Raw genomic sequence first — 271,170 nt, 5'->3', positions numbered from 1 at the left:
CCATTTAAAAATTGGTTTGTGGGCCAGGCACAATGGCTCATGCAATCCTAGCACTTTGGGAGGCTGAGGCGGGTGGATCACGAGGTCAGGAGTTCGAGACCAACCTGGCCAACATGGTGAAACCCCGTCTCTACGAAATATACAAAAATTAGCCTGGCGTGGTGGTGCGCACCTGTAATCCCAGCCACTGGGGAGGCTGAGGCAGGAAAATCCCTTGAACCCGGGAGGCGGAGGTTGCAGTGAGCCAAGATCGTGCCACTGCACTCCAGCCTGGGTAACAGAGCAAGACTCTATCTCAAAAAAAAAAAAAGTTGGTGTGTGGTAGTAATATTATGAAAGCAATGTTCAAGTAAGATTAATCTGGTAAAAACATGCATGATGGTTTGAAAGAGCTAGGGACTAGAATCTGAAAGGTTGGTTTGGAACCTGTTCACAACCTTAGATGTAAGGAAAAAAACCTTTGGTTGGTAAGAAAAATAATAGGGGGTAGAAGATGCAGGGGATTTCAAAAATAGTATTAACAAAAAGTTTCTGAGCATTTTTGATGTTCCAGGCACTGTCAAGTTACTTTAAATGTTCCTTATGATAACCCTTAGTTTTTATTACTATCCTTATTTAATGTGGGTTCACTGATGGACAGATTGGTTATCTGGTTATACAACTTCTCCTAAGCCACACAGTTGGTATATGGAAGATCTGGGACTAAAACCTAGGTCTAAAAACAGATGGTCATAAATGCTTCAAAGTGTTTACGCTGAGGTGACTGGAATAACAGGGGTACTCCTGGACAGGGAAATGGAAGTTTAAAGGAGATGATTTCAGGGAGCCAGGTAAAGATGAAGAGCTTTTAAAAAGAAATATTGAACTTGGGGTGAAAGCATCACATTCAGTGGAAATGTTTAGAGGACAATTAGATAAGAAGGCTGGCAGTCTTGTGAGAGGATCAGATCACACAGAGAAGTCATTAACATAGAGGTGAGCCCTAATGGATGGCTCAGAGTCCCCAAATGAGGCTGCCCCGTGGGTCACTGTTCCCCACAGGCAAAAGTAGGAAGAAGAGTTATCTAAGGTAATAGAGAAGAAAGGATCAGAGCTGAGAAAGGAATTGGATTAGTTAGGCAAGCCAAAAAAAAAAAAAAAAAAAAAAAAGAAGAAAGAAAGAAACTATTTCAAGAAAGAAAGTTTGGTCAACAGTATCAAATGACACAGAAACGTTCAGGAAAATAGTGACTGGCAAAAATTACTCTTAACCTTGCGGAGGACAATTCTAGAGCTGATGGAAAACAGATTTCCAAGAGTTAAAGAAGAAAAAGGGAGGTTTGCCAGGCAAAGGAAAGCAAGAAATAAGATGGTAATTTGGAAGTGCACCAGAAACAAAGACACTTCTCAAAGCAAAGGAGACCTAAGCATGAGTAAAGACTATGAAAAATGTAAGGGGGATTTAGATTGATTCGTGATTATCAGGAAGAACAAAGAAAGAAAAAAAGAAAATATAAGGGGAAACATTTGTTTAAAAGATTCCTCATCGGGATAATTCCAAAGATTCAGGAGGAAATAGGAAAAGCCCTTGCCAAGCTAGAAGAAATACACATCAGTTTTCAAGAATAGAATTGGGTTGTTGGAAGGCTGTAACCATCTTATAAAAGTGGAAAGGCACAAGAGGCTAGAGTAAGTCGGTCACAAATGTATTTAAACAAATACTGTCAATATTAGTCAACGAGAGGGTGGGGCTGCTTGAGTTATTGTGCTGATCGGATGGAAGCCCTTCCCAGGTCAGATCTGGGCCAGGATGTAAGAAAGGAAGGATGTGATTGAGATTAGTTTCAGTACAACTGGGGCGGAGAGAGTCAGAGGCCGTAGAGAAATCAGTACAACTGGGGCGGAGAGAGTCAGAGGCCGTAGAGAAATCAGCGGTGACAGCACAGAGGTGCATTTGCCAGCTAGAGGTGCTGCTGCCACTTGTGAGAGTCACTGGAAATCCACAGGCCAACAAGCCAGTCCTCACAGCTGCCTTCATCCTACAATGCTTGATCAGTGTTTCCTTATTAATAAACATGCTAGGCTTCTCCCTGATTTTTAGTGTTATTTATTGTCTAGCTGGTTCCTCCTAGTTTTGGGTGGCAGGTAAACTGCTGACTCTCAAACCCATTCTGAGAAATGTTCCCTACCGTTTGTCCTTTGTAACACAATGTTCTCTTTAAATGCATAAACCCTCTATTCTTTCCCAGGAGTTGCAATTCCACTAAAAGAGCCAAACCAGAAAGTCATCTAAAATTTCAACTGCCCTAGGGCCAACTCAGTCCACCTTGGAAGGACAGAAGTGCATTTTATCTACTAGCTCTTAAGAGGGTGCTCTCAGGTGACAGAGAACAGAATAGCAGCTGAACATTGCCATCTGGTGCCTGGGAGGTGTCACTGTGTAAACCTTTCCTCTCTCTTGAACTAAATTCAACAAATAATTCATTAAGAATTTAGGCCCAGTGCAGTGGCTCTCAAGCCTGTAATCCCAGCACTTTAGGAGGCCAGGCGGGGGACAAGGGGCTGTGGCGGATCACTGGCATCCAGGAGTTTGAGATCAGCCTGGCCAACATGGTAAGACTCCGTCTCCACCCAAAATACAGAAAATTAGCTGGGCATGGTGGTGTTCCGCTGTAGTCCCAGCTACCTGAGAGGCCGAGGTGGGAGGATGACTTGAGCCCAGGAGGTGAAAGCTGCAGTGAGCTGTGATCGTGTCACTGTACTCCAGCCTGGGCAACAGAGTGAGACTTTGTATCAAAAAAAAAAAAAAAAGAAAAGAAAAGAAAGAAGAAAATGAAAGAAAGAATTTAGGCTGGGTGTGGTGGCTCATGCGTCTATCCCAGTACTATGGTTTGGGAGGCCAAGGTGCAAGGATCACTTGAGGCCAGGAGTTCAGACCAGCCTGGGCCACAGAGTGAGATACTATCTCTAAAATAAAGCAAAATAAATACAAGAATTTAGTAAGCAAATGAAAATGTGTCCCTACACCTATTAAAAGATAAACCCTTGACCAGGGGTGGTGGCTCAGGCCTGTAATCCCTTGGAGGGATTACTTGGAGCACTTGGAGAAGCCAAGTCAAGTGGATTGCTTGAGCCCAGGAGTTCAAAACCAGCCTAGGCAACATGAGGAGACCCCCCCCTCGCTATAAAAAAATTTTAAAACTTAGCCGGGCATGGTAGCATGCACCCATTGTCCTAGCTACTTGGGATGCTGCAGTGGGAGGATCACTTGAGTCTGAGTCTGGGAGGTCGAGGCTGCAGTGAGCCATAATCGCACCACTGTACTCCAGCCTGGGTGACAGAGTGAGACCCTGTCTCAAAAAAAAAGATAACTCTTCGTTTTTAAGTTCCGTATCATTTCCATCACCATATAAACAGATTCTACTATCTCCCATTTAAATACATAAAGAAACGAATCTCTTGATCACATATCTCCCTATATTTTTACTTCTGTGGTTCCCGTAAACACAAAACCACTCAAATGAATGGCCTATATATATTTTTACTTTCTCAATTTTTGATTACTTTAAAACTCACCCCCAAATTTGCATCTGAAGAAAACATGTCACCTCAAAATATGCTTCTTTTTTTTTCACATCTGCATGAATCAAAACTGGCTCTTTGACATAAAAATTATTTTTGAGTTGAAGGCAATTCAGATGCAGCAGAGGAAAAGCTCTCTCTATCCAACCTCCTTTTCTGCCTAAAGACAGGGTATAAATTCTCCTTTGCTGGAGACCGCTTGAGACTCTTACCAACCAAACATGGCACCAGAGGGATCTGCAAACAAACTTTATTCTGTTAGTTTCTTCCAATATATTTACCTTTCCTTAGAAGTCTAAAATTGCTTTTCTTTGTCCATTCTCTACAAATGTATTGTTCTTTTCGAAGATGCTGTATATGCTGTATAAGCCATCGATTTGAGTTACTTTTCATTGAAATTTCTCCCAGATGATGTGTGCTGTATGCATTAATCAAATTGTTAGCTTTCCTTTTGTTAATCTGTCTTTTGTTATAGGTATCCCAGCTAAGAACTACGAGGGGTTGAGGGAAAATTATTTTTCCTCCCTAATACCTCTTTCCGTCACTCCACTGAGTCAGTTTTTTAATATCACCAATAATCTTCATGTTGCAAAAGAAATCGTGCCCTTTCCATCCTTTTCTTTGAATTCTCTCAGCCACTTGCCCACTCCCTCTTTCTAAACACACACTCCTCTTGGAGTCTGGACATTGCCATCTCTGAGCTTTTCCTCTACCTCTCTGTCCTCGTTTTTCAGACTTCCTTGCTGGCTCCTCCTCTAGCTGATCTCTGAAGTCGTCATGCTGTAGTACTCTGTCCAGGACCTCTTTTCTTCTCTACGTACATTCTGTCTCCAGCTGATCTCCTCATACCTTGAGGCTTGAAATACTATCTCTCTGTTGATGATTTCCCAACCTCTAGCCCAGACCTGTCCTTGAAGCTCCAGACCTGTAGATCCATGTGTAGTAGTAGGCACTTCAAACTAAAATGTGCAGTGTGAGACTCTGGACTTTTCCTCCAATGTCTACTTCTGCCCCAGTATTTTTCATCTCATCAGATAATATCACCATTCAACCCATTTGCTCAACTTATAAACTCGGAGTCAACCTTGATTTTCTACTTTCCTTTGCTGCCCGTCTGCAATGACTAGTTTAATACTACATCCTGTTGGTCTGTCTCTAAAACAGATCCCAAATTTATCCACTTTTCTCCACCTCCACCACCCCACCCTAATCTTAGCTACTGTCTTCTCACTTATATTATTTATTCAGTATCCTCCTAATTGGCCTCTCTGATCTTTCCCCCTCCAATCCATTTCTCTACACAGCAGCCAGAGTGATCCTTTAAATCTGTAACTCACAACGTTTACTCTTCTCTTAATAACATCAGTAGCTTTCCATCACACTTAGAATAGAATCCAAACTCCTTTATCACGGCTTCAAAGGCCTCACAGGATCTGGCCAGTCTACCTTGCTGACCTCTTGCTCACTGTATCCAGTCATTCAGGACTCCTTACTTTTCCATCTTAGCACATACCATTCCCTTAGCCCCGAGGCTTTTCCCTGCCTCTTCCTGTGGCTCCATGTTTCTCAGCCCCAGTATCATCCCTCAGCAAGGCTTTTCCTGGCCAGGTAGTCTGTAGTAGCCTTTACCACACTGCATCCCCACTGCCCCATTACTTTCTATTTCCTCATTTGCTTGTTTTCTCCTATAAAACTTATCAAGAATTGAAAATTATCACATTTGTTTGTTAGCTTATGTTATTGTCTGGCTCTGTGTCCCCACCCAAATCTCATCTCAAATTGTAATCCCCATGTGTCAAGGGAGGGAAGTGATTGGATCAAGGGGGCGGTCTTCCCCTACTGTTCTCGTGATGAGGCATGAGTTTTCATGAGATCTGATGGTATTATAAGTGTCTGGCATTCCCCTGCTTGCACTCACTCTCCTGCCACCATGTGAAGAAGGATGTGTTTGCTTCCCCTTCCGTCATGATTGTAAGTTTCCTGAGGCTTCTCAGCCAAGTGGAACCATGAGTTAATTGAAGCTCTTTTCTTTATAAATTACCCAGTCTCAAGTATTTCTTTATAGCAGTGTGAAAACGGACTAATACAGCATATTTGTCTTCATCCCAGCCAGCCTTCCTTTCTACCATTATAAGAGCTCCTTGAAGGGAGAGACTTTCCAGTTCCATGCACTGGCACTGTTCCAGCTCTGTGGGCACAATTCATGTCATGATCATGTAAATAGAGGTCCCTAAGGCTTCCAGTGTTGGTCTACTTTGTTCACAGCCATATCTCCCAAGCACTTAGCACAGTACCTGGCACATGACTGGTGCTCAACAAAAATTTGATGGATGAGTGAAAGAATGAAAGGGTACTTATCTTGGATTCTATGCCACTAAGAAAATTAAACTCTTAAAGACTATTAGAACCAAGAGCATCAGCGGGACATATAAATATTCATGTGCTTCTCAGCCCCACATGCTTATTTTGTAGTGTGCTCTGATCTTTGAGCTGTAACCAAATATATCAATGTGCATAGATCCTGTCCTCATCGTCCTCGTAGACACTGTCCTTCAATCTTGTCTACTACCTTTGATTAGTCAACCCTGGCCCTTTGCAACCTAGCCTCACTCCTCATTCTCCTATGACTTCATCTCCTATTTCCTATTGAAATTGAAGCCACCAGGGAATAACTCCCTTGATTTACTCTACCAAACCTTCCGGCCTGTCGAAATCCACACAAGATGGTCTCTCCTCCTTTCCTGCTATTAGGCAGAAGAGGTGTTCATGTTCTTATCAAAGATTAATCCATCTGTGCCCACATCCCATTTCCTCCTATTCTCAATAGATTCTCCCGTGTTTTCTCCTGCATCTTTAAACTCTCTCCTTGACCCAGAGGCTTCTTATCTGCACTTAAATGCGCTCAAGTCTTTCCCATCATTTGAGAGGCTAGAGAAGAACTCAGAAAGCCCTCCTTAGACTTTACTGTCTCCTTTCCTGTTGTTCTTCCCTTCATAGTCAAACTTCTCCAAAAAGTTTTAAGCATTGTTTATACTCACTGTCTCCATTTCCTCTTACTGTCTTACTATATTTAATTTTTTTATTTTTAATTTTTGTGAGTAAGAGTAGGTGTATATATTTATGGAGTACATGAGATATTTTGATACAGGCATGCAGTGCGTAATGATAACATGGAAAATGAGGTATCCATCTCCTCAAGCATTTATCCTTTGTGTTACAAACAATCCAATTATACTCTTTTAGCTATTTTTAAAATGTACAATTATTATTGACTTTAGTCATGCTGTTGTGCTGTCAAATAGTAGGTCTCATTCATTCATCCTTTTTTTTTTTTCTTCTGAGATGGGGTCTCACTCTGTTGCCCAGGCTGGAGGGCAGTGGAACAATTCCGGCTCACTGCAACCTCAGCCTCCTGGGCTCAAGTCATGCTGCCACCTAAGCTTCTAGAGTAGCTGGGACCACAGGTGCACACCATCATGATAATTTTTTGTAGAAATGGATAATTTTTTGTAGAAATGCGGTTTCACCATGTTGCCCAGGTTTGTCTTGAACCTCTCAGCTCAAGTAATCCGCCCATCTTGGCCTCCCAAAGTACTGAGATTTTAGGTGTGAGCCACTGCTCCTGGACTTCTCCATTCTTTCTATTTTTTTGTGTGTCCATTAACTGTCTCCACCTCTCCACCTCCCCTGTCACCACCCCCCATCAACCCCAGCCACTACCCTTTCCAGTCTCTGATAACAAACCTTCTATTCATGGACTCAGTGTCCATGAGTTCAATTGTTTTGATTTTTATATCTCACAAGTAAGTGAGAACATGCAATGTTTGTCTTTCTGTGCCTGGCTTATTTCACTTAACACAATGACCTCCAGTTCCATCCATGTTATTGCAAATGACAGGATCTCATTCTTTTTTTTTTAATGGTTGAATAGTACTCCATTGTGCATATGTACCACATTTTCTTTATCCATGCATTTGTTGATGGACACTTAGGTTGCTTCCAAATCTTGGCTATTGTGAACAGTGCTGCAACAAATGGGATTCTGCAGACATCTATTCAATATACTGATTGCCTTTCTTTTGGGTATATACCCAGCAGTGGGATTACTGGATCATATGGTAGCTCTATTTTTAGTTTTTTGAGGAACCTCCAAACTGTTCTCCATAGTGGTTGTACTAATTTACATTCCCACCCAGAGTGTACGAGGGTTCCCTTTTCTCCACATTTCACCAGCATTTGTTATTGCTTGTCTTTTGGATATAAGCCATTTTAACTGGGGTGAGATGATATCTCATCATGGTTTTGATTTGTATTTCTCTGATGCTCAATGATATTGAGCACCTTTTCATATGCCTGTTTGACATTTGTATATCTTCTTTTGAGAAATATCTACTCAATTTTTTTGCCCGTTTTTTGATTGGATTGTTAGATTTTTTCCTATAGAGTTGTTTGAGCTGCTTTTATATTCTAGCTATTAATCCCTTGTCAGAAGGGTAGTTTGCAAATATATTCTCCTATTCAATGAGTTGTCTCTTCACTTTGTTGATTATTTCCTTTGCTGTGCAGAAGCTTTTGAACTTGATGTGACACCATTTGTCCATTTTTGCTCTGGGTCGCTTGTGCCTGTGGGGTATTTCTCAAAAAATTTTTGCCCAGACCATTGTCCTGGAGAGTTTACACAATGTTTTCTTGTCATAGTTTCATAGTATGAGGCCTTATATGTAAGTCTTTTTTTTTTTTTTTTGAGACAGAGTCTTGCTCTCTCACCCAAGCTTGAGTACAGTGGTACAATCTTGGCTCACTGCAACATCTACCTCCTGGGTTCAAGTGATTCTTGTGTCTCAGCCTCCTGAATAGCTGGGATTACAGGTGTGCACCACCACAATTGGCTAATTTTTGTATTTTTGATAGAGATGGGGTTTTGCTATGTTGGCCAGGCTGGTCTCAAACTTCAGGCCTCAAGCAATCCACCTGCCTTGGCCTCCCAAAGTGCTGGGATTACTGGTGTGAGCCACCACACCTGACCAGATTTAAGTATTTAATCCATTTTGAATTGATTTTTGTATATGGTGAGAGATAGGGGTCTAGTTTTTCTGCATATGGATATCCACTTTTCCAAGGATTACTGAAGAGACTATCTTTTCTCCAGTGTATGTTCTCGGCACCTCTGTCAAAAATGAGTTCACTGTAATGTGTGAATTTTTTCCTGGGTTCTCTATTCTGTTCCATTGGTCTATGTGTCTGTTTTTATGCCAGTACCCTGCCATTTTGGTTACTGTAGCTCTGTATAATAATTTGAAGTCAGGTAATGTGACTCCTCCAGTTTTGTTCTTTCTGCTTAGGATAGCTTTGGCTATTCTGTGTCTGTTCTGGTTCCATATAAGTTTTAGGATTTTTTTTTTTTCTATTTCTCTGAAGAATGTCATTGGTATTTTGTTAGGGATTGCATTAAATCTGTAGGTTGCTTTGGGTAGTATGGACATTTTATTTTATTTATTTTTTTGAGATGGAGTCTTGCTCTGTCACCCAGGCTGGAGTGCAGTGGCATAATCTTGGCTCACTGCAACCTCCGCCTCCTGGGTTCAAGTGATTCTCCTGCTTCAGCCTCCCAAGTAGCTGAGATTATAGGCATGCACCACCATGCCCAGCTAATTTTTTTGTATTTTTAGTAGAGACGGTGTTTCACCATGTTGGCCAGACTGGTCTTGAACTCCTGACCTCAAGTAATCCACCTGCCTCGGACTCCCAAAGTGCTGGGATTACAGGCGTGAGGCACCGCACTCAGCCCAAGACTTGTTTTTTTGATCTAATATATGGTCTATCCTTGAGAATGATTAATGTGCTGAGGAAAACAAAATGTATTCTGCAGCCATTGGATGAAATGCTCCGTAAATATCTATTTGATCCATTTGGTCTATAGTGCAGATTAAGCCTGATGTTTCCTTTGTTGATTTTCTGCTGGGATGATCTAGCCAATGCTGAAGGCGAGGTATTGAAGTCCAGCTATTATTGTAACAGGGTCTATCTCTCTTTTTAGCTTTGGTAATATTTCCTTTATATATATGAGTACTTTAGTATTCGGGGCATAGATATTTACACTTGTTATATTCTCTTGCTGAATTGACCTCTTTATTATTATATAGTGACCTCATTTGTGTCTTCATATAGTTTTTGTCTTGAAATCTATTTTGTCTGATATAACTATAGGTACTCCTGCTCTTTTTGGTTTCCATTGGCATGGAATATCTTTTTCTCTTTCTTCATCAGTCTATGTGTGCCTTTATAGGTAAAGTGTGTTTCTTGTAGGCAACAGATCAATTAGTCTTTTTATTTATTTATTTATTTATTTAATTCAGCTACTCTGTGTCTTCTGATTGGAGAGGTTAGTCCATTTACATTCCCTGTTATTACCGATAAGTAAAACTTACTCCTGCCATTTTGTTATTTGTTTTCTGGTTGTTTCGTGGTCTTCTGTTCCTTCTTTCTTTCCTTCTTGTCTTTCTTTAGTGAAAGTAATTTTGTCTGGAGATATGATTTAGTTTCTTGCTTTTTATTTTTTGTATATTTGTTGTATCCTTTTTGATTTGAGGTTACCGTGAGGCTTGCAAACACTATCTGATAACCCATGATTTTCAGCTGATAACAACCTAACACTGTTGGCATAAGCAAACAAACAAGCAAAAAGGAAACTAATAAAAACTCTATCCATTAATTGCATCCACCCACTTTTTAATTTTTGTTGTTTCTATTTATATCTCACTGTACTGTCTATGCCTTGAAACATTGTTGTAGTTCTTGTTTTTAACTAGTTCATTATTTGGTCTTTCTACTTAGGATAAGAATAGTTTATGTATCACAGTTACAGTGTTATAACTTTCTGTGTTTTTCTATGTGCTTACTATTACCAGCGAGTTTTGTACCTTCTGGTGATTTCATATTGCTCATTAGTGTCTTTTTGTTTTTGATTGAAGAACTCCCTTTAACATTTCTTGTAGAACAGGTTTAGTGTTGATGAAACCCCTCAGCTTTGTTTGTCTGGGAAAGTCTTTATTTCTCCTTCATGCTTGAAGGATATTTTCACTGGATATACTATTCTAAGGTAAAGTTTTATTCCTTCAGCACTTTAAACATGTCATACCATTCTATCCTGGCCTGTAATGTTTCCACTGAAAAGTCTGCTGCCAGATGTATTGGAATTCCATTGTATGTTATTTGTTTCTCTTCTCTTGTTGCTTTTAGAATACTTTCTCTATCCTTGGTCTGTGGAAGTTTGATTATTAAATGATTTGAAGTAATCTTCTTTAGGGTAAATCTGCTTGGTATTCTAGAACCTCTTATACTTGCATATTGATATCTTTCTCTAGGTTAGGGAAATTCTCTGTTATTATCCCTTTGAATACACTTTTGACCTCTGTCTCTTTGTCTACCTCCTCTTTAAGGCCAATAACTCTTAGATTTGCCCCTTTGAGGCTATTTTCTAGACGCTGTGGGTGGGCTTCATTGTTCTTTATTCTTTTATCTGCTCTGACCGTATATTTTCAAATAGCCTGTCTTCGGGCTCACTAATTCTTTCTTCTGCTTGATCAATTCTACTATTAAAAGACTCTGATGCATTCTTCAGGATGTCAATTGCATTTTTCAGCTCCAGAATTTCTGCTTGATTGTTTTTAATTATTTCAATCTTGGTAAATTTATCTGATAGAATTCTGAATTCCTTCTCTGTGTTATATTGAATTTATTTGAGTTTCCTCAAATCAGCTATTTTGAATTTTCTGTCTGAAATGCCATATGTTTATTTCTGTTTCTCCAGGGTCAGTCCCTGGTGACTTATTTAGTTTATTTGGTAAGGTCATGTTTCCCTGGAATATCTTGATCCTTGTAAATATTCATCTGTGCCTAGGCATTGAAAAATTAGGTATTTATTGTAGTCTTCACTGTCTGGGCTTGTTTGTATCCATCCTTCCTGGGAAAGCTTTCCAGATATTTGAAGAGACTTGTGTGTTGTGATCTCAGCTGTATCTGCTTCAGGGGCAACCCAAGGTCAGTAATGGTGTGGTTCTTGCAGACTTGTACACATACCATGTTGATGGTCTTTGATAAGATCTGGGAGAATTATCTGTATTTCCAGGCACAGACTCTTGTTCTCTTCCCTTATTTTCTTCCAAACAAATGGAGTCTCTCTCTCTCTCTCTCTGTCCTGCACCACCTGATGCTGGAGGTGGAGTTACACAAGCACCCCTGTGGCCACCATCACTATGACTGTTTGGGTCAGACCTAAAGCCTGCAATGCACTTAGTCTTACCCAAGGCCTGTTGTAATCACTCCCTGACTACTGACTATGTTTGCTCAAGACCTTGGGGCTCTACAATAAGCAGGCGGCAAAGCTAACTAGGCATGTGTCCTTCCCTTCATGGTGGCGAGTTAGCCCAGTCCCAGGGCAGGTCCAGTGGTGCCATCTGGGAACCAGAGATTAGAGTCAAAAACCTTGGAAGTCTACCTGGTGTTCTATTATATCGTAGTTCAGCTGACACTCAAACCACAGATGCAGTCCTTCCCACTCTTCCCTCCCCTTTTCCAAAGGCAGAGGAGCCTCACCCTGTGGCCACCACCACCACAGGCCCACGAGGAGTACTGCCAGACTACTGCGGTATTCTCTTAAGGTACAAGGGCTCTTTAGTTATCTTGTGGTGAAAACTACCTGGCCTGGGGCTCATCATTCAGGACAGTGAGCTCCCCTCTGGCCCAGGGCAGGTCCAGAAATGATTTCCAAAAGCCAAGTTTTAGAATCGGGGACCCCAAGAACCTACTTGGTGCTCTACTGTACTGTGGCCGAGCTGGTACCTGAGATGCAAGACCAAGTCCCCTTTACTTTTCCCCTCTGTTTTTGTCAAGCAGGAGTCTCGCCCATAACCACCACAGCCAGGAATGTCCTGAGTCTCACCTGAAGCCAGCAAATCTCAGAGGCTCACTCAAGGCTCTCAACATAGTACTTGGGTAGTGCTGCTGGTTATCCAGGGCTCAAGGGCTCTTCAGTTAGCAGGTGATGAATTCTGTCAGGACTGGGTCCTTTCCTTCAAGGCAACAGGTTCTCTTCTGGCCCAGGGCAATGTCTAGAAATGTCACCTGGGAACTAAGTTCTAGAAAGAGGGCTTCACAACTCTGACTGGTTCCTTCTCCTGCTGTGGCTGAGCTGGTATTCAAGATGCAAGACAAAATCCTTAGAACTCTTCCCTCTCCTCTCCTCTCCTCAAGTGGAAGGAAGGTGCCTCTTTTGGAGCTGTGAACCGTGCAGCCTGGGGTGAGGGGAGGGGTGATGCCAGCATTCCACTAGATGCCCGGGCTGGTGTCTCAGTAGGTTGCATCACCCCATCTAGTGGTTCTGAGCCCAGTTTAGCACTAGCACTCATGTAAAAGTTGCAGTTCTTATGGCCTAGACTGCATTTCCAGTTTATTAAGAGCCCCAGAACATTTAGCTTGTGGTGGTGATTGCAGGGATTGGCAATTCCCCTCCAACTAAGGCTGATTTAAATGCTCCCTCTGCAGGTGGGCATCAGCTGAGTTTGGTCCAGTTTTCCTTTCTGAATTTTAGTCTTTATAAAGGTGTTTTCTTGTATAAATAGTTGTTCAATTGGTGTCCTTGTGGGGTTGAAGGGGGCAGGGAGGATAAGTGGAGACATTTATTCTACCATCTTGCTCCACTGTCTTATGATTGAACTCATTTCTTCATTGTTTACACTTCCTTACTCCACTGAAATGACTCATGTTGTGGTTTGAATTATCTCCATGTCACTGAATTCAAAGGACATTTTAAAACCCCATCTTTATTGATTTCTTGGCAGTTTTTGATACTGGTAACCACTTCCTCTTTGTAACATTTCTCTTGCTTTCTGTGTCACCATATTTTCCTGTTTCTACTTTGCTTCTTCTCAGACTCCTTTGCTGGGTTACCTTTATCATCACGATCTTGATTAGGTAGAGTCTTTGAGGCTGTATCTGAACACCCTTCTCTTATTCAAGGATCTCCTTCTAGGAGTTCCGTCCATCACAAAATCCCATTGTTACACTGAAGAAACAGTGTCTGTCCCACTCACCACCCTACTCTTGTTTTTTATTTGTTTGTTTGTTTTTGTTTTGAGGCAGGGTCTCACTCCATTGCCCAGGCTAGAGTGCAATGGTGTGATCACAACTCACTGCAGCCTCAACTTCCTAAGCCCAAGAAATCCTCCTACCTCAGCCTCCAAAGTATCTGGGACCACAGGCCTGTGCCACCATACCCAGCTAATTTTTAAATTTTTTGTAGAGATGGGGTCTCCTATGCTGCCCAGGCTTGTCTCAAACTCCTGGGCTCAAGCAATCCTCCCCAGTCAGCCTCCCAAAGTGTTGGGATTACAGATGTGAGCCACTGTGCCCAGTGGCTCGTTTTATCCTGAAGACTTACCAGTGTGTGGCACAAAATTAGATACCTGATAAATGTGTGTTGAATGATTGACTGAATGAATGGCTAGTACCCTTTCATTTATGACTTGATCAAGCATTATCTGATAAATTCTCAGATTTTCAATCATCTTTGTGCCATCTACTTTTGACATATTTTTATTTTACATTCCTTCTAGTCTTCTTCCTTTCATAAAGTTTACTTTTTTCATTTCATCTTTGGGACAATGGCATTCTCCATGTAATACCACAGACTACTCTCCCTTAATTTTGTCTGAGTTTAGCTTTTAAAGTCTATTCCTTCCTACCAAAACATTCATCTTAATATTCTAACTATAGGAAAGTCTCCTTTTATAATAGGGCTTTGTATTTTCAAGTCACAATATTCCTTGATATCCATCCTTGAAGCCTATAAAGGCTTTTAATTGCAGGCTTCCATTGCCCTTTCACTTTTGAAGAAGGTGAACATATGAAAACATACTCAATAACAGTGCATTTCTGAGATTTAATCGCTCCTCATAAATTTATTTTTAGTGTGTGAGAAAATGGTAAAGAAGGCACTTCCTCTCTTTCCCCATAACTTTAAGTCTCTGTCCATTCGTTGACTACACCGATGGGGGAGTCACTAATTTTATTGCTTAGAGCCCAGATTATTAGTTGGGATAGTGCTGCTAATCGGCAACCTAAAGTGTGTGCCTATAGTGTGTGCCTATAGTACCCTAAAGTGTGTGCCTATAGACAGTCTGTTGTCTTGTGGTAAGTATCCTATACCTGGGGCAGGCTCAACACCTTCCTCCCTTCCACGCCATGTGGCTTCCAGGGTCTCAGGACCCTTTTATTTGGGCAAAAGAAATGAGATCTTGCCTGCACTTTCAGCAGAAACTACATTCTCCAATCCAGGTAGGGACCACTTCCCTCTTTGTGGGAGTATCAAGCGCTTGCTCAGCTATTAATGAAGTAGAACATTGTTTTGCATTTTGAGTTTTCTTTTCATGTGGCCAGAGCCAATTGAGTAGGAAGGATGCTTGGCAGTGCAGGATCTGGGCATTTCCGGGTCTCTTGTTTAATATGCTCAAAATAAGAGTATAAACTTTTACCTCCAATCTCTAATAACACACTTGTTTCTTTAGGAACTCTGAATTATAATTTCAGAGCTTATGCCATAAGGGTTTCACTTCTTGGCAGAATCTTTAAAATGAATAATAGAAAAGTCTCAATAAGTCTTCCAGTCTGTCTCCCCCAAACCAGAACAGGATCATTTCCTACATTAGGTCCAGCTAATGTTTTATCTGATTTAATTTTTAATATTTTGGATGATGACTTTCACAATTTCCCTGAGGAGGCCCTTTCATAATTTAATATTTATCTTCCAGACAGGGAGTGTTTCCAGTAATCAGCCTAAATTTTTAAATTTCATTTTGTTCTCTTGGAGATTAAATATTTCCTCTCTGTGAAAAGTTAACATTTTCAAATATGGTATTAATATACCAAACAGTTCCCCAGTATGCAATCTATTTCTTTAATCTCTTCAAAGAAATTAATAGTTCTAACCATTCGTTGTTGTTCTTCAGAGATGGGGTCTTGTGATTTTGTCCAGGCTGGTCTTGAACCTTCGGGCACAAGCTCAAGCAATCCCCTAACCTTGGCCTCCTGAGTATCTGAGATTGCAGGTGGAAACTACTGTGCCTGTTCCTAGCCATTTATTTCTATTGCTTTTCTGAATACAGATCATTTTCTTCTATCCTTTTATCATCTATATGAACTAAATTTTCTACTGTGGTCTCCTTTTTTTTTTTTTTAAGTGTCTTTTATGTGGTTTTTTTGTGATAAAATGTACACAACATAAAATTTACCATTTTAACTTTCTTTTTGTTTTAGCTTTTTAGAATTGAAATTTTAAACATTTACAAAAGCTGAAAAATACTGTATTATTCAACTTGAATAATTATTAATATGTGGTCAGTCTTTTAAAATTATTTTAACCTTCTTTGTTTTATTTTTTGAGGCAGGGTCTTGCTCTGTTGCCCAGGATGGAGTACAGAAGCACAATTACAGCTCACTGCAGCCTCAACCTCCCTGAGCTCAAGCGATTCTCCTACCTTAGCCTCCCAAGTAGCTGAAACTACAGGCCCATGCCACCACGCTTGGCTGACTTTTGTACTTTCTAAAGAGGGAGGATTTTGCCATGTTGCCCACGCTGGTCTCGAACTCCTGAGTTTAAACAAACCACCTGCCTCGGCCTCCCAAAGTGCTGGGATTACAGGCATGAGCCACCATGCCCAGCCAATAAGCATTTTAACCATTTTTAAATGTACATTTCAGTGGCATTAAGTACATTCACATTATTGTACCACCATCACCACTCTCCATCTCCAGAGTCTTTCATCTTCCCAAACTGAAACTTTATTCTAGTAAACTCTATTCTAGTAAAGTCCTCATTCTCCCAACCCCAGTTCCAGTGGAAAGTAGAATCACTATTCTATTTTCTGTTGCTATGAATTTGACTATTTTAGGTACTTTGTCTAAGTTCATTCTTGTTTTTTCAAAAGAAATAACACTTCTGAACTCTAACATGTAGTAATTTTAGATGACAAAAATAACAATAACCTTATTACAGCCATATTGATTCAGGATGATATGAAAAATATTAAAAAACTGGCACGACAGGGGCACTGGGCAATTGGAACGAAGCCCAGCCTAGTCAGAGTGGATGACTGATGGACCAGACCAGAGCGCACAGCTGCACAGCAACCCTTTATCTATTACATAACTCACCCTAATGCTGCTATTTGCTTTGTGGCATTTTTAGATATTTTCTTTTCATTTAATAGTTACACAGCTGGCTTTATTGGCTCACTGGATTTTTTGCAGACCTAGTGAAATTATAAATTCCTTAAAGTACTTGGGGGAGAGAAATACAATATATGTATCTCTATATATGTATACATATATCTCAAGGAGAGTGCTGTCGTGACCAGCCACAGAAAACTCCACTGGAGTAGTCCTGTGGATGACAGAATTGAAAACTTGGAGTAAAAAAGCATTTTGATGTGTAAATTCTAACAGGAGTTAAGAGTTAGAATTTATGGTGATAAGCAAAAGAAACACATTTTTACAAAGGCTCCTAAGAGATAGTAGCCTGGGGAAAAGTCAAATCACGACTTTCATATAAATATATAGTAGACATAGGTTAAAAATGTATTTAACTCATTAATGAGTAAAGCAGCAGAATGGTTCAGTTGATTCAAAGAGAATCTAGAAAGCTGATCTATAGGATTGGTGGAAAAAAAAAAAAAAGCTCCTGGAGGAAGATGGCAGAATGAGATACAAAACTGGTAAATGTCCTACAGGGCAATAAAGTCATAACCTTTGAGGTTATCTTATTAACGGGACAAAAATCATTATCAGTTTTTTACAAGGTAATATTGAACTTTACAGAGTCCAGGCTCTAATCATCAGTAAATGGTAAATCAAACAAGATTATATCTTCTAGAGAATCTAGAGTCTTAGGCAGGTGTGTTAGATAATGATCTATTATGATATTGAAAGGCCATATAGTACTTTCTGTTTTATTTGCAAGTTTTGGACTTTAAAAAAAAAAAGGTGTATAGAGGCCAGGTGCAGCGGTTCACACCTGTAATCCCAGCACTTTGGGAGGCCGAGATGGGCGGATCACCTGAGATCAGGAGTTCGAGACCAGCCTGGCCAACATGGTGAAACCCTGTCTCTACTAAAAATACAAAAATTAGCCAGCTGTGGTGGCAGCCGCCTGTAATCCCAACTACTCGGGAGGCTGAGGCAAGAGAATGACTTGAACCTGAGAGGCGGAGGTTGCAGTGAGCCAAGATGGGGCCATTGCACTCCAGCCTGGGGGACGAGAGAGAGACTTCGCCTCAAAAAAAAAAAAAAAAAAAAAAGTATATAGAAAACATGATTCCTCCAATTTCCCCACTATCATTACTGAAGACATGTTGACTTGGTGGAAAATTCTTCCTACCAGAATGAAGTCCCTATAGATTGGGAGAAGACCTGAATGGAGGCTGACCAAATTTTTTGTATCTCTAATCATGTTGGCCAGAAACTCCAGCATTAGATAGTTACAAAGCCTAACCTTAGACAGTTATACTATCTGCCTTTAATGAGTCATAGTATCTAGATCTGACATTTGGGTACCAGATATAATTTCTTGTTATGCTACCAGTGCCATGGAAATACCACAAAAACAGTGCTACAAATACTCATGTATCCTTGACTTAGATTCACTAATTGTTAACATTTTATACATTTGTTTTATCACTTTTTTCACACTCCCATAAATATATTTTCTTCTTGAATCATTTGAACATTACAGTATATATCATGAAATTTCACTTCTAAACACTATACTGTATACTAAAAACAAGGACTTTGTTTTGTAGTGGATACTACAAAACTCTATCCAGATCCCTATTCAGGAATGAAGAGCTCATTCTCTCGTAGTTTTTGGAGTATCACCGGCAGACTGCCCTTAGCTTCTTTGGAAATTGTCTTGGCTGAAGAGACTCTGAGCTCAAGCTCACATCCCACCACCTCATTAGGGCCATCTGCATCCGATGACTGATGTGCAGGTCTAAGGCCTGGGTTGCTTTCTTACTCCAGAAACCTGAAGGGCCAGACCAGCTTCAGCTCCCCAAGGTGCCAGCTGAGGCCTTTCTTGAGTCTGCTTTGCAGCTCAAACTTTCTCTCTGCCCAGTTCTGCCTGGCTTTCTTCCAGTCTCTTGCACAGGTATTGATCCCAAGAACATTTCCTCATAAAATTCATGCACAACAATCTCCACTTTACACTCTGCTTCTTAGGAATCTCACCTGTGCATTTGGTGCCAGAAGGAGCTTGAAAGAGCTGAAACTGTTATTGGTTTTAGTGAGTCATTCCAGAATCTTAGCATCATGACAATTAAAAAGATTTTCTCATGCTAGACTCAAAACTCTCCTGTTTCAACAGACTCCCAGATATGTTAAATGAAAAAAGCAAGATACAGAATGTTGTATATCATGAGGTTCCATTTTCAAAAAGCAATACAGTTACAGACATGCTTACTTTTAATAGAATATCTTTGTAAGGAAATAAAACAAATATGTGACAGAGGTTGCCTCTGGGAGAGAAGGCTAGGGGCTTGGGAATAGAGGAAATAGAGGACTTATTTTTTTATTGTAAGTCCTTCAATAATATTGTAATTTCTATCATGCACTGTAAGACTGCCTTTTTTTTTTTTTTTTTTTTTTTTGAGGAATGTAGGAAACACAGTAAAACAAAATGGTAGTGGTTGTTAATTCTGGGTGGTAGAAATGTAGGTTTTGTTATTTTTTTTTTGTAGTTTATAAAATTAAAATTTCAAAAACCAAAAGGCTATGAAAAAAATTTTTTTTAGAGGCAGGGTCTTGCTCTGCTACCCAGGCTGAAGTGCAGCGGTGCAATCATAGCTCACTGCAGCCTCGAACTCCTGGGCTCAAGCAACCTCCTGCCTCAGCCTCCCAAGTAGCTAGATCTATGGGTGTGCACCACCATGCCTGGCTAATTTATAATTTTTTTTTTTTTTTGTAGAGACAGGGATCTCGATACATTGCCCAGGCTGGTCTCAAGTGATCCTCCCATCTTGGCCTCCCAAAGTGCTGGGATTACAGGCATAAGCCACCAGGCCCAGCCCCATCTGTTTAAACTTAATTAATTAATTCATTAATTTTTTTTTTTTAGATGGAGTGTCGCTCTGTTGCCCAGGCTGGAGTGCAGTGGCACAATCTTGGCTCTCCGCAAGCTCCGCCTCCTGGGTTCACACCATTCTCCTGCCTCAGCCTCCCAAGTAGCTGGGACTACAGGCGCCCGCCACTACGCCTGGCTAATTTTTTGTATTTTCAGTAGAGATGGGGTTTCACCGTGTTAGCCAGGATGGTCTCGATCTCCTGACCTCATGATCCACCCGCCTCGGCCTCCCACAGTGCTGGGATTACAGGTGTGAGCCACCGCGCCCACCCAGAGGGTAGGTTGTTTCTTATCCACTCCTTTGGTTTCTATGACAAAGGATTTTCCCAATAAACTCAGCCTCTGTTGGTGCCTCTTATTCCTCCCTATGGATAGAGATGGAGTGGGCCACTCAGCTAGTGAATATGGGAAAGGATCTTGAGGCTGGTGGTGGTAGAGGCATAGCCTGGCCCCACTGTCTTCTCCTCCCTTGGAAACACATTCTGTTCTTCCTCTTGGGGTGACTTCCATGGGGGCCCGTCCAGTGGGCCAGAATTCTACTGTGTGTAGAATTTCCAGCACAGTGGAGACTGAGTCAATGAGGCTGCCTGATTTGGGTTTTTACTGGGGATACCCATGTTTCTGCACATCTAAGCCTCATTTTTCAAAAACTGTGTTGATTGTAAAACTGACATTTTGATCTCCATCTGATTCCTTCCGGCATATCTTAACTCTCAGTTGGTTCTAAACCCAGTCAGGGAAAAGAGAAGTCTTACTTCTGGGTCCCCCACCTCAAACCTGAACATCATTTAACAAATCTTTTTGTGGCACGTATTGTGGAAAAGACAGTTGAGACCTGAAGCATGAAGCAGAGTAAATGCCAAGAAGAAGATATGGTAAGAATTTCCAGGTTGAAGGAGGAAGGCCCTGTGGTGGGGGGACATGCAGATGTGAGATCTTGAAGGCAGGCTGGGGAGCTGGATGCAGAGAGGGAGGAGGATATGCGTCCAGTGGGGGCTGATATAGGCAGGCAGGGGCCACATTTATCCTAAGGCCAGTGGAAAAGCCATGGGAGAACTCTGCATTGTGAATGATCACTTCGGCTGTTCTGAAGGAGACCAAAATGAATGTGGATAGGCGAGTCAAATCTAGAGGATTTATGATCTCTGTGTGGCTGGAAGTGACAGCAGTGGATGTGAAGAGGACAGATTTGAGAGATATTTAGGAGGCCAACTGATCCAAACTTTGTGATGGATTGGATGTCGGCAATAAGAAAGATGGAAACGTTACAGTAAGTCCTGGGTTTTCAGCTTGCATAACTGAGAGAATGGGAAGCACCGTTCAATGACTTCAGGAGCAAAGGAAGACCCCAGGTATTGAGAGAGAAAGAACATGTGTTCAGTTCGGATATGTTGAGTCTGTGGTGCCTTTGAAACGTCCAAGTGGAGAGAGAGAGAGAGATGATACATTTATATATGATGTGATATATATAGTAATGTATCATATATATTACTATATATAGTGTAAACTATATATATGCTAATTATACTATATTATTTATACTATATATAATATATAATATACTATATATAGTGTAAATTAAAGACCAGGATGTAGGGAGATGACCTCGGGAGAAAATATAGCTAGATGGAGATGAGAAGGTGACCCAACACTGAGCCATGGAGTTCTCTAACAAGTAGAGGTCAGATAGGGAGAAGTAACCTGTAAGACAGACTGAATAGAAGCAGCCAGAGAGGCGAGAAGAAAGCAGGAGAGTGTGAAAGGCAAAACAAAGGATGTTTCCAGAGAATGTCTGTTGTACTGAACTGGATAGCTAACAAAATGGCTCTGCACCATCCATCCTAATTGTTATCCCTGTTTATGCAGGTTCTCGGAAATTGCTTTAATTTTTGCTTCCTACCTGTTTCAGTCTGTTCAGACTGCCATAGCAAAATCCCTTAGACTGGGTAATTTACAAACTAGAGAAATTTATTGCTCACAGTTCTAGAGGCTGGGAAGTCCAGGATCAACTTGCTAGCAGATTTGGTGTCTGTTGAGGGCCCATTTCTCATAGATGGTGCCTTCTTGTTGTGTCCTCAAGAGGACAGAAGGGGTAAACAGTCTCCCTTGGTCCTCTTTTATAAGGGCACTAATCCCATTTGAGGAGGCAGAGTCCTCATGACCTTATCACCTCCCAAAAGCCCCACCTCTTAATACTAGCACATTGAGGATTACGTTTCAACATGTGGATTTGGGAAGGACACGAACATTCAGACCACAGCACTACCTATGCTAGAAAATAACTTGCTTCACATTCTGTGTGCTCAATGCTCACTAATGATAACTCCATCCAAATATGCTGGAAGTTTTTGGCATTACTTCCTCCACTTTAGGAAAGAGAATGAACTTCTGAAGCTTGTAGGCAGGGCCTCTCGGGGGCAAATAATAGGTGGAAAGCAATGCAAGCTCCAAAGCTCTGGAAACCTGGTGGGCTGCACTAACTGACAGGCTAGAAAGGATAAAAGAAAATGGTTTGCAAACACTTTGTTTTGCATTTAAGAGTCTGAATTTTGTGAGCTGATGCAGCCCTGATATGATTTGGCTCTGTGTCCCCACACAAATCTCATGTTGAATTGTAATCCCCAATGTTGGAGGTGGGGCCTGGTGGGAAGTTATTGGATCATGGAGGTGGATTTCTTATGAATGGTTCAGCACCATCCCCTTGGTGCTGTTCTCATGATAGTGAGTGAATGAGTCCTCAAAAGATCTGGTTATTTAAAAGTGTGTAGCACCTGCCCCCAGCCTTGCTCCCACTTCTCCTGACATGTAAGACGTGCCTGCTTCCCCTTCATCTTCTGCCACCATTGTATGTTTCCCAAGGCCTTTCCAGATGCCAAGCAGATCCCAGCATCATGCTTCCTTCACAGCCTGTGGAACTGTGAGCCAATTAAACCTCTTTTCTTTATAAATTACTCAGTCTCAGGTATTTCTTTATAGCAATGCTAAATGGACTAATACATGTCCCAAATGCTATAATAATGACAACCTGGAGTACTTACTGTGGATTTCCCATTACCAACAGTTTATGACTCAGAACAACAGGGTGTCATCATTTGAGGGAAGGCATGAAACATGAGGGGTTGTTATGGTGTGACAGGGGCCTGGAGTGACAGGGCAGGTAGAGTGACATCTACTCACCTTTCTCAGTATGTCTAGATGACACTTGCTGGGAATATGAATGATAATTAGTACAGCCCCTGTTTTCTCCCTTGTGCTCATTTTTGGTTCAGGGCTTTTTGGGGGTGGAAAAAGTGTCAGCCATCAATACTCTTTTGTATTTATTTGTTGCTATTAGAGCAAGAATTGTAAAAACTGGGTGGCACAATCAGTTGTAAACTTCCCGAGTTTTGGAACTTTTGTTTTGTTCACTGCTATAACCACAGTGCCTTCTGAGGCATTGTGGACTCAGTAAGTATGTATTCTGTAAATGAAAGAATAAAGGATACTCTTAATCAATTACATAAATAGAGAAATATGCTATCAACTGAAACAGAACCACTGAAATTATGCCCCCTGCCAAGGACGCAAAGTGAACTAAAATGAAGAGCTTGCTATAGCCAGTTGGATCCTTGCCATTCTGCCTGCTGTGCAAATGGCAGAGCTTGATTAGATTAACTCCTCAGTTGATGTCATGCATACTAATAAGGCAGAAAACCACAGAGAGGGAACAACTAGCACAGGCTGTGTACTCAGGAGACACTCAGCAAATTTTTTTCTCATTTTTCTCTTTTTAGAGACAGGGTCTCACTCTGTTACCCAGGCTGTAGTGCAGTGGCGTGGTCATAGCTCACCACAGCCTCGAACCCCTGGGTTCAAGTGATTCTCTGGCCTCAGCCTCTCTAGTAGCTGGGACTGCAGGAGTGTGCCATTGGCTAATTTTTCTTTTATCTTTTTTAAGAGACAGGGTCTTGCTATATTGCCCAGGGTGGTCTCAAACTCTTGGCCTCAAGTGATTCTCCTGCCTCGGCCTGCCAAAATGCTGGGATTACAGGTGTGAATAATCACATTTGACCCTCAGTTTTGGCTCACTGATGACTATTTGAATCCTTACCAAAGTATTTAAATCTAAATGCCTGATGTTTTATCTTCTGGGATACATCATGAATTAGCCTTGCTTGCAGCAGCTTCTGAGGACTAATATATTCTTGAAAACTGGAAAAAGGCCAACTTAATGTCTTACTGAATGAAGGATGAAAGGGACGACCTTGAAAATTATTAAGCTTGCAGCAATACCTTGAAAAGTAGTGCAGTAAATCAGCAGATGTCAATTTAGAAATGCTGAGAAGGGAACAAAGCATAAGGCATGGCTTTGTAATAAACGATTCTTGTCTGACTTATCCAATTTCCTTCTGGGCAGATGTTTAAGACTGGTTGAAGGAAAGGGAGCAATAAATAAAACAATTTTTTAAACCTATCAAGAATGTTCATTTTGTCTTGTATAGTAATTTTAAATGAGAAAAACATATTCTAGGCAGATATATTGGTAGGAGAATTAAATTCCAAGAAAAATCATTGTCAACTGCATAGAAACGGGTTGACAATGGGACTTCAAAAGTATTGAGTTCTACTGACTCTACCTTCAATTATGCAAAGCATATTCATTGAAAACTTACTTTTTTGCAGGCACTATTCTAGATGCTGGGGACATAATGCTGAACAAAACAGATTACAATCCTTGCTCCCATGGAGCTTACATTCTAGAGGGAGAATGGCAAATATACATATGATATATTAGATAATGTTAAGTGTTAAGAAGGGGAAAATAGGCAGGTAAGTGAGATAGAAAATGTAGGCACAAGGACGGGCGCAGTGGCTCACACCTGTAATCCCAGCACTTTTGGAGGCAGAGGCGGGTGGACCACTTGAGGCCAGGAGTTTAACACCAGCCTGGCCAACATGATGAAACCCTGTCGCTACTAAAAATACAAAAATCAGCCAGGTGTGGTGGCAGGTGCCTGTAATCCTAGCTACTTGGGAGGCTGAGGCACAATAATTGCTTGAGCTGGGGAGGCGGAGGTTGTAGTGAGCTGAGATCACATCACTGCACTCCAGCCTGGGCGACAGAGTGAGACTGCATTTCAGAGAGAGACAGAGAGAGAGAGAGAGAGAGAGAGAGAGAGAGAGAGAGAGAGAGAGAGAAAAGATAAGAAAAGAAAAAGAAAGAAAGAAAATGTGGGCACAAAGTGGGTGTATATATTTATGGGGTACATGAGATATTTTAATACAGGCATAAGATGCATAATAACCACATTAGGGTAAATGGGGTATCCATCACCTCAAGCATTTATCCTTTCTTTGTGTTACAAACAATCAAATTATACTCTTTTAGTTATTTTAAAATGTACTCTAAATTATCGTTGACTGTAGTCACCCTATTGTGCTATCAAATACTAGATCTTATTCATTCTATCTAATATATTTTTTGTATTCATTAACCATCCCCACTCCCTCCAACAACCTTTCTCAGACTGTGGTAACCATCCTTCTACCCTCTATCTCCACGAGTTTATTGTTTTAATTTTTAGATCCCACAAATAAGTGAGAACATAAGAAGTTTGTCTTCTTGTGCCTGGATTATTTCACTCAATACAATGTCCTTCAATTCCATCAGCATTGTTGCAAATGACTGATCTTATTCTTTTTATGGTGGAATAGAACTCCATTGTGTATATGTACTACCTTTTTAAAAATCCATTTGTCTGTTGACAGACAGTTGGATTGCTTCCAAATCTTGGCTATATTTGTCAATAGTGCTGCAATAAACATGGGGGTGCAGATATCTCTTTGATATACTAATTTCCTTTTTTTCAGGTATATACATAGCCATGGGATTACTGGATCATATGGTAGCTCTATTTTTAGCCTTTTGAGGAATCTCCAAACTGTTCTCCACGGTGGTTGTGTTAATTTACATTCCCACCAACAGTGCACAAGGGTTCCCTTTTCTCCACATCCTTGCCAACATTCGTTGTTGCCTGTCTTTTGGTTAAAAGCCATTTTAACTGGAATGAGGTGATATCTTATCGTAGTTTTGATTTACATTTTTCTGATTATCTGAGCACTGTTTCATATACCTGTTTGCCATTTGTACGTCTTCTTTTGAGAAATGTCTGTTCAGATTTCTTGCACATTTATTTATTTTTACTTTTTTTAAACGGATAAAGTAGGATGCAGTTTTGCACATTTAAAAACTGGATTATTGGCCAGGCATGGTGGCTCACCCTTGTAATCCCGAAACTTTGGGAGACTGAGGTGGGTGGATCGCTTGAGCTCAGGAGTTCAAGACCACTTTGGGCTACATGGCAAAACTCCATCTCTACAAAAAATACAAAAATAAGCCGAGCATGGTGTCGCGTGCCTGTAGTACCAGCTACTTAATAGGCTGAGATGGGAGAATGGCTTGCAAGATTGGCTTGCAAGGATGCCTTGCATATCTGGCTAAAGATTTGTCTATTTTCTTCAACTTTTCAAAAGCCCAACATTTCTTTCACTCATCTTTCATATTTTTTAAAATTTCAAATTCTTTTATTTCTGCTCTGTTCTTTATTATTTCTTCTATTAATCTTGGGTTTGGTTTGCTCTTTCTTTTCTAGTTGTTTATTTGAAGTTTTTCTACTTTTTTGATGTAGGCATTTATTGTTATAAACTTACCCCTTAGTACTGCTTTCACTGTATCCCATAGACTTTGGTATGTTGTGTTTCCATTATCATTTGTTTCAAGAAATTTTTCAATTTCCTTCTTAATTTCTTCATTGACACACTGATCATTCAGGAGCATATTGCTTAATTTCCATGTGTTTGTATAGTTTCCAAAATTCCTCTTGTTGATTACTAATTTTATTCCATTGTGGTCAGAGAAGATGCTTGATATTATTTCAGGTTTTTTTCGAATTTTGTTAAGACTTGTTTTGTGGCCTAACATAGGATCTATCCTCGAGAATGATCCATGTGCTTGCTCAGGAAAGCCGTATGTATTCCGTAGTCATTGACTGAAATGTTCTGTAAATATTTGTTAGGTCCATTTGGTCTATACTGCAGACTAAATCTGATGTTTCTTTGTTGATTTTCTGCCTGTGTGATCTGTCCAGTGCTTCAAGTGGGGTATTTAAATCTCCAGCTGTTATTGTATTGGGGTCTTTTTTTTTTAGCTCTAATAATATTTGCTTCATATATGTGAGTTGTCTGGTGCTGGGTGCATAGATATTTACAATTGTGATACCCTTTTGCTGAACTGATCCCTTTATCATTATATAGTGACCTTCTTTGTCTCCTCTTAGCATTTTTGTCTTGAAATCTATTTTGTCTGATGTAAGTATAGGTAGTCCCGTTCTTTTTTGGTTTTCATTGACATGGAATATCTTTTTCTATCCCTTTATTTTAATAGGTGAGGTGTGTTTTTTTAATAGGCAACAGATCAAAGGATTTTGTTTCATTTTAAGTCCATTCAGCCACTCTATGTCTTTTGATTGGAGAGTTTAGTCCACTTATATTCAGTGTAAGTAAGGACTTACTATGGTCGTTTTTAAAATTTGTTTTCTGGTTGTTTTGTGGTCTTCTCTTCTTTCTTTCCTTCCTGTCTTTCTTTTAGTGATGATGATTTTCTCTGGTGGTATGTTTTAATTTCTTGCTTTTTATTTTTAGTGTATCTGTTGTATGTTTTTTGATTTGTGGTTACAATGAGGATTGCAAATGATATCTTATAACCCATTATTTTAAACCTATGACTTATTTATTTATTTTTTTTTTGAAGACAGAGTCTCACTCTTGCTTAGGCTGGAGTGCAGTGGCATGATCTCGGCTCACTGCAACCCCCACCTCCCAGGTTCAAGCAATTCTCATGCCTTAGCCTCCCGAGTGGCTGGAATTACAGGTGTCGGCCACCATGCCCAGCCAATTTTTGTATTTTTAGTAGAGATGAGGTTTTGCCATGTTGCCTAGGTTGGTTTCAAACTCCTGGGCCCAAGTGATCCACCTGCCTTGGCCTTTCAAAGCACTGGGATTACAGGCATGAGCCCCTGTGCCCAGCCACTCATGATTGCATAAACAAACAAACAAACAAAGATAAAACTAATAAAAACTCTACACCTCTACATTTTAACTTCATCCCCTACTTTTTAACTTTTGTTTTCATTTATACCTTATTATACTATCTATGCCTTGAGATGTTGCTGTAGTTATTATTTGTGATAGGCTCATCTTTTAGTCTTTCTACTTAAGACATGAGTAGTTTGCACACCACAATTAGAGTGTTATAATATTCTGGGTTTTTTTTTTTGGTGTACTTACTATTACCAGTGAGTTTTGTACTTCTGGTGATTTCATATTGTTCATTGACGTCCTTTTTTTCAGATTGAAGAATTCCCTTTAGCATTTCTTGTAGCACATGTCTAGTGTTGATAAAATCCCTCAGCTTTTGTTTTTCTGGGAAAGTCTTTATTTCTCCTTCATGTTTGTGGAATATTTTCACCAGATATACTACTCTAGGGTAAAAGTTTTTTTCCTTCCACACTTTAAATACGTCAGGCCTTTCTCTCTGGGACTATAAAATTTCCACTGAGAAGTCTGCTGCCAGATGTACTGGAGTTCTTTAGTATGTTATTTGTTTCTTTTCTCTTGCTGCCTTTAGGATCCCTTCTTTATCCTTAAGCTTTGGGAGTTTGACTATGAAATGCTGGAGGTAGTCTTCTTTGGGTTAAATCTGCTTGGTGCTCTACAATCTTCTTGTACTTGAATATTGATATCTTTTTTGGGAAGTTTTCTGTTATTATTCCTTTGATTAAACTTTCTGCCCCAATCTCTTTCTTTTGAGGCTATTTTCTAGATCTTGTAGGCATGCTTCATTCTTCTTATTCTTTTATCTCCTCTTACTGTGCATTTTCAAATAGTTTGTCTTCAAGCTCACCAATTGTTTCTTCTGCTTGACCAATTTTGCTATTAAAAGACTCTGATGCATTCATCATATGCCAGTTGCATTTTTCAGCTCCAGAATTTCGGCTTGATTCTTTTTAATTATTTCAACCTCTTTGTTAAATTTATCTGGTTGGATTCTGAATTCCTTCTCGGTGTTATTTTGAATTTTTTTGAGCTTCCTCAAAACAGTTGTTTTGAATTCTCTGTCTGAAAGGTCACATATCTTGGTCTCTCTGGGACTGGTCACTAGTGTCTTATTTAGTTTGTTTGGTGAAGTCATATTTTCCTGAAAGGTCTTAATGCTTGTAGATATTTGTCAGTGTCTGGGCATTGAAGGGTTAGGAACTTATTGTATTCTTCCCAATCTAGGCTTGTTTGGACTTTTGCATCTTGGGAAGGCTTTCCAAGGGACTTGGGTGTTGTGACCTGTCTTTGGTCACTGCAGCTGTACATGTGTTAGGGGGTACGCCCATGCCCAGTAATGCCATGGTTCTTGTAGACTCATAGAGGTACCATCTTGGTGGTCTTGAATAAGATCTGGGAGAATTCCTGGGATTACCAGGCAGAGACTCTTGTTCTCTTCCCTTACTTTCTCCCAAACAAACAGTCTCTCTCTCTCTCTCTCTCTCTCTCTCTGTGCAGAGCTATGAGACCAAGGTTGTGAGACCCAGTGCTGTTCTGCCTTCAGTGTCCACTGCCTGGCTACTGCCTATGTTCACTCAAGGCCCAAGGGCTCTATAATCAGCAGGTGGTGAATCCATCCAGGCTTGTGTTTTTCCCATCAAGGAGGTAACTTCTTCTGCCTTGGACAGGTCCAGATATACTGCCTGGGAGCCAGGGCCTGGAGTCAGGAACCCTAGGAATTTACCTGGTGCCGTGGATCCAAGCCACAGGATAAAGTTCTTCTCACTCTTCCTTCCCCTTTCCTCAACAAGTGAGTCTTTCCCCACGGCCATCACTGTTCCAGGCCCACAGTGAGCCCTACATGACTCCTACCAATGTTCACTGAAGGCCCAAGGTCTCTTCAGTCAGTTTGTTGAATGCTGCCAGGCCTCAGTTTCCCCTTCAGGGTAGTGGTCTCATCCTCAGACCTAGGGTGGGTCTAAAAATGTCTTCCAGTAGCCAAGGCCTTGAATCAAGGATCCCAGCAGCTGGCTTGGCCTTCTACTCCACTGTGGCCAAGCTGGTACTCAAGCTGCAAGACAAAGTCCCCTTTACTCTTCCTTCACTTTTTTTCAAGCAGAAGGAGCATCTCCCCATAGCCACCACAGCTGGGAATGTGCTGGGTCACACCTGAAGCTAGCGTGGCTCTGAGTTCTGCCCAAGGCCCACAGCAAGTTCTGCCTCGCTACCACTGCTGATTATTTGGGGCCCAAGGGCTCTTTAGTCAGCAAATGATGAATCCTGCCATGATTGGGTACTTCCCTTTAAGGCAGGGGGTTCCTTTCTGGCCCAGGGGTGTCTAGAAATGTCATCTGGGAACTGGGGCCTGGAATAGGGACCTCAGGATTCTACCTGTTACCCTGTCCTGCTGTGGCTGAGCTGGTATCCAAGTTGCAAGACAAAGTCCTCTTTACTCTTCCCTCTTCTCTGCTCAAATGGAAGTAAGGAGTCTTTCCTGGAGCTGGGAGCTGCACTGCCTGGGGTTGGGGGAGGGTGACTCAAGCACTCCTTAAACCCCCAAGCTGTGTCTCACTAGGTTGTATGTACCCCAAGTCCACTGACTCTGAGCCTAGCACAGCACCAATACTTGCCCAGGAATTACAGTCCTTATGGCCTAAACCAGCAGTCCCCTGTCTTTTTGGCATCAGGGACTGGTTTCATGGAAGACATTTTTTCCGTGGACCAGAGGTGGGAGAAGGTTTTGGGATAAAACTGTTCCACCTCAGATTGTCAGGCATTAGTTAGATTCTCATAAAAAGCATGCACCCAGATCCCTTGTTGTATGGTTTGCAATAGTGTTCACGTTGCTATGAGAATCTGATGCTGCCGCTGATCTGACATGAGGTGGAGCTCAGGTGGTAATGCTTACTCGGCCACCGCTCACCTCCTCCTGTGTGGCCGGGTTCCTAACAGGCCATGGACTGGTACCGGTCCATGGCCCAGGGATTAAGGACCCCTGACCTAGACTGCCTTTCAAGTTTATTCAGGACCCCAGAGCATGTTAGCCTGCAGTGGCAGGGCTTGCCAGAACTCAGGTTCCAACCACTGGGATGAATAAGTCCACTCTGGCTAGGGCTGGTCTAAATGCTCCCTCCTGGGTGCTGGCTGACTTCTGCCCTGGGTTGCTTTCTGCTGTGACCAGACAGCACTGAGTTCCAATGCAAAGTCCCACGGTCACTGTGCTCTTCCTCCCCTAAGCACACAGATTCTCTCTCTGCACCATGTGACCACTGCCAGGGGATGGGGAATGGGTGGTGGAGGCAATTCAAGATGGTCTTCTGTACCCTCTTCCGTGCCTCTTTCAGGAATATGAAGTTAAAACCAGGTACTGTGATTGCTCACCTGATTTTTGGTTCTTATGAAAGTGCTTTTTTCGGTGTGTGTGGATAGCTGTTAAATTTGATGTTTTTGTGGGGTAGGGGGTAATTGCTGGAGGCATCTATTCAGCCATCTTGCCCTGCCTCCCTCTCAGGTTTACAATTTTAAATAGAATGGCTGCAGTACAGTGTTATAAGAAGGCAATATGTGTGTAGAGACTTGAATAAGGTGAGAAAGGGAGCCACACAGATGTTTGGGGAAGAGTATTTCAGAGATGAAAATAGCATATGCAAAGGTCCCAAGGCAGGAACATGTTTGGTGTTTTGCATTGAGACTAGAACAGAGTGAGTAGAAGTTGAGGTCAGAGAGGTAGCAGGGGCCAGATCATGACAATTTACTATTTTTGGCAATGACTACTGAATGTACAAGACTAGATAGCTCTTTGTATTTGGGGACAGTACTCCATAATGTAAGTCTTGGTAGGAGGTAGAATACCCTCAGCCCCAACCTATCAAGTTGAAAGGACCCTCTCTCCACTTCCTGGTAGATAAAGGAGCAAATAGAATTGGTTATTCCTATCCAGGACTTGGAGCCATCAAGGAGAAGAAAAATCAACCCTGCAGGCTGAGGAATGGTGGTGTTGACAGCTCTGCAGAAACAGTGCCTATTGCACAGTGTGTACAGCACCAGCAGCAGTGCCCTGTCCAGTGTCCTTGTGATATCACTGTGGCTATGCCTTCCTGCCCAGCCTTCCTTAGAGTCTGCCCATATTCCGAGTTTACTTATTTAACCTTCGTACCTTCTGTAAGCTACTTGATAAGCCAACAACACAACAAAACCTTTCTGCTTAAGTTAGCTAGAATTGCTTCGTATGCCTTGGAACCAAAAACACTGACTGCTACACACAGAACTCAGGATTATAACTTGAGACATTCTTTACCAGATAATGTATTAATTAATGAGGAGATGGACATACAGGGAGAAAACAAACTAATGCTAGATTCATTACTACTGCCTAGAACTGGGATTTATATTAAATTACCAACTAACATAAAATAAGTCTATATAGTGTGGTAGCTCATGTTTCCAAAGAGGGCTGCAACACCATCTCCCATCTTGCACAATCTATTACGCTGTGACTCTGCCACTCCCCGCACTCCCCCAACAGGACGGGAATATGTTTCCTCTCCCCTGGAATCTGGGCTGGCCCTGGGACCTGTTTGGATAAATAAAATGTAGCAGAAGTGATGTGGTATAATTTCCAAGGCTGGGTCTCCATCTTGGAAGCCAGCTGCCATGTGAAAATCCCATTCTATGGGAGACAGACAACTAGAGAGAAGACTGAAGACACTTGGAACATTCCAGTCCTGGCCAAACTCACAGCTGAATGCAGCTCAATGAGTGAGCTCAGCTAATGTTACATGAAGCAAAAGGACCAGCCAGCTCAGCCCAGTCCAAATTTCTGATCCACAGAATCTTGAGCTAACAAATCATTGTTGTTTTAAGCTACTAAGTTTCCGTTTTTTTTGCTACACAGCAATAGATAACTGAAACATACAGATATTGTCACAGTAAAAATTTTTAAGCACTTAATTGCATATAGTTTCAGTCATGAGCTAACAAAGATGTGTGTGTGTGTGTGTGTGTGTGTGTGTGTGTGTGTGTGTGTGTAACATCTGTCTACCAGGGCCTTTACTTTGTAGTAGATAGAACTCTCCCAAGCACAAAAGTAAAATACTTAGACTATGGGAGAAAATCACAGAATTGAGATATAGTTAATACCGTATTTAGATTAAATATAGGACAAAGATAAGTGGTATGTGTCTGTCTGTGTGTTGGGGAAAGGTCAAGGAGATTTCTGGTACAACTGAAGGGGAAGAAAGGAGAAAAGGAAAAGCAGCCAACAGAAAAGTTCACTTTTCTTTCAGAACCATATGCCAAGCTCAGGGCTTTGAACTCGAGAAGCACTAGAATTAAGTTTATTGGACTAAACCACGTTCAATTATTGATCATATAAAATGTCATTCATCTACTACTACATCCTTCAGTAGAAATTGTCAGAAACATGATTTTGCCAGTTTTGCTCACTGATCCATGCCCAGTGACTGAAACTGGGCCTACCTCATAGGTAGTCACTGAAAACTTATGGCAGAAAATAAACACAAAGGCAAACAGCAATATACTTAAAAATGTTTACCTAATAAATATCAGAAGTGTAATAGAGGTCATCCAACTTAGGGTTTCCAAACTGACGACTGGTTAGATCAGAAGAGGTGGAGTGAGTTGATGGAAGAGCATTCCAGAAACCTGTAAAATAGATACATATCGTTACCAGAAACTCAAAAAGGGTTAGGAAGGCTAGCACTCCAAATAAAGCCAATGTTTGTAAAAACTATGCATAAAAGCGTTTTTAAACCTATGTTTCTTAGCAACAGTTTCCTCTAACTTAGACCTCTAATTTTACCTGCAACTTTTTCTTTTCTCCTATTTCCTTTACTCAGAAAACAATCTTCATATTGGTAAGTATAAGATATACATGTGAAGAGCTCAGGCACGTTGAGCATCTCACGTCCCTTGGCTTTACATGAGTTTACGCCTCTGGACCCTGCAAGAAAGCTTTGGTCAAGGGTAGCATGGCCTCACTGAGTGTCCGCAGTTGGATCTTCTTCAGTGGGTCTGGAGGGCCAGTCACCCTGATCGGAGATGAGTCTGTGTCTTACGGGTTTATTCTTGAGCCCAGGTATTATTTGGGCTAAGCAGCTTCATAACGAGCCCTATTAGCCCCCTTTGAGGAAATGTGCTTTTATAAGCTGGTGGTAAGTCTCAGCAGTATTCGACTGGCCCTTTCCAACCCATCACTCTGTCCTCTGGCAGAGGTAGCACACCCCACGCCTGAGGGCTCTCCTCACTAGGCAGCCTTGCCAACCAGGCCCTGCCAAACAGGCTGCACAGGAGGGGTGGCTGGATGGAATTTCTCCTTTGGTCAGATGGGATGCCAGTCTCCACAGCATCACGTATGCACAAGATAAACACAGAGAATCCTGTACTTGTCTGTTCTGTACTGGGGAACAGTCAGAAAACCACCAAGTGACCTCTCAGCCTCTGGAATGAGGCAAGTTTTGAAACTGATGCATACCTTCCTCAAAAGGCCAATGGTACACCGGTTGTGGATAGACATGCTGAGCCTTTCTCCTTTTTGTAGACCTCTGCTGCATGAGCATCTCCAATACAGTTTAAAATATTACTGGTCATCAAAAGTACCAAAATGAGTGAGCTTTTTCCCCAAGAACTCTGGAATGCTGCTTTGGTTAAATGACCTTGGCAGAAGCTAGGAAGTTTACACATACGCTGCCTGCTCCATTGAAATGAACTCATACTCTGCTCTATCTTGCAACATTCTTATGGATAAATGCCCAGAAATGAACTCATTAAGTTGAATAATTTTTCAGGCTATTGATCTATTGTCTAACCTTAATTTATCCTTTAGCAAATGTCACATATTGGTTGGCCCCTGATTAAAAGAAACACTTTTTGAAATGTACAAAAAGTTAAAAGATTTATACATTGAATTATATGGCATCATATCAAAATTAAATGTGTCATTTAAGCACTATTTTCAGAAAATATTAGAAGTAACTCAAATGTCTATTAATAAAGGTTTTGTTAAATAAATTATGATATATCCAGATGATGGAATACTATGCAGCTGTTCAAAAGAATTAGGAAGCAACAGGTAAGGAAAGGTTTTCCAAACATGTTTAAAAAATATTCAGTTAAAAAAAGCAAAGCCCAGAAAAATATGTCATGCTTTGATAAAGAAGGCAGAAATGTAAGAATGGGCAGGGTGTGGTGGCTCATGCCTATAATCCCAACACTTTGGGAGGTTTAGGTGGGTGGATCACTTCAGCCCAGGAGCTCGAGACCAGCCTGGGCAACATGGCGAAATCCTGTCTCTACAAAAAATTAAAAAATTAGTCAGGTGTGGTGGTGTGCACCTGTGGTCCCAGCTACTTGGGAGGCTGAGCTGGGAGGATCACTTGAGCCTGGGAAGGGAAGGTTGCAGTGGGCCATGATTGAACCACTGCATTCCAGCCTGGGCAACAGAGCAAGCCCTTGTATGTATATATATATATATATATATATATATATATATATATATATATATAAAGACATTTAAGAATACATATTCATAATTTGCTTCTATGTGTTTTAAACAACTCTGGAACTAAGTATATGTAAGAAATTAAGAAGAATGGTTACCTATGGAGTGAAGGAACTGGGAAAATGGGAGCCATGGGTTAGGGTGGGTTTCACTGTATAATTTTTTATATATTTTGGTTTTGACCCATGACAACATATTACCTATTTAAGAATCTAAATTAGACCAGGCACGGTGGCTCATGCCTGTAATCCCAGAACTTTGGGAGGCTGAGGCAGGTGGATCATCTGAGGTCAGGAGTTCGACATCAGCCTGGCCAACATAGTGAAACCCCATCTACTAAAAATACAAAAAAAACTAGCCAGGCATGGTGGTCAGCGCCTGCAGTCCCAGCTACTCAGGAGGGTGAGGCAGGAGAATTGCTCAAACTTAGGAGGTGGAGGTTGCAGTGAGCCGAGATCACGCCACTGCACTCCAGCCTGGGCAACAGAGTGAGACTCCATCTCAAAAAAAAAAAAAAAAAAAAATTAGCCGGGCGTGGTGGCGGGCACCTGTAACCTAACTTCAGCTACTCAGGAGGTTGAGGCAGGAGAATCACTTGAACCCAGGAGGTGGAGGTTGCAGTAAGCTGAGATCACATCATTGCACTCCAGCCTGGGCAACAGAGCAAGACTCTGTTTCAAAAAACAAACAAACAAACAAACACAACAACAAAGAACACAAAAACCAAAAACCAAAACCAAAAAACTAAATTAAAAAAATACATGTGTATGAGACAAACTTCAGTAATTCAGTTTCTAGTCAATGGGAATCTGTGGTGAGTGGATCATGTTAAAGGCAGGGGTGATGATTTATTTCTTCATTCCATGGGGAAGACAGAGGCTCAGAAACTCCGGAATAGAAGCAGGGCTCTTCTCCCGAGTCTCCAGCTCATGTAGAGAAGCGAATGGGAAAAAAAGGACATGCCCCTCTCCTTATCCCTGCTTTATCCATGTCCTCCACAGGAATTTCAGTGTTCTTGCAAGTTTTTAACAAAAGCCTAAAACCACTGGAGATGTGTGCATTCAGTAAACATTTGTCAAGTACCAAGTATGAAGATTCAAACATAAAGAGTAGCCCATCCCAGTCCTTTAGAGAAACACAGTCCAGGAGTTGGGGCGGGCAGGCAGGCACAGGTAGGCCCGTCACGGGACAGCAGAGAAGCGGCTACTGCAGCCTTTGAAGGTGAATAGATGTGTGGGTGGTGAGGGGCGTGTCGGGGGTGTAGGCAATGGGGAAAGAGTTTTTCAGCAGGACAGGTGAGCTGAGTTTTCTAAGACCACCAGGAGTAAAGTGAAAAGGAAGGTGGGAGGGAATTCCAGAGACAGGGTCACAGAGTCACCATTCTCCTGCCTTGTGGGGTGGGGGAGAAGTAAGGGGAAGGCAAGGAAATGACCATGGGAGGATAGGAGACAGAGACCAGATTATGAAGGGCATTGAATGCCAGGCTAAGGAAGCTGGATTCTGATCTAGACACTAAGGGGACTTACATGTTAGGTTTGGGTTGTGAAGATAGGTGAACCTGGAGATGCTGAAAATTCAAGGTACCACTGAAAGAGGGAGATGTAATAATTTGCCTGTGAATTATTGCTTGTGATTGTTTCTGATTGCCCTAAAATGTACAACAGGCTTGCTAGGTTCTGGAAATATACTATGTGCAATATTTGGTATTAGTATTTTTGAGAATGAAGACAGAGAATGATTGTCTTGGTCAGAGTGCTAACAGAAAGCAGATGCACACTCAGCGGAGGACAATTCTAGGAAGGTTTATTTATAGAGGGACGTGACAAAGTTGAGCATAGGGCAAAGTCCCTGTAAGGGATGCTGTAGTAACCTGGGTTTGTAGCAGCCTGGCCAACACCACAGCCCTAGGCCCAAAGGGCCAAGGGCAGGGAACCCATGCCTGAATCCAGGAGCCAGAGAGCTGTGTGAAACAGGCCAGTGGAGAGGAGCAATGAACTTCCGTTAGGAGACGCAGCCAGCCCGACAGATCTCGCAGGGAGCAAACCAGGGCAAGAAATATTCTGACCTCCTCCTCCTCCCTCCTTTTCCTTTCCTAGCAGTCAGAGGGCTCAGAGGCCCAGAGATGTGGGTCAGTCTTCAGGATACAGAAGGAGGGAGCTCGGGTCTAGAGGGGCAAATGAAAGGTATCTGGCATACATATTATAAGTGCATTTCCCTCGACTTATCCTTTCTTTTGTCCACCCCCTTGCAAAGAAAAACAAAAGAGAAAAATTTTGCTAGGCAAGTATGTAAGTTAGGAAAAGCCAGCCACGGTACCAAACTGACCTTAAAATGTATGATGGCTCAAATACCGTAGAGTTTATTTCTTGTTCAGGTAACAGTACTGGGTACACCTCACAGGCCAGCAGAGTGCCTCCTTCATTTGGGCACCCGGGCTGACGGAGGCTCTGCTGTTTATAACTGGTGGCTTTCAAGCTTTCAGGGTTGCCCTGGGGGTCATCTTCATTCCAGCCAGCTGCAAAGAGCAAAGAAGATGAAGCATGGGAAGTTGTAATGGGGCAGACCTGGAAGTGGCACATATCACTCCAGCTCATTCCATTGGCTGGACTCAGCCACGTGGCCACTCCTCCCCGTCAGAGTGGCTGGGGCATGTGGTCTAGCCATGAGCTCAGGAAGAAGAGAACATGGTAAGGAAGCAGCTAGCATCTCTGCCACAGCATGTAAGTAATGTCCGTCAGCAAGATCGGTTTGCACTAAGTAATAGACTAAACTCTTGAAAGACCCACACTACTCTGAATGGTTTCAGCTCTTAACAGTGAAAATTGTCAAGTGTAGTGCAGTGCATGGACCAAATCACTAAATAGCTGAATTGGCTGAAAATGTAAAATTTTAATTTCAAAATGTATAGCTTCTTTATTTTACTTTCCTTACAGTAAAACCTCTCTCTGCTTCCAATTTATTCCTCGTATTTGATGTTGTCATCCTTCCATAATGTATGTGAATGAACCCAGTCAGGTCTTTGAAAGTTGCTAAGAGCACATCAGAAATAGACAGTACCGGCTGGGCACAGTGGCTCACGCCTGTAATCCCAGCACTTTAGGAGGCTGAGGTGGGCGGATCACTTGAGGTTGGGAGTTCGAGACCAGTCTGGCCAACATGGTGAAACTCCATCTCTACTAAAAATAAAAAAATTAGCTGGGCCTGGTGGCACAGGCCTGTAATCCCAGTGACTCAGGAGGCCGAGACAGGAGAATCGCTTGAGCCAGGGAGGCAGAGCTTGTAGTGAGCCAAGATCATGCCACAGCACCCCAGCCTGGGCAACAGAGTGAGACTCTGTCTTAAAAAAAAAAAAGAAAGAAAGAAATAGACACTACCAATAATCAAAGAAATTGACAGCGTAAGAGGAAAAAACTTGTCTGTTTAGATGACCTGGAAGTATGGTTATGGAATTGTAATAGAGTCCATCATGGATCCATTAACAACATTAATCATCCCTATGACTTTTACCACATAAGCTGTCCTCTCGAAGCTCCCAAACACAGCGATTCACCCCTTCCACGTGGGTTGCTGTGTGCTACTATTGCTCCCATCAGTGTGAATCGTACATATATACCCAGTTACAGGTTCGTCGCCCTCTTGAGAGCAGGTTCCCACCTAATGGCTTTTATAAATCCTTAGCCTCTAACACATTACAAAGCACATGCAGGCAATACATTTGAATGAAAGAAAGAATGAATGAGCATTAATGACTGCAGTTTTATTTTGGGTCTCCAGAAATACTGACAGATGTAGTAATGATCATTATCTTTAAACTTCACATTCACAGGTAAGCCTATCTCAGCTTTCCATTTGGTAAAAAAAATAAGCAACCCAAAATGGCCTGTGTCCTGGGATCCCTGTCTTTTTTTTAATTTTTATTTTTTAAAAGGAGACTAATTGTAACAATCATTACAGCCTGCCTTCACGTTTATTCAACCACATTACAGAAGGTACAAAGGTACCCTCACAATTCAAACAAAGTTATAACAAAGAAATTAAATAAGTGAAGAAAGAATATATTTGATTTGCAAACAGGTTTCAGGCAGTAGCAACATAACAAAGCACCAATATTTCATATGCAAAACTGTTAATAGTAATACCACAGTTCTTTATATAAACAAATTAATAGTTTGATTTTGATTAAGCAATTGGTGGTCAAAAGATACTTTTATGTAACTCGGTGACAGCTACATCACAGTTTATAGAAGCAATAGGAATTCTATGCCATTTTTTTCTTTAACTGTGTGTTTGTGTGTGTTTAAGTAAAGAAAGGCATAAGATTAAAAAAAAAAAAACTTAAACAGCATGAGGACAAAAATGCTTCTGTCCTCTAATCTAATGCTTTGTTCCTCTAATCTAGTCCCTATCACCAGAGGCATCAAATGATACTCCTTCTTGTATACCCTGAATTTAGAATTCTCAGCATTTATAAGCAGGGTTGTGTTTATTTTTTAATTTTATTTTTTTGAGACAGGGTCTTACTGTGTAGCACAGGCTGGAGTGCAGTGTCACTATCACGGCTCAGTGCAGCCTTCAACTCCCAGGTTCAAGCAATCCTTCTATCTCAGCCTCCTGAGTAGCTGGGACCACAGGTGCACATCACCATGCCGAGCTAATTTTTTTTTTTTGGAGACAGAATTTCATTCTGTTGCTCAGGCTGGAGTGCAGTGGCGTGATCTTAGCTCACTGTAACCTCTGCCTCCCAGGTTCAAGCGATTCTCCTGCCTCAGCCTCCCAGGTAGCTGGGATTACAGGCGTGAGAGCCACCATGCCCAGCTAATTTTTGTATTTTTATAGAGATGGGGTTTTGCCATGTTGGCCAGGCTGGTCTTAAACTCCTGACCTTAAGCAATCCTCCTGCCTGAGAAAGCGTTGGGATTACAGGCATAAGCCACGGTGCCAGGCCTGCAGGTTATTTTTAAAAAGTTACACATGCGGTTAGCAATATGAAAAAATGGTCTGAGTCATCAATTGTTAGGTAAATAATGGAAACGATCCTTCTTGATCACTTATAATCAGAGGCCCAAGGGATGGGGGTCTCTGATACAGATGGATCCCGTGTTAGTTTGCTAAGGGTGCCTTAACAAATTACCACGAACTGGGTGATTTAGAACCACAGAAATGTCTTCTTTCATGGTTCTGGAGGCCGGAAGTGTGAAATGAAGGTGTTGGCAGTGCCTCTCTCTCTCTGAGGCCTGACAGGAGGATCCTTCCTTGCCTCTTTCAGCTTCTGGTGGCTTCGGGTGTTCGCTGGTTGGTGGCAGCAAAACTCCCATTACTGCCTCCCCCTGCACACAGACTGCTCTTTATGTGTCTCTGTGTTTCAAATCTCCCTCTCCTCTTAGAAGGGCACCAGTCATTGGATTTAGAGCTCACTCAAAATCCAGCATCATTCCATCTGTGTGCAAATGGAGTCCCGTCTTTGTCACTTCCAGAAAGCCTGTGAAAGCTACCCCTTCCCAGCTACCCTGCCATGAGGAAAATGCCTTGCTCCAAGCCCCAGCCACTCTGCCATCCTCCTTAAGGCTCACTTACATCATCCTCTGTGCTGGGCCTGAAGCACAAAAGCTTCTTTACGTTTCATTGTGGGAAGAAGAGCACTAAGGAGCACTCAGACTTTTAGAAACAACCAACATCCAACAAATTTAGCACATACAACACAACGAGTAATTAAGCTGGGAGCGGGGGGACTCTGTTGTAACATTTCCTTCTGCCCTCCACAGGAGCAATGGGCTTTGAATATAGAGAGAAGTCTCCACTCCACCCAGCCTTCATTTATTTACTCAGGATGCCACTTGGATTTCAGTTTTTATCCCTAGGGCATCCTAAGGGCCTTTGGAATCACTGTGAAATTTGGAAAGAAACATTGGGTGTTTCACACCCGGTATTCATCTGTTCATTCTTAAGGGACAGGCAGGCACTATGGTAAGATGTTGGATGCGAGAAGCCAATTTCCACCCCAAAGCACTCCACACACTCCAGTGATGGATGACAGACATGTAAACAGACAGATAGGACAGGAGGTGGGGAGTGTAAGGATGGGTATCTGAAAGCAATATTGTGGGTTGTCCCTGCTTCTGGAGTATGACAGTTACTACAAGGGTGGCTTTCCCCAGGCAATGCTGTTGCTGCCTGTTTTGAAGCTAATCGCATCTTTTGATAGTTTAGAGTCCTGGATGAACTATGAACTCATTCATAAGGTAATGAGACCTACTAGTTTTGAATATCCTCAAAAATAAATGATTGTAATTAATCTAATGTAGAAGTTACAACAAAAAAGCTAAAATAAGAAAAACACAGAAACTGACTCAAAATGGTTTCTAAAATAAGGAATGTATTAACTCATATAATAAGAAGTCCAAAGATTGACAGGCTCAACAATATCACCCATTACCCCTAGTTTTCCTGCCTCTCTTTGCTATTTTCCATAGGCTTCATCTGAACGCTGGTTCCCTTTGTCTTCCTATCATGACCCATAGCAATTTTGGCCGCATAAGTCCTTGTGTGTATCCACTAGGTGAGAGAGCAAGTAAACATCCTGGTAGACCAATTTAGTTCACGTGCCTGCCCCTGGATCCATACCTCTCACCGAAGGGAATGCCATGTGCTGTTTTGTTCAAATCTAGATGACTGAACACTGGCAAAAGAGGAGAGAAGGAATTACTGAAATTAGTTTAGGCCAATCAGAGCCCATGCCTGGAGTGGGAATTGGGGATACAGTCTTCTTCTCCTGAATCTCCTTGGCTGTTGAAGACGCGTGCGGGACTGCTGGATGGATTAATGAAGCTCAGGTTCTGTTAGGAAGGAGGGAAAGGAGAACCATAAAGGATAACTGCAAACCCTGATCTACAATAATGAGGAAGGGCTTCCAGTAAAAATCAGTGAGGGCTGGTGAAGACCCCAGGATGGAACCTGCAGCCTGAGTCCCAGACACATTCTCCTACATGGTGTATCATGAGGGGGCACTCAACACTCCCTGGTTGGAAGTGATGGGCACAGGATGCTTAGGCTGGCTGTAGGAGTTTCCAGGGGGCACTGCGGAGTGGTAGGGGGAGGTGAGATTAAATGAAGAAGCACACAATCTTGCTCTAGTTGTAGGAAACAGTCTGTCAGGGAAGCTAAGTAGGAAAAAATTACCTGTGACTTGTGAACAGTCTCACAGTTGTTGATTGCTGCTGACTAGGGAACAGAAAGGGCATCACACATATACCAGACACACCCACACCCTTGTGTTACAAGGAACCAAAAAGAATTTTTGCCAGCGGAGAACACCAGTTTAGTCCCTCCTGCACTGAAACCTCCTACCCGTTGCTCTTTCTGGGAATACCCATCTCATGTCTGATTCTGCCCTTACTAGTTGTATGTTCTTGGAAAGTTGTTTAGCCTCTCTCTATTTCAGTTTGCTCTTACGTAAAAATGGGATAATAATAGTACCTACACTCATAGGGTTGTTGTGAGGGTTAAGTAAGTTAATAAATGTCAACAGTTAGAAAGTTACCTAGAACTTAGTAAGCATAAAGTGATGATAATGGTGATTGGCTGGGCATGGTGGCTCACACTTATAATCTCAGCTGTCTGGGAGGCAGAGGTGGGAGGATCACTTGAGCCCAGGAGTTGGAGACCAGCCTGGGAAACATAGTGAGATCCCATCTCTCCAAAACAAAACAAAAAAAGAAGGCAAAGGATGATGCTGGTTAAAAGAAGAGTAATATAAAATGAACTCTGTGTGTGTGTGTGTGTGTGTGTGTGTGTGTGTAAAAAGAGAGGAGCAAGAAAAAAAGAATGGACAAAATAGAGTAATACTGCAATTGAGCTATGGACATTTTGAACAAACCTAAATCTGCGTGTTGTCATGAACCAGTGACTCCTGTGTACCTCCCATTTTCTTCCTTTTTGAACAGGAATGCCTCTAGCTGCTATCCTTCTCCTGTTCCACCATTGTACATTGGGTGTGTGAGGCAAACAACTTGTTTCATTTTTTTTTTTTTTCATTTCATAGTTTTGCAAGTCCGCAGGAAGAGGAATTGTGCTCCAGGAGCTGGACTTAATGAGTTACACCTGAGGAGCCTCATCCGTACACCTGGACCTGATTTAGATGATGAGGTTTTGGCCCTCAAAGTGACTCTGTAATGGAATAAGACTTTTGGAGGACTTGAGATGGGGTAGATGTATTTTGCATATGGGAAGGACATGGATCACTGGGGGCCAGAGTGTGGATTATGGCAGACAGGCTACATGGCTCCCAGTGAGCCCCACTGATATGGTTAGGCTCTGTGTCCCCACCCAAATCTCACCGCGAATTGTAATCCCCAGGTGTTGAGGGAAGGACCTGGTGGAAGGTGATTGGATCATGAAGGTGGTTTCCCCCATGTTGTTCTCATGATAGTGAGTGAGTTCTCATGAGATCTGATGGTTTTATAAGGGGCTCTTCCCTCTTCTCTCTCTCCTGCCACCTTGTGAAGAAGGTGCTTGCTTGTCCTTTGCCTTCCATCATGATTTTAAGTTTCCTGAGGCCTCCTCAGTCATACAGAACTATGAGTCAATTAAACCTCTTTCCTTTATAAATTACCCAGTCTCAGGGAAGTTCTTTATAACAGTGTGAGAATAGACTGATATACCCACCTCCTAGCATTCTCACCTTGTATAATCTCCTCCCCTTGAGTGGGAATGGAACCTGTGACTTGCTTCTACCAATAGAACATGGTATAGGAGATGGAAGGTCACTTCTGTGATTATTTTAGGTAAGACTGTAACTTCCATCTTGCCAGAAGACTCCATTGATTTTGCCCCGGCTGGCTTTGATGAAGCTGCCAATGTGGAGAGGCCCATGTAGCAAGAAACTCAGGGAGCCCCCTGAGAGAAGGCTAGGAAGGAGCTGAGTTCCTCCACCTGACAAGCAACAATGAACTGAATCCTGCCAACAACCATGTGAACTTGAAGGCAAGTCCTTCTCCAGTTGAGCCTTCAGTGAAACCCCAGGCTTGGCTGACACTGTCATCACAGTTTTGTAAAAGACCCTAAAACAGAGGATCCTGCTCACCTGTGCCTGAATTCCTGGCCCAATAAATGGTGTTGCAAATACCAGAGAGCCAGCTGGAAAAAGATGTCAGTGGAGGCCTACTTATCTCATCACTACAATAAATTCTGGCTGGATTGCAGATATAAATACTCAGCACAAAATAATAAATCTTTGAGTAGAATATATCGTGAAAATTTTTCATAATTTCAAGGGAAATACTATCTAAATGATAAACTTTCTAGAGGCCAAGAATGAAAAGGTAAATTCGAAAACATAAAACTGGAAAGACTTCTGTATAAAACAAACACTGTAAATATGGAGGGAAGAAGGAGCAAATCGGGGAAAAACCCCTCCCATATATACATGAACAAAACGCGATTTTCCCTGATATGTAGAGTTCAACAAGTCAAACAGCAATGTGATAGAAAACAGGCAGAGAACATGGTTCACAGAACAGAACATGCGGCCGGGCGCGGTGGCTCAAGCCTGTAATCCCAGCACTTTGGGAGGCCGAGACGGGCGGATCACGAGGTCAGGAGATCGAGACCATCCTGGCTAACACGGTGAAACCCCGTCTCTACTAAAAATACAAAAAACTAGCCGGGCGAGGTGGCGGGCGCCTGTAGTCCCAGCTACTCGGGAGGCTGAGGCAGGAGAATGGCGCAAACCCGGGAGGCGGAGCTTGCAGTGAGCTGAGATCCGGCCACTGCACTCCAGCCCGGGCTACAGAGCAAGACTCCGTCTCAAAAAAAAAAAAAAAAAAAAGAACAGAACATGCAAGTGGCTCTCAAACATAGGCAAAGATGGTCGACATTTGATAAAGATGAAACCAAATTAAAATTATGATAAGGTATCATTATTTAACCTATCAGTTGGGATAGGTAAAAAAGTTGGAATATTCTGTGCTAAGGGATGGGGAAACAGGCCCTCTCCTTTTGTTTGAGACACAGTCTCACCCTGTCACCAGGCTGGAGTGCAGTGGTGCGATCTCGGCTCACTGCAACCTCTACCTCCCAGGTTCAAGTGATTCTCCTGCCTCAGCCCCAGAGTAGCTGGCACTACAGGTATATGTCACCACACCTGGCTAATTTTTTTTTTTTTTTTGTATTAGTAGAGACAAGGTTTCTTCGCCATGTTGGTCAGGTTGGTCTCGAACCTGACCTCAGGCCATCCGCCTGCCTCAGCCTCCCAAAGTGCTGGGATTACAGGCGTGAGCCACCACACCGGACCGGAAACAGGTACTCCCATACCTATGCATATAAATTGGTACAATCTCTATGAAGGGCAATTTGACAAAATATCTATCAAAATATCCAAATTTGACATAGAAATCTCACCTCTAGAAATTTTACCCACACATGATATATTTGAAAAGATTGTCACTGAAGCACAATTTGTAATAGGGAAAGATGGAAAATAACCAACATGTAAATAAACAGGGTACTGTTTAAATGTCTAGTGAAAATGAACACATAAGGCAGTTCTGTTTGTGCCGACACGAAGCAGTTTTCAGAGAGGAGAATATTGTATATTGTATGCCATTTGTATAAAAACAATTACATATACCAGACGTGCTTATACATGCAAAGAATATTTCTGGAAAAATACACAAGAAACTTGCTTCCAGGAAAAACTAGGTGGCAGGGGAAAACAGAAGTTAGACACTTATTTTACAGTTTTTTGAATATTTGGGACGAATATTATGAATATATTCTCTATGCACAATTGTTAATACGAAAATGAAAAGGAGGTAATGTTTTGACACCCAAAGCCTCTCTCCAGGACTTAAAAGGGAGGGGTGTTTTCTAGGCAAGAAAGAACCAATGAATGCCCCTCTGTGGGTGCAAAAGGAGAGAACGCTCACTGCATTTTATTTTATTTTATTTTTTTTTTGAGACGGAGTCTCACGCTGTTGCCCAGGCTGGAGTGCAGTGGCGTGATCTCGGCTCACTGCAAGCTCCGCCTCCCGGGTTCCCGCCATTCTCTTGCCTCAGCCTCCCGAGTAGCTGGGACTACAGGCGCCCGCCACCGCGCCCGGCTAATTTTTTGTATTTTTAGTAGAGACGGGGTTTCACTGTGGTCTCGATCTCCTGACCTTGTGATCCGCCCGCCTCGGCCTCCCAAAGTGCTGGGATTACAGGCTTGAGCCACCGCGCCCGGCCACCCACTGCATTTTAAAAGTACATCTTAAAATAGTGCGTTGCAAAGCTCAGTGGGCTCAGCCCTTTATGATTGTTGGTTAGAAGACTGTCAGGGATCATTTTCCAAATGCCAGCTTACAATCCCCTGTCATCCAGAAAGTTCTTATTCCTGGGAGAATTTTTAGAATTTAGAGAATGGCTAGTAGGGCTGACAGCCCCACGCAAAGCCGGTGGGGAAGCTTCAGAGGAGTGGTCCCCGTGCAGCTATTTCTCATCGTTTTCTTTCCTCGTTCCAGCCAGTGCTACCGGTCCTCTTTCCTGGGTCCAGCCTTTGACATAAACTGTGCAGCTGAGACCCCTGACCTCTCTCCCCGCTTCCCTGTCTTACTTAAGCCTGGAACAGCTCTTGCTGGCACCTCTGCAGCTGTGACTCATTGCAAATGCTTTGCATTCCGGGATGTTCTTCAGGGTTTTGGGTCTCCCCTGTGGCTCAAAGAACCAGGCAAGTTGAAAGGGAGGAGTAAAACAGGCCCTGCAGCTGCCAAAACATTGCAGACGTGAGGCGGGAAATTGTTAGGAAAACGGAAAAGGTTTTGTGCTGGAAGGACCCCAGCCAGTTGCTCCCTCGCTTGGGCCTGCTTGTAGCTGGAGCAGAGCTAGGGGATTCCTCTGTGGAAGCTGAGTCAACTGTGGGTTGTCCCAGCCCCCATGAGGTTCCATTCACAGACCCAGAGGCACCACACCCCATCTGGAGACCATCTCCATGTGTCCATGAAGGACTGGGTTAAAGCCACTCTGGAAAGCAGAAATGAGGGTGTCATCTAGAAGTATTGTTTGTCTCAAGTGTTGTTAGTTTACCTTTACGTCACTGGAATGATTTTGTCAGCTTGTTCCGCCTCCTCACCACCTTCAGCTGTACACAATTTATGTTTATAGTCAGGTCAACTGACATCTACTCTTATGACAGCTGTGTTCTTCCCTGCCCCTTAAAGCTATGAGACCCTATGTTGAAGGTCTTTAGGTAAAAGAAATTAGTGTCTAGCTGTCCAGGTTAATTCAATGGAGATGGGGGAGGGTAAGCTGTGCCCTCTCATCTTCACTTCTTTCCTGATCCTCTATAAAGACTCCAGTGGGGCATCATTTTAAAAACCTTTTAAATAAACTTTATCAATGTAAACTTACGTATAAGAAAACACACCCGGGTTGGCTCCGGTTGCAGAGCTGAGTGTCCTGAGAGGTCAGATTGCTGTCAGACATGGCTCATGAACATGGACACAGTAAAATGGAACTTCCAGATTGTAAACAATGGAAGATAGAGGGGACACCATTAGAAACTGTCAAGAAGAAGTTGGCTGCACGAGGGCTAAGGGATCCATGGGGCCGTGATGAAGCTTGGAGATATGTGAGTGGCTTTGCAAACAATGGTTCCTCTATTGGTGCATTATTACAAGGATTCAAATGGGGATTTGCTGCATTTGTGGGAGCTGTAGGAGCTGAATATTATCTGGAGTCCCTGAATAAAGATAAGCATCACTGAAGATAACACCTGGAAGTATCACAGTGGTTTCTTAACTCTCCAAAATAAGATTTCTTCACTGTAGCCTACTTGTCTGGCTTGTCCCTTAAAGAAATTAGTAAGATTTAATAAAGTAAAATATATGCAAAAAAACCTCACTCCTTTTTGGTGTATAATGTTATGAATTTTTTGACAAATCTACATACCCATGTAAAGCATAATTTGAAGCCAATGGCTTAATAGACATGAAAACAATGAAATAAATGCACATGGTGGGGTCAACAGTATTTCATATTCACCTACATTTCTCTCACCCTGTGGGTGCAACATCATCACATGTTAAGGCTCCTTTGCTATCAAACAATATTCAATATAGTTTTACTTGGATTTCATAGGAGGAAACAACTTGGATTGAACAGAAAAAAAATATGAAGTAAAGTGGGAAGAGAAAAAATTGCTAGTTTTTAAAAAATTTTTGTTTTACTTTAGTTCAGGGATACATGTGCAGAACGTGTAGGTTTGTTACATAGGCTAGATTTCAAATAATTTTTTTTCTGTATAACAAGTATTAGCTCTTAAAAGTTCTTTCCAAAATTAAGAAATTTCGGAAGTAATGATGCTTTTTTTTGTGAACCACACATTTCAATTTTATACATTGACTGACTTCCACAAAAAAATGAGGATTATCATACTTCCTCTCCTTACATTACCCTCTCCTCAACTTTCATGTTTTTATTTTTATTTATTTATTTTTGAGACTGAGTTTTGCTCTTGTTGTCCAGGCTGGAGTGCAGTGGCGCAATCTTGGCTCACTCAAACTCCGCCTCCCAGATTCAAGCGATTCTCCTGCCTCAGCCTCCTGAGTAGCTGGGATTACAGGCACCTGCCACCATGCCTGCCTGATTTTGTATTTTTAGTAGAGACGGGGTTTCTCCATGTTGGTCAGGCTGGTCTCGAACTCCTGACCTCAGGTGATCCACCCACCTTGGCCTCCCAAAGTGCTGAGATTACAGGCATGAGCCACCGCGCCCGGCCCACCAAAACCTTTTATGTGGCTTCTGCTCCTTTATTTCTTTCTCGAAGTCTTCTCTTAATTGCCAGGATATCATCAAGTAGTTTCTCTGAGAGAGGCTCATGGATGCTGTGTTTCCTGATGGTTTTCTTGCTTACAAGAGTCCTCTTTGCCCATGTGTGGGAACTTACTTGCATAAGATCCTTGGGTTACACTCCATTAGCCATTGGTTCACTGTCTTCTGCCATTAAGTTCTGAGGTCAGCCTGTCCCCTGCATATAATGTGTTGTTATTTGTCTGAATGCTTGAAGAATTCTTTATTTTTGAATTTCAATAGGTAGGTCAAGATATGTCTTAATATTGAATGTTCTATGTTGAAGTAGTTTGAAACACAACGTGTTCTTTAATTCTGCAGAGTCGCTTTTCTTTGTTTCAGGGATGTTCTCTTGAATATTTTTCTGTTCAATTTGTTGGGCTTTCTACTTCAGAGACACAATTTGTCATTATATTACTTCATCTTCATCTAGTTCTCACTTCTTTCTATTGTAGAGGAGGAAAAGTAATTTTCTCTACCTTTCATAGTTCTTAGTGAGATTCTTATAATCAAAGACAGATTAACAAGAGAAAAACAGAGGTTGATTAACATGTATACCTCAGGAATACATGGGAAATACACAGAGAAATGAGTCAATCTCAAAGAAGTGGCTTTGAATTCAGCCTTATATACTATAGTTCACTGAAACAAACAGGTGCGGGGAAGGCCAGTTATGGAGAGGTAACCAGGGAAAGCATGGGTAAACTAGGGTAAGGTTTGTTATGTGGATTTAAGTTGGTGCCTTCTCCATTGACAAGAGTCTTTTGTTATTCAGAGTCATCCTCTCCTCCTGGTACGGAGAGAAGTCATCCTTACAAATGGAATTTTCCTTTATATTTTCCTTACAAGACAGTAATTTGTTTTCAGAGCTAGTCCTTTGCTGTTGCTCGAAATAATCCTTGTGCCAAAAAGGCATATTTTGGGTGGCATATTCTGGTCTCCTATAGCCATATTTCAGATGTTATATTCTGGTCTCCTACACCACTTTATTTATTTGAGACAGGGTTTCACTCTGCCACCCAGGCTGGAGTGCAGTGGTGCAATCTCGGCTCACTGCAGCCTTGACCTCCCAGGCTCCAGCAATACTTCCACGTCAGCCTTCTAAGTAGCTGGGACTACAGGTGCATGCCACCACACCTGGCTAATTTTTGTATTTTTTGGTAGAGACGGGGTCTTGCCATATTTCCCAGGCTAGTCTCAAACTTCTGGGCTCAAGTGATCCTCCTGCTTCAGCCTCCAAGTAGCTGAGACCACGCCTACCACACCCAGGTAATTTAAAAAATTTTTTGTAGAGACAGGGTCTTGCTATGTTGCTCAGGCTTGTCTGCAACTCCTGGTCTTAAGTGATCCTCTCTCCTTGGCCTCCCAAAGTGCTGGGATTACAGGTGTGAGCCACCTCACCTGGCCTAGTTTTTTTTTTTTTTTTTTTTTTTTTTTTTTGAGACAGGGTCTCACTCTGTCACCCAGGCTGGAATGCATTGTTGCAATCATGGCTCACTGTAGCCTCTACCTCCCACCCTCAAGTGATCCTCCCACCTTAGCCTCTCAAGTACCTGGGACCACAGGTGAGAGCCACCATGCCCAGTTAATTTTTTTTTTTTTTTTTTTTTTGTAGAGATGGGGTCTCCCTGTATTGTTCAGACTGGTCTTGGATTCCTGGACTCAAAGCAATCCTCCCACCTCAGCCTCCCAAAGTGTTGGGATTACAGTCATGAGCCACCATGCCCACCTAAATTGCAGCCTTGGTTAGACTCTTTGGGCTCTGCTTTCCTGAAATTTTGTTAAATATCTTGTACTAGTTTTGTTTTGCCAAGCTGGAGGCTGTATCCTATTCTTAGGTTGGAATGGCTGAGTGGGGAGAAGGCATACTCTCAAGTTTAGGATTATTTAGTGAAGAAGTTAAGGACATGTCACCCCAAAAACATATGCTGCTTTGTTGTTTATTTTGAGCTGAAGGCACTTGAAAAACAGCAGAAGCAGGAAGGGCTCTCCGATCTACCCTTTTCTACATAAATACAGGCCATAAAATTCCCCATAAGAAAGGAGCCCTCCCTGTACAAGGAAGAGAAAAACATCCTTAACACCAGAGACTGGGAATCAACACCGAAATCGATCTGTATAAACTTACTAAAGCAACCCTTATCATCCACTAGTTTTACCTCCCTCCCAATATATTTCCTGGTCACTTCCCCACAATTTACTGTCCCTACCCCAATCCCCTTTGTCTGGTCAAAACTTCAAAAAGTTATCATTGCTTTGACTAGAAGGTACAAAACCTTTTCTACTCTGTTCAACTTCTTCGGGTCTTCGTTTTCTGGTGAAGGGTTCCATGTGCATCTAAAAATTTAATAAAACTTGTATACTTCTATCCTATTAATCTGTCTTGTCAGTTTAATTCTTAGGCCTATTGGAGATCCTAGAGGGTAGAGGAGAATTTTTTCCCTCCCCAACAGTTCTGGTGATGAGGAGGGAATTTCACTGCTTGCCTTGGTTACTGTAGCTGAGAGATCTTGGGACCTTTGACAAAAGCCAGCAGAGGGTAGAAATTCTTACCACTTCAGTGTCCTAGATCTCTGCCTGCAGGGTCTGGTTGAAGCAAGACTGATGAGTCTCTTTTTTTCTTTCTACACTTACATTAGCGGAGAAAATATTTGTGTGAAGTCATTCTTTGGGTGTGGCAACTTTGGCATTTTCTGTTTCAAGTATTCTTGTTTTCTATTTGATCCCACTCTTCCCAGAGATGGTCATTGTTTTCCTTTGTCTTCATCTTTTGTGTCATATGCTACTAGGGGGAACCCAGGTCTAGGGCCTGTAGTCCTGTGTTCGAACTGGCCTCATGGACTGGTGAGTGCACACTTCTCACCAGATTGGTGTCTGTTTAGATAATCTTTGTATGGGTCCCTGAAGCAAAAACAAGATGAGATTCTTTTACTTGTGTTATGTCCTAAAAGCTTGGCTTTGTGACCAGTGAGAATATTCTCTCTGGGCCCCTCTAGTTCAGGGCAGTAAGTGTTGGCTTGCTTTGTGTCAGGTGGCCGGCCTACAGGGTGGAAGCCTGAGACATGTGATGACAGGTAGCATTCTCTTTGTTGGAACATGCCAGCTTCCAGGGCAGGTCCCAGTCCATAAGGGCCATTTGTTTTCTCAATCTTCTTTGTTTTATTAGTACTGGGAATATCCCATCCTAGGGTTGCCCCCCTGGTGCTACAGATTGGTGGGTCTGTGGCTGGAGGTGTCCCATGTCTTGTGACAGACCAGAGACACCATTTTCGTAAACACAATTCACACTGCTGGTGACAGCAAAGGTCTTTGCTTTCCTAGGCCACCTCTGGGTGTGAACTTTTTAGGATCATGTGGGTGCATCTTCTACACTCACTCTAGGGATGCCTTTTGCATCCAGGGTAAAGATTTATTCTAAGCCTGGAAAGTTATTTCACAGTCTTTCCATGAAAAGGTTTATTGGTTTCAGTTGCTATTGAAATAAACACATTCTTGGATATCCTATTGGTCAATGGCCAGATGATGGATCCTTTGAAATGGAAAAACTTCCCTATTTGAAAAAAATTTTCTCATCCAAAACAACTGTCCTATTGGCACTATGGAAAGATCACATTGTAAAGAGGACGTAGAGGAGGGTAACAGCTAGCTTTAGGGAAGAACAGATTTAAAACAAAAGTTAAAGTCCACACACACTACAAATCCTCCTTCTCCATCCACTTATGCTTCCCTGCTCCCCCAACTCCCTGTCCCTGACCCTCCAGAAGATCTTTTAGATCTCTGGGCCCCTGGCTTGAATCACCCTCCTCAAAATACGGCCCCTTCTCTTCAGCAAAATCCTTTAACTCGTAAAAGTTTTCCAGCTTTTTAGAAAATCCCTTAAACATTCAGCTGCCTGCTTTAACTTCCCTTTCCTGGGAAGATTACAGAGCACCCTCTGGCCTGATCTTCAGGCCTGGGGTATACAGGTTGCCTGTGTAAATGCTGATAGCCAGGAAGTCAATCTGGCCCAGGCTCCAAATAGACTCCTCCTACTTCCCAGGGTTCTGCAAACTCCGTCAACTCCAGATCTTTCTGTGCCGTGACCCCTGTGAATGTTATACTGGATCCCCACCACAAAGGATTTGTCTCCAGACTGCACTAGACCCTTTATTTTATTTTAAAAAATGTATATATTTTTTGAGACGGAGTTTTGCTCTTGTTGCCCAGGCTGGAGTGCAGTGGTGTAATCTCAGCTCACTGCAACGTCCACCTCCCGGGTTCAAGTGATTCTCCTGCCTCAGCTCCTGAGCAGCTGGGATTACATGTATGCACCACCATGTCCGGCTAATTTTGTATTTTTAGTAGAGACGGGGTTTCACCATGTTGGCCAGGCTGGTCTTGAACTCCTGACCTCAGGTGATCCGCCTGCCTTGGCCTCCCAAACTGCTGGGATTATAGGTGTGAGCCACCGTGCCTGGCCTAAATGTTTTTTATTAGTACAAATTTATGGGGTAGTGTGAAATTTTTAAATGTATATATAATGCATAGTGATCAAGTCAGTATTTAGGCTGTCCATCTCCTGAGTATAACATATTTTTGTTTACTACACTCACTCTGCTATGAAACCTTAAATTTCTTCCTTCTGTCTAATTTTGTGTTTGTACTCTTTAACCCACTTCTCTTCATCATCCCTCTTCCTCCCACTCACCCTTACCAGTCACTGTTATTTATCTTTTCACATTCTACCTTCATGTGATCAAATTTTTTAGCCCCTACATATAAGTGAGAACATGTAATACTTGTCTTTTGTGCCTGGCTTATCTCACTTAAGATGATGACCTCCAGTTCCACCCATGTGGCTGTAAATGACAGGATTCCATTCTTTTTTTATGACTGAGTAGTACTCCACATTTCTTTATCCATTCATCTGTTGATGGATATTTAGGTTGATGTTGTATAGCAGCAGGTGTTTTAAATTACAAAGCCCTTTGGTCCCCACTTTCAGAAGATTCTACCAGATTTAGAGAGGAGTTAGAAGGATTGGTAGCCACTCATAATCCCACTCACAGGGACCTCAACTGGCCACTAAGATGTGTTCTTCCTACCCGTGATGATACTGTAGTCATTAGACAGGCCCCCTGACTCTAGGGGAACCAACTCTTCCCTACCCACCTCCACCCAAGAAATAGGTGGCTGGAACTACTTCTAGACCCTAGTGCAAGAGACCAGGAAATGGCTCAGCTAGAGGCCAGTATTCCATGCCTAATGGAGATGATGAAAGAGGCTTTTCTCCCCAAGGTGAATTGGTCTCAGGTTGAAGCATACACTCAAAGGAAGGAGAATCTCCTAAGGTTCTTATGGAATACTTTATACAAACTTTTAAAAGCCACACTGCATTAAACCAGGAAACCCTAGAACATAGAAATCTTTTAATTTCTGGCTTGGTTGGAAATCTTCTCCCTGATATGAAGAGGGAAATTCAGAATACTGTGGCTGCCTGGGTGAGTCAGTCTCTGAGTGTTATTACAGAAGCAGCTATGCAATTCTTTGAAAATAGCTTGCAGAAAATAAGAAGAAAAAAATTAAAACTGACAGCTCTGCCTTCTAAATCTAGTATTTACAGAAACAAAGCTGTGACTCTAAGAGTAACTCAAAATCCCCTCATTTTTCTTACCGACCACAGTGCCTGCCTTGTTTGCCTCCAGATGTCTGCCGATGTTTAAAAAACCAGGACACTGGAAAAACAACTGTCCTGCACTTCAAAGAAAGATGAAGAAGAAAGAAAAAGTGGGGTCCGTAGATCCCACCATCCTCAGAAGTTTCATTTTCCCCTTCTGAGGGATAATACCCCATTAACTGATGGGGTCAGCTGATCCTCAGCCACACCCCCAAACCCATCATTAAACTTTAAGCAGAGGCTTGGGAACTGGATTTCTTAATTGACACTGGTTCGACTTCTTCTACCATAACACCCAGAGGATTTATTTTTACCTGTCACCTCTGAATCTATTTAAGTTGTCAGAGTCTGTGGGCAACCTATTTCACTGCCCATGTCTTAGGCCACCCCAGTATAATTAGGCCCTCTCAACATTGTGCTTTTGTACTTTCTGACTCCTTACCAGCAAATCTTTCCAGAAGAGATTCTAATGCAAGTTTCACGTAAGCATATGATGTAATGAGAAAGATGTTTTTATTTTCCTGCCCTCGGAACAAACCTAAAACTTTCTACTTTCCTTAATGGAAACCCATCTCCATTTAAAATGCAACCTTAAAAGATGCCCGAACTAGTCTTTGGGCCTTGCATGTAAATGACGCTGGCTTGCTACTAAGCACAGGGCCTGCGCACGCCGCCTGGGAATGAAACAAACCTTTCCCACCAGTAGCCCACAATCTTCTCTTACGAGATGCAATGTGAGGAATCAAACATATAATTGACTGTTTTTTACAGCAGGCTGCTGGGGTCTTTATTTCTTCACCCTGTAGCACCCCAAGCTTGCCAGGAAAGAAAGAAGAGAAATTTGATTCTGATGGGGTTGGGAAGTGGGGTGGGGGAATCACTTCTATCCAATTGTACAAGATCCAAGAGCCAAAAGCAATTCCTTTGTAATTCCTTGCTACCCTACCCCATAGTCCCTAATCCAGCTACCATTCTTACCTGGATTCCTGCTGACACAGCCTGGTTTACAATAATTGACCTCTGCTCGATTCCATTGCACCCTGACTAGACATTTCTCTTTGCATTTACATATGAGAGAGACAATTAACATGGACTCACATTCCTCAGGGATATCGTTAGTCTCCCTTAATGCTTTCCCAGGTCTTTAAAACCCACTTAGACTCTTTAGCCCTTACCCAAGGCTCCACTCTTGTGCCATATGCTGATGATCTCCTCTGAGCCTTAATATTAGCATTGTTCATACCCACTGCCCTTGGCTTACCTAATTTTGACAACCTTTTCCTCTGTATTGCCATAAAAATAATGAGATAGCTGCAGGTATTCTAAGACAACTTTTTGGATCTCAAATATGTCCTATAGCATATTTCTCATGTCAGTTAGACCCTGTGGTAGCAAGTGTGCCCTCATGCCTGTGTGTAGTTACTGCAGCTGCCACCCTAATTGGCAAAGGCAGTACTCTTATACTAGAATCCTCCATTTACCTCTATGGTCCCTGTACTGTGTCTGTCTGCTTTCTTATAAGTTTATAAAACACAGGACCTCTCTACATGATGACAGACCACTTCAGAAAAGCCCGTTAACCATCCCTCCATCATGTTACATCACTTTAACACTTTCAATCCAGCTACTCTACTGCCTCTCCCTGTTGATGAAGAGCTTCATTCCATTTCTCATCATTCCTTGACGCTGTAGAAATGGTCTCAAAGCCATGAGCGAACCTCTTAGCTACCCCTTTGGACAACCCAGACTTACTTCTATTTTGTGATGGCTCTTGTAGATGAAATTTCCAGGGAAACATAACAATGGCTAGTTTTCCCACATGAAACACTTGAGGTGTGCTCTTTGCTCGCTGTAAGATCAGCCCAAGCTGCTGAACCGATAGCTGTCACTCAAGTTCGCACACTGGCAAAAGAAAAAATGGCCACTCTTTACACTGACTCCAGATATACCTTTGGAGTCTGCCATACGGTTGGCATAACCTGGAAATGCCTTGAATTTTTAACTTCTGCTGGTGCTTCTATTGCCAATGGGCATATAATTGTTGATCTGTTACAGGCTATTTTCCCCCTACTAAAATTGCTATTGCTTATTGTTCAGCCCATACTAAGGAGTTTGGTATTATATCTCTTGGGAACAATAGGGCTGACAAAGCTGCTAAATACACAGCCAAAAATGGGCCACTTTTTTTTTTTTTAATCTAGTTTCTAAACCTACCTTTATCTCTAGCTGATACTATTCATTATCAGGCAGATGCTCCATGATCTGAAAAGACAAATGGATACAAAAGCGTTCAAAACAATGATCAGATGGATTATATTGGGCCAAAAGGTTTTCCTACGGCCCCCATTCTTTCAGCCTTTTGGCTTGCACTTTTCTCCCATCAAATGGGATGTATGTGCAGAAGGAGGATAGTTAAGGACCTACAAGATAAATGGAGGCCAGGTGCAGTGGCTCATGCCTGTAATCCCAGCACTTTGGGAGGCTGAGGTGGGTGGATCACCTGAGGTCAGGAGTTCGAGACTAGCCTGGCCAACATGGTAAAACCCCATCTCTATTAAAAATACAAAAAATTCACTGAGAATGGTGGCGGGCACCTGTAATCTCAGCTGCCTGGGACGCTGAGGCAGGAGAATTGTTTGAACCGGGAGGTAGAGATTGCAGTGAGCCGAGATTGTGCCACTGCACTCCAGCCTAGGCAACAGCAGCAAAACTCTGGCACCCACAAAATTTCTGGCCAAATTATTTCCCAGTGTACTGCTTGTAAATCTCACCACATTTCTGGAGGAAACCAATATTCCTCAGGAAGTCCTCGAGGCCTACATTGCCTCTTGTGGCACTCCAAGTGGATTTCATAGATTTATCTCCATCTTTAGGTTACTCTTACTGTTTGCTTATTGTTTCTATGTTTAGTGGATAGACTGAATGCCATCTGACTAGATGTGCTGATGCCACAACAGTGGTGAATAAACGAATAACTAAGATTATTCTTTGTTTTGGCATTCCTTTATGAATTGAGCCAGACCAAGGAATTCATTTTACAGCAGAAATAAACCACTTGCTTGCAAAAACTTTGGGATATTCATTAACATTTCATACCCTGATCATCCTTTATCTTCAGGGCAAGTGGAACAGAAAAATCTAGACATGAAAAGGACTTTGGGGAAAGAAGCATTGGAGGGACTGGGTTGTTTTCACTGCCCTAGTGAGCATGAGATTGAGTGTGGTGTGGGGAGGGCTTTAGGAGCTGAGGTGGCTGTGCTTGGCGGGGTGTTGGGGAACCACAATCCTCCAGAGAAAGCAGAGAAAGTAGAAGTTCCCCTACATCTTTAAAAAATATTTTATTTAAAAAATTTTTAGAGATAGGGTCTTGCTCTGTCACCCAGGCTGGAGTGCAGTGGTGTGACCTTGACCTCCTGGGCTCAAATGATCCTCCTACCTCAGCCTCCCAAGTAATTAGGACTACAGGCATGTACCACCACACCCAGTTAATTATTTTATTTTTTGTACAGATGGGCATCTTACCATGTTGCCCAGGCTGGTCATGAACTCTTCCTGCCTCGGCCTCCCAAACTGTTGGGATTACGGGTGTGAGCCACCATGCCCAGTCTCCCATGCTTTCTAAATCAAGTCTTCAGGCAGCAGAAGCCTCATCTTCAAACGGAGACAAGTGGTGAGTTACTGGCCCATCTGAATGACTTACTGTTTGTTCACTGATTAGCAGAAGAGTCCAGGACAAATGCCTGTGAGAATAAATGTGGAGTCATCAAAAAGGAGCACGTACTGGCTGCAGCAAAGGGAATTCTAAAGAACAGAGGCTCAAAATCAACACATTCTTGAAAATTGTATGATGCATTGTCTTCAGTGGTAACAGGTTGTAAAAGCACTTTTTATGAATCCATTAATATTATGGATTATTAAAATATTGGCTAGTTAAAAACAAAAAGCTTTAGGAAAATTCTGTCAAGAGACTGCACTGAAATGGCCTGAAACGTTCCCCTAAATACATAAAACCTGGAATACCTGAAATAGAAGGCATGAATTAACCCCTTTTGAAACAATACTTGGTTGTCCTATGCCTAGTGGTATCTCTAAGCCTTCTGTTCTTGAATTGAGTGAACCATTATGGAGACTTAAGCGAACAATTTGATGCTATGACTAGTTATATACAGGAACTGACTAGTATACTTCGAGCATATCAGCAGGTAAAAATGACACGGCCTCTGCCAACTGACAATGCTTGCCATCTCTTTTGACCAGGAGATCTATGTACATCACGGTTTTTAGAAGACATCACCTAGCTAGGAAGGACCTTATGAAGTACTGCTAACAATTTATGCCACTATCTGAATAAGATAAAAATCCTCATGGATTCCTGCAAGCCATGCTAAGCTAGGTCAGCAGTCTTAGGACAATTGAGAGACCCCAGATCAACACTCTTGGGACAATTTGGAAGACCATCCCTGCAAGTGACCTTAAAGTAAGGATTTCCAGGGTTAATCCCCAGGCCCTGGAAGCAGACAACATCATGAAGCAGACAGTTTTTTTCTAAGGTCATTAAGAAACTTCACTTCCACTGATTTCCTCCCCCATTACGTCTTCCTACTCCAAAACAAAAACAAAAATATCTCTTCCTTTTAATGAAGACTCCTTTTCTTTGGCCATTTATTTAAAGGCTGACTGGAGATTGCTCCTCTCAATCTATCCTGTTTTCACTCTGATTCTCCACTATGGGCTCTCTTCCAAACTCTATTAAGCTTTTATAAACTCTTCCTGTTTTCTCAACAGGCCAAGCAGAAACCTGACATTCTCCTACACCAGTTTCCCAAACCCTGGCATATTAGTTAATCAGATTGCTGGCTATGTCCAACATCTAGATCACACAAAAACTAGGCCAGGTGCGATGGCTCATGCCTGTAATCCCAGCACTTTGGGAGGCCGAGGCGGGCGGATCACCTAAGGTCAGGAGTTCGAGACCAGCCTAGCCAACATGGTGAAACCCTGTCTCTACTAAAAATACAAAAATTAGCTGCTGTCGTGGTGCATACCTGTGATCCTAGCTGCTTGGGAGGCTGAGGCAGGCGAATTGCTTGAACCCAGGAGGCAGAGGTTGCAGTGAGCCAAGATTGAGCCATTGTACTTCAGCCTGGGTGACAGAGCAAGACTCCGTCTCAAAAAAAAAAAAAAAACCCAAAAAACCTGAACCAATTTTAATTCCTGTCAAGGAATGACAGGTACTTGCAAAAAGCTGGTAGACCAAGACTGGAAAATAGATCTATGACAAGATATGGCATTTATCACCAAGGAAACAACGTCACTCTACTTCTCCTTTTGGTGAATTACTTGGGTATGGAAAAACTTTCAGGGAAGCTCAAGGACTGTCCTGTGCTCAGGTAAAGTCATTAGAAGGGAATTTTCTCCTTTGTCTTGAAAACAGGAGTGGTGCTCGGCCTTTCCTGTGTGACATACCAAGGCAAGACATACCCTGTGGTTTGATTTCACAGGCAGCATCCTCAAGCCTCTTATGAAGGTCATAAATGGTCCTGACACTGATTCTTATGGTACAAACAATTGTCAAATTACCAGATGTTACAGCTGAGCCACAAGCCACCCTTGTGTAACCTCGGGTAGCTCATCTGCTTTCCTCACTAGGCTGCCAAGTAAGCTGGTGACCCACGAAAGCTGGTTGGTGGCATAGTTTGAAGACCTGAGAGCCAGAGAGCCAATGGTGTGGATTCCACTGTGGATCTAAAGACCTGGGAACCAGGAGTACTGAGGGGAGGAGAAGATAAATGCCTCAGCTCAAGCAGTCAGGCAGAGGGAGTGAATCCTTCCTTCCTCTACTCGGGCCCTCAATGGATTGGATGGTGCACATTCACATTGCGGAGGATAATTTCCTTTACTCAGTCTATCAATTCAAATGCAAATCTCTTCTGGAAATACCCTCACAGGCACACCCCAGGAGTCATATTTAACCAGATATTTGGGCATTCCATGATCAAGTCAAGGTGACACATCAAATTAACTGTCACAGGATCTGACAAAACTTTTCTTAATACCTCTTATTTAAATGGCAGGATGGAAGTCTGTGTACTGGGTTATTCAGCAATTAAGAGGACCATAGCTGGTTGGTTAGCCATTTTGTTAAGATTAGTGTATGTTCTTTAAATTAGAGGAAAGCCTGGTTACAATGATTGCTTCTGACCCTATCTTGTGCAATTCTTTGAGTCTGGAGAAGCACAAAAGACTATCTAAAAAAGTGTGTAGCAGCAGAAACCTGGAAGTGTAAGCTCACTGGATGGCAAAATCATTACTTGAGAGAGATGATTCTCAAGTGATGAGCCCAAATTAACAAAGTGAAATTTTAAATATTTTATATATATATTTATATATTTTATATATAGAAATATTTTAATATAATATTTATATATTTATATAAAAATATATTTATAGATAATATTTATTTATATAAAATATAAAAAAATATATATTTTTTTGAGATAGGGTCTTGCTCTGTTGCCCAGGCTGGAGTGCAGTGGCAAGACATCTGCTCAGTGCAACCCTTCCGGGCTCAGGTGATCCTCCCACCTCAGCCTCCCAACTAGCTGGGATTACAGGTATGTGTCACCATGCCTGGCTAAGTTTTTAATTTTTTTTTTAGAGGTGGGGATTTGCCATGTTGCCCAGGCTGGTCTCAAACTCCTGGGCTCAAGTGATCTACCTGCCTTGGCCTCCCAAAGTGCTGGGATGAAGACATGAGCCATTGTGCCTGGCCTATAATAGATATTCATAATTTAGGTGATCCAGCATCCAAACTCTTTTATTTATTTATTTATTTATTTTGAGACAGAGTCTTGCTATGTCACTCAGGCTGGAGTGCGGTGGTGTGATCACAGCGCACTGTAACCTTGATCTCCCAGGCTCAAGTGATCCTCCTACCTCAGCCTCCTGAGTAGCTGGAACTACTTGTGGGTACCACCACACTTGCCTTTTTTCTTTGTAGAGACGAGGTCTCACTGTGTTGCCCAGGTGATCTTGAACTCTTAGACTCACGTGATCCTTCTGCCTTGGCCTCCCAAAGTGCTGGGATTACAGGTTTGAGCCACTGTGCCCAGCCTAAACTCACCTTATATGTGCATATATTACTTGCAAATTCTTCTAGCTTCTATGTGGAATGTTGAGAATTGAAATACTTGAAGATATTTTGCATTTGTGAGAAATAAAAATATTGAAGGTAATTAAACCCTTTTGTTAGCCTGTATTAGATTGGTGCAAAAGTTTACCTTCAATGGCAAAAACTGCAATTACTTTTGCACCAACCTAATATATAAACTGGTTCTACAACTCCCAGGATCCATTGGCATCAAGAATTGAGAGAGGTTCTGGGGAAATGGAGGCCTTCTCACCTTTAACTCTCCTTGGCACAGCACAAAGGACCAAGGCTTCTCCCTGGGAAATACAATCTGGGTACTCAGTACTGGCAGGATTTAGAGTCAAACAAGAGCTTCATTCAGGCTAATGAGAGTTGGTACAAGTAATATTGCTGTAAGGATTCTTCTGACTACTGAGCATGCATATTAACCAGCTTAACTTTTGTTCCTTGTTTTTGCAGTTATGGCAAGTGATCTGGGTTAAGCCATCTTCCTTCCTCCTTTTTCTGTTTCGTGACACTTATTTCTGTAGTCTAATTGAGCTGCACCAACAGAACAGACTGTGAGCTCTTATGGTGGGAGTGGGGAGGTGGAAGGAGAGAGGCTTGGCTTATTGAGTTTTCTCTATCACCTCGGACAACTGCAATCACAGAGGAAATTACTGTTGGATTGAATTGAACCAAACTGGCATGGAACTAACTGACTCATAAGATGAAAACCACATACAAACAAGGAATGCTTGTGTTGGGGTTCAGAGAAAGATCCCTAAAATATGACCCTTTGACATGCTGAACGAAAGAAGCAGGCTCAAGGTCTCTCTGACCTCCCTGCCCGCTTCTCTTTCAATAGTCTCTCTCTCCCAAAGCACAGGATGTAGCTGTTCTCGGAAGTTCCCTTATCTACCTAGAAACTGGACCCATAAAAGAGAAACACAGTTGTCTTTGATCTCCTCCCTGAAATTTCATAAACCAGAGATTAAAACTCGTATCACCAAGGAAGAGGCTGAAAATTAAACACCACATCTAGAGCTCAGCTGAACTTTTTTTCCAAACTATTTTCTGTTCTCTGGTTCCATTCAATTCCCCAAAATAATTATTTGGTAGTCATTGCCTGAGCATTGGACCCATTCATTTCCCCTAAAAATCATTTATTACCTACTATAGTTTGGATATTTGACCCTCCAAACTTCCTGTTGATTTTTTTTTTTTTTTTGGACACAGAGTCTCACTTGTTGCTCAGGCTAGACTGCAGTGGCACAATCTTCGCCCACTGTAACCTCCACTCCTAAGTTTGAGTAATTCTCTTGCCTCAGCCTTCTGAGTAGCTGGGACTACAGGCGCACAACACCATGCCCAGCTAATTTTTGTGTTTTTAGTATGGACAGGGTTTCACCATGTTGGCCAGGCTGCTCTCAAACTCCTGACCTCAGGTGATCTGCCTGCCTCGGCCTCCCAAAGTGCTGGGATTATAGGCATGAGCCACTGTGCCTGACCTTCATTTTGAAATTTTATCCCTAATGATGGAGGTAGGGTCTAATGGGAGGTGTCTGGGTCATGGGATGGATCCCTCATGAATGGCTTGGTGCTGTCCTTGAGGTAATGAGTGAGTTCTCACTCTATTAGCCCTCAAGAGAGTTTCCCCAAGAGCTAGTTGTTCAAAAGAGCCTGGTATATCCCTCCCATTTTCCTTGTTTCCTCTCTCATCATATGATCTCTGCACACGGGTTTTCCTTTGCTTTTCACCGTAAGTGGAAGCAGCCTGAGGCCCTCACCAGAAGCTGAGCAGGTACCAGTGCTATGCTTCTTGTACAGCCTGCAGAATTGTAAGCCAAATAAACCTCTTTTCGTTATAAATTACTCAGCCTTGGGTATTCCTTTATAGCAACACAAATGGACTAAGACACTACCCCTCAAAATGGCCATATTTCCCCCATCTCCTTTCCCCCTATGAAGAAAGGTATATAAGCACATGGACCTCATTAGGTTGTTAATCATTCTCCTGCAATTCCCCTGTGCTTATGCATATTAAATAAACATGTATACCTTTTTCTCCTAATAATCTGCTTATCAGCATTCATTTTCAGTGAACCTTTAGAGGGTAAAGGGGAAACTTTCCCTTGGTCTCTACACTTGCTAGATATTTAAACAATTAAATTAATAGATAAAGCGACTTTCGACAGGGAGAGAAGCTGGGAATGTGTTTTTCCTTGATCTTCATATTATAGCCTGAACTATTGTATAGTAATTTATTAAAAATTAAGGGATGCCAGGCACAGTGGCTCATGCCTATAATCCCAGCACTATGGGAGGCTGAGGCATTTGGATCACCTGAGGTCAGGAGTTTGAGACTAGCTTGGCCAACATGGTGAAACCCCGTCTCTACTAAAAATACAATTAGCTGGTGTGGTGGCAGATGCCTGTAATCCCAGCTACTTGGGAAGCTGAGGCAGGAGAATCGCTTGAACCCAGGAGGTGGAGGTTGCAATGAGCTGAAGTTGCACCATTGCACTCCAACCTGGGCAACAAGAGCAAAACTCCATCTCAAAAAAAAAAAAAAAAAGAAAAAGAAAAAAAAGGAGGGGGGTGGTTGCAGAGGAAGGCCAGCTTAAGGAAAGTCAATTAAATGGGCATTAAAAAAACTCCCATTTTTAAATGAGTGTGGTGGCTTATGCCTGTAATCCAAGCACTTTGAAAGGCTAAGGTGGACAGACTGCTTGAGTCCAGGAGTTCAAGACCAGCCTGGGCAACATGGAGAAACCCCGTCTCTACTAAAAATACAAAAATTAGCCAGGCATGGTGGCGCATGCCTGTAGTTCCAGTACTTTGAGAGGCCGAGGAGGGCAGATCACGAAGTCAAGAGATCAAGACCATCCTGGCCAACATGGTGAAACCCCATCTCTACTAAAAATACAAAAATTAGCTGGGCATGGTGGTGCATGCACGAAGTCAAGAGATCAAGACCATCCTGGCCAACATGGTGAAACCCCATCTCTACTAAAAATACAAAAATTAGCTGGGCATGGTGGTGCATGTCTGTAATCCCAGCTACTTAGGGGGCTGAGGCAGGAGACTCTCTTGAGCCCAGGAAGTCGAGGCTGCAGTGAGCCAAGAGCACACCATTGTACTACAGCTGGGTGATAAAGAGAGACCCTGACTCAAAACCCAGAAAACCCCCAAAATTCCTATTGTCACATTAGGTATGTGTTGCTTCGAAAAAAATAATCAACAATTCCAAAACCACAAGCCCTAGAAGTTAAACTTGTAATTATACTTACCTAAAGAAAGAAAATTAAGGACTTCATTCCACCTTTGCGCACCAAATTTAATTCTCCTTTAATTTTTAAAAATTCTTCATATGGAGAAGAATAAAGATAGCACATTAATTTTTATTTAAACAGTTGCTGAAATGCTACAGTGGGCATGAACTGGCATTATTGCACCTAATACAGCAAAGGAGAGAAATGCATAAAGATAAAAGTAGTTACTTAAAAACCAGAAAACAGAAAAATAGTACTAATAAATAAAACCAAAAGCTAAAAAAAGCAGCTTATCTTCATTGTTTCAAAAAAGGAAAACAAATATACTAAAAATAGGCAATAGAAATAGGTTAATTACCACAGATATAGGGAAAATTAGTGGACTTAAGCTAATTTTACTTAGTACTATGCAAAATAGTTTCTATGACGAAAGTGGATGATTTTCTAGTAGATATTAATTGCCAATGTTGTCCTCACAAGAGATAGACAATCAAAATACAGCATTCATTGTGAGAGAAATGTGGAAAGTTGTCAGCCTCCTTACCAAAAATAAACAATGCCCCAGTCACAGATAATTTTACTAGTAAATTCTACTAACATTTAAATAACAGATAAAATCAAATGTTCTAGAGTATGCTGAAAAGAACAGCCTCAAGGCTCTCATGACAAATCCAGCCTATAATTGATTTCAAAACTCAACAAAAGTAACAAAAAACCCCACAGACCAGTAGCATTTATGAATATGTAGAGCAGGGAAAAGTTTTCTTTTACCTTCTTAGGTTTAGTAGCTGAGGCCTTTGAATTAAACTGTGAATAGATGGATTAACAAGAGAAAGGCATACACATTTTATTGATGTTAATATTTTTATGTGCATGAGGGCTTCACAGAAAAGGAGAGAAAACCCAAAACAGCAGTTAGACTTAGAAGTTTATATACTATTTTAACAAAGAGTGATACATTGTGAAGTGACTAGATGAAAAAGGGAGTTGGGCTTCTACAGATGATGAATTGTGAAAAGGTGACTAGAAAACATATGGGGAACTAAAGAAAGATAAGAGTTATTTTAGTAAGGTCTGTTTGTGCAGACTTTTTTTTTTTTTTTTTGAGACAGTTTTACTCTTGTTGCCCTGGCTGGAGTGCAATGGCACAATCTCGGCTCACTGCAAACCTGTGCCTCCTGGGTTTAAGTGATTCTCCTGCCTCAGCCTCCCAAGTTGCTGGGATTACAGGTGCCCACCACCATGTCCAGGTAATTTTTGTATATTTAGTAGAGACAGGGTTTCGTCATGTTGGCCAGGCTGGTCTCAAACTCCTGACCTCTACCTGCCTCAGCCTCCCAAAGTGCTGGGATCACAGATGTGAGCCACTGAGCCTGGCCTGTTTGTGCAGATTTATTTTGGTGCTGATTTTCTATCCCTGGTGATAAGGTTGCTCTCCTTATCATGGTACAACAGAGGAGATACCTTCACAAGGAAAATTTATGTTACTTTACAAAGAGAAATTTATGCCCTGCTTTTGGGAAATAAAGATTATTCAATTAAAAATGATTGTTTCTTTATGTATGTATGGAGAAAAAATGGTTGGACAGTTAACTGAGTGAACTTTTTTTTTGACAGTCTCACTCATCCAGGCTGGAATGCAGTGGTGTAATCATGGCTCACTGCAGCCTCAACTTCCTAGGCTCAAGCGATCCTCCCACCTCAGCCTTCCGAGTAGCTGAGACTAAAGGTGTGTACCACCACGCCCAGCTAATTTTTGTAGAGACAAGGTTTCACCACGTTGCCTAGGCTAGTCTTGAACCCCTGGGCTCAAGCAATCCTTCCGCCTCAGCCTCCCAAAGTGTGGAGATTACAGGCGTGAGCCACCGTGCCTGACCTGAGTGACTATCTTAAAATACGAGATTGTGTCCCCCTACTTCACTCTGTATACTGTTACATAATTCAAACCTAAAGCTGTTCGAACTTTAAATTATTTTGAGACTCGGGAGCAATGTGACTATGTGGCCTGAGTCACAGCATGAAACTGCAACTTCTCTTTGATTATAGATTAAATATCTTCCAAATTCTTGTCCTGTAAATGATTGAGAAAGATCAAATAGCATCAGAGATCAAACCTCTCAAGACCATTACCCCTCCTTATAGGATGTGAAAGCAATCTTCATTGGAATATAGCAAGCTGTAACCAGTCAAATCACTATAATGTATGTACTGACTTTGTATGGGGAATGTTGCAACTCTGTTAACCCTTTTCCCGTTTTGAAAAAACACGTGTGGCTCACTGCCAGGACTCACTTAATTTTATATAAACACACTCTTTGAGGCTGAAGCAAATCTGATTTTCAATGTGAAAATAAAATATTAAAAAACTTCTTGGAGTTATTTCTAAACAGAACATCAGAATTGTCTGAATCATTAGAATTGTCTATTTTGGAAAAATCATTCATCAAATTAATCTTTGGCCAACAACAGTTTGAGAATGATGTTAACATCACATATAGGAATGCTACGTTTTCTAGGATTTGAAATTTTCAGTGACTGAGAATGACTATATTTTATAAATGAAAACACCACTACTAAAAACAGAGTGCTGTAAATAGAATGATGTCTTTTGTTTCCAAAGTCGATATACTAGAGTGATGCAAAAATAATAAAGTGAGATATTCTGTGGCAAAGTTTTCTGGGGGTAAAAACTGTAACCACAAGCACTGCTGGTGAGTATTTTTGGGACAAATGGGAAAAGGGTTAAACATCTCTGTCTCTGCCTATATAAGAGAAATCTTAACTTTCTCACTTTGGGATGCTGACCCATTCTTTTGGAGTCTGTGTTTACTGGATGGTCATCAAGATTTGTGCTTGAATAAACTCCATAGTTAATCTTATGTTTTGAATCTCATTATTTAAGGTTGACAATACCAAAATAAATTTGAGATAAAGATTTAAATGTAAACAAACTAATTCACAAAAGTACTAGACAAAAACATGGGAAGATTTTTATGAGCAAATTCTTTTTTTTTTTTATTATACTTTAAGTTCTAGGGTACATGTGCACAACATGCAAGTTTGTTACATATGTATACATGTGCCATGTTGGTGTGCTGCACCCATTAACTTGTCATTTACATTAGGTATATCTCCTAATGCTATCCCTCCCCACTCCCCCCTCCCCACAATAGGATGCGGTGTGTGATGTTCCCCTTCCTGTGTCCAAGTGATCTCATTGTTCAATTCCCACCTATGAGTGAGAACATGCAGTATTTGGTTTTCTGTTCTTGCAATAGTTTGCTGAGAATGATGGTTTCCAGCTGCATCCATGTCCCTACAAAGGACATGAACTCATCCTTTTTTATGGCTGCATAGTATTCCATGGTGTATATGTGCCACCTTTTCTTAATCCAGTCTGTCACTGATGGACATTTGGGTTGATTCCAAGTCTTTGCTATTGTGAAGAGTGCCACAATGAACATACATGTGCATGTGTCTTTATAACAGCATGACTTATAATGCTTTGGGTATATCCCCAGTAACGGGATGGCTGGGTCAAATGCTATTTCTAGTTCTAGATCCCTGAGGAATCGCCACAGTTTTCCACAATGGTTGAACTAGTTTACAGTCCCACCAACAGTGTAAAAGTGTTCCTATTTCTCCACATCCTCTCCAGCACCTGTTGTTTCCTGATTTTTTAATGATTGCCATTCTAACTGGTGTGAGATGGTATCTCATTGTGGTTTTGATTTGCATTTCTCTGATGGTGAGTGATGATGAGCATTTTTTCATGTGTCTGTTGGCTGTATGAATGTCTTCTTTTGAGAAGTGTCTGTTCATATCCTTTGCCCACTTTTTGATGGGGTTGTTTTTTTCTTATAAATTTGATTGAGTGAGCAAATTCTTAGAAAGGTCTTTGGAGGAAGCAAGTATTTAAAAAATCTCAGGAGAAACTGGAAGTCTTGAGAAGCCGAATTTTCTGACCATGCTTTGGAGACTCGGTTAGCTTGAACTTAAGTGTGTTGCCTATTTCTAGTCTCATGACACAGGTCTTGAATGGAGGAACGTATAACCCAGATGTCAGCTGAAGCACCTTTTCCTTTGAAATTCAAAGAAAATTAGCTTGAACTCTTGTGTCCCTCCTCAGGAAAATCTGGGTGATTTATGCATTTTCCAGTTACCTCAGTATTTGGAGAATTTATATTTATTTTAGAGATTAAGTCTGTATTCCCCAGGCTGGATTTAAGATCCTGGGCTCAAGCAATCCTCTTGCCTCAGCCTCCCAAGTAGGTGAGACTACAGATGTGTGCCACTGTGCCTCCCCATGTGCTGTTACTCTCCTGCATTGCTTTGTCCCAACTGAGGACTCTCAGCCTTTTCCCCCTCAGCCCCCCTCAAAACAATAATACTTACACAAGGCATTTGTGTATGAAACAAACTTTACTGAAGGCTGCTTGGTTTCCCTTTCCCTTTTCAGAGCTTTTTTCTTTTCACATGTTCCTATCTTAAACTTACCTGCTTCTGTGATTTTCTACTCTTCACTTCTTTCTTTATATGCAGAACTATTTTTAAGTTTGGGGTACATGTGCAGGTTTGTTACAAAGTAAACCTGTGTCATGTGGGTTTGTTGGTACAGATTGTTTCATCACCCAGGTATTAAACCCAGTTCCTATTAGTTACTTTTCCTGATGCTCTCCCTCCTCCCACCCTCACTCTCCACCCTCCGATAGGCCCCGGTGTGTGTTGTTCCTCTGTGTGTGTCCATGTGTTCTCATCATTTAGCTCCCACTTATGAGAACACGTTGTATTTGGTTTTTCTGTTGCTGCATTAGTTTGCTAAGGATAATGGTCTCCAGCTCCATTCATGTCCCTGCAAAGGACATGATCTCATTCTTTTTTATGGCTGCATAGTAGTCCATGGTATATATGTACTACATTTTCTTTATCCAGTCTATCATTGATGGGCATTTAGGTTGATTCCACATCTTTGCTATTGTGAACAGTGCTGCACTGAACAGACACATGCATGTGTCTTCATGATAGAATGATTTATATTTCTTTGGGTATATACCCAGTAATGGGAATTGCTGGGTCAAATGGTAGTTCTGTCTTTAGGTCTTTGAGGACCTAAATATTGTCTTCCAAAATAGTTGAACTAATTTACACTCCCACCAACAGTGTATAAGCATTCCTTTTTCTCCACAACCTCACCAGCATGTTATTTTTTGACTTTTTAATAATAGCCAGTGCAGAACTATTTTGATTCTTCTTTTCCAGACCTGCCCTGCCCCATCTCAAAACTCATTAGTGTGTTTTGCAAAACAATGGCTCATCTAAGGAATATGAACCTTGAGCTATAAGGAGAAGTGCAGTCAAAGGCTTTTCTTTTCAGCCTTTCTGAAGAAAAGCATGGGGACAGATAGTTAAATCATCCTACTTTTAAAGAATGATCCTTTATTCCTCTAATTCTGAGTAAGCCATTTCTTTCCTAATCGCACATCCTACAATCTCCTATCTGCCTCTGGGTTAGTAAACATGTTAATATTGCTCAATACTCTCAAAAGAATAAGGAACATTTAAGTTCCTTGGTATGTAGATTAGTATGTAAAATTATCAGAGATTATTCCTGTTATTTCTGCTACTAATGCTTTTTGTTTCTTAAAAGATAAAACACAGTTTTGAATAGGTAACTCATGCAATTAAATATTCAAAAGGCACAAAAAAAGTATATATAGCTAAAAGTAAGCATACCTTCTACTCCTGTCCCTCAGTTATCTAATTCTCTTTTGCAGAGGTAACCACTAAGACTAATTTCTTGTTTCATCTTTCAGAGGTATTGTATCCTGTGTCTTCCTAACTGCCTATAAATGGCATACATTCTAAACACTCTACAATCTATACATCCTGTTTTGCATTTGGGTTTTCATACAGCTTGGGGACTGTGCCATACCTGTACATATAGAACTGCCTTATCTTTCTTTAATCTTTAGGCTATACACAATTCCACTTTATAGAGGCACCATTATTTCTTTAGCTACTCCCGATCCATGGAATTTACATTGCTTTTAATCTTTTGCTGTCACTAACAATTCTGTAACTACTTTATATGTAAGTCATTTTTCAGGAGTGGTGATATTTGAAGGACAGATTTGTAGAAGCAGAATGGTTAGGTGAAAGGGTATGGGCATTTTCAGCTTTGATAGATATTGCCAAACTACCCTCCAAAAATGTTGTACCTACTCATATTTCCACCAGCAAATGTTTGGGAGTAACTTTTCTTGTACCTTCACCAACACGGCATGTTATGAAGCCTTTAGAACTTTGTCACTCTTATAGATGAAAAGTGGTAGCTCACTGATTTTTATCTTAGACTCTTCTTATAAATGATTTGAAATGCATTTATCATATACTAAAATTGGCTATGTATCTGATATATTTCTCAGCTTTCTCATCTATTCTATTGGTCTCTCTTGTCTCTTCATACACTATTACTCTAGTGTTTTGATCACAACAGCATTATACTATGTTTTACTATCTAGTTGGCCAATTGTCCTCATTACTCCTTTCCCTCTTGGAAATTTCCTGAATATTCTTATTTTTTCTATACAAATTTAAGACACAGCTTGCCCGCTTCCAAAAAAGATCCTGTTGCATTTTTGAGATTGTATCATATTAACAGATTATTTAGGATACTATCACTCACTTGGTAAAGCTTACTGTTGAAGCTTATCATTTGTCCATATGCTTTGAGTTACCTCTTCCTTGTGCTTATCACAACAGTGATGCCTTACCTAAAATGTTGTCTTATTAATTCTTTACAACAACCTTGGGAAACAGGTAGGGTAGTTAGAAGATTAGGGATTAGCTCAAGATTATATATGATAGATCATCCTAATCCAGTTTTATGTCTACTACTTGGTAATACTTCCACAGAGATTTCATAACAAATTAAAAAGACAAAATAGACTTTCCTACTAAGGGTTATATTTCCCTATTGCAAAAAGCCAGCAATATGCAAGCACAATTCTGCAGTGTATTTCTTGTGTGACAATCTGTGGCCAAGCACTGTGGAATGCATTCCAATCGTGGATTAACAATCTCAAAAGAATGTTGAAACCAGAGTTGGCTTGAATGTTGTACAATGACACCAAGGATCTTGGCCCAATTCCCAGGTTTTCCCTTTTCGGTTTTCTAGCAAGTTCGATTATGCCTGGGAATTTGCAGAATATGGCACTTGGATCAGTGACTTCCTGAATATGACATTGAGATCAATGGCATTTGTCTGCCTGAAAGATTTTGGACTATGATTTTTAGATATATTGCAGTTATAAATAAGTTCTCTTATTTATAATGGTACTCAGGAAGCCTTGACACAGGGTACAAAGAGGAAGAGGAGTTTGTGAATTGCTTATGGAAGGCAAAGATCTTGAAAGAAAGTTATTTTGTGAATAGTGAGTTGCATACCTGGGCACACTGACATTCCAGCTGGAGGATCTTCAAGTCTTTAAAAAAAGATCTAGTGGATTAAAATCTATCTTTAATGCCTCATTTGACAAATGGCCACTCACCAAGCGTCAGCCAGACTGGGTCCCTCTTCCCATCGTCCCTCTTCCCATCGTCCTAGTTCAGTTGAGAGCTGACAAAGAGCCTGCATTAGTTACTGAATTATTTTTGAGGATAAAACTATGTGTTGACTTGAGCGTATTTTTGGATTACATTTCCAAAACAAATAATGCATTCATCATTTTGTTGTAGTCAAACTTTTCTCAATGCCATGAGTAATTAAGAGCTGACTTAAAATTTTAAAAAGATGTATAGCAGTATGATATACATACCTAGGTAAGTCTGAGTTTTCTGCCACCATATAAATGAGAACATTCTTTAGCTTGCCCCTCTGCAACAAAGACTACTGTGTTCTAAACTAGAATGTTATGCAAGAATCTGAACAGCATACAGTTTACTGAAAGCTCAGCCTGTATAGTGACAACCAAAAACTAGGACAAAGGTTAAAAGCAAAAACTTGGGGCAAGTTTTAAGCAATAAAGTTAAAGGCACATGGGTGATCAAATATTTACCAAAGCAGAGACCAGGTTGTAAAATCTGGCTAGTAAAAGTGTAAAGATGAGTTGTGATTGACATGGCTATTCAATTCAATGATCTCATTGGTTTGTTGAGCATTAAGAATGTTGCCAAAATCATGAAATTAGACCGCTTTGAACACAGATGAGGTGGCATGATGGTGTAACATATAATGTGCCTTTTATTCCCACTATAAAGGCAACCCCTCAAGCTATAAATATTAACTATTTGTACATGAGAAATTATTGAAAGGTGAAGCAAAATAGGCAGCAAAAAGAAACTGTTACATTAAATTAAGCATAAAGCATATCAAGTTAGGAGAGCATTTTCAATTCTAGGAAAATGACCAAATACAGATTTCATAATTCTCCACATATATTTATATTTTAGAGACAGGGTCTTGCTCTGTTGTCCAGGCTGGAGTGCAGTGGTGCAATCATAGCTCACTTGCAGCCTAGAACTCCTAGATTCAAGTGATCCTCCCACCTCAGCCTCCTGAATAGCTAGGACTACAGGTGTGTGCCACCACACCTGGCTAATTAAAAAAAAATTGTAGAGAGGAGGTCTTACTATGTTGCCCAGGCTGGTCCTGAAGGCCTGGGCTCCTGTAATCTTGTCTTGGCCTTCCAAAGGGCTTAGGATTTCAGGCGTGGCTACCACATGTGGCAGATTGTCCTTATATTTATAGAATTTGTCTCAACTGAGTTATATAAGGAACACTTTTTACAAACAGACCATGCTGAGTCTTAACATGTACCTTAAGTATCATTAAGTGCTGTGGTTACAAGACTCAGCAAATCTCAAATAAACAGAAATCTGAGTCTGACAAACCTCTCAGAGAAACGTAAAATATGATTCCAAAACTAAAGGGTATTCCAGTTCCTTTTGATGACAATTTTTAAAATTTAAGATTTGCGGACTCATTAAGGACCTCTGTATAGCTGAGAACCTGAGTGTCTTAGTTTTACACACACATACACACACACACACACACAAATAAAACATATATGACACATATGCCACATATATGTCATATGTGTGATTCTGAAGAACCTTTGAAAGATTTCAGGGTCTTTATTCTGGAAAAGACTTCACACTGTTAAAAATGTGGCTCCAGGATGATTATGACAGATTATAATACAGGATATTTTCAGACTTAAACCTGGGGAGTGTGAATTGAACCATTCCCAGGACTATGTTATTCCTAGATAAGAATATTTAGCTGTTGTATGTACTGGAAGGAATACAGGTAAGATTATATTCACTGTGAAAATCACTTGTCAAGATACCAGCCATTCTGCTCAAAGCCCAGAAGAGGCAAAGCAGGATGTGCTCACCTTGGTTTCTTCTTCCACGTGAAAGGTTTCTCTCTATTCCACTCGTGCAAACTATAGTTATTTTACTAGTAACTGAGATCACTAGCGGGGGAGTAGGCTAGACTTTTGACTGAGTTACAATTATCAGGCCTCTATATACAGACGTTTATGTGGAGTCTGGTCTCAAGGCCCATGTAGAAGGTGTTCCCAAACATTAAGCTGGGAGAGGCAGCAGAGTACAGGATTAAGCATAGACATACCACGGCTCCACCATTATCTCATAGCTGTGTGACTGTGGTTACCTAACCTTTCTGTGCCTTGGTTTCCTTGTGGAAAGTTAAGAGCTAACAATGGTATTTCCCTCATAGGGATACTGCGGACATTAAATGAGGGGATGTATCTAAAGCACCTACAGTGCCAGGTAGATAGCAAACCTTCAGTAATGTTAACAGTGATGTTAATACAAGCTGCACAATTAAGGATTTAATAAATTTTGCAAGCTAGTAAGCTCTCACTCCTATACACATAGCCACATCCTTAAATCTTTTTACAGTTGATAGGGGGAAAAAATGAGAATTCTTTGAAACAGGTGGTGTTAGCAAATATTTAAAGCCACTGATCTTGTTGAGAAAAACGCTCAGTCTTTGATGTATCAGCAATGAGTATTCTCTACTTTGGCATTACTATGAGGAGCCAGACTCGACCCCTAAATAAGATGCCCCAGTAGTCTCCATAGATTAAGTAACTTTCCACCATTACTATCTGTGGGAGGGGTTTATCTCCCACATTAGTTCTCCCTCTTCACTGTGTTGTGGTTTTCTCTCCCCACAGAAATAATTTTTAGTACATTAGTCACACCTTAAAATGCATTTATAGACTGGTAGAAACTGGTGATCCTTAGCTTCCAAAATAGTTGCATTCCTAAAGTTAATAGCTATTTATTTAAAACTTGGAATACATTCCCTTCCTTATAAACAAAACACAACAACAAAACGTTGTAGTATCCCTCACAAAAGCAAACTAATTGATCACCATTTTCCACAAACCTCATCTTTTTCTCCTTTGCTTGTTTTCCTTTCCATTTTATTTCAGTTGCAGAATGAGTGAATCATAAATTACTGTCTGGCTTAGAGACAAAATAGTCTGCAGCTTGAAGGCATTGAGAAAGCACTGGGAATGTGTCTTTTTTCCAACTGCAACTCATTGCTGACTTCAAAATAAATGAAAGTTCAATACATGGAAGTTTTCAGGGTGAGGGGACAGCAAATGCAAAGGTAGAGAGGGGTGAACATGCACTGTTATGTTTAGGGAACACCATAGGGCAAGGAGGAAATACTTCTTGGTTTCTGTAGGAAACTGCCACTGAGTTACTATGGGACCAAGTTGGGAAGTGCCTGCAATTATAAATATTTTGTTAGGGATTTTAGCACACGTTAATGTAACAGTTTTTTAAAATAGCACACCCCAGTTCTGCATTCAAGTTCACCATGACATATAATTTCTACTCTTCTGCCTTGCCCCACAAGCTACTAATTTTTCTTTCTTTGGCTGTGGAGAAAGAATGTTCCTTTAGTCTTTTGGTTCCAGGTAGGGTTTGCCCTTTCTCAAGGCTTCTCCCAATTCAGCAATTCTCATTATTTTGGTCAGAGTTTCCCATGAAGGCAAAGATTTTTGTATTTTTAAAATTCATGGTTATTCCCAGCACTTAGAGCCTGGTTTATATACCGGTGTAGACATAATTCAGTAAATTTAAGCACCTACAGTGTACTGTGGAGGGTCTGGTGATGATTAGGATTTCTCCCCTGCTTTAAAGAACTTACACACACAAGTGGGAGACTATAATGAAACCCCAAATCAAGGCAAAAATGAAGCCAGTGCAATTATTGAGAAGCACATTTTTTTTAATAAAAAATATTTTCAACTTTTCATTTAGAAACAATGGGTAAATGTGCAAGTTTGTGACAAGGGTATATTGTGTGATGCCGAGGTTTGAGGTACAGATCCCATCACCCAGGTACCCAATAGGTAGTGAGCATAGTACCCAATAGGTAATTTTTCAACCTATCCTTCTGCCCTCCTCACCCATACAGTGTTCTACTCTGCAGTGTCTGTTGTTCCCACCTTTGCATCCTCAGGTACTCAATGTTTAGCTCCCATTTGTGAGAACATACAGTACTTGGTACCTTCTGTTCTTAATTTGCTTAGATTATGGCTTCCAGCTGCATCCACGTGGCTGGCTGCAAAGGACATGATTTTGTTCTTTTTAGGGCTGCATAGTACTCCATGATTTATATGTACCACATTTTCTTTATCCAGTCCACTGTTGATGGGCAGCCAGGTTGATCTGTCTTTGCTACTGTGAATAGCACTGTGATGACCATATGTGCTTTTGGTAGAAGGATTTATTTTCTTTTGGGTATAGACCCAGTAATGGGATTGCTGGGTTGAATGGTAGATCTGTTTAAAGTTATTTGAGAAATCTCCAAACTGCTTTCCACAGTTACTGAACTAATTTACATTCCCACCAACAGTGTATAAATGTTCTTTTCTCTGAAGCCTTACTGGCATGCTACTAGACTTCTTTACAACAGCCATTCTAACTGGTGTAAGATGGTATCTCATTGTGGTTTTGATTTGCGTTTCTCTGATGATTAGTGATGAGCATTTTTTCATATGATTGTTGGTTGCTTGTATGTCTTCTTTTGAGAAGCGTCTGTTCATGCCCTTCACCCATTTTTTAATGGGGTTGTTTTTTGCTTGTTAAGTTCCTTATAGATTCTGGGTATCAGATCTTTGTTGGATGTCTAGTTTGCAAATATTTTCTCCAATTCTGTATGTTGTCTGTTTATTCTGTTGATAGTGTCTTTTGCTATGCAGAATGCTTTAGTTTAATTAGGTCCCGACTTGCCAATTTTTGTTTTGTTGCAATTGCCTTTGGGGATTTAGCCAAAAGTTCTTTGCCAAGGCTGAAGTTGATAAGGGTATTTCCTAGGTTTTCTTCTAGGATTGTTATAGTTTGAGGTCTTACATTTAAATCTTTAATCCATCTTGAGTTAATTTTCATATACGGTGAAAGGTGGGTATGTGTGTGGGGGTCCAGTTTCATTCTTCTGCATATGGCTAGCCAGTTATCCCAACATCATTTATTTAATAGGGATAAAATCCAACTTCCCTCATGATAAAAACCCTCAACAGACGAGGCATCAAAGGAACATACCTCAAAATAATACGAGCCATCTACAACTGACCCACAGACATCATACTGAATGAGCAAAAGCTGGAACTATTGGCTGGGCGCGGTGGCTCAAGCCTTTAATCCCAGCACTTTGGGAGGCCGAGACGGGTGGATCACGAGGTCAGGAGATCGAGACCATCCTGGCTAACATGGTGAAACCCCGTCTCTACTAAAAAATAACAAAAAACTAGCCGGGCGATGTGGCGGACGCCTGTAGTCCCAGCTACTCGGGAGGCTGAGGCAGGAGAATGGCGTGAACCCGGGAGGCGGAGCTTGCAGTGAGCTGAGATCCGGCCACTGCACTCCAGCCTGGGCGACAGAGCAAGACTCCGTCTCAAAAAAAAAAAAAAAAAAAAAGCTGGAACTATTGCTTTTGAGAACTGGAATAAGAAGAGGATGACCAGTCTCATCACTCTCATTCAACTTAGAGCAATCAGGCAAGAGAAATAAATAAAAGGCATCCAATTGGGAAAAGAAATCAAACTAGCTCTCTTCGCTGATACGATTTTACATCTAGAAACCCCCAAAGACTCTGCCAAAAGCTCCTAGCCTGATAAACAACTTTAGTCAAGTTTCAGAATACAAAATCAATGCACAAAAATTAGGAGCATTTCTATACACCAATAATGTTCAAGCTGAGAGCAAATCAAGAACCCAATACCCATTTACAATAGCCATTAAAAAAAACTGAAATACTTACGAATACACCTAACCAAGGAGGAGAAAGATCTCTACAAGGAGAACTACAAAACATGGCAGAAAGAAATCAGGGATGAAACCAAAAAATGGAAAAACATTCCATGTTCATGGACTGGAAGAATCAATATAGTTAAAAAATGGCCATATTGCCCAAAGCAATTTACAGAATCAATGCTGTCCTATCAAACTACCAACTTCATTTTCCACAGAGGTTAGAAAATTTTCACAGAATTAGAAAACAACTATTCTAAAATTCAGATGGAACCAAAGAGCGAGCCTCAATAGCCAAAGCAACCCAAAGCAGAAAGAACAAAGTCAGCAGCATCACACAGATGTGGCTTCAAACTGTAAGACCACAGTAACCAAAACAGCATGACACTGGTACGAAAACAAGACACATAGACCAATGGAACAAAATAAAGAACACAGAAATAAAGCTGCACACCTACAGCCAATAGATCTTCAGCAAAACTGATACAAACAAGCAATGGGGAAAGGAACACATCATTATGGGGGCTCACAAGCAGTAATTAATTTCAACCAGGGGATCACAAGACATTATCTTCAAAGACAACTCCATTAGGAATATGGAGGTAATTTTTTGTTAAATGATTATTAATTTGAACTCTTTTGGATCCAAGACAGAGATCCACCTCAGAATAGTGTAAGCAAATAAAAGTACAACTGATCTGGAGGCGATACTCACTTCAGTTCTCCAGGAACATTGGCTCATTTCTTGTGTAGGCTTCCTTTTCATGGCAGATGCACATAATCCATGTCCCAGGAAAGGGTGGAGTTTTGCCATGGATGGCTCCATCCTCATATCACCCCATGTGCCACTGGATTGTGTTTAACAGCCATAGAAGGCTCCCTGCACATCAGGGCCACCAAATAAAATCCTATGGAAGGCTTCTGCCCTATCTTGTTAGGGTCCTGTGCCTATTTCTTGTCTAATCACTGTGGCTTATGGGGTGGTAAATAAGGTCTGATCTGAGTCATGTACTCATCTCCTGGCCATGGTGCACAGTGCTATGATTGAGCTGTTGGTGCTTACAGGGACTCACACAAAGCAGAAAATAATTTTAACTAGGAGCAGGAAAGGGTTCAAGAAGACGTATGGAATTGGGTAGGAGAGGATCCAAAAGGAGGGGAAATAGGATGCTGGGCAGACAAAAACAGGTAGCCACTACAATAACTAAAATGCAAGCATTTTAAGGCAAATGGAATGTAGTTTATTTTAGCAAAAATATAATTTGATTGTTGAAGGTAGGCAGAGGAGAAGCAGGCAGGAGAGTCAGGTTGGGCAGGCTGTGGGGAGCCTTGAGTGACAGACGGCATCATCAAAGGGCTTTGGTTGTCTTCAGACCTATGTGTCCCTATCCCCTTTCTCAGAAACAATGCCTCTGAAATGTCTAAGCTGTCACACTGTCATGATCATGCACAAATGTCTTTCCTTTCACACGTTTACCTTTTCTTTCCCCTAATAGTCAGTACACTGTCCCATCTCAATTCTATATGTAGTCCCTATAACCTGGCCACTTATTTCTCATCTAAGGTCAGTACCACCTCAGGGAATTGCTTTTGTTCAGCACTGAAATTCCTGGACTCTTAAAAAACAAGCACCTAAAACTTGACTTTTTAAGTCACTTTGGTAGCAAAGGTGGGGGAATGGGAAGGTGAGTGGAAATGTAGTAGGAGTAGGTCTCTATCTGCACAGGTTCTTGGAGTTAGCCTGAAGACCTCAGAGCTTTGGTCATTGACTGAAGTCTGGACTGAGAAATTGTGAATGCACCATAATCAGAATATGCCTATCTTTTCTTATATATAAGTGTACTTTATCCTCTGATGTTTTAGAGGGAGTTGTGGCCACCAGCCTTCCTAGTAGAACGGAATGTGGTAGCCATAGCTGATGAATAGGGAGATCTTTTAATCTTCATAAACTTTTTGGAAGAGTTACCACGAACTGTATGATGAGGATTATTTTCCCCAGAATGCTTAGAACAGACTAGTCTGAGGTTGCTCACTGTAGGGCACAACTACTTCTTTCGGGTGAGCAAGATAACAGATCAATTCAGCTAGAGAAACACAGTATAATGCAGGATAAAACATTTACCTCTCATTTCTTCGAAATTATTAAATGTGCGTGCATCAGTTCCAGCTGAGAAAAATCAGAATTGGACAATGCTACAATAAAAGTTTAAAGTTTCTGTCATCCAAACTGATCACTGCAGAGAAAACAGAAATAATGCATGCTTCAGTAAAACCGAAGATCCTGAGAAAACTAACCTGCCTTGGCTATTGAAAATAAGAAGTAACAAAGAAAAGGAAAAAGAAAAAGCCTGCCTTCAGAGACTTGTGATTGCAGTCACTGACAACTTTTAGTAGTGTTAGGGAGAGTGAACGTAAGAAGTCTCAGGAGCTGAAAGAAAGGAAACAAGGGTCTCAGGAGAGTCATGGTGCCAGCTGCTTCTGAGAAATGTCCCTATGAGCAAAAATTCTCCATCTTCTTACTGGCAACGTTGGGATTATGGCAGCCTTAGAACCAGAAAATGGTTATAATTTTTTGTCATGAAGCTCAAAGGGAAACAAAAAGTTTGAGACATCAAGCAGGGACCAAGGTGGGTGTGGGTACAGTCAAGGGAAGGTATGAGTGACGCTCCTAGATATTCAATGTCTTCCAGGAGAAAGCACTAAAGGTCGAGTGTTAACATACTTGTTTTTCATCTTACTCCAACAGAAGACCAGATGTAATCTTCCTAAAGAATATTCCCCAACATATCCTGACAACTCTTGGGTGGAGAGGAAGCAAGTTGTACCATGTTACATATAAATGAAAAACCATAAGGTAGCAGACAATACTAAGCATGCACCCACCCCTATTCAAACACAAAGGCAGAGGAAAAGTTCACGCTAACAATCTACCAAGGGACTATTTTTGGGGAACACACACACACACACACACACACCCCAAAAAACAAAACAAAACACAAAAGTAAGAACTCTTCTTGTAGTCTCCAAAAAGGATAGTACTTAAAATTTAAATTTCTGAGTTAACCTATGTTGAAACAGTTTTGGAAGTGACCTATTTGTCATGAATTGATAAAAGGCCAACACATAAACACTACGGAAAGGAATGTTAAACATTAGTTAATACTGTGTAACTTGTTTCCTTAAGTTTGCATTTGTCACCAGAATAGAAAACTAACAAAATATTTCCTGGACATTTTAATTTTTTTTCTTGATTTTCTTTTTGTTGTTTTGTATTTCTTTTTCTTTTTCCTAGGTATTTTGAATCTGAGGCATAAGAGGAAGTCTGTCCAGACCTGATAGTGTACTCTTATGAGAGTCTGGAAGGAAGAAGGGACCAACTGGGAACTCAAGCCTATAGCCATGTGTTAACAGCTTGTTGAGTAAAGGATCAGATTACAGAGCTGTGTGTGTGGAGGGGAGGGTGGGGGACAAAAATGAAGACAGGCAGTTTCTGCCCTTTAGGAGGAGTTTCCTATCAATTAGGGGAAACAGTCTGATATAAGACATAGTTGGGAATCAGGGGACTAGGTTCTAATTCTGATTCTGTCATTGATTGGCCATGTGATTGTATAGGGTGGAATTGGTCACTTACCAACTGAAGGAATCACATGAGGAGGTGAAACTGTAAAATTAAGGAATTAAATGTGATAGCATTTCTCTAGGTAAATGCCGAATTAAAAAATATGGTTAAATAAATTTGGAGGCCCCCACGCAGCACTAGATAGATTCACAGAGCATTTAGTGTAGCAAAGGCTCCCAAAGCCCTGCTGTAAGGGAAATTTTTGAATTTGTCAATTCCTAAACTTAGTTTTTGACATGACACCTGTTAATATTTGCAGAATATTATTTAGAAAAGAATGGTCTCTATGCCCCTTCCAGCTTTAAAATTCCATCAATATTTTTTACTTTACTACTTCCCTCAGTTGTCGCTGTATTTAGTCTTTCATGGAGTCTGCTGCCCTTCACTTTACTTTTCATGACCTTTACTGCTATTTAAATGCTGACATGATACTATAACAGGGTTGGATTAAATGATCTCTAAAAATCTGTACAAACCTGGAAATTTTACAGTTCTTTGAAAACTATCACAAGCATCTACTGAAGACCGAAAGTATATAACCCAGGCTGTCACCAACTCAGCACTAACATTTACTAAATGAGACCTTTGAGATTCTTACGTTTTAAGTTCAGCCAGAGTACCATCAGATTCCTGGCAGAGCCTTGAGGCACAGGAATGACAGAAGAATACAGATAAGGGATAGAAAACTTCAGAATAACTACAGAGGTCAACTACCCCAAACACAGTTTAGTAAAACTTAGTTTCTTTTTTTCTTTTTCTTTTTTTTGAGACGGAGTCTCGCTCTGTCTCCCAGGCTGGAGTGCAGTGGCCGGATCTCAGCTCACTGCAAGCTCCGCCTCCCGGGTCCACGCCATTCTCCTGCCTCAGCCTCCCGAGTAGCTGGGACTACAGGCGCCCGCCACCTCACCCGGCTAGTTTTTTTTGCATTTTTTAGTAGAGACGGGGTTTCACCGTGTTAGCCAGGATGGTCTCGATCTCCTGACCTCATGATCCACCCGTCTCGGCCTCCCAAAGTGCTGGGATTACAGGCTTGAGCCACCGCGCCCGGCCCTTTTTCTAGCATATGATTGCTACATTCTTTTTTGCTCTGCCTTGATCTTTAATATCTTACGTTGTTTTAGAAGAGCAATTTTAATACATACACTCAAATTAGTTTTCTCTATTGTCCACATGCCTTACTCATTAGCTGAGAAGAGAGAAATACCAATCTAATTGATCAAAAAGAAATTTATTTACTTGTCTTCTACTACAGACTTTACAGTAAAATTTCTTGGCTTGATCTGATTCCACTGGAAGGGGCTCATGTACTAACACTGGAATGAACAGAGGCACCAGCTCTGATACTGCACTGACAATTTCTTTTCCTTTTGTCTACTGGTTAGGTGATGCAAAGCTGGAGTATGGTGTGTTAAGTTTCTTGTAGACTAGGATGCTTTAGCTCCCAATGAGGAAACAGAGAGAAAAAAGAGACTAAGGATGAATGATTACACATCTGAGGCCTTTAGTGTGAGTATTCAGCATGAAGCATGTTCAGTGTGAGTACTTCAAAACATAACAGATGCCATTTAACAGAAAGAAGTAAAACATAAGATTCCTAAGGCTTGCTTCACATACAAAAGAGCAGTTATGAGAACATCCAGTGTGTGTGTGTGTGTGTGTGTGTGTATACATATATACATATATTTTTTTGATACAGGGTTCAGCTCTGTCACCCAAGGTGGAGTACAGTGGTGCAATCTTGGCTCACTGAAGCCTTTACCTCCCCTCAATCCTACCCACTTCAGCCTCCTCAGTAGCTGGGACCACAGATGTGTGAAAACACACCCAGCTAATTTTTGTATTTTTTGTAGAGACTGGGTTTCACCATGTTGTCCAGGTTGGTCTTCAACTATTGGGCTCAAGCAGTCTTCCCTGCTTGGCCTCCTATGCTGGGATTACAGGCATGAACTGCCACACCTGGCCAAAATCCAGTGTATTTTTAAATTGTGTCCTAAAATACAGTAACACTGGATTATAAACAAAATTACTCTTGAAAAGAAAGTATGAACATAAGGCTTAGCAAGACTAATTTTAAAGTAAAAACAAAGCTAGATTTAATCTAAGACATTCTTACTCTAACCGTCAATAATTCTTGGGAACCTAACTAAAGTTCAGTGATCTAATCAGTACTCGGGAGAATCATCATAGCATGTACACAAAATAGAGAATAAAATTTTAATGGTATCAAAAACAAAACTTTTTTTGGCCGATTTAGTACTTGCTGGAATAAAGTTGCAAAATGTTACTCAGTAACTGACTTAGCTTCTAATCAAGCCAGAATGACACACAGTCTGTATATTAAGTATATACAAATACATCCAATATTAACATGCACAGACACAGAAACAAGGATACTACAAAACCAAAATCACCATCTCTACTGATGAAATAATGAACTGAAAACAAAACATCCATCCAGTAGTCCAGAACATCTTATTTTTGAAAAGGTTTCGAATATTGCTCTTTCCAAGAATTCAAATAAACTCCAGATGGTTAAATTTGACTGTTTTCTCCATATGAAAAAAAGAAAGCAGGCATATTCCCATGGCTATAGGAACATACCTTTTACTCAGTGATATCAAATTAAAAGGTTTGACATAATTTCACTCTTCTCAGGTAAAAAGGGCTCTTCATATTCTAGTGGTTACGAATAAATCCCATAAAGTTCTTATGCATTTGAGTGTCATACCACCTACAGCAACATATGCTCAAGTACCTTTAACGATACAGTCATATAGCATGAGTTTAATTTTCCTGAGAACTAAATTAGATCTACAAAATAAACAGGCTATGAAAATGACCTGAGTTCATAGGAATCTCTAAGTTAGAGATTACTTTAGCTTTGCTAAGATTTCATCAAAAGCCTTTTATAGCAAGGGTTTCTTAGTGAGTCACATACTTGGTCATGGAGCCTTGGAATTTTTTTTAAACATTAAAAACAAGTGCTTTATGTTGTTGTGCAAATTCAACAAAAGGCCAAAGCAGCCAACAGTACTGAAGTGCTAAGTAAAACCTACAAGTAAGTCACAGATTCTACTATGTTATGAAGAAAGGAGGAGGTGAGAGATACAGCTGACCAACTTTGCTCCCAGTTTGACAATGATTATTGAGAAGCTAAGCAATTCCTTGCAAGATAAGAAAAGACAGCACCTTAAGTGGAACCTAGTGGAAACCACTCAGAAGTGAGGGTTGTGTGCAACAGGGATGGCTACTGATCCCCTCTAGGTAACTCCTCTTTTGTGTGAGAATCCAAGAACCTAGAAATCAAGCAGGGAAACACTGGGTTCATGGTCATTTATCCTAATTATGAATTGCAACTTCTGTTATTATTGTTTGCAAACTACTAAAGATCACATGTGAATTAAGTCATTGAACAGCATATAAAAGAGTATGGTCTGGCTTCAACCCAAGCTTTTCTTTGTTTTTTAGAGACAGGGTCTGGCTCTGTCACCCAGGCTGGAGTGCATTGGTGCGATCAGAGCTCACTGCAGCTTCGAACTTTTGGGCTCGGGTGATCCTCCCGCCTCAGCATCTCGAGTAGCTGGGACTACAGGTGTACACCACTACAAGTGGCTAATTTTTGTCATTTTTTGCAGAGAAGGGGGTCTCACTATGTTGCCCAAGCTGGTCTTGAAATCCTGGGCTCAAGTGATCCTCCCACCTTGGCCTCCCAAAGTGTTAGGATTACAGGCGTGAGCCACGGTGACCAGCCCAATCCAAGCTTTTCTGATTTGTGATGTAATCTAATTCAAGGCACTTTAAATGTTTTGGTGCCTTGGTGTATTAACATGTAACATGAGAACAAGATTTATTTACTTACCTCAAGGAGCTAGTACATGGGTTATTGAATGTACTCCTCTTAAACTTTGAGCCCCTCAGATGAAAAGCACTGTGGAAACAATTACAGCTGAAGAAAACCCTTCCAATGCCTCAGAATCCTGACTTACTGTGCCTTGTGTCTCAATGGCACATTTAGAAACAATGTGCACTAGTTAGTGGCATCCCATTCCTTCATATATGTTGTTTGGCACACAAATGTTTGCACATTTAAAACAGCTGTCATACTACCTATTCAAAAGCATTTACTAGTTTTCTAATAAAGCTAATGAAATGTACCCATTATGGAGTACTCTGTGTCAAGTTTAGAGAAACTTTAGCTTTCCCTGAAGTACATGTAACATAATAAAAAGTTTATTTAAAAAATTGAACTAGTGTTGTATGAAGCCATAAGTTTTTAATGAAAAAAGAAAATAATGTATGCCACAGTGTCTATATATTCATCTGAAGAGTACAAAGATGGAGTTCTGAGAAAAAAGGGTTTAACACTATAGAAAATAAATCTGGTTCTTAAATTATGTTCAAAGCAAACATTAAAAGTCATGTCTCATACATTGAAATAAAGCAATTAGAGGTAATAAATTATAAATACAGTAGTTCAAATATTGTTTTAAGCATTAGTTTTTCCTAAACAAGCTAAATTCAAAACATTTTAAATCTGTTATATTTTTTCAAAGGGATGTAAAAATGAAAGCCTTCATAGAAATCTAAAACAATGATACCACCTTGCGATCTCCATATAGAATATGCTGAACCTTGATCATTTTTAATTTATAACATACTTTGGTTAATACATTATGTTCCATATGCCTTTATATTTGGGAGGAATCAGATTGTGATTTGTAGCCTTTACATGCAGTTTACCCAAACCTTCTTCACATCCAGGTCTTGCTTGATTCTCTGGAGAAGGTTTTGTCAGACTCATAATTAGAATGATAGAAACTGTAAATAACTTCTTCAGAACTGAAAACTTTTTTTTTTTTTAAATAAAGTGCTTTTAAATTCAAATATCTGTTGCCCTAAACAAAACTAAAATATACTTTAACCCTGAAATCTCCATATCTTGACACACACATTTTAACAGGAAAAAAAAATCAGTTTTAGGCCATTCATGTCCTTCGAGAGTTCAGATTGGATCTAAATTGGGTTTTGCATCATTATCGTGCTCATGTTTGTACATGAAGGTTAAAAGAAAAAGGGCAACATCCAAAGATGACCAATAGGCAGTATGCGACGTGACAGCTGACCAATAACGGCTCTCCACAAGGCCTTCTCTGAGTTCAAAATCAATCCTGTGATCCAACTCCACTAAAAAGAAAAGAAGTTAAACAAATGAATACAGATTACAATAAAATATGTTCTATATAGACTTACTAGAGTTGAGAGTAAAAATTTAGCTAAATAGAAGTGATTCTGTCACTTTTTTAAAAAGTGACTTTCCATTATCATCTTATAAGAAAAACACTTAAAAGAGTCTCAGTAGTATAGGATTCTATTTGTGAAGTTCTTTCCTTTGTATGCTAAAGTTAATATGAAATAATAAAGGAAGACAAAAAAAATCACTTGGTATATCATAGAATATTTTCAGAGTTAAAAATATTGCTTTCAAAACTTGGCATTACCATTTAATCCTTGTGCCTAATCTGTAAAATAAGGAAAACACCCCTCTTGAAGATTTATGGGCCAGGCTTACACGCAATAATGCCCGTGGGAGTGCAAGAGATCATTCAATCTCCTCCTTAGGGAGGCCCTATATATCCACTGGTTGTGTGGGGGATATGTTAGAAGATAACCATCTGTGTACAGTCCTAGAATGCTTTCTTCTCTACTAGGCTGAATGCCTCACAGGCAACCCCCATAAACCCTAGTCTCCATCCAATCAGCAGGGTCTAACATGTGCCTGGGACATACAAATGCTCATTAAGTGTTTGTTCAACAAAAGAAGAACATGCAGGGTGGCTGGGAAAGTTAAACGGGGAGGAGCAGTGGTGATTCTTGGGAGGAAGGACTTTGCTTGTAACACTGCTGTCCACAAACAATTCAGTGAATTCAATCAACTATTTTCTAAAACCCACAGAAAGTCTTTGCAATACCTGTTAGAGAAAAATCACCTTAATAAATCAAGGCTCTAAGATAATTTCAGCGAACTCATTTAATAAATCCTTAGAGATAAACACTTAAGAAAAATGACATCTTGATCTTTAGGAATTCCTTTAAGACTGTTAATAAGCCATACAGTGTTCTGAAGGGTCTATGTTACAAACAAAACAAAAATACTCAAATCGTTACCAACCAGACACTGTAAAGTCTGCCCCTGAACAAGCACCACAAGGATTTTAAGAGTAAAACTGGCACAAATTAAGAAGGAGATTGGAGAAAAAGTTGGGTTTTGATTTATAATGGGAATTTGGCAATCATATATAGGAAATCATAATACTCTAGGGAAATACTTCATATAAATGCTTAGTTAATGCTTATTTTAAATAGGTATTTTGTGAAAATACCATTTGGTAATTTAAAAATGCTTACACAGTTGTTATTTTTCTGTTCAATTATGCTCTTCTTACAAGGTATGTTCATAAATCTAGCTACACATTTTCAGAGAAGGTTTACACTTAAGTGGTATAAATACCAATTAGGTTATAAAATACTTGTGAAATACATTGACCTGGGATTTTTACTAAGTTTTTTGGGCTGCTTTTTTTTACAGAGTCTCGCACTGTCACCCAGGCTGGAATGCAGTGGCACAATCTTTGCTCACTGAAACCTCCCTCTCCCGGGTTCAAGTGATTCTCCGGCCTCAGCCTCCCAAGTAGCTAGGATTACAGGTGCCCGCCACCACACCCGGCTAATTTTTTTGTATTTTTAGTAGAGATGGGGTTTCACTATGTTGACCAGGATGGTCTTGAACTCCTGACCTTGTGATCCACCTGCCTCAGCCTCCCAAAGTGCTGGGATTACAGGCGTGAGCTACTGTGCCTGGCCTGGACTGCATTTTAAAATTTAAATTACAATAAGCTAATCAATAACAAGTCAGAAATAGCTGAAATCCATGTGGACTAGTGAGTTAGTAAATGTCCTAATCTTTTGTATTCCATGGGACATTTGTATTAGATTTGTAGGTACATTCTGACACAACAGACAGGAAGATAAAAATAGAACAAGAAACTGGAATGCTCAAGCACAATGAAGATGAGTCAAGATGAATTACAAAGGAAAAAGAAGATGAAAAACAGATGGGAAATGTGTTAATATTAGTGAAGACCACAAAGTTATAATTTTTAAGAATTCACTTTCAAATGCCACTCCATAATGTTTTCCTAGTCCAACACTTTTCAGTTATAGTTCTGTTTTTTAAGTCAAAGAAAGGAAGATATTTCCTGTTTATAACACATGTTATTTGGCTCCACTTTGATTTTATGTTCCTGAAATTCTTCTTAATGTGCTATTACTGTCTTACAACACTGCCTTTGAGTAGACACTCAAATGTTAAATTTCATTCTTGTCCTATATTATGTGCCCGTATCATTTTATCACTTAAAGGGACTTTACTCGGTGTCACTAACCAGATTGGCTCCCTCTATCCTTCTATACTTATCTATAGGTTGTCTCCATCAAAATGGGTATTAGGAAGCTAGCTTGTACTTGATGAACCTGTTTCAGTTTCTTGTCCTCCCTGAAGAAGTTTATTCCAGGCAGTCTGGCTGTCAGTGCAGGGGACCTCACATGTATGTTGGTTATACAGGTGGATGGATGAAACTAGGTGGGCCTATGTTCCATCTTTTCTCTCTCTCAGGTAGATCATGGAGTTCCCAAGGGAGTGAGGGTCTATCTGGCAGCACCATTCTATATGTGTTGTGAGATCAGCTCTTGGCCAAAGTAGACTCAAATCTACATGGAGTAGCCTAGGACCTACTTTCTCATTATTACCATCTCAAGAATGGGTGTTGTCATACAGGTTGGTAGTTCTTCCCTGCTTTCTCTAGCTGAGCTAGGTCAAAAAAAAAAAAAAAAAAAAAAAAAAAAAAAGGAGAACATAAAATCATCACTCCTTTTTCTCTCTGGAATGCCCAAGTGACAGAATTTCTCTATCCATAAAAAAAAGAATCAGGTTTCTAAACAGTTGAAGAGAAGTAAAAATGAGAAAAGAAACTGTGTTTTTAAACAATCATCAACTCTGCTTAAACTGTTTTAAAACATGGATTATTTTCTTTCTGGGGTGTCACATACATGGGCTTATTTCTTTCCCTGTTCTCCAAAGTAGAGTATCTGCCACATTCCATGTGGAAGTGCTTGACAATCAAGGAATCTCCATAGTGTGAAGGTCAAGTGTCATCAGTAGTGTGCTTTCATCAGAGAATTATTGTGTGCACAAGGCTTGTCAACAGACATATAATTAGTAATTATAATATATGGTAGAATGTGATGAACCACAAAGCAGAGATACAGTGAAGGACTCTCTGTTCTAAGGAATGAAAGATGGCTTTCACCTGGAGAAATCATAAAAGGCTCTCTGGAAGGAGGAGGATTTGGACATGTAGAGATGAAAAGACATTGCAGGGAGAACAAACAGCATGAGTAAAACCGCAGAGGTGGGAAGCATGGGGCACGAAGGGAAATATGTTAGTTTTCTTGAGAAAAACCAGGAATGATTAAAACAGAGTAGTTCTGACTTTGACTAGAAAATTTTGTCAAACCAAATTGTGAAGGGTCCAACAAATCTAGCCATTCATTTCTCCGTATGAATGATTGAGACCTTTCTCCAGGTGAAAGCAATCTTTCATTCCTTAGAACTGAGAGTCCTTTAGTATACCTCTGTTTTGTGGTTCATCACATTCTACCATATATGATAATTACTTATGCAGTTATCTACCTTCCCTACTAGAGTTTATGCTCTCTAGAAAATAGATAATTTTCACACTAGCATCTTTATAGGCAGAATTGAAATTTGTTTCATCTTATCTTTTCTAGTGATTACCATGGTCTCTTGGCTCAAGGTAAACAGTGAAGTAAACAATTGTTGAGTGAATAAAAACAGGAAGTGCAAAAAGAAGCCATATAGATATTACCACCAGAATAATTTTGTGTAGTTATGATTACAGGTTTAACTGCTTAGGTAGCTAGGTAGGATGGTTTTGAGATATTGGATATATGGGCTACTTGGTTGCAGGACAAATATATAAGTGAATTAATTTTCCTTTCTCCAACCAAAAATGCAAACAACATAAATAAAATTCTTTCTTTATGAAAGAGGCTGGCTTGGGCAGAGACCAGAGAGAGCACTTACGTAAGATAATTTCTTAAGGGGAATTCACTGAGTTAGATCAACACAAACTGAAGTAGTAAAAGAGTTTTTTTTTTTAATTGAAAAAAATTTATGAAAATTGGTGATCAAATAAAGAAACTGTAAAATGAGATGTGGTTAAAACATTAAAAAAAAAAAAAACAACCAAACAAACGGCAAAATGCTGTAACGTGATTTGTCAAAGACAAAATCCAGTATTTTTTTTTTTTAAAAAAGAGAAGCTGTGGAAAAAGGAATCAGAAGTCCGTCATAAAAATAATTTTAAACTGCTAAAGTTAATCCATAGTGATACATTTAGAATATACTGAAAATTAAGAGATTAAAAATATCTCTTACATCTAAGAATACTGTTTTTTAAAGTGAATGTACTCCCCTAAACTACATTAAATATCTGTGTTGAAAGCAATCAGCTATGACATACCTACAACGCTAAGTGGTAAATTTACTGATACCTGAAATAACCAAGAATGATTACATTCTTTGTACTATTAGAAACCCTTTTATATCTAAATGTATTAAATGAAAAGAAATAGCAAACCTCTTTGGAGCCTTTAGGACAATAAAGAAGAAAGAAAATGACCTTATGCTTTTCTTCAGGTTCCTTCTTTGTAGAAGTATACATGAGTATACTTTAGCACATTAAGTGGCTACTCAATTTTCAGGTTTTAGAACCACTACCATTTAAGATTAGAACATATGGGAAGAAAATACACATAAAATAGTCTATAATGGTAACACTGAAGCTGATCTCATAGAAGAACTGATCCAATTTTTCAATGAGCAGAAGAACTCTAAGTAGATCATTTTTATAGTATTCTGAATGCTATTCCTGACATATACCATACCGAGGGCATTATCTTTATTCTGCATTACATTTTCCGGAAAAAGAAGTTGTGGGAGATTAAAGAACGATTCTTGAAGTCTGAAATCTGTGAAAAAAAAACACAAGATGCTGTAAAGCGTTAGCTGATGATTAAAAATGGCCTCCAATGATGTAGTGGCCAAAAGTTAGAACACCACTCCCAAATAAGTTGACTAAATCTAGCACACATAAAGTCGTACACATCTAAATTTTTGTAAGGAGCTCTTTCATGGAAAATGTATGCATAAGTAACTTGAAATATAATCTCATAATATGTTAACACCCAGATATTCCCCAAATTCGTAGCTAATTTAGTTCCTAACCTAGTTGCAAAACAATGCTAAAAGAAACAGATCTTTGCATTATATGTTAGAAAAGAAGTCTAGACTTTTCAAAAGAAATGAAGAATAGCTATGTAAGATGCTTCAACTGGATGAAAATAAAATAGGTTTCAATTGACAACACTCATTCTTCACATAAAGAAACAGATCATGAATTCTAAGCTTGTGCCCCATTTTACCCTCAAATAGCAAGTGAATCAAAGTCGGTAGCTTCAGAATAAAGGTTATCTAGAAGAAATGAGGCAACCAATGTAAGTAGAAGGAAGGAGGGAAGTCAGAATCACCTAATTACAATGACCACATTTCAGAAAGAAGATTTAATGAAGAAAAGTTTTATGATTTGCACGATATAGCCAAGACACAGCACTTAAACGACGAGAAATTATGATGATTACACAGATTGCGTTATTGAAGCAAGCCAAATAATTAGTAAAGCAAATCTTGGGAATAGGATTTAAAAGGCAGAATCTTATTATAATTAATAGTCTAATTTTAATAGTTATATCTATATCTAGAGATGAGTATGTGTAATATGTATAATATGTTAAGTATGGGTAATATATGAATATGTGTAAGACTCAATGATTACTTCACATTGCATCTTGCTGACAACAAATTTACCATCTGGACTATCAAAGAATTTGTGTAAGAATGACATAGTATGTATTTTGTTAAGCTCTCAAAATAAAAAGATGCAATACAGCTATGCACTTCTACTAACTGCTGTTCTGGAAGAAAAAACTGGGTGTTTCTCTATTATTTTGAAATTACGACGTTAAACAGAAAAAAAAAAAACTAAAAAGGTTTTATTCCCTCAGATCCTATAGATTCTATATATAAGCTTTCATTACCTTTTTCTGGGGGGTTAAACCCCTGTTCTTCTTGCTCCCTCCCTCACTCTATGTTTACCAGCACTACTGTTGTGTATTAATGACATTACAGAAAACCATGACTTTTTATCTGCTACCTTACAAAATTCTTTGAAATTAATTTTTCTCAGGAGTTAGAGTTTTCTTGACATCTGCATGTCACAACAGAATTTTGTATTTTCACAGTCACATTTTTGATATTAAGTAGAAACAAGTCAGAAATAGTATGAGAACTCTTATAGGAAAACTAAAATATATTTAATGCAAATATCAAAGTCTAAAAAAGAATTTTCCAGACTTGCAACTATAAAATTTTAGATACCGAGTCTGGCACAGATAGAATTAAATTAAAAATGCTGTTCCCCAAGTAGGAATGTTCAACCCTATTAATAATTCATCCTGGAGTGGAGTTGACTATGGAAGAATTAGCCTCTAGGAGTGTCACACCTGAACTTTCTAAGGATGGATGGCAATGAATGCCATCATTTTACAATTTAGAGTAGCAGACACAGTAAGAACACAACATGATAAGTAACAAATATAATCTGTTAAAAAATTTCTAGAGAAAGAAAAGTTTTCTCCCTGCTATAGTTACAGAAAAGGAGTAGCTAGTTTCAGAATTTATATTTCTTTATAGGTGTCGATGAAAAAATAGGACTTGATGTTTTAGTTTTATTTTACTAGACACCTAAAAATAATCTTGAAGTTCAGACTCTTGGAAGTAAATATATACTAAGTGTATTAGTGTTTCACAACTACTCAACATTTCAAACTTTATAAGTCCACTGGAGAAAGCTTAAATAAAGATCCATTATAATGCTAAGTCCAACATAACTATCCATTTATTTACTCATTTTTTCAATATCTGCTTTACACTAGGTAACTGGGATAGAATTGGAAGCCATTCAGCAGATCCAATAAAATTTCTAAGCTTTGAATAGAAGCAGGATGACTTTGGTATAGCAGTTTTTAAAGTCTCAAGACCAGATACCGCACAGATCTAAAGCAATAATTACATGATTTTTGAGACTGAGAAGATCATATTAGTAAGAATCTACTTTATGAACTTCAGGGGGTACTTACCCTAAAGAGATTTGTTTTATGTTTGATGTTTAAGACCCTGTGCCACAAGGCCCTAATTATTAATATTCTATTAATCCACCAATGCAGAAAGTAAAACTGCATTTTCCTGCAAATTACTGTTAAAAATATAAGCAGAAGGAAAGCATTTTTTTCTTTCAAAGCTAAGGCACACTTTAGATCTTAGAGTTGACTAGCTAGTATTAATATCTTATACCTCCCCCCTGCCCTCCCCAAGTTTTAAAAGATACAGTATAAACTTAAGGAAATAATGTATGAACTAACATGCAGAATCAAGGAAGCCAGAACTGCTATGTGGAAGGGTCTGTGTTGCCACGGTGGTAGCAGAAGGTGAGGCGACTGGTTTCTTCTCATCTTCCATTGAGTCTTTTGATGTTTCAGATGACGGTGTTGTAGATGAACGTCCAAATCTTGAGAACAACATTCCTCCAAGTCCCTTTCCAATGCTAGCAGCCCCTGTATTTCACAAAGCAGGGTAGTCATTCTGTTGAATTACACCACACGCTAAGCTAAAGAGCACCACCCATAATTACAGCCAACTGGCAGAGGGATCAAACCCTAGTCATGTTTTTCCAGGGTGGGAACATAAGAAAATTATAACTTATATTGCAGGTTTCTAAATAAAAATGGTGAATAGAAAGACAGTTGTATAAGCTCTAGGAATATAACATAGGAATATATAAACAAAGGAATCAAGATTCTATTTTATTCAAGTGATCATGGTTTATTAAAATATTTGGCAAGATTAAAATCTTTAATAAAAGAACCATGCTATTGATATGAGTATAGATTTACTATTGATATACTTACTACTGAATTTAAATGGATATGTAAGAAAAAGCCATCAACAATGTATTAATATGAGAAAGTGAAACAGCAAAAGAGTCCAGCAGATACAGCCTATTTATAGTGCCACCTTGTGGGACTTTATATTAAGGCAACTTGTAACCAAAGGCAATGGATAGATTCAAATAGCACATAATCCAGTTCCAGTGATACAGCCAAACACTGTGCTAGTACTGGAGATCATTCAAAGAAAAATTAAACATCCTTGTTGCCCTCAGGAATCACATAGTTTGAGAGACTTTTAGAATAGATCAGAGAACTGGTTGGTAGGCGCACCCTCTAATACAAGTGCTTTCTTATTTCACAGATGAGCAAGTAGAGCATTAAAAACTATATTATTTGTTCAAGATCTCGCAGCAAGTGGTAGGATCAAGATTAAAACGAGGAACTTAGAACAGCTTTTACTGTCCATCCAGCTATCTCATGTTCTAAAACTATAAGATCTGATCTAATCAGAGACCTTTGAGCTTTTTGGGCCTCAAATATGAACATTGGGAGGGTAGTTAACTCTAGACACAGGGATTAACTATTGGGAGTTTCCTAATACATAGAATGCTTCTAGTTCCCCAAACTTTATGTCTATAAAAGTGCTTATATGCATAGATAAGGAATACTTAAGATAAATTACCTAGTATGCTTGCTTTGCCTATATTTGTTATAGATTCTCCATAGTGTCGGCGGGACAAGACTGGTGAGGTCACGGGGCTTGGTATGGTTGAAATGCCTTCATTCTCTGAAACTGAGGTAGGTTCTTTAGCTGGGTTGAGAAAGCTTGGCTTCATATGTTCATAAGGTAGAGGATTTGAAGTATTGTACCAGTGGATCTGGACAGGTGAAATGTTGCTGTAGTGTTTCAGTATTAATGGTTCTAATCTATAAGCCTTGATTAAAAAAAAAATTCGAAGAAACACAGCGTTAAAGCACAATGCTTGGATTTTAATAAACTGTTCTTACTCTACTGCATGCTATGTAAGCCTCAGAGACGGAATTTAATTAAAAAACAATAGTTATTTCAAACATGTATTTCTATTTGTTCACTGTTAATATACAGTTGGTCTAATGATGAGATTATGAAAAACAGTCTAGGCTAATAATGTCTATCAATTAATTTTTCAGAGAAATATTTTTATTATGTTCTGATATCATGTAACAATTAGATTTATTTAGTCTCATGAGCAAAGTTGAAGTAGTAGATGGTAATCCTGGGAAACAGCAAACAAAGCCAATTTTTAATATTTTAGGAGCTCTATTTAAGCTCTACCCTTAGCTCTATTTTAAAATAGATTGATATAGTAACAGCATAAATCAGATGCCAACATAAGAGCATCTGTCTGATGTGAAGTAGCGATGAGACAGCAGAAAAGGCAATGGATATGGCATCGGCATCCCCCAATTCATATTCTGGCTTCTACCACTTACTTTTTAATTTATATTTTTCAAAAATTTTATTTTTTAAGATGGAGATAGGGTCTCACTATGGTGCCCAGACTGGTCTCGAACTCCTGGGCTCAGGCAATCCTCCCACCTCAACCTCCCAAAGTGTTGGGATAACAGGCACGAGCCACTGTGCCCGGCCTCTGTCACTTATTAATCGCATGATGCTTGTCAAGTCACTAGGTCTCAGAGCCCTTAGTTTCCTGAGATGTAGAAAGGAGGTAACATCACCTCTCTTTTTTTTTTTTTGTGATGGAGTCTCACTCTGTCGCCCAGGCTGGAGTGCAGTGGTGCGATCTCGGCTCACTGCAACCTCCGTTCCCGGGTTCACGCCATTCTCCTGCCTCAGCCTCCCGAATAGCTGGGACTACAGGCGCCCACCACCATGCCCCGCTAATTTTTTTTTTGTATTTTTAGTAGAGACGGGGTTTCACCATGTTAGCCAGGATGGTCTCGATCTCCTGACCTCGTAATCCGCCCACCTCGGCCTCTCAAAGTGCTGGGGTTACAGGCGTGAGCCACGGCGCCTGGCCAACACTTCCTTTCTTACAGAGATGTGAGAAAGAACAGATAACATTTGTAAAAACTGCCTTGCACCTTTCTGACATAAACTATTTAACAAAGTATTAATTTTTAAAAAAATCACAGAGAAAGTATAAAATGAATAATAAAAATGTATGAGTTTGGAACCCTTCTTTAACGTTACAACAAAGTTTAAGATATACAAAGGACAGGGCTCAGAGCAGACCTATGGACTGAAATTCACTTTCAAGTTATGAGACCATGAATAAAATGAGTATATGTTAATGAAATGCTTATTGTCTAGCTGGGTGTATATATATATTTTACTTAATCCTAACAATCCTAGAAGGCAAAATATTATTATCTACATCATACTGATAAGATACAGTCTCAGAAATAACTTGGCCAGGATTGTGCAGTTTGTATTTGAATCTTATATTAAACTTCCAGTTCAGTGAAGTTATATAGCAGTTGTAAGTCTTTATATGGGAGATTTTCTAAAATTCAAATGGTTAGTCAATGTTATATTTATTTGGTACTAGCTAAAAGGATCCTTTAAAAGACTTTCCACAATTATATAAAGCTATTTTTTCAGAGAATAAATGCTATTTAAAATAGTTTAATATTCAGTTAAACCAGCCTTGTCCCAAAGAAGTTTTAAGGGGACATTTTTCTTGTTTAAAAATCTTACTTGGCATTACACTGTTTACCAGGATGCAAGGTTCTTCCATTAAAAAAAATATTTACAGCATAAACATAATAGAGAATAGAAAAATCCAACATTTTACAATTCTATTAGGCTATAATAAAGTTTTATTTTGATGTTTAATATTTGAATATTTTCATTTTTCAGAGAGCCTACAAAACACATTCCAATATTGTAGCATATTTTAGATAAAAAAAGTATTTAGAGCAGGATTTTTAAGATTTATGGTTTCTAGGTTACTGGTATTACAATTGGTTAAGGTTTGAAAGTCCAGTAGACTCCTGTCTCTTGTATTAATTGTTTGGGAATAATATTTTTACATTATGTTCTTGTATTACAAATGCAACATAACCAGACCATCTCTAAGGTATTTTATCTCATGAGCTCTAAATTAACCAAAACACACGTTTAATAATCAGATAAATGAAGTGTTATTCATTAATTCCATGGCACCTTGTAAGATGTCTTAGATAGATTTTTATTTTTTGGAGATGGAGTCTCACTGTGTTGCCCAGGCTGGAGTGCAGTGGCACAATCTCAGCTAATCGCAACTTCTGCATCCCAGGTTTAAGCGATACTATTGCCTCAGCCTCCTGAGCAGCTGGGATTACAGCCTTGCCCAGCTAATTTTTTGTATTTTAGTAGAGACGAAGTTTCACCATGTTGCCCAGGCTAGTCTTGAACTTGAGCTCAGGCAATCCGCCTGCCTTGGCCTCCCAAAGTGTTGGGATTATAGCCATGAACACCACGCCTGGCTTTTTTTTTTTTTTTTTGAGATGGAGTCTCACTACTCTGTCACCCAAGCGGGAGTGCAGTGGCATGATCCTGGCTCATTCTAACCCCCACCTCTCAGGTTCAAGTGATTCTCCTGCCTTACAGGCACGCACTACCATGCCCAGCTAATTTTTTGTATTTTTAGTAGAGACGAGGTTTCGCCATGTTGGTCAGGCTGGTCTTGAACTCCCGACCTCTGGTGATCTGCCCACCTCAGCCTCCCAAAGTGCTGGGACTACAGGCGTGAGCCACAGCTGATAGATTCTTTTTAGGAACAATTTGACATTGAGAAAAAGAGTCTATATTGCAACTCACCACTGGATCTGTAGGATGAAAAATATTTAGTAACCGGTTACAAATCTCTCTAGGCAAAATATGGTCTTGACTTCCAGTATTTCCTGGGCGGATGCCACGCAACGCCAAGAAAACTGCTAATGGGGATCCCATACAGAAGAAATTCTCAACCTAAAATGATAAAGTCATCTTAAAGTTTAAAAATGGTGAAGTGTTATTTTTCAACAAAATTTGGGCATGACAATATATGGCAAAATACAAATAATAAAATTATCTCTGAGTATATTCATTTTTAATAAGAGTTATCCAGATGGGCTCTGCTACCCCTTAACCATTCTAGAATAATCTATTTCCATGAGATACTTCATTATCTTTAAATCTAACACAAGCTGAATACAAGGAAGATAAGGATCATTTTCTTAAATATTTGTATACACTAATCAAATATTTATTGAGGTACTACTTTGTGCGAAGTAATACGCTAGGTGCTGTGATGGATATAAAGACCAATAAGGCACAGCTTCTGCACCCAAAGTTTACAGTCCTGTGGGTAAAGCAGAATAAAATATGTGCATAACAGAGGGAAAGAATGCTTTAAGAGAGTGAAAAAAATAATTCCAACTTTGAAGGCTTTACAGAGGAGGTAGCATTTGCATTGGCCAGTAAAAGACGAAAAAGTTTTCTACAGCTGAGGCTGGATATTGGTGCTGGAAAGAATAACATTCCAGACTGAGAACCAAATGAACTAAAACCAAGAGGGAAATAATTTGGTTTATTTTATTTCATTATTATTTTTTGAGACGGAGTCTCGCTCTGTCACTCAGGCTGGAGTGCAGTGGTGGTGCAATCTCAGCTCACTGCAAGCTCCGCCTCCAGGGTTCACGCTGTTCTCCTGCCTCAGCCTCCCGAGTAGCTGGGACCACAGGCGCCCTCCACCGAGCCCGGCTAATTTTTTTTTTTTGTATTTTTAGTAGAGACAGGGTTTTACCGTATTAGTTAGGATAGTCTCGATCTCCTGACCTCGTGATCCGCTGGCCTCGGCCTCCCAAAGTGCTGGGATTACAGGCATGAGCCACGGTGCCCGGCTATAACCTGGTTTATTTTTGAGAATAAAAAGTCTGATAGGCTGGGTGCGGTGGCTCACACTTGTAATCCCAGCACTTTGGGAGGCCGAAGTGGGTGGATCACAAGATCAGGAGTTCGAGACCAGCCTAGCCAACATGGTGAAACCCCATCTCTACTAAAAATACAAAAATTAGCTGGGCGTGGTGGCAGGCGCCTGTAAAACCAGCTACTCAGGAGGCTGAGGCAGGAGAATCGCTTGAACTGGAGAGGCAGAGGTTGCAGTGAGCCAAGATCACGCCACTGCACTCCAGCCTGGGTGACAGGGCAAGACTCCGTCTCAAAAAAAAAAAAAAATAATAATGATGGTAGAGATGAAACTCAAATTCTACAATGGGATTACTCCAAAGACCATACTCTTATGGCTTTTAAAAATATGTTATAACTTACCATATGGTTTTAAATGTATGGTGTGTGTGTGTGTGTGCATGTGTGTGTGTGTATATATATATATCTTAAACACTTTGTAAGTAATGGAGATAGATTCAATTAAAAAACTCCTCATGTTTTAAAGCAATTTCTGCATCATTCCACATCTTAACCTGTGTGTTAAGTTCTTGTGATAAAAGAAACACATTTCAAGAAGAGGTAATATAGTATACTAGACATGAGCAAATATTCAACAAGAAATGAGTATTAGGAAACTTATGACATTTCCCACTTAACACTGCAAACAAGTTATTTGTTATTCAGCTACAGGGTATGTCCTTTCCGATAGTCTAGTCAATGCTGACACTTCTGCCACATTTTCCTAAAACACTGCTTTCATCAGGTAATTATGATACTTAAAAATCCTGCAAAGCTTCCCAATGCCCATATCAAATACAAGTTGATTATTTCTAGCTATTCCTGCTCTCTTACTGTCCTTGTTCTGACTCCTGTATATTCTAGCTAAACTAAGTTTGCTCGCCCAGCTCCAAGCTAACCCTGTGCACCTCTGCCTTGTGCTTTTGTCATACATTGTTCATCCACTGAAATGCCAGCTTTCCATCCCTGGAATCATTTTACACATATACTTCCTCTGATTTTTTCTCACCACTGACCAACTAAGTGGTCATTATGATTTCTTAATTCTAAATAGTAAATATTTCTCATCAGTCTCTATTTTTCTTTACCACTATTCTAGATTAGTTGATGTTTCTTGGGGTATATGAAGTTATACCCCTCCATGCCTCTGTTTATGCCATTCCTCTTACACAGAATAGCATCTCTCCTTTCTTTCGCTTGGCAATATCTAACTTACTGAGACCAAGTACAAATATCACTCCTTTGTAAACCTTTGCAGGCAAAGTTAGAACCTCCCTCTTGTACATATATTGTTCTGTATACTGATAATAGCATTAATAATACTGTGTTGTACAACCTGAGGACTGGGGAACTGACTTGTCTATTCTTTTCTTTGTACAACCAGAAACTAGCAGTGTCCAACATATAGTATATGTTGAATAAATATTTATTTTGAAAGAACAGTAAACTTTCATTTGAATCCTAACGACATATTTCAAATGACGTTAAAAAAATACTGAGATCAATGTTGAAGAACACATTGCTCTTTCCTTACCTTAAATTTTAAGGCAGGTGTTTGTGTCATAGATGATGCTTTCAATCCATGCAGCCGTTCTTCTATTTCCTTCAGCCTAAGAAGGGGCATGAGATTATATACACATACATATTTATAATTTCATAAATATTAGATGCTTGCTAGCTTACTAAAGTATAAAGATGCAGATGATGATGGCCCATTATCTCTCACATTAATCCTGGTTGACAGTATTTAATAAATGTCTCTGCCACAGTACAGAAAGTGTATAAAAATTTATGAAATAATAAGTAAAAGTACCCCCAGTTGTCATGATACCTGCTGTTAATAGCTTTTTTTGTAGTAAAATGTGAGTCACATACAAGCACATATACACCTTTAAAAAAATTATACCAAATGGTTAATACCATATATACTGTTCTCTCTTTTCTATACTTAAGACTTTAGAGATCTTTTCATTTCATTGCTTCCTGACCTATTTCAATTTTTTTTAACAACTATGACTGTCCAAAATACAGGGGAACCATAGTCTAACCCTTCTCTGTGATGAACATCATTTTCAATTACAATGTTTCATAGCTACTTACATTTAGTAAATATGGAATTAAGTTATTATTATTATTATTATTATTTTTTAAAGCTATAGTTGGCCAGGCACAGTAGCTCGTGTCTGGAATCCCAGCACTTTGGGTGGCTCAGGTGGGTGGATCACTTAAGGTCAGGAGTTCAAGACCAGTCTGGCCAACATGGTGAAACCTCATCTCTACTAAAAATACAAAAATGAGCCGGGCGTGGTAGCAGATGCCTGCAATTCCAGCTACTGGGGAGGCGGGGGCAGGAGAATCACTTGAACCTGGAAGACAGAGGTTGTAGTGAGCTGAGATTGTGCCACTGCACTCCAGCCTGGGCAACAGAGCAAGACTCCGTCTCCCCCCCCAAAAAATCTGTTATTTTCCATGCTTTTTTTTTTTTTTTTAAAGTTTTACTGGATTTATACATCTAAAATGCTGCTCCAGTCTTGCCAAACATGACATTTTATTTCAAAACTATCAATTATTTTGACATTATATTTATGTGTCTAGCCTATGGTCCTTAAGATTCTAAATGAAATCCTTAGTTAACCTCTATAAGACAAAAACAAAACGAGTAAAACTTTTAGTCAATTAGCACATTTGTTTTAATACACTAGTAAATTATCAAAATGAATGATTTTTCTTTGTTATATTAGAATTAATCAGATAAAGAGAACAAAGAAGATAAGGCATGTAACTAGAGATGAAGATAGGAATGTAGCAAATAATTAAAAGATAGTATCGGGAAGGCTACAAATGATTAAATAATTATAAAATCTATTTATAATTATATAACAAATATAATTATGTTTATATATATAACATACGTAAAAAAATATTTGCCAAAAAAAGTGCTTAAAAATTATTTTCAGGCCGGGCGCGGTGGCTCAAGCCTGTAATCCCAGCACTTTGGGAGGCCGAGGCGGGTGGATCACGAGGTCAGGAGATCGAGACCATCCTGGCTAACATGGTGAAACCCCGTCTCTACTAAAAATACAAAAAACTAGCCGGGCGTGGTGGCGGGCGCCTGTAGTCCCAGCTACTCGGAGGCTGAGGCAGGAGAATGGCGTGAACCTGGGAGGCGGAGCTTGCAGTGAGCCGAGATCGCGCCACTGCACTCCAGCCTGGGTGACACAGCGCGAGACTCCGTCTCAAAAAAAAAAAAAAAAAAAAAAAATTTATTTTCAGAACAATAAGAAAGGTAGAAACCCACCTCGAAAGGTCAGTAAAACTACGAAAGATTATAAACTGGTAAACATTTTCAATAAGGATTCTATGCAGTGACTAAGCTTGGAATAAGCTTTAAATTTCACTCCTAACAAATTGTGAAGAAAAGATGAAAGGAAAACAAGGAGAATAACAAAAGAATTTATTTTATACTACAGGAAAATGCATGTAATTAGCACGAAAATCAACAGTCTCTAGCTTGATTACGCATGGTATGTAGTAATCGTTGTATCCTAAACAATGCATTATTTCTTTATCATGAAATTCTTAGTTTTCTCCTAAGAGGTTCAGTAATTCCATAAAGACATTTAAAAATTTTTCAAAAGATTAGGATATTTTACCGTCGTTTTGTTATATAGAGTTCATCGAGAAGATGTCGTTCTTCATAGCTCATCCATCGTTCATCAGGCAACTCTTCTTCCTTTTGCAGCAACTGTTCATAGAGTCGAACTGGATTCCAGCCAGTCATTATGTCATAAGTAATTACACATCCCAAGGAATGTGATACTATTGAGACTTTACCCCCTTTTTCTTCAAAGTCTGGATTCCGAGAACAGAAAAGGGAATATAATCGATTCAGCTCTTGCTGAAGGCCTTTAACTAGCTGTTTGAAATAAGAAAACATTATCATATTAGAGTTGGCACTGACTACTATACACTTATTCTAAACTCAAATACATTAAGGTAGAAAAACATACATTACTGATTAAACATACCTAGGTTATTAAAATTAACTTAAGTCTTTCAAAATCTTGCAGGAATGAAGGTATACATACTATTATAATCCATATCATCACTAAGAATATAGGCAGATATTACATAGATCCTTTTGTAGTCCTTAAACCTAAAACTGTATAAGCCAGTAGTTCCCTAGATTAAAAAAAAAAAAAACACCAAAGTTCTACGCAGATACCAGTAAGATTTTCAAAGACCCCTGCAAATTTCTTTTTTGTTGTAACTTACCTACATGCAATTCTAAATTTTTGTACCTTGCAGATTTTAGTCAGTAAATTTTAGAAAATGAGTATCTGGGCTTATGATAATAGGTATACTAACATATTATAAATTATTGTGCTTTTAGATAGAGTAATATAATAAAAGGCCACTGTATGATTGAAGAAAAAACTAAAGTTGATCTACTGGATATTTCAAAATTCCCACTAAGTTGGCAATACAGATATAAAAGTAAAAAGTTGCTTTCTGTGTCTGGAAAGCAGGGCTATTTTAAGTTTAGAGGTTAATAATGTGGGGAGTATTTTCGTAATTTTTCTTTTTAAAACTGCTTTCTTTGAAATTAAGCTTTAACAAATATTACTAAAATATTCCATAAAGTCAGAATAAGGTTCTCTTGTTACTCAAACCCATCCTGGGCCCTGACCTGTATTTTAAGGCAGTCTTCTCTTCTTCCTACCACTGCTTACTTCTATTTGATTATGAATTTCCTGCTGGATGTTCAATTTCTCATTTCAGTACTTCTTAATATACCAGCTGCTACTATGACATATAAATATTAGTTATTTGTTGCTTCCATTTTCAGGCTTGTTACTATGTCTCAAGAGAAAACTAGCCACTATCAACTTTTATTGAAAATTCTTTATCTGCTGACACAACCTGAAAATCATTCTTTATATACTTTATGATTGGCACGGTTAGCAGTGACATGAATAAAGGGATGATGGTCTCTGTTGACATCTCAGAGCTTCACAATGCAATACTGGTTAAAGCTAAAGGTCTAGTCAAAGCTCTGAAACTATCATGTCTGATGAAATATATTCAGCTGATGAAGAAAGAAAAGGATAAGACAAGCTTGCAGCATTTGGAAGGATGATAGGCTGCCTTTTCTCTAGGGAGAAATGCCAAAGTTTTATTTTAATTAGACTCTTTTTTTCATCAGGAAGTAAAAAAGAATTACACGCTTTAGTGCAATGGTTCTCCAATTTGCAACATGCATCAGAATAACCCGGAGGGCTTGTTAAATACAGATTTCTAGGTACCATCCCAGACTTTTTGATCCCGAAGTGCTGAGATGTGGCCTGGGAATTTGCATTTCATTATGCTCCCAGAAGATGTTGATGCTACTGGCCTGAGGACCACACCTTATAAACTACTGATTTAATGGCAATGTACATAAACATCTTCTAAGACATGGGTTGTAAGTAAAACTCTAATTAATATAGTTTCAGGAATATGCAGTGTGAAATACTATATTGCTGTTTGAAGGGAGCTATAATATGCTTTGGATTTGGCTTTGATAACAATATCAACCAATCCTTAAAATTTCATTATTTTCCTGATTTACAATCTACATGAGGTAGGTACAGAGAAGGCTAACACTTAGATAAAATAATTTCCTTTAAAAGCAACAGTTCTTAATCGTTTTTATTTTTGAAGACCTTGATTTTAAGACTTGTACCATGTAAATCTCAAAGCACTAACAGATACATACTTTAGTACTCTGATAAAACATACCCAATCTTTTTGTTTTTATAAAATACCAGCCTACTCCCATATTAAAGTTTTTTTTTTTAAAAAAGGAAATAACACTACCAGTAATCTATTTCATATTCAAAAATTTTAAAACATCTCTCACTACACCAAATACTTCATTAGTTTGTCAATCACATATGGGTAAAAAAACAAGATCAAATTATCTAAGGCAGAGAAAGTCTATTTGACACTAAAATATTTCACTATGGAATGAGGCATAGCACGGACAGTTTCTGAAGAGCTGATGATGTCATCTGTTTTAATAATTATACACTTGAATAGAAATGGCCTTTGTATTTCCTTATTAGAGCATATCTGGATATGGTAGCATTTTCTTTTTCTATTGCTTATGCATATATATGGGACATCTGTGGTCAGACATTATGATTCTGAAAGCCAACTTTTTAAACAGCTTTGTACTACCTCTAAATGCTTCTGTATCTCATCTGCTCATCAGTGAAAGGAGAAATTCATATCTATGTTGTATCCAACAAGTTTACTCTAATTGGAATTTCTTTTCCTTCTTGTTTCTGATCCAATTATATCCTCCCAATTAGGATCCCTTTGTGACCAACTGTATTCATTTGGGACATCTCAGCCAAGATTAACAATATACCCTGGGATCTTAACTTTATTATCTATTAGATCTACAATATGATCTAATCAAGTCAGCAAACCTCTTAAACAGTAAGCACTGGATAGCTTTTTAAAAGTTTAAAACAATTTCTAATTTCCATGACCACTACTCAAGAGTAAAAATTTATGAAGGAAATGAACATAAGGAGGAAAAACCAGGGAGTTTCAAGAGTTGAGTCCAAACACACAAAATATGGCTGAGGAATAGAGTTAGTCCTTTGCTCTCCCTGCTTCAAGAAATTGTGATGAGAAAATGTAATTTAGAGAGTTCTAGTCATATATATCAATTAAATAATTCAAATAATGTCAAGATACAGCTAGGACAATTCTCTATATAATTCTTCATTTTTAAAAGCTATTGAAAAGAGAGTTCAGATTTACACAAGATGTACAGTTCTCTCTGGATTTCTTGTGTTACTTTAGGGTTGAAGTAAGGGCCAAAGGCTCTCTGATGATCTCTTGATAGTCTGAAATTAATTTTTTTGGTTGATTTTTTAAAACTGGTCCTCAGAAAGTCATCTGAGAAGTACTGATTAATATACACAACTTTTCCCCTAACCGTGACTTTTCAGGAATTATTAGGAAAACCATTAATTAGGGTTCTCCCATGAGCATGTAAGAATGTGGGAGTTAAAAGGGACCTCAGCGATGATCTAATTTAAACTGCTATGAAGCTAGGAGTCCCTTCAGTAGCATCCCTGAGAAATGGTCACTCAGTCTCTACTTTAGTGCATATCTCCATTTTTAAAGTGTCCACTTCTATCTTTAGAGACAGCTTTGTTACTACACAGCTCCGTACAGTAAACAAACATGTTCCTTCCCATATTTTCTATCCACTGACATTTACTTTTTAGACTTAACAGAATAAGTCTATTAAAAATATGGTGGCCCTTGAAATACATAAATACAAATATACACATAATCAATCATAACTTGAATGTCTAAGGACCATGAATTGTACTGGAAACTTTATACACATTTCATCTTTAATCCTAATGACAAACTTTATCTACATATTTTATCCCATTTTATAAGTGGGGAAGACAAGAAAGTGAGAAATTTGATCTCAGAACACAGAGCTGGTTAAGTGGCAGGTTTTGTTGTTGTCGTTGTTTTTGTTTTTGTTTTTTTTAGATGGAGTTTCCCTCTGCCACCCAGGCTGGAGTGTAGTGGTGCGATCTCAGCTCACCACAACCTCCGCCTCCCAGGTTCAAGTGATTCTCCTGCCTCAGCCCTTGAGTAGCTGAGATTACAGGTGTGCACCACCATGCCTGGCTAATTTTTGTATTTTTAGTAGAGACGGGGTTTCACCATGTTGGTCGGGCTGGTCTCGAATTCCTGACCTCAAGTGATCTGCCTGCCTTGGCTTCCCAAAGTGCTGGGATTATAGAAGTGGCAGGCTTTGAATCTCCATCTATTTGACTACAAAGGCTCAGAGAAGAAGGGAGGAAAAGGCTCTTTAAAATGCCTCACCAATAAACCAAACAAGGTTCATTCACCAGGCATGTGACTTACTCCAAATCATTCCTTCTCTAAGGAAACATATACTTTTAAATAATTTATCCTAGAATATTGCCTAACACCAATCTCATGTTAATGGATTTTAATTTACAGAATCAACTTCTCTTTTTAAAAATAGGAATACGCCAGGCACAGTGGCTCACACCTGTAATCCCAGCACTTTGGAAGGCTGAGGTGGGAGGATCACTTGAAGTCAGGAGTTCAAGACCAGCCTGGGCAACATCGTGAAACCCTGTCTTTACTAAAAACACAAAAACTGGCTGGGTGTATTGGTGCGTACCTGTAGCCCCAGCTGTTCAGGAGCCTGAGGCATAAGAATCACTTGAGGCCAGAAGACGGAGGCTGCAGTGAGCTGAGATCGTACCATTGCACTCCGGCCTCAGTGATACCCTGTCTCCAAAAAAAAAAAAAAAAAAAAAAAAAAAAGTTTGCCCTCCTCTCACTTAGGAAGCATCCCTTTTGTTCTTCACAATGCCTTAAGCAGTGTTTTCCCAGAATTCCTGGGATAGTATCAAGTAGGGGAACTGTTAAAAATACAAAATCACAGGCTCCATCTCAGAACCACCGAATGAGAATCTCTGGGAGATCTGGGAAACTATTCCTTTTCTTTTTTTTTTTTTTTTTAAATGAGATGGGCTCTCCCTCTGTGGCCCAGGCTGGAGTGCAATGGCGTGACCTCGGCTAACTGCAACCTCCGCCTCCCGGGTTCAAGAGATTGTTCTGCCTTGCCCTCACGAGTAGCTGGGACTACAGGTGTCTGTCACCATGATTGGCTAATTTTTCTATTTTTAGTAGAGATGGAGTTTTGCCACGTTGGCCAGGCTGGTCTGAACTTCCAGCCTCAAGTGATCTGCCCGTCTCGGCCTCCCAAAGTGCTGGGATTACTAGCATGAGCCACCATGTCCGGCCTCTTATCTTTTTTTGAGATGGAGTCTCGCTCTGTCACCCAGGCTGGAGTGCAGTGGCGCGATCTCGGCTCACTGTAAGCTCCGCCTCCCGGGTTCATGCCATTCTCCTGCCTCAGCCTCCCAAGTAGCTGGGATTACAGGCACTTGCCACCACGCATGGCTAATTTTGTATTTTTAGTAGAGATGGGGTTTCTCCATGTTGGTCAAGCTGGTCTCAAACTCCCAACCTAAGGTGATTCACCTGCCTCGGCCTCTCAAAGTGTTGGGATTACAGGTGTCAGCCACCGAGCCCGGCACGGCCACCTCTCATTTGAAAATAATTTCAAATATAGAAAATGTTGCAAAATAAAAATAACACAAAGATCACTCATATAACCTTTACCCAGGTTCACATATTGTTAGCATTGTATCCCACTTGGTTTATTCACTTGTTCTGTTTCTATGATAAACACATAAACTCTCACCTTTTTTGGGAATCATTTGAGGATACATTATATATGTCACGGTCTTTTACCCCTAAATTCTTCAATTTAGATATGGCATTAGCTATATGTCTCTTTAGCATCCTTTAATCAGGAACATTTTCCGCAGCCACTCTGCCTTTATGATACTGATTTTCTTTTTCTTTTTTTTTGAGACGGGGTCTCACTGTCACCCAGGTTGGAGTACAGTGGTGTGAGAACAGCTCACTGCAGCCTCGACCTCCCAGGCTCAAGGAATCCTTTCTGGCCTCAGCATTCCGAGCAGCTGGGACTACAGGCCCAAACCACCATACATGGCTAATTTTTAAAAAATTATTTTTGGTAGAGACAGGGTCTGGCTATGTTGTCCAGGCTGGTCTAGAACTCCAGGGCTCAAATGATCCTACCTTGGCCTCACAAAGGGCTGGGATTACAGGCATGTGCCACTGAACCCAGCCTGATAATGATATTTTTAAAGAATACAGTGTCATTCCTACTTTTTATTGCAACATCCTCATTTTGTGTTTGTCTGATGTTTCCTCATTGTCAGAATACTGTATAAGTGATATGTTCTCCTCTGTATGTCATATCCAGAGGTGCATAATGTCCATCTGCTCCTCAGGAATACCCAGTTTAGGTATTGCTTGATTTCTCCAGTGTATAATTATTGTTGCTCTTTCTTAAATGAATAATCAGTTTGTGGGGATATACTTTATGACCATGTAAATATCCTGCTCCTCATCAAAATACTGCCTTCAATTTAGTATCCATCAATTTGTGTCCAGTCTTTTCTTACCTAATCCTACCATGATAGCTGTAAAATGGTTTTCCAACTCCAGGATTCCCTCCATCAGCTGGCCTTTGGCATTCTACTGTAAGCAAGGATTCTCCTTTCTCCCCATGTATTTATTTATAGTCAATATGAACTTCTAATAATTTTTTCAATGATTTATAAATAATACTTTTGGTGCTCAAATTGTTCCAGATTTGGCCAGTGAGAGCTGCTTAATTTGGCACTGTGTTCCTGTGACCTACCCCATAATTCTTTTAAGCATCTTCCTACCTTCTGTCATAACAAGTTGTTCCAGCCCCAGAATCAGCCATTTTCCTGAGGAACCCTGATTTTCCTTAGTGGGAAATAATAGTGCTAGAGGAAGAGATCTGGGTGCTAGGTGTGCTCGATTAGGGTGTCTTTCCTTATTGGCCACTTCGGTGGGCAAGGTTAGGAATTACATGCGTGAACAGGCATACCCTGTTTTATGGCACTTTGTAGACACTGCATTTACAAATTGAAGGTTTGTGGCAACCCTGCGCTGAGTAAATCTACTGTTGCCACTTTTCCAACAGTGCTCACTTCATGTCTGTGTGTATTTTATAGCAATAAAGTATTTTAAAATTAAGGTATGTATACTTGTTTAGACATAATGCTGTTGCACACTTAACAGAATACAGTATAGCATAACCATAATTTTCTATGCACTGGGAAACCAAAAAATTGGCATGACTTGCTTTATTGTTTTTATTGCTTTATTGTGACATTCACTTTATTGCGGTGGTCTGAAACCAAATCTACAGTATCTCTGAGGTATGCCTGCATATATACATATTCACTTACATATATAAGTAATACTCACAACACACATGCATATTTTAGAAATTGTTGAATTTACAATGATACCCTCAAATTCCAGTACCCGCCACCCCTACCCTGGGTTTATTTTTGCTGTTATTTTTAATGAGTATAGAAATGATTCTCATCAGGGATGTTTGAAAATCACTGCTAAAGATTGCTGATGAATTTCAGTCACAAGTTCTCATGCTCTCCCATGAAATTCATCTGGATCAAAAGACAAACTAATTCAAAGGACCAGGTGTTCCCTTTGCCCCCCATTTATCATAGACATTGGTTCCCTCTTCCTACTACCTATTTTATTCAGTTCCATTCTGAGGACAATTATCTTTCCACATGTAAGAGCATTACAGAAAGTGACCATTTGCTCAGTCACCACTAGCCAATGACCAGAGCTTTGAGCCCTCTTAGGGGTACCACCAGCCATATATATGCAGGTATGTGTATGCGTATGGTAACATGTGCTCTGATATCCTCCTCCCTGCACTCTCACTGGTTTCACTTCTAATATTATAGTCTGTGCTATACAACTCCAGAAGGGAATCGTAAACATACCAAAAATTTACAAGTATAATTCATTATTTTCCTTATGTTCTACTCTCTTCCCCTACAAAAATCTGCTTCCCCTTCCTCCATTTATAGTTAATATCAGAACCATCTACGAGTTGCCTAAGCTAGAAATTGTAAGCATCATCTGTCTCTTCCCTTCCTGTATCACCCATAACAAATCATTTCAAGACTACTTAATTCTATCATATTTTGAATCTATCTCTTCTCTTTATTCCTATTAACACTATTTTGGGTTAGAACTTTGTTATCGCTCACTTGAATTTATAAAGATAGAATTGGGGTATGGGATATAACTGTTTTTTCCTTTTTTCATCCTCAAGAACATAAAAATATTGGAGAGAAATGAGACACAAACAACACTATCTGTTATTCCTTTGCCAAGTCTATGCCACTTTACTAGCTTAAAAAAACAAAATGTGTCAAAATGTGCTCAGAAAATATTTGGCAAATTACATTTATAAGTTAATACATATAAAACAATAAACCTGTTAACTCTGAAATACTTTACATGTCTATTATAAAGATAGTTATAGGTTATGGAACCTTAAGAAATCTAAGATCTTTATACAGAAAACATATACACAAAATCCTACTGTCAGGCTCCACTCCATACTTAGTTTTTCAAAGCTTAGTTAGGAATATTTTTAGATTAAAAAAATTGATTAAAAAAAGCTCCCACAGAAAACATCAAACCCTTCTTTCTCTTATGAAAGCAAAGGTATCTATAGGCAGCAACATGTCTGTTTCAGCATTGAAGAATTTTACTCAGAATTCAAAAACTAAAATGATTTGATATTATAGTACCTGTAATAATAGTAATTCTTGACTGCCGTGTGCCACATGTTAATATAACCATTACCTCAATTAATCTTTACAAGAATGCTATGAAGTAGCTACTTGTTAGAATATCCACTTTGCAGACAGAGAAGCCATACAGAAATTAAGTGTTACAGTGGGACTGGAATCAGGCAGTCTATCTCTAGAGCGCATATACACTTTGCAAAAAGTAATTTCTACTGCATGGTTTTTAGAACAAAAATTGGGGCCACATATGACTATGATGAAATATGGAAATGTAATTTATCTTAAGTACTATAACAATAAGCCTAAATGCTTTTTTCAGAGGGAAAAAAAGAGTAATTGCAAAAATTTCCATGGATTTCTCTTCCTTCCACACATTTCATAAATATGGACCTATGTACTGTAATATTTTAACCTTTCTTGAAGGCAGAGACTCCCCCTTATACAAGATCCTTGTACAGTATCTTATATATAGTTCTCAATAAACACATTTTCAATAAACATGTAGACCATATTCTTAGTTCAAAACACCTTTAGCCAGCTGATTCAGTATACATAAATATTATCAAATCTTACCTGGAATTCCTGATAAATAAATTTTACCAACGTGACAGATCTTACTTTCAAACACTTGTACTCATTTTCCCTGTCTCCCTGCTAATGAAGGGTAAGAGTCTGCAGTAAAGTGGCCCCCTGTTAGCCTGTGTTTGGCACAGAGTAGGGGCTCACTAAATATTTACTGATTAAAGGCCCAGGAAAGTCAAAATAATCAGCCAATAAATAACAGAGAGACTGGCTATCTCATGAACACAGAGGAGAGAAGTGGTAAACAGTGTAAGCTGTGAAGCTATATTGCCTGGGTTCAAATACTGGCTCTGCCACTTATTAAGCGAGACACAATGAGCAAGCCTTAAAATCTCTCTTGGCATCAGTTTCCTCATTCTTCAAATGAGGATACTAATCATACCTACTTCACAGGATTTTTTAAAATAAGGATTAAACAAGTTAACACGTTAGGCAATTAACAAATGTTAGTTATTCCTACTAAACAGAATTCCTTTCCCTCTTATCAATAAAGTGACAAAATGCATTTGGTGGAGATTCTCTCATCTTCTTGAATAAACCTTCACCTCTTGCCCTAGTGTTACTCTTGGGAGGCATCGGCTCCACTACCATTTGAAAACTGTACGAATTCATTACAGAAGTGAAGCAATAAACGTCCATCATATACAAAAAATGTAAAGGACATTTTATGTCTAAAACTCTTTTGTGAAGACAACAGTCACAGATATAATCAGATTTATGAACACTGTTACTTCTCAAAGAGCTATTTTCTAACCAGTCCCCCACCTGAGACTATCTGTTTCATTAACGGTCCTAATGTCTTGTTTGAAGACTATCAAATTTATTAAAAGTAGGCTATTTCTAATGAATTCCTGTAATTTCTCATTTGCTTAAAAAAATGTAAAAATTCAGGACATTTGTAAGTTATCACTAAAAAATACCCACCAGCAAGATAATCATGATACTTACTTCATCTCTATAAAGCGGACTAGTATAATACATTATGTCCATTGCACTGCTGTTCAGCATATCCCTTAAACCTCGTACTTTGTCAGGAGTAATGGAATCAACAGTGTCTACAAAAACAAGCAAAAAAACCAAGTAAATTGAACTTATAGAAAGTCTCTGTTATACGGAAATAATAGCGAAGAAAATTACATTGCCTGAAATAGTAACTATTTAACATTTAAATATTCAAGACCAGCTTTGGCTCTAATGAATCTTCCCTTCCTGTAAAATACCACAAGAAAAAAACAGTAAAAGACAAAATAGGAGATGAAAAGAAACATTAAAGGATGAAAGCCGTTATCAAATCTATAAAGCGTCACCCTTTTTTGTATATTATGGCTTTTGTATGAAATTCAGGGGTACCCAGAGCAAAACGAGGCCACATATTTTAGAACAAGTGTCAAAACACAATCCCAAGTCTTTTTGTACCTCCTTTTCTGTTTCCTCTCCTTTTTGAGATGGAGTTTTGCTCTGTCCTCCAGGCTGGAGGGCAGTGGGGTGATCTCGGTTCATTGGCTCAAGTAATTCTCCTGCATCAGCTTCCTGAGTAGCTGGGATTACAGGCGCATGTCACCTGCCCAGCTACTTTTTGTATTTTTAGTAGAGATGGGGTTTTACCATGTTGGCCAGGCTGGTCTCTAACTCCTAACCTCAAGTGATCTGTCTGCCTAGGCCTCCCAGAGTGCTGGGATTACAGTTGTGAGGCATGCACCCAGCCTGTTTTTTTGATCTATGCACCTTCAGCTTGGCAATACACATGTAGACTGCCTAGAGCCACTGGTGGCAACCAGCAACAAATCAAAAAGTCATCCTACAATTTGCATCTATCTTTAGTGAGCCAAAGATTCTGTGGGCAAGAACTGTCAGATCACAAATATGCACAAAGGCAAATAAATCAGCAATTTTATCAGTAAACAAGATAAAGGTGGTATAATTTACTCTCTTGAAAAAAATTGCTACATAAACTGATTTTCAAACCAGTACACCCTTCCACGAGTTATGCTAACCTATGGAAATTCTACCATGGAAAGATTATTCTATTAGACACCTAATACAATTATTAGAGATACGGAAAATTTTACATTTCTTATAGAAATACAAAGCACTATACTTGGATGAATACTGTGATTTGAAAGCACAAGGAGAACAGAAGACATATAATTTTAGTGAAACAAAATTTCTTTTATTCCTTTTCACTTTATTGGCTTAGGTTATTTTATTTATTCCTCCACTATGTAATAATAACAGGAAGGCAAAGACAAGCAAAAGTTCTTTTTTTTTTCAAAATTGTAAAGGGAAATATTGTTGCTGTTTGTGGTTGTACAACATATTTACAGGCTGTACCTATTTTTAAATTGTAAAAGTGAAAGGTGTACTACCATGCTGATCTGAAAATACTTCAAATGTCATTTTAATGCATTTCCAAAAAAAGTTTTTACTGTGAAATACAGACACATATAAATAAAGGTATTTAATTATGAATGGGCAGTTTAAAGAATAATTCATAAAAAGAAAAACATGTTCATACCATCTAGTTTAAGAATACTGCCAGTATCTTACAAACCCACCATATATTCTGAAATGATCACAGGCCTCTCTAGCAGAGAGAGAAGTAACTACAGGTAAGAGGTTTGTATTAATTGTGCTTTTCCTTTTCCTTATAGATTTACTACATGTCCAATAATATTAATAACTGTACCCAATTACTTCTACAGAATTTACTATGTGCCAGAGCCTAAGTATTTTACCTCATTCTGACCACTGTGTAAACTGAGGTATTATCTATGGTTTGCTTGCACCCTTCCACCTAATCTTATGTTTCTGAGATTCATCCAAGTTGATGCATATAGCTGCAATCCACTCTTTTTCATTGTTGTATAATATGCCACTCTATACCTATATCAAAATTTATCCATTCTCTTTCTAGAGTTATTTGAGTTTCTGGTTTTTTGCTACTACTTATAAATCATGATCCTAAATAACACTGTTTTACATGTCTCCTGGTGCACATGTTTAAGAGTTTCTTTAGAGTATATCTCTAAGAAGTGGAACTACTGTGTCAAAGGGCACATGCACCTTCAACTTTATAAGATGATGTTAAATCTTCCAAAGTGACTATACCAAGTTTCATTCCCAACAATAGTGAATGAAAACTCTCACTACTATACAACCCCAACAACACTTGGTATTGTCACTTTCTTAAATTTTTGCTTGATGGGTATGAACGATACTTCACTGTGGCTTTAATTTGCATCTCCTTGATTACTAGAAAAAAATATACATACATAAATTTAAAAAATCTTTTCTTTCCCACTTAAGTTTCTTGTCCTTTATTCTGGATATGAAACCTTTGGTGGTTGTATCTGTTGCTCTGTTATAACATCTTTTTCTCAGTTTGTGGCTTGTCTTTCTTTTTTTATGGTCTACTGGTAAAGAGAAGTCCTTAATTTTAATCTAATCAAATTTGTTAGTTTATAGTTGCATTTTTTTTGTATATTAAGAATTCTTTCCCTGCACCTTGAGGTTGTAAAGGTAGTGTTTTGTATATTTTTCTAAAAAGTTTTAAGGTCTTGGCTTTCATATTATCATGTTTTTGATCCATGTGAAATGTGAAGTAGAGATCATTTTTTACTTTTTTCCCCCATAGGACACCCAGTTACCACATGCCATTTATGGAACAGGCCATCCTTTCACCAACGATCTGTAATGCCAGGTATGACAGGTTTCCTGTTTAGGGAATCTCTAATCCGGTACACAGGTCTATTTGCCTATCCTTGTGCCAAGGATATTTACAGAAGTTTGAATACAGTACTAGGTATGGCTACCTAGTAGGTCAAGACTCTACCCCTCAAATCCGTCATTCTGTGTTTCGGCTATTTTCAGACCTTTGTTCCTTTTTTATTTCTTTTTTTTTTTTTTTAAATTTTATGGGTACATAGGAGGTATATACATTTATGGGGTACATGAGATATTTTGATACAGGCATGTAATACATAGTAATCACATCATGGAAAATGGGGTATCTACCCCCTCGAGCATTTATCCTTTGTGTTACAAACAATCCAGTACTACTCTTTTAGTTATTTAAAAATGTACCACTAATTTATTATTGATTATAGTCACCCTGTTGTGCAATCAAATACTAGGTCTTATTCATTCTATTTTTTTGTACTTATTAACCATCCCCACCTCCCCAGTATCCTTCCCAGCCTCTGATAACCAGCCTGCTCTCTATCTCCGTAAGTTGTTTTGATCCAACAAATGAGAACATCTGCTGTTTGTCTTTCTGTGCCTGAGTATATAATGACCTCCCGTTCCATCCATGTTGTTTCAAATGACAGGATCTCATTCTTTTTTATGGCCAAATAGTCATCCATTGTACATATGTACTACATTTTCTTTATCCATGCATTTGTTGATAGACACTTAGGTTGCTTCCAAATCTTGGCTATTGTAAACAGTGCTGTAACAAACACAGGATGCTGCAGACATCTATTCAATATACTGACTGCCTTTCTTTTTAATATATACCCAGCAGTGGGATTACTGGATCATATGGTAGCTCTATTTTTAGTTTTTCGAGGAACCTCCAAGCTGTTCTCCATAGTGGTTGTACTAACTTACATTCCTACCGACAGCGTACGAGGGTTCCCTTTTCTCCACATTTCACCAGCATTTGTTACTGCCTGTCTTTTGGATATAAGCCATTTTAACTAGGGTGAGATATGTCATTGTAGTTCTGATTTGCCTTTCACTGATGATCAATGACGTTGGCACCTTTTCATATGCCTGTTTGCCATTTGTATGTTGTCTTTTGAGAAATACCTACCAAATCTTTTGCCCATTTTTTGGATAAGATTATTAGATTTTTTTTCCTATACAGTTGAGCTCCTTATATATTCTGGTTATTAATCTCTTGTCAGATGGGTAATCTGCAAATATTTTATCACATTCCATGTGCTGTCTCTTGACTTTGATTGTTTAGCCCTTTGTTCTTTGATAATCATTTCAGAATCAGTTTGTCAAGTTTCATGGAAAAACTCTGGAAATCCTGATTGGAATTACATGGAATCTATAGATCGATTTGGGAGAATCCACACCTCTAGAATAACGAATTTTCCAATCTAAGGAAATTATCTTTAAGTTGTGTTTAAGGTCTTTTAATTGTTTAATTTGTAACATAAATATACTTCTTTTGCTAGATTTATTTCTTGGAACTTTATATTTTTGATGCTATTTGTCTGTTCTTGGTATACGGAAATGCAATTATGTTTATATATGGAATTTCTATGTCACAACCCTAATAAATTACTTTATTAATTCTAATAATTTTTTTTTTCTTTTTCTTTTTTCCCAGATATGGGGTCTCTGTTACCTAGGCTGGAGTGCAGTGGTTATTCACAGGTGTTATCCCACTAATGATCATCACAGGAGTTTTGGCCTGCTTTTTCTCCAACCTGGGCTCTTTCACCTCTCCCTGCCCCTGAAAGGTCATCATATTGATAGTGAACTTGGTGTGAACACCTGCTTGGCATAGTGCACTACAGCACAAAACTCCTGGACTCAAGTGATCCTCCTGCCTATGCCTCCGAGTAGCTGGGACTACAGCCACATGCCACTCTGCCCGGCCTAATAATTTTTCTGTATATTCTTTTGTATATTCTGAGTAGACAACCATATGACCTACAAATCAAAATAGATGTTTCTGAGTCTTTGTAACTATTATTTCTTTTTCTTATCTTACTGCCCTAAGACTTTCAAGCAGAATGTTTAAATTATAAGAGTGGATATCTTTGGCTTATTCCTGATTTAAAGGAAATGGTTTTAGCCTTTCATTGCCAAAGAACACAATGATGTGTGCTGTAGGTAGATACCCTTTTAAAATTATTTTTAAATTTACACACAATAAAATTGACTCGCATGTGTAGTTTTACGTAACTACTGCCAGGATCAGGATATTGAACTGTTCCATCACCCTGAAAAACTTCTACATGCTGCTCCTATAAATTCAAATCCTCCCTGCTTCCCCTAACTCCTGCTAACCAATGATCTGTTCTCTGTCCCTGAAGTTTTGCCTTTTCCAAAATGTCATGAAAATGGAAGCATAAAGTATATAAACTTTCAAGACTGGCTTTTTTTTTTTTTTTTTTTTTTTTTTTTTTGAGACAGGGTTTCACTCTGTTATCCAGGCTGGAGTGCAGTGGCACAATCTTGGCTCACTGCAACCTCTGTCTCCTGGGTTCAAGTGATTCTCGTGTCTCAGCCTCCCAAGTAGCTGGGATTACAGATGCCCTCACAATCCACAGAGGGCATGCATGAAAACAGTGCTATCTATGAAATCTATATAGTGGTTCAAATGATATTAGTCAGTATAATTATTTTAGAAATCAATGGATTTTATTTTCTTAAATAATCTAGAACAAAGGGTGAGTATACCTCAAGACAATTAAATGGAAGACACTATGTTCTCAATGAACAAGAAGTATTTTCTAAAACTTTCTGCATTTGTTTTGGTAAAAGTTTGCCATTGGCTAAATCATTCAATTTTTAAACAAAATATACCTCCATCAAGAGTAAGTTTTGACCGCCACTCAACAGGCAGAAATTCAACATGTGTTGCATGGTTGGAAAAATGCCTTTCTTCTATTTTTCTTGCAGCCTCTCTCATCCTAAACAAACAAACAAAAATGCAAACAAAGCTTTATGAGAATAACTTCACATATAAATGTATATGAGATAGAATGTGTTTAATCATAACACTTCCATTTGCTTATAGCTTTGTCCTAAATTTGCCATCTACGATTTCAAATATTCCAAGCTTTTACATTATATTCTAAATAATTATACATAAGAATTTTCAGTAGACAAAATGGCATAATGAATACCTCAGTGCCATCACCCAGCTCCAAATATTAGCAAGTCATGACCTATCTTGTTTCATCTATTGCTCTCTTCATCCTTTCCATAATATAAATTTTAAAATTTTATTTAAAATATGAAGATACTATTAAATTGACTCTTTTCCCCCTTTTGGTGTCAGTTATATAAATTTTAGCACATGTGCAGATTTGTGATTAGTATTACACAATTCAGAACAGTTCATCCAGAAAAACTCCCTCATGCTATTCCTTTAGGAGTCACTCCCTTCTCCCATATTTAAAAACAAATCCTAGATATTGCATTATTTTGTTTGTAGATAGTTTAGTATATATTTCTAAAATATAAGAAAAACATAACCTATTCAGTATTATCATACCAAAGAAATTAATCATTGCTTAATTTCAGCAAATACGTAGTTCAGTGGTCCTATTTTTCCAGTTGGACTATAAATATTATTTTATAATATTAAAATTTTTTTACGCTTGTTTAAACTGAGCTCTAAATACAATCCATGCACTGCAATTAGAAGACATGTCTCTACTACAGGCTCCTTTCTCTATTTTGCCTTGTAAAGGCATACCTTGTTTTACCGCATTCATTTTTTAAAAAAAAATTGCACTCTGCAGATATTACCTTTTTCTCCACTTTTTAAAAAACTGAAGGTCTGTGGCAACCTTGCATGGAGCAAATCTATTAGTGCATTTTTCCAATAGCATGTGCTCACTCTGTGTCCATCACATTTTGTAATCCTCACAATATTTCAAACTTTCTCATTATTATTACATCCACTCTGGCGAACTGCACCTGTATAAGATGAGCTTAATCGATAAATGTATGTGGTCTGACTTCCACTGACTGGCTATTTCCCAACCTTTCTCCTGCTCCGAGGGCTTCCGTATTATCCCTGAGACACAACAATATTGAGATTAGGGCACTTAATAATTCCATACTGGCCTCTAGGTGATCAAGTGAAAGGAAGAGTCGCACATCTCTCACTTCAAATAAAAAACCAGAAATGATTGAGCTTAGTGAGGGAGGTATGTCAAAAGCCAAGCATGCCAAAAGCTGAACCTCTTGCACCGGTTAGCCACTTTGTGAATGTAAAGGAAAAGTTCTTGAAGGAGATTAAAAGTACTACTCCAGTGAACACACAAATAAGAAAATGAAAAAACCTTATTGTTGATAAGGAGAAAGTTTTAGTGGTCTGGATAGAAGATCAAAACAGCTACAACTTTTCCTTCATTTAAGCCAAAGCCTAATCCAGAGCAAGCCTTAACTCTTTTCAATTCTAAAAGACTGAGAGAAGCAAAGAAGCTACAGAAGAAAAGTTTGAAGCTAGCAGGTTAGTGCATGAGGTTTAAGGAAAGAAGCTGCCTCCATAACATAAAAGTGTAAGGTAAGTGCTAATGTAGAAGCTTCATCAAGTTAAGAAGATCTAGCCAAGATAATCAATGAAGGTTGCTACCTTAAACATATTCTCAACGTAGACAAAAAAGCCTTCTAATGGAAAAAGATGCCTAGGACTTTCACAGTTAGAAAGAAGAAGTCGATGCCTGGCTTCAAAGCTTCAAAGGACAGGCTGACTCTCTTGTGAAGAGCTAACACAACTGGTAACTTAAAGTTGAAGCCAATGCTCACTGACCATCCCAAATATCCTAGGGCCCTTAAGAATTATACTAAATCTACTGTGCCTGTGCTCTATAAATGGAACAACAAAGCCTGGATAGCAGCACATCTTTTTTTACAGCATGGCTTACTGAATATTTTAAGCCCACTGTTGACACCTACTGCTCAGAAAAAAAAAAATGATTTCTTTCAAATGATTACTGCCTACTGACAATGTACCTGGTCACTCAAGAGCTCTGATGGAGATGTTCAAGGAGATGAATGTTGTTTTCATGCCTGCTAACACAACATCCACTCTGCAGCCCATGGATCAAGGAGTAATTTTAACTTTCGAGCCTTACATTTAAGAAACAAATTTTATAATGCTATAGCTGCTATAGATAGTGGATGAATCTGGGCAAAGTAAAGTGAAAATATTCTGGAAAGAACTCGTCATTCTAGATGCCATTAAGAACATTTGTGATTCAGTAATTCATGGGGGGTGAAAATCTCAACATTCCAGAAGTTTGGAAGAAATGGATTCCAACCTCATAAATGACTTTGAGGGGCCCAAGACTTCAGTGAGGAAGTGACTGCAGATGTATTGGAAATAGCAAGAGAACTAAAATAAGAAGAGTGTGAAGATGTGACTGAATTGTTGCAATTTCATGAGAAAACTTCAGAGGATGAGTAGTTGCTTCTTATGGATGAACAAAGAAAGTGGTTTGAGATGGACTCTTGGTGAAGATGTGAATATCGCTGAAATGGCAACAAAGAATTCAGAATATGCCATAAATTTAGTTGATAAGGCAGTGGCAGGGTTTGAGAGGATTGATTCAAATTTTCAAGTTAAGTTCTACAGTGGGTAAAATGCTCTCAAACTGCATTGCATGTTACAGGGAAATCTTTCTGAAAGGAAGAATCAATTGATGTGGCTAACTTCATTGTTGTCTTATTTTAAGAAATTGCCACAACCACCCCAAACTTTGACAACTACCATCCTGATCAGTCAGCAGCCATCAACATGGAGGCAAGACCCTTCAACAGCAAAAAGATGCTGTGAACTCACTGCAGCCTCAGATAACTGGTTAGCAACGTTTAGCAGCACAGCATTTTAAAATTAAGATATGTACATCGATTTTTAAAGACATTATGCTATCACATACTTAACAGTTTACAGTGTAGTGTAAACATAACTTTTATATGCACTGAGAAGCCAATTTGTGCAACTTGTTAATTATGGTATTTGCTTTATTGCAGTGGTATGGAACCAAATCCACAATATCTTTGAGGTATACCTGTAATTTTGTGTTTATGTTTCCTATAAAGTTACTCAGAGTCCGATTTTCATTCATTGCATCCCTATGGTGTTAACATGTTCTTTGTCCTGTTTCCTATAATTTGGTAGTTAGTTATAAGGGCTTCATCAGATTCAAGCTCTGTTCTGGTGAGACTACTACTCCACATGTACATAGGTACATACAACTCTTCTCTTTTTGGTGATGATAGCAGTTACTGATGATCATTGTTTAAATCCATTAGTTTTCATGGTGGCAAAAGCGCCTTTTATATTCCATCACTCTTCATTTGTTTATAGACTTATACTTCTAGAAAAAGAAATTTCCTTACATTAAATATTTAGCTGCACTGGGGTATAACCAAATAGTTTCTGCATGAACTGAGGCACAGTTAACCTAGAAAAGGCAGGATAAATGGTTAATTCTTCCCCTTTATTAACAGTTCTCAAAATAACAAGTTATTAGGTTTTATATATTTTGATATCATTACTAATTCACAGATTTAAGCAAATTTGGTGCATATCAATCCACTGTAGTTATTATCCTTACCGAGGTTCAAATTGTCTCCTATTTTAGGTCTGTGAATCTCTTCAAGTTGCTTTTGACACAACTTCACTAGTTTTTTTTTTTTTTTAAACAACTGTGGCTTTTAATATATTCAAAGACTTATGCAACCATCACCATTATCTAATTTCGTTAACACTTTCATCACCCCAGAAAGAAACACTATACTCATTAGCAGTCACTCTCTATCCCTCTTCCTCCCACCCACCGGCACCCACTAATCTACTTTCAGCAGATTTGTCTATTTGAGTATTTCATATAAATAGAATCATACAATATGCGGACTTTTGTGTCTGGCTTTTCAGTTAGTGTAATGTTTTCAAGTCTCATCTACGTTGCATCATAAATCGGTACTTCATTGCTTTTCATTGTTGAATAGTATTTCATTATATGGATATGCCACTTTTGCTTACCACTCATCAGCTGATGGATGTTTCGGTTGCTTCCATCTTTTTGGCTATCATGAATATTGCTTCTATGAACATTCTTTAACAAGTTTCTGTGGTCATACATTTTCAGATCTCTTGGGTATACACATAACGATATTGCTGGCTCATACACTAACTTTAACTTTTGGGAGAACTGCCAAACTCTTTCCAAAGCAGCTGTACTATTTTCTAATCTCACGAGAAACATGTAAGGGTTGCGATTTTTCTTCATCCTAGCTAATACTTGTTAATTTCCATCCTTTCGATAAGAGTTATCCTAGTGCGTATAAAGTGGTACCTTTAAAGTGGTAGTGTTCAAGGTCACATCTCTCTAATAACTAAAGATGCTGACCATCTTTTCACAAGTTTATTGGCCATTTGTATATCCTATTTGGACAAATGCCTACTCAAATCCTTTACCCATTTAAAAAAAACTGGGGTCTTCCTTTTTTAAAAACTGTTGAGTTGTAATTATCAGATACGTGGTTTGCTAATATTTTCTCCCATTCTGAGGGTTATCTTCATTTTCTTCAGTGTCCTTTGAAGAACAAAAGGACTTTCTACTTATAGTAGCATGCCATCTGCAAACAGAGATAGTTTTATCTCTTCCATTCTAATCTAGATGTCTTTTATTTCTTTTGATTAATTGCTGTGGCTGAAATGCACAGTACAAATGCTGAACAGAAGTGGTGAGAGTGGATATCTTTGTCTTGTTCCTGATCTCAAGGAGCAGCTTTCAGTCTTTCACTATTAAAGAATAAGTTTAGCCACAGGCTTTTTGTAGATGCCCTTTACCAGATTGAGAAAGTTGCCTTCTGTTTCTAATTTCCTGAGTGCTTTTATTACGAAAGTATGTTGAGATTTTGTCAAATGTCTTTTCTGTGTCTGAAAGTCACATGATGTGGTTTTTTTTTTTTCCTTCATTCTACATGTGGTGGATTACCTTGATTAAAAAAAAAAAAAAAGTTGACCCTATCTTGCATTCCTGGGATAAATGCCACTTAGTCATGGTATATAACCATTTATATATGTTGCTGGATTCAGTTTGTTGGCATTTCATTGAGATTTCTGTGGTCTGTATTCAGCAAGGGATATTGGTATAGTTTTCTTTTCCTCATGATGCTTTCATTGGTTTTTGGTATCAGGGTAATACTGGCTTCATAGAATGAGCTGAGAAATCTTCCTTCCTTTTCTATTTTTTAGAGAGTTTGTAGAGAAGTGGTGCTAATTCTTCTCTATTTTTTTTTAAAAGACATGATCTTACTATGTGGCCCAGGCTGAAGTGCAGTGGCTATTCACTGGAACAGTCGTGTACTATAGCCTGGAGCTTCTGTGCTCAAGCAATCCTCCTGCCTCAGCCTTCCATGAAGCTGAGACTGCAGACACATGCCAATGCACCCAGCTTAATTCTTCTTTTGATGTTTGGTAGAATTAACCAGTGCAATCTTCGGGTCCTGGGCTTTTGTTGTTTTGGTGGGAAGTGTTTTGATTATTAATCCAAACGCTGTACTTGTTATAGGTCTCCTCAGACTTCCTATTTCTTACTCGTTACCAGATCAGTTTTCCTAGTTTGTGTCTGTCTTGGAAAGTGATTACTAAACAGTTTTGGTAGTTTGTTTCTAGAAATTTGTTCATTTCATCTAGGTTATACACTCTGTAGCACAGAATTGTGCATAGTATTCCCTTATAATCCTTTTTATTTCTCTAAGGTTGGTGGTAGTAATGTCTCCTCTTTTACTTTTGATTTTAGTAATTTGAATCTTCTTTTTCTCTTGGTCTAGTTAAAAGGTTCTCAACTTTGTGAATCTTTTCAAATAACCAGAGTAATACACAGAGATCTTCTTTATTTTACAACTGCATACTACTCCATTATATAGACAATAGCTGTAGTTTATCAACCTATCTCTTACTGATGAACATTTGAGTAGTTTCCTACGTGATGCTGCAATCAAAAGCCTTGTGCACGTCCTTTTATTTTTGCTGATATTTTTTGGGATAGAGTCCTGGAACTAGGTTTTCTGGGTCAAAGGATAAATACATATGTAATTTTGATAGATACTGCCACATACTCATTTTCATTGCATTCCATCAGCTGTATAAGAACATCTATTACCTACAGCCTGGCCAAAAAAGCATGTCGTCAAATTTTGAACTTGTGCTAATCTGATAGTTAAGAAATGACATCTGTTTGGGTGCGTTGCTCATGCCTATAAACCCAGCACTTTGGGAGGCCGAGGCAGGCAGATCACTTGAGGTCAGGAGTCTGAGACCAGCTTGGCCAACATGGTAAAATCCAGACTCTACTAAAAAAACACAAAAATTAGTTGGGTGTGGTGGTGCGCACCTGTAGTCCCTCCCAGCTATTTGGGAGGCTGAGGCAGAAGAATCGCTTGAACCCGGGAGGTAGAGGCCGCAGTGAACCAAGATTGCGCCACTGCACTCCAGTCTGAGTGACAGAACAAAACTCTCTCCAAAAAAAAAAAAAAAAAAAAGACTTTTCATCCGGTGAACAGCCATTTCCTTTTCTAGGAACTACTTGCTTATATCTTTAGCCCATTTTCCCATAAGGTGGTTGAACATATTTTTATTTTTAGCATGATTTCACATATTAAGAATCCTTCATCTATAAGTTGAAAATGTTTTCTTTCAGTTCAACTTAGTTTTTCTTTGCCATATTTTTTTTCTAGATGATATAATATTTATCAATATTTTTCCTTATTTCTTGTGGATCAAGTCATAGAATAGTTTTCTCTATTCCTAAGTTCTAGAAGAATTCAAGCTCTCCTTTAAAAAAAATCCCTAATACTTATATAATTTCATTTCTTTTCCTTCCCCCTGGCCTTTTTTTGTTTGTTTGTTTAGAGATGAGGTCTTGCTATGTTGCCCCAGCTGAAGTGCAGTGGCTATTCATAGGTGTGGTCATAGGGCACTATAGCCTCGAATTCCTGGACTCAAGCGATTCTCCTGCTTCAGCCTCCCAAGTAGCTAGGAAAGTAGCTAGGACTATAGGCACGTGCTACCATGTCCTGGTTTCATTTCTTTCACTTAAATGTAATCCAATTGAAATTTATCCTTGTGTGAGCAATGGATCCAATTTATTTTTTTTCTATATGCAAATCTAGCTATCTCAATAGTACTTGTTGAAAAGTCTATCTTCATTTTCAGTATATTTTAAAAGGCATTACATTATAATTATGTTTATTGATTGCATATCCCCAAAGTTGGCATTTTAAGAAGCCTAAATAGATTCTACTTTGCCAAAATAAAGATGTGCTTCCCTTATCATCACTGAAAATAAAATGATAGCCAAAACTTTAGACTTGAAGGCAGGTTCTCTTTATTATCCACAGAGTCTAAAAGTTCCTTTTTTACATCAGATACTCAAGTAACGGTCGCAGGAACATTTTTAAAGTTTCTTTGTCATCTTTTCAAAGGTTCAGTTTTAAAATTTCTAATATTTTTCTACCCACTCATTCAATTTTGATGGCTGTGTAGTTTTTAGTAAATCATTGTGATACAGTAATTAGGAAGTGGTACGTGTGTTGCTGTTTGAATTTGCACACAAAAGAGTTCATTTAGATTAGTGGTTCTCAACCATGGACAATTTTGTACTTTGAGGGACACTTGGCCATGTTTGGAGATATTTTTGGTTCTAACAACCAAGGGTTTTATTTGCATCAGTGAGAAGAGGCTAGGGATACTGTTATACATCTTACAATGTACAGGCCAGCCCTCATAATAAAAAATTATCCAGTCAAAAATGTCAATAGTGATGTAGCTGGGGAACGCTAACTTTGAGTTCTCAACTCGGAAACACTACATCTGCTTAAAATGTTGTTTTTTTCTAAAGCAAACTTATACAATCCTTCCCTCCACAGGATCGCTATCATAATTCTCAAATGATCAAAAACTGATCAAACAGGTATGTCTACTGAATCATTTGGAGTACTGGAGTGACTGTTAAGAAAAAAAAGAAAAGGATGCAAGAAAAATGAAAAAATAGTGAGGGAAGGAGAAGGGAGAGGAGGGGGATGCCAAAGAGAGGAAGGGGGAGACAGGGAGAGGGAAGAGAGAAGATGGATATGTTCTGGCTAGATGCCCAAATTTGCCTTACTAAAAGCAGTAAAATCTATTTCTTAAATATCTCATAAGAACTACTGAGACCAACAGGGGATAGAGAAAATGAGAAAAAGGAATGATTAAAAAATATAATACTATACCTCAGACAATGACCCACTACTGTGCTGCTACGCATGCACAAAAATCATGATTTCAGTCCTGTTATAAGCTTATTTCAACTTCCATGTTCTCTGAGCAATGAATGTTTACCTCATATTGTAAGAAGAGAAGATAGAGATTAATAGCATTTAAGAATTACTGTACAACTAGGGATCATTAAATAGCTGTAAAAAATAAGTCTTCATAATTCCTCTCAATTAGAAAAAAATTGGTAAACTAATTGGTTTTAAGAAAATATATGTGTGATATAAATATAGAAAAAAATAGAAAAAGATATAAATAGAAAATCATGAACAGTAATCTCCAAGATACTTTTTTTTTTTTAAGAGATGAGGTTGACCGGGCGTGGTGGCTCACGCCTGTAATCCCAGCACTTTGGGAAGCTGAGGCAGGTGGATTGCCTGAGGTCAGGAGTTTGAGACTAGCCTGACCAATATGACGAAGCCCTGTCTCTACTAAAAATACAAAAATTAGCTGGGTGTGGTGACGTGTGACTGTAGTTCCAGCTACTAGGAAGGCTGAGATAGGAGAATTTCTTCAACCCAGGAGGCGGATGCTGCAGTGAGCCAAGAACATGCCACTGCACTCCAGCCTGGGCAACAGAGCAAGACTCTGTCTCAAAAAAAAAAAAACCAAAAAACCAAACATGGGGTCTTGCTTCATTGTCCAATGCTGCAGTGCACTGGAAACTCACAGGCATGATCATCGCACACCACAGTCTTGAACTCCTGGGCTCAAGCAATCCAAAATACATTTTTAAAACAAACAAACAAACAAACAAACAAACAGGGTCCAGAAGTCTATAGCATGCACGTTTTGTGTGGAAAAAAATTTGTATATGCCTAAAGAAAATCTAGAAGAATATAAATGGGGATACAAGGACAAAGGAAAATGAGGGAAGATGGAGAAGAAATGAGAATCAGCCTTTTTACTCCACATTTTAATATTTTGTTTTGTGAACTACATGTGTATATTTCCTGTTCAAAAACATAAGTTTTGTTGATATTCTTGTCACTATTGTTTATTCTCCCATGTTTTTCTGTACTTATGGGTTTATGCCTTTCTGCTTTTTAAAATTCTTTTTTATATCATGTTCAAAGAGGTTTCAGGAGGGAATAAGATAAGCTCATGTGTTCAACCCACTGTGTTTAATTGAAAACCTCCTTATATTCTTCTAAGATTATAGCTTTAAAATGACTAATTTAGGGCATTAGATCTACAAGTTCTATGACTAGTTCCCTTATAAGGAAACTCCACAAAAAGTAAATCCAGTTGTATTTAAAATGCCTTCCATTTATCCCTTTTAGTAAACTATATCTGACATTCCCAGAAGTTGTCTAAAAATTTGCTTCTCAATCTGTGTTAAGTAGTAAACATATTTTTCTGGAACAAAGGTGATTAAAGCTAGTTTGAACTAATCATTAGCAGGTTTGCTAAAATAATGTTAAGAGGGAAAACTCTCTATTACCAGGAATCTAAGACATGATTTAAAGAAATCCTGAGAGAACAAAAGGCTGTCAAATCAATCACAAGTACACACAAGCTTCAGGATGGCCCTGATAAGGATGAAGTTTTGTACAAGCCTGAATACTGAACTTAGGAATGACAGCAAGCAGGGAAATGGTAAGAAATCATATAGATTTTCCTATCTTTTAATCATTTATTATGCAGAATTCCTTTTTATATGAATATTTTCCATTGATTACTAAGTTATATGTAGAATTTTCCATCAAATTAACCTGTCTATAAAGAAATGATGGCAATCCTCCCTGTAGTGGACACTTGGGGTTTTTTTTTGAGCCACCTTGGATTCATTCATCCTACTTCCAATGATAGCTCGTGATTTTTATCTGTGAATCTAGCTCTTCCTATAGTTAAGATGAAGTCAACTTCCATCTGATTCTAGGTTGGGAATATGACCAGTTTAGCCAATCATACCCTGCATGGCTACATGCATAGATTCAGGAAGTTGGATGCAACATCATTAGTCACTGAAATGCATAGACTAGCTGGGACTTTTGGAAAAAAAGACTAATTCTTTCTTCTTGAATTTGAGCACAAGATTATATAAACAACATTTGGAATCAAAGGAGATGTGTGATAATGGCTCCACAATGAAGGTGATAGAGCAGATAAAACTGGATTTTGATGACTTGTTTGGCAATTTAACTCCTAGACTCCTCAGTTTTATGAGTTACTAAATGCTGCTTTTGGCTTAAGCCTTTTTGGGTTAGGATTTCCCTCACTTGTACTCAAAGAAATCAAACCGATACCTTCTTATTTATCAATGGCTCCAGAGAGAATATGCAAGTAAACCTAGTTCTCAGGTTCCTAGACATCCAAACAAAATATCTGCATACTAACATAAAAACATAAACATCACAGGAAGTAATATACAACTCATCAGAAAGTAAAATCAGGATCAGAGGGAAGAGATTCCTGTAATATAAGCCATGGAGACTGAAAAGGATCAGACTTGGCCTGGCACTATGTGACAAGGTTTTTTCTTTAAAAAGTTGAGTTGTGAGGTCTGTTCCAAGATGACTGAACAGGAACAGCTCCAGTCTGCAGCTCCCAGTGTGACTGATGCAGAAGATGCGTGATTTCTGCATTTCCAGCTGAGGCACCTGGTTCATCTCATTGGAACTGGTTGGACAGCGGGTGCAGCCCATGGAGGGCAAGCTGAAGCAGGGCGGGGCATCGCCTCACCTGGGAAGTGCAAGGGGTCTGGGATTTCCCTTTCCCAGCTGAGGGAAGCCGTTGACAGATTGTACCGGGAAAATCAGGACACTGCCACCTAAATACTGTGCTTTTCCAACGGTCGTAGCAAATGGCACACCAGGAGATTACATCCCGCGCCTGGCTCAGCGGGTCCCACACCCACGGAGCCTTGCTCACTGCTAGTGCAGCAGTCTGAGATCAAACTGCTAGGTGGCAGCCTGGCTGGGGAAGGGGCATCTGCCATTGCTGAGGCTTGAGTAGGTAAATAAAGTGGCCGGGAAGCTCGAACTGGGTGGAGCCCACCGCAGCTCAATGAGGCCCACCTGCCTCTGCAGATGCCACCTCTGGGGGCAGGGCATAGCTGAACAAAAGGCAGCAGAAACTTCTGCAGACTTAAACATCCTCCCCCATCTGACAGCTTTGAAGAGAGTGGTGGTTTTCCCAGCATGGTGTTTGAGCTCTGAGAACAGACAGACTGCCTTCTCAAGTGGGTCCCTGACCCCTGTGCAGCCTAACTGGGAGATACCTCCCAGGCAAACGGGGTCTGGAGTGGACCTCCAGCAAACTCCAACAGACCTGCAGCTGAGGGACCTGACTGTTAGAAGGAAAACTAACAAACAGAAAGGAATAGCATCAACATCTACAAAAAGGACATCACACCAAAACCCCATCTGTAGGTCACCATCATCAAAGACCAAAGGTAGATAAAACCACAAAGATGGGGAGAAACCAGAGGAGAAGAGGTGAAAATTCTAAAAACCAGAGCACCTCTTCTCCTTCAAAGGATCGCAGCTCCTCACCAGCAACAGAACAAAGCTGGATGGAGAATGACTTTGTCGAATTGGCAGAAGTAGGCTTCGGAAAGTTGGCAATAATGAACTTCTCTGAGCTAAAGGAGGATGTTCGAACCCATCGCAAGGAAGCTAAAAACCTTGACAAAAGATCAGATGAATGGCTAACTAGAATAAACAGTGTAGGTGAATGACCTTGAAGACCTGATGCATGCATAAGCTTCAGTAGCCGATTTGATCAAGTGGAAGAAAGGTTATCAGTGACTGAAGATCAAATTAATGAAATGAAGCGAAAAGAGAAGAGAAAAAAGAGTAAAAATAAATGAACAAAGCCTCCAAGAAATATGAGATTATGTGAAAAGACCAAATCTATGTTTGATTGGTGTACCTGAAAGTGAGGGGGAAAATGGAACCAAGCTGGAAAACACTCTTCAGGATATTATCCAGGAGAACTTCCCCAGCCTAGCAAGGCAGGTCAACATTCAAATTTAGGAAATACAGAGCACACCACAAAGATACTCCTCGAGAAGAGCAACTCCAAGACACATAATTGTCAGATTCACCAAGGTTGAAATGAAGGAAAAAATGTTAGGGGCAGCCAGAGAGAAAGGTCAGGTTACACACAAAGGGAAGCCCATCAGACTAAAAGCAATCTCTCGGTAGAAACCCTACAAGCCAGAAGAGAGTGGGGGCCAATATTCAACATTCTTAAAGAAAAGAATTTTCAACCCAGAATCTCATATCGAGCCAAACTAGGCTTCATAAATGAAGGAGAAATAAAATCCGTTACAGAGAAGCAAATGTTGAGAGATTTTGTCACCACCAGGCCTGCCTTACAAGAGGTCCTAAAGGAAGCACTAAACATGGAAAGGAACAACTGGTACCAGCCACTGCAAAATATGACAAATCGTAAAGACCATCGATGCTAGGAGGAAACTGCAGCAATTAATGGGCAAAATAACCAGCTAACATCATAATGACAGGATCAAATTTACACATAACAGTATTAACCTTAAATGTAAATGGGCTAAATGCCCAGTTAAAAGACACAGACTGGCAAATTGGATAAAGAGTCAAGACTCATCAGTGTGCTGTGTTCAGGAGACCCATCTCATGTGCAGAGACACACGTAGGCTCAAAATAAAGGGATGGAGGAGGATCTACCAAGCAAATGGAAAGCAAAAACAAAAACAAAAAAAACCAGGGGTTGCAATCCCAGTCTTGGATAAAACAGACTTTAAACCAACAGATCAAAAGAGACAAAGAAGGCCATTGCATAATGGTAAAGGGATCAATTCAACAAGAAGAGCCAACTATCCTAAATATATATGCGTCCAATACAGGAGCACCCAGATTCATAAAGCAAGTTCTTAGTGACCTACAAAGAGACTTAGACTCCCACACAATAATAATGGCAGCCTTTAACACCCCACTGTCAATATTAGACAGATCAATGAGACAGAAGGTTAACAAGGATATCCAGGACTTGAATTCGGCTCTTTACCAAGCAGACCTAACAGACGTCTACAGAACTCTCCACCCCAAATCAACAGAATATACATTCTTCTCAGCACCACATCACATTTATTCCAAAACTGACCACACAGTTGGAAGTAAAGCACTCCTCAGTAAAGGCAAAAGAACAGAAACGACAACAAACTGTGTCTCAGACCACAGTGAAATCAAATTAAACTCAGGATTAAGAAACTCACTCAAAACCACACAAGTACATGGAAACTGAACAACCTGCTCCTGAATGACTACTGGGTACATAACAAAATGAAGGCAGAAATAAAGATATTCTTTGAAACCAGTGAGAACAAAGACACAACGTACCAGAAACTCTGGGACACATTTAAAGCAGTGCATAGAGGGAAATTTATAGCACTAAATGGCCACAAGAGAAAGCAGGAAAGATCTAAAATTGATACACTAACATCATAATTAAAAGAACTAGAGAAGCAAGAGTAAACAAATTCAAAATATAGCAGAAGGCAAAAAATAACTAAGATCAGAGCAGAACTGATGGAGATAGAGACACAAAAAAGTCCTTCAAAAAAATGAATGAAACCAGGAGCAGGTTTTCTGAAAAGATCAACAAAATTGATAGACCGCTAACAAGACTAACAAAGAAGAAAAGAGAGAAGAATCAAATAGATGTAATGAAAAATGATAAAAGGGTTACCACCACCGATCCCACAGAAATACAAACTACCATCAGAGAATACTATAAACAACTCTACACAAATAAACTAGAAAATCTAGAAGAAATGGATAAATTCCTGGACACATACACCCTCCCCCAAGACTAAACCAGGAAGAAGTTGAATCGCTGAATAGACCAGTAACAGGCTCTGAAATTGAGGCAATAATTAAGAGCCTACCAACCAAAATAAGTCCAGGACCGGATTCACAGCCAAATTCTTCCAGAGGTACAAAGAGGAGCTGGTACCATTCCTTCTGAAACTATTCCAATCAATAGAAAAAGAGGGAATCCTCCCTAACTCATTTTATGAAGCCAGCATCATCCTGATACCAAAGCCTGGCAGAGACACAACAAAAAAAAGAGAATTTTAGACCAATATCCCTGATGAACATCGATTAGAAAATCCTCAGTAAAATACTGGCAAACAGAATCCAGCAGCACATCAAAAAGCTTATCCACCATGATCAAGTCAGCTTTATCCCTGGGATGCAAGTCTGGTTCAACATATGCAAATCAATAAACGTAATCCATCACATAACCTGAACCAAGGACAAAAACCATATGATTATCTCAATAGATGCAGAAAAGGCCTTTGACAAAATTTAACAGCCCTTCATGCTAAAAATTCTTAATAAACTAGGTATTGATGGAATACATCTCAAAATAATAAGAGCTATTTATGACAAACCCACAACCAATATCATATTGAATGGGCAAAAACTGGAAGCATTCCCTTTGAAAACTGGCAGAAGACAGGGATGCCCGCTCTCACCACTCCTATTCTACATAGTGCTGGAAGTTCTGGCCAGGGCAATCAGGCAATAGAAAGAAATAAAGAGTATTCAGTTAGGAAAAGACGAAGTCAAATTGTCCCTGTTTGCAGATGACATGATTGTATATTTAGAAAACCCCATCGTCTCAGCCCAAAATCTCCTTAAGCTGATAAGCAACTTCAGCAAAGTCTCAGGATACAAAATCAATGTGCAAAAATCACAAGAATTCCTATACACCATTAACACAGAGAGCCAAATCATGAGTGAACTTCCATTTACAATTGCTACAAAGAGAATAAAATACCTTGGAATTCAACTTACAAGGGACGTGAAGTACCTCTTCAAGGAGAACTATAAACCACTGCTCAATGAAATAAAAGAGGACACAAACAAATGGAAGAATATTCAATGCTCATGGATAGGAACAATCAATATCGTGAAAATGGCCATACTGCCCAAAGTAATTTATAGATTCAGTGCCATCCCCATCAAGCTACCAATGACTTTCTTCATATAATTGGAAAAAACTACTTTAAAGTTCATATGGAACCAAAAAAGAGCCCACGTTGCCAAGACAATCCTAAGCAAAAAGAACAAAGCTAGAGGCATCATGCTAACTGACTTCAAACTATACTACAAGGCTACAGTAACCAACAGCATGGTACTGGTACCAAAAGAGAGATATAGACCAATGGAACAAAACAGAGGCCTCAGAAATAACACCACACATCTACAACCATCTGATCTTTGAGAAACCTGACAAAAGCAAGAAATGTGGAAAGGATTCCCCATTTAATAAATGGTGCTGGGAAAACTGGCTAGCTATATGTAGAAAGCTGAAACTGGATCCCTTCCTTACGCCTTACACAAAAATTCATTTAAGATGGATAAAAGACTTAAATGTTAGACCTAAAACCATAAAAACCCAAGAAGAAAACCTAGGCAATACCATTCAGGACATAAGCATGGGCAAGGACTTCATGACTAAAACACCAAAAGCAATGGCAACAAAAGCCAAAATCGACACATGGGATCTAATTAAACTAAAGAGCTTCTGCACAGCAAGAGAAACTACCATCAGAGTGAACAGGGAACCTACAGAATGGGAGAAAATTTTTGCTATCTACCCATATGACAAAGGGCTAATATCCAGAAACGTAAACAAATTTACAAGAAAAAAAATCAAACAACCCCATCAAAAAGTAGGCAAATGATATGAACAGACACTTTTCAAAAGACATTTATGCAGCCAACAGACACATGAAAAGATGCTCATCATCACTGGTCATCAGAGAAATGGAAATCAGAACCACAATGAGATACCATCTCACACCAGTTAGAATGGCGATCATTAAAAATCAGGAAACAACAGGTGGAGAGGATGTGGAGAAATATGAATGCTTTTACACTGTTGGGAGTGTAAACTAGTTCAGCCATTGTGGAAGACAGTGGGGTGATTCCTAAAGGATCTAGAACTAGAAATACCATTTGACCCAGCAATCTCATTACTGGGTATAAACCCAAAGGATTATAAATCATGTGAATATAAAGACACATGCACATGTATGTTTATTGCGGCACTATTCACAACAACAAAGACTTGGAACCAACCCAAATGTCCATCAATGATAGACTGGATTAAGAAAATGTGGCACATATACACCATGGAATACGAGCAGCCATAAAAAAGGATGAGTTCATGTCCTTTGTAGGGACATGGATGTAGCTGGAAACCATTATTCTGAGCAAACTATCACAAGGATAGAAAACCAAACACTGCATGTTCTCACTCATAGGTGGGAACTGAACAATGAGAACACTTGGACACAAGGTAGGGAACATCACACACTGGGCCCCACCGGGGTGAGGGGATGTGGGGGGCATAGCCTTAGGAGATATACCTAATGTAAATGATGAGTTAATGGGTGCAGCAAACCAACATGGCACATGTATACATATGTAACCTGCACATTGTGCACATGTACCCTAGAACTTAAAGTATAATAATAATAAAAAGAAGTTGAATTGTATTTTTACTTTAATCCATTAGCTGACATTAAGAGATGTTACAATAAAAAGTGAAATAAAACTCAGCATTGCATTATTATTATACAGGTGTTGCTGAGGACATACTTCCTAGTATCATAACACCGTTTACTTTATAAGGACTCAAATGAACCTTTATAAGCCTCAGAATCAAATAAACTGGACTTGTCAACAACAGACTTGTTCTCCTGGCATCATCTATAACCGATTATATTTTTCTTTACACTGGCTGCTAGCTCACAGCCAAGTTTGCGGTGGAACCCTTAACCCTAACATGACCTTTTAACAAAGTCATTAATGTTTTTGAAACACGCAAATATCATATATACCCCTAAAACATCTTAAAAAGTTTTAGGATAAAACTGAATATAAATAAACTAATGAGGTAAATAACCTGTCTGGTGTGTTGGTAAATAATCCACTGTTTTCCACATAAAATTCAGAGTTCAGTTTCCTTGGGTAGCAATTAATCGGATAGGTTAAGCTGCTAATTGGCTATTTCTTAGCCTTTTAGAGTTGTGCAACTTTGCAGTATTCTTAGTTTCTGAAGTTCAGAGAGTAAGATATAACCTAAAACTAGATATTTTTCTTGCTTTCAACCTTAGACTATAAATTAACTTAATATATTAGATTTAAAAAGGCTTCCTTATCCCTCCTCTTCTCCATACTGTGGGGAGAAAAAAATCAAACATCATCATCATCCAGTAGACATAATCCCTCTCAAAATTTGGTCCAGATACTTGATCTATGACTTAAGAGGTATTCGAACAGTTGGCACTGGAGGAACATGCAGTGGAATTAGTATACTGTTAATATCTCTTATACTCTGGATGAAAGTTTGGATTCTAGACTAGACATAGAATGTATTCATCAAAGAACTTACATGGCTGTATTTTTTATAATTCTTCCTTGGTCCATTTTCTGCCCAATGCCATGCACAACAAATACAATATGGGTAGTCTGTGATGGCTTGTCTTCTAATGTGGCTTCTTCTACATAACCTCTATGCAGTCTGGTCCCACTACTTGATGCTGTAGAAAAATTTTAATTCTAAATTTACTATTTAATCTGAGAAATAGCATTTTCCACAGTATGTTTTAAGAAAAAAAAGAAGTAAAAGGAATATTATGAAAAAATTTCACTGGCTGTGGGGGGGGAGGAAATAAAAACTGTAAGAAGGTATATATTGATCAGCTGTGATATAAAGTGAACTGGACACAAAACCAAAGCCAGAAACCATAAAGAGAAAGAAATGGAAGGAAAGAAGGACAAATTGAATATATAAAAATTTAAAGCTTCTATATTATAATAAGAAAATATCAGGAAAAAAGAAATGGCAAACTGGAAAAAATATGCAAAATATAACACATAATTACTTAAGTATACAAAGAGAGCCTACTAATTAAAAAGTAGAGACAACCATTCAAATAGCAAATTAAGCTAGTTACACAAGGTAATTCAGAAAATAAATACAACTGAGTAATAAACATAAAAAGATATTCAAAGCACATTATTGAAATTAAAAATGTAAAATATGGTATAAAAATTGTATCAAACTCTAAAATTCTTTTTACATGTATTTTTTGATAATGCTCTCCCATCTTCCCCAGGTATCATTCTCTCTTTTCTTTCGTGTAGTCAAACGTGTCTAAAGAGTTGTCAGGCCAGGCACTGTATTTCAAGTCTGTAATCCCAGAGCTTTGGAAGACCAAGGCAAGAGGATGGCTTGCAGCCAAAAATCTGAAACCAGCCTGGACAACCTAAGGAGACTCTGTTTCTACAAAAAATTAAAAAAATTAGTTGGGCATGGTGGTGCATCCCTGTAATCCTAGCTACTGAGGAGGCTGAGTTCAGAGGATTGCTTGAGCCCTTGAGGAGGCTTGAGTTCGGAGGACTGCTCTGTCCCCCTAGGGGACAGAGTGAGACCCCATCTTAAAAAAAAGAAGAAAAAAGAGTTGTCTATTCTCATTGCTTCCATTGCTTCATTTTCTACTTATGCTTCAACCCATGCCGATCTGGTTTCTGCCCCATCAATCCATCTAAGTCACCAATGACCTCCAGGTCACTAAATATGATGGAAAATTTTCAGTCCTCATCTTCCTTGACACTATATTTCAACTGCCACAATTTAGGTTTAACAGCTTTTGTGCTTTCAGAAGTATAAAAGATATTTATTAATCTTGTCAAATCATTCTAAATATATAGTTATTCCTTGACGAACACATGTCACCTCAACTTAAAAAGTTTCATTTAAAAAGGAATCTGTCACTAAATTTAATACATTTAAAACATACTAAAAACAGAACATGAATTGTCTATTTTGAATATAAGAGAAAAAGTCAGATTCCCAAAATTTTGATAAGCTATAGTAATATTTAATGATTACCTTTAGAAAATCCCAGTTTTTGGGTAACTGTTCTTGCAATTTTAGATGTTGTTGCATCACTATAAAGATATACTTCATCCACACTGTGCCAGTCCACATGGTTTCTACTCAACTTGAAACTATGAACAGCTATTGTAAAAAGGAAAAGCTAATTTGAAAGTCTCCAAGACAAACTTTATTTGTTTGAAAAATTATAACACTCAGATTTTTAAATCAATGTTATCTAACAAACTCAGATATGAAACTTAATTCAATAAAACACTATTTCACATAAAAGTTATGTGAAGCAAGTAATGGATAGGGACTTTATTTTATAAATGATTAATCCTGCTATAGGGAATGGCAACCTTTTAAAGCACTGAGTGACTTAACCATCATAATTTTAACCTCTAATATACAGTTTCTATGTGTTTTGATAATTAAACAACTGCTTTTCCAGGCGATGTGGCTGACTCTTCATTGGGTCTAAGGCATATATACCTCAAGCTCTCAATAGCTTTGACACAGCAACTTCACTTCAGTTTCTTCTACTGATTTTACTAAAAATATCAAATGATTTGTAAAAATTTCACTAAGTGCTAGACAAAATAAGACTCAGGGGAAAAAAAATTACCTTTAAACTGGGAAAAGAATAATCTATTAGAAAATGAGGTATTTTTGGAATGGATGGTGAAGCCAATAATTACCGGATATTGCTCATCATAGCACAAATCCAAAACTGAAAGATATTTTAGTATACAGAATTAAGGAAATGTTTTTCTGCCACGATGTTCAAATCAATATGGTTGGCTGGGTGCATTGACTCACACATATAATCCAGCACTCTGGGAGGCTGAGGCAGGAGGATCACTTGAGCCCAGGAGTTTGACAGCAGCCTGGGCAACAACAGTGAGGCCTCATCTCCACATAAAAACTAAAAAAATCAGCTGAGCATGGTGGTATATGCCTGTGGTTCCAGCTACTTGGGAGGCTGAGGCAGGAGGATCGTTTGAGCCCAGGAGGTCAAGCCTGCAATGAGCTATGATCATGCCACTGCACTCTAGCCTAGGCAACACAGAGAGAGAGATCCTGTCTCAAAAAAAAACCAACCAAACAAACAAAAAAACAAACAAAAAAAACACCCAGTATGGTTGCTGCATTTCTGTAACTGGGGATATGCCTGGCGAAAATGAGGCCTGAAAGAAACTCCGAACCTATATTCTTTAGGAATTCATAAGTCCCAGGAGCCAGGGACTGTGTCTTGATCATTTCTTATATCCCTAGCACCAAAAAGAATATCCTATCACAGTGTCTGGCACATATACCACAAATACAGCAATGTTTGTGGAAGTAGTAAAAAAATTGATAAAACATATCCATCAATTCATAATTTGATAATTCTTATGTTTTGAGGGCCTCAAGCTTTTCCTTTATAGTTCTGGTATATAGGTAGAAAAAATTAACATACCCATCTTCAGATTTTCTTAAAATTCTTAAAAGAATTTTATTCTTTCTTAAAGAATTTTATGCTTGATTTATTTTCTTAAAATTCTTTCAAGGCAAAATATTATCTCCCATTTTACTTACAAAAATACAGAGGTACAAAGACATAAACTGACCTGCCACAGAGTTAGCTACAGGCAGAGTCTAACTCTTCTGATTTAAAGATGGGCTGAAAATAACCTCAAGCTAAATATAAAAAAATATAGCTCTGGTCAAGATCTATGATCATAAGACATTTTTATGAAAACCTATTGCCTACTAGGATACAAGGACATTATAAGGAACAGTACTTCTTAGTTATATTAAATATGCAATTTCAAAAATCTATGAAAAACCAATTTATATTTTACTTACCTGCCACGGCACATTACTAACACTGTACACCAGATCAAGATTCAATTAACATAATGAACATAAATTATATCTTCAGCTCCAAAGAAAATAATAAGGTCAGCTTTTTAAATAAAACAACTTTTCATAAACTAAAAAAAATCTTTTGCAAGGGTTTAACAATCACTTTTCTAATTACATATCTGATCCATGCCATGACTTCAAGCTTTTGTATGTTTCTAAACCACATTTTTGTTAAAATAGTTGTGAGCAACAGATGCTTAAAACGTTAAACTATAAGACCAAGATATTTAGAGATTAATGTTAAGCCAGAAAAATGCTTTTCCTCCTTAAATCATCCACATATCTTAAAGTAAACCATTTTAATGTTGGGGAACATCTGAACATCCTGTTACTGGACTACATACACTGTTTACCAATATTTATACACATAATAAAGTAGCAGTAAACAAAATAGTACAATGGACACATTTTTAAAAAACTAATACTTTCTTTGCTTTAAATGCAACTGAATGGTATAAGCCAGGAATATAACTACATGGAGAAATAAAACTACAATTACTGTACCTTGGGAACGCTTTCGTTTAAGACCTGCCGCATCTGTACTCTCCTTATATCTTCTCCATTTGAACAGAGAAGGGAGGGAGAAGGGAGGGAGGTGGTAGACAACTAAGAAAGCAAAAACACTGAGCTTCAAAGTAAATTTTAAATGAGATTTGCCATTTTGCCTTTTTGTTCTAGTATTAACTTTAAAAAACAAGTTGTATTTGAAAAACATTATTCTAAATGCTTTATTTATATAATTTCTAAGAATCGGTAAAGCAAAACATTAGTATAATGTTTATCAAATAGCTGCTGTACCTTTACTGAAAGAAAAAAGGCAAATGATATCTAAATTTATTAAAAACAACTGTGATTATCATGTTTAATGTCTTTGCATAGAAAGAATTTTTTAAAAAGAACATAACATTTTCAAATGCTAAGAGATTTATAAACTCCACCTTTACAATACTAAGGTTATTTACTCTCACCAAATTTGTGACTGACATAGCCAACAGCTGATGTACAAATTGAGAATGCAATAAATAACATTTTACATATCTAATGCAGCCTTCCCGAGAAGATACCACAACATACATTCTACTAGATGCTTTCCAATACTGAAGTATAATGGAACCTTCCCTTAGGGGAAAAAAAAATTCTTTTCTCAACTCCATTCAAGTTATTAAAAGACTTTAAAAAACAAAACTTTTACTAAAAAACAAAAATCAAACTGGAAGCTCTGCTTTTTAACTTTGCCTTTGAAAAGACTGTAATAAAATAATGAAAAAAGTCATTAGTAAAAATGTATGCTGTGACAACTTGTAAGCACTAAACAGACAACGTAGAGTAAAGCGAGGCACAGACTTGATATTTGGCAAATCAGTAGATAACCTTAAAGTCAACATTTTCCCTGTCAAATTTTAGTAGTTATATAAATTTGTTTATATTTTAAGCAAGCAATTATTTAAAAGTTCACTTGAACTTGAACCTTACAAATTAGTTTCTCACCAGTTAATAAATTACAGAATCTTTATGATTAGCTCAAATTTATGTTCAAATACATTTGATATTCATCCTCACTCCCTTCTATATTAATGTGACATTTGAAGGTTAAATACTGCTCAAATACAAAAATACTTAATTCCTGTTTTATAATACTAGAAATGTAACAAATCTGTTGAATATGCAGATATAGTATATGCAAAGATTTGTGTAATAAAAGTAATTGAGAAATGCTTACAAGACACTTAATAACTATATCTATATGTAATCAGATGGCTACAAAAACTGTAAACTAGAACTAAAAGCTGGATTGCTACGCCAGGATTATAAAAACATTTCCTTGTCATGGAGAGGTAGAAAATGACAACTGATGCACTTTTCTTCACTGAAAATGTTTCTTCTTTCATGTGCCTTCTGGTCAATTACTGAGGAGCAGATGTACCACTTAGACCAGGAAACAGTTTTAAACAAAAAATTCATTAGGAAAAAGATGCTAATATATCAAAGTAAAGCAAACTGACATAAACTTGATACTTTACTGCTTGAAACAAAAACTAGATTTTGTAGATCTGGTAGTAAAACTAACGTGAACTAATTCCATATTATTAAAAGAGAACGAAATGGGAAATATATGGACCATTTGACCACGTTTTAAAGTTATGTAAACACTTTCAGAAAGCTAGCCAAGATACACAAATGAAGGCTTTCTTCTCTAAAACAACAGTATAATTTAAGGATTAAAAAAAGACAAACACCCCTATACATGGAGAAACAAAGAAAAACTTTTTTTCATCCTCCAGAGAAACATATTTAAAACTTTTTCACAAAATTAAATAGACATGGTTCTTTCTTTTCAAATATAATTCTTATTTTCACTTGAAAGTCATTTGCTTTATTTATTACACAACCTGTAGCATACAGAGCTTAATTTTTTCAACCCAAAGCACAGAATTAGGGGTACTATGATAAGTACAGTAGAGGAAAAAAAGTTTACTATCGATCCAAACAAAGATCACTGTTAAAGAAAATTCAAATGCCAGAAAGCACTGTTTAATTTTCTTTTTTAAAAATAAACTTTTAGTTAGAAATTCTTACGTAGCATTAGCAAAAGATGCATAAACTCAAAACACAACTGCAAATGCTGATTAATGCTAACATTTAAAATTTTAATATGTTAAAGTCTTACATAGCAATGAAAAAGATTTAAAATACCAAAAATATTTCCAATAAATTTCCTTACTATATCTTAAGGAAACTTTCTGCATTATATGATTCTGAAAGCACTAGAGTATTGCAAAAGAGGGTTACTGCTGCTGCTGACATACTAATTCCTACAACAGAAAAACTAACTTTTCCCTTTAGCAAAGCTGGCAACCTGAAAAATTCCAACCCCAGGGAAGCAGTCTTACACATGTCAAACCTGCCAACTATAATGAGAAAATTCCTGGCAATATTTCTTGGACCTCAGAGAAATAAAGCTAGATAAATTTATAAAAATTAAATAATAACTAAAAGCTAGAAGGTGGGAATCCTCTTAGTCACCAAAGAGAGGAGAAAAGGAAAGCTAGTTAGAAGGTGAGCACCCATCCATCTTTTTAATTGAGCTTTGAAATGCTATCTTCACAGTATGGGGTATATTTATTCAGCTACAGTGATAGGAATACATACTTCATCCATCAGCTTGTTAAATGTCATAAATCTTTACAGAGACACCAACACCTGTGCTGCTATGGCACCTGAAATTACCTGAAACTGTAAAAATTCCAATCTTTTACTTTCAATCTATCTGTGATTTTTATAGTCAGGTCTTGCATTCTCAAACAATCTGTCACTTTGCCTTTTAATTGGAGTATTAACTATCTTATATATACAAATACATTTATATTTGTTGTTACTGATATGGGTGAATAGGTCTGTCATTTTTCCACTTATTTTTCTCTTTGTCCCACCTGTTTTTTGTATCTCTGTTCCTCTTTTCTTGGTTTATTTTGGGTTAATTGAATATTTTTTAGTATTTCATTTTAATCCTTCTACTAGACTTAAACTTTGTAATTTAGAGTAATTTTAGACTTAACAGAAAATAGCAAAAATAGTACAGGGAGCTATGACATATCCTTCATCCAGCTTCCCCTAATGTTAGCATTTTGCATAACTATAGTATAATTAACAAAACTAAGAAATTAACACTGGTACAATACTATTAACTAATACACAGACTTTATTCAGGTTTCTCTAGTTTTTCTACTAGTATCTTTTTCTGTTCTACGATCCAATCCAGGGTACCACATTGTGTTGTGTTGTCATGTCTCCTTAGTTTACTCTATTGTGTGACAAATTCCTCAGTATTTACTTGTCTTTCATGACCTTGACACTTTTGAAGAATGCTGGTCAGTCAGTTATTTTGTAAAACCATCCTCAGTACGAGTTTTCTCACGACTGAATTGAGTTTACTCATTTTTTGGGCAGAGTGATGTGCTGCACTTACCCATTCAGTTCAACCCTTTTTTTTTTTTTTTGAGATGGAGTCTCGCTCTATCGCCCAGGCTGGAGAGCAGTGGCGCTATCTTGACTCACTGCCAGCTCCGCCTCCTGGCAGTTCAACCTATTTTTTACTGATTACTATGCAAGTTTGGATAGGTAAGATGTAAAATGAGTGAAACACTAATCTAGCAGACTTAAGTATTAATGTTTACCAAATTACTTGTTGAAGTCTTGATTTCTATTTTTATGTTTCATCCCAAGTGAAACAATAGGCTTTCATTTGTTAAACTACTAGATAAACATTTTCTAGCCCAGGAGGTAGAGTAAGAAGAAAATCAATTTTCATTTTAACTCTCACAGAGAACTAAGTTTGGATTAAAGTATCGAAATCACAAAGTCATTATCTTTTTGTGGGGTATCTTTATTTGTATGCTACAAAGAACTACATAGTGTGCCAAATTTTCATGTCTTGTTAATTCAATGCTCATTTTGAGATTAGTAAGGGAAGTTAATAAAGAGGAAAATATTAAATACAGTTGGCATCCCTGATCTGCAGATTCAACCAACCACAGACCAAAAATATTTGGGGACAAAAATAAAAAAAAATAAAAAATATTATCAATCAAAAACCAATACAGTATACAACTATTTACATGGCATCACACAGTATTAGGTGTCATAAATAATCTAGAGATTATTTGAAATACACAAGAGAGGACTGGGCACAGTGACTCACACCTGTAATCCTGGCACTTTGGGGGCCTGAGGCAGGAGGAACACTTGAGCCCAGGAGTTCAAGACCAGCCTGGGCAACATAGTGAGACCCTGTCTCTACAAAAAATTAAAAAAAAACAAAAAATTAGCCTGGTGTGGTAGTGTGCATCTTCTTGGGAGGCTCAGGTGGGAGTGTCCTGGAGCCCAGGAGTTAGAAGCTGCAGTGAGCTGTGATTATGCCACTGCACTTCAGCGACAGAGCAAGACCCTGTCTCCAAAAAATAAAATAAAATAAAAATAAAATATACAAGAGGATGCTCATAGGTCATATGCAAATACCACTCCATTTTATTAAAGGGACTTGGATGTCCTCAGATTTTGTTATCTGGTGGTGGGGGTGGGGGGGGGGGCGGTGCGCCTAAAACCAATCCCCTACAAATACCAAGGGACAACTGTACATCTAATCTGTTTGTGGCAAGAACAACCCTAACCAAACAGCCAAGGTCGGAAGAAAAAGGAATTATTATTTATTTTAATGTCCCTGTCAGCAAGAACTATTAGTTTCTTTGATATTCCCTAGAGCATTTAATAAATATCCCTGAATATAGTATTTTTAAATGTTTTAAATTATTAAGTGAGGTTTTTCCGGAAAGCCTTATATGAATAATTCCACTGCATTGTGATTATCTACTCACTTTATTCCAAGTATCTTTTCAGAATATGTAATATTGACTGTCTAATACTATGACTTCTTGTAGTTACTCTTTTGTAACTGTTTTCATCTGTTGACTTTGTTTACTCTAATAGGCTTAAAACTCCTTGAGGGTAGAAGAAACCTTGTCAATTTCTCTCACAAAAGTGCCTACCACATTACTACACATGGGATCATTCAAAATCTGACAATATGAATAGTCAAGGCTTTATACATGAGAAAATTTAGGTGGAAAGGGTATTTTCCTCCCTCAAACTAATGAAGTATAAAATTTCAGAAGCTTAGAGGTAACAGTACATTCAAAAGATTATAATATTTTTTAGTCTTTGTAGTTATAAGTTTGAATTATTTTCCCAACAATGGTGGTTTTTGGATAGCAAATGTTCTTTCCTTAAGACTTGTTATTAATTTCAAATGTACTACGCAATTTCCCATAATTTTCAAAGTCAAATGTCACAAGATATAAATACGTTTAATACTGAATAAAAATAAAGTGACTAAAAATTACGACAAAGATATGTTCAAAGATATGTTCAGTTGTATCTTTGCTAATAACAGAACATGCTGAATCTTATATGCTACAGTACACTATAAAAATTTTTTTCTTCTAACGAACCTCAAAGAATCATTTTGGAAAGATTACAATGCAAAAATGTTCTACTAATTTAATAATTTTCCATTACTAATTAAAATTCTAGTACTCCATGTATATCCATAAAGATAACAAAAAAATTACAATATCCGAGAGATTGCTACCCTAGAACTGACATATACACTCACACATACACATATGCAAAGACATTCTAAAAATGTACTCACACAAATAAACCATCTTCTTACACCAGTCTTATTTAAATTCAAACACTTTCAGAAAAACTGAAGTATCTTGCTACATTTAACATTTAGGCAGGAAGCAGAAGTAAAAAGGACATATTAAATTTGAATTTTTATTGTAGTAAAAAACAAGATTAGAAACAGGTAGAATCTAGAGATGAAACAGAGCTGATGATTAATCTCCACAGGATGACTTAGCAAATGGAAAAAAAAAAGTTCTGAACACAGAATGAGAAAGGGGAACCATCTACTTGTATTTTTCATACCCATCCTCTTTCTCTTCCAAGCTCCTAGATTTTTTTCATGCATTAATAATAAGAAATTCAGGTGACTAAACTGGGTTTGTGATGGTGAAATTGACATTTTTGTGGCAGAAGACTTAGGAGAACTAATAGACAGAAAAAAAAATCTGGAAGTCAGACTTCTCCAATGGCAGTAAGATTATTTTATGATAAAAGGTTTGCCGTTCAAATACTATGAAGCAGACTTTTGAAATTATTCTGATCAATAGTGATGAGAAGTTATAAAGTATTTCAGTCACTACCATAAGATCACAAACATACAAAACTTTCTATTTTTGCTATGAGGAGATCAAAGTATTACATGGCAATCTCTAGAAACAGCTCCTATACTGGGCTGCTCCTTATTTATTGATATGTAAGAACCTTTACATTTTATAGTGAAATGACAACATATTTGATTCTATAGATTAGGAAAATAATATATTTAGAATTTCCAGAGTACGGTATCTGGCACATAACAGACAACTATTATTATATAAATTTGTTAGCTTTAATTGCCAATTTATTCAGAAGTCACAAGTTTTCCTCAGTCATGTAGACTTTTAACCAACTAGATGTAAATGATATTTTACTTTGATATAAGCTAAACTACACAGATTCTTGTGACAAATATATACATATGTTCAGAGAGGTAAGAGAGAGCAAAGAGTGGAAGAGAGAAAAAACATGGAATGTTACTAACAATAAGAAAAAAAAAAATCCCCTGCCAACTTAAAGCTTACTGTTGACATTAATTATGTCATATAAACAATTACTTCCAACCACATAATTCGTCTTTTTCAAGCTTCATTCTGTAAATTACCTGATCAATATTAAGTTTTTCTGCCTTAGAGATGTTTTAGGAGGGGACAGGAAAAAAATAAATTCATATTTTAATTCACTGGATTCAGCAGAGCTTGTCAAGAAACCTCCCAAATAAAGGCTAGCATGGATGAAGAAACGCTTTTAGAAGAAAAACTTCAGAGAAAACTACAAATTCTAATCTACCTGTACAGTTATACTCACCAGAATAGCTGATCCCACTGCCTGCAGTAAATGGAACAATAGAAGTATTTTTAACTTTACCACATATTTTGAAGTTTACTCAAGATTTAGACACATAATGAAAACGTGGCAATCTTGGCTATTATATAGTATTTTTAACTGTTACAAAAATATGCAAGTGCTGAATAAAGAAATGTGAGGAGTAGATTGTTCCAAATTAAAACTTGATACGGTTTTCAATAGGGGATAGCTGAGAGATACACAAAGATAATTAAAGATTTTTTTTTGAACTTCAGGAAAAGAACACTGAAATATTAATGAAACTTGTCTTTTGATATAATGACAAGGAATTTTTTGGTTAAGTTCAATTTCCTTTGTTAACTAAAAAATTACTAAAAAAGATTAAATAGGGAGTACATTGTAACAATTTGTACATTTATAGTAAACTGTGTTAATATCATGACATTGACCATACATATTAAAATAAAAATTGAGATAGTTCAGATATTTATAGCAGTTAATTTTTAAATTCTAGAATAATCAAATGTTTAAAAAAATCAAATTTTCTAATTCGAAACCTCCTGAATTATTATGTCAAATTCACAAACTACTCTAAACTTTATCAACAACTTACTTGGTTTGTAGAATATATTAAATGTATCAATCGATCTTACCATCTTTGCCATCTATGGATTTTGACACTTCAATATCAAAATTTTCCTGCATCTGCTGGCCTCTAAAACAATTGAGATGTTCTTGCTCAATTAAATTACTTTCTTCCTCTTCTAGAGGCTGCCAAGTGCCATCAATAAACCACTGTCCACGCATTACTGGTATTTTATCAGCCTCTGAAAAAGAAAAATCACAGAATTATACATTTTAAGATTCAATTTCCCCAAAAGAGACATAGTATCTACAATCTTATATTTTGCTACTGCTGTCACAAAAACAGATTTTCATGACGCAATACAATCATATAAAGTTTTATTTGTATTTATTTATTTTGAGATATTTATCTTGCTCTATGCTGCCCAGGATAGAGTGCAGTGGTGTGACCACAGCTCACTGCAGCCTTGATCTTCCAGGCTAATTTTTATATTATTCTGGTAGAGATGTGATTTTGCTATGTTGCCCAGGCCAGTCTCAAACTCCTGGGCTCAAGAGATGCGCCCACCTTGGCCTCCCAAAGTGCTAGGATTACAGGTATGAGCCACTGCGCCTGGCCCATTTAAAGTTTTAAAACCCAGATTTTGAGCCAGAGTGTATCATATTCTATGGCATATACTTTTACTTATATTAAATATTACACCTAAAAATCACTTTAGCACTAGAAAAATAGATGAGCAGCTATGTATATAATTGAGACTCTGAGTAACCAAAATTAGCAGCCTAAGGCGTTAAAACGAGTTTCATGCAAGGCTCTGATGATAGTTCCAATGTCTTAGAAAATATTAATATAAAATCCAGAATAGTGTTTAGAAATAGTGTGTGTGGTAGTAGTGTGTGGCACTTTTTAGAGCTGCCTTGGAGACTAGAGGCTTCTAGTAAGTATACAAGATAAATGAAACTATTATATTAGCAAATATTTAATCTACTGTAGGGAAAAAAAAATTTTTCTTGGCTAACTTTTGATTAAACACTGTCCCTAGAAACCTAAGACTTCTAGTTGTTATTTAAAATAAACCACAACTGTCAGCTAAGCTATCTTGAATTCTTTAACACAATTTTTTTTAATATAGCAAAAATAAAATAAAAATAACAAAACCCTAAAAGTAAAAAGCAAAATGAAACAAATGAATTTAATCATGTAGAATGCTAGTAGTTTAATCACACAAAGAGAAATTATTTCAAGTGAATTTAAAACTCTGTCATTTGTACATACATCTTTGGAAATAAAATATGGAGAAAAAGAACAGCAAACATCTTAAACCTTTTGCAATAACCATATTGTCAGTAATACTATTTGTATTACTAATTTGAAACTGTAGGTTAAGATGAATGTATTAATTTTATTAATATCATTAGGAACCTAGATTTTAAGCATAAAACAAAAGAGATACAAGTATAAAAATCAAATAAAAAAGCTTGTAATCATAAATTTTAACGAAAAATTTCAGTATGGACTAATGATGTATTTTCTCTTTGAAAAAAAGGTCCTAGTAAAGGCCTAGAATTGAAGACAAACCCAGTATAAGTGAACACTCCTAATACAAAGATTGTGAACTGTAAATATCATTTCCCATTAAAAGAAACCAAGAGTCCTTGAAAAAAAATGGCTAACCTTCAGGTTTGAGACAAGAAATACACTAGATGATCTTGAAACATCTCGTCATACCAGATTTGTACTGCGATGTATTTAAAATTTTCTATTATGTGTTTCTATTGCTACTTGCATTCTCCTATATTCTGCTACAGTGATTCTGGTATATTTAGGTGTTTGCTGTGTCATTTGGTACCTAGATACCAAAAAATATTATAACTTCATTGTGAATTATGGTTTTAACCACTATAAACATACTGTTATACTGAATAGTTTTTGCCTGGATTCTACTTTATCAAAATGGAAACTCCTGATTTCTTATTTTTTCCATTTGCCTGTAATATCTTTACATATTCCTTTATTTTTGATGGCTGGAATCACTGTTTTATACGTCCCTTATGTAAGGCATAGAATTGAGTTTTGCTTTATAAAGCCATTTGAAATCTTTTTATTTTAATAGATGAGTTAAGCCCATTTATGTTTACTAATATGATTGACATATTTGAACTCAACTCTATATAGTTACCATGTTTATTATTCACACTTATTCTTTTTTTTCTTTATGTTATATTTCTGCTATTTTTGCTTTTTTTGTACTTTCTTTTGGTAGTTAGGAAAATTCTAATTTTCTGTTCCAGTGGTTCTCTCTCTCTCTCTCTCTCTCTCTCTCTCTCTCTCTCTCTCTGTGGTGGTGGTGGCGTGTGTGTGTGTGTGTGTGTATGTATGTGTTTCAGAGCAACCCAAATCTCCTTTTTGCTTACTTTACCTTTTATTATCTGGTCAATCCATTTAAATGGTATTGTATGACTCTCATTTATTACCCATATTGTGGAGAATGACCTTAATTCTATCTCTCTTTCTCTGTTCACCCATTTATTTTTAGTTTTATTCTTTTTACTTTGTCAGAACATATAAAAATTATACCTATGTCCCCGGCACTGTTTTAAGTCTTGGGTCTACATTTAAATATAGTAAATTATCACCACATATTTCCTAAATTCTTGTGTGTTCAAACTGTTTATCTGATACTCTAAAGACAGGTTGGCTAGCTTGTGCTTTATTTCTTCGAGTTTTTAAAAATGGTGCTCCACCGTAGCCTTCCTTTGAATATTATTCTAGGCCAGGTGCAGCGACTCATGCCTGTAATCCCAGAACTTTGAGAGGCTGAAGCAGGTGGATCACTTGAGGCCAGGAGTTTGAGACCAGCCTGGCCAACATAGCAAAACCCCATCTCTACTAAAAATATAAAAATTAGCTGGGCATGGTGGTGCATGCCTATAATCCCAGCTACAGGAGGCTGAGGCATGAGAATCACTTGAACCGGGGAGGTGGAGGTTGCAGTGAGCCAAGATCATGCCACTGCACTCCAGCCTGGGTGACAGAGGGAGACAGAAAAAAAAAAAAAAAAAAGAATATTGTTCTTAAGGAATCTGATGTCAGCCTTTTAATAATATAATCCTTTTTCCCCTCTCAAGAGGTCCAGGAAAAAAGTCTTTAAAATCTAATAGTTTTACTAGGCTATGACTCAGCTGTTCTGTATTAATCTGTCCATGATGGGGCCTTTTAATACGTAAAATTTCAAATTTCCTATTATTTCTGAAAAGTGTTCTTGAGTTAGGGTTTAATTAGTTCTGTTCTAGTGATTTGCTTTTCTTCTTCAGGGACTCCAATTTTAAGCATGTTAGGTCTTCTTTTGTCTGTATTGAATTTAAACTACTTTTTACATTCTCTTGGTTGTTTTCCTTCCTTTTATCAATGGCTCTTATTAGATTTTTATTTGAATCTATTCTCCTATTGGCACCTTGTAATTAATATATAGTAGTCCCCCCTTGTCCGTGGGGGATACATTCCAAGACCCCCACTGGATGCCTGAAGCCTTAAATAGTACTGAACTCTATATATAATGTTTTTGTAATATACATGTATTTATGATAAAGCTTACTTTATAAATTAGGCACAGTAAGAGATTAACAACAACTAATAATAAAACCCAACAATTACAACCATATGCTAGCATCACTACTCTTGCACTTTGGAGCCATTATTAAATAAAATAAAGGCTACTTGAACACAAGCACTTCAAAACCACCACAGTTGATATGATAACCGAGACAGCTACTAAATGACTAATGGACTAGTGGCATAAACAGTTGCATATCCTAGACAAAGGAAAAACTCCCATCCTGGGCAGGATGGAGCAAGATGGCTGGAGACTTCATCACACCAATCAGAAAAGCATCCAATTTAAAACTTGTAACTGTGGCTGGATACAGTGGCTCATGCCTGTGATCCCAGTACTTTGGGAGGCTGAGGCAGGAGGATCACCTGAGGTCAGGAGTTTGAGACCAGACTGGCCAACATGGTGAAACCTCGTCTTTACTAAAAATACAAAAATCAACCAGGCGTGGTGGTGCACACCTATAGTCCCAGCTACTTGGGAGGCTGACGCAGGAGAATTGCTTGAACCCAGGAGGCGGAGGTTGCAGTGAGCTGAGATCATGCTGAGAGACAGGACTACCTGGATTTCCTAGGCCGACTAAGAATCCCTAAGCCTAGCTGGAAAGGTGACTGCATCCACCTTTAAACGGGGCTTGCAACTTAGCTCACACCTGACCAATCAGGTAGTAAAGATAACTCACCAAAAAGCTAATTAGGCAAAAACAGGAGGTAAAGAAATAGCCAATCATCTATTGCCTGAGAGCACAGTGGGAGGGGACAATGATCGGGATATAAACCCAGGCGTTTGAGCCAGCAACGGCTACCCTCTTTGGGTCCCCTCCCTTTGTACGGGAGCTCTGTTTTCACTCTATTAAACCTTGCAACTGCCCTCTCTTCTGGTCCTTAATTAAGGCTCAAGCTGAGCTTCTGCTTGCTGTCCACCACTGCTGTTTGCTGCCATCGCAGACCCGCCGCTGACTTCCATTCCTCCGGATCCGGCAAAGTGCCCGCTGTGCTCCTGATCCAGCGAGGCGCCCACTGCCGCTACCAATTGGGCTAAAGGCTTGCTGTTGTTCCTGTACAGCTAAGTGCCTGGGTTCATCCTAACCGAGCTGAACACTAGTCACTGGTTTCCAAGGTTCTCTTCCGTGACCCACGGCTTCTAATAGAGCTCTAACACTCACCACATGGCCCAAGATTCCATTCCTTGGAATCTGTGAGGCCTAGAACCCCAGGTCAGGGAACATGAGGCTTGCCACCATCTTGGAAGCAGCCCACGACCATCTTGGGAGCTCTGGGAGCAAGGATCCCCGATATTTGGCGACCAGGAAGGGACCTCCAAAACGGTAATATTGGACCACTTTCGCTTGCTATTCTGTCCTATTCTTCCTTAGAATTGGAGAAAATACCGGGCACCTGTTGGCCATTAAAAACGATTAGTGTGGCTGCCGGACTTAAGACTCAGGTGTGAGGCTATCTTTGGAAAGGCTTTCTAACAACCCCCAGCCCTTCTGGGTTGGGAGCATTGGTCTGCCTAGAATCAGCTTCCGCTTTCAATTTTCCTGGGGAAGCCCAGGGCCAACTAGAGGCAGAAAGCTGTTGTCCCGAACTCCTGGCATTAGCTGGTTGAGATCATGGCTAGTCTCTATTCAACAGTCACCCGTGCGTGCACCCCTACCTTTCCTTCTGACCCATACCCTGGGTCCCGACCACGACTTTCTTGAAAGTGTAGCCCTAAAATTCTCCTTACCTCTGAATCTCCTTTCTCTGATCCCTGCCTCCTAGGTACTAATGGTTCAGACTTTCAATTCCTCTACCAAGTTGTATCTCCAAAGGGATCTAAGGAAGCTCTACGCTGTGTCCTTAGGCATCTAGGCTATAAACCCAGGGATTCTTATCCCTGGTGTCCCTCCGGATTTAGGTATACAGCTCTCGACATGGACAGTTATGTGGGACCCGTTCCCTACCACCCTTGCCAGGGCCCCAAGTTTGTAATGGCTAAGAGGAGGGGGGAGAGAGGGATAGAGGAGAAAGAGAGAGAGAGACACCAAGGAGAAAGAGAGAGAGACACGGAGGAGAAAGAGAGAGACACGGAAGAGAGAGAGAGAGATGGAGGAGAAAGAGAGAGAGACGGAGGGGAGAGAGAGAGATGGAGGAGACAGAGACGGAGGAGGAAGAGAGAGAGAGACGGAGGAGAGAGAGAGAGAGACGGAGGAGAAAGAGAGACAGAGGAGAGAGAGAGAGATAGGGAGACAAAGAGAGAAAGAGAAAGAAATAGTAAATAAAACCAGTGTGCTCTATTCCTTTAAAAGCCAGGGTAAATTTAAAACTATAATTGATAATTGAAGGTCTTCTCCGTGACCCTGTAACACTCCAATACTACCTTGTTGTCAGTGTAAACAAGGGCGTAGCCTGAAAACACTGAGACCACTGATAACCTGTAGTTTTCCTATCAAAAATCCTTAACGTAGTAACCCACGGATACATTCAATCTGTAGCGGCAACTGCTTTGCTAACAGAAGAAAGTAGAAAAGTAACTTAGAGGAAACCTCACTGTCAGCTTCCTAGTTCAGAATTATTCTAAGTCAAAAAATCAAAAAGGTAGCTTACTCACTCAAAAATCTTAAAGTATGGGGCTATTCTGTTTAAAAAAAGGTAATTTAACACTAACCACTGATAATTCCCTGAACCCAGTAGATTTCCTAACAGGGGATTTAAATCTTAATTACCATACAAAGGTCTGACCAGACCTAGGAGGAACTCCCTACAGGACAGGATGGTAGATGGTTCCTCCCACGTGATTGAGGGAAAAACCAAAATGGGTATTCAGTAATTGATAGGGAGACTCTTGTGGAAGCAGAGTTAGAAAAATTGCCAAATAATTGGTCTGCTTAAAGGCGCGAGCTGTTTGCACTCAGCCAAGCCTTAAAGTACTTACAGAATCAAAAAAGATATCTCAATCCTGACTCAAAAGGTTACCTACATTCTCTCTGAAACGAATTTGCAAAAGAAATGTTGTTTATGGGAATGCATCTTGATGGGGCGGCTGGGTTTTACGAAATACTCCGGAACCCAGCCCAGCTCTAGGACTCACCCCTGAGCACAAAGGCAATGTTGGGCACGCTGGTAAAGGACCACTAGAATCCAACAGCCTGGACCCCTTTCTTTGTGGTCAAGAAATGAGGAAAAGGGGTATAGGGCTACTACATTGGTGAGCATAACTAATCCGATAAGCAGAGGTCCATGGGTGGTTACGCACCCTGGAAAGGAATAAGCATTAGGACCATAGAGGATGATCTAGGACTAATGCTCATCGGAAAATGACTAGGGGTGCTGGCATCTCTATGCTCTTTTTTCAGATGGGAAATGTTCCCCCCAAGGCAAAAACGCCCATAAGATGTATTCTGGAGAACTGGGACCAATTTGACCATCAGATGCTAAGAAAGAAATGAATTATATTCTTCTGCAGTACCGCCTGGCCATGATATCCTCTTCAAGAGGGAGAAACCTGGCCTCCTGAGGGAAGTATAAACTATAACACCATCTTACAGCTAGATCTCTTTTGTAGAAAAGAAGGCAAGTGGAGTGAAGTGCCATATGTACTAACCTTCTTTTCATTAAGAGACAACTCGCAATTATGTAAAAAGTGTGATTTATGCACTACAGGAAGCCCTCAGAGTCTACCTCCCTACCCTGGTGTCCCCCTGACTCCTTCCCCAACTAATAAAGACCCCCCGCCTTCAACCCAAACAGTCCAAAAGGAGATAGACAAAGGGGTAAACGATGAACCAAAGAATGTCAATATTCCCCGATTATGCCCTCTCCAAGCAGTAGGGGGAGGAGAATTTGGCCCAAGCAGAGTGCATGTAGGGCCTTTCTCTCTCTCAGACTTAAAGGAAATTAAAATAGACCTAGGTAAATTCTCAGATAACCCTGATGGCTATACTGATGTTTTACAAGGGTTAGGACAATCCTTTGATCTGACATGGAGAGATATAATGTTACTGCTAAATCAGACACTAACCCCAAATAAGAAAAGTGCCACCATAACTGCAGCCCGAGAGTTTGGCGATCTCTGTTATCTCAGTCAGGTCAATGACAGGATGACAACAGAGGAAAGAGAACAATTCCACACAGGCCAGCAGGCAGTTCCCAGTGTAGACCCTCACTGGGACACAGAATCAGAACATGGAGATTGGTGCCGCACACATTTGCTAACTTGCATGCTAGAAGGACTAAGGAAAACTAGCAAGAAGCCTATGAATTATTCAATGATGTCCACTATAACACAGGGAAGGGAGGAAAATCCTACACCTTTCTGGAGAGACTAAGGGAGGCTTTGAGGAAGCATACCTCTCTGTCACCTGACTCTATTGAAGGCCAACTAATCTTAAAGGATAAGTTGATCACTCAGTCAGCTGTAGACATTAGAAAAAAACTTCAGAAGTCTGCCTGAGGCCCAGAGCAAAACTTAGAAACCCTATTGAACTTGGCAACCTCGGTTTTTTATAATAGAGATCAGGAGGAGCAGGCGGAATGGGACAAACAGGATAAAAAAAGGCCACCACTTTAGTCACGGCCCTCAGGCAAGCGGACTTTGGAGGCTCTGGAAAAGGGAAAGGCTGGGCACATCGAATGCCTAATGGGGCTTGCTTCCAGTGTGGTCTATAAGGACACTTTAAAAAAGATTGTCCAGATAGAAATAAGCCGCCCCCTTGTCCATGCCCCTTATGTCAAGGGAATCACTGGAAGGCCCGCTGCCCCAGGGGATGAGGGTCCTCTGAGTCAGAAGCCACTAACCAGATGATCCAGCAGCAGGACTGAGGGTGCCCGGGGCAAGCACCAGCCCATGCCATCACCCTCACAGAGCCCTGGGTATGCTTGACCATTGAGGGCCAGAAAGTTAACTGTCTCCTGAACACTGGCGCGGCCTTCTCAGTCTCACTCTCCTGTCCCGGACAACTGTCCTCCAGATCTGTCACTATTTGAGGAGTCCTAGGACAGCCAGTCACTAGATACTTCTCCCAGCCACTAAGTTGTGACTGGGGAACTTTACTCTTTTCACATGCTTTTCCAATTATGCCTGAAAGCCCTACTCCCTTGTTAGGGAAAGACATTCTAGTAAAAGCAGGGGCCATTATTCACCTGAACATACGAGAAGGAACACCTGTTTGTTGTCCCCTGCTGGAAGAAGGAATTAATCCTGAAGTCTGGGCAACAGAAGGGACAAAATGGATGAGCAAAAAATGCCCATCCTGTTCAAATTAAACTAAAGGATCTTGCCTCATTTCCCTACCAAGGGCAGTACCCCCTTAGACCCAAGGCCCAACAAGGACTCAAAAAAATTGTTAAGGACCTAAAAGCCCAAGGCCTAGTAAAACCATGCAATAGCCCCTGCAATACTCCAATTTTAGGAGTACAGAAACCCAATGGACAGTGGAGGTTAGTGAAAGATCTCAGGATTATCAATGAGGCCACTGTCCCTCTATACCCAGCTGTATCTAGCCCTTATACTCTGCTTTCCCAAATACCAGAGGAAGCAGAGTGGTTTACAGTCCTGGACCTTAAGGATGCCTTTTGCTGCATCCCTATATATCCTGACTCTCAATTCTTGTTTGCTTTTGAAGATCCTTTGCACCCAACGTCTCAACTCACCTGGACTGTTTTCCCCCAAGGGTTCAGGGATAGTCCCCATCTATCTGGCCAGGCACTAGCCCAAGACTTGAGCCAGTTCTCATACCTGGACACTCTTGTCCTTTGGTACGTGGATGATTTACTTTTAGTTGCCCGTTCTGAAACCTTGTGCCATCAAGCCACCCAAGCGCTCTTAAATTTCCTCACTACCTGTGGCTACAAGGTTTCCACATCAAAGCTGTAAAACTACAAACGGTTCTTCAAATGGAGCCCCAGATATAGTCCATGACTACGATCTACCACAGTCCCCTGGACCGGCCTGCTAGCCCATGCTCCGATGTTAATGAAATCTCAACTACACAACCCCTACTACACCCCAATTGAGCAGGAAGCAAAGCAGTCACCCGCCAACCTCCCCAACAGCACTTGGGTTTTCCTGTTGAGAGGGGAGACAGAGAGACAGGACTAGCTGGATTTCCTAGGCTGACTAAGAATCCCTAAGCCTAGCTGGGAAGGTGACTGCGTCCACCTTTAAACACCGGGCTTGCAACTTAGCTTACACCCGACCAATCAGGTAGTAAAGAGAGTTCACTAAAAAGCTAATTAGGCAAAAACAGGAGGTAAAGAAACAGCCAATCATCTATCGCCTGAGAGCACAGTGGGAGGGACAATGATCAGAATATAAATCCAGGCATCTGAGCCAGCAACGGCTACCCTCTTTAGGTCCCCTCCCTTTGTATGGGAGCTCTGTTTTCACTATTAAATCTTGCAACTGCCCTCTCTTCTGGTCCATGTTTGTTAAGACTCGAGCTGAGCTTCCGTTTGCCATCCACCACTGTTGTTTGCTGCCGTCGCAGACCCGTCGCTGACTTCCATCCCTCAGGATCCGGCAGGATGCCCGCTGTGCTCCTGATCAAGCGAGGCGCCCATTGCAGCTCCCAATCGGGCTAAAGGTTTGCCATTGTTCCTGCACGGCTAAGTGCCTGGGTTCGTCCTAATCGAGCTGAACACTAGTCACTGGTTTCCAAGGTTCTCTTCCATGACCCACGGCTTCTAATAGAGCTCTAACACTCACCACATGGCCCAAGATTCCATTCCTTGGAATCTGTGAGGCTAAGAACCCCAGGTCAGAGAACACGAGGCTTGCCACCATCTTGGAAGTGGCCCGCCGCCATCTTGGGAGCTCTGGGAGCAAGGACCCCTGGTAACAGTGCCATTGCACTCCAGCCTGGGTGACAGGGAAAGACTCTGTCTCAAAAAAACCAAAACCAAAAACAAGTTGTAATTGCTTATTTCTGGAATTTTCCATTTAATATTTTTGGACTCTGGTTGACTGGCTAACTGAAACTGCAAAAAGCAAAACCACAGCTCTAAAGCTGGATTACTGTAGTCTTCTGAGATGGCTTTGCCTTTGTCTTCAATTTCTTTCCTGCGTTCAATAAAATTTTGTTGCACTTCTTCCTTTTTCACTTCTTTTTTTCTCATGTCAGAGTTTAGATTTCTGCTTCTAAGTTTGTGGTTTTTGTAGTATTTTCACAGATTTGAGAATATTTTATTTGGTTGAAGCACTGAGATCCCCTTTCCCTTTGTATTTGCTTTTTCGGGGAGAAGTTTTATCAACTGAAACACTTTCATTCAAATTTCTATATTCCTCTTAAAGTAGCTTTGTCTAGCATTTGATTCATTTCTATTCTTCAGCATTTTGTGAATAGGGTTCTTGGGCTCTTAGTTTAAGAGCATTCACTTCTGCAGATTAGTAAAGAGGAGCGCCTATAATGGACGGTGCTATGGTGGAGTTGTTGGGTGGGGGATGGGTTGCCGTGCCTTGTTTCTCTTTCATTTCTCTAGAAGCCTCAATTTTATCCCCACTTCCTTCTTTCCTCTTGCTGCCATGCCTCCATGAGGTATTATCTTTTCTCTGTCTCTTCTTGTAGGAGCAATGCTACTCTGAAGCTGCCTACTTGTGGTCCCGCTCACTTTCATACAGCTTAATGTAGCTAGTTCTGTAAATTACCAAGTCCTAGACCTGTCTTTGTATTTGGCAAAGTTGGGGACTTTTTCTGAGGGTGATTTTGTCTGTGCTTTATTTTAACCTCTGGTCTCTTCTTCTCTTTTCTCAGTCTCTCAAGCCTTTCCTTACCCAACTCTTTCCACTCACAGATTTGTAGCAGCAACAGGAACCATTGAATGTATAAAGGTAATTAAAAATTCATGGTATTATCTGTCTTTCAGTAGTGCTGAAAGTGTGAGTTATGTATGGTTTGTGTGTATGCATGTGTGTGTGGAGTCCTTTTGTTCTTACAGCTTTTGGGGAGGATATGTGGAGATATTTAGATTTGGACAGTTGCCATTATCTTCCAGACCCAGAAGTTTATCTCATTTAACAGTAATCTTAAAAGGCTATTAATCTCCCAGCTTTACAAATGAATAAGCTAAGTCTTAGTGAAACTAAATAATTTGCTTAAAGGCACATAGCTACTAGTAATGTGAGAACCAAGATTCCAACCAAAGTTTGAGTTCAAAGTTCATTCAAGCTCTTTCTACTACATAATACAAACCTATACTCTCAAATAGAAAAAGCACATTTTTAGCTCTCATTTAGCTCTTGCCTGCCAAGCAAGAGATTCTTTAGTGGTGTTCAACCACAAATAGTCATGAAACCCTTAGCTTCCTGGAAAACAAATTGAATAAAACAGAATACACACCTGTTTCTCCACCTGTATTCTCTATCACAGTGAATGGAAAGCTGACAGTATTTAGGTGGCTACCCAAGGCAGAAAACTGGGAGTCACCCAACATTCTACCTCCTCAAGTACTTCTTACAACTGTGCACTAAGTGCTGTTTATTCCATCTCCTAAATCACTTTCAAATTCATCCCTTGCTTATCAGGCCTACAGTCATTATCTGAGTTCACACTAATCATTTCTTGTATTATTTCAGAAGCCTCTTAGGTAAACTGAGTATCCCTAGTTTCAACTCTACAACACTCTCACCACCATTACCCAATGCCTACTCACAAGCAAGTGTATATGTAAGTACATGCACATACATTCAGATTCCCTTCATTTACTGTCTCCCCCTTAAAACCCAGAATGTGTTGTGCTGGTTCTTACTTCTGTAATTTGCATATGTTGTTCCTTCTATCTGGGACGCTCTTGCTTATTTTCTACATTTAGCTAGCTTTTATATTTACTTCTTCAAGAAAGTCTTTCATCACCTTCTATGATTTCACTGAAATAATTCTGTACACATCTGTCAGTATTTTTCTTAACTGTATTCTATTTAGTCTTCCTCCCTTCTATGGGATTCTTAGATACAGGTGTTATGTCTTCATACATCTTGAAAACTCAAAAGATAATAGTAACTATCATGGCCAGGCATGGTGGCTCAAACCTGTAATCCCAGCACTTAAGGAGACTGAGGTGGGCAGATCATCTGAGGTCAGGAGTTCGAGACTAACCTGGCCAACATGGTGAAACCCTGTCTCTACTAAAAATACAAAAATTAGCTGGGTCTGGTGGCACACGCCTATAATCCCAGCTACTCGGGAGGCTGAGGCAGAAGAATCTCTTGAACCCAGGAGGGAGAGGCTGCAGTGAGCCAAGATGGCACCACTGCACCTGCACTCCAGCCTAGGTGACAGAGCAAGAGTCCATTTCAAAAAAAGAGAAAATAACTAAGTAATTATCCTAATTACAATTATTAGGAAGAATGGTCTTTATTGGAATCAAAAGAAGAACACGGGTTCTTCTTGACTGAAAAATAGTTCTAAGGTCCATTTTCTACTTTGTAAATGCTTGAGTGGATCTCATGTGTGAGTAGGAATACATTTGCAATAAAGATATTTATGTGGCTGAGGTCTGTTTTCTGTTTTATATTCATATTAAACTTTGCAATTAATGCTATAAATTGTGTCTAAATTCCAGATCAGCCCCACTTGAACTATTAAATATCTAATGTATTAATGCACTGTTGCCATCAAACCATCCTTTATGTTTTCTTATAGAAAAACGTATTCTAAGTTATAATTTAGACCATCAAGCATTTATTTCTCCACCGGGGCAAAGACTAGATCCCATAAATATTTGCATTTATTTTTTTAACAGTAGCTAGGACTGGGTAAGTATTGGTGATAATGACTCTTCCTTCTTCCCTGTAGTTAACGTGCTTACAGCAGAGGCATCAGGCTTTTTCTGAATTAGAAAGACAAAAGGCAGCTTGGGACCTGTGTACTGCAGACTTTGAGTTTTCATGTACAGGTCATGCAAAAGCTGTTATGCACTACTAAGAGGAGGCTAGGTATCTTGGTGTTTTGGTAATTATCTTTAAAGCTGATTACCCCTCCAAAAAATACATTAGACGCAGCAAATCAAGAATTTTTCACTTAATGCTTGATATGTAATATACACTGAATTAAAATCCATTTTACAGAACTACAGAGTTGTACAGAAATACAAAGTTTCAGCTATTCAGGTACAATTTCTTTGCTTGACAACCTCGTTAAAATTAGTCTGGTTACTGCAATGTAATAATGTGGATAATTAACATATCCCAATGCTAATTGTCCAATTCAAAGCACAGAACACTTCCTAAAGTATTTAACACTTCCCTTAGTAAACAGAATAGGGTAAATATAATTTTATATTTTCAAGCCACTACCTTAATTTATTATGAAAGGGAGCTTTGTTGTGGAAGCTATATATACTGCTTATATTGAAAGGATTTTGACCACAGAATCCATGCCTATGATATTCAACACCTATATCTCTTATGCTCATGTCCTTATCTACTGTAACATACGGAGTAGTCTTTACAGCATCTATCATCTATACCAGTATAATCTGTGGAAACATTGTCTGTGTCTCTACTATCACCTGCGTCAGCCTCCAGAGTGCCAGGAATACAGGGGTGCACCACCATGCCTGGCTAACTTTTGTATTTTTTTTTTTTTTTAGTAGAGTCAGGGTTTCACTATGATAGCTAGGCTGGTCTCAAACTCCTGACCTCAAGTGATCTGCCTGCTTCAGCCTCCAAAAGTGCTGGGATTACAGGCAGGTGCCACCACGTCCAGCCATCTTTCACTTTTTTTTTTTTTAAAGGGTTAGAACTAGAAGAAATTATTTATAATGCATATAGCCATTCTATATTTTCTTTTTTAAAAAAATCCTGTACAAGCCAAAAAAAAAAGTATGAGAAACTCTATTTTAAAATATGGGCAAAGGGAGAGAGGCCAAGATGGCCGAATAGGAACAGCTCTGGTCTGCAGGTCCCAGTGAAACCAATACAGAAGGTGGGTGATTTCTACATTTCCAACTGAGGTACCCAGTTCATTTCATTGAAGAAATGAACCCACAGAGAGTGAGCAGATGCACGGTGGGAGTGTTGCTTCACCTGGGAAGTGCAGGAGCCAGGGGACCTCCCTCTGCCAGCCAAGGTAAGTCATGAGGGACTGTGCTACCCAGCTGGGTTACTATGCTTTTCCCATGGTTTTTGCAATCTGCACATCAGAAGATTCCCTTGTGTGCCTATACCACCAGGGCCCTGGGCTTCAAGCACATAACTGGGCGGCTGTTTGGGCAGACACTGAGCTAGCTGCAGGGGTTTTTTCAACACTCAGTGGTTCCAAGAACCCCAGTGAGACAGAATGGTTCACTTCCCTGGAAAGGGGGCTGAAGCCAGGGAGCCAGTGGGTCCCACTCCCACAAAGTCCAGCAAACTAAGAACCACTGGCTTGAAATCCTCACTGTCAGCACAGCAGTCTGAAGTCGACCTGGGATGCTGGAGCTTGGTGGGGGGGAGGGGCATCCACCATTACCGAGGCTTTAGTAGGCGGTTTTCCCCTGACAGTGCCAAGGAGCCTGGGAGGTCTGGACTGGGCGGAATTCACCACAGCGGGGCAAAGCGTCTGTGGCCAGACTGCTTCTCTAGATTCCTCCTCACTGGGCAGGGCACCTCTGAAGAAAAGACAGCAGCCCCAGTCAGGGGCTTACAGATAAAACTCTCAACTCCCTGGGACACAGCACCTGGGGGAAGGGGTGGCTGTGGGCACGAGGCTTCAACAGATTTAATCTTTCCTGCCTGCCAGCTCTCAAGAGAGCAGCTGATACAAGGTGATTCTCCCAGCACAGTACACCAGCTCTGCTAAGGGACAGACTGCGTCCTCAAGTGGGTCCCTAACCCCCATACCTCCTGACTCGGAGAGACCTCCCAATATGCGTTGACAGACACCTCACACAGGGGAGCTGTGGCTGGCATCAGGCCAGTGCCCCTCTGGGATCAAGCTTCCAGAGGAAGGAGCAGGCATCCATCTTTGCTGTTCTGCAGCCTCCACTGCAGGTGAACAGGGTCTGGAATGGACCTCCAGCAAACTGCAGCAGACCTGCAGGAAAGGGGCCTGACTAATGGAAGAAAAACTAACAAACAGAAAGCAACAACATCAACAAAAAAGACCACCACACAAAAACCCCATCCAAAGGTCATCAGCCTCAAAGATCAAAGTTAGATAAATCCACAAAGATGAGGAAAACTCAGTGCAAAACCAGTGAAAATGCCAAAAACCAGAAAGCCTCTTCTCCTCCAAATGACTGCAACTCCTCTCCAGCAAGGACACAAAACTGTACAGAGAATGAGATTGACAAATTGACAGAAGTAGGCTTCAGAAGGCAGGTAATAACAAACTCCTCTGAGCTAAAGGAGCATGCTCTAACCCAATGCATGGAGGCTAAGAACCTTGATAAAGGTTACAGGAACTGCTAACTAGAACAACCAGTTTAAAGAGGAACATAAATGACGTGATGGAGCTGAAAAACACAGTCCAAAAACTTCATGAAGCATGTGCAAGAATCAATAGCCAAATTGATCAAGGGGAAGAAAGGATATCAGGGATTGAAGATCAATTGACTGAAATAAGGCATGAAGAAAAGATTAGAGAAAAAAAGAATGAAAAGGAATGAACAAAGCCTCCAAGAAATATGGGACTATGTGAAAAGACAAAACCTACGTTTAATTGGTATACCTGAAAGTGGTGGGGAGAATGGAGTCAAGTTAGAAAACACACTTCAGGATATTATCCAGGAGAACTTCTCCAGCCTAGCATGGCAGGCCAACATTCAAATTCAGGAAATACAGAGACCACCACTAAGATACTGCTCGAGAAGAGCAACCCCAAGACACGTAATTGTCAGATTCTCCACGGTTGAAACAAAGGAAAAAATGTTAAGGGCAGCCAGAGAGAAAGGTCAGGTTGTCTATAAAGGGAAGCCCATCAGACTAACAGCAGATCTCTCTGCAGAAACTTTACAAGCCAGAAGAGAGTGGGGGCCAATATCCAACATTCTTAAGGAAAAGAATTTTCAACCCAGAATTTCATATCCAGCCAAACTAAGCTTCATAAGCAAAGGAGAAATAAAATCCTTTACAAACAAGCAGATGCTGAGGGATTTTGTCTCCACCAGGTCTGCCTTACAAGAGCTCCTGAAGGACGCACTAAATATGAAAAGGAAAAATTGATATCAGCCACTGCAAAAACAAAACAAAATATAAAGACCAATGACACTATGAAGAAACCACATCAAATGATGTGCAAAATAACCAGCTAACATCATGATAACAGGATCAAATTCACACGTAACAATATTAATCTTAAATGTACATGGGCTAACTGCCCCAATTAAAAGACACAGACTGGAAAATTGGATAGAGTCAAGACCCATTGGTATGCTGTATTCAGGAGACCCATCTCATGTGCAAAGACACACACTGGCTCAAAATAAAGGGATGGAGGAATATTTACCAAGCAAATGCAATGAAAAAAAGAACAGGGGTTGCAATCCTAGTCTCTGATAAAACAGACTTTACCAATAAGGATCAAAAAAGACAAAGAAGGACATTACATAATGGTAAAGGGATCAATGTAACAAGAAGAGCTAACTATCCTAAATATATATGCGCCCAATACAGGAGCACCCAGATTCATAAAACAAGTTCTTAGAGACCTACAAAGAGACTTTGACTCCCACACAATAATAATAGGAGACTTTAACTACCACTATCAATATTAGACGGATCAATGAGACAGAAAATTAACAAGGATATTCAGGACTTGAACTCAACTCTGGACCAAGATGACCTAATAGACATCTACAGAACTCTCCACCCCAATCAACAGAATATACATTCTTCTCAGTGCCACATAGCACTCATTCTAAAATCGACCACATAATTGGAAGTAAAACAATCGTCAGCAAATGCAAAAGAATGGAAATCATAAACTGTAGAGGACTACTTGCTCGCAAACGAGATGTTCCTGATAAGTCCTGCTCTTGCAAACAAAGCAGGGCGTTCCCAATAAGTCCTGCTCTTGCAAATGAAGCAGGGCGTTCCTTCCCTGTAAACAGGGAGGACAAAGGAGCCAGCTACAAACAGCAGACCCTGGGGGTTTGTTTATGTGTAAACATCTTGAAAATCCAGAAAGTCAGGGAAAGGTCAGAAAAACAACAATGTGTCTTGTGACTTGGCAACATTCCACAAACGACTGTATAAAATAAAGCAGAGCGGCGCCATTCGAGGCGGCCGCCATGTTTGTCTTGTCTTGTGTGTTCATTCCTTTGTTTAGGAAACACGCAGACCCCAACAATAAACAGTCTCTCAGACCACACTGCAATTAAATTAGAACTCAGGATTAAGAATCTCACTTAAAACCACACAACTACATGGAAATCGAACAACCTGCTCCTGAATGACTACTGGGTAAATCATGAAATTAAGGCAGAAATAAAGAAGTTCTTTGAAACCAATGAGAACAAACAGACAACGAAAGAGAATTTCTGGGACACACCTAAAGCAGTGTTAAGACAGAAATTTATACCATTAAATGCCCACATCAGAACGCGAGAAAGACCTAAAATCAACATCCTAACATCACAATGAAAAGAACTAGAGAAGCAAGAGCAAACAAATTCAAAAGCTGACAGAAGGCAAGAAATAGATCAGAGCAGAAGTGAAGGAGATAGAGACATAAAAAACCCTTCAAAAAAATCAATGAATCCAGGAGCTGGGTTTTTGAAAAGATTAACAAAATAGATAGACTGCTAGCTAGACTAATAAAGAAGAAAAGAGAGAAGAATTAACAAAATAGACACACTGCTAGCTAGACTAATAAAGAGGAAGAGAGAAGAATCAAATAGACAATAAAAGTGATAAAGGGAATATCACCACTAATCCCACAGAAATACAAACTACCATCAGAGAATACCATAAACACCTCTATGCAAATAAAACAGAAAATCTAGAAGAAATAGGGGTCGCTTCCAAGATGGCCAAATAGGAACAGCTCCGGTCTGCAGCTCCCAGCGAGATAGACACAGAAGTCAATGATTTCTGCATTTCCAACTGAGGTACCTGGTTCATCTCATTGGGACTGGTTAAATAGTGGGTGCAGCCCATGGAGGGCAAGCTGAAGCAGGGCGGGGCGTCGCCTCACTCAGGAAGCACAAAGGGTCAGGGTATTTCCCTTTCCTAGCTAGGCGAAGCTGTGACAGACTGTACCTGGAAAAATGGTATACTCCTGACCAAATACTACGCTATTCCCAGTCTTAGCAACTGGCAGACCAGGAGATACCCTCCTGTGCCTGGTTTGGCGGGTCCCACACCCATGGAACCTTGCTCACTGCAACAGTCTGAGATTGACCTTTGAGGCGGCAGCCTGGCGGGCAGAAGGGGCGTCCGCCATTGCTGAGGCTTGAGTAGCTCACAGTGTAAACAAAGAAGCCAGGAAGCACAAACTGGGCAGAACCCACTGCAGCTCAGCAAGGCCTACTGCCTTTATAGATTCCACCTCTGGGGGCAGGGCATAGCTGAACAAAAGGCAGCAGACAGCTTCTGCAGACTTAAATGTCCCTGTCTGACAGCTCTGAAGAGGGCAGTGGTTCTCTCAGCAGGGCATTCGAGCTCTGAGAATGGACAGACTGCCTCCTCAAGCGGGTCCCTGACCCCTGTTTGCCTGACTGGGAAAACACCTCCCAGTAGGGGCCGACAGACACCTCAAACAGGGCGGTGCCCCTCTGGGATGAAGCTTCCAGAGGAAGGATCAAGCAGCAATATTTGCTGTTCTGCAGCCTCTGCTGGTGATACCCAAGCAAACAGGGTCTGGAGTGGACCTCCAACAGACTCCAACAGACCTGCAGTTGAGTGACCCGACTCTTAGAAGGAAAACTAACAAACAGAAAGGAATAGCATCAACATCAACAAAAAGGACATCCACACCAAAACCCCATCTGTAGGTCACCATCATCAAAGACCAAAGGTAAATAAAACCACAAAGATGGGGAGAAACCACAGCAGAAAAGCTGAAAAATCCAAAAAAACAGAGCGCCTCTTCTCCAAAGGATAGCAGCTCCTTGACAGCAAGGGAACAAAACTGGATGGAGAATGAGTTTGGTGAGTTGACAGAAGTAGGCTTCAGAAGGTCAGTAATAACAAACTTCTCTGAGCTAAAGGAACATGTTCTAACCCATCATAAGAAAGCTAAAAACCTTGAAAAAAGGTGAGACGAATGGCTAACAAGAATAAACAGTGTAGAGAAGACCTTAAGTGACCTGATGGAGCTGAAAACCATGGCACGAGAGCTTCGGGACACATGCACAAGCTTCAATAGCTGATTCAATCAAGTGGAAGAGAAAATATCTGACTGAAGATCAAATTAATGAAATAAAACAAGAAGACAAGATTAGAGAAAAAAGAGTAAAAAGAAACAAACAAAGCCTCCAAGAAATATTGGACTATGTGAAAAGACCAAATCTACTTTTGATTGTTATACCAAAAAGTGACCGGGAGAATGGAACCAAGTTAGAAAACACTCTTCAGGATATTATCCAGGAGAACTTTCCCAGCCTAGCAAGGCAGGCCGACATTAAAATTCAGGAAATACAGAGACCACCACAAAGATACTCCTCGAGAAGAGTAACCCCAAGACACGTAATTGTCAGATTCACCAGGGTTGAAATGAAGGAAAAAATGTTAAGGGCAGCTAGACAGAAAGGTCAGGTTACCCACAAAGGGAAGCCCATCAGACTAAAAGCGGATCTCTCGGCAGAAACCCTACATGCCGGAAGACAGTGGTGGCCAATATTCAACATTCTTTAAAAAAAAAGAATTTTCAACCCAGAATCTCATATCCAGCCAAACTAAGCTTCATAAGTGAAGGAGAAATAAAATCCTTTACAGATGCAAATGTGGAGAGATTTTGTCACCGTCAGGCCTGCCTTACAAGAGCTCTTGAAGGAAGCACTAAACATGGAAAGAAACAACTGGTACTAGCCACTGCAAAAACATGCCAAATGGTAAAGACGATCGACTCTACGAAGAAACTGCAGGAATTAATAGGCAAAATAACCAGCTAGCATCATAATGACAGGATTAAATTCAAACATAACGATATTAACCTTAAATGTAAATGGGCTAACTGCCCCAATCAAAAGAGACAGAATGGCAAATTGGATAAATAGTCAAGGTACCATTCCTTCTGAAACTATTTCAATCAATAAAGAAAGAAAGAATCCTCCCTAACTCATTTTATGAGGCCAGCCTTATCCTGATACCAAAACCTGGCAGAGAGACAACAAAAAAGAAAATTTTAAGCCAATATACCTGATGAACATTGATGCGAAAATCCTCAATAAAATACTGGCAAACCGAATCTAGCAGCACATCAAAAAGCTTATCCACCACATACAAGTCAGCTTCATCCCTGGGATGCAAGTCTGGTTCAAAATATGCAAATCAATAAACATAATCCATCACATAAACAGAACCAATGACAAAAACCACATGGTTATCTCAATCGATGCAGAAAAGGTCTTTGATAAAATTCAATATCGCTTCATGCTAAAAACTCTCAATAAACTAGGTATCAATGGAACATATCTCAAAATAATAAGAGCTATTTATGACAAACCCATAGCCAATATCATCCTGAATGGGCAAAAGCTGGAAGCATTCCCTCTGAAAACCAGCACAAGACAAGGATGTCCTCTCTCACCACTCCTATTCAACATAGTACTGGAAGTTCTGACAGGGCACAAGAGAAAGAAATAAAGGGTATTCAAAACAGGAAGAGAGGAAGTCAAATTGTCTCTGCAGATGACATGATTGTATACTTACAAAACCCCATCGTCTCAGCCTAAAAACTCCTTAAGCTGATAAGCAGCTTCAGCAAAGTCTTAGTACACAAAATCAATGTGCAAAAATCACAAGCATTCCTAAACACCAATAATAGATAAGCAGAGAGCCAAATCATGAGTAAACTCCCATTCACAACTGCTAGAAGCAAAATAAAATATCTAGGAACACAACTTACAAGTGACGTGAAGGACGTCTTCAAGAGGAACTACAAACCACTGTTCAACGAAATAAAAAAGGACACGAATAAATGAAAAAAAAAATTCTATGCTCATGGTTAGGGAGAATCAATATCATGAAAATAACCATACTGCCCAACGTAATTTATAAATTCAATGATATTCCTATGAAGCTACCACTGACTTTCTTTGCAGAATTAGAAAACAATACTTTAAATTTTATATGGAACCAAAAAAGAACCCGTATAGCCAAGACAATCCTAAGCAAAAAGAACAAAGCTGGAGACAACACACTACCTGACTTCAAACTATACTACAAGGCTATAGTAACCAAAACAGCATGGTACTGGTACCAAAACAGATATACAGACTAACAGAACAGAACAGAGACCTCAGAAATAGCAGCACACATCTACAACCATCTGACCCTCGACAAACCTGACAGTAACAAACAATGGGGAAAGGATTCCTTATTTAATAAATGGTGCTGGGAAAACTGGCTAGCTACATGCGGAAAATAGAAACTGGACCCTTTCCTTACATCTCATACAAAAATCAAGTCAAAATGGATTAAAGACTTCAATGTAAAACCCAAAACCATAAAAACCCTAGAAGAAAACCTAGGCAATACCATTCAGGACATAGGTATGGACAAAGACTTCATGAATAAAACACCAAAAGCAACTGCAAAAAAAGCCAAAATTGACAAATGGGATCTAATTAAAGAGCTTCTGCACAGCAAAAGAAACTATCATCAGAGTGAACAGGCAACCTATAGAATGGAAGAAAATTTTTGCAATCTACCCATTTGACAAAGGTCTAATATCCAGAATCTACAAGGAACTTAAATCTACAAAAAAAAAAAAAAAAAACCATCAAAAAGTGGGCAAAGGATATGAAGAGACACTTCTCAAGAGAAAGCATCTATGTGGCCAAAAAACGTGGGGAAAAAAAGGTCATCATCACTAGTCATTAGAGAAATGCAAATCAAAACTACAATGAGATACCTCTCATGCCAGTTAGAATGGCGATTATTAAAAAGTCAGGAAACAGCAGATGCTGGTGAGGCTGTGGGAAACAGGACTTTTACACTGTTGGTGGGAGTGTAAATTAGTTCAACCATTGTAGAAGACAGTGTGGCAATTCTTCAAGAAGCTAGAACCAGAAATAGCAATAGAAATCCAGCAATCCCATTACTGGGTATATACCCAAAGGATTATAAATCATTCTACTATAAAGACACATGCACACGTATGTTCACTGCAGCACTATTTACAATAGCAAAGACTTGGAACCAACCCAAATTTCCATCAATGATAGACTGGATAAAGAAAATGTGGCACATATACACCATGAAATACTATGCAGCCATAAAAAAGGATGAGTTCATATCCTTTGCGTGGATGAAGCGGGAAAACATCATTCTCAGCAAACTAACACAGGAACAGAAAACCAAACACCCCATGTTTTCACTCATAAGTGGGAGTTGAACAAGAACACATGGATACAGGGAGGAGAACATCACATACCAGGGCCTGTCAGGGGCGTCAGGGAGCAAGGGAGGGAGACCATTAGGATAAATACCTAATGCATGTGGGGCTTAAAATCTAGATGATGGGTTGATAGGTGCAGCAAACCACCATGGCACATATATACCTACGTAACAAACCTGCACATTCTGCACATGTATCCCAGAATGTTTAAAAAAAAAAAAAAAAAGAAGGCAAATGATACTGTGTAAATTACCCATTTACTGCCTCTCAGCTCTAAATCTACCCTTCCTTGTGTGCTCTACAATAATGGGGCTGAACTCTGTAAATAGTTCTCCCTTGCCAGCTGGTCCAATTAGGCTTTACCAGTAGATGACACTTGAAGGATGCTGGAAGAAGAAGGTGTTTCTCCTTCTGGTTCCAGTGTGCTTACCTTATTGGGCTCCTGCAGGATGCAGATTTTAATTTTTGGCAGTCTCCAGGTGCTAACAGCAGTGGCACCTTCTCATGAGCTGCTTCCCTGGCACCAACCACCCCAGACCTCCTGGCAGTTTCATAGTGAAATGTCACCTGCTACGAAACTCCCCTTGGACTACTTTTTTAGCACCTACTCAGGCAGCTTGCAATGAGTTCCACAGCTAGGCACCTCCCTGGGGAAGACTATCCCTGCTAGCACTCCAGAGGGCAGATTTCTAACAGTCCCCATGGGGCAGCACTTGGTGACCACTGCCACTCTCCAATTAGGTCTGAATCTCAACCTTAAGAAGGAATGGTCTCTTCCTTGGGTGTTCTATCTTGGTCCCAGAGACAGTGGCTGCTACCTGTATCTACTATTTCTGTATTCTTTACAAACTTCTCTTTGCTCTATTACTTTGTTCCTCTGCTAATAATAATTTTTTTTTTTTTTTGATGGAGTCTCACACTATCACCCAGGCTGGAGTGCACTGGTGTGATTTCAGCCCAGGTTGAAGCAGTTCTCCTGCCTCAGCCTCCCGAGTAGCTGAGACTGCAGGCACCTGCCACCATGCCTGGCTAATTTTATTTTTATTTTTAGTAGAGATGGAGTTTCACCATGCTGGTCAGGCTGGTCTCGAACTCCTGACCTCGTGATCTGCCCACGTCTGCCTCCCAAAGTTCTGGGATTACAGGCGTGAGCCACTGTGCCCAGCCAATAATTCTTTATGTTATACTCTCTCTGTTGAAATTAGAGTGGTTTCTGTCTCCTGATTAAAATATAACAACATTTTTACAGAAGGAGAAATGCAAATAGTTAATAAAACTGTAATAAAAAATATGCGCAGATTCACTGGTAATGAGAGAGCGAGAAAGAATTTGAAACACTCTATTCCTAAAGCATATAATCTAGAGAAATTCTGGCACATTTGTACAGAGAGACAAATGTGCCAGATAATTGCTGTAATTATTATTTATTTTTGAGATGGAGTCTTGCTGTGTTGCCCAGGCTGGAGTGCAGTGGTGCCATCTCAGCTCATCGCAACCTACACCTCCAGGGTTCTAGTGATTTTCCTGCCTCAGCCTCCCAAGTAGGTGGGATTACAGGTGCTTGCAACCATGCCCAGCTAATTTTTGTATTTTTAGTAGAGATGGGGTTTCACCATGTTGGCCAGGCTAGTCTTAAACCCCTGACCTTAGGTGATCCACTGACCTCAGCCTCCCAAAGTGCTGGGATAATAGGCATGAGCCACCATGCCTGGCTAATTGCCGTAATTATTACAGCAATGTTTGTAATAGCAAAACAAACAAACCTGCAAACCACCCAAATGTCCAAAGAGGAAAATAAACTGTGGCACATTTATGGAATGAAATACTACTATGCAAAGTAAAAACAAATCACTGGAACTATACACATCAGTATGAATAAATCCTGAAAACCTACATTAAACCAAAATGCAAGTTTTAGGAGGATACAAACAGAATGAGACTGTTTACACAAAGCTAAAACAAGCAAAAAATGCCAATGGGAATAATAATATATGGAAATAAACACATATTTGGAAACATGGTTACTTCTGGATTAAAAAAAGGAGAATGGAGGAGTCAGGAGATTTTGATTGTATCTGTAAAGTTTAATTTCTTAAGGTAGGTGAAAGAGGTACTGATTATAGTTTTTTACATGTTTGAAATATTTCATTATAAAGTCAACAATTAAAAATAAACTGACAATACTCAGATGGGTGATAAAAATATATTAAGTTGGTCAGGCATGATGGCTCATGCCTGTAACCCCAGCACTTTGGGAGGCCAAGGTGGGAGGATCACCTGAAGTCTGGAGCTCGAGACGAGCCTGGCCAACATGGTGAAACCCCATCTCTACTAAAAATACAAAAGAAATTAGCCGGGCGTGGTGGCGGGTGGCTTTAATTCCAGCTACTCGGGAGGCTGAGGCAGGAGAATCACTTGAACCTGGGAGACAGAGGTTGCAGGGAGCCGAGATCATGCCAGTGCACTCCAGCCTGGGCGACAAGAGTGAAACTGTCTGGAAAAAAAAAAAATACACATATATATACACATACACACACACACACACACACACACACACACACAGAGAGTTAAAAATTAAACATTTAATTGGTAAATGGAATGAAAGGTAGTAACTTAGGATCTAGTATCAAAATGCTACCTTGCATTAGAATACCTGAATGCTTGTTCATTCACTAGCTAGAAACTGTAATCTGAAAGAATATAATGCAGGACAAAAGTAATTAATCATTATCCTAATAATCATTTAGCTTGGCTGCTAAGTTGGATAGTAGTTAGCAATTACACAGAATTTTATCTTACATAAAAAATAGCTATACCTCAAAATATAACTGGGATCGCATTTGAAAGTAAGTCATGCTAAGAATACTAAATAATGCTTCAACAAGGGATAATGTCAATAGTATTTACAAACCACTTTGATAGAGGTAAAGAATCTGGACAATGTAAGTATACCCTAAATACCATTTGCTAATTTTGATTCAGGAAACAAGGTTGTAAGGGTTTTAAAACCTGCATATATGTCTCAGTGCTTCAGCAGTGTAGCTGTAAAATTAATGAAAAGATTCGTTGTCCTTGTATTAGTTAGCTAGGGCTGCTGTACAAAATACTACAGATTGAGTGGCTTAAACAACAGAAATGTATTACCTCATGGTTCTAGAGGCTAGAATTCCAAGATTAAGTTGTCAGCAGTTCTGGTTTCATCTAAGGCCTCTCTCCTTGGCTTGCAGATGGACACCTTCTTGCTGTGTCTTCATATGGCCTTTCCTCTGTGTGTGTGTGTGTGTGTACGTGTGTCTCTTGTGTCTCTGTGTGTCTAAATTCCCTCCTCTTGAAGACACCAGTCAGACTGGATTAGGAAGTTTAGGACCTACCCTAAATGTCTCAATTTAACTTTATCACCTATTTTATAGGTCTTATCTTCAAATACTGTCGCATTCTGAGGTATCAGGACTAGGACTCCAACATAAGACTCTTAGCCTTTTTGCAAATTTTAATTCACAGAGGTAGCTTTTATATATTCTCAATTCTTTGCATCTCAATTTGGAGAAGAGGTTTTAAATCATAGGCCATTTTATATCAAGTCTTCCAAGTTTAATGTTTTGGTGGATCTAGGCAATGCAGACTTTTATATGCTTAGGGAAAAATTTCTCTCTAGGTATTTAGCTAAGAAAAAAAATATCTGATATAATCTGCATAGATATGGAAGAAAAACCTTGCTAAATAAAATGGAGTACACAACAGTAAAACAGATGTCTCAATTTTCAGTGTTGATTTTAGCTTAGGAGATACAATCAATTCCACACTGATTATAGCCATTCTATCAGATTATTAAAATCAAAAGAATATGTATTGACATAGTTGAAACTTTTATATTGGCACAAGTGTCATTCAAACTTTTCTATTTTCTCTTTCTACTCTACATATTTTCCATGATTTAAACCTGTGGTTTCCAAACCTGGTCTATAATCAGAATCACCTGAGAAATTAAATTAAAAGATGGATTTTTTTTTTTTTGAGATAGAATCTCGCCCTGTCACCCAGGCTGGAGTGCCATGGTGCGATCTTGGCCCACAGCAACCTCCACCTCCTGGGTTTGCGTGATTCTCCTGCCTCAGCCTCCTGAGTAGCTGGGATTACAGGCACCCGCCACCATGCCTGGCTACTTTTTTGTATCTTTAGTAGAGACAGAGTTTCACCATGTTGACCAGGCTGATCTCAAACTCCTGACCTCATTATCTGCCCACCTCGGCCTCCCAAAGTGCTAGGATTATACGCATGAGCCACTGCACCCAGCAAAGATGGATTTTTTAAGATTCCTTCCTAAACTTAATAAACCAGTCTCTGGAGATAGGGTCCAGAAATATGTACTTTAAGTTCTCCAAGTCATATACACCACAAAACACAGTCCTTGCATAAGTGATCACTGGTTCCCAACTAGTTAAAAACAGTTAATTCTCTAAATCTGATCACTTACCCAAGGTAAAAATATTTTCAGTATTCTTATGTATACACATTTACAAATTATGTATATACACTGCTGTTCTAAAATGTTTGATTATGATATACAAAAATAGAAAAATTGAAAGGGTGAAACAGAAATATGAATTTAAACATTTCTATTGTAATACATCTAAATGTAGTATCTGCATACCCTATTTTATTCTTTTTGAGACAGGGTCTCACTTCCACCTCCCAGGCTAGAGTACAGTGCAGTGGAGCAATCACGGCTCACTGCAGCCTTGACTTTCCGGGCTTAGGTAATTCTCCCACCTCAGCTCCCAAGTAGCTGGGACTATAGGCATGTGCCACCATCCCCAGCTAATTTTTTGTATTTTTAGTAGAGATGGGGTTTCATCATGTTATCCAGGATGGTCTCGAACTCCTGGGCTCAAGCAATTTGTCCACCTTGGCCTCCCAAAGTGCTGGGATTACAGGAATGAGTCACCCACCTGGCTGATGTAACATCCCTCTTTAAGACTCAAATCAAGCATCAATTTCTCCGGAAAGCTCTTTACTTGATGTAGAAGTGATCATTCCCATCTTTTTTACCTAGTAAATATTAACTGAGTATTTGTTGAATTAAAGAATTAAAGTTTTGAAAAAATGTATTGAAAGAAAACAATTCACATTACAAAAGAGAAGCACAGCATTTAGGAAGATGGCAAACAAATGTCAGACTGTCAAAATAGTTACTCGTCAGGAGGATTAACTAGCTATAAATAAAACAATCACATCAGAATTTAAGCTCTAAGTGGGGTTGAAATCAAAAGAGAAACTAAATTCCTTTTTTTAAAAAAAGAATACATAAAAAGGAGAAAAAGATTTGTGTAGTCAAAATTCATAATGCTAACAAGCACAGATGTAAACGTTTGAACATTTTTTTTTTTATAAAAAAAGTAGAAGAAACATTTAAGAAACTCTACAGTTACCAGACACTTACTTGAGAAATGTATTTAGAAAATCATCAGGCCGGGCGCGGTGGCTCAAGCCTGTAATCCCAGCACTTTGGGAGGCCGAGACGGGCGGATCACGAGGTCAGGAGATCGAGACCATCCTGGTTAACACGGTGAAACCCCGTCTCTACTAAAAAATACAAAAAACTAGCCGGCCGAGGTGGCGGACGCCTGTAGTCCCAGCTACTCGGGAGGCGGAGGCAGGAGAATGGCGTGAACCCGGGAGGTGGAGCTTGCAGTGAGCTGAGATCCGGCCACTGCACTCCAGCCTGGGTGACAGCGCGAGACTCCGTCTCAAAAAAAAAAAAAAAAAAAAAAAAAAAAAAAAAATAGAAAATCATCAAACAGGAGGAATACATAGCAGTAAAGTTGAGTGAGGAAATTTTACACGGCTACAAAATAAGCCAGGATATTAAGTACTATTGGCAACCTAAGCTTCATATCTGCTTGAATCGTGCAAACAGTGAAGTTGCAGACTGTGCAACAGTAGGAAAAAAACTGGGTTAAGGACTCAGGAGGCCTAGCCCAACATTCCAGTTCACCCCTTAACCTCTCTGAGCCTCAGCTTATCATCTATAACATGAGGATATTGTCTCACTGCAAGGTTACAATGGGGATTAATAAAAAAATGTACATGAAAGTACTTTGTAAACTACAAAATCTCATCCCAAATTATGGCATTATTTTAATTTGTGGAATATTGTTTGAAGTTTCTAAAACCACGTGCAGTAGTTACACATAGCTACATCAAGACTAACCATCAAGAATCCTCAGCCATTTGGTACAACTAAACCCCATTTTATCCACCAACTCTTCTAAAATAAAAACTTTATGCCATGACAGCTGGAGAAGCAAGTCCAGAGAACCCAAAAACAAATACATACTAAGACCTGAAGATGAGATCAGACACACAATGACTGGCAAGTTAACTCAGTGCTCTGATTTACTTCCTGGTGTTATCAGTAAAAAGTAGATCTTTTTATGTGAAAATAGATCTTAAGAGTCTGTGTTTACATTGAGTTGTATAGTTGTATGAAACAAGACAGAATAAGAAAAGGTGGAATGACATGGTTTGGCTGTGTCCCACCCCAAAATCTCATCTTGAATTGTAATTCAAATTGTAATCTCCACCTGTTGGGGGAGGAACCTCATGAGAGGTGATTAGAACATGGGGGTGGCTCCCCCATGCTGTTCCGATAGTGAGTTCTCACGAGATCTAACGGTTTTATAAGGGGCTTTCCCCTGTTTGCTCTATATTTCTCTCTCCTCCTACCATGTGAAGAAGGACACTGTTTGCTTCCCCTTCCACCATGACTGTAAGTTTCCTGAGGCCTCCCCAGCCATGTGGAACTGTGAGTCAATTAAACCTCTTTCCTTTATAAATTACCAAGTCTTGGGTATTTCTTCATAGCAGCATGAGAATGGAGTAATATATGGAGACTAACGGTCTGTCTTAGTCCATGTAGGCTGCTATAATAAAATACCATAAAGTTGGTGGCTCGTAACAATGGAAACTTATTTCTCACATCTCTGGGGACTGCTAAGTCTAAGATCAAGGCACCAGCAGATATGGTGTCTGATGAGGATCCACTTTCTGGTTCATCGTGCCTTCTCACTGTGCCCTCACATGGTGGAAGTGGGGAAGGGGCAGGGTGTTAATGCGATTCATAGGACTCTGCCCTATGATCTAATCACTTCCCAAAGACCCCATTTCCCCAATACCATCACCTAGAGGTTTAGGATTTAAACATATAAATTTTGGGGAGATATTAACCTTCAGCCCACTATAGAAGCATAGAAATTAAGTGCAATAGTTGGTTCAGTTAGGCCATGTGTATTATGTCAGCAAAAAAGGGCCAGAAGCAAACAGTTCTGATACAAAAGTCTATCACTTCTACCTACAGCCCTTAACTGCATAATGTCAGGCCTCTGAGTCCAAGCTAAGCCATCATATCCCCTGTGACCTGCAGGCACACATCCAGATGGCCTGAGGCAACTGAAGAACCACAAAAGATGACATTCCACCATTGTGATCTGTTCCTGCCCTACCCTAACTGATCAACTGACCTTATGACAATACACCCTCCCCGCCCTTGTGATAATGCACTGTGATATTCCCCCACCCCTTAAGAAGGTACTTTGTGATATTCTCCCTACCCCTGAGAATGTACTTTGTGAGATCCACCCCCTGCCTGCCTATCCCAAACCTATAAGAACTAATGATAATCCCACACCCTTTGCTGACTCCTGTTTTGGACTCAGCCTACCTGCACCCAGGTGAAATAAACAGCCTTGTTGCTCACACAAAGCCTGTTGGTGGACTCTCTTCACATGGACGCACATGACATTTGGTGCTGAAGACCCAGGACAGGGGGACTCCTTTGGGAGATGAGCTCCCTGTCCTTGCCCTCACTCTGTGAGGAGATCCACCTATGACCTCAGGTCCTCAGACCAACCAGCCCAAGGAACATCTCACCAATTTTAAATTGGGTAAGCAGTGTTTTCACTGTCTTTTCCAACCTCTCTCGCTATCCCTCCACCCTTCAATCTCTCCCTTCCTTAATTTCGGTTTCTTTCCCTTTCTGGTAGAGATAGAGGAGACACGTTTTATCCGTGAACTCAAAATTCCGGCACCAGTCATGGACTTGGAAAGACAGTTTTCCCTGGGTGTTTAATCACTGCAGGGATGCCTGCCTGATTATTCACCCACATTTCAGAGGTGTCTGATCACCATGGGGATGCCTGCCTTGATCCTTCACCTTGGTGGCAAGTACCACTTTCCCTGGGAGGCAAGGACCACCTCTCCTGGGTGGCAAGTACCAAACCCCCACCCCACCCACCCCATCATTACCCTCTCTTTTCTCTGGGCTTGCCTCCTTCACTATTGGCAACCTGCCACCCTCTATTCCTCCTTCTTCTCCCTTAGCCTATGTTCTCAAGAACTTAAAACCTCTTCAATTCTCACCTGACCTAAAACCTAAGCGTCTTATTTTCTTCTGCAACACCACTCAGCCCAATACAAACTTGATAATGGCTCTAAATGGCCAGAAAACAGCACTTTCCATTTCTCCATTGTATAACATCTAGATAATTCTTGTGGTAAAATGGGCAAATGGTCCGAGGTGCCTGACGTCCAGGCATTCTTTTACACACTGGTCCCTCCCTAGTCTCTGCTCCCAATGTGACGTGTCCCAAATCTTTCTTCTTTCTCTCCTGTCTGTGCCTTCAGTTTCCACCCAAGTTCTGAGTCCTTTGACTCCTCCTTTTCTATGGATCCACCTGACCTCTCCCCTCCTCCCCAGGCTGCTCCTTGCCAGGCCGAGCCAGGTCCCAATTCTTCCTCAGCCTCTGCTCCCCCACCCTATAATCCTTCTATCACCTCCCCACCTCACACCCTGTCTGGATTACAGTTTTGTTCCATGACTAGTCCTCCCCTACTTGCCCAATAATTTCCTCTTAAAGAAGTGGCTAGAGCTAAAGGCATAGTCAAGGTTAATGCTCCTTTTTCTCTATCAGACCTTCAGACCTTTCCCAAATCAGTTAGCATTTAGGCTCTTTTTCATCAAATATAAAAATCCAGCCCAGTTCATGGCCCATTTGGCAACAACCCTTACACACTTTACAGCCCTAAACCCAGAAGGGCCAGAAGTCCGTCTTATTCTCAATATACATTTTATTACCCAATTAGCTCCCAACATTACAAAAAGCTCCAAAAATTAGATTCTGGCCCTCAAACCCCAAAACAGAACTTAATTAACCTTATCTTCAAGGTGTACAATAACAGAGAAGAGTTGCAATTACTTGCCTCCACCGTGAGACAAACCCCAGCCACATCTCCAACACACGAGAACTTCAAAACGCCTGAACTGCAGCGGCCAGGCATTCCTCCAAGACCTCATCCTCCAGGACCTCCTCCCCTAGGATCTTGCTTCAAGTGCTGAAAATCTGGCCACTGGGCCAAGGAGTGCCCGCAGCCCGGGATTCCTCCTAAGCTGTGTCCCATCTGTGCAGGGCCCCATTGGAAATCAGACTGTCCAACTTGCCTGGCAGCCACTCCCAGAGCCCCTGGAACTCTGGCCCAAGGCTGTCTGACTGACTCCTTTCCAGATGTTCTCATCTTAGTGGCTAAAGACTGACACTGCCCGATCTCCCTAAAAGCCTCTCAGACCATCACAGACACTTTGGGTAACTCTTCCAGTGGAGGATAAGTTCGTTCCCTTCTTAATACAATACAAGAGGCTACCCACTCCACATTACCTTCTTTTCAAGGGCCTATTTCCCTTGTCTCCAAAACTGCTGTGGGTATTGACGGCCAGGCTTCTAAACCTCTTAAAACTCCCCAACTCTGGTGCCAACTTGGACAACATTCTTTTATGCACTCCTTTTTAGTTATCCCCACCTGCCCAGTTCCCTTATTAGGTTGAGGCATTTTTACTAAATTATCTGCTTCCCTGACTATTCCTGGGCTACAGCCACACCTCATTGCTGCCCTTTTCCCTAGTTCAAAGCATCCTTTGCGTCTTCCTCTTGTATCCCCCCACCTTAACCCACAAGTAACAGGACACCTCTACTCCCTCCGTGGCAACTGATCACACACCCATTACTATCCCCTTAAAATCTAATCACCCTTACCCGGCTCAATGCCAGTATCCCATCCCATAACTGGCTTTGAAGGGACTAAAGCCTGTCCAGGATCTTCACCTTATTAATCAAATGATCCTTCCCATCCAACCTATGGTGTCAAACCCATATACTCTCTTATCGTCAATACCTTCCTCCACAACCCATTATTCTGTTCTGGATCTCAGACATGCTTTCTTTATTATTCCTTCACACCCTTCATCCCAGCCTTTTGTCGCTTTCACTTGGACTGACCCTGGCACCCATCAGTCTCAGCAACTTACCTGGGCTGTACTGCTATAAGGCTTCAGGGACAGCCCCCATTACTTCACTCAAGTCTTTTCTCATGATTTACTTTCTTTCTATCCATCTGCTTCTCAACTTATTAAACATTTTGATGACCTTCTACTTTATAGCCCCTCCTACAAATCTTCCCAACAGGACACCTTCCTGCTTCTCCAACATTATTCTTAAAAGGACATTGCACACCCCCCTCCAAAGCTCAAGTTTCTTCCCCATCTGTTATCTAACTCAGCATGATTCTTCATGAAAACATGCATGCTCTCCCTGCTGATCATGTCCGGCTAATCTCCCAAACCTCAATCCCTTCTACAAAGCAACAACTCCTTTCCTTCCTAGGCATGGTTAAGTAATTTCGCCTTTAGGTACCTAGTTTTGCCATCCTGACTAAACCATTATATAAACTCACAAAAGAAAACCTAGCTGGCCCCATAAATCCTCAATCCTTTCTCCACTCCCCTTTCCATTCTTTTAAAAACAGCCCTAAAAGCTGCTCCCCACTAGCTCTCCCTAACTCATCCCAACTCTTTTTCATTACACACAGCCAAAGTGCAGGGTTGTGCGGTCAGAATTCTTACACAAGAGCCGGGACCGTGCCCTGTAGCCTTTCTGTCCAAACAACTTGACCTTACTGTTTTAGGCTGGCCCCCACATTATTCCTGATACCATACCTGACCCCCATGACTGTTACCTCTCTGATCCACCTGGCATTCACTTCATTTCCCCATATTTCCTTCTTTCCTGTTCCTCACCCTGATTACACCTGGTTTATTGATGGCAGTTCTTCCAGGCCCAATCACCAATCACCGGCAAAGGCAGCCTATGCTGTGGTGTCTTCCACATCTATCATTGAGACTACCGCTCTGCCCCGCTCCTCTACCTTTTAGCAAGCTGAACTCATTGCCTTAACTCAGGCCCTCACTCTTGCAAAGGGACTACATGTCAATATTTATATTGACTCTAAATATGCCTTCCATATCCTGTACCACCATGCTGTTACATGGGCAGAAAGAGATTTCCTCACTATGCAAGGGTCCTCCATTATTAATGCCTCTTTAGTAAAAACTCTTCTCAAGGCTGCTTTACTTCCAAAGGCCACTTTACTTCCAAAGGAAGCTGGAGTCATTCACTGCAAGGGTCATCAAAAGGCATCAGATCCCAGCACTCAGGGCAACGCTTACACTGATAAGGTAGCTAAAGAAGCGGCTAGCCTTCCAACTTTTGTCCCTTACGGCCACTTTTTCTCTTTCTCATCAGTCACTCCCACCGAAACTTCTACCTATCAATCTCTTCCTACACAAGGCAAATGGTTCTTGGAGCAAGGAAAATATCTCCTTCCAGCCTCACAGGCCCATTCTATTCTGTCGTTATTTCATAACCTCTTCCATGTAGGTTAGAAGCCACTAGCCCGTCTCTTAGAATCTCTCATTTCCTTTCCATCATGGAAATCTATCCTCAAGGAAATCACTTCTCAGTGCTCCATCCACTATTCTACTACTACTCAGGGATTGTTCAGGCCCGCTCCCTTCCCTATACATCAAGCTCAGAGATTTGCCCCTGCCCAGGACTGGCAAAATGACTTTACTCACATGCCTCGAGTCAGGAAACTAAAATACCTCTTAGTCTGGGTAAACACTTTCACTGGATGGGTAGAGGCCTTTCCCACAGGGTCTGAGAAGGCCACCAGTTATTTCTTCCCTTCTGTCAGACATACTTCCTCGGTTTGGCCTTCCCACCTCTATACAATCTGATAATGGACCGGCCTTTATTAGTCAAGTCACTCAGGCAGTCTCCCAGTCCCTGGGCATTTAATGGAAACTTCATGCTCCTTAACACCCTCAATCCTCAGGAAAAGCAGAAAGAACTAACGGTCTCTTAAAGACACACCTCACCAAACTCAGCCTCCAACTGAAAAAGGACTGTACAGTACTTTTACCACTTGCCCAGCTCAGAATTCGGGCCTGTCCTTGGGATGCTACAGGGTATAGCCCATTTTAGCTCCTGTACGGATGCTCCTTTTTATTAGACCCCAGTCTCATTCCAGACTCCAGCCCTCTAGGTGATTATCTTCCAGTCCTCCAGCAAACTAGACAGGAAATTTGCCAAGCTGCTAATTATCTTTTGCCTACTCCAGATTCCCAGCCATATGAAGACACCCTAGCTGGATGATCAGTTGTTAAGAATCTGACCCCTCAAACTCTACAACCTTGATGGACCAGACCCTACTTAGTCATCTATAGTACCTCAACTGCCGTCCGCCTACAGGACCCTCCCCATTGGGTTCACCATTCCAGAATAAAGCGGTGTCCGTCGGACAGCCAGCCTGAAGTCACAAGTACTCTCCCCTACTTCCCTTAAACTCACTCGCATTTCTGAAGAACAGTAATAACCCTTATGAGCCCAATACATCCCTTCATTCTATTAGGTCTATTCGTCCTTACCCTACTTTTTGCAACGGGGCTTTACGCAGTCACTCCTACTACTTGGACTGTGCCCCAAAAACTTGTCATCCCTACTGTCTTCTGTCTAGTCATACTCCTATTCACCATTCTCAACTACTCATAAATACCCTGCCCTTGTTTACACCACCAGTTTACACTTTTCCTCCAAACCATCGTAGTGGTTATCTCCTGGTACTATCCCCAATCCACCACTCTTGACTCCCTCTTAGAGTGAATAGACGATCTTTGCTGATAGGGCACACTCCAGTACGTTCACCCTGATGAAGTTCTCTTCTTTACTTTTATACTCACTCTTATTCTCGTTCCCGTCTTATGCCACCCTCTACCTCTCACCTGCTGTCTCCACCACACTATCAATCTCACTCACTCTCTCCTAGCCATTTCTAATCCTTCCTTAACAAACAATTGCTGGCTTTGCATTTCTCTTTCCTCCAGAACCGTGGAGGCCTGCACTTACTCACTGCTAAAAAAAAAAAGGGGGGGGGTGGGACTCTATATTTTTAAATGAAGAGTGTTTGTTTTTACCTAAATCAATCTGGCCTGGTATATGACAACACAAAAAACTCAAGGATAGAGCCCCAAAATTTGCCAACCAAATAATTATGCTGAACCCCCTTGGGCACTCTCTAATTGGATGTCCTGGGTCCTCCCAATTCTTAGTCCTTTAATACCTGTTTTCCTCCTCCTTTTATTGGGACTTTGTGTCTTCTGTTTAGTTTCTCAATTCATACAAAACCGCATCCAGGCCATCACCAGTCATTCTATACGACAAATGCTACTTCTAACAACCCCACGATATCACCCCTTACCCCAAAATCTTTCTTCAGTTTAATCTCTCCCACTATAGGTTCCCATGCCGCCACTAATCTCACTTGAAGTAGCCCTGAGAAACATCGTCCATGATCTCTCCATACCACCCCCCAAAATTTTCACTACCATTTTGTTTTGTTTTTCTTATTAATATATGAAGACAGGAATGTCAGGCCTCTGAGTCCAAGCTAAGCCATCATATCCCCTGTGACCTGCAGGTACACATCCAGATGGCCTGAAGCAACTGAAGAACCACAAAAGATGACATTCCACCATTGTGATCTGTTCCTGCCCTACCCTAACTGATCAACTGACCTTATGACAATACACCCTCCCCGCCCTTGTGATAATGCACTTTGTGATATTCCCCCGACCTTAAGAAGATACTCTGTAATATTCTCCTCGTCCTTGAGAATGTACTTTGTGAGATCCACCCCTTGTCTGCCTATCCCAAACCTGTAAGAACTAATGATAATCCCACCACCCTTTGCTGACTCCTTTTTCGGACTCAGCCCACCTGCACCCAGGTGAAATAAACAGCCTTGTTACTCACACAAAGCCTGCGGGCAGACTCTCTTCACACAGATGCACGTGACGCATAACGCATCTCAGTTCTACTCCGTGTGGCAGCTGCATGATCTGTATTAGCTCACTAAAGAGTTATCCATTTTAACATTCCTGAGCAGGAAGGCACATAGGATATGTAAGCACTGGGTTGTGCCTAATAGAGAGATAAAGATGGTCAAGAATGGAGAGAGTAAATCAGTTAAACTGGAAGAACAGACTTCTACTTCCAGCAATGACAGAGTAACACATAATGGATTTAATATCCCACCTTAAATAACTAGAAAATCGACAAAATATATGCAACAATGAATTTTCAGATATTGTACAATAGACAGAAGAGGACAGTGATCACTGAGAGAATTCCTACCACTGTAATGTCAGGCCTCTGAGCCCAAGCTAAGCCATCATATCCCCTGTGACCTGCAGGTATACATCCAGATCACCTGAAGCAACTGAAGATCCACAAAAGTGAAAATAGCCTTAACTGATGACATTCCACCATTGTAATTTGTTTCTGCCCCACCCTAACTGATCAATGTACTTTGTAATCTCCCCCAACCTTAAGAAGGTTCTTTGTAAGTCTCCCTACCCTTGAGAATGTACTTTATAAGATCCACCCCCTGCCCGCAAAACATTGCTCCTAACTCTACCGCCTACCCCAAAACCTGTAAGAACTAATGATAATCCACCACCCTTTGCTGACTCTCTTTTTGGACTCAGTCCGCCTGCACCCAGGTGAAATAAACACCCTTGGTGCTCACATAAAGCCTGTTTTGGTGGTCTCTTCACACGGATGCGTGAGACAGCAGAAGCTTAGTGCTAGATTTTCCAGGCAATAGCACAGGGAAAGTTAAACCAAACAAAGCCTAACACTCTGAGTTTTGAAAGAGCTAAGAGTTCAGGAACGCCAAGACCTAGAATTTGTGAGGCAAAATGTAGTACAGGGCATTTTGGCACTGTAGAAAGACAGTGCCAAATATCTCTAGAAGAGTTCCCTTTATTCTTATTTGAATACTGGCTTATGCACATAAAGGAGAAAACTACTTGAAGCCAGGGAAAAGAACCACTGGAAAGGAGCAGGTGGAACAATCTCCAGAGCTCATATAGGACAACAAATAGTTCATGTTCCAATCAGCAGTCAGAATATAACGACCTAATCCAAGAGGCATTGAGCAATGTCCTCAGAAAGGTAATGCCTCAGTAGCAGAGATAAATTATCCCCACATTAAATGCTGCTGTGACTACCCTAACAAAGCTCAAAAGAAAGCCTTAGATAAAACGAATTAATTTGAAGTATCTTAACTGTCCATTGGAATAAAGCCCAACAGTACTAAAGGAATCCTACACAATCCAAAAACATCTAAAGCATATACCTAACAGGTATCCAAAGAAGCATGAAAATTTAACACATACCCAGGAGAAAAGTCAGTCAATAAAAACATCCAGAAACAACATGGATGGGAAAACTGGCAGAAAAAGATGCTAAAACAACCATTCCTCACTCCCTAGATTCAAGAAGGTAGAGGAAAACACAAAAATGAGGAGGAAGAAAACAGAAGATACAAAAAATACCTAAAATGAACTTCTAGAGATGAAAAGTAAAATATCAAAAATAAAACATATAACAAACGAGATCAATTATAAATTATAAATTACAGAAGAAAAGATCAGTGAAATTCTTCAAAGTCATAATATAGCACTAGGACATGTTAATTCAAGAAAACAGCAATAGAAACTAAGATGAAATACAAAGAAAAAAAGAAAATACAGGGCAGACCAGGTGCGGTGGCTCACACCTGTAATCCCAACACTCTGGGAGGCCGAGGCAGGTGGATCACTTGAGGTCAGGAGTTTAAGACCAGCCTGGCCAACATGGCGAAACCATGACTCTACTACAAATACAAAAATTAGCTGGGCGTGGCGGCACACACCTGTAATTCCAACTATTCGAGAGGCTGAGACAGGAGAATCACTTGAACCTGGGAGGCGGAGGTTGCAGTCAGCTGAGACTGCACCACTGCACTCCAGCCTGGGTGACAGAGTGAGACTCTTTCTCAAAAAAAAAAAAAAAAAAAAAAAAAAAGAAAAGAAAAAAGAAAAAGAAAAGAAAATCATAGGGCTATAGGGCAATATCAAAATGTACAGTTGTTAAGCAGTATCAAAGCATACTGACTTATATGTAGTAGGAATCCGAGATAAGGGGTAAGATGAACAGAAAAATAAATTTGGAGAATAGCCAAATTTGATGAAAGTGATAAAGCCACAGTTCCCAAAATCTCAACAAATCCCATGAAGATGAATTATGAAGAAACACCACAGCAAGACACATCATAATCAAATTGCTGCAAGTCATCAGTAAAGTCAGGGGGTTGGGGGAAGGAAGCTGTCAGGGAAAAAAAGATGACATTTAGAAGAACAAAGATAAAAACAATAGCAAACTTCTCGTCAGAAACTATAGAAGTGAAAGACAATGAAGTGATGTTTGAAGTTGTGAAGGAAACAAAAATGTCCACCTAGGATTCTATATCTAGCAAAATTATGTCTCAAAACTAAGAGAAATAGAGTTCAAAGAAATTGTTTTTTAAAAATTGCCTACTTAAAGGCTGGGTGCGGTGGCTCATGCCTGTAATCCCAGGACTTTGGGAGGCCGAGGTGGGCAGATCACTTGAGGTCAGGAGTTCAAGACCAGCCTGGCCAATATGGTGAAACCTTATCTCTACCAAAAATTAGCCAGGTGTGGTGGTACACATCTATAATCCCAGCTACCCGGGAGGCTGATGCAGGAGAATTGCTTGAGCCCTGGAGATGGTGGCTGCAGTGAGCCAAAATTGTGCCACTGCACTCCAGCCTGGGCAACAGAGCGAGACTCTGTCTCAAAAATAAATAAAAATAAAAAGATTGTATTTTGGTGTTTATAACAAATAGTAATGAAACGTGTGACAATGGCAAAACGGCTATGAGGAGGATAAATGAAAATATGCTAATAAGACAGCTGAGGTCATGAGGCAACTAACTAATAATATCTAAGGAAAAATAAGATGTAAATACTTGCTTGCTTAGGGGGAAGACATCAGATGCCATACAAGCCAGTAAAAAGATTTCAGCAAAAATGTTTCAACAGTTTGCTAAAGGTCCAGTGTGGGCTACAGTAAGAGTATAAAATTTCTGGGGCTTCAGACACAAGAGCAAACTATACCTTGTTGCAGGTTCTTCTCCACAGATATTACCAGGAACTCATAAGAAAGACTGAGGGATGGGCAAGAAACCTGAAAAAGTATTGCCTTCATAGTGCAGGGTTGGGAGAGGGGAACAGTGGCAGGTATGGAAAGGTCTGCCTGGATCCTTACAAGGTCTTGTCTAGATCCTTACTCCCTATCTCACCTAAGGAATGAAAGCCTTAAGCTGCTGCTAGAACAGCAACAACTAAAGAACCATAGCAGCTGGGAAAAGGTAATAGAAGAAAACAAAAACAAAACACACACACACACACACACACACACACACACACACACACACACACACACAGGCAAACTATCAGAGGCAGGAAATTGTCCTGAGCCTAGAAGATGAGGTCATTCATGGCTGGGGTAGGGCAGAATTGCTGAGAAGGCTCCACTCTTGAGACCCAGAGACACTGTGACTAAGAATAAGGCAGAACCAGAACAGAGAATGTCCCTTCCACACTCTCGCCCATACCATCACCACCAAGTTAGGGAGTTAGTTTCATCTATTTCTGGGGGAGAGTAAAAGCATGAAGAACCTTCTTTGAGATAAAGGTGGAAAGGGAAAACCTGATGCTAAGAATAAAGCAGACCTGAAGGAAAATCCTTGGTGAACCAGCCCTCTAGGTATGGTAATGCTATGGGAATTTAAAGCCTGTGGTGCACTGATAGTAACTACAGCAATAATGAAACCCAAATGCAGATCAACTCCCAACTAGGTTGCTCAATCCCCCACACTAAACGTCTAGCAAAATACAAGGTGTGCCTTGAGCATTATTTGAACCTGGAAGGCAGGGGTTGCAGTGAGCTGAGATCACGCCACTGCACTCCAGCCTGGGCAACAGTGAGATCCTGTCTCAAAAAAACAAAACAAAAAAACAACAAAAAACAAGGCATGCCTATTTCTAGGCATAAATACTCTACTACCCAACACAAGATGTCCAGCTTTACATTAAATTATGAGACATTCAAAGAAGATGGGAGAAACCAACCCACTGTCAAGAGACCACAAAAAAAAAAAAAAAAAAAAAATCAACAGACCCAAACCAGAAATGCCCACAGATGCTGGAACTATTAGAAAAATTAAAATATGATTAAAACACTAAAGGCTCTAGTGGAAAAGGTAAACAACATGTATAATTAGATGAGAAATTTCAGCATGGAAATAGAAACTACAAGAGAGTCAAACAGAAATGCCAGAAACTAGAAAAATGGTAAGATAGATAAAGAATACCTTTGATCAACACAGCTGAGGAAAGCATCAGTAAACTCAAAAATAAGTTAATAAAAATTTCGCAAATGGAAATACAAAGAAAAAAAAAAGAGTGGGTGAAAAAATTAAACAGAATAGAGTATCCATGAACTGGGGAGCTATATCAAATGACCTAACATATATATGTAATTGAAATACAAAAAGCTTAGAAAGGCCAGGTGCAGTGGCTCACGCCTATAATCACAGCACTTTGGGAAGTCAAGGTGGGCAGAGGACCTGAGGTTAGGGGTTTAAGACCAGCCTGGTGGTCTTAAATGAGACATGGTGAAACCCCGTCTCTACTAAAAATACAAAAATTAGCCAAGTGTGGTGCTGTGTGCCTATAATCCCAGCTACTTGGGAGGCTTAGGCAGGAGAATTGCTTGAACCTGGGAGGTAGAAGTGGCATGAGCTGAGATTGTTCTACTGTACTCCAGCCTGGGCAACAGAGCGAGACTTTGTCTCAAAAAACAACCAACCAACCAACCAAAAAAACCCAGGGAACACAAGCCAAGATAAATATGAAAAAGTATCCCTAAAAACTAATATTAAAGATAGAAGAGAATCATTAAACAAACTCCAATCCCAAAGAAGGCAGGAAAAGAGAAGAAAGGGAATGAAGAACAAAGGGGACAAACAGAAAATTAGTAGCAGGATGTTCATTTTAAAATCAAACTTAGCATTAATCATACTAAATGTAAATGGTCTAAAATGCCAATTAAAAGGTAGAGGTTGTCAGAATAAATTTTAAAAAGCGAGACTCAACAGATAGGTAAAGACGCATACAGGTTTAAAAGTAAAAGGGCAGGAAAAGATATAAATTACGAATACTAATCAAAAGGAATCTAGAGTGGCTATATTAGTATCAAATAAAGTAGACTTCAACAAAAGAAACATTACCAGAGATAAGGGGGATATTTCAAAGTGATAAAGGCAATATTTCATCAAAAGGATGTAATAATCCTAAATGTATACACATCTATAAACAGAGCTTTGAAATACATGAAACAAAAACCAAAATAACTTTATTAACAGGCTAACTGCATCCACAATTACAGTTGGAGACTTCATCCTGCTCCTCACTCACAAAAGAATACAGAAGATCAATAAGATACAGAAATTTTAAAGTAGAAGGACAGTGTGGCAATACATAGGTAGAAAGAACAATAGAGATTAAATAAAACTACCAATTTGCCAGAAGGTTAACTTCCCTAGAATCTCTAGAAATGCAACCTTGGACTGACTGAACTGGTAATTCTCTGAGTGTAAGTGAAAACAAGTGAAGATGAGGCAGCTTCCAGCCATTTAGACTAGGGGGTTTATGAACTAACAGAATTACCAAAGTAAGGTCTTCGAACCCTTTGCAAACAAAATTTCTTCTATTAAAGAGGAAGATTCTCTGGCCCTAGCTCAGATCTCTTGTACCAAATCTCCAGGGATAAGATCCGAGAATCTGTATTTTAACAATCTTCCCAGTAACTGTTACACTCAATTAAATCTGCAAACTACTGGTCACACAAAAGTGCTAGAAATTAACAACACAGGTTGCCATTCTGCAGACTACAGAATCCAGCAGAGGCAATCAGAGGCTGAAGAGTATTCCACTAAGCCTTCATCTTACCTAGAAAGGTCTATATTTTCTTCAAACTCAGAGTTCAAAGGGGCAATTAAGGTGAAGTATGAAACTTCACTGTGACTCCCAGAACTCTTGGAGTGATTAAGTAGTTTTAAGATGAGTACATGAAAATATATACAGTACATGTGTGTACGTATGTGTATATATCAAGTATAGGCTGAAGTAATTTTGATAGAGTCATAGCTTTCCACCCTTCCCCCTAACTCCAAATAGAACAGGTATTTCCAGAAGATAGGCTTCTAGTTCAACAGCAAATATACCAGCCTGGCTTAGCTAATGCTTATTGACCTAGGTACTGTGCTAAGCATTCTGCATATATGTACTTCAATGAAATCTTAATAATAATAATCACCCGATAATAACTCTTGGCAGCAGGAATGATCCCCACTTACAAAGGAGAAATAAATTAGGCCACAGAGATTATAAATTGCCCGAAGGCATATAGCTATGGTATATCAAGGATTCAAACTAAGGGAATTAGACAACAAAGATCTGTTTATCTGTTCCCATGTGGTTTTTATTGCCAATGCTGGATAAGGAATGGCTGCCATGTCCTTTGACTAAGGAGAGAGTCAAGATTATTTTATACTGTTAGATTTTACACTAATTGCCAGAACCTAGCTGCCATCCTTACTACTACTGGTTTAACTGCAGATCAATTAAGATAATTCTCATAGTTTTCATGCTAAGGTCTCCACCATAAGAAGAATTGTTGGCCATTTTTTTCTTGCCAGCATGGCAAAAAAAACAAAAAAAAAACAAAACAAGAACATTACTGGCTTTGCCTTAACTGAAAACTGAGCAGTCTTTTAGAAAACTGTAAAGTTCTCTATTTTATCAAAAATCCTGGTAGCTGGGAGAGTCGTCTAAATGAGCTCTGGGGATAAAGTTGGTATCTCTCACATTTGGTGACAGGATCTGCATAGCAACAAAAACAGATGCTCAAGAATTTAGAATGCTTTTACAGGAAAGAATTCCTCCTTTCCCACAGACAATAGATTTGTAAGAGAATGACTGGTGAACTTCTCCCAGGTCCAAGCCAGAACTCAAGACAGCACCGACCTTTCTGGGGCCTGAGAGACCAGACAAAAATTACAGCTTCTCATAAAGGCAGGCAATAGTTACAGAGAAACTAGGGCTGTGCCCATTTTGAGAGTTGATTATCAAGATGGCAGGCCAAGAATATGCCATGTGAGGAAAGAGACTACAAATTGAAACAGGAGAGCGAAGAATGTCAAGTGGATTGGAAATTTGGAAGGATTTGAACAGGCAAGGAAGATGGAGAAACAATCATAGCTAACAGTTTTTTTTTGTTTTTTTTTGTTTTTTTTTTGAGACGGAGTCTCGCTCTGTAGCCCAGGCTGGAGTGCAGTGGCCGGATCTCAGCTCACTGCAAGCTCCGCCTCCCGGGTTTACGCCATTCTCCGGCCTCAGCCTCCCGAGTAGCTGGGACTACAGGCGCCCGCCACCTCGCCCGGCTAGTTTTTTTGTATTTCTTAGTAGAGACGGGGTTTCACCGTGTTAGCCAGGATGGTCTCGATCTCCTGACCTCGTGATCCGCCCATCTCGGCCTCCCAAAGTGCTGGGATTACAGGCTTGAGCCACCGCGCCCGGCCCTTGCTAACAGTTTTATAGAACTTACTATTCATCATGGGATATTTTTAAGATCTTTAAATATTTTACCTATTGAAAACAATCACAAGAGGTAGATATTATTATCCACATTTTATAGAAGAAGAAAGTAAGACACAGGGAATTTCAGTTGCTCAAGGTCACAGTGTACAGCACAGCTGGGATTTGAGCCAAGACTGGATCCAGTGGTCCTTGACATTCTTAAAATACGAAACAATGTTGCCTCCCTAGAAAAACCAGTAAGAATTGAAATGGAGGTGGCAGAGATGAAACTGATTAACTGTGGTAAGGTGAGTGGTGATTTGAAAACAAATGCTGTAAACCATGTTTGTTAGAAATGCTTGTTCCTCGGTGCCGTAAAGAAATAGCTCTTGAACATAACTTTAATTTCCTCAGCAAGGCCATTTTTACTTTCTGCAGAAAGCGTACACTCGCCAGCAGTTTTGCCATGAAAGTACGCGGAACCAAGGAGACAGGGTCATTTATAACCTGACGCATTCACCTTACTGCTGTGTCTGGTTTCTATTGGCTGGAACGGGACTTCATATTTTGTATTTGTCCTGATTGGCTAGCAACTTAGAACTTTTTAAAAGAAGCAAAGGCAGAGAAGAGCAAAGGAAGGAGGAAGTAACTTGTGGAATGCTGAGAAAAGTAAAAACACCTTCAAATAAGGAAGAGGAACAGGTTATGACTTAATGCTTGCTTGGACCAGTATAAGCATGCGAGGGCAAATATTTAGGCTAAATTGTAGGAGCTAAGAACATAAAGTACATTGATTTCTTTATTACGGCTAGCAGATATTTATGAAAGTTAGCACAGGTCTTTGAATAAATTTTGCTTCTAAGAGAAATTACTCTTTATTCTTAATTAGATGGGGAGGAAAGTCTTTGAAGAGGAACTTCCTCTTTACAAGGTTCAACCTTTATGTGTGGCCTATCATACTCCTTAATGGATTGTAGGTCTTTCCATAAAAGGCAGAATCCTGCCAGGCAATTAGAATTCCAAATGATTCAACCCAGTATTCCAAGATTAGGGGCATTTACTATACATGAGATATAGTTGCCTTTCTCCCCTACCAAAACAAATGTAATAGATAATGTAGTTTATACAAAATAGCATAACAAGCTAAACAGTAAATAGGTTAAAGAATAAACTGCAACTATATCCAACCAGATATTCTAAAATATAAAGTCTTAATATTTTCCAGTGAAAGGCAAAGAGCGGAATCATGGGTAACTTGTGCTAATCTTAAATAAGAAGCATAATAGTGATTGGCTATACAATGAGAACATTAAGCAAAGGCAAGTATCTTTTTCTAAATCTTACAGACAGGTACACTTGTCTCATACGGTGTTAGCCATATAGGAAAGGTTCATTTCAGCAGCAGATAGCTACATTGGAAGAATATGAGTCACTGAAAGTGCTTCAGCAACCACACTGAAATTTCCTCAGTTTGGGTGCTAAACAACATCTTTGGTTTCAAGTAGATTCTCTCTTTCCTACAAGTGTCTTTTGATTTACAGCAAAGACTTTGTTTAAAAAAATCATAAACAAACTTGGGTGTACTTAATGTTAACACATAAACCAGATGTTAAAATGCAAGTTTTACTGAAGGTCTAAGTAGGTGTATCACGTACACATAAGATACCCCGGGCCTAGTTAGAAGCAATTCTACAGAATGAGAATAACGGACTCAGCCAATAAAATACGAGCTAAAAGTTGCTATTAAGTAGTTGTAGTAAGTTGTAAAATATAAGAGTGGGATTGCATTTAACTAAATATCTACACTAAGGCTTAGAAGTAATTCTGACTCTGCTCCCTGTGCATCATCTAAAATTACTGAGCAGAGGCCGGGCGCGGTGGCTCACATTTGTAATCCCAGCACTTTGGGAGGCTGAGGCAGGTGGATTACCCGAGGTCAGGAGTTCAACACCAGGCTTACCAACATGGTGAAACCCTGTCTCCACTAAAAATACAAAACTTAGCCGGGGGGGGGGACGGCGCAGGCCTGTGATCCCAGTCACTCAGGAGGCTGAGGCACAAGAACCCGGGAGGTGGAGGTTGCAGTGTGCCGAGATGGCGCCACTGCACTCTAGCCTGGATGACGAAGGGAGACTCCATCTCAAAAATAATAAAAACATAACATTACTGAGCAGAGCATTCCATGGCACATGCTTTAAAATCTTCAGTTTTAAGAAGGCTGGGTATGATGGATCATCCCCGTAGTCCCAGCACTGTGGGAGGCTGAGGCAGGAGGACTGCTTGAGCCCAGGAGTTTGAGAGCAGCCTGGGCAACATAGGAAGACCATGTCTCTACAAGTAATAATTTAAAAAATTAGCTGGGCATGGTGACGTGCACCTATGGTCCTAGCTTCTTTGAAGTCTGAGGTGGGAGGATTGCCTGAGCCTGGGAGGTCAAGGCTGCCGCGAGTTATGATCACTCCACTTTACTCTGGCCTAAGCGACAGAACAAAATCTTGTCTCAAAAAAAAAAAAAAAGTTTTAACATAGTACAACTAGTTATTTGTCCCCTACCATGTTTCTCAAAGGATATCCTGCATCAATGTTCATAAAGATAGTCCACTGAGAAGCAGCCAGAGACAATTAGTAATATCAGAGAGATTTCCATCCATATAGTTAATATTACATTCCAGCACATAAAAGCTTAACTCTCCATTATTTGGAAAAGCCATCCATTCAGATGGAATTTGTATTTCTCAAGGATTTTCCAGTATCTGAGGTCTTGGAATACAGAAGTACCAGTAACAGTGTCATTTCCAAAGGGTGACCTGACCCCCGGCGGTCATTCAATAGACTTTATTTAAACATACAAGAGCAGTGATTATAAAGATTATCTAGAGATAGCTTAATGTAAGAAGACATTAAAATAAACATTAATGGGCCAGGTGTGGTAATGCATGCCTGTAATCCCAGCACTTTGGGAGGCTGAGGCAGGAAAATCACTTGAACCTGGGAGGCAGAGGTCTCAGTGAGCCGAGATTGCACCATTGCACTCCAGCCTGGGCAATAAGAGCGAAACTCTGTCTCAAAACAGCAAACAAACAAACAAACAAACAAACAGGCTGGACACAGTGGCTCACACCTGTTATCCCAGCACTTTGGGAGGCCAAGGTGGATGGATAACTTGACGTCAGGAGTTCAAGATCAGCCTGGTCAACATGGTGAAACTCCATCTCTACTAAAAATATAAAAATTAGCCGGGCATGGTTGCACATGCCCATAGTCCCAGCTACTAGGGAGGCTGAGGCAGGAGAATCGCTTGAACCTGGGAGGCAGAGCTTGCAGTGCACTGAGATCACACCACTGTACTTCATCCTCGGCAACAGAATATCTCAAAAAAAAAAAAATTAATGTATAATTCAATCTTGACAATTTGCGGAGGCTAAAAAGCAGTACATAAAATAGAATTACTTTTATATGATTATATCAATTTTGCTACTGTTTTTCTTCAGTTCTCTGGTACAGGCAAGTTCCAATTTTTTACCACCTTGAATTTCACTTGTCTCCTAATCTAGGAGTATCAGAAAGTATCTGCATTGTGGTTTTCATTCTATTAATTTACTCAATTATCAGTGATTCAACACTTCTTATGGGCACAATTTCCCTTTACCAATGTGGATGCAAAAGGGTAGAACTGTAGATTATATACAGTAACTATAAAAAATTTTTTTCCTTGTTCTACTTTTTAACTGAACTTTTAGAGTGTATTGTGGAAAAAAAGAAGGGACTCTGTATATCTGTACCCTTCATCAATGCTGACAGTTTTTTTTTTTTTTTGTATAACATGCACAGTTTAAATTCCAGTACATTCACGAAAAAACAAAGGTCTTAGGTCAGATTCCCTAGTTATTAGGAATTCCATAACTACGTACTTCCCAATTTCTTTTGCCAATATTTTTCATCTTAGGCTTCCTGTGAATAATAAGTTCTTCTTCTAGTTCTCCTCTCTGACTTCCACTGTCCTTCCCCAGTGTCCATAATTCTCAGAGGATTCCTTGACCAGCACATCCAGATTTTTCTTGCTCTCTACAAAAAAGGATCAACTGTAGGTTCCAGACATCAAGGTTTCTCAGCAAAACACAAACTATAAAGAGCGATATGGAGATAAAAGACCCAAAATAAAATTTGGAAGAGAGAAGCATACACAAGATCTCTTTTATAAGAAAAGGGTAAAAGAGGAAAGAAAAGCAGAGGGGGTTTACAGGGGTAAGAAAACCACACTGATTGCTCTAAGCATTTGCATAAAGCACTTGCAAAACATGCATTATAACATTTTGGACATACATAAGGTGAATCAATAACTGACATTAGATCAGTTTTTAAAGTAATGACGCATTTCAAAGGGAAAGAGAAGCCCCAAACGCCATGGTCAGGTGCCAGGTCCTGCCCTCCATACATGTCACTATCCATTCACATCCTTGTTCTGTTTTAGCAGGTCACTGTGCATTCTAAAACGCACTCTAAAGCAGATCTGATCTGGGATGAGGCGGGTTCTCAGAAAACTGGGGCCTTGGTACTGTAAACCTGAGCAGTCAGGGTTCAATGCAGTCCAAGGCTGCTTTCCAGTCCAGGCTAGTGGGGGATAACACAGTTATAAAGAGTAAAAGATAAAAGTCTCCAACACTTTTTCAGGGTCAGGCACTATCGCTATAGTTCTGCTTTACTGGAGACAGAAACTGATCAAAAAAAGAGTGCCTTCTGCCCCCGGGACTCCATTATTTTCCATGATGCCCTGTGCCACACAAAGGATTGTTATTATGAATAACATGGTCACATCTACACCAAGTTTGTAAACATCATGTAATTAAGGGAAAAGCTCTAATTTTTTTTTTTATCTCATTTTACTGGGAATATAATTTTCCCTTTGTTGCAATATACCACAAAAACCACCGGTTTATTTCTAAAGCATTTGAAACTGAAAATGGTTTAAAATTACAATAATGCAAGTAGGCTGCATAAGTATACCAGAAGGTGGGGGGTGACAGAGGGGAAAAAAGAAATCTGTGGTTTATAGACTCCTGGATACTACATATAAAAATGTGGTCAATAACTTCATTAATTTAGTCAATGAATAGAAATCACACAACTCCCTAGTGCAAACTGCACACATCACTGCCATCAGAATTGCTGAATTATTCTTTTTTTTTTTTGAGATGGAGTCTTGCTCTTGTCGCCCAGGCTGGAGCGCAGTACCACGATCTCGGCTCACTGCAACAGCTGCCTCCCAGGTTCAAGTGATTCTCCTGCCTCAGCCTCCTGAATAGCTGGGATTACAGGCACACCATGCCCGGCTAATTTTTGTACTTTTAGGAGAGACGGGGTTTCACCATGTTGGCCAGACTGGTCTCGAACTCCTGACCTCAGGTGATCCACCCACCTCAGCCTCCCAAAGTGCTAGGATTACAGGCGTGAGCCACCGTGCCCGGCCTAGAATTGTTGAATTATTCTAAGCTCATGAAATATCTCTAGAATGTTCCATATGCCTTCCCATCTGCTATTACTAAATGCTTTGGCCACTTTCTTGCCAATATTCCTTACAGACATTCTTTCACCTCTGATGAGGTACTGACTAATAACAAGAAATTGTGGGCACTCAACAACTGTGCACTGGTTAACTTTACTAACCTGTGCACTTCTAAAAATAAGGTGTATAGTTTTTTTGAGATCCACATATAGTTAACACCTAGTACAATGTGCCAACCACTGTAATAAGGATGTTACATGTAATAATCCTCAAAACAAGTCTATGAAATGAGTACAAACAGGAAGAACACTGCGAACAAGAGAGCTCACAACCATTACTCAGCATGATTAGTTTTTATCTAGAATGTCCACATGCAGCCAGAAGAATATCTAAACATACAATAAAACAAAAATAAGTTTACAACTAATATTTTTTCATATGTAATAATATTGGCTCCTCATTAATAGAAGACAAATTCTGTTCTCCTTTCTGATTCATGTACCCCAAATTAGTTCAGATTTTATCTGCTAGTCAAGTTCAAAAGGAAGAATAAAATAAAATATTTCTTTTAGAATAGGTATAGCTAACTTGTTGGCCTTGACACCCAGATGCAGTGGGCTAAATTAGGACACAAAAATCTAAATGGCCAATGGATTCATACCACCATTCTACACAGGAACTTACTGGACTTTTTTTATTTTTAAACTCTTTTATTACCACTAACCAGTTTCCAAAACAGCTAAAAAGGAAAAGTAAAATGTGAGCAAGGTCAAAAGCTGCAACATATAGTATGAGTTTTTCTATTTGAAGAAAGGCTGAAGAACCCATACGGGGACTGGACCCTCCTAGAAAGTGTGAAAATGTACACACAGAGACTTAAGAAACTAATTAAAGTTATATGAGATTCTGTGAGAAATGGCAAATTACAGGATAGATAAAAAGCACGATTGTGATTTTATTATAGCTCATATGAGGGCTTGGACATCCACAGGACTGTATCTTGTAGAGAATTATTTAGAAAATGCTAAAATAGAGATAAAAACAGGTGTTGCTCTTATGCTAGTTAACAAAAATTTATAAGCTATAATTGGCCTAATGGCTATTTGCTTTAGGAAAGAAGACTGGAGAAAGACAAGTCCACATTACCTTTAGGTTAACTTTTGTAGGCTCCCACCAGTTCTTACTTGATTTATGATACTAGCATTCTACTGATATTCTGCTTCCAACTCTCCAGCTCAACCTTTGCATTGTCACTAATCACATGTAAGTATAAAGAACCTTCTACTGTTTGGTTCCTCATTACTCACAGGATAAAGGCCAAACTCCTTAGCACTGCTTATCCACTCTGTCCCTTTTCCAGCTATTCTCCCAAATGTGCCATTCATGTGCAGGTGCTCCCTTCACAATCTCCATCCTGTCCCTGACCAAACACCAGCCCTCACATACTTCGGTCTCTGTGGTTGGTCAAAGCCCAAACCCAACCCCATGTGGTCTCAGTGCCTGCAGGTGTAGACTTCACTTCCTTAAAATGCCATGCAGTTTCAGACCTGTGTCCTTGTGTATGTACCTATCTAGCTGGAATGCCCTTCCCTCTATTTCTCTGCTTCATTAAATTCATCCTGTAAGACTCTGTCTTAAATATTCTGGGACGCTTTCCTGATACCCTCACCCTTGGATGGGTCAGAAGCTCTTTGCATTAATGCAATGTATTCCCCCACTAGACTAATGAATGAACTGCTTCATCACTTTGTAGCTGAGTGACCTTGGACAAGCTCATTAATTTCGCTGAGCCCATTTCTTCATGTATATAATGTTAGTATTAATTTGCTATCACTGTAAAATAATGAACGTCAAAAATCACTTTGTAAACAGTGAAGCACTATGCAGGCATTAACAATTTTATCAAAAACCAAGAGAGCACACAGTATTCTTGGTGAATATACTTCAGTTTAATCTAAGGGTAAGATTCATCTCTCGGTTTCCGTCCCCTCTCCAAGGATACCCTGTATTTTTATCCAACTTTCTGACTCCACTAAGTCTTGGTACTTCTATATTCAGGAAAAAAAAAAAATGATGATGTTTAAGTCATTTGAAGGAAACACCGAGCGGGAAGCTCTCAAAGGGTAAGGATTTTCCTTTTCCCCATCTTTCTTAATGCCTTCACAAGAGTACCGTTATGGACATACAAATACTCTGAATATGAAAGAACTGAATGAATATAAACATACCCTGTCTTTAGTGAGCTTATAATCTAAAAAAGTGAATGATGTAACAGATCTCACTGAATCTGACCTTATAAAAATGGTAATGAATGCCTTTAGTATCATCTTAATGTGCAGTAAGAAATTAAATTTCCTGCTATTATTTTATTTGGTGATTTGACACACGTTGGAATTGCTATCTTAGTAAGTCATGCTTAACATATGAATGTTTTAACATTATCAGAATCACTGATTGCAATTCAATAACTAGTTATTGAATATGTATTGCACTAGGCCCTATCAGAGTACAAAGGTAAAGGTGATGGGCTCTGCCGATGGTAAGGTGCTAAACATACAGAAAGGAAGCTGTCACCAATCCATCTAATTAATAGAGGGCAGAGTGCTGTATGGAGGATTTAAGGGTTGTGACAATCATTGAAGACACCTGAGTTAGGGCACTGGGCCCATGAAAATTAGAAGTGTATATTACATATAATACTGGTGGTCAATAACTTCTGTGACTATTGAATATCTACTATATATTACATATGTAGTATTTGCTGCATGCACTGGCAGATATTTATGGTCACCTTCTTCCTATTCAACTATAAACCCATCTGTGTTATTGTCTAATAAATACTGTTAACACTCGTATCACACGTAAGTACCAACCATAGTTCCAAGCCCTTGAGGTATATTTTCTAATTTACTTTCACAACAATCCCATGAGGTAGGTACAATTTCTCCCCTTTTACAGATGAGGAAGACGGGGCACAGAAATAGTAATTTTTCAAGGTTAGGATGCAAAGACGAAAATATGTAAATGAGGACCTAAGAGACAGAATCCAGTATTCCATCGAGGGAGCGGAGCCACTTGCCAGAGCTGCTTCACGCAGTGCTTTCCACCTCTCCGAACACACCCAGTGGGAACCACCTATCTCCTTTCCCGCCAGGGATACTTTTTCTTTTCCTGAATCCATAACTAAGCTGTAGATTCTCGAGCAGATCCTCTCAAACCTTCCTACCCCAGAAAACGTGCCGCTCTTTAAATCATAGGCTGTTCAGGGTAAATGAGACCGAACCAGATCCCCAGGTGGACAAAGCTGGTAGGATCACGAAATTAAACCTCGGGCTGCGGATCCGTTCCTGGATCACTTCCAGGGGATGGCAGCAGCACCCGGCTCACCCAGGAGGCGCTACTCACTAAGGTATCCAGTCCTCCTGACCCCAGGCAGCTTGGGTTTTGCCATCTGCTCGTTTACCCTTCACCTGCCGACGCTCCCTGCGCAATCTCCATCCTGCCCCGGACAAACGCCAGGCCTCACGCGCCTCCCTCTTCGCGGCGACCAGTCCCAAACCCACACCGGTGCACATCGGCCCATGCGGGGACAGCCCGTCCCGCCCTAACCCCAGCCCGCTACTCACGGTTCCAATATACCGGGTAGCACTCTCCTTGGGTCACATCCACCTCGTAGAGGCCACCCCGCACGCACACAGGCTCGATGTTCACCAGTTCCACCACCTCGGGCTCGTGCCCCGTCGTACTCTGGCAGAAGCCACAGGCGCGGTCCTCATCGTCATCTTCTCCGGAACTGGAGGCTGGGCCCGTGGGAGAGCACACATGGTTGCCGTCCCGGTCCTCGCCCTGGCGCCGGGCACCCGTGGCCTGCAGCAGAGTCCGGAAAGCGAGCTCGATGCGGAGCGAGTCGTAGCCGATGAAGGGCTTCCAGGTCTTCTTGTCCTCCTTGTAAAACCAGCGTACCTCCTCCGGGCCCAGCTCCGTCACTACCTCATAGCGGTGCCGGGCCGCCGGGCCGCCAAGCCGGGTACGTTTCCTTTCCCCGGGGACCCCCCCTGTCGCCCCGCCGCCCCCCGAGTTCGTCGGGACCAGCGGAGGCTGCTGCGGCGGGTGCAGCGACAAGGAGCTGCCGCCGCCGCCGCTCTCGCCCTCGCTGTAGTAGCGCAGCGAGGAGCCCGACTCAGCGGAGCTGAAGTCATAGTTCTCGTCACTGAGGCAGGGGTCCAGCGCCAGGTGGTGGTTGTGGTCCTCAGTGCCCGGCGCCAAATGCAGCCCGGGATCCCCGCGAAGCAGGGCCAGGGGCACGTCGCCGTCGCCCGGGTCCCCGCCGGGCAGGTGCTCGAAGCAGCAGACGCCGCCGCCGAACGCCGGCCCCGCGTCTGAGCCCAGCTCCCAGGCGCCGCCGCCGCCTCGGCCGTTATGCTCGGGGCTCCGCGGGGACCCGCGGCCCGGGTAATTCATGCTGTGGAGACGCCGCCGGCTGCCCGGCGGCGCGCGGAGCCGTGACCCCCAGCGCTTCCGCCACACATTCAACGCCGCCGCCCTCTCCACCCAGAGTTTTTAATCTTTCAAATCCCGACCCGTGCTGCGGCGGCCGCGGCAGCCGCTCCGCCCCCAAGAGACCCGCATCCGCCGCAGCCGCGTTCTGCGGCCCGCCCCATTGTCACGCAGCCCGACGTAGGCGGTGCTTCGGTCCCGGCCCCGCCCCCCGGCCGCGCGCGCCGCCCCGGAAGCCCGGGCTGTAGCGGCGCCGCGAGCTGGCCTCCTGCTGTGCCCCTCTTGCCGGGAGTGCAGGCTTGCCTCAGGTCGCCCGCCGCTGTTGGGCCTCCTCGGCTCCCTTCCTCTTTACCTGCGGTCTTCATGCACAGCTGCCTCGGTCCCCCCCTTCTGGAGTTCACAGCCCAGATGTGGATAGGCTTTATCCCACTCATCCTTGCAGTGTGGGTCATGAGCCCAGAGCCTTAAGCTGCGTGTCAAGAGGGCCCCGGGATGTTGGATTCAGCATTGCTTTTTTTGACCTTAGGCCCTACTGCGGCCTCACCTGGACATTTTGTCACCAGGCCCTGGTCCCTCCAGACAGAACCAGGACGCATAAGTGGATGGATACGAGGGCACTCCACCCCACACCCATCACTCACCTTGGTGTCACCACTCCCACTGGGAAACTGGAATCTAAACCTCACTTCATATGCCATCTCATATTATTACTTATATTTTAATGCTTGGATTTCCTGTTTTCTCAACCTCATTGCAAGGCACTTGACGGAAACCAAGTCTGTATGTCAGCCTCTCCCAAACAGTGGGTGTACAATCAGTCTTAATTGATTATAATGATGTCAAGTCCAGCCAACTGTGGTAAAGAGTATTCGATTGAGAGCTAGAAAGCAACTAGGTTCTAGATTTAGCATTGCTAACCAGCCACAGGCAAATCACATAATCTCCCAGATCTTTTTAGTTTCCTCATCTGTAAAATTAAGATTCTTGGACCAGATAATATCTAAAGTTCCTTCTAGCAATGGAATTCTATGAACTTTAAGGTTTCTTCCAGATTTTTATGCATCTCTGATTCTGTAACTCATATTCTGGAATCAAGTTGAATACAGAGGCTCCCTTATGTGGGTCTTTTTTATTTAAAAAAATTGTTTTGTAAGCACATCACCCTATGTTGAGAATCCAGAGAAAAACTATCTCCAATCTCAGTGTTTTCATTTTAAGAATAGACAATCTTCACTGTTTCTTTTACTCTCTTTCTGGTGGAATCAGATTGGTAGGGCAATTTTTCAGGCTCCTGAGATGTAACCAGTCAGACATTACACTGTCATTATTTAAGTCAGGACCCATCTGAAGTTTGTACAGTGCCTTTGTAGGAATTTGAAAAAAGGCATTGCTTCCTGTGGGCAGATACAGAGCAGTGTTGGAGTTCATGGCTTGTCAAGTAGAATACAGGCTGGATTTTCTGCCCCAATTAGTGCCCTTAGCTGGTTAACCTTGTGCAGTGAACAACCTATCCAATTGTATACTGCAGCTCTGACTGAAAGCATCTAAGATCAGAACGCTCTTTACCACTCAAAAAAAAAAAAATTTCTGAGTACTTGCTTCCCAGTTGCTCCTCCAATATTTCTATTGACAATATGCAGAAAACGATATTGGGTATGAGTTTTGGTCTATTTACTAGCTGTAAAAGCATTCATTCTACAGGGTTTGAATGAATATGCTAACTTCTACTATAAAAGAGAATGGGAGAGAGTTCTTTCTTTCTTCAAGGAGCTTACAGCCTAGAGGGGGATACAGACAAGTAAACAGATACCTTATATTATAGGACAGTATGAAAAGTACTATGAAGGGTATTGTAAATAAGGAATATCACAACATTTAAAATAATTCTATTCCTTTATGTTTCTTGATAGAATGTAGCCTAACTATATAGTTATCTGGTCAGATTATTTTGGCCAGATTTTAACTCTTGACTACACAATTTCCATTAACATTATCCGCTGTTAAAAAAAAAAAGTACTTTTGCTTTGCATTGAATGAATGTTTCTATTATTTTTAAGTGTTGTGCTTATTTGGTTATTTTGAGAAGGTTATACTTTTGTGGTTCACTGGGGAAATGCTACACTCGTTTTAGGTAGAGTGATCATTTTTGAAGGAAATGTTGATTCTCAACACAACCCAAGTGGCAGAAGAAGGGAATCCTAGATTCTCTGCTGACCTTGTTATCTTGGTCTAGAGCCAGGTGTGTGTAATCTTTTGTCTTCCCTGGGCCACATCGAAAGAAGAAGAATTGTCTCGAGTCACACATAAAATACACTAACACTAATGGTAGCTGATGTGCTTAAAAAATCCTGAAAAAAATCTCATAATGTTTTAAGAAAGTTTATGAATTTGTGTTGGGCCACATTCAAAGCCGTCCTGGGCTGCATATGGCCCATGGGCTGCAGGTTGGACAAGCTTGGTCTAGACCTTGTTGAGGGGAGATGTCAATCAACATTTGTGGGCTGAGATTGCTTCTGCCCCTTGGAAGTGAGCTGGGGCTATGGCAGACCCATATACCGGGTCCCAGGCTGACAATGCTCAGAAGATATTTGAAAGCACAATATCTAACTTCATGTGACTGCATGTATTTATTTCCTTTTCACTCCCTAGCCATATCAAAGCAAAGATCATGATGTTTTTCTTCTCAACTTTTCTGCTTTAAAAAGTCTTGTTTTATCTAATGCTTCCTGTTCCTACTCTCCTTTTGCTTTCTAGAGCATCTTCACAGGTAATATCATCCTGACCAGAGGGAGATGGGTTGGGGCATCTATTTTAGTCCACACCTGCCAGAATAGGTGTCAGGTGGCTCCTCACCACTCTACATCATTAGTGTGTACAATGGACACAGTATTATCTGAACTTTCATGGCTCTATGTAAAGCATTCCACTGTATTTGAATAATTATGCAAGACCAGGCCTCTTTCACGTAAGGCAAATAAGTGTGATTGATTCAGACTTCTGGCATTACTGGGCCATGCTGCCGCAAGAAACAGGTGCATGTGGAATCAAGCCTGACGGAGTTATTGGTGTGGAGAAAAAAAAAAAGAGGTAAAACCAGTTGGTTTGTACTACAAAAGACTAAAACAGCTCATCTGTGTATCCTACCACTTTCCTGTCCCCATTAGGCATATGGCAAGACCTATCTGGTAACAATGACCATCTCCTCCATGCGTCTCAAAGATGTTATAGTGCAATTGCATGCTGTCTTTCCTTTTTCTTCTTTTCTTAAAGTTTGTCCCTGTTGTTCATTTTATTATTTTAGAGATAGGGTCTTGCTGTTGCCCAGGTGAAGTATAGGAGCCCAATCCTAGCTCACTGCACACTCGAACTCCTGGCCTCAAGTAATTCTCCTGCTGCAGCCTCCCCAGTATCTAGTATTACAGGCACAAGCCACCGTATTGCTCATTTTAACCTGTCTTCGCCTTTGTAACATTAGGGATCGCTTGATGCCGAGTAATTTATCCTAAGCCAACATCCCACACCTGCACTTGAAATAGCTTCATCCAAAGTGTATGATGGAAGACATCTATTTAGAATGAAAGAAAGAAGGCAGACATAACCATGCCACCATCTGCTGTATCTCCTGTTTGATAAGCTATCCACCATACCTTAAATTTTATTTCACTTTTTGGTTTTAGGATTACACTTATCCAATTTTTAAAGATGGGAGTGTTTTCTTTGATGCTCTGACTAAATGAAACAACAACCTAGACTGAAGCAGGGAACATTCACTGGACATTTCAGGCACTGTGCTAGGCTCTACAGTGAAGCATTCACAGTCTAGTGGTGTCTATAAATGAAACCACAATGCCAACTTTTAAATTCCTGTGAGGAATATAATTGTAATGCCACTATAGCTGCATCACTACCCCAGGGGTCATTCTCTCCCTAAAAACAGATTAATAGACAAAATGAAATTACAATCCAAAGGAAGCAAGGTGGGTAGAAATAACGTAGGGATTCATAATGAATAAAGTCATTAATCCTTCCATTTATTCATTCAACAAATATTTATTGTCTAGTGCTATTGTGAAGAAGGTTTTGGTTTTATTTTTAACTGAAATCACACTTAAAATTTAGAATTATGAAATGCATTTACTTAAAGATTTATAAGAGGCTTATCCACAAAACCATACTTGCGAAAACCCTATAAAAATGCTTTCTATTCTTTTTGGAAATAAAGATCAATGGTGCTGAAGGTATATATTCTAATGAAAGAAAGTATGAATCAATACAACATTGATGCATACTCTGTGGAGGCAGCCACAAAATCCTCGTCATCTTGTTTATATCAGACAGATTTGGCCATCTTCCTGCCCTTTCATTATAGAAAAATGAGTTGGGCCATAGCTATCAGCTGCTGTGAGGCCCACATTATGCATCCATTGTAGATGCATTTAATGACTTCTGTGCTCTAGGGTTTTTTCCTACCTCCATAGGTAAGTTGAAAGTATATATTTGTTCACAGACTCATATGAGCCTTCAATAAAAAGTAATTGATAATCATAATATGGTGCTGAGCAAGACTTAGAGGCAGCACCTTGTATATGTGTATTTTATTCTGATTTTCATAAATAAGTTAAAAAGGAAAGAAAAGAGAAGCTTTGTTCCAATAAGGATTTATTTCCACGAATGTAACTGTCAGTAATTTGCTGAGCATTTAAAGGACTGAAGGGCAGAATTGATTTACTGTTTTTGCAACTACTGCTTTAAAAAGTATGTTTATCCTTACATCATAAGTCAGCAATTCATTTAAAGTTTCAGCTTGAACAAAATATGATTCTAGGCTGGGTACGGTGGCTCACACCTGTAATCCCAGCACTTTAGGAGGCTGAGGCGGGCAGATCACAAGGTCAGGAGTTCGAGACCAGCCTGCCCAACATGGTGAAGCCCTGTCTCTACTAAAAATACAAAATTAGCTGGGCGTGGTGGTGCATGCCTGTAATTCCAGCTACTAGGGAGGCTGAGGCAGGAGAATCACTTGAAACTGGGAGGCGGAGGTTGCAGTGAGCTGAGATCTTGCCACTGCACTCCAGCCTGGGCACCAAGAGTGAAACTCCGTCTCAAAATAATAATAATAATAATTTTATATATATATATATACACACACACATATATATATATATGATTCTAGACTCACAAGCTTACAAATTCTTTTTGTGGGTCTCCCACTGTGTTATTTGAACCATACTAGATAGCCGTTAGGGTAATACCATTAATAAATGTAAATGGCATGGTAGGAAAGCAAAGTTCTTCAGAAATTTTATCTTCAAGATTCAGCAACATGTATTTTAAATATGAGAAATTAGTAACAATGGCCCTGCATTTGTGACTCCTTTCTTCACTTCTTAAGTTTACAACATCAGATTCACACTAATTCTTAATCATCTGTAAGAACTCACAAATAGTCCTTCTTTTGATTATTCATATTACTCTGATTCTCGGGTTAACAATTATAAACTTTGATCACTCATGTGACTGTACTTCTCAGGTTAGAAATTATAAACCTCTGGGCCAGGTGGATCAGGCCTGTAATCCCAGCACTTTGGGAGGCTAAGGCAGGAGGATCGCTGGAGCTAGGAGTTCATAACCAGCCTAGGCAACATGACGAAACCTTGTTGCTACCAAAAACAAAACAAAAAACAAAAACAAAGATTAGCCGGACGTGGTGGTGTGCCTATAGCCTCAAGTACTCAGGAGGCTGAGGTGGGAGGATTGCTTGAACCTGGGAGGCGAAGGTTGCAGTGAACTGAGATCATGCCACTGCAATCCAGCCTGGGTGAGAGTGATACCTCATCTCAAAAAAAAAAAAAAAAAAAAAAAAAGGAGGATATATATATATGTATATAATTATAAACCTTAAGAAGATATAGAGGGACAGTGTATTCGTTTCCTACGGCTGCACTGCATGATTTAAAACAACAGAAATGGCCAGGTGTGGTGGCTCATGCCTGTAATCCCAACACTTTGGGAGGCCGAGACAGGTGGATCACCTGAGGTCAGGAATTCCAGCCAACATGGCAAAACTCTATCTCTACTAAAAATACAAAAATTAGCTGAGCGTGGTGGCAGGTGCCTGTAATCCCAGCTACTCGGGAGGCTGAGGCAAGAGAATGGCACGACCCCGGGAGGTGGATCTTGCAGTGAGCTGAGATTGCGCCAGTGACTCCAGCCTGGGTGACAGAGTGAGACTCCACCTCAAAAAAAAAAAAAAAAAAAAAAGACATGCAAAAGAACAAATATATGTGAGAAAATTGGAGAAAAGGGAAAATTGAGGTCAGAAAAATAAAAAATCAGAGAATAAATCATCCTGGGCAAAGCCCTATATATTTGTAAAATACAGATGGGCCACAATTAGATTCTGCGCTTTCCAGCAGATTAGCTATGTGATTCATAGTTTCAATCAGATGAAAGTTAGTTACTGATATTTGTTCTTCATATGTAAGCAAGGGAATAAAGCATTATTCAGTAGAGGGAATTCCTTATTTTCATTTTTAGAATTTTAGATGAAATGTAAATTAATAAATATATATATTTTTTGAGAGAGAGTCTTGCTGTCACCAGGGGTGGAGTGCAGTGGTGCAATCTTGCCTCACTGCAACCTCTGCCTCCTGGGTTCAAGCGATTCTCGTGCCTCAGCCTCCCGAGTAGCTGGGAGTACAAGTATCTGCCACCACACTAGGCTTTTTTTTTTTTTTTAGTAGAGGTGAGGTTTCACCATGTTGGCCAGGCTGTTCTCAAACTCCTGACCTCAAGTGATCCACCCACTTCACCATCCTTAAGTGATGAGTTTACAGGTGTGAGCTATCCGCCTGGCCTGATAAATATATTATTGTAATACTTTGCTACAGATATTCTTCTCTTTAACTTCTCAGATAAGTCATGGATTTTTCTAAAAAGTACCTTTGGGAAGCCAATGGGAGAGAGATTATCTTTCCTAAACCCTTACTGACATAGATATAGGTATTAGACAATATAATCCAAAGTGTATTATCTCTGTTTTGAAAACCAAGCAAGAACAAAAAACCAAAACCAGAAAAACTGAAAACAGAAAGCTATTCTATAGTAGAAAATATCTTGATCTAAGAATGAAAATAGCAGAATGGTTAAATAGCCTATGGTACATCATGACTATGGAACACTATGGAAAGAAGAGCTAAGCTGGGCATGGTGGCTCACGCCTGTAATCCCAGCACTTTGGGAGGCTGAAGCGGATGAATCACCTGAGATCAGGAGTTCCAAACCAGCCTGGTCAACATGGTGAAACCCTGTCTCTACTAAAAATATGAAAAAATTAGCCAGGTGTGGTGGCGGGTGCCTGTAATCCTACTTACTCAGGAGGATGAGGTAGGAGAATCGCTTGAACCTGGGAGACAGGGGTTTCAGTGAGTCAAGATCACGCCATTGCACTCCAGCCTGGGCAACAAGAGCAAAACTCCATATCAAAGAAAAAAATAAAAATAAAAACAGCAAAAAGAATGTACTGGAACAGAAAGAACTCAAAGACATATTATTTATTAGAGGAAAATGTCAAGTTACAGAATAACCCATGGTTTGATCTTATTTTTACATTAAAAACACAAACATCCCCACACTATCTGTGTGTGTATATACATATATGCATATATTTTTATATGTTTACCAACATATATGCAAGTTGTTGAGAAAAGGATATGTTTGAATGGATATGTTCCAAACTATCTGCATAGTTAATTCTGGATGGTGAGGGGGAAGTAAAGGTAGACCTTAAGTTCTATATCTGAACTTTATATGATGAGCACATATTCATATGTTACTTGTAGAATTAAAAATAGCTTTTAAAAATAAGTAAAATAGGCCAGGCATTGTGGCTCACGCCTGTAATCTCAGCACTTTGGGTGGCCAAGGAGGGGAGATCACTTGAGGTCAGGTGTTCAAGACCCGCCTGGTCAACATGGTGAAACCCTGTCTCCACTAAAAATACAAAAATTAGCTGGTTGTGGTGGTGGGCACCTGTAGTCCCAGCTACTCGGGAGGCTGAGGCAGGAGAATCACTTGAACATGGGAAACGGAGGTTGCAGTGAGCTGAGATTGCGCCACTGCACTCCAGCCTGGGCAACAGAGCAAGACTCTGCCTCAAAAAGAAATAATAAAATAAAATAAGTAAAATAAAAGGGAAAATACAATTTAATATTGACCACACCTACCTGCTTTTAGAGATTTTTCTTCAAGCAGCCCTTTCCCTTATGGACTGCATCAATTTAGACAATTAACATATTTGAATGAAATCACTGTCTACAGGTGTCATACAAATCACATGCAGATTGCAGACAGAGTTAGGTTCAGTTTTCAGTCTTGTGAAAGACTGAGTGTGAGCTTTGAGTCTCAGATTCACCATCAGTCACATGGGAATAATAACAATACTTGCCTCACTTTGTTGTGGTAAAGATTATTTAAGACAAAATGAGCTTATGTGTATGAAAGCTCTTGTGGTACCTCCCGTGATTGTCACTTGCCATAGCTGACAGCAAACATATTATGCAACAAAAGACTTCCTATTTTTCAAAAGTTTTCTCCCCTTGCTTTCTTTTTATGTGTAAGTCTTACAAAGTAGAATTGGTGAGAATCAGCGTCTAAAACACCTTATTTGCATTTCTTTCTATTCCTCTGATACCTTAGTTACTCAACCTTGTTCATCTCAGAACTGTTGGCCAATCTACACAGAGATGAGGAAAAGGGACTCAACCTCTCAGTCCTCAAAGGGCCTGTAATTACTCACGTTCTCTTCTCTGAAGCTGTTCTTAAACCCTTTTTGGCTTCTCCATGTTAGTACAACTTCTTGGAAAGGCCACAGACCTGAATTCTAGATCACGTGCAGTCCTTGTTGCAACTTTGTGCTCTCCCCTACTTAATAGTGCTGGCCTTCTTAATACCAGTGGAGGAATCCATGGAGTTTTAAAAACTAAAATTTAACCCACTCTCTTTTTTTTTTTTTTGAGACGAAGTCTGTGTCTTGTCCCCCAAACTGGAGTGCAATGGCGCGATCTCGGCTCACTGCAGCTTCCACCTCCCAGGTTCAAGAGATTCTCCTGCCTCAGCCTCCCGAGTAGCTGGGATTACAAGAGCCTGCCACCACGCCCAGCTAATTTTTGTATTTTTAGTAGAGACAGGGTTTCACCATGTTGGTCAGGCTGGTCTCGAACTCCTGACCTTAGGTGATCTGCTGGAATTATAGGCGTGAGCCACCGTTCCTGGCCAATTTAACACATTCTTTAATGTGCTTTGTTTAAAATCTTCTTTAGAAGAGTCCAGGAACCCATGAGATTCCTTTGTGCCTACAAATTCCGATCTCCTTTAAAGGTCATGAAAACTGTGAGAACCCCATTAGAGCTAAATAAGTTTTAAGGTAAGTGAAACTTTCTTGGAGTTTTCTGATTGATGACCTGGTAGTCTAAGTCACAGGTGAAAACATAGAATTCTTAGGGAGAAAAAAGATGCAAATAGAATTTTATGCTCAGTAGCATATTTCAGCTCTTATAAATAATTGTCAGACAATATTTTCCTACTTGTAAAATGAGGGACTATGAAAATGATCCTTCTCTCAAGAGCGATGAGTTATTAGAGTAATTGACAAAAGGTCAACTCCAATGAAGACATATGTATTGAATGCCTACTATGTATCAGCCAAGTACTGTCATCCCTCAGCAGCTGTGGGTGATTGGTTCTAGGACCCCTTACAGATGCCAAAATTTGTGAATGCTCAAGTCCCTTACATAGAATAGCACAGTATTTGCATATAACCCATGCATATTCTCCTGTATACTTTCAATCATCTATAGATTACTTATTAATATAATATCTGTATTATAAAACATAATGTAAATGCTATGTAAATACTTGTTATACTGTATTGTTTAGGGAATAATGACAAAAAAAGGTCTGTACATGTTCAGTACAGAGACAAGCATCGTAGGCCTACCTGCATTTTTTATCTGTGGCTGGTTAACTCTAGATGCAGAGTCCATGGATACTGAGTGTTGACTGTACTCTTTCAGAGTACTCTTACAGAGTACTCTTACAGACAATAATAGACTGACCCATATAGGACTTATGATATAGTGGAAAAAGTAGAAAATATGCAGTTGCAAAGTGTGAAAGAAGCCATAAGAAGGGCCTTGAAGGGTGCTATTATGATATTTGGAGGGATGAACAACCCATCAGTTGGGTGTGAGGATGAGAACATTCATTTGCAGAAGCCATCCCAGAAAAAGAGATACTGTCTTCATCTGTTTTATTTTGCTATGACTGAATACCACAGATTGAGTAATTTATTAAAAAAAAAATTAGAATAAAAAAAGAAAATGAAATTTTTAAAATATGAAGAAAAAAGAAAAAGAAAAAGAAACGAAATGTATTTAGCTCATGGCTCTGGAGGCTGGGAAGTCCAAGAGCCTAATACCAGCATTTGGTGAAGGCCTTCTTGCTGGATCATAACATGGCAGAAAACATCACATGGTGAAAGGAAAGAGCATGCATGTCAGCTCAGATCTTTCTCTTCCTCATTTTATAAAGCTTGAACAGTCCCATCATGGGCCCCCACCCTGATAACCTTGTCTAATCTTAATGACCTCCCAAAGCCCCACCTCCAACCAATATGAATTTGGGGAATAAGTTTCCAATATATGAAATTTGGGGAGCACATTTAAACCATAGCAGAAACCCAAGCCAGGACTTGAAAGACGAATAGAAGGTAACTGAAAAGGGGAGTGGAGGTGGAATGCAGAAGAAAATTCCAGGCAGAAAGAATCATGTACCTACTGATCCAAAGTCATGAAAGAGCTAGATGAACTGGAAAATAGAGAGTAAGCCAGGAATGATGAGCAAGTGTTGATTACTAGAAAAGTCAAACAAAATAAAACAATAATTATCTAGAGCCAGGCATGTTGGTGCACGCATCTAGTCTTAGCTACTTGAGAGGCTGAGTTGGGAGGACTGCTTGAGCCCAAGAGTTCGAGACTAGCCTGGACAACTTAGCAAGACCCCCTCTAAAAATCATCTAAATATAGCAGATGCCATAACATATTTAAAGGGTGGGCTTAAGTCCCTAGCAATAATCAGAGCTACGACCTTCCTTAAATCAATGTGACTGGAAGCACTTTGATAGCTCCTTCAGCATGTAGCACAGGGCCTTGCACATAATTGCCACTCAGTCCATATAATTGAATGAGGACATTTCTAGGTATTTGTTTCACTCCATGACCAGTACTGATACCATTATTCTCATATAGTCTTCTCATGGGCTCATCCTCAGTCACTGTGCTGATTTTGATGGAAAGGACATCACAAGGCTCAACCCGCTTTAAAACACTTCCTCAACAGGGCATTTCCTTCCTACATGGTTTGACATACATTCATAACAAAGGTAGGAACACTGTCGTTGTTTGTTTATTTGTTTATTGAGATGGAGTTTCACTCTTGTTGCCCAGGCTGGAGTGCAATGGCACGATCTGGACTCATTGCAGCCTCTGCCTCCCAGGTTTAAGCGATTCTCTTGCCTCAGCCTCCCAAGTAGCTGGGATTACAGGCATGCACCACCATGCCCAGCTAATTTTGTATTTTTAGTACAGACAGGGTTTCACCGTGTTGGTCAGGCTGGTCTTGAACTCCTGATATCAGGTGATCCACCGGCCTCAGTCTCCCAAAGTGCTGGGATTATAGGCATGAGCCACCGCACCCAGCCTGTATGTATATTTTTAAATGTGTGCAGCTGGTATGACCAGGCTTTTCACTAGATATACATGCGGTCATATTAACTTTTTAATGCTCCAAATATAACTTGAGCCCCCACTTAATTGATTCCTAGTCAAATATTTCCCAAATTCCCTGTTGTCCCCCAAAGGATAGCTTATATCTGCTTACAGTCTGTTCACTACAGTAACCATCCAAGCCAACCATGTTCCTTTTCTACCAGCCTAGCAACACTGTGTTCACCCATATGCCCTGCCTGTCCTCTAAGTAGCTTGAAGGAATCTCGTTCCTTGGTAATGATGCTGTACCCTTCTGATATTGGTGGTAGCCTTGCCAAGAGCATGGTCTTCTGATTCCCTCTGGCTCTACCATCCAGGTGCCAAGCTGAGCAGGAAGGAGGGGACACCCCCAGCTCTGAGCCATGCCTTTCACCTGAAACTTCAATTGATCCTCCTGCCTCAGTCTCCTGAGTAGCTGGGATTACAGGCATGCACCACTACACCTGGCTAATTTTTTGTATTTTTAGTAGAGATGAGGTTTCACCATGTGGGCCAGGCTGGTCTTGAACTCCTAACCTCAAGTGATCCACCTGCCTCGGCCTCCCGATGTTCTGGGATTACAGGCATTGAGCCACTGCACCTGTCCAGAGTCTGCAACTCTTAAGTGACAACTTCTTTACTTCTATCACCCAGGTTTCAAAACTCTTAGGGCCAGGCCCAGCTAAAGCACTTTAGGCACAAAGGAAACTCTGCCATCCAGAGGGAAAAAGGTAGCTCCTTTGCCATTAACCTAATAAACTCTTAATTATTTAGCAGATTGGTAAAGACATGAAGGGTCTAAACTCTGAAGACCAGCCAATGTCAGTGTGTTAAATACCTGAGACTGGAAAACTCTAGGTAGTTTCGTATGAATCTGGTAGAAAAATGGGAAGAACAGAGGATGAGAGGGAAAGCTTCCAAAAAGAGATTCTAGACATAAATTATACACAAGACAAACTCTGGCCTATCAATTAAGCTGTAAACTTTTTGACTTTCTAACATCACCCATAAGTTAATATCACAACAAACTCTTAAAGTGTTGTCATAAATATGACTGACATAAGATTACAAACCTCAATAAATAAAGAGGTCCTTTTCACAGACTGGAAATCATAATAGGCTTCCTTTAGAAAAGTGGGCAGAAATTATGAACATAAATTAACAAAAGGGGAAATGAAAACTTGAAAATTGTTAAGAGAATAGGATAAAGACTTCATCTGGTACAGTAGCAAAAAATGTAAAGTAAAACAATAATTGCATGCCACTTGTGCCAAAGTTTGTACCTGAGCAGAGAGGACCCCTAATGGCATGCTCATGAGAGTAGAATTTATTCTGTACATAATATGAAAACATGGAAGGATATTCTATCAGGAGAGTAACATCATATCTGCCACCCCCCCCCCCCCCACTTTTTTTTTTAAGGAAAAGGAAGATTAAGTAGTCAATGTGATATAGGATGAATTAAAGAAGATGAAACTGGCCTGGCGCAGTGGCTCACACCTGTAATCCTAGCACTTTGGGAGGCTGAGGTGGGCAGATCACAGGGTCAGGAGATTGAGACCCTATTCTGGGTAACACGGTGAAACCCCGTCTCTACTAAAAATACAAAAAATTAGCCGGGTGTGGTGGCAGGTGCCTGTAGTCACAGCTACTCGGGAGGCTGAAGCAGGAGAATCAGTTGAACCCGGGAGGCAGAGGTTGCAGTGAGCTGAGATTGTGCCACTTGCACTCCAACTTGGGTGACAGAGTGAGGTTCCATCTCAAAAAAACAAAAAAAAAGATGAGACTGCCTACCATAATTGTAAAGATGAGGGAACATTTCCAGAAATGGTCTGTGTAGACATACTGTTGAAGATCTAGCTTTGGATAAACCCATAAGAAAGGATTGAATTACATGCTAACTTCCTGCATTCATTATACTGTCTGTCACTAGACCTTGCTTCCTGATAAGGGATGCCATTATACCACAAGACTCTCTATAAAATAATATCACACAAGAACATCCAATAACTCATTTTTAAATTAAATAGAGGTGTCCTTTTAAAGAAATTTCTTTCACAAATATTAGGAGGTACCAGCTTCAAGAATTAGAGGACTTCTATTTTCAAAAAGTGCTTTTTTTGTTGTTCATGAAACATGAGGAACAATTTTTTTTTTCTCACTCTGCCTTATGGTGCTGAGAGGAACAATTTTATCAGCCTCCTTAAAATGGCTATGCCATCCATTTTTAACAGTCCTGCTTTATTGCAAAGGTAGTGTAATTAAAGGAGACTTCCTTAAGTTTGGCTTTTCCCCAAAGACAAATAATTTTCTGATACTTATTTTTTAGAATATTTCAACCTTATCTTAGAAGATGCCTTTTCCTGAGTGAACATAAATATTGTTTCCTTCTATCAAAGAAGTAACTGAACAGCAATTCTGTTTAATTGGCAATAACATTGAGCAAAAACTTATTTTGCCTGCCCAGATTTCTTCTGTTTACTTTCTATGTTTTAACTGTGTTCCCCAGAGCTCACTAAGACATGGTGATGCAATGGTGGTTTACCCTTTCCCCAACTAAGGCTTGCTGTCACCCCAGCCATCAGTGTACTCAAGTGACAAAAGAATTAATTAATTTTTAAAAATTATTTATTATTATTGCATGGAGGCCTTTTTCAGAACTCCTCCAGGCAGAGCTCTAGGTATGGAGAAACAGAATATTTGGATTATAGTAACTTTCTCTTTCTCATTGTAGGTAGGTGCTTTGGGCCTTGTTGGTCCTAGCTGTCCTTAGCAATGTCCTTCATAGACGGAGGGGAAAAAAGTTAGTCTTCTTGGTAGAGATCAGGGAAAGCGTGTGTGTTTCAAGATGTGTAGCTAACAGCGGCATGTGGGAATGAAGGAACGGAATAAGTATGGGACAGGAAATTAGGAAACCTAGATTCCAGACTCAGCTCTGCCACTAGTTAGACATGTGACCTGTGGCAACTCTTTCACTCTCACAGGGTGTGGTTATTTCTTATCTGCAATATGAGGAAATTTGTTACCAGTGGCCAATCTGTACAAATCTGCAGCAACCTCAATTCTTGCCTCCTCAGAAGAAAGAATTGAACTGAGGGGCATAAGGCAGAAGGAGAGACTGAGGCAAGTTTTATTTATTTATTTATTTATTTATTTTTGAGATGGAATTTCACTCTGTTGCCCAGGCTGGAGTGCAGTGGTCCCATCTTGGCTCACTGCAACTTCCCCCTCCTGGGTGCAAGCGATTCTCTTGCCTTGGCCTCCCAAGTAGCTGGGATTACAGGCACCCGCCACCACGCCCAGGTAATTTTTGTATTTTTAGTAGAGACGGGGTTTCACCATGTTGGCCAGGCTGGTCTCAAACTCCTGACCTCAAGTGATCCGCCCTACTCGGCCTCCCAAAGTGCTGAGATTACAGGCGTGAGCCACCGTGCCCAACTGAGGTGAGTTTTAGAACAGGACTGAAAGTTTATTAAAAAGCTTTGGAGCAGGAAAAAAAGGAAGGAAAGTACTCTTGGAAGAGGACCAAGCAGGTGACTTGAAGGACAAGTACCCACTTTGACCTGTTGACTTAGGGGTCTTGCCTCCCTTCTCCCCTGATTCTTCCCTTGGGGGTGTGCTGTCTGCATGCGCAGTGGCCTGCCAGCGCTTGGAAAGGGAGCATGGGCAGTGTGTTTACTGGAGTTGTACACATGCCCACTCCAGGCATTCTTCACTTACCTGCCAAATGTCCCTAGGAGGTCATATACCAGTTAAACTGCCCCATTTTGCCTCTTAGTGCACATTGTGAGCCCACTCAACCAGTTCCTGAGATATTATTGGGAAGCTGCTGATCACCACTTTCAGGTTTTTTCCACTGATGGTGGAAAAACTGGTGCTCACTGCAACCAATTATTATTTTAGGGAGAGACTTAGCAACCGCCTGACCATCACTTGATGATCGCCTGATATTCTTGGTAGGGGGTGGGGAGGGTGCCACCTCCTGTCCTGCTCATGTCTGCCTGACTACCTACTGTAACAAACTGAGCTAAGGTCATTTTTAGCTACAGCCTTTTTTTTTTTTTTTGAGACAGAGTTTCGCTCTTGTTGTCCAGCCTGGAGTGCAATGGCACGATCTTGGCTCACTGCAACCTCTGCCTCCTGAGTTCAAGCAATTCTCCTGCCTTAGCCTCCCAAGTAGCTGGGATTACAGGTGCCTGCCACCACGCCCGGCTAATTTTTGTAGTTTTAGTAGAGACAGGGTTTCACCATGTTGGCCAGGCTAGTCTCAAACTCCTGACCTCAGGCGATCCACCCTCCCCGGCCCCCCAGAGTGCTGGGATTACAGGTGTGAGCCACCATGCCCAGCCTACAGCCTTTTATGATGGTTTTTCCAACCACCAAATCAGCATCCATGACTACATAAACTTTTTGGCCCTTTGACCAAATGGGGACATCTGGCATACTGCTATCAACCAATATGTAAGTAATTGAACTTTGATATATCACGTCAACCCAGAGGGAAACTACAGCTGTTGAAGTAGCAGCAGTGTCCCGGGGGACTGGGAAAGGGTGGATGTGGCCTACAGACCACTTCCATGATCTCATGTGTTATCTCTTTTTTATACTTCCATATTTTCACAATTATCTGATTTTTGTGTTTTATATTATTTTATATTCTTCTTCCAACCCTGACCCCTTTCTTTCCTTTACAGTGTTTGAGCTTTAGTGTTCTTGCAAAAGAATTTTCAGAAGTTGGGGTCTGAAATAAATGTATTATACTTCTTGCTAACTGAAATGTGTTCCTAGCCAGCTTCATTCATCAGCTCACACTGGGCAAAGCCTCTGGAGCGTGAGGTGGGAGGTGCTGCTTCTGCAGGAGTTCCTGGCACTGGAGTCCTAGGGATAGGACCCTTATACAATGTCATCTCAGCACATGGACCCTGTGGTTCACCTGGTATAAGGCAGAGGCTCTCAGTGTACTTCTATGTCCAGCTTGTGCCCTATCTTCTTGTTTCTTAAACATGTGTTTCTATTTGGTCACATTGCACCTTGTTCTGTTAACCAACATAGTGGGTGTACATTTCAGGCTACACATTCGATTGTATAAGAGACATACTTTATTTTTTCTCTGTTCTGCCAGGTAGTTGAAAATGAAGCTCTGGGTCTGAGTTCTGGGATGTTCACCTGTGCCAAGTAGTCAGAATGGAGGCGAGGAGCTGGGAGCACCTGTTTTATGTTGTCGTCATTTATCCATTCTGGCATTTGCCAAAATTGTCAGTGTTCCTGTCTGATCTTCGATGGTGGATCAATGGACCACTGTTTTGTCTTCTTTGTCCCAAGCTCAAGGCTTCTTCAGGCCTGCTAGCCTTCTCTCAGCTACATTTGTAGTATTTTTTGAGTAACATAGTGACCTATAGAAAATGTGAGGCCCTCTGAGCAGGGGGAAACATCATGCAGCTATTTACACTCTGTCATATCCAGCTGAGTGGGGAGAACTGAAGGACCTGGCAGGCTTCCTTAGGTTCTACCTTGAGACAGTGAAGATGGAATGTCCTAGCTGCCAGGGCTCAGGGAAGGGCAAGTGGAACTAAGAAATACCGGGTAGGGTAGGGGAAGAAAGGATGCGAGGAAGGAGAGGAACTCTAGGTTAATAGCTCAAAATATTATTCGACTACACAAATATTAATAAGTCTATATTTTGGGTCTCTGATTTTGGGTGTAAGACAGCAATAATAAACCTGTAAACTATTTGACTTACTCGTTCTAAAGATGTAGCTAAGATAAGATATTGTCTGAAAAACTTCAATGCTGTTCATATTAATGGCAAAACTAGAAAGCAATGATGTTGTCTGGTGCTTCTGGTTTCCTTTTTGTCTCTCTCTCTTTTTCAATTGCTTTCTCTTCCCCAGACATTATCTTGGTCTCTTCGGACCCAGGGTTAAAAATTGAGACACATTCATTCATACTAAAATTTTCTGTCTTGTAGAAATGTTTAAATTTTAGCTGGGCACAGTGGCTCACACCTGTAATCCCAGCACTTTGGGAGGCCAAGGCGGGTGGATTACCTGAGGTTGGGAGTTCGAGACCAGACTGGCCAACATGGTGAAACCCTGTCTCTATTAAAAATGTAAAATTAGCAGGTGTGTGCATGGTGGCATGCACCTTTAGTCCCAGCTGCTTGGGAGGCTGAGGCAGGAGAATCGCTTGAACCTGGGAGGCAGAGGTTTCAGTGAGCCAAGATCACACCATTGCTCTCCAGCCTGGATGACAGAGCAAGACTCTGTCTCAAAAGAAATCATCATAATAATAAATAAAAGAAGCACTTAAATTTTTAAAAAGGCAGCCCCCACATTTAAAATAAAGGAATGGATCATTATAGAGGGGATTGAAGATAATTGGAGTGTGCCTGAGATTTTTCTGGGAAGAAGAAAAAAAAAAAAGGAAAAAATACAAAAAAAAAAAAAGATAATTGGAAAGGAGAGATTTTTACATTTTTCTCACTATTGGAGTAATCACTGCATGGTTCCGAGTAAAGGAAAGGGTGCTCTCTCTGCTTTCCCTGGAAGCCTGGAAAAAATCAGTAAAGGGAGGGACAACTCAGAGAAGGGAGCAGCTCCAATACAGAAGAGCGCTGGTATACAAGGGTACCTATCAGGCCACAGGGGCAGAACTGCAGAACAGCTGTCAGAAGGAGCCTGTCAGAGTCAGATATTAAACAGGGCTGGTACATGGAAGTGTTCAGACAGGTTGGGAAGTAGGAAGACTGAGGGTTTCTCAGGTAAAGTCCAAAAGAGGGAATGGGAAAGGACATTTGCTGTATATATGCTTGGCATGTGCTGTGAGTTTAAAGATACTGAGCCAGAATGGTTAGAGGCTCCTGATGATGATGAGGGAAGTGGTCTCTTTAGTGTTCTTGAAAAATTCTTACCATGCAAGTATGATCTTTATTGCTTTTGGAAATATAGTCAGAATTGATTTTCAAGTGTAGCCATTTGGTATATACCTTTAGGTATTTATGTCTTAAATTAATGCCTTTCAAATGTAACTTTTTTTTTTTTTTTTTTTAGACTGAGTCTGGCTCTGTCACCCAGGCTGGAGTGCAGTGGCGCAATCTTGGCTCACTGCAACCTCCGCCTCCTGGGTACAAGTGATTCTCCTGCCTCAGCCTCCTGTGTAGCTGGGACTACAGGCATGCACCACCACGCCCGGCTAATTTTTGTATTTTTAGTAGAGATGGGGTTTCATCATGTTGGCCAGGCTGGTCTTGAACTCCTGACCTCAAGTAATCCGCCTGCCTTGGCCTCTCAAAGTGCTGGGATTACAGGCGTGAGCCATCGCACCCAGCCTAACTTCTTTTTTAAAAATTATTTTTTATTTTACACACACACACACACACGCGCACATATATATATATAATTTTTTTTTTTTTTGTAGAGATGGGTCTTACCATGTTGCCCAGGCTAGTCTTGCACTCCTGGGCTCAAGCAATCCTCCTGCTTTGGCCTTCTGAGTAGCTGGAATCACAGGTGTGCACCACCATGTTCAGCTACTTTTTGTATTTTTTGTAGAGACAGGGTTTTGCCACATTGCCCAGGCTGGTCTGGAATTCCTGGGCTTGAGTGATCCACCTGCCTTGGCATCACAAAGTGCTGGGATTACAAGCATGAGCCACTGTGCCCAGCCCAGATGTAACTTCTAATGACCTACATTCTCAGTGCAAAAATTGTAAACAATGTTACCTCTAAGATTTTCCAACAGGGTTGAATCCTTTCATTCTATCTTGGCTCAGCAGAATGGGCCAAGCCCAGTACACAAGGAATTATTTCAAATTTTCTCAGGCTACCATTGTCCTGCCTGACTTGCCCACATCTGGTTTAATGTCTCCTTACTAGATTTGGCTAGTCTCATTGCATCTGTATCTGTTTAGCCAGATGATTGGTCAGGATTCTGGGCTTTGGCACCATTCTCCTGCCTTCCTGATTGTAGATTTTCACTCTAGGCCAGATAATGGCTGCATGTCTCAAGCCTTAGGACCTCCTCTTGGTATGTTATTGCCCAGGCATGAGGACCTTGATTAGGGCTAATTGGGGTGATGGAAATCAGAAGTGGGAGTACAGGCTGGGCACAATGGCACTGTGGGAGGCCAAGGCACGAGGATCACCTGAGGTCAGGAGTTCGAGACCAGCCTGGCCAACATGGCGAAACCCCATCTCTACTAAAAATACAAAAATTCACCAGGCGTGATGGTGTGCGCCTGTAGTCCCAACTAGTTGGGAGGCTGAGGCAGGAGAGTTGCTAGAACCTAGGAGGTGGAGGTTGCAGTGACTGTGAGATTACACCAGTGCATTCCAGCCTGGACAACAGTGCAAGACTGTGTCTCAAAAAACAAACAAACAAAACACAAATAAGTGGGAGTAGAACACAAAGAAAAATGTTTTAACTATGCTCTAATTTTCCCCATCTGGGGGCCAGGTACAGTGGCTCACGCCTGTAATCCGAGCACTTTGGGAGGCTGAGGCGGGAGGACCATCTGAGGTCAGGAGTTGGAGACCAGCCCGGCCAACATGGTGAAATCCTGTCTCTACTAAAAATACAAAAATTAGCCAGGCGTGGTGGTGGAAGCCTGTAGTCTCATCTACTTGGGAGGCTGAGGCAGGGGAATTGTTTGAACCTGGGAGGTGGAGATTGCAGTGAGCCTAGATAGTACCACTGCACTCCAGTCTGGGCAACAGAGCAAGACTCCGTCTCAAAAAAATAAATAAAAAAAATAAAAAATAAAAATAAATAAAAGACAGTTTCACAAATGCAGCCCGGTCTTGCAGAGAGCAGTCTTACCTTGTACCTAGCAAGGGGCAGTTTGGCACAGTGGACAGAGCCTGGGCTTTGGAGCCAGAAAAGCCTGAATTGGAACCCTGGCCCCTTACATTTATGGCTTTGTGCTCTTGTACAAATCATCAAATCTTCCTCAATCTCAGTTTTCTTCAAGCATGAAATAGGAGATTATCTCAGGGGTTATTGTAATGATTAAAGGCAATGCATATAAATCTCTTGGCCAATAAATGGTTGCTCTTATTTCAATGAAGGTCAAATTCTAGTGACTCTCACAGTCACTATGAGGCTTGTTATCTGGTTATGATGGATAATACACATGTATTTCTGGATTCCAAAGCACAACTCAGGATGCTTTGTGATTGCCAACACGTTCCACCAGAGTCCTGTTTCCAGACCTTCCTTATTTTTGCCAAGTAGAGATAAATGCTGATGGAAACTGTTACTTGTCACATTCCCAGCACCCAGGCATCTCCCTAATCTCTCTGTTTCTCTGCAAGCAGGGCTGTCAGGGAAGGCAGATCAAGAGCTCAGACAACAAGGGACTACAGCTTTGGTCTCACTCCTTTGTCTATTCAAAGAGATGTGCCAGATGCTTAGATCCGGCTTGGAGGAACAGGCTAAAGGAGCCCAGATAGTTTAATAGTAAAAGATCCCCTTAAACATTGGTTTTAAGCAAAAGACTATATGTTTGTATGATAAAATATTACCACTTAATTGTGGTCCTGGCCAGAATTAATCACAATTTTAATCAGCAATGCTGTAATGTAAGTAAGAAGGGGGTCCTGGGAAAATGCTCTGGACTCTAAAATATATCTCAGTGGAATGTGTAGAAAAACTTCTGGGTGTTACCGCTGACATGGATTCTCACTTACTACATGGGTTCTTATTTCCTCATTTAATCCCCCAATTTATTTCAAAATATGACTCTGCTTCCCGCTAGTGACCATCAGAGTGACAGTGATTTCATAAGGTCAGTCTGGAAATCAGAATAAGCTTTGTTTTCACTCCAGTTCCTTGACTGTCTTGCAGTCAGTCTCAAATGAACAGTTTGTTCATTCAGTGCCTCAATTGCCTCAAGTCAAGGTGTTATAAAGTTTTGGTGCCACCAAATAAATAACACTCAAATATAAAACTTTAATTATCAGCAAGGCAAGTTACTTCTACAGAAGGGTGTGCCCTTACAGATGGAGCAATGGTGAGTGTACACTTGGACAAGGAAGGGGAAGGGGTTCTTATCCCTGATGCATGTGGCCTCTGCTGCTGTATCATTCCCCTATTGGCTAGGGTTAGACCACACAGGCTAAACTAATTCCAACTGGCTAATTTAAAGAGAGTGACAGGGTAAATGGTTTGGCGGGAAAAATGCTTATGACAAAGCGGGTAATCGGAATGAGTCAGGGTGGAGCAAGTAATCAAAAAAGGTTACTTTATGAGAAAGTTAAGTTTAAAAGTAGAAGGCAAAGAATTGAACATACTGAAATACTGATTCTTTGAAAAGAAATTTAGAACTCGTATCTAACAACCCCTCCTCTTGCATTTCTTTACAGCTCTTTCTTTTCAAACTTTTTAATATGTCTTGGCTTAGTTGTTCTCCTTGATTTTCTAAGAGAAGCTTCTCTGGATAAGGTGGAGGACAGTTAAGGGAGGTTTTAGTAAGTGCCATTTTTATGAGCCTCTGCACCAACCCACAGATGCATGGTGTGACACAACACCAGACAAGAATAAGTATACCCATTATGGCTGCGAGGGAAGTAAGAATTGTGGCTATTATTCTTTTCCATTTACTGAACCACTTTTCTAACCATTCTGTAAAGGGGTCATTTACCCCTGAGTTGATGGGTAACTCGTTGGATAGAGCAGTCAGACCTTGCAATGCCTTTGTTATACTTCCATTAGGGGCAGTGTTGATTGGAATGAAGGTGCAACACTGAGTTTTAATCACAATGCAGACTCCTCCTCTTTCTGCTAATATCATGTCTAAGGCTATCCTATTTTCCCAAGCTATCTGGCTGGTAGCCCCTGATTGCTCAGCTATTCCTTTAACAGTACGTCTAGTGTTGTTAATAAATCGCTGTTGGTTGTAATAGATGTGGTTTTTCCAATCTACATTTTATTAATTGTCACCCAACAAAATATTGACTCAAATCCTGCAGCTATTTGATTTTGGGCTTTAAATTGATTTGGTATTCCCTGTGGGACTCCAATGGCATTTAAATAGATGTAAGAATTGAAAGACCCATAAGGGGCTTCTCTGTCTTATTTTTCCTTCCTCTGGTTGATGAAATGCCAGGGTGAATGGGATAGCCAATTGGACTAAAGCACAGGTGCCACTCCAGTTATTCGGCAGAGTGTCCAGTAAAGGTCCACCACAATACCACCACACATCCACTCAGGGATGAATAAGGGCTGACTGATTGACAAGCTCTTGAAAATTCTTAAGCTCATCACATCCCTTCAGGTCTCCAAGGGATACTAAGTTTCCTCCCTGTCATGAGAGACACGAAGTGAACTGAGTGTTGGGAGACGGAAGCTGGATGGCCCTTGGGGGATGACCCGCTGAGTGTCAGGATATAGCAGACAGAGCATGGCACGACTTGTTACTCCAAGCTGTAGAATCCTGGAAAACAACTACAATGCAGCCCATGCCTGGTAGACTGGAAGACCACCCTAGTGGAAAGGGGACAATCTGGGCCCCTGGCCTGCCGTGCACATAAGCATAACAATTGCTTTTGTTTAACGTGCAGATGGAATATTTGATCCGTTCTAACCAGGCATTTGCATCTTGATATCCTGTCTTAATTGCCAAAGTTTGTTTTAAGTCTTTAACTTCTACCATAGCTGTCTTGGTCTTGTCATTAGATGGAGGAGGAGCAATTGTTCCATTGTAAGAGGTTTTGGAAGAAGGCTTAGAGAAAGGTGCAGGCAGCAGGGGATCAAAGAAATGCATTTCAAAGAATGCAATAGTGTCTGTCTGTGAAACCTCAGCCCCCATACCGTAAAACCAGCTTAAAGAAGAGAACCGGCTTAGAAAAGGGGGAGAACTTTGAGGGTTTGAGATAATAACCTGTATAGGATTGCACTGGTTTAGCTGACAGTTGGGGGATGGGGGCGGGGGCAGGCTGTCCCTCTAGTAAAATGGTTTTAGGAAATTATAAAAACCGATTGGGGCAGTCCATCCTTGCTCTTTAGTGGTTCACAGAATGTTGGACCAACTATAGCATAAAAACTCTACATCAGGGAGCAAGACTCCTGGTTGACACTGGGGTCTTTATTGAAATCTCCCTGGATTAAATGGTCCCAATTCACTAATGCCCAGTCTGAAGAGAGTCAGGAGGAACAGAGGTACTTTTCTGAAGTAGAGAGCTGTATTTGAGTCGGCAAGTCCCCACAGGGTATAACAAGGCAAGCATTAAATGCAATAGTTTGAGGTGAAATTGACTTGGTTATGTTAATGACTAGATGGTCAGCAATAGAGTGAGGAAAGAAGAAAGAGTAATATAATAGATGAAAGAGAGTTAAATTTTTCTTAACTTTAGTTTCGTAGGGTTTTCCCCTGGGACTATGGCCTACAACTCTGGAGGGGGCGGCACTTTCTTGACTCGAGTGTGATGAGTCCATCCCTTTTTTGCTATGCAAACAGCCATCTTGGTGGTTAGCAGCCCAAGGTAGGGTCCTTCCCAGGCTGGCTCTAGTTTTCCTTCTTTCCACCATTTGATGACAACGTGATCCTCAGGCTGGTGCAGGTTTACCGGAAATTCTAGGGGTGGTACTTGTGCTAAAAGACTTTTAGTTTTGAGGGAAAGGAAAGTGGAAGATAAACCAATTATATAATTTGTAAGAAATTGACATTTTGTTTTAAATGTGGGGACATCAGCAGTGGACTTTATAGTCCTTGGTGCCTTCTTACTGAGAAATTTCCTTTAGCACCTATTTTTATTACTTTTTAGTCCAAAGAAAGCCAAACACCATTTTATATTTCACAGTGCTTCCTGTATGATTTTTATACAAGCTAAGCTAAATTTCACCTTTATATTAGTGTGTTATTATGTTAAACTTAATTTTAATAAAACCTTGTAGATATATTTATTCAATTTTTAATGTCTGACCATAAGGTAAGATTTTTATAGTCTCTTTTTAACCTTTTATAATTTTTGTTAAAGAGCAGGTTAGTGCTTCAAGAAAAACCTGTTGTGCTTTTATTTTAACGTCCAGTTCACAGAAAAACTGGATGATACCCTTTTAACTTTGGCCAATATGTTTACACACAGAATTTCCTTTACAATTAACATTTCAAAACTTCTTGCTTAAACCTTTAAAACAAAATTTTTTTTAACATTTTAATGTAGGTAAAAATCCACATTCTTGTGCTTCCTTATAATCCTTTATCCAAAGGTATATTTTGCTTTCCTTATAGAACTTGCACATAAATTGTTTCTTCAATAGTTTTACATTCAGGAGGCCTAATTTTAAATTATACAACATTTCTTGCATAAATTCCCTGTTATAACTTTTTTTTTCACGACTTTTACAGACTTGTTCGACATGCCTCAACTTTTTACTTGTTGCAAACATCCCTTTCTTTAAACAACCTGTTAATTTATTTTAGGACTAGAATTTACCACGTAACATTCCTTTTTACATAAACTCTCCCCATACTCTTTTTATTTTTTCTCAAAGATGATAACCATTCTTTTCCAAAGCGAACTTCCTTCATGTCTGTGGACTAGACTGTCTAAGGCCACAGATTAGAAGTTAGGATAATACATGTTACCGGTTAACTTTTAGCCAACTTTACTTTTGTAAAGTTACTTTTGTAAGTTTGGGATTTCAGTTATTCTTTGCTATTAATAAGACCTCATTCAGTCCATATTAACGTATAATTGGTATAGATGGCTCATTCCTGATTCTGTAAGTACTTTAAGGCTTGGCTGAGTGCAAACAGCTCACAGATTTGAGTAGACCAATTATTAGGCAAATTTCCTAACTCTGCTTCTACAAGAGTTTCCTTATCATTTACTGAATACCCACTGTGTCTTTTTCCCTCAATCACCAGGGAGGTAGGAACCATCTATTGTCCTGTTCTGAAGAGAGTTCCTCCTTGGTGTGGTTGGACCTTTGTAAGGTAATTAAGATTTAGATCCCTGTTAGGAAACCTTCTGGGTTAAGGGAATTTTCAGTGGTTAATGTTAAATCATGTTTTTCTAACAGAATAACCTTATACTTTAAGGTTTTTGAGTCAGTAAGCTACCTTTTTCTTCTTTTTTTTCTTTTCTTTTTTGACTTAGGACAGTTCTGACCTGATGACCACAGTGAGGTTTCCTCTAAAAGTTATTTTTCTACTTTTTTCTGTTAGCAAAGCAGATGCCGCTACAGATTGAATGCATTTGGGCCATCTGCGAGTTACTGGGTTAAGGATTTTTGATTAGGAAGGCTGTACGTTGTCAGTGGCCTCAGTGCTTTCGGGCTATGCCCTTTTTTACACTGACAACAAGGTGGTATTGGAGTGTTATAGGGTCATGGAGAAGACCTTCAATTATCAATTATAGGTTTTGAATTTACCCTGGCTTTTAAAGGAATAGGGCACACCGTTTTCTCTTTACTACTTCTATTTGTCTTTCTTTCTTTGACTTTGTCTCTCTTTTTCTCTCTTTGACTCCCTCTTTGTCTCTCTGTCTCTTCCTCTCTCTCTTTCTGCTTCTCTTTTTCTCTTTCTCTTTCCCCTCTCTTCTCTCTCTCTCTCTCCCCTCTCTGCTGGTCTTTCCCTGCCTCTGCCAGCTGCTGTTCTCCCCTCTCTTTCCCCTTCCCCTACGAGAGGGACGGGCAGGAGTGGAGCTACCCTTTCTTCCCCCGAGAAGAAAGGAAAGGGGGGTTCTGAATATTTTTGTTACTACCAGAGGTTTGTGTGAGGTTCAACCCCCTCCATGGGGATTTCATATCTCTTTCTGAGGTTCACTGCCCCTATTACGGGTCTTTTTGAGATATTTTTCAGACTGAGTACACTTGAACTCTACTGATCCTGTGGCCCAAACCCAGAGATGGACTTGGTGCATGAGGATAGTTTTCCACACCCCTATGATTTCATCCCAACCAATCAGCAGCACCATTCCCTAGCCCTCTGCCCACCACATTGTCCATATAAACCCCTAACACCGGAGCCTTTAGGGTGACTGATGTGAGTCATAACTCCAGTTCTCCCATGTGGGCTGGCCTTGGGTCAATTAAACTCTTTCTCTACTTAATGCCGTGGTCTCAGTGAATTGATTTTGTCTGTTCAGCAGGCAGGAAGAATTTGTAGGACGATTACATGTTTATCATAAATTCACCACTGCATGATGCCACATCAAGGAAAATGGGCAGAATAATTACCCATGATCAGAGACTGTTTAACGCATGAACATTTTCACAGAGCCCTCCAGACCTTTGTGCAAATCCTTTAACAGAAACTTCGTAGGATACTACATTGCAACAAAGACAAAGTATGTGGATAAAGGGGCAGGAGAGTTTGTAATATTCTAAAAGTTAATTACAATTATATATATTTCTATTGCCTTAGCTTTAAGATCTTCCTAAAAGGAAAGTGGGAAGCACTGCACTGTAGTTCAGTGGTGTGGTATAATATGAAATACAAACAGTATCTTTGATCTTTATCTCCAGTTCCTGACACACTTGGAATTTCCTGAGTGATAGAAATGTCTTTTGTTATTCACAGGGAGCTCCTTTGATAATGAGGAAGTTTATGCTAATAAGGCGACTTAGGGTAGGGCCCCTAGATAGCCTCAGGCTGGGGCCAAATTACCAGAAAGACCAAGTGATTAGAGAGTTGGAAGTTTTGGCATCAACCTCCAGGAAAGGGGGTGGGGCTAGACATTAAGCTCTAAAAACTCCTCAACAAGGGTTGAGCTTCAGAGAGCTGAACAAGTGGAAGTTCCTGGAGGGTGGTGCCCAGAGAGGGCGTGGAAGGCCTGCACCTCCCCCAACACCTCACCCCATGATTCTTTTCATCTGGTGTTCCTTTTTATCCTTTTAAAATGTCTTTCATCAATAAACTGGCAAATGTAAGTAGTGTTCTCCTGAATTCTGTGCGCCACTCTTGCAAATTAATTGAACCTGAGGAGGGCTAGCGGGAGCCCTGATTTATAGCTTGTTAGTCATCAGTATAGGTGACAACCTACTGCTTGAGATTGGATATGAAGTAGGGGGCAGTCTTGTGGGACTGAGCCCTCAGTCTGTGGGATCTGACACTATCTCTAAGTAGACAGTGCCAGGTTGAGGTAGAACACACCCAGCTGGAGACACTACTGAAGAATTGCTTGGTGTGTGGGGAAAAACCACGACACATTTAGTCATAAAAGTGTTCCATGAGTGTGTGAGAAGGAGAAAAATAGCGTAATTTTCCCTTTTAGAAGTGGTTTCTAGATACTTTTGTTTATAATGCTTGTTCCTTGGTGCTGTAAAGAAATAGCACTTGAACATAAATTTGATTTCCTCAGCAAGGCCATTTTTATACTTTCTGCAGAAAGGGTACACTCGCCAGCAGTTTTGCCACGAGAGTACACCAAACAAAGGAGACAGGGTCACTTATAACCTGATGGTTCACTTTACTGCTGTGTCCAGTTTCCGTTGGCTTGAATGGGACTTTCTGTATTTGTCCTGATTGGCTAGCAACTTAGAACTTTTTAAAAGAGGCAAAGGCAGAGGAGAACAAAGGAAGGAGGCAGTAACCTGTGGAATGCTGAGAAAGGTAAAAACACCTTCAAACAAGAAAGAGGAACAGGCTATAACCTAATGCTTGCTTGGACTAGTATAAGCATGCCAGGGCAAATATTTAGGCTAAATTGTGGGAGCTAAGAACATAAAGTACACTGATTTCTTTATTACGGCTAGCAGATATTTAAGGAATGTTAGTACAGGTCTTTGAATAAATTTTGCTTCTAAGAGAAGTTACTATTTATCCTTAATTAGATGGGGAGGAAAGTCTTTGAAGAGGAACCTCTACTTTACTTTTTACACTTTGTTTTTTACAAATCAGTTATATTTAAAAACAAAAATTGGAGAGACAATTATAATTTGCCAACTTTTAATTTTGTCAGATAAGGAAATTTAAGAAGGGATTTACTAGGAACAATTGATATAATTTTATGAAGAGACAGTTTAATACCAAAGTGATAAAGTGGATATAATTCCAGAATAAACAGTGGTCTTTCAAACCGAATAGTAATGGCTAACATTTATTGAACACATAGGCAAGATGCTGATCTAAATTATTTGAATGTACTCTTTTACTCACGCAACCTTATGAGATGGATACTGTTATTGTTCCCATTTTACAGACGAGGACATTGAGGTACAAAGAGGTAATATGTTCTAAGTCATACAGTAATGTCAGAATTTGGATTCATTTCTCCAAAGTCCATAGTTTTAAAAACTATGTGATAATCCTTAATAAAGCCTTATACATTTAGCTTCCCTAAAATAGTGGTTGGTTATGTTTTAGTTTGTTTGGATTGCCATAACAAACTACCATAGTAGACTGGGTAGCTTATGAACAATAATTTTTTTTTTTGAGACGGAGTTTTGCTCTTGTCACCCAGGCTGGAGCGCAATGGCGTGATCTTGGCTCACTGTAACCTCTGCCTCCCAGGCTCAAGCAATTCTCCTGCCTCAGCCTCCCGAGTAGCTGGGATTACAGGCACGCACCACCACGCCCTGCTATTTTTTTCTATTTTTAGTAGAGATGGGGTTTCACTATGTTGACCTGGCTGGTCTTGAACTTCTGATTTCAGGTGATTCTCCTGCCTTGGCCTCCCGAAGTGCTGGGATTACAGGTGTGATCCACTGTGCCCGGCCCAGAAATTTATTTCTCATAGGTCTGGAGGCTGGATGTCCAAGATCAAGGTGCCTGTAAATTCAGGCTCTGGGAGGGCCCATTTCCTGGTTCACAGCCTGCTGTCTTCTTGCTGTGTACTCACATAGTGGAAGGGGTGAGGTATCTTTCAGGTCTCTTATGCGAGGGCACTCATCCCATTCTTGAGGGGTTGACTCCATGATTTAATCATCTCTCAAAGGCCCCACCTCTTAATACCATTACCATAGGGGTTAGGATTTCAACATATGAATTTAGCGGGGACACAAACATTCAGACCACAGGAGTTACATCATTTATTTTTCTCATTTTGACATCAACAGGTATAAAAACGTGGTCACAGACCTGCACCAGTTTGAAAATCAGGGTCTCTCCTGAAGAACGGGCAAGAGATTGGTAGTGATCTTGGAAGGCCAGAATAGGCCTGGACCTTAGCTATGAGGGGCCTCGGATTAAGAATCTTGATGTTATCCTCAAACATTGTTATCCATACAGACACCTAGAGACACCACCTGATTTAAAAGACAAAATAAGTCATTCACCACACTTCTGGTATATCGTTATCAGACATATCACCCATAGTGCAGTATGACTTGGTTTTTCAAAGTAAATTTTGTAATTATCTTCTGAGAAATATCATTCTCCTGGCATTGGAACCACACCGTGGGGGAGAGAGTACTTCTTTCCCACTCCTTGTGTTTCCATAGAAGGAATAGATGATCCACTCCCTTCCCCAGCAAAGAAAGACATGCCAGGACACATTTTACCTTCTGCTCTCTCTCTTCTCCTTCAAGGAGATGGGATAACTTACCTGACTGGTGAAGTCACTTAGCTCAGTGCCTTTTGGGTTTGTCTTGCAGAGCCAGTCTATACCCAGAATGCCTACATTTTCTGCTCTTCTCTGTGGTTTGCCTGCTGGAGCATCTCTGCCCATAAGGAGAGGCAAATTCAATTTGGGGAGGGGTGTTAATAAGCCCCTTTGGTTTCATATCTAAAGTCACACTATCCAATGAGTTTTATCTGTTTTAAAGTTAACAATTTGGTATTTATTTTTCTGTCTTCTGTGTTTTATTTCTGATTTGATTACCTGTTTTGGAAGGGAATAAAGTAGCTATTATTTAAGCCCTAAACTCCAAAATGATGTGGCATCATACAGTTGTGAGAGGAAGTTTGGAAGGGGCCTTAAGAGGCCATCTGAAACATGTCTAAGCTAAAGACCTTTTCAGAATAATCATCCTTTTTTTATTTTTATTTTTTTAGCACTTACTATGTCACAGGCACTGAAACACAAGCCTTCTGCAGGAATGATCTCATTTAATTCTTATAGCAATCCTATGAGATAAGTAGTATTGCTATTACCATTTTACTAATTAGAAACTTGAAGCCAGGCAAGGTTAAATAATATGTCCAAAGTTGCAGAATGATTCGGTAGCAGAGGCTCATTGAGGGTCAAACAAGATCAACCCAATCCCATTCCTGTGTGAAGAAGACAGACGTTAAACAATTAACCAAATAAATAATTGATGATAGCTGTAATGAGTGCTATGACAAGTGCTGAGCCAAGGCATAACCTCTATTCTGAGGGGTCAAGGAAACCATTCTTTCCTGACAAAATGACATTCAATCATGGACTCCCTCAGTGCTTAGGAGCTGGCAAGGCAAAGGCTTGGGTAGGATGGGTGGGATGAAAGTAAGAATGAGGAGTGAACAGTATTCTAGCTAGGAGGGTCCAAAGTGGGAAGGGGCATGGCAGACCATGGAACTGAAAGAAGGCCAGCAGGCAGGCTGCCAAGAGGGTGAGGGAGGAGGCAGCACCAGATGAGACTGGAAAGCCAGGTTGGGGTGTCATGATAGAGGCTTTGTAGCCATGAGAAAATGTTGGGTCAGGCCAGGTGTAGTGGCTCACACCTGTAATCTCAGCACTTTGGGAAGCCTAGGCAGGAGGATTGCTTGAGGCCAGGAGTTTGAGACCAGCTTGGACAATATTATGCGACCTCATTTCTACAAAAGATAAAATTAGAAAAAACTTAGCATGGTGATATATGCCTGTAGTCCCACCTATTTGGTGGCTGAGTCTCCCACTTGGGTCTGGGAGATCAAGTCAGCAGTGAGCTGTGATTGTGCCTCTGTACTCCACCTGGGTGACAGACCCTATCTCAAAAAATAAGCAAACAAAGCAAAGAATGTTGGGCTGTATCTTAGGAACAAAGCAATGCCATTGAAAGGTTTCATAAAGTCAGTGGCATTTGTGCTTATTTCTCTCTGAATGTCCTCCTGCTATTTTCTGAGCTTTGAATTCCAACTACATTAGAGAGAAATTTTCTATTAAGATGCTAGTCTCTCTTTAACATCTTGTGTGTGTGTGTGTGTGTGTGTGTGTGTGTTTATGAACTACTAATCTCCCTCTTAATAAAGGACAGGGTGTATGAAGGCTATTCAATAGTTGTCAGCCTTGGCTGCACCTTCAAATCACCTAAAAAAACTTTTAAACACTGATATGAGGCCATACTGAAGACCAATTAAATCTGAATCTCTAGGCATGGGAGCCACACATCAGTATTTTTTAGACCTAGCAGCCTCTGTAATTCAGTTTAACAAATGTTTATTGAACACCTAAATCCAGGTCCTGTGTTAGGTGCTGCACAAACATGAATAAGTATGAACAGCTGTCAACTATTCCAAAGTTGTAGCTGCTACAGCTGCTATAAAAGGCAGCGAGGCTGAGGCTGCCCCAGGAATCAGGAGGTAATTAAAAGCATCCTTGAAGTCAGTGAAAATAATAAGGCATGCGATTACAAGTCCGCAGTGTCTCTCCTGGTCTGTTCACTGCATTACCACTTGAAAACCCCAGAAATCAGCAACTCCAAACCAAGAAAGTGGATGCTCATTCTCATGGTATCGTGTGTGAGGATTCAGATTAGTCCAGGCAACCCACTGCCTGCTTGCCTGGGAGAGTTAGTTGGAGAAAGAAGGCAACACATCCAGTTATTCAAATATTTATTGAGCACTTATGTTGTGCTAGGCATTGGGGCTAGAAAGATTATCCACCTTTCCGGAACTTGTTGTTCACAGAAAACAAGGAATCTAATCTGTTTTTTTAGTTTATTGTATAAGAATGAAAATACTTTCTGAGTGTTTTTCAAAAGGCTGATCTGTGGACAAAAATAGGTAATAAATATTCAAGTGCTTTGGGAAAAAAAGAATTCACGGTGCACCATGAAATTCTGTATCTTGAATCATGAAACCATAAACCTTCAAGGTTGGTATTTATGCTATTGACTTTGAAACATTTTCAGAGACCAGGAATGATTCATTTTTCTCTTGTTTTATGAGCTTTCTAGCATTGTATCAGGCAGAAAAGGGCATTTAACCAATGTTATTTTGATTATGATTAAATGACTATTCAAGCTAGAAAGGATACATTTTTTTTCTGAGCAAATTTTAACAACAACAACAACAACAATAAGACATTCCAGTATGAAACAGAACAAGTGTTGAGACCAGTATAGATATGAAAGCTTTAAAAGAATGTAGAATCATGTCTCATTTTTAAAGCTCTAGATATAGCCTAAGTTTGCAGTGGACTCTGGGAGCTTGAATTCTAGGATTTCAACCAGAATAAGATAGGAAGACATCTTTGTTTAATACATATTCAAGTTTCCATTTAAGTGCCTTGAGTGCTTCTCTTACTTGGCTCCACTTTGAGATAACGTGAGAGAAAATAAAGATATGTTTCATAGCTTAGAGACTCTTAGATGGGAGGTGGAAGGAATCCAGAAGTCCATCCAGTATGACCTAGAGAATTTTGTTGGAGAGCACCTTCCAGGCCTGGGATGGGGTGGTGGTGTGGCGTGGTGGTGTGGGGTATAACTGGGCATGGGGGACTGGCATGGATGCTTTTCTTTTTCTTTTTCTTTTTTTTTTTTTTGAGATAGAGTCTTGCTCTGTCACCCAGGCAAGAGTGCAGTGGCACAATCTCGGCTCAGTGCAACCTCTGCCTCCCAGGTTCAAGTGATTCTCCTGCCTCAGCCTCCTGAGTAGCTGGGACTACAGGTGCCTACCACCACACCCAGCTAATTTTTGTATTTTTGGTAGAGACAGGGTTTCACCATGTTGGCTAGGTGGTCTCAATCTCCTGACCTCATGATCTGCCCACCTTGGGCTCCCAAAGTGCTGGGATTACAGGCGTGAGCCACTGCGCCCAGCCCATGGATGCTTTTAAGAAACTCTCCTAATGGTTCTGATGCCTGTTCTTGTTCAGAACCACTTATCAAGTCCAATTACTCTGTTTTATAGATTAATAAACTAAGACCCAGAGATATGAAGTGAGCTATTCAAAGTCTCACAGCTAGTTAATGACAAAACTTAGTATTATGCTTTCGATTATAACACATAGATTTCTATATTTCTGCTTACATTGCTATTGACTCCATTTTCCACTGGAACAGCCTTTGCTCTGTAAATAATTCAAATGTATTTCTTCTCAGATGTTGTATAAGAGGGGAGCTTAGCTTTGAATGGACTAGTATGTCTGATCACCAGCAGCAGTTAAAAGGTATGATTATACATACTTCCAACAATCATTTAATAAAAGATGGGAGTTTAATGGTCTTCAAGGATCTAGAATTAAAAGGAAACTGAAAAATCATTCACTTCGGGGTGTGTGTGTGTGAGTCTGTGTTTAATATGTTATATATATTATTTATATAGAAAATTATATATATATATATATAATTTTTAATAGAGACTGAGTCTTGCTAAGTCCTCAGGACTGGTCTTGAACAATTCTCTCACATCAGCTTCCTAAAATACTGGGATTACAGGTGTGAGCCACTGTGCCCAGTTTTTTTTTTTTTTTTTTTTTTTGTTTTTTCTGAAAAGTACACACTCAAAAAAGGGGAGTGTGGGTGTACTCAAGAGAGAGTCGCCCACTTGGTTTAAAAAACGGAACTCTTTTATAATACAGCCTTTTTTGTTCTACTCTGACTTTAGAAGTGAAATATACTTATGTTAATTAAATAATATCAAAAACCATAGCATTATGTATGAAGACCATATTTAAAATTTTCTCCTTTTTTTTTCAAACAGGTTCTTACAGCTCTGTCACCAGGCTAGAGTGCAGTGGCATGATCACTTCTCACTGCAGCGTTAACCTGCCAGGCTCAAGCTATTCTCCCACCTTAGCCTCTGGAGTAGCTGGGACTACAGGTGCATGCCACCATGCCTGGCTATTTTTTTGTTTTTTAATTTTTGTAGAGACAGGATCTCACTTTTTTGCCCAGGCTGGTCTCAAACTCTTGGGCTCAAGTAACCCTCCAACCTTGCCTCCCAAAAAGTTGGGATTACAGATGTGAGCCACCATGCCTGGCCTAAATTTTTCTTTATAATATAGTAATGTGGTATAGGCACTTTCTTCCCACCTGCTGCTAAAAGTTTTGAGATACTTTACCCTCCATCTCAATTTTAAGTATGATCATAAGTATATATCTAATTGAACTAAATACACATTAAGTAGAAAGTTATGTCACCGTTTGAATTTCACTCATATTCTGACTTATATCCATTTTGAAATACTCAAGAGATTTGTAGGCACAACACTATTTGTTTTAGTGTTAAATAAGAATAGTTCCAGTGAAACTGCAATTATGTTTGTTTCAACAGCTCTGGTTTATAAGGTGACTAATGTGTTTTTGAGCACCTCTTCTCTGCTCTTTCTAAAATTGCAATTGCCCAGCTGGCTTAGCACATGGGTAGGCTGAAAGAGCAGTGTGGGTGGGAGGGGTGTGTGTGTGTGTGTGTGTGTGTGTGTGTGTGTGTGTTTATGATGGAAGCAGAGACGAGGTTAGAGCAGGGAGTTCCATTGAACTACTGTGAGTAAACAGTTATGCTACTATGACTTCCAGGTTCCCATTCAGTGAATAACCCTTTACTTTATTCTGTTCTATGCAGCTTTCTCCTTTTTATTTCTTAGAGAGACAATGTTATACTCTTGATGTTAGCTTAAATCATTCGTAGTACCACAAAAAGCGTTAAACATCAAGTAACAAAGGGCCAAATTTCCAGATGCTCAAAACCTTGAGAAAAGTAAAATCCATACCATGAAGCTGTCCGTGATTCTTTCCTCAAAGTATGACCCTTCCTGGACCTTGTAGAACTTTGCCTGCGCCCTTGTAAGGCCACATGCCATCTTCTGCTTTGTACCCTTAACTCCACAATACAATATAATTATGTTGCAGCCAGTATATATTTCCTATAGTCCCTAATCTGATTCTTTGTGCATAGTAGGCACTCATAAAGGAGTGTCAGAAGACTGCATTTTTAAGATTAACTTGGGGAGACCCCCTCTTAAGTGGCATAAAACATCTATGAAAGGCTTAAATGTACCGGTTTCATTAAAGAGCTATTTTCACATTACATAGCCATCAAATAGATGATTCGAGAGGAAACAGGTTTCTTTCAATTGGTATGTCACGTAATGGGACTTTGAAAGGAGATACACTTAATGATCTAGAAAGGTCTTAAGAGAAGCTCCCTACCTCTTTAGGAAAGTTAAAAATAGGAAAGGTAAAGACCACAATGAAAACGTTTATGGAGGTTCTCTTCACCTCTCTCTCTGATATATTAAATAATGTTCCAACTTGACAACCTCTCAGAGATAAAATAACCTGCCTCCAACTGTCAACTCCCTGAGGTTCTTTACCTCCCTGGTTCTAAAAGTAAGGTTCTGAACCAGCAACCAACAGTTCATTCCCTGTAGGAATTTGTGAGGAATACAAGATTTCTGGCCCCATCCTGGACTTACTGAATCAGGAATTCTGGGGTAGAGTCCAGCCATCTGATTATGACAAGCCTTCCATGTGATTCTGCTGCAAGCTAAAGTTTGAAAACCACTGCTTCACCCTGACCCTTCTAGACTACAGTGCACTAGTAGCTCTGGTCACCTGGGAAATGCACCCTTGGGCCTTAGGCTGTTGTACAGAGGAGAAAATAAATGTTTGTGAAGAGGGAATGAAGCCTACCTTCTTTTTTGTCGTGTTAAAATAAAAATACCCTGTCTCTCCACTAAAATAACACCTTAATTATCTATTCTAATCTTAATAGGGATTTGCCAATTCAGCTGAGAGCTAGAATAGTGCTTAGTTGGACACTGACTTGATCTGGGATGCACTGCACTGAGCCAGCCTAAATTGATGTTTGTCTTCTGTCAGAGAGGAAGGAAGAAGGTTTATATATGATTGATTATTTTACTACACTCCTGCTTCTGGGCCAGGAAATAAGATAATCAATCATATAAACTGTTTTTAGAAGTATGTTTAATTTGCATAAGAGAAAATATCAGACTTGCAACAGGCCTTAGAGACCTCTAATGATTTTTCTGCTCTCCTCATTTTACTGAGTTCTCACAGCTAGTTGGTGATATAGTCAGGACCACACACAAAGTTGTTATCATTCATAAAGGAGTGCTTGTTCCAGGGATTCTAACGTTCTAACGCACAGCCTGCAGTGCCAGGAGTACCTTATATCACTCAACATTTGTTTACATTTCAACATTTTCCTTAACGCTAAATGGATGGCAAGTCTAAATTTAAGGTAGACCGAAGATGAAAAGATAACATCTTGCCCTCAAGGAATTCAGTCTGATGCTTCACAGACATCGTAGTATCTGTTTAAGTTCTAGTTGAAGAACTAATTATACTCATTCATTGTTTTGTCAAATAATCCCAGAAAAGTGGCTAAAAATCTGTTGGATTGAAACCGTCTTTGCAAACTTATGACTGAGACAATGAAAGAGATCTAACTTAATTGGCTTCATCTTGTTTCTAACCTCCAAACTGTCCTTGTTCATTCCTGGGTGTAGGCTGAACTAACTTTGGGAGAAACTTAGTTTATGGCTTTTAGTTTAAAACAAAGATGATAACAGCCTTTTCCCAAAGCAGACCTTCCTGCCCAGGGACTAGATTGACTTTGTAGGACTAACTTTAGCCTCATCTGATCTTGTGGTCCCCACTCAGGAACTGACTCAGCACAAGACAGCTTCGACCCCCTGTGATTTCATCCCTGACCATTAGCACTCTTGGCTCACTGGTTTCCCCCAGCCCACCAAGTTGTCCTTAAAAACGCTGCTCCCCGAATGCTCAGGGAGACTGATTTGAGTAATAATCAAACTCCAGTCTCCCGCACAGCTGGCTCTGCATTAATTACTCTTTCTCTATTGCAATTCCCCTGTCTTGATAAATCAGCTCTATCTAGGCAGTGGGCAAGGTGAACCCATTGGGTGATTACAGTATTAGTTATAATTATTTTGGTTGCAAGAAATAGAAACCTACCTGAGCCAGCTTAAGCAAGAAGGGGTCATTGATTACAGTGGGATCAAACAAAGAGATGAACAAGCGGGCCTCAAGAGGGTAGGAACTGGGATGTGGAGCACTGTAATGTGCCTAGGAAGTCCTCTTTCTGGGTCTCCTCCTGCTCTGCCTCTGCCTACTCATTAATCTCATTCTTTCAAGGAGCAGCATGGTATTTTTCTGTCTCACGGAATACATGGAAGTAAAAAAAAAAAAAAAAAAGCCACAGACAGTCATGCGTATTTATTTATTTATTTATTTATTTATTTTTGAGACGGAGTCTTGCTCTATTGCCCAGGCTGGAATGCACTGATGCAATCTCGGCTCACTGCAACCTCTGCTTCCTTGATTCAAATGATTCTCATGCCTCAGCCTCCCAAGTAGCTGGGATTACAGACATACACCACCACACCCAGCTAATTTTTGTATTTTTAGTAGAGGTGTGGTCTAGCCATGTTGGCCAGGCTGGTCTTGAACTCCTGCCCTCAAGTGATCCACCTGCTTCACACTCCCAAGGTTCCTTGAATTACAGGCATGAGTAACTGTGGCTGGCTGGTCATGAGTTTTATATGTTGAGTATAGAAATGACCACTGAAACACTCAATAGTCTTCTTCTCCTTCTTTTGTTTAGAGACAAGGTCTAATTATGTTATGTTGCCCAAGCTGGTCTCAAACTCCTGGGTTCAAACAATCCTCCTGTCTCAGCCTCCTAAGTAGCTGGGACTACAGGCATGAGCCAGCATGCCCAGCTTTCTTTTTTCATTTTTAAGTAATTTTTAAAAACTAAGTTTAAACTAAAGAGAAAAAAGAGCTTTATTGAGATACAATTCACAAATTCACAGACCATAAAGTTAACTTTTAAAGTATACAATGGAGTGCTTTTTGGTAAAATTGATTCTTATTATTCATGGATTCTGAATTTGTGAATCCATCTATGAGCTAACATTTATTTGTAACCCGCAAATCACGATATATCACACTTTCCTAGTCATTTGAAGATGTGTGCAGAGTGGCAAAAATTTTGAGTCACTGGATATGCATATTCCAAGCTGAGCCTGAGCAAGACAGTGCTCTGCCTTCTGGTTTCAACTCATGCTATAGACAAGGGTCCTTTTCATGGTCCATTTAGTGCCCAGTTTTTCACATTTTTGTGCTTTTTGTTGATGATTTCACTGTTTAAAATGGTCCCCAACCATAGTGTTGAAGTGCTGGCTAGTATTTCCAAGAGCGAAAAAGTTATGTGCCTTGTGGAGAAAACACATGTTAGATAAGTTTTATTCAGGGCCAGGCACAGTGGCTCATGCCTGTAATCCCAGCACTTTGGGAGGCTGAGGCGAGTGGATCACTTGAGGTGAGGAGTCTAGACCAGCCTGGCCAACATGGTGAAACCAGTCACTAATAAAAATACGAAAAATTAGCCGGGCATGGTGGTGCGTGCCTGTAGTCTCAGTTACTCAGCAGGCTGAGGCTGGAGAATCGCTTGAACTTGGGAGGCAGAGATTGCAGTGGGCCAAGATTGCATCTCTGCACTCCAACCTGGATGACAGAATGAGACTCCGTCTCGAGAAATAAAAAACAATACATAAAATAAAATAAAATTTTCATTCAGGAATGAGTTATGGTGCTATTGGCTGTGAGTTCAATGTTGATGAATCAACAAAGCAGTACATCCAGAAAAAGGAAGAGGAAATTTGCCAATCTGTACATGAGGTTGCCCCAGACAATGCTAAAATAACATCTATGTAATATGATGAAGCTATAGAAAAGATGGGAGAGGGGCAAAATTTGTGGATCTATGAGATGATAACCTATTAAAAAAAGAAAGATGTAGCACACAGTGTTGTTGTTAGGCTGAAAGCCAAATAAATTTACTCAGGGTCAGGAAAATATTAAACCTTTCTTGGCTAGTGTTTTAGTATTAAAAACCCACATATAATTAATTATAAGAAACATATATAAAGTATCTTTAAATAGAAACATACGTAGAACAAGGTTCTATATTGATTGGTTGATGAAAATGTGACCAGGAGCTTTTGGGAACCCAATGCTGTATTTCCCTTAGGAACAATGACCCAGTATTCACTAACTTAATATTTGTGTCAACATTGAACATAGCTATACTATAGAAAATAGCTACTATGAATAATGCTATTCACAAAATTATGTCTCAGTCACTACTAAGTCCAGAATATTTTCGTTATCCCAAAAGGAAATTCTTTACTTCTTAACAGTCACTTTCCATATTTCTCCTACTCCAAATCCTTGCAGCCACAAATCTATTTTCTGTCTCTATTAGTTTGCCTACTGTGGACACTTCACATACATAGAATCATACAGTATGTGGCCATTTGTATCTTCGTTCTTTCACTTAGCATACTATTTTCAAGGTTCATTCATGTAGCATACATCAGTAGTACTTCATTTCTTTTTTTGGCTGAATAATATTCAATTGTATGAATATAGCGTGTTTTGCTTATCCTTTCATCCACTGATGGATATTTGAGTTGTTCATACTTTTCACTACTATAAATACTACAGCTATGACTATTTCTGTACAAATACACATGTCCACATAAAAACTGCACAAGTTTTTATGTGGGCATGTTTTTATTTCTCTTGAGTTGTAGAATTGCTGGACCATGTGATAACTCTGTTTAACTTTTTGAGGAACGGCCAAACCGTTTTCCAAAGTGGCTATATCATTTTTCAATCCCACCAGCAATGTAGGAGAGTTCCAATTTCTCCACATCCTTACCAACACTTGTTATTGTTTTCTTTTTTATTATAGTATCCTAGCGGATGTGAAATGGTATCTCATTGTGGTTTTGATGTGTATTTCCCTAATGACTAATGATGTTGAGTGTTTTCTTAATGTGCTTATTGGCCATTTGAATATCTTCATTGGAGAAATATCTATACAAATCCTTTTCCCATTTAAAAAATTGGGACATGTCTTTTTATTGTTGAGTGTAAAAATTCTTTGTATACTTTGAATACAAATCTCATCAGATACATGATTTGTGAATATTTTCTTTCATTCTGGTGTTTGCGTTTTTATCTTTTGATGGCTAAATAGATTTTTGATCCAGATGCCAAATTCTCACTGGTTTGGCTTGCACAGGTGTCCACACTTCAGATGACGAGGCAACATTGGCAATTTCTTCCTGCAGGAGAAAGGGCAATTCTCAGACATGGGGCTGGGCAGGGCAGACAATCAAATAGGGGTTTACTACATTACATAATTATGTCATTTCCTTTCATTATAGGGAGGGATACACAACTACCCTAGACATTATAGATCATTAATGCTCAGAGGGCCAAAGATATATTACTTACTGATATTGACTTTTTAAATGACAACATACTTCTTGAATTTAAAAAATGATTTTAGGCCAGGTGCAGTAGCTCATGCCTGTAATCCTAGCACTTTGGGAGGCCAAGGTGGGTGTATCACCTGATGTCAGGAGTTCAAGACCAGCCTGGCCAACATGGCAAAACCCCGTCTCTACTAAAAATACAAAAATTAGCTGGGCATGATGGTGCATGCCTGTAATCCCAGCTATTCGGGAGGCTGAGGAAGAAGAATCACTTGGACCCAGGAGGTGGAGGTTGCAGTGAGCCAAGATCGTGCTGCTGCACTCCAGCCTGTGTGACAGGAGTGAGATTCTATCCAAAAAAAAAAAAAAAAAAAAAAAGTTTAAATGCCTGATTTATGGCCAGGTATGGTGATTTATGCCTACAATCTGAGTACTTTCGGAGGCTGAGGCAGGAGGATTGCTTGAGCCCAGGAGTTCAAGACCAGCCTGAGCAACATAGCAAGAACTCATCTCTACCAAAAAAAAAATTATCCAGTCATGGTGGCATGAACCTATAGCCCCAGCAACTCAAGAGGCTAAGACAGGAGGATTGCTTGAGCCCAAGGGGTCAAGGCTACAGTGAGCCCACAACTGCACTCCAGACTAGGTGACAGAGGAGAATCTGTCTCTTAAAAGATGGTAACAACAACAACAACAACAGAAGGCCAGTCATGGTGGATCAAGGAGGCTGAGGCAGGAGAATCACTTGAACCCGGGAGGTGGAGGTTGTGATGAGCCAAGATCGTGCCATTGCACTGCAGCCTGGGCAACAAGAGCAAAACTCCATCTCAAAAAAAAAAAAAAAAAAAAAAAAAAAAAAGGCTGATTTCTCATGAAAATATGTAAACCCAGAAAAGATATATATTGATATTTGAAAACCATCCATTTCTTTATTTTTAATAGAGAAAAAATGAATGGCATTTATAAAAAGCTATTACTTTTTAAAAATTACTTTCTTTTCTTTTCTTTTTTTTTTTTGAGACAGAGTCTTCACTCTGTCAACCAGGCTGGAGTGCAGTGGTGGAATCTCGGCTCACTGCAACCTCTGCCTCATGGGTTAAAGCAATTCTTGTGCCTCAGCCTCCCAAGTAGCGGGGATTATGGGCATGCACCACCATGTCCGGCTTTTTGTATTTTTTGTAAAGATGGGGTTTCACCATGTTGGCTAGAATGGTCTTGAACTCCTGGCCTCAAGTTATCCACTTGTCTCAGCCTCCTAAAGTTGGGGAGTAAGCCATGGCACCTGGTGCAAAATTACTTTTATGAAAAGCCATTATAGACTCAAATAATAGTCTCTTTTTTCAAAGTTTCAGAGGTTTCTCAAATAATGCTCCTAAAATGTAGCATTGTCTAGGTACTATGTACATTTATAGTAAAAAAAAAAAAAAAAAAAAAAAGAAGAAATTTCAAATTTGTTTCATCTAAGTATGTACTTCTGAAGGGTACCTGAATATACCACACCAAAATATGCCTCTTTGACATATGGATTATTTTGAGCTAAAGGCAATTAAGAACCAGTTGCTGCAGGAAAAGTTTTTTACCTCCATAAACTGCTTAAAAATAGAGTATAAATGTCTGCTTTTGTAAAGGAAATTTTCATTTATAAAGAAAAGTTCCATTTGTAAAGGTGTCTTCTTACCAGCAAGAGAGCTACTCCAAGAAACAATTCTTACCATCTGAGAGACTTTTACCCACGTAAGACAATCTTTACTTTTTATTTTATTTTATTGAGAAGGAGTTTTGCATGTTGCCCAGGCTGGAGTGCAGTGGCACAATCTCGGCTCACTGCAGTCTCCACCTTCGGGGTTCAGTGATTCTCCTGCCTCAGCCTTCCGAGTAAGTGGGATTACAGGTACCTGCCACCAAGCCTGGCTAATTTTTTGTAGTTTTAGTAGAGATTGGGTTTCACTGTGTTGGCCAGGCTGGTCTTGAACTCCTAATGTCATGATCCGACCACCTCGGCCTCCCAAAGTGCTGGAATTACAGGTGTAGACACCTGTAGACACCGCGCCAGGCCGAGTCTAATTTTTTAGTGACATTTCTGTGTGTAGGTGTTAGCAGTGGCAAGTATCCGAGTTAATGGCAGTGTATCTGTACGGGTCTGTGGCAGCCTCAATTCTTGCCTCCTTAGAAGAAGGAATTCGACTGAGGAGCATAAGTCAGAAAAAGAGACTGAAGCAAATTTCAGAGTAAGAGTGGAAGTTTATTAAAAAGCTTTGGAGCAGGAATGAAAGAAAGGGAAGTACACTTGGAAGACACCCAAACGAACATCTGGGAGTTGAAGTGCCCCGTTTAACCTTGAACCTAGGATTTTATATGCTGGCCTTCTTCCGGTGTCCTGCACCTTTTTCCCTTGGTTCTTCCCTTATGGTGAGCCACTTGTATGTGTGGTGCTCTCCTTGCGTTTGCGAGATGAGCATGCACAGGGTGTTTACTGGAGTTACATGCATGCTTACATGAGGCTTTCTTCCATTTTCCAGCAGAATGCCTCCAGTAGGTCATACTCTGCCCTTTTGCCTCTTAATGTGCATGCGCTAGCCTACTTGCTCAATTCCTGAGATCCTATTGGAAGCTGCCAATTACCAACTTTTTTTTCTTTTTTTAACATTTTTTGAGACAGAATCTCACTCTGTCACCCAGGCTGGAGTGCAGGGGTGCGATCTCGGCTCACTGCAACCTCTACCTCCCAGGTTCAAGTCATTCTCCTGCCTCAGCCTCCCAAGTAGCTGGAATCCCCAAGTAGGTGGAATCCCCAAGTAGGTGGAATCATGTGCTACCACCCTTGGCTATTTTTTATATTTTTAGTGAAGACAGGGTTTTGCCATGTTGACCAGGCTGGTCTTGAACTCCTGACCTCAGGTGATCCACCCGCCTCGGCCTCCCAAAGCGTTGGGATTACAGGCATGAGCCACCATGCCAGGCCTACGATGAGCAGTTTCAGGTGTTTTTATCTACGGGGAAACTGCCTCTCCCTGGCACTGGCTGCAATCAGCTGTCATTTTAGACAGGTACTGTGACAACCTGCTGGATCATCACCTGATGGTTGCCTGACATTCCTGGTAGGTGAAGGGAGCCCCCGCCTGCCCCACTCATGCCTGTCTAGCTACTTACTATAACATGGGTACATAATTACAACTTTGTTTATCTCTGTCGTTCATCAGTTTAATTCATGGGCCCCAGTCATTAAACCAAAAAGGGTAGAGGGAAAAAGATTTTGCGTGTCCTACACTTTAAAGTTAACAACTTTGAACAGATTTCAGAAGAGACCTATATTGTACCTTATATCCTTTGTCCTATGTTATGGTTTGAATATGTCCCTCAAAGTTTATGTGTGGGAAATTGAATCCCCAATGCAACGGTGTCGGAAGGTGAAGCCTAATAAGAGGTGATTAGGTCATGAGGGCTCTGCCCTCATGAATGCATTAATGTCGTTATTGTGGGTTAGTTGTTGAGAGAGTACTTTTGTTATAAAAGTAAGTTTGGGCCCGGCATGGTGGTTCATGCCTGTAATCCTGGCACTTTGGGAAGCTGAGGTGGGTGGATCACCTGAGGTCAGGAGTTCAAGACCAGCCTGGCCAACATGGGGAAACCCCATCTCTACTAAAAATATAAAAATCAGCCAGGCGTGGTGGCATACACCTGTAGTCCCAGCTACTTGGGAGGCTGAGGCAGGAGAATCACTTGAACCCAGGAGGCAGAGGTTGCAGTGATCTGAGATCACACCATTGCACTCCAGCCTGGGTGACACAGCGAGACTCTGTCTCAAATGAAAATAAAAATAAATAAATAAATAAATAAATAAAAGTAAGTTTGGCCCCCTCTTGTTCTTTCACTCTTACTCTCTCTTGTTCGTCTTTTTTTCTGCCACGGGATGATGTGTGATGTGGTGGGAAGGCCTTTGCCAGATGCTGGCATCATGCTCTTAGATTTTCCAGTCTCCAGAATCATAAACCAAATAAATTTGCATTCATTATAAATTACCCAATCTGTGGTATTGTGTAATAGCAACACAAAATGGACTAATACATCCTATTAGGCTCAGCTAAGGAAAGATTCAGCTTAATTTTATCCCTTGTCAATACGAATATTTGCTTTAATTTTATTAATATTATGAGCTGAGTTATAGTTCTTCAAAATTCATATGTTGAAGTCCTAACCCCCAGTACCTCAAAATGTGACTGCATTTTGAGACTGAGTTTTAAAGAGATAATTAAGTTAAATAAGGTCTTTAGGGTAAGCCCTGATCCAATATTTCTGGTGTCCTTATAAAAAGAGGAAATTTGGATGCAGACAAATGCAGAGGGAACACATGTGAAGACAGACACAGAGGATGGCTATCTAAAAGCCAAGGGTAGAGAACTCAGAAGAAACCAAACCTGCTGACACTTTGATCTTGGACTTCTAGCCTCCAGAACTGTGTGAAAATAAATTTCTGTTGTTTAAACCACCAGTTGGTGGTACTTTGTGATGGCAGCCCTAGCAAACTAATGATTAGTGTTGCTAAAGAGGTGATGTTTATAGGTACCACTTTTCTCCATGTATCTGAAGAAGGGTATTACTAAGGATTTGGACTCTGTTCTTGTTTACATGCCAATATACTACTAATTGAAGTATTCATTAAGGCAGACCCAGAGGAGCTGCTACCTGGACATTCTGATAAAAGAATTGCTATATATGATTATAAGTAGCAAAACTCATTTAATTTATCATGCAAAAGTAACTATTTACCAATTCACACTGACTTCTAAATTAAAATGATTTAGGAGGGTTTACTTTTTCTAATTTAACAACTCAACAAATTTTATTTTTACATTCAAAAAGTTTTCTTCAGGTTGGGTGCTATAGCTCACGCCTGTAATCCCAGCACTTTGGGAGGAGGCTGAGGTGGGTGGATCACAAGGTCAAGAGATGGAGACCATCCTGGCCAACATGGGGAAACCCGTCTCTACTGAAAATCCAAAAAATTAGCTGGGTGTGGTGATGCGTGCCTATAGTTTCAGTTACTTGGGAGACTGAGGAAGGAGAATCGCTTGAACCCGGGAGGTGGAGGTTGCAGTGAGCTGAGATTGTGCCTCTGCACTCCAGCCTGGCAACAGAGCAAGGCTCCGTCAAAAAAAAAAAAAAAAAAAGAAAAGTTTTCTTCTTTTTCCTTTTTCTCCAGATAATCTTCCTTGAGAACGAAGACTCACATGCTTCTGACTATTGGCCAGGTACTTTTCTAAGTGCTTTATTTGCTCAACGGATATTTTTTAAATGTCAGGTAGTCTTCTAAGTGTTTTGGATGCATCAGTGAAAAAGAAAAAGAAATTTTTTTTGTTTTGCTTTTGGGGAGTGAGCAGATTGACGGTAAACCATAACCATAATAAATGAGTAAGTAACATATAATATGTTAGAAGGTGAAAAATGTGATGGAAAAAATAGAGTAGGTTAAAGGATATTAGGAGTTGAGTTTACACCCAAGAGATGGCATTAATCTATTCATGAGGGATCTGCCTCCATGCCCAAGATTGCACCACTGCACTCAGCCTGGGCAAACACCAACCCACTAGGCCCCACCTCTGAATGCTGGCAATAAAACTTCAACATGAGTTTTGGTGGGGACAACCCATCTTCAAACCATAGCACCATCTTCAGACACGTGATGCTCAATCATGGCAACCCAAAGGGTAATGAAGATGTGGATTGATTACGTCCCAGATGTTAAGCGTCACATCCTTCAGGTCAGGCTTAAAAATGAGCACAAGAGAGAACACAGAACTGAAGCCATCTATAGACAACAGCATGTCTTCTACATTAACATGACTTAATTGTTTTAATCAACATAGCTTTATTATTTCAGGACACTCTGAGAAACATAAAAATTGCAAGTAACTGTATTTCCCATTTCAAGAACTTTCTTAAAATTTTATTTAAGTAACCATCCAAGTGTTTAATACATAGCATCATGATAATTTGCTCTCCAAGAGTTTCTAAAACCCTTGCTTTAAAACCCCTACCTTGCTACCTACACAAATTATTATTATAACATGATTCTTACCCAGTATTAATCAAACCACCCCCTATTGGAAGACCTGTCTTAAACTCAATCTGTAAGCCCCATAAATGTCCTGACTTTGCATTTCTGTTCCAAGATACTACTGAGAATTTATCTCACTACTAAGGTAGTGCTCTCTAATAGTGCAGTAATTAATAAACTCAGCTTTGCCTTATCAATAGATTAGCTTGGTGGTATTCTGAGGGAGCACATATTCAACAATATTTGGCATGGGCACCTGCCAGTTGGAAGACATGCTGGCTGTGTCATGGGAGCAAGTCCTGGAAACCCTGCCGTGCCTAGAAATACCCTTTAGTTACTGGATTGTGGGAGAGGTAAGGGAGGCTCCAAGGGTGGAGGAGAGTTGGGGTGGCTGGGTCTGGTGGATGGAGTACTGTTTTGGGCAGCATCTGTGTACCAACTGGCTTAGAAGTATTTCAGTGCTTTGACAACTGGCTGAAACATTATCCTGGCTATAGTTGGTGGGTAGTCAAATATTGATCCTTGGTGAAATGATCAAAAGATCAGATGGAAAAAAGTATGACTCATGTATGCCAGCATGTATAGATACCTATTCTAGGGAATAGGTGTATTTGTCTATTGAATGCCTTGCCAAACTCTAAACCCACGAAACTTAAAAATAACCCTGGGAAGTAGGACATCAAATTGGTTAAGATTAAGTTTTGCCACTTGGTTGAATAGAAATTCCATGTAGATATTATATCTAGCTCTAGAGAAATAAAGTGACATTCTTAAAAATACATTTCAGTTTTTCGGACTGAAATTTAGAAGTGCTATGTATACATTTTTTCTTTTTATAAGTGAGATCACTACTTTTTCCCACTTAATTAATAAGTCCATAATATAACTTTTCAGTGACCTACCTCATTTTTCAATATGGTTGCATAGTATTTTGCAGAGTGTTTTATGGTATGAATGTAGTATGTTTTATATAACTACTTCTATGATGGACATTTACATTGTTGTAGTCATGTTGCCATGGGAAACATTGCTGTAAAAAACATCCTTTTATATACATCTGAGGAAAAATTCCTACTAGTAGAATTTCTGAATCAGATATTGCCTAATTACCTATCGAAAAGGTTGTATCAATTTACATTTCACACTAACAGTGTATGAAAGTTGTATTTTCTGTTATTATTACCAACACTAGATGCAATAGTTAATGTTAGGTGTCAACTTGATTGGACTGAAGGATGTCTAGGTAGCTGGTAAAGTATTGTTTCTGGGTGTGACTGTGACCATGTTGCCAGAGGAGACTGACATTTGAGTCAGTGGACTGGAAAAGGAAGACCCACCTTCAATGTGGGTGGGCACCATCCAATTGGATGCTAACGAAGCTGGAACAAAGCAAGTGCGAGAAGGTGGGATAAGCTGGCTTGCTGAGCGTTCTGGTTTTCATCTTTATCCCATGTTGAATGCTTCCATTCGTTCCTCCTGCTCTTGGACATCAGACTCCAGATTCTTTGGCCTTTGGATTCTTGGACTTACACCAGTGGTTTCCCAGGGGCTCTCGGGCCCTCCACAACAGACCGAAGGCTGCACTGTTGGTTTTCCTGCTTTTGAGGCTTTTGGACTCAGACTGAATCACTACTGGCTTCTTTCTTTCTCAGCTTGCAGATGGCCTATCATGGGACTTCGCCTTGTGATTGTGTGTGTCAATTCTCCTTAATAAATGCCCAATCTCCTAGGTAGGAAACAATGTTTTTTTTAGATGTTTATTTATGTAAGTAGAAATGAGGTTGAACATATTTTTGTATCTTTAGTGGCCATTTGTGTGTGTGCATGCATGTGTATGTGTGTATACTCCCTGTTCATATTCTTTGCCTGCTTTGAAAAAATTTGTTGTTGATTTTGGTGAGATGAGGGCTCTTTTTCTATTGAAGAAATTATCCTTTAATCTGTTGTGTGTTTACATTGTTTTCTCACTTTTTTTTTTTTGACTTAGTTTATGGTAGTTTTGTTATATGAAAGTTTAATATTTATATGTAGTCAAATTGCTAAACTTTTTCCCTTAATTTTTCTAGATTCAATATCCTACTAGTGTAAGACTGGAGGGAATTTTCCTTCCTCTCTTTTGAACGTTTGATAATTAGAGTCTATAAGATAAACTGACAATAGATAGATTAATAGGAGAAAAGGCATACAAATTTGTTATGTGTACGTATGTACAGAAGCCACACAAAATACTAGACTGGAAGAAGAGCCAGATAACTGAGGTTTTTATACCATAGAGAAAGGGGTAGGGGCTTGGAGTTCCTAGGGATGGGTGAGTAGCAGCAGATTATAGATGGTGAGGGAAGGAAACACATGGTAAGCAAAGGCTGTCTTGTTACACGGATTAAATCTCTTAGATAACAGCTGTCAAAAGATTAGGTGACAGCTTATGGTAATCTCTATTTGGGGAAGGTGTCAGATCTTTATCGTTTTTAGGTAGATAAAGGGGCCTCAAAAGAAAACCTCTGCTTGCATCTCTGTTTATCTTACTAAGGTAGATAGATGTAAATTTCCTTTATAAGAGGACAGCTATTCCTGTCTGCCTTTCTTTGAATAACCAACTGGGTAAGTGCCAAAGAAGTATTTTCTGGAGTGGCATATTCTGGCCCCCACACTATAAAGTCTTTTTCATCCAAGAATATTATTGTTAAAAAACCTCAATCATGCTCCTATTACTTTCATGATTCCTTTTTAAGGTTTGAATCTTTGATATATTTGAAAGTCATTTTAATGTAAGATGTGTGGTATGATCCAGTTTTATTTTTCATAAGATTCTTCTTACTTTCTACTTGTTCAATACTGAGTATGTTGGGATTGGTTGCGAACTTGTTTGGAATCCTTAAATGACATTTTCCCAAGTCTATGTTTATGAGAGTGCTTAAATTTCATATTAGGAGTAGAATTAGCATTCCATTTTGCATATTGTTTCCTGCATATGCTGGCTGACTGCAATGAGAAAAAAAAAAAAACTGTACTGAAAGTAGAACAGACCATACAGACTATAGCTGCTTTCACATAGTAGGGGAGTGGCATGATTCGTGATGGGCAAGATGAGTCTTTGTTTTAAAAAATATCTTGGAAGACTTTTTGAATGGGAAAGGTGAAGCTCCTCTCTCTCCATCCACCTCACCCCACGGCAGAGTTAGGAAGCCATGGGTGAATTGGTTTGCATATGAAAAGTAAACAGAAATTGAGGGTCGGAGGCTGGCAGCTCAGAAAAACAGGGGACGGAAAAAGACCTTGAGAGGGAAGTGAAGAAGACACACGAGAGCCCTAGGGAGAATAAGTAGTGGCTTTTTAGATCAGTGATTTTTAATATTCCATTTTAAGTTGTTGCTTTATGCTATTCATTATGCTATAATCTCATTCTGTTACCCTGCATCTCCTATTGTACACACCCACTTGTATTTGTGGTGTGCTATGGAGAATGAAGAAAGTGAGACTAGTATTTCCCACCAGGGCAGAGAGAGGTGGCAGCAGCTAGCAGGATACAGGGGACTACTGGGAAGTGGGCTGCAGAGTGGACGCACCAGAGCAGCTTACCCCCTCCTCGTTTCCCCTACCTCAAATGCACACAGAGAATGTAAACTCCATTAGGGAAGGACTTTTTTTTTTTTTTAAAACCTGCTTTTCATGTTCTATTTCTAGTGCTTAGAATAAAAGCTTGACACATTGAGTAACAGTAGTTACTCAGTAAAAAGTTGTTGGAATGAATGAACAAAAATCCTAGCAGAGGTTCTGAACCATCTACAGTGCTCGGAATGGGGGTTTGAGCTGGAGCATTTGGATGTTAAAGCAAAAGGTGAACCCAGAAAGCTGGAGACTTGAGAATCTAGCGTTCATTTATCAGCCCTGAATCTTGGCTGTTTCAGCTCTAGTCTCTTATGTGAGATGTCTGTTGTGTCTATCTGAATTTATTCTCTATGGATAAGCAATTTGTGATACTGCAGTGAATGGAGAGCTCCTTAAAATCCCTAATTGCTTCCTAAATGGAATCTCAGCTGCAAATGGATCTTTCAGTGCATATTACCATGACATTTCCTATGTAAGTCTGTAACCACCCAATGGGTTCATTTTGCCTGCTGCCCAGATAGAGCTGATTTATCAAGACAGAGAAATTGTAAAGAGAAAGAGTTTAATTTACACAGAGCTGGCTGAATGGGAGACTAGGGTTTTATTATTACTCAAATCAGCCTCTCCTGAAATTCAGAGTGTAGGGTTTTTCAAGGATAGTTTAGTGGGCCAGGGAATGGGTGCCACTGATTAGTTGGGGATACAATCACAGGGGTGTGAAAAACAGCCCTCTTCTGGGTGGGGGCCACAGGATGGTTTGGTGGGTCTGGATGGAGCCATCATCCTCAGAAATAGAAAAATCTGAAAAGACAGCTCAAAAGGGCAATCTTAGGTTCTATGACAGTAATGTTATCTGTAGGAGTAATTAGGAAGTTGCAAATCTTGTGACATATATAATAATGGCTGATAATCGTTTATGTCTACACCTCAGCAGAATTCAGGCTCCTCTCATCCTCCTAACTTGGTGGTCTGTCACTAGCTTTACAAAGGCAGTTTAGATTTGGGGGAGGGCTATTATCATTTAAACTATAAATATCTCTCAGAGTTAGCTTGGCCCAAGCCCAGGAATGATTAAGGGCAGTTTGGGGGTTAAAGACAACACAGGGGTTGGTTAGATGATATCTCTTTCACTGTCTTAATTTTCTCACTGTTATAATATTTGCAAAGGTGGGTTCAAGTCTGTTAAATCAATCCCTCAGGGGATGTTACACTTACAATGAGGTGGGTTTGGGGGCTCAAGGGTAGCATTTTAGATGGAAGTTTATTCTCCCATATGGGGTCATTTTATCTTAGGGAATGAGAAGATGCAGGAAGGGAGGTCGTTTGTTCAGGAGTCGTGTTGTGACCATGGTAAAAAGGCATTAGTCTCAACAAGAAATGGCCATTGTGAGTCCTGCAAGATGAGAATTAGAGACCTGATGAAGAAGTCTTTCAGAATCTTGGATGCTACCACCATAGCTATGATTCAGGTGATCATCAGTGATATGGGTTGGCTGTGTTCCCATTCAAATCTCAACTTGAATTGTATCTTCTAGAATTCTCATGTGTTGTGGGAGAGAACTAGGGAAGGTAATTGCACCATGGGGATTGGTCTTTCCCATCCTATTCTCGTGATAGTGAATAAGTCTCTTGAGATCTGATGAATTTGTCAGGGGTTTCCGCTTTTGTTTCCTGCTCATTTCTCTCTTGCTGCTGCCATGTAAAAAGTGCCATTTGCCCTTGGCAATGATTCTGAAGCCTCCCCAGCCATGTGGAACTGTAAGTCCAATTGAACCTCTTTTTCTTCCCAGTCTTGGGTATGTCTATCAGCAGCATGAAAATGAAATAATACAGGAAATGGTTACCAGTACAGTGGGATGTTGCTGAAAAGATACCTGAAAATGTGGAAGTGACTTTGGAACTGGATAACAGGCAGAGGTTGGAACAGTTTGGAGGGCTCAGAAGAAGACAGGAAAATGTGGGAAAGTTTGGAACTTTCTAGGGATGTGTTGAATGGCTTTGCCCAAAATGCCGACAGTGATATGTACATTAAGGTTCAGGGTGAAGTGGTCTCAGATGGAGTAGAGGAACTTGTTGGGAACTGAAACAAAGGGGACTCTTGTAGTGTTTTAGCAAAGAGACTGGTGGCATTTTGCTCTTGCCCTACAGATTTTTGGAACTTTGAACTTGAGAGAGATGATTTAGGGTATCTGGTGGAGGAAATTTCTAAGCAGCAAAGCATTGAAGAGGTGACTTGGGTGCTGTTAAAGGCATTTGGTTTTATAAGGGAAGCAAAACATAAAAGTTCAGAAAATTAGCAGCCTGACAATGTGATAGAAAAGAAAAGCCCATTTTCTGGGGAGAAATTTAAGCCAGCTGCAGAAATTTGCATAAGTAGCAAGGAGCCTAATGTTAATGTCTAAGACCATGGGGAAAATGTCTCCAGGCCATGTCAGAAAACTTCATGGCATCCTCTTCCATCATAGGCCCAGAGGCCCAGGGGGAAAAACTGGCTTCATGGGCTAGACCCAGAGTCCCTGTGCTGTGTGCAGCCTAGGGACATGGTGCCCTGCATCCCAGCTGCTCCAGCCATGGCTGAAAGGGGCCAACATACAACTTGGGCTGTGGGTTCAGAGGGTGGAAGCCCCAAGCTTTGGCAGCTTCCATGTGGTGTTAAGCCTGCAGGTACAGAGAAGTCAAGAATTGAGGTTTGGGAACCTCTGCCTAGATTTCAGAAGATGTATGGAAATGCCTGGATGCCCAGGCAAAAGTTTGCTTCAGGGGTGGGGCCCTCAGGGAGAATCTCTGCTAGGGCAGTACAGAAGGGAAATGTGGGGTTGGAGCCCCACACAGAGTCCCTTCTAGGGCACTGCCTAGTGGAAGAGGCCATCATCCTCCAGACCCCAGAATGGTAGATCCACCAACAGCTTACACCGTGCACCTGAAAAAGTCGCAGACACTCAATGCTAGCCTGTGAAAGCAGCCAGGAGGGAGGTTGTACCCTACAAAGTCACAAGGGTGGAGCTGCCTAAGACCATGGGAACCTACCTCTTGCATCAGCATGATTTGGATGTGAGACCTGGAGTCAAAGGAGATCATTTTGGAGCTTTAAAATTTTACTGCCCTCTGGATTTCAGACTTGCATGGGCCATGTTACCCCTTTGTTTTGGCCAATTTCTCCCATTTGGAATGGCTGTATTTACCCAATACCTGTATCCTCATTGTAGCTAGGAAGTAAGTAGCTTGTTTTTTATTTTACAGGCTCATAGGTGGAAGGGACTTGCCTTGTCTCAGGTGAGACTTTGGACTGTGGACTTTTGGGTTAATGTTGAAATGAGTTAAGACTTTGGGGGATTGTTGGAAAGGCATGATTGATTTTAAAATGTGAGGACATGAGATTTGGAGGGGCCAAGGGCAGAATGTTATGGTTTGGCTGTGTCCCCATTGAAATCTCAACTTGAATTGTATCTCCCAGAATTTCCACATGTTGTGGGAAGGATCTACAGGAAGGTAATTGAATCATGGGGGCTGGTCCTTCCTGTCCTATACTCATGATAGTGAATAAGTCTCACAATATCTGATGGGCTTATCAGAGTTTTTGTTTTTGCTTCCTCCTCATTTCTCTCTTGCTGCCACCACGTAAGAAGTGACTTTCACTCTCTGGCATGATTCTGAGGCCTCCGCAGCCATGTGGAACTGTAAGTCCAATTAAACCTCTTTTTCTTCCCAGTCTTGATATGTCTTTGTCAGCAGCGTGAAAATGAACTAATACAATCAGTGACCAAGTAATGCTATGACTGTATTGCACAGAGGTAACAAAGTGTGAAATGCATCTGTAGGAGTATTCTCTTAAGGTTAGGAACTGCTCAGGAACTTGGTAGGTTGGGGCTTGGAATGGGGACTACTTTTCTAAGATGGCCAAAATATTTGGGGACAATTATCTGGGGAGAAAGTAGAAAGACGGTGGCCCAGGCACTTGGCCTCTGATTTTTGGACACATAAATCTCTAAATCATCTGAGTTTCCATGAGGACGTACATAAAATGGAAGTAAAAATGCCTACCCCTGCTGCATTTTGGTGAGGTTTAGAAGTAATTTATCTATAAATACCTAGCTGAGTGCTAGGTACACAAGAAACACTGAATAAATTATAGCTATTAAGATCATAAATGGTTTTCAGATTTGCTTAGAAATAGTAGCTATACAGTAGGACTATACAGTAGGCAGTTCAGGAAAGTGTAAATAAAGGGCTTGTGGAGGGCTAGAGTATTACCATATTAATGTACCGTAAACCAAAATGTATTTGAGACAAGTCTCAATCAATTTAGAAGTTAATTTTGCCAAGGTTAAGGACATGTCTGTGACACAACCTCAGGACGTCCTGAGAACATGTGCCCAAGATGGTTGGGTTATAGCTTGATTTTGTATATTTTAGGGAGGCAGAAGTTACAAGCAAACATTAATCAATACAAACCATAGGTGGACTCAAAGATTTTCTGATTGGCAATTAATTGAAAGTGTTAAGTTGTTATTTAAAGACCTGGAATCAATAGAAAGGAATGTCTGGGTTAAGATAAGAAGTTGTGGAGACTAAGGTTCTTATTACATAGATGAAGTCTCCAGGTAGCAGGCTTCAGAGAAAATAGATGGTAGATGTTTCTTATCAGACTTTAAAAGATGCCAGACCCACCCCGCAGTCACAGACCACAGGTACATCACTCCTCTCTGAGGTAGCCTTGGCCTGGCCTGGGCTAGGGCAAAATTATAGAATTTTAAAATTTTGGGAAAATGGCAGATAGAAGGCAGGACTAACTTGCAGCTCCCACTCAGACAGACAGAGAAGCATGTGGAGACTGACCCACATTGTGAACTTTTGCTCCAATAACTACTACAAGAGCATACCAGGAAAGCCAAGATAATCCACAGACCCTTTGAACTTCAACGGCAGGCTCCATGGGACAGCCAAGGAACTCCGAAGACAAAGAAAATAACCTCTTGGGAGCTCTATGGCCCCACCCACCTCCTGATCCTCCCAACACTGCCACAGCTGATGTGCTCTTGAAAGCACCACCTCCTGGCTGGAGGCCAACCAACACAAAACTAATGCAACACAACAAAAATACTTCCAAGCACCCTCACAGAATCCACTTCAATCCCCTGCTACTTCCACTTCAGCAGGTGCTGGTATCCGTGGCTGAGGGACCTGAAGATGGATCACATCACAGGACTCTTTGCAGATACTCCCCAGTACCAGCGTGGAGCCTGGTTGCTCTGCTGGGTGGCTGATCCAGAAGAGAAATAATGATCACTGCAGTTCAGCTCTCAGGAAGGCCCAAACCTAGGAGAAAGTGGAGAGCCCAAACCTAGGAGAAAGTGGAGAGCACCATGTCAAGGCAGCACCAGGTGGGACAAAATAATCTAAACAGTCTTTGAGCTCCACATCTTCCCTCTAACATAGTCTACCCCAGTGAGAAGAAACCAGAAAAACAATTCTGGTAATATGACAAAACAAAGTTCTTAGCCCCAAAAGATCACAGTAGCTCAATAGCAATGGATCCAAACAAGACGAAATCTCTAAATTGCCAGAAACAGAACTCAAAAGGTTGACTATTAAGCCAATCAAGGAGGTACCACAGAAGGGTGAAGTCCATCTTAAAGAAATGAAAAAAATATATAAATGGAAACATCTCCAGTGAAATTGATAGCCTAAATAAAAAACAATCACAACTTCTGAAAAAGAAGGACACACTTAGAGAATTGAAAAATCCATTGGAAAGTCTCAGCAATAGAATTGAACAAGTAGAAGAAAGAACCTCAAAGCCTAAAGACAAGGCTTTCGAATTAAGCCAATCCTACAAAGACAAATAATAAAGAATAATAAAAAAATGAAACAAAACCTCCAGGAAGTTTAGGATTATGTTAAACAAGCAAACCTAAGAATAGTTGGTATTTCCAAGGAAGAAGAGAAATCTAAAAGTTTGGAAAACATATTTGAGGGAATAATAGAACACAACTTTCCCAGCCTTGCTAGTGATCTAGACATCCAAATACAAGAAGCTCAAAGAACACCTGGGAAATTCATTGCAAAAAGATCATCACCTAGGCACACAGTCATCACATTTTCTAAAGTCAAGATGAAGGAAAGAATCTTTAGAGCTGTGAGGCAAAAGCATCAAATAACTTATAAAGGAAAACCTTAACAGATTAACAGCAGATTTTTCAGTAGAAACCCTACAAGCTAGAAGGGATTGGGGTCCTATCTTTAGTCTCTTTAAACAAAACAATTATCAGCCAAGAATTTTGTATCCAGCAAAACTAAACTTTCTAAATGAAGAAAAGATAGTCTTTTTCAGACAAACAAATGCTGAGAGAATTTGCCACTACTAAGCCAGCACTACAAGAACTGCTAAAAGAAGCTCTAAATCATGAAACAAATCCTCAAAATGCACCAAAATAGAACCTTCTTAAAACATAAATCTCACAGGACCTATAAAACAATAATAATAATAAAAAACCACAAGGTATTCACGCAATAAATAGCACGATTAACAGAATAGTACCTCACATCTGAATATTAATGTTGAATGTAAATGGCCTAAATGCTCCACCTAAAAGGTACATGATGGCAGAATGGATAAGAATTCACCAATCAAGCATCTCTGGTCTTCAAGAGACTCACATGACACATGACTTGCATAAGGAATTACATAAACTTAAGGTAAAGGGTTGGAAAAAGATGTTTCAGGCAAATAGACACCAAAAGCAGGCAGGAGTAGCTATTTTTGTATCACACAAAACAAACTTTGAAACAAGAGTAGTTAAAAAAGACAAAGAGAGACAGTATACAATGATAAAAGAACTAGTCCAACAGGAAAATATTTCAATCCTAAATATGTATGCATCTAACACTGGAGCTCCCAAATTTATAAAACAATTACTACTAGACCTAAGAAATGGGATAGATGGCAACATAATAATAGTGGCGGACTTCAGTACTGCACTGACAGCACTAGATAGGTCATCAAGACAGAATGTCAATATGTCAATACAGACACAATGGATTTAAACTATACCCTTGAACAAATAGACTTAACAATTATTTACAAAACCTTTTACTCAACAACTGCAGAATGTATATTCTCTTCATGAGTACATTGAACAGTACCCAAGATAGACCATATGATAGGCCACAAAACAAGTCTCAACAAATTTGAGAAAATCAAAGTTATAGCAAGTACTCTCTGTGACTACAGGGGACGAAAATTGGAAATCAAGTCCAAAAGGAACCCTCAAAACCATGCAAATACATGAAAATTAAATAACCTGCTCCTGAATGGATCAACAATAAAATCAACATGGAAATTAAAAAATTCTTTGAACCAGGCCAGCTGTTATGGCTCACGCCTGTAATCCTAGCACTTTGGGAGGCCAAGGTGGGCAGATCACTTGAGGTCAGGAGTTTGAGACCAGTCTCGCCAACACTGTGAAACCTGTCTCTACTAAAAATATAAAAATTAGCTGGGCATGGTGGCAGGCACCTGTAATCCCAGCTACTTCAGAGGCTGAGGCAGCAGAATGGCTGGAACTTGGGAGGTGGAGGTTGCAGTGAGCCAAGATTGTGCCATAGCACTCAGTCTAGGTGACAGAGTGTGGCTCCATCTCAAAACAAACAAACAAACATTCTTTGAACTGAACAATAATAGTGACACAACCTATCAAAACTTCTGGGATACAGCAAAGGCAGTGCTAAGAAGAGAGTTCATAGCGTTAAATGCCTACATCAAAAAGTCTGAAAGAGCACAGATAGACAATCTAAGGTCACACTGCTAGGAGCTAGAGAAACAAGAAAAAAACCAAACCCAAATGCATCAGAAGAAAAGAAATAACCAAGATCAGAGCAGAAAAAATGAAATTGAAACAAACAAACAAAATACAAATGAGAAATAAAACAAAAAGCTGGTTCTTTGAAAAGATAAGTGAAATTTATATACCATTAGAGAGATTAACCAAGCAAAGAGAAGATCCAAATAAGCTCAATTAGAAATGAAATAGGACACATTACAGCTGATACCACAGAAATACAAAAGATCATTAAAGGCTACCATGAGCAGCTTTATGTGCATAAACAAGAAAACCTAGAGGAGGTGGATAAATTCCTGGAAATATACAACACTCCTAGATTAAATCAGGAAGAAACAGAAACTTTGAACAGACCAATAATAAGCAGCGAGATTGAAAGAGTGATTAAAAAGTTACCAACAAAAAAAGTTTAGGACCAGATGGATTAGCAGCTGGATTCTTTCAGACATTCAAAGAAGAATTGGTACCAATCCTATTGACACTATTCCAAAAGATAAAGAGAGAATCCTCCCTAAATCATTCTATGAAGCCAATATTGCCCTAATAACAAAACCAGAAAAGGACATAATAAAAAAAGAAAACTACAGACCAACCTCCCTGATGAACATAGACGTAAAATTCCTCAAAAAAATACTAGCTAACTGAATCCAACAGCATATCAAAAAGATAATCCACCATGATCAAGTGGGTTTCATACCAGGGATGCAGGGATGTTTTAGCATCCACAAGTCAATAAGTGTATACACCACATAAACATAATTAAAAACAAAAATCACATGATCATCTCAATAGATGCAGAAAAAGCATTTGACAAAATCCACCATCCCTTTATGATTAAAACCCTCAGCAAAATGAACATTAAAGGGACATACTTTAAGGTAATAAAAGTCATCTGTGACAAACCCACAGCCAATATCATACTGAATGGGGAAAAGTTGAAAGCATTCCCTCAGAGAACTGGAGCAAAACAAGGATGCCAACTTTCACCACTTCTCAACATAGTACTGGAAGTGCAAGCCAGAGCAGTCAGACAAGTGAAAGAAATAAAGGGCACCCAAATTGCTAAAGAGGAAGCCAAACTGTTGCTGTTTGCTGATGACATGATTGTATATCTAGAAAATCCTAAAGATTCATCTAAAAACTTCCTAGAACTGGTAAATGAATTCAGCAAAGTTTTAGGACACAAAATTAATGTACACAGTTAGTAGCCCTGCTGTACACCAACAGCAGCCAAGCTGAGAACCATATCAAGAGCTCAACTCCTTTTACAATAGCTGCAAAAAAATAAAATACTTAGGAATATACTTAACCAAGGAGGTGAAATACCTCTACAAGGAAAACTACAAAACACTGCTGAAAGAAATCATAGATGGCACAAACAAATGGAAACACATCTCATGCTTATGGACGGGTAGAATCAATATTGTGAAGATGACCATACTGCCAAAAGCAATCTACAAATTCAATGCAATTTCCATCAAAATACCACTATCCTTCTTAACAGAACTAGAAAAACAACTCTTAAAAGCATATGGAACCAAAAAAGCCCACATAGTCAAAGCCAGACTAAGTAAAAAGAACAAATCAGGAGACATTACATTACCGGACTTCCAACTAAGCTATAAAGCCACAGTCTCCAAAACAGCATAGTACCGGTATAAAAACAGGCATATAGACCAATGGAACAGAATAGAGAACCCATAAATAAAGCCAAATACTTACAATGAACCAATCTTTGACAAAGGAGGCAAAGACATAAAACAGGGAAAAGACACCCTATTCAACCATGATGCTGGGGTAATTTGCAAGTCACATGTGGAAGAATGAAACTGGATCCTCATCTTTCACCTTATACAAACATCACCTCAAGATGGATTAAAGACTTAAATCTAAGTCCTGAATCCATAAAAATTCTAGAAGAAGACATTGGAAACACCCTTCTGGATACTTGCTTAGGCAAAGACTGCACAAGCAAGAACCCAAAAGCAAACACAACAAAAACAAAGATAAATAGACGGGACTTAATTAAACATAAAAACTTTTGCACAGCAAAAGAAATAATCAGCAAAGTAAACAGACAACCCAGAGTAGGAGAAAATCATCACAATCTAGACACCCAACAAAACACTAATCTCCAGAATCTACAAGGAATTCAAACAAATCAGCAAGCACAAAACAATCACATCAAAAAGTGGGCAAAGAACATGAATAGATAATTCTCAAAAGAAGACATACAAATGGCCAATAAACATATGAAAAACTGCTTAACATCACTCATTAATAGGTAAATGCAAATCAAAACCATAATGCGATGTCACCTTACTCCTGTAAGAATAGTCATAATCAAAAAACCAAAAATAATAGATGTTGGTGTGGATGTGGTGTAAAGGGAACATTTTTACACTGTTGGTGGGTATGTAAACTAGTATTACCACTATGGAAAACTGTGGAGATTCCTTAAAGAACTGGAAGTATATCTACCATTTGATCCAGTAATCCCTCTCCTCTGTATCTACACAGAGGAAGAAAAGTCATCATGCAAAAAAGATACTTGCACATGCATTTCATAGCGGCACAATTCTCAATTGCAAAAATATGGAACCAGCCCAAATGCCATCAATCAATAAGTGGATAAATAAAATGTGATATATATACCTTGGATGATATGGTTTGGCTGTGTTCCCACCCAAATCTCACCTTGAATTGTAGTTCCCATAATCCCCATGTGTTGTAGGAGGAACCAGATGTGTGGTAATTGAATCATGGGGGTGGTTACGTCTGTTGTTCTCATGATAGTGAGTGAGTTCTCATGAGATCTGATGGTTTTATAAGGGCCTTTTCCCCTTTTGCTTGGCACTTCTTCCTGCTGCCATGAGAAGAAGGACATGTTTGCTTCCCCTTCCACTGTGACTGTAAATTTCCTGAGGCCTTCCAAGCCCTGTGGAACTGAGCCAATTAAACCTCTTTCCTTTGTAAACTACCCAGTGTCGGGTAGTACTTTATGTTTATCCTGTTAAATTCAATCTGGTTAGATAGGCCAAATCTAACCAGTTGGTGTGGACAGGTGTGACCTTTTGTGATACAATTCAGTCATTTACCATTAATGGTATTTTCCACCTTCAAATTGTCTGAAAATTTGATCATTGGGCCACAAATACCCTCATTCAAGTTGTCAGTAAGAGCTTGAAGTAGTTAGGGACAAGAACGGTGCTCTGGGGAATGCTTTTGGCAATCTCTCTCTGGGGTGACTTTGACTCATAACTCAGCATTCTTTGGGTTTGGTTCTATGTGTACTTTTGAGCAGTCAATTTATTCATCTTGTCCATAAGGACATCATGACTGCTGAAATGCAGATTTTTAATACCTATAGCAGTTCTGAGATTTTTACATTACGAATCTTAGGAAAAAATGTTTGTCATGAGTTTTCTTGAATTCAATGCAATTTCTTGTGGTCACAATTTTCTAAGTGTTTAATATATTTAAAATAATTAATTCTAGAGATTTTCCTAGAATCAATGGTGGATTTACTTGCCACCCATTTTGTTTTACATAAATTATATTCTTCCCTTTGTTGAAAATCAGTGGGGGAAAAGATATTCTCCAGATTTCTGGCACCTCTTCTCTTTTCTGTGGGATGCCATTGCTAATCTTAGAAAAGTTTCAGAAAAGGGATAAAACTGGAAACCAGATTTCAAGGTGCTGAGTTAATTAGAGGGGAATAAAAGCTGGATCTTAGGTTTAATAATGCTTTTCCTTAATATGTACAAAGCGTTTTTGTGTTTTGAGTTCAGCCATAAGAATACAAACTTCAGTCCATTAGAAAATTTATGTGTAGAGAACCCTTTGGCCAATTCCTGGCACTTCTCCTTTCTGTCAGATGGTTATTTCACAATAGCACAATTTATTGAATTTGGCACATTTTCATCTTTTTTTTTTAACATGTATACAAATCATGCTGTTTCAAAAATCTCTTTGACAATTACAATTGCCTGGAAATTTAAGATTACCAGAAAAGGGACATCATAATAGTTTTACCTAATGAAGAATTTTAACTATTAGTCTTCTGAAGGTTTTTATTTCAATATTTTATTCTTAAAGAGTAAGAGGCTTGAGAGAGGTTTACCTAGTTCCTGCACTCAGCTTTGGTTTGACCAAATGCATAACTGAGCTTCTCTTTATCATTCTGAGACTCAGCTGCAGCAACACTAGAGTTGGCAGTGTTGGCCGAGTACCTCTTCCTAGTACTGTATAAGATATTTTAATGCACATTCTGGCAAGAGGAGACTCCAGCATCTGCTGACTGAAACCCAGGATTCAGGGAACTGAAATGGATTTTGTAGCCCATTTCTAGTACAATGTTAGAACAGATCACTCAATGTCTAGAAAGTTTTGTATTATCTGGGCAGCTTTTTTAGACACCAAGATCAAAGTTAACCCTATAAACATTCCTTACATTATGGCACAGATGTCTTTGAAGAGTAGAAGATTGGATTATATTTTATAGGAACTCTGGTGATTTGAAAGTTAAAGGTATGCTATTAAGATCTTTGTTTTGTTTGAAAGAACACTATCTTCTGTGTAGCTATGGATTTTTATTTGATAATTTTTCTTAAAATAGATTTTTTTAAAGTTTCCTGACTCTGCTTCTTTAAGACAGACTATAAAAACAATGGAGGCTGGGCACGGTGGTTCACACCTGTAATCCCAGCACTTTGGGAGGCTGGGGTGGGTGGATCACCTGAGGTCAGGAGTTCGAGACAAGCACGGCCAACATGGTGAAACCCGATCTCTACTAAAAATACAAAAATTAACTGGGCATGGTGGGGGGCACCTGTAATCCCAGCTACTTTCAGGAGGCTGAGGCAGGAGAGTTGCTTGAACTTGGGAGGCGGAGGTTGCAGTGAGCCGAGATCACACCATTGCACTCCAGTCTGGGCAACAAGAGCGAAATTATGTCTCACACGAACAAACAGACAAACAAACAAAAAACAATGAAGCACTCTGGAAGCACCAGCTTTTTAGGACCACATGCTGTGACATCTGACACTTGGCATCCTTAATGTTGAGGGCACTTTCTTTGGGAGGTACCTTGCCCTATTTCTAAGAAAAATATATATCATAATTATCATTGTCTAAAACAGTTACTGTTTTTTTTTTTTTAAAGATGGTAGTAATTTGAGAAACCTCAAGTAAATATTAAGTAAACTTTAAGTAAATACTAAGTAAAGCTTTATTTTAAAAGCTGTTAGAAGTTTCTTTTCTGGCTGTTTAAATAATGCTAGGTAAAGACATTATTTTACAATAAGTAAGTGATTTAAAGAGAATAAAATGATATATTTGGTATAATCAACATTAATGCAATCATAAATAAGAGAAAACTCTCATGTTTGGAACACATAATTTAGATTTTAAGGTAATTTGAATATATCATGTGTGATTGCTTACAGATCAACTATTCTCAGCCCTGGCTGTGCATTAGAATTACTGAGGAATATTTAAAAAATACTGATGTCTGGGTCTCACACTCACAGATTCTGATTTAATTTGTCTGGGAAGTGGATCTGACTCTATATTATCAAAGATCCATGGGTCAGTTCTAATGTACAGTCAAAACTGGGAACCACCAATATAAAACCTTGTAACTTAGAGTATGGGTCATAGACAGTGTTAGCCTCACCTACAGCTTATTAAAAATACTAACTCTCAGGCCCCACCTTAGACTTGCTGAATCAAAATCTCCATTTTAAGGTGGTGTGAAGTGGCTCATACCTGTAATCCCAGAACTTTGGGAGGCTGAGGTGGGCAGATTGCTTGAGGTCAGGAGTTCGAGAGCAGGCTCGCCAACATGGTGAAACTAAAAAAAAATACAAAAATTAGCCAGGTGTGGGGGTGGGTGCCCGTAATCCTAGCTACTCAGGAGGCTAAGGCAGGAGAATTGCTACAGCCTGGGAGCAGAGGTTGCAGAGAGCTGAGATTGTACCACAACACTCCAGCCTGGGTGAGAGTGAGACTCCATTTCAAAAAACAAACAAATCTGTATTGTAACTAGATTGCAGATTCATTTGCAACATGTTTTTCATAGCACTTTGACTTTAAAAGTGCTTTCATAGTCATTTTTATATTCATTTGTGTATTGTGTGTGCGGGGGGGTCCATTTATTAAGTATCTGGTGGGAATGGACACTGTTGTAGATACCGATAAACATAAAAGTAGGAATAAGATTTGGGCCTCCCTTTCAAGTAAGTTGCAAAGGAGTGGGGTGGAGGTGGGGTAGAAACAGATCTGGTGAGCAGATTGGGACCAGAGATGTAAAACAGCCATGCTGTGGAGCTATTGATAGCATTTTGGGAGAAGGAACAGGGGATACCTCTCCCTTCTCTACCCCATCTTCACTCAGGGAGTGGGGTTTGAGATGAGTTTTTGAAATAGAAGTAGGCATAGGACCGGTGGTTCCTAAAGTGTGGTTCCTGGCCAGCAGCATCTGCATCCCCTGAGAACATGTTAGAAATGCCATTTGTTGGGCCCTTTCCTGACTTAATGAATCACAAACAGGGTAGGGACCAGTCATCTGTTGTTGTTATTGTTGTTTTTTAACATGCCCACTGTGAGATTATGATACACATCACCCAAGTTTGAGAACACTGGATGCAAGCACTTTCCATACAGAGAAGAGGGGAAGGAGCATTGCACACCATTGAAAAAGTATTCCCCAAATCAGAGGAAAGGTCGTTTGTAGCATTCTGTGAAGTTTGCCATGGCTTGAACTTAAAGTAAGTTGAACATAGTGAGCTGACCGTACTAGGAATTTCCCCCAAATTTTGCTCAGATACATGTATTTTTATTGTTCCGGGAAGCTTAATCTTTCCCTTTTAGGTCATTGGATCATTAATTACATTGAGCAAGAAAGCTTTGTGTTTGGTTGTATTTATTTGTTTTTCTGAAAATTAAACTATGCAGTTGGCTGAACACTTTTTGTTATAATTAGAATGTTATAATTTTAACTAGAAGATTTCTATAGAAATGTATGGGAAGACTGAAGCATAGGGACATCCCAATTTACCTTTAAATAAGCCTAGTTGAAATGGTCTTTCTTGGAGTGTAGCTGAATTTACATTGTCTGTGATCTTCTCTGAGAGTGAATCTGTATGAACCAAAACCTCCAGGTCCAAACAACTTTAATAATGTTAGATTTTCCCATTTTTATATTTTCTTGTCATAACAGCCAGCATAGAGCAAACACTTTTTATGTTCCCTTTTCTCCTTCTCAAGTTGAACTGCTAATTGGCACCTTGGAGGGCAACTGGAGGTCACCGAAGAGAGGAAAAGGGCTGGATAATGAATCAGGAAATACGGTTCAAAGGGAATTCCCATTCCAGTGCTGGCAGGAACCATAGAGATCAAACAATCCAGCCTTTTCACATCAGAGGCCTCTGAGAGCTTAAATGAGTTGCCTAGGGTCACACGGTAATGTAGGAGCTGGAACCAGAAACCATGTATCCCAACTCCTTGTTGAGTGTTCTTTCTACTACTTCATAGATAGAGGTACACTGTATCCTCATGGGGAAACACACACACTATGTGAGTGTTGCTATATGTGAGTGAACATAATGATTGATTTTTCCCTTTGCCATGTGTAAGGGGCTAGTAATAGTCCAGATCTCACCCAATTTGGTAGCTTTAACTATATGTAAGGTATATGGATGTTCTTTGGTCAAGGTTAGGCCGAGGCAGACATCCAGGCCTGCATGATTCAGTGAGTTTAGGGTGCAGGCTCATACTCCATTTGTTATATAACCTGTTTGTGTAAGTTCATTCTTGGCTTGGAGCTGCTGTTGTCTATAAAAGGTATAACTGCCCTGCTGACACTGTGCATGGGGCTTAGCTCTTAGGCATGGCTCAACATGGCTCTTGTGCTGGTGCCCAGAGAAAGAGAGAGAGAACCAGAGCTGTCTTGTCTTGTGGATGAACAGAGGGGAGCCAGGTCATGGCTTGTCTTGTCTTTCATAACCAGGGAAACAGAGAAGGAGCTAAGCTGCTGACTGTGAAGGCAGGGGAGAGCCGGTTATACAGCTGTGTGTGTGGGAGCAGTTCAGAGCAAGCAGCCGAGACAGGAAGGACAGTGTAAGAGAGACAGTATAGGTAAGCTGCTGATGAGAAAGCTGTTGATGAGAGTTGCTGTTGAATAAAATAATCTTTCACCTGCTTAAGGCTCCCTGAGTGTTCTTTCTCCTCATCCACCCACTCCCTTTGGACCTCAACATGACAATTGGCATAGTCGTGAACCTGCCACTATACATTGGTTGTTATGTCCCAGATCATCTTTGAAATGAACTACAGTGTGAATAGATAATAAAAAGCAAATAAAATCAATCAACCCAATACTGACTTCCCTACTAAGGCCAAGGTTATATATCTAATAGCCTCATAAACAGGTGTACCTGGACATTCCATATAGGCATTAAA

The 271,170-nt window shown here is 40.0% G+C and overlaps 2 protein-coding genes across 8 annotated transcripts; one reads left to right on the top strand and one right to left on the bottom strand.

Moving 5' to 3' along the window:
• Positions 1-47,727: 47,727 nt before the first annotated feature.
• Positions 47,728-48,060, top strand: LOC126958757 (NADH dehydrogenase [ubiquinone] 1 beta subcomplex subunit 3-like). Its single transcript, XM_050797301.1, has one exon. It carries the CDS (start codon positions 47,779-47,781, stop codon positions 48,058-48,060), a length of 282 nt encoding a protein of 93 aa, XP_050653258.1. The 5' UTR covers positions 47,728-47,778.
• Positions 48,061-84,326: 36,266 nt separating this feature from the next.
• On the bottom strand, positions 84,327-204,250 carry DDHD1 (DDHD domain containing 1). Of its 7 annotated transcripts, XM_050800080.1 has the most exons (15): positions 203,192-204,250; positions 149,120-149,293; positions 148,467-148,487; positions 141,441-141,542; positions 139,041-139,169; positions 137,538-137,685; positions 119,666-119,772; positions 114,065-114,171; positions 103,859-104,121; positions 101,740-101,815; positions 99,078-99,227; positions 95,955-96,207; positions 94,745-94,936; positions 92,153-92,236; positions 84,327-87,310 (listed from the first exon to the last, which is right to left on the bottom strand). In XM_050800080.1, exons 1-15 carry the CDS (start codon positions 204,024-204,026, stop codon positions 87,129-87,131), a joined length of 2,823 nt encoding a protein of 940 aa, XP_050656037.1. In that variant the 5' UTR covers positions 204,027-204,250; the 3' UTR covers positions 84,327-87,128. The 7 variants fall into 7 exon arrangements, with proteins under 7 accessions (XP_050656037.1, XP_050656040.1, XP_050656041.1 ...); XM_050800083.1 differs by lacking the exon at positions 92,153-92,236; XM_050800084.1 differs by lacking the exon at positions 141,441-141,542.
• Between the last annotated feature and the right edge of the window lie 66,920 nt (positions 204,251-271,170).

Source organism: Macaca thibetana, chromosome 7, assembly GCF_024542745.1.
Source record: "Macaca thibetana thibetana isolate TM-01 chromosome 7, ASM2454274v1, whole genome shotgun sequence".
Taxonomy (NCBI): Eukaryota; Metazoa; Chordata; class Mammalia; order Primates; family Cercopithecidae; genus Macaca; species Macaca thibetana.
This window is presented reverse-complemented; position numbering and strand designations above follow the sequence as displayed.

What these genes read in the sequence shown, in the direction of transcription:
- LOC126958757 (XM_050797301.1), top strand. Translation starts at nt 47,779, where the DNA reads ATGGCTCATGAACATGGACACAGTAAAATGGAACTTCCAGATTGTAAA.
- DDHD1 (XM_050800080.1), bottom strand. Translation starts at nt 204,026, where the DNA reads ATGAATTACCCGGGCCGCGGGTCCCCGCGGAGCCCCGAGCATAACGGC. An exon ending in ATCCATAGATGGCAAAGATG is followed by an intron (nt 148,488 to 149,119) that starts GTAAGATCGATT and finishes CATTTACTGCAG; the next exon opens with GCAGTGGGATCAGCTATTCT. An exon ending in TGGCTTCCTTGATTCTGCAT is followed by an intron (nt 92,237 to 94,744) that starts GTTAGTTCATAC and finishes TTTTTTTCACAG; the next exon opens with ATTTCAGACTTCAAGAATCG.